Genomic DNA, 254,564 nt, shown 5'->3' on the forward strand with positions numbered 1-254,564 from the left:
AGGGGAACTAGTTGCTGACTCCCCTCACAGCAGTCTGGGGAATGGCCGAGAGGGTGCATTCAACTAAATCTGTGAATTTTTTTCTGATGTGTATGGGGTGTGTTAAATGACTGCTGTGGGCCTCTCCCTGTGGCCCGTGAAGCAGGTGTCAGGCTTCAAGGGAGGTGTAGTTGTGAGGCTGTGCAAGCTGCCTGGGGCAAGGAACAGAGGCCTACCAGTCTTGTGGAAAGGTAGGCTTGGCAGGAAATGATTGCTTTGTTTGGCCACCAATGACTAACTTAGGCTTGCATGAGCCCAAGTGCGGCAGAGAAGTGTTTGCTTTCTTGGTACATTGCAGAGCCCAAGAGGGGTGAAGAGTCTGCTGAGGACTGAGTCCAGAAGGGACAGAAGAATTTGTTTCTTTGTGTTTATTTTGGACTTTGCATGCCACAGGAGGAGTCGAACTTTTCAGTGACTAGCCAGAGGGCTAAATTAGTCAGTAGTTCTCAACCAGGGGTACATATACCCCTGGGGACACAGAGATCTTCCAGGGGGTACATCAACTCATCTAGATATTTGCCTAGTTTTACAACAGTAAAAACTAAAGGCTTAAACTGAATGCACCTGTCAACAACTGCAACTCCACTCTACAATCTGTAGAGATCTTAAAGATCCTTTGGGGGTGAAAGGAGCTTTATAAATATAAGCTATTATATGTTCTGAAGAACTGGCATTAAATTATAGATGGGACTGGTAGCACCACTTATCAGTAAGGTTGCCTGAATCTTCTGATTATAAGAACCTATTTTCTGTTGTTTATAAGTGCCATATTTTAAACATTTGGACTTAAATTTTTCCTGCCAAGTGTCTGCCTCATGCTGAATCTTTTTGGAAAATTTCAGCCAAAACAATTAAGCCATTTCTGAGAAAGAGGCCAGGGAAAAATACGTTTTGTTCATGTTAAAAAATCCTGGCAGCTTTTTCTTTCTGAAGTTCCAGCACTCTCATGGTCTGGAGCCATAACTTGACATTTTGCAGGGAAAGTGGCCTTTGTATCAGGAATATGCCTTTTGCCATCCCTGTGAAAATCTACCCAAGTTGCTCAATAGAAACTTGCTAGAGCTTTGCAGCTAAAAATTCTGAAGATTCTGTCCACATGCTCTCTCAACCTGGGCTGAACAACAGACATGCCAAACCCATGAAAAAAATGCAGAAGTTTGACTTGTTTTTGGCTTCATTTGCTTGTTAGTCGCTTGTTGGCTAGTTTTTGGCTTGTAGCTTGTTGCCTGTTGTAGCTTGTTGCTTCTTTTTTTTAATGGCTTCTAGCAAGGAGGGACAAGGGGGGGAGAAGCAGGGGCAAGCAGGGGAGAGAATCAGGGATGCACAGCGGGCCCACCACAGTCCTAGACTGCATGCCGGAGGGATCTAATCACATAGAGTGTTGGGGTTCTTAGGGACTGGCTTGTTTTGGCCTTGTTTTGAAATGGGATTAGCTTGATTTTTGGTTTGTTGTGCAAGTCGAGGTGCTTATTTACCACATGAAAGTTGGCAACTGTGCTGAGCAGAACTTTCCCTGCAGTTGCAGCTCTGGGCTGGGACAGGGCCAGGCACCAAATCTGAAACCTGGGAGGTTGTCTCTCCTGTTCTTTCAAAGACCTCCCTCCCTACTGGCATTGAGAGCATGTAGGAGGGACCTACTGATTCAAAGCAGAGGGGACAGGATCTGGATGTGGGGGTGGGCAAACACAGTACTGGAAGTGGAAAGAAGAGGGGGACTGGGAGATAGTGTGGGGGAGTTTGGAACTGGCTAGCTATGGAGACTGGGACTCTAGGAAGGAAAATGAGGGGGAGAAAATTTGGCAGCAGCTGGGCAAGGATACCGGGGGTAGCGGGTATGGAGTAGGAGGGGTCAAGATTGGAGGGAATGGGCAGAAGAGTCTGTGCTCACTAGAGAACGCTCTGTTCCAGAGCCTGGAATAGAACCCATGATTTCTGAGTCTCAACCATTTCTCTGCGGTCACCAAATATCTGTGAAATCCACTGGAGAAGTATTGCTCATCTACAAAGAGGATGACAACCTACTATTATCAGTAAGGCTACAATTTAGTCGTGGGTATTTTTGGTAAAAGTCATGGACAGATCACAGGCAACAAACCAAAATTCACTGCCCATGACATGTCCGTAACTTTTACTATATACCCCTGACTAAATCTTAGCTGGGGTGTATGGGGGGGGGGACCCTCTGGGGGGCAAGGCTGGGGGAATGCTACTCTGGGGGAGGAGGCTGGAGACCACTGAACAGCGGCTGCTCCAGTGCTCCTGGGCCACCTACCTGCTGCCACCCACCTGCTGCTGCTCTGGCCACCTCCAGGACCACTGCTCAGGTGGTCCTGGGGCCAACCGCACAGGCAGCTGCTCGGGTGGTCCCTGGGGCCAGTTGCCCGGGGACCCCCTGAGCAGCACCAACGCGGCTGGTTCCAGGGCCACTCCAGTAGTGCTGGTGCAGCTGGCCCCAGAGCCTCCCACCTGCTGCTGCTCCAGCCACCCCTGGGACTGTTGCTTGGGCAGTCCTTGGGGCCATCTGTCCAGGGCTGCCCAAGCAGCAGCTGGTGCGGCTGGCCCTGGGGCCACTCCAGCAGCGCCAGTGTGGCTGGCTGTGGGGCCATCCCAACATCTGGCTGCAGAGCCGCTCAGGCAGCGGCCAGCGTGGCTGTCTGCGGCGCCAGCTGCTTGGGCAGCCCTAGGGTCAGCCACACCGGCCACTGCAAAAGTCATGTAGGTTGCAGAAAGTCACAGAATCCTTGACTTCCACGACCTCCATGACAGACACGGAGCCTTAATGATCACTTATTCCTTTAGCTCAAGTGGGAGAGATCTGTGCAGAAGATCTAATGATCCAACCCTGCTGACTTATGTGGATGTCAACATGATGCTGGAGGATTTCATGGCTAAGGCAGTTGAATGCTGCCCTGGAGAACTGGATTCTATCCCTGCCTCTATCACGGAGTTCCTGTGTGATGCTGGACAAGTCACTTAAACAAAAATCAGAGGTAGCCACGAATTGTATGTTTCCCATTTCTGAATGCCTGACTTGAGAATTTGAGATTTTATTTGCATAAATAATGAGTACTCCCAGTTATATTTAAAGTCAATGGGAGCTGTGCTTTGAACATATAAAGGGATGTATAATGCTAAGTATGCTAAAACATCAGGTCCAAGGTATCTGAAATTGGTCCACCCTAGAATTAGTGGATGGATACCTTTTCCCTTAATTTCGCTCTACCTCAGCGCCTCATCAGTAAAATGGGGATAACATCCCCTTCATCTGAACATAAAAGAACTAATGGCGGTGAAGCACTCAGACACTATAGTGATGAGTGCCATAGAACAGACCATTACGTAACTAATAAATCTGTCTGCAGAGTAGTGTTTGAATAGTGTGCTGTAAATAAGGGCTAGAGCCACACACTAAGAACGATGAGAATAAAAGGAAATATTGAATACCTGCATTAGGTCCACACTGTCCATGTTGGGCAGTGAATGAGGCAGGGGTACTTCAGGATGTGATCATGTAATTACTGTATCATAACGGAAAGGCCCAAGAGGGCCAAATTAAGGTTGCACAGGCAACCTTTATTCTGGCACTTCCTAACTTACAAGTTTTTAGCTCTGTGACCTTATCATTATTGATGTAGTTTTTCTTGTGTAATATTTATATTAGTGTGGCTGGACATCTTCAGTTACTCAAAATATAATGCAAGAACAGACATGACACCATGAATTATCCAGTTGTGTTTTTCTTTCTGATGCATGTGTCTGCAGAGCTGCCATTAAATCCTTATGAGTTGCATGGGTGGAAATGAGAGTCTGGTTTGGCCTCTGAAAACCCACACGTTTCATGAAACATTCTAGCTTTAAAGGCCACATGCCACTTGTGACTGCTTTTCATGCAGCTGCTGCAGAGGTAAAAAGGAGCTCTTGCCCACCTTCCGTGAGGAAGTCTGGCCTTGGGTCCTGGGAAAAGAAGTCGGAATCCAAACCTTGAACCTTTTTCATTCCTTTCCAAGATTGCTTCCTTCATTTTCTCCGAGGCTAAAATGTCGTCAGTTGAAGAGTTAACACAGTCCTTTGGGTTCTCCCACTTGGGATGTGTCCTTAGCTGACCTTCTAATCAAATGAAATCATCCCTCTTTTGAGATATTATCTAAATAAACCCAAAATCCCCAAATAAACACACTTTCCCTTCCCAGGATTTATTCTTTCCAGTTGTCTGGATCCATGCAGGTCCTGTAAAGTGCCTTAAATCCACTCTGTTACCCCACCTTTTATTTACCTAATTTGATAGGTACTTGTTGGGTATATGTTTGATTACTGCTGGTCTTGTAATACTCCTGATGAAATCACATCTGGTGTTGAAAGGGATACTGAAGCGGGAGAAGATAGCCTTTCCTATCTAGATTCAGTTACCTATGGAAACTGAGTATTTATTTAACTTTGAAATCCAAGTTCTAGGTGACAAACTGTGCTTGAGTTACATGCTGGAAGCATGTTGTTATAGTTGGAAGATGTTTCTCTTTCTCTCTGTTTACACTGCTGGGATTTTTTTGCAGATCCTTTATTAATCTGAGCTGTTTCTGTCAGGTTGTGTGATAATTGATTATGAGCAAGTCTCCTGAATAACTTCATTAGTGTTTGGTCCAGCTTGTGAATTTAGAGTTAATGCAAAGGAATGTGTGTCCTCTCATTAGTACACCATATATTGTTGTCCTCACTTAGGACACTGCAGCCCTGCTGCTAGCTGTTCACCACTTGCTCAGAATACTTTCTCCCACTCTTCCACTTCCTTTTTTAATCTTTTATAAGTGTTAGGCGGCCTCCTCAATTCTCTTGTGCACAAAACTCAGACGGTTTCTTTGTTACTAGTATTTAGAAACTGTTTTGTGGAGTCTTCCCTTGGCTTTTTAGTCTTCAGGAGTAGCAATCCAGCAGGCATAGTATCTTTAGAGAAGGAAAAATTACTTACCTGTAATTCTACATTTGATTGGGTTTCTGCTCCACTTTCCCTGTGCAGCTGGGTGGTGGAAATTTCTCATTGACTTATTTTATTTTATGGGCAATGTATCGTGCATATATAATATGTTCAGGGAAAAAACGGTTACCCACCTTTTGGTAACTGTAGTTCTTCGAGGTGTGTTGTTCATGTCCATTCCAAGCAGGTGTGTGTGAGCTGCGTGCACGCCGGCCGGAAGATTTTCCCCTAGCAGCATCCATAGGGTCGGCCCTGGCGCCCCCTGGAGTGGCGCCGCTACGGCACCGTATAAAGGGGCCTGCTGACCCTCCACTCCCTCAGTTCCTTCTTGCCGGCACTCCGACAGAGGGGCAGGAGGGTGGGTATTGGAATGGACATGAACAATGCATCTCGAAGAACAACAGTTACCAAAAGGTGGGTAACCATTTTTTCTTCTTCGAGTGGTTGTTCGTGTCCATTCCAAGCAAGTGACTCACAAGCCTGAACCTAGGTGGTGGGGTCGGAGTTCACTGCTGACTGGAGTACTGCATGACCAAAGGCTGCATCATCCCTAGCCTGGTACGTGACTGCATAGTGTGACGTGAACATGTGGATGGAGGACCACGTGGCCGCTCTACAAATCTCATGAGTCGTGATCTGAGCCAGGAATGCCTCAGAGGAAGCCTGAGCCCTAGTGGAGTGGGCCGTGACTGGAGGGACAGGGGTCTTAGCTATGCGGTAGCATTCCCGGATGCAGGTCGCGATCCATGAAGAGATTCGCTGAGAGGAGACTGGGAGCCCTTTCATCCTATCGGCCACCGCGATGAAGAGCTGTGTCGAGCGTCTGAACAGCTTGGTATGCTCGATGTAAAAAGCTAAGGCCCTGCGGATATCCAGGGAATGTAACCTCCGCTCCTCACTGGAAGAGTGTGGTTTTGGATAAAACACCAGAAGAAAGATATCTTGTCCCGTGTGGAACTGTGAGATGACCTTGGGGAAGAAGGCCGGGTGAGGTCTAAGTTGGACCTTGTCCTTATAAAAGACAGTGTACGGGGGCTCGGATGTTAACGCCCTGAGCTCCGACATCCTCCTGGTCGAGGAGATTGCCACTAGGAAGGCGGTCTTATAAAAGAAGTACAACAGGGAGCACGAAGCCAAGGGCTCAAAGGGAGGTCCCGAGAGGGCAGGGAGGATCAGATTCAGGTCCCAGGCAGGAGCTGGCTGACGAAGATGCAGAAATAGCCTGTCCATACCCTTGAGGAAACGCCCTACCAGCGGGCTCGCAAACACCAAGGTACCCCCTCTCCCAGATGGAAAGCCAAGATGGCCACCAAGTGAACGCAAATCGAGGAGAGGGAAAGGCCCAGTTGTCTGAGGTGGAGCAAATAGTCTAGGATAATAGGGATTGGGACCTCCAGAGGATTGTGACCTCGCTGACCCGACCATATGGAGAAGCACTTCCATTTGGCCAGGTATATGGCCCTGGTTGATGGTTTCCTACTACCGAGCAGCACTTGTCTGACCTGCTGAGAGCACTGCATCTCCACTGGGTTCAGCCATGGAGCATCCAGGCTGTGAGGTGGAGAGATTCCAGGTTCGGGTGGCAGAGGGAGCCCCGGTCCTGCGTGATCAAGTCTGGAAGCAGGGGCAGCGTCAGGGGCGCCTGAACGGACATGTGCAGGAGTGACGTGTACCAACATTGGCACAGCCACGCCGGAGCTATCAGGATTACCTGTGCATGGTCCCTGCGGATCTTCAGAATCACCCTGTGTATCAGAGGGATCGAAGGAAAGGCGTAGAGCAGACCAACCCCCCAAGACTGGAGGAAGGCGTCCAACAGAGACCCCGGACTGCGGCCCAGGAGGGAGCAGAACCGTCGGCACTTCCTCTTTTCCCTCGAGGTGAACAGGTCTAACTGGGGAAAGCCCCAGAGCTGTAAGATTGAGTGTACCACATCCCGCCGGAGGGATCACTCGTGACCCCAGAACGAGCGGCTGAGTGTATTGGCCAGGCCGTTCTGCTCCCCCGGAAGGTAGAACGCTGTCAGGTGAGTAGCATTGTGGACTCAGAAATCCCACAGCGCGAGGGCTTCCCTGCACAGGGGAGAGGAGCATGCACCCCCCTGTTTGTTGATATAAAAGACTGCTGATGTGTTGTCCGAGAGGACTGAAACACATCTGCCGACCAGGTGGGACTGGAAGGTGATGCAAGCCAGGCGGACCACTCTCAGCTCCCTGACATTGATATGCAACTCGAGGTCCTCCAGCGACCACAAGCCCTGTGTTCTGAGATTTCCCAGGTGCGTTCCCCAACCCCGATCCGAGGCATCCGTTACCAGAGAGAGGGAGGGTTGAAGGGCGGCGAAGGGGACACCCATGCACGCTTTCTGCGGGTCGAGTCACCACCGTAGCGAACTCAGCACCAAGGGGGAATGGACACCACTGAGTCCAAGGGGTCCCTGGCCTGGCGGTATACCGTTGCTAACCAGGACTGTAGCGGGCGAAGGTGGAGTCTGGCATGGTTTACCACATAGGTGCACGCCGCCATGTGACCCAACAGCCAGAGGCAGATCCACGCTGTGGTAATCAGGGCACATTGCAGTCTGAGGATGAGCTCGGAAATCACGTGAAACCTGGATTCTGGAAGGAACGCTCTGACGTGGGTGGAGTCCAGAACCTCCCCTATGAACTCTATTTGTTGAGTAGGAGACAGGGTGAACTTGGCTTCATTCAAGAGGAGGCCGAGATTGAGAAAAGTCTGCCTGATGAACAACACCTGAGCCTCCACTTGCTCCTTGGTGTGGCCCTTTATGAGCCAATCATCCAGGTAGGGGAATACCTGGATGCCCCGCCTGCGCAGGAAGGCCTCCACAACTGCCATGCACTTTGTGAAGACCCTTGGGGCAGCTGACAGGCCAAACGGGAGCACTGTGAACTGTAGATGGGCGTCGGCCACAACAAACCTGAGGTACCGACGGTGTCGGGGAATTATGGCAATGTGAAAATAAGCGTCCTTTAAGTTGAGGGCGGCATACCAATCTCCTGGATCCAGGGAGAGAATGATCAAGGACAGGGAGACCATGCGGAACTTGAGCTTTCGTACAAACTTGTTCAGTTATCGCAAGTCCAGGATGGGTTTCAGGCACCCTTTCGCCTTCGGTATTAGGAAGTACCGGGAGTAGAAGCCTTTGCCCCTGAGCTCTCGAGGGACTTCCTCCACTGCCCCTGCCTCCATGAGGGACTGCACTTCTTGAATTGCTCGTGAGATGGGTCCCTGAAGAGGGACGGGGAGGGGGGCTGGTGGGGCAGGAGGGAGGAAAACTGGATAGAATATCCCCTCTCTACTGTGCGGAGCACCCAGCTGTCCGACGTGATTCGGGACCAGGCGCTGTAGAAGGTCAGCAGACATGACCCAAAGGTAGGGGTCGAAGGATCCAGAGTCTCGATAGGTAGGTCGCCCTCCACCGTACCGTCAAACAGGGGGCCTAGGCCCTGATGACGGTCTCGATTGACCGGACGCCTGGCCAGAGGGGTGGCGTTGGTGACACCTCCTGCCATTTCTGCCCCGCCTGCGCCCTAGCTCCTGGCGAGACTGAGGCTGGTAGGGTCATGGGGCCGCCTGCGGCCTAAACTGCCTGCGGTGGGTCACAGGGGTATGCAAGCCCAGCGAGTGAAGCGTGGATCTCGAGTCCTTTAGGCTATGGAGATGCTTGTCCATTTTTTCTGAAAACAGCATCTGCCCCTCGAAGGGAAGGTCCTGAATGGTCTGCTGGACCTCATAGGGAAGGCCTGAGACCTGGAGCCAGGCGGGGACCTCATGACCAGGCCCGTGGCCAGGGTGCGCGAGGCTGAGTCCACCGCATCTAGGCGCGCCTGGAGAGAGGCTCAGGAGATCAGTTTCCCCTCCTCCACCAGAGCCGGAAACTCTGACCTCGAGTCCTGGGGAGGAGCTCCGTAAACTTCGACATGGCTGAACATGTGTTATGACCATATCGGCTTATGATTGCCTGTTGGTTGGCAATACGGACTTGTAGGCCTGCCATAGAGTACACCTTTCTACCAAAGAGGTCGAGTCTTTTGGCGTCTCTGTTCTTTGGTGTTGACCCCTGAAACCCTTGACGCTCCCATTGGTTGGCTGCTTCCACCACCAGGAAGTCCGGGGGGGGCGGGGGTGTGAGTGTACAAGTGTTCATGCCCCTTAGAGGGGACGAAATAACACCGTTCCGTTCTCTTGGCAGTAGGGGCCAGTGAGGCTGGCGTCTGCCATAAGGTGCGGGACGTATCCGCTATGGTCTTGATTAATGGAAGAGCCACCCTGGATGGCCCTGAGGGATCCAGGATGTCTACTACCGGATCCGTGTCCACCTCAATTTCCTCAGCCTGGATTGCGAGGCTCTGAGCTGCTCGCCTGAGCAGTTGCTGGAGGATCCAAGTGTCCTCCAGGGCCGGTGCCACAGTCGTGCCTGAGACCGTTTCGTCCGGGAAGGAAGATGAGGAAATTACTTGGATTGGCCCTTCCTCAGGTGCATGTAGCCCTTCGGAGTCCTGCAGCACACGGTACTGTGGTTGCTGGGCCGGTTCTGATTCTAAATGTGGTACTGCGACCGGTACCGGGGTCGCCAGTGAGCGGCTTGGCGTATCGAGTGGTGCCTGTTGAGCCCGAACTGTAGTCACTGCCAGTGCCGCTGCCCGACTAGGAGGTGCTGAACTTGAATATGCCACACTCCTGCCCGGCAACGGTGCCGGTGGAGGAGGCAACTGCGCCGGGGCCACTGACACCGAGGAGACCAAGGCCGACCTTGATCAAGGACCGAACACCTGGCCTACTGACTGGTGGTAGGCCCAGGGGTCCAAAACGGCCACTGTGAGGGCGGATGCCATTGCTGCTACCACTGTGGGTAACACTGGCGGCTCACCCCCGAAACCGATCTCCTGCTCCGCGACTGGCTGGAGCAGTAGGAGTCTGCCTCTGAGTCTGAAGTCTCTGAGTAAGAGGACCTGGGGGAGCAGCACCCCATGCCGTTGGAGAGCGATGCTGAGGCAGCGGGGAGCCTCCCATCTGGTCTGGTGCCACCCTAGCGGCACAGGGTGGGGAGGGAGGCGACAGCATGGCTGGCTTGCCCCTCGATTGTACTGGGGGACGGGCCATGGTAGGCAACTTCCTACTACGGTGCGAGGAGGCCGGCGCCGGGAGTCCCGTCAAGTCTGAGGCCACCTCGAATGCCTCCGGTGTCAATGGGAGGCGCAAGTCTCCGCTGAGGTCCGGGGAGCTAGACCGGTCCGGACTTGACCGCCCTCTCTGCGGTACGGGAGTCGACGGAGCAGCCAAGGGCTGTAGCCCAGCCTGTCCGCTTGCACCCGCGGATGGTGTCGGCCTCTGGGGGTCCTGGTGGGGTGACCGTTCCCTCACTGGCTTCCTCTTCTTGGCACGCATCAGAGAAGGTGGGCGGTGCCGCACTGAGACCAACTTCCTATGACCTGACTCCGTTCAGTGCTGGGTTTTAGATGACTTGGGCTGGGCCCTAAGTTCTGATGCTGGTGCTGGAGCGCTCCGCACTGAGGAAGACATGCTGGGCACCACCTCGGCCGGTTCCAAGTCCGAGGGTGGCCACAGGGCAGCCTCCATCAGGAGGACTCTAAGTCTTTGAGCTCTGTCTTTGAGAGTTCTCGGGCGGAAACCCCTGCAGATAGAGCACTGGTCCTTTTGGTGGCTCTCTCCGAGGCACCTCAAACAAGCAGAGTGCGGGTCACTCTTGGGCATGAATTTCCCAAAGTCCTTGCAGAGTTTAAACTCAGGTGACCTGGGCATGGCCCAACAGGCGACGAAAAGTGCCGGGGGAACCCCCCAACTACCAAGAACTATATACAAATGACCTAAGTAAACTAACTATATACATGGACTATACACGAGGATAGGACACTGCTAACTTGCTATGCGCAAGAGAAGTTCCAGCTAGCCGTCACCGGTGGTAAGAAGGAACTGAGGGGGTGGAGGGTCGGTGGGCCCCTTTATAGGGTCCTGTAGTGGTGCCACTCCAGGGGGCGCCAGGGCCGACCCTATGGACGCTGCTAGGGGAAAATCTTCCGGCTGGTGTGCACACAGCGCGCGCACACCTGCTTGGAATGGACATGAACAACCACTCGAAGAACTCTACTTCCCACTCACTGGGAATGGAAGGGTAATGTTCTAGAGCAGCAGCTCTCAAACTTCATTGCACCGTGACCCATTTCTGACAACAAAAATTATGACATGACCCCAGGAGGGGGGACTGAAGCCTGAGTCTACCTGCGCCCAGATGAGGGGCCCAAACCTGAAGCCTAAGGGTTTTAGCCTCGGAAAGGGGGCCTGTAACCTGAGCCTTACCGCCTAGTGCTGAAGCCAAATCCTTAGCCCCACCACCCCAGGCAGTTGGGCTTGGGCTTCAGCCCCAGACTCTTGCAAGTTTAACGCCAGCCTGGCGACCCCATTAAAACGAGATTGCAACCCACTTTGCATCCCGACCCACAGTTTGAGAACCATCGTTCCAGAGGGCCCTAAAGCCCAGGGGTTGGTCTGCCCACAAGACAAATTTACTAGTGCTCCAAAGAGCCCAAAACCTTTGAGAGTGAGTGAGGTTGCTGCCTGTTTTGTGCTCTTGAGCCACTTGCACTACAGGAAAAATTCAGTCAAATAATATCCTAGGAGAAGTAAAACTAATACTACTGAAAATGCTTCCCTCTCCCCTCCACCTCCCGTGATAGCAAAATTCTTTCCTCTGTTTTTTACTTGAAATCTTACAAAAAAAATATTCTCCAGCCGAGACTAAACGGGAAATATCAACCAACAGGCAAATGTTTGAGGACGTTATATCTGTTAAAACATTATTATAATTGAAATTGTTTTGCAATCTAACTACCAGGCATTCCCAAGTATGGGCTATAATACAGATAATCATGATTTATAAATAAAGGGGCTTTCTGGAAAGCATATGGACTAAGACTATGACTTTGTCAGAAGCCCTGAGCACCCAAAACTCCCATTCACTTCAATTGGAGTTGTGGTCACTCCTTATCTTTGAAAATGGGGAATTAAGGAACTATGAGAGAGTGACCAATGAGGAAGAATTAAATATATGTATATTCATTAAAGAAGGTCCCAGTTCAGCAAGGTGCTTAAGCACTTGCATAATTTTAAACATGTGAGTACTCCCATCGATTTCAATGGGACTTTCAACTGCCTACAGTTATGCACAAATTTAAGTACTTTGCTGAACTGGAGCCTAACTGGCAAGTATAATATAATGACAATCTACAAATATTTCAACTCCCTTTAAGGTCCTGGAAGGGAAGAAGAGAGCAGAAAAATAGAAATGCTGCCAGCCTCACCCCTTTTAGATAACAAGGACGCAGTTACAGGAGTCAGGGAGCCATGAAGGTGAGGCATTATGGGGTCTGACAGGGAAGGGAGCAGAGATGGGAGGTGGTGCAGAGGAAGCAGAAAGGAAGGAAGAGAATGGAGTAGTAGTGGGAGGCCTGAGAGGAAAGGGGATGGGAGCAGAGATGAGGGTGAGAAACAGGACTTGCCTATACTACCAAGTTTTGTTGACAAAACTTGTCAACACCCAAAAGTCAACAAAACAAAATCTCCAAAGGGTGTTCACACTTGCTTCCTCTGTCAACAGATCATGTCCACATTGGGGACACCATCATCGATAGGGTGAACAATGCACCATGGAGTGTTGTGGGAAGGAAGAGCTGATCGCTGCACATCTCGGGATTCTCACCAAGTTCTCCCACAGCCCCTCAGCTGCAGAGAGCAGCATCATGAGTAGCTCTGTGAGCTCTCCCATGCTGAGGAATGTCAAAGCAGCACAGCAGTCTGTCCCACTCCCCCTGCAGTAGCAGTCTGCCTGCTGCTGTGTTCCTAGTACATGGCAGAACAAGCGCATTCCAATGATTTGCTGTTTGTTTGTTCTCCAAACAGAGCAGCACACAGATACTTCCCTGAGCTTTGAAAGGGGAGGGGTGCATGCCTGCAGAGCAGCAGAGATCAAAACACTGAGCAGAGCAATCAGGGCAGGCATTGTGGGATACTGACGGAAGCCAGTTTGTTCAACAAAACAATCAGCAGTTTCTACACTGGCTCTTTGTGGACAATAAAAGGAGGGGAAAAGACAAAAGTCTCTCATGGGATGGAAGTTTTTTGTCACCAAATAGTGGGCATTTTTTGTGACAAAAGTCCCATTGTAGTGCGTACGCTCTTGCTGTTTTGTCACTAAAAGGCAGTTTTTGACGACAAAACTTGCCAGTGTAGACAAGCCCTGAGAGGAAAGTGGAAAAGAGATGTTAATCTAAAGGGAGAGCAAATCACAAACTTGGGTGATACCGAGTAAGTTGAATTTTTAGGGTCTGATCCTGCAAAGATTTACTTACATGCTTAATTTTAAATGCTTAAGTGGTCCCTTGAGTTAAATTGGACTGCTCATGCACATCAAGCTAAGTATATTCATTAGTGTTTACAGGACCAGGGCCTTATGTTGTTCTATAAAATTCACAATAACATACAAAAAATGGTTATCTACCTTTTTGTAACTGTTGTTCTTCGAGATGTGTTGTTCGCATCCATTTCACATTAAGTGTGCGCGCACTGCGTGCACAGATGTCGGAAACTTTTCCCCATAGCAGCTCCCATCAGGCCGGCAGAGGAGCCCCCGCCAGAGCGGTGCCTCATGCTGGTGCATATATACCCCTGCCAACCTGATCCTCCCTCAGTTCCTTCTCACCAGTGACTCTGACAGAGGGGAAGGAGGGTGGGTAGTGTAATGGACGTGAACAACACATCTCGAAGAACATCAGTTATGAAAAGGTAGGTAACCGTTTTTTCTTCGAGTGATTGTTCACGTCCATTACACATTAGGTGACTCACAAGCTTACCATAGGAGGCGGGTAGGAGTCACGAAACAATTGATTGAAGCACAGCCCTGCCGACCGCCGCGTCCTCTCTGGCCTATTGATGGACTGCACAGTGCGCTGTGAATGTGTGCACCGATGACCAGGTGGCTGCTCTACAGATCTCCTGGAGCGGAACCCGTACCAGGAAAGTTGTCGAGGATGCTTGAGCCCTAGTTGAGTGGGCTGTGATTGCCGGGGCTTGCACCTTGGGGAGCTCATAGCATGCATGGATGCAATCCACGATGAAATCCATTGTGCTGAGACCGGAAGCACTTTCGTTCTCTCCTCAATGGCAACGAAGAATTGCGTCGACTTGTGGAAAGGTCTAATTCGCTCCAGATAGAACGCCAGGGCCCTACGGACACTAGAGTATGCAGGCTATGGTGACTCAGGTCTGTGTGTGGTCTGGGAAAGAACACTGGCAAACAAATGTCCTGTCCCATATGAAATTGCGAAATTACTTTAGGGAGGAATGTAGGGTGTGGCCTAAATTGCACCTTGTCCGTATAAAAAACTGTATGAGGGGGTTCCGATGTGAAGGCCCTCAGCTCTGACACCCTCCTTGTGGATGTAATGGCCCCCCAAAATGCCACCTTCCAGGAGAGATGAGTGAAAGAGTAAGAGGCTAGGGGCTCGAAAGAGGGTCCCATAAGTTTGGTCAGGACTAGGTTAAGGTTCCAGGAAGGGACTGGTGGGCGAGAGTAAGGAAACACCCTCTCCAGTCCCTTGAGGAACCCGGCTACCATGGGACTGAAAAACACCGAATGTCCAGACTCCCCCAGATAGAACACTGAAATTACAGCCAGATGCACTCTAATTGAGGAGGGGGCGAGACCTTGACGTTTGAGGTGCAGTAGGTATTCCAGTATGACTGGAACAGAGGCCTGTAGAGGCTGTATGTGCTTGGGTTCACACCAGCAGGAGAACCTCTTCCACTTAGCAAGGTATGTCGCCCTAGTGGAAGGCTTCTTACTACCAAGGAGAACTTGTCACACCTGAAGGGAGCACTGGCTTTCCATAGCATTCAACGACAGAGTTTTCACGCCATTAGATGTAGCGATAGCAGGTTTGGGTGGAGCAGGAACCCGTGGTCCTGTGTGATGAGATCTCGGTGCAGGGGCAGGGCAATTGGGGCGGCCACTGACAGTTCCAGAAAAGTATTAAACCAGTGTTGGCGGGGTCAAGCCGATGTGATGAGTATCATCACTGCTTTGTCCCTGCAAACCTTGAGGAGGACTTTGTGGATGAGCGGGAGTGGTGGAAAGGTGTACTTCAGACTCCTGATCCAAGGGATCGCGAAGGCATCAGCAACTAAGCCCAGACTGTGGTTGTGGAAAGAACAAAACCGCGGGCATTGACTGTTGTCCTTGGTGGCAAAGAGGTCCATTTGGGGAAAACCCCACTTCTGGAAGATCGAATGCAGGATATCCGATCTCATCGTTCATTTGTGCATTTGGCACAACCTGCTGAAGCGGTCCGCCAGCTCATTTCAGTCCCCCGGAAGGTATGATGCTACAAGGTGCACTGAGCAAGCTATACAAAAGTCCCATAGGAGAAGGGCCTCTTGGTAGAGGAGAGAGGAATGGGCTCCACCCTGCTTGTTTATATAGAACATGGCGGTGGTGTTGTCTGTCAGAACTGTCACGCTGTGCCCTTCTAAGGTAGCGTGAAAGGTCTGGCAGGCTAAGCGAACTGCCCTGAGCGCCTTATGTTGATGTGGAGCAACATTTCGTCCCTGGACCACAAGCCCTGAATCCATAGGTCCCCCAAGTGTGCTCCCCAGCCGAGGTCTGACGCGTTACCAGTGTCAGAGTGGGCTGCAGTGCAGCGAAGGAGATCCCTTCGCAAACGACCTGCTGATTGAGCCACTAGCACAAGGAGTCCAATACCTGGGCAGAGACTGTCACTACAAGGTCCAAGGGTCTCTGCCGGGGTGATACGACTGGACTAGTCACGACTGCAAAGCCCTGAGACACAGTCGAGCGTGTTTGACCACATGGGTGCATGCCGCCATGTGTCCTAGGAGCTGCAGGCAGCATCTGGCAGTGGTTGTGGGGAACCTCAGCATTGAGTCTATGGCACGCTGGATGGCCAGAAATCTGGATTCCAGGACTGTCCCGATGAACTCCAGCCTCTGTGCAGGTATCAAAGAGGACTTGGGCACGTTGATTAGGAGACCGAGCCTGTGGAATACGTCCAGTGCCATTGCCATGTGGGAGCAGACCTCCTCCTTGGATCGACCTGTGAGGAGCCAGTCATCTAAGTATGGGTATACTCACATTTTTCTTTTGCGAAGAAAGGCTGCCACTATTGACATGCATTTTGTGAACACACGTGGGGCCATCGCCAGGCCAAAGGGTAGGACTGTAAACTGGTAATGGTGCTGGTTTATGGTGAACCGCAGGAACCTCGGTGAGCGGGATGAATGGCGACTTGAAAGTACGCATCTTTCATATCGAGGGCAGTGTACCAATCCCCCAGATCCAGGGTCGGGATAATAGAGCCAAGGGAGACAATGCGGAAGCGGCCCTTGACTAAGAATTTGTTGAGTCCGCGCAGGTCTAAAATGGGTCGAAGACCCCCCTTTGCTTTGGAGATCAGGAAATAACGGGAGTAAAACCCCTTTTCCCTTAGGTCCCGAGGGACCTCTTCCACAGCCCCCACCTCGAGGAGCGTCTGTACCTCTTGCATCAGGAGTTGCTCGTGAGAAGGGTCCCTGAAGAGGGATGGGGAAAGGGGAGGGGTGGGGGGAAGGAGGAGAACCAAAGCGTGTATCCCACTTTCACCGTGTGTAGGACCCAACGGTCTGGTTTTATATGGGACCACGCACAGCAGAGGCAGGACAAGCGGTTCAGGAAACATAGGGAAGGATCTGGTAACTGGTTCAGTGCTCTGTCTTTGAGCACACCTTCAAAACCCTTGTTTGTTGCCAGGTTTCGGCTTGCTCTGGCCCTGGCTTGACTAGGCATGTTGTTCTGCCTACGCCTATTGTCTCTGCTTCTCCTACAGTATGGCTCCTTCCTAGGGCGAGGTCGGTATTGCCTTTGTTGTGGTGGCTGGGGCTTGAAGGGTTTCCTCTGCGTCGCCGGGGTGTGCATCCCCAACGACTTAAGGGTTGCCCGGGAGTCTTTAAGGCTATGCAGCCTGCCATCCATTTGGTCTGAGAAAAGACCAGACCCTTCAAATGGGAGGTCTTGAAGGGTATTTTGGACCTCTGGCAGAAGGCCTGAAGCCACACCGAGCGTTTCATCACCACTCCTGAGGCGATTGTTCTGGCTGCAGCATCCACCGAGTTGAGGGAGGCCTGCAGAGGAGTTTTGGTTACCGCCATCCCTTCATCCACGAGGGCTGGGAACTCAGGTTGAGAGCCCTGGGGTAAGGAGTCCTTAAATTTGGAAACTGCTGCCTAGGAATTAAAATTATGTCTATTCAGGATTGCCTGCTCTTTCGTGATCCTCAATTGGAGGCCCCCACAGGAACAGACCTTTCTGCCGAAGGTGTCCGGTGTGGAGGGCTGTTCTATGAACTCCTCCAACCCTTCCTCTGCACTCGATGCGCTTAGCCCGAGGCTCAACAGGCTCTTAGACGCTGGAGCCACTGGTGCCAGGACATGCTCTGGGGCAGCAATGCCCTTTTGCATGCTCGGTTCCCTTGGCGGTGCTGCCGTCTTATGCGGGGAGTGCCCTCATATCTTAGGATGGCCCTTCAACCAGGTCAGCAAAGTTGAATGGTGCTGGGGCCTGTCTTGTTGCCTCGGTGCGGTATGCTTGCAGTGCCCCACTGGTGCTGGATCGCGAACTGACGTCAGGGCACTGTGCACCAAGGATGCCAGTGCCGAGGTTGGATGGTCCTAGGCCAAAGGTTGCAGCACGGCCTCCATGAGCACCTGCTTGAGACGAAAGTCTCTTTCTTAGTCCTCGGCTTAAAGGCCTTACAGATCTTGCAGCACTCTGTCTGATGTGATTCCCCTAGGCAATGGAGACATGAGTCTGGGGATCACTAACAGGCATAGGCTTGCGGCCCATAGCACAAGCCTTGGGCCTGTGGCATGCCCTGCAGCCCAGGGCTGGTGTTAGAAGAGCTTCCAAACACCTAGAACAAAGGAAGCTTAACTATCGCTATTGAGAAGTGCTGACTACTGCTAACTATTAACTACCGATAACAATGCTAACGGACACTCTCAGGTGAGAGATGAAGAACTGTTCCAACGCCACCATGGACTGTAATAAGGAACTGAGAGAGGGTCAGGTTGGCAGAGGTATATATGCATCAGCATGAGGCGCCACTCTGGCGGGGGTTCCCCTGCCGACCCGACGGGAGCCGCTAACGGGAAAAGTTTCCGACGTCTGTGCACGCAGCACATGCACACCTAATGTGTAATGGATGTGAACAATCACTTGAAGAAGAACATATTGTTTTTTATATAATATCTCTTGTGGCAAATTGCCGGTACTGTTCTCTGGGTCTCGCGCTTTCTCTTCTCTCGGGTAGGTTCAGGGCGATATTGCTTGCCTCTGAACCAGTTCTTAATCACTCCCCTAGTGTCCTTGGAGGAGGGGAGTGGAGAGGGAGGGACCTGGGCCGCCCTCTACTCCAGGTCCCAACCCAGGGGCCCTGGGGTTGTGGTGAACCACTTGACTAGCGGTTTCTTCCCCTGGGTTACTTCCCTCTCATACCCGTCAGCTTGTGAAGGGCTTCTCGCCTCTCTTCTATACAAGCCTGGTGCCCCTTACCTAGGGTTTCTGTTGGGCTTCCCAATCCACCGCAGCACTCCTCCAAACCTTCTATTTCTCTCTGGACAAACTCTTCTCTTCTGCAATCTGCACTCTGCTCCAATCCAACCTTTCTCCTTCAACTACCACCCCCTGTCTGACTGAAGCAGGGGTTATATATCCCATGGTGCTCTAACTGGAGTCAGGTGCTCTAAGTGAGTCAGGTGCTCTAATTGGCCACAGCTGTTCTAGTTAATCTAAAGCAAACCTTCCTCCCTTGGCAGGGAATAAGGCCCCCTGCTAACACTCTTATGCTGCCCTCTGGCCATGCTGTATCACATATCCCCCCCCCTGCTCAACACCAAGGGGTTGGGCTACTCGGGACGAGAGGCAGTGTTGGCGTGAGAGGCCATCAGCGTTGCCGTGTTGGCTTCCAGCCCTATGCTGGACCCGAAAATGGAAAGGTTGCAAAGAGAGGAACCACCTCGTCACTCTGGCGTTTCTTTCCTTGTTCCTATGCATCCACTGGAGCGGGGCGTGATCAGTCACAAGGGTAAACCGCCGCCCCAGGAGATAGTAGCGGAGAGTCTCCATAGCCCATTTTATCGCCAGACATTCCTTTTCAACAACAGCGTATTTTTGTTCCCTGGGGAGGAGCTTCCGGCTGAGGTACAAGATGGGGTGCTCCTCCTCCCCCTACCATCTGGGAAAGGACGGCACGAGTCCCACCTCCGAGGCGTCCGTCTGCAGGATGAATTCCTTCTCGAAGTCTGGGGCCATGAGTACCGGATGGCAGCATAGGGCTGTCCGCAAATCTGCAAATGCTGCTTCCGCCGCATCTGTCCACTTCACTATCTCGGGGCCCCGAGCTTTTATCAGATCCGTCAATGGCCCCGCTCTTGTGGCAAAATGAGGGATGAATCTCCGATAGTATCCAACTATACCCAAAAATGCTCTGACCTGCTTCTTGCGGATTGGTCGAGGCCAATCTTGTATTGCCTCCACCTTGTTCCATTGGGGCTTCACCACCCTCTCCCTACGACATGCCCGAGGTATTTGGCCTCAGCTAGTCCTATCACGCATTTCAGAGGATTAGCGGTGAGACCAGCTTTTCGCAAAGCGTCCAGCACTGCTTCCACTTTGTCCAGGTGTGTCTCCCAATCAGGGCTATGTATAACTATGTCGTCTAGATAGGCGGCGGCATAGTTGGCATGGGGTCGTAATAACTTATCCATCAGTCTTTGGAATGTGGCAGGGGCCCCATGGAGTCCGAAAGGGAGGACAGTGTACTGGAACAGGCCATCGGGGGTGTAGAAAAAGCAGTCTTTTCCCTGGCATCCTTGGCCAGGGGTATTTGCCAATATCCTTTGGTCAGATCTAGGGTGGTTAGGTATTTGGCCTTGCCTAACTGATCAACCAGCTCGTCAATGCGTGGTATCGGGTAGGCATCGAAGTGGGATACTTCATTTAATTTCCGGAAGTCGTTACAAAACCTCAGGGTGCCATCAGGCTTGGGGACTAGTACGATCGGACTGGACCACTGGCTGTGGGATTCTTCAATGACCCCGAGTTCCAGCATCTTTTGCGCACTTCCATCCTAATTTCTTCCCTTTTAGCTTCCAGGTATTCGATATGGTCTTATCGTCACCCTTACTCCGGGGCTGGTGACAATATGATGTTGGACTAAGTGCGTTCGACCTGTTGGGTACAAAATACGTCCTGGTTCCGGTGGATCATTTCAATGACTTCCATCCGTTGTTCTGGGGTTAAGTCAGGAGTTATATCTTTACCTGCTCCTGCGCGCCGCTGCCTGAGGTAGAGCTCCTCGAGTGACCAGACACGTCTCTCTGTCATGCCAGGGCAATCAGTAAGTTAAGATGTGGATATATTTGCTCTGGCTTCTGGCGGACGCTGGTTGTCCTAACCTTATAATTCACTTCTCCAATGGCTTCCCACATAGAATGGCAAGGATACCAGAGACCATTGTTCTTCTTGGGGCAGGCCTCCGCAGTGGCTGTTCTCTCAAAAGCCAGAAGTTATGCTTCCACATCATCCTCCCTGGTCAATTTTTTGTAAGTAATGGCTAGCCGTATGGTCCAGTCCCTTCCCCGTGGTTGATTCTGTTCCATAAGGTCTTCATCTGGCTTATTAGTCTCTCAGCAGGGCTCGTGGTCCTGAGCAGCCTGACTCAGCAGCAGCTGTATTAGTCTCTTGCTGCAATCTAGTCGCCTCTTGCGTTGGGCGGTTGCCTGGACCCTGTAGCCTCTCTGCTGGGCCTCATTGCTCCCAACAGCCAGTGGTGGCATGTATAAGGGCCTTTACCACGTCGGTCCATCTTTAAGGGTGGCGTAGGAGTTATGTCTCCCCTGGACTATTCCCCAGCGCGCAGATCCCACCCCTGGCACCACGTGTGGCAAAATGCCTTGTGGGTACTGTTCTCTGGGTCTCGCGCTTTCTCTTTTCTCTGGGGTAGGTTCAGGGCGATATTGCTTGCTCTGAACCAGTTCTTAATCACTCCCCTAGTGTCCTTGGAGGAGGGGAGTGGAGAGGGAGGGACCTGGCCCGCCCTCTACTCCAGGTCCCAACCCAGGGGCCCTGGGTTGTGGTGAACCACTTGACTAGCGGTTTCTTCCCCTGGGTTACTTCCCTCTCATACCCATCAGCTTGTGAAGGGCTTCTCGCCTCTCTTTCTATACAAGCCTCTGGTGCCCCTTACCTAGGGGTTTCTGTTGGGGCTTCCCAATCCACCGCAGCACTCCTCCAAACCTTCTATTTCTCTCTGGACAAACTCTTCTCTTCTGCAATCTGCACTCTGCTCCAACTCCACCTTTCTCCTTTCAACTACCACACCCTGTCTGACTGAAAGCAGGGGTTTAGTTTATCCCATGACTGGAGTCAGGTGCCCCCCCGTAACTACTGAACGTCAGTCAGGTGCTCTAAGTGAAGTCAGGTGCTCTAATTGGAGTCAGGTGCTCTAACTGAAGTCAGGTGCTCTAATTGGAGTCAGGTGCTCTAATTGGCCACAGCTGTTCTAGTTAATCTAAAGCAAACCTTCCTCCCTTGGCAGGGAATAAGGCCCCCTGCTAACACTCTTATGCTGCCCTCTGGCCATGCTGTATCACACTCTATAAAATCAGTATATATAGGGAACATTATTAGGTATCCTATACATCCCAGCTGTTTCTCTTTAGGAGGTACACTCTGTATTTATATTTTCACAATACATCTATCACTCACTCCATGCTTCCAAAAATTGTTCAGAGACCAGTGCAATTCAGTGGTGTTAAAAGGTCTATTTCTATTTTTGGTCTCAAATTTCCTTTACAATTAATAATAGGAGCTGGGCAGGGTAGCTCGGAATTTGCATGTGGATGAAACAATAATGTGCTTTAGAGTGTTACATTTTTGCAATGTGAGTTATTGAGTAAAATATTAAAAATTATACGTACAGTTTTGAGAGAAAGCTATGTGAGGAATCATGCAGCTCATTTAGACTTTGTAAGTTACTGTTTTCATTACAGGGGCAGAGTTAAGGTTGGTTGAGTGATGTTCATGGGATATTTTTCTGATTAACAGTGTGCATATGCTGGATGTTAGGGTTGGTGTTGGTATTGTTTTTGTAACTTTAGCTTGTGAGTTTTTAACGTTCAGGGTTTTTTTCCAGATGTGTTCAGGTACATCTCTTGAATTGCGCTAAGAAACCTTCAACATAACTTTAAAAAGTTTTTCCGTTAGGCTGCTCTGACTCATTCTTGGCAACTGGCCCTGCACAGAGCTGCCTTCATGCCAGCTTTGCAGCCCAAAGTCCCACAATCTGTGCTGTATGCTCCTTGGCCAGTAAATGGAGTACATATGTCTTTAAAAGCCATCCATTTCATGTGTATATATGTGACAAGGATCCATTTACTAAGGCTTGGTCTACACTAGGAAATTATGTGGGTATAACTAGGTTACTCCGGGACAGGGCCGGCTCTAGCAATTTTGCCGCCCCAAGCATGGCGGCATGCCGCGGGGGGCGCTCTGCCGTTTGCCGGTCCTGCGGCTCCAGTGGACCTCCCGCAGGCATTTCTGCGGATGGTCAGCTGGTCTCGCGGCTCCGATGGAGCTGCCGCAGGAGTGTCTGCAGGAGGTCCACCGAAGCCGTGGGACCAGCGGACCATCCACAGAAATGCCTGCGGCAGGTCCACCGGAGCCGCCTGCCGCCCTCCCAGCAACTGGCAGAGCGCCCCCCGCAGCGTGCCGCCCCAAGCACGCGCTTGGCACGCTGTGGCCTGGAGCCAGCCCTGCTCAGGGATTTGAAAAATCTACACACTGAGCAACGCAGTTAAACCAACCTAACCTCTGGTGTAGACAGTGCTAGGCTGATGGGAGAATTCTCCCATTAACCTAACAACCACCTCTCGGGGAGGTGGATTACCTACACTGACAGGAGAATACCTCCTGTCAGCGTAGATAGCATCTTCACTAAAGACACTAAAGCATTTTAAGTGTAGATAAGCCTAGTTATTTTTTATTTCTCTCTTAAAAAAAAAAAATCCCAGTGGCTTTACAAAGTATCCTGTGTAGACCAGACTATTCAAGTGTCAATATGGGTATTTAAAAGTGTGTCTTGTGCTGAGAAAACAAATGCTGAAAAAGCATGAGACGCTGCAGCAGAATTTTAAATCTTGCTAATTTCTGATTAATTTATGTGTAATTATAATATATCCTAGAGCAGGGGTTCTCAAACTTCATTGCACTGTGACCCCCTTCTGACAACAACAATTATTACGTGACCCCAGGAGTGGAGGTGGAAGCCTGAGCCCACCCAAGCCCCCCTGCCCCAGGCGGGAGGGCCAATTTCAAAGCCTGGTGGGGCCAAAACTGAAGCCCAAGGGCATCTGCCCCAGGTCAGGGGGCCTGTAACCTAAGCTCCACCACCCAGGGCTGAAGCCCTTGGGCTTTGGCTTTGGCCCTGGGCAGTGAGGCTCAGGCTTTGGCCCCAGCCTCCCGCAAGTTTAATTCCAGCTCTGGTGACCCCATTAAACAGGGTCGCAACCAGTTTGAGAACAGCTGTCCTAGAGTTTTAAAGTTACAACATTTTCAGGAAAAAGTCTCCTAATTTACATTGCACACAGAAATTTTCAAACAAACTGTACACTTAGATCAGAAGTTATAGAAGTAGGAGGGGTCCAAAGAAGCCTTACAAGGAAACTCTCAATGCAGCATTTACTATGAAGTCACTATCTTCCACCTCCAAAATATACGTGTATTTCCATTTACACTTACACTTACATTTTGCTTTTGCAAAAAAAAATAATTCCCTCTAGTAATCACCCCTGGAATTCACGTATTTGAATAGCTTACTTTTGCACAACAATAGGGCTCTAAGCATGTGCCAGGCTGTCTCTAACTAACATGAAAATCCTGCCACCGGCCCCTTCCAGTGCTGACTGCCCTTCCCCTCCCCTCACAGCTCGTATTTTTCTTGCAGGCTATAATCTGTTAAAAGTGCATTATTAGCTGGGAGGAAAGTGGAGACATAGCTACTGACTGCCCAGGAGCCCCAGGGCTGAACTATGTTTCATTCTAATGGCAAAATATGCTTGCTAGAGTCTAACTCCAATATGGAAACAGTGATTCTAAAATGAAAACATCATATATGTGTGCACAAATACATATCTGAATCTAATGTTTTGATCGTCATTGTCAGAAAGCTGATTAAGTCAGTCACAGCAATTTATCTATTGCAGTGGCTCTCAACCTGTGCGTCAGGACCCCAAAGTGCGTCATGACCCCATTTAATGGGGTCTCCGGGGCTGGTGTTAGACATGCTGGGGTCTGGGGCTGAAGCCAAAGTCCAAGCCCCACGGCCCAAGGTGGAAGCTGAAACTAGAGGCTCAGACTTGAGCTTCAGCCCTCGGTGGCGGGGCTCAGGTTACAGCCCCCCTGCCTAAGGCTGATGCTCTCAAGATTTGCCCCTTCCTCTGCAGAGTGGTGGGGCTCAGGCTTCAGCCTTGCTGCCTGGGGTGGCAGGGCTCAGGCTTCAGTCCCCCTTCCCAGGGTCGTGCAGTAATTTTTGTTGTCAGAAGAGGGTCACGGTGCAATGAAGTTTGAGAACCCCTGTTCTATTGCCATGTTATCATGTGACCTAGTCATCGGGCCAAATCCAGCTTGTTTTACTCATAAGACTTTAAAGGAACTACTCACATGTGGTAGGCAAGCAGGACTGGACCAATAAGAACAAGGTTTGTAAGAGGATAGTGAGGTTACACCACCTTTCTTTGTGCACAGTCAGTAACTTTTGTGTCAGGCCTTGTTGTCTACAGTAGACAACATTTGCCAGTATGGCTACACTGGCAAACCCTCCAGTGGAGATGCAGCTTATACCATCAAAACAGTGCTTTTGCTGGTAGAGTTTATACCTCAACAAAATAAGCTCTACCCAAAAACACTTTTTTTGCCAGTTTAACTGCATCTCCCCTAAAACTTTTATGATGTGGAAACTTCTTTCTAGGAAAATACCCATCCACTCACTTTGTACAGGCCCCCCAAAAGCCACCAACCAGATGGGAATGACTTTCAGACACTACTAGTCTGAGAACAGATTGGAACTGCTGGATGAAGGATTCCATATACCATTCCTTCTGTCTTACTTTTCTAATGTAAATGTGTGTCATGCATCTAGATCCCTATCTCCTTCCCCTCTGTTTTTTAAAAAGGTCATGGAAACCTACTGTCTCACTTCTACATGCTTTTCATCTTGCTTGGTGACTTGGTTTCCTCCTCCCACCACATGCTCTCTCTCTACTGTTCCTCATTCCCCACTTCCTAACTACTGTACTTCCTTCCACTTTCTCCCCTCTGCTTGCTGCTACAATGAGAGCATTAAACAAACAAAAACTGATCAAATTTGACAACAGTTACAACTGTGACACCAGGGATCTCTTGCTACCAACTGGCAGAGGGCACGGGGGCGGGGGGGGGTGTCCAGGCTCTGCCTACAATCCTGTGAGTCAGGCATATGCATATTAGTTTTCCAAAGGGTGGCATGTAGCCCACTTTCTCCCCTCTGCTTGCTGCTACAATGAGAGCATTAAACAAACAAAAACTGATCAAATTTGACAACAGTTACAACTGTGACACCAGGGATCTCTTGCTACCAACTGGCAGAGGGCACGGGGGCGGGGGGGGGGGGATAGGGTTTTACAGGAATCCTGTGAGTCAGGCATATGCATATTAGTTTTCCAAAGGGTGGCATGTAGCCCACTGGTCATTATAATAATAGTTTTTAAATGTATGTACAAGTAGTATTTAAGGAGTTACGTATCTATAATGGAAATTATGTTCTTAAAGCCTTTGGAACTGAGGTAAGTAACCAGAAGGTGATATGTCAAGTAGGTTCCTTTCACACAGGGGGTAACAGACACTTATATATATCCCTGTCTGGGTATTGTGTATTGTCCACTTCACAATGCGGGTCTATTTGCATTCTGAGCCACAAGCTAATCAAGAATGTAAAACTGACAAGAAATGGAAGGAACAAACAGCAGGAGGGTGTCCAGTTTATGACTAAAGATCAAATGACTGTTTTGAAAAATCTGAGATTGCAAAAGAATGCTCAGGATTTTTTTACTTAGGAGACCAGCTGGCAGCGTGTTTTGTCTCATGAAGGAGGGATCACAGCCAGACCTAGCTGTAAAATGCTGTAAAGATCTTTGGATGAGCAATACTTAGATTTGAGGGTATCTTGTTAATTAAGTCTAGGCTCTAACATGACTGTTATGATTTTATTTTCTATGAAACCATTTGTTTCCAATACTTCCATTTGAATCTCTTTGTTAAACAAGCTTGTGTTTGTTTTCATTATAAACATATCTAAGTGCTGTGTGTTGAATGTCGTGGTGATCTGAGGTGGAACTTTTAAGCTGGTGTGAACTGTTTCTTTGGGAGCAGTGAATCTATGACTACTGTGACTGTCCAGTGAACCCAGGGCTGGATGTTCCAGGGAGACACTCGGAGGGCTCATGGGTTGCAGTGTGCCTCTTGCTAACCTACAGAGGGACAGCAGAGCCTGTGTAAGATGAGAGTAGAGGATAGTGCTTGTGTTGCTTGTGGCCATAGCTAGATGATGTCAACCACCTGCAGTTAGCCTTGCCTAGCTCCATCATAGTAAAAATTACAGAGTTTTGTGTCTGCTAGCATTGAACAGTGAGATAGCTAAAGAAAGAAAAGAAATTGCTGTTGTGTTTGTGAAAAGGTGTGTGTGTTACTGACAGGTTGCTACTTGCTGTTCCTGGGATCTGTTTTTTCTCTTTTAAACATCATTCTTGGATGATGAATCAGGGTGGAAAACAAAGCTGCCTTTCTGTCTGTGCCTGCACTTTTTTTTCCTTGTGCAGGAGCCAGAAGGCACAGGGGTCTGGGTTGAGTCAGATGGGAAACAAGCAGATCCTCTTGGGCTTGGTGCAGGCTGGGTCTGCTCCTTCTGTGGCAGCGGCTGGGTGCCCCTCTCCTGCTGGCTGCTGCCTCCTCACTGCACTTTGTATGTGCTGCTGCATAAGGGTCCTGAGGAGTCACAGTGCCTGCACACGGTGCAGCAGGGGGCAGCGGACAGCAGGAGCAGGCCACGCAGCCACTGGCGCGGACAGTCACTGCACTGATCCACGGATAGGAGGCAGCAGTGACTCAGGTTCAGGGTGGGGTTAGAAAACAACTTGATGCTCTCAGGCTCAGTCCAGGCCTGAGCAGACCTCTAGTGGGAGAGAGTCACATAAACAAGGGAACGTTAAAATCATGGATGTCAGGTACCATAGGCTATGCCTCCTCAAACAGCCAGGCATGACCCCGCCCTCACTCCACTGTCAGGCCCCCTCTCTGGCTTCCCACCCACTCTGCATGCAGCAGTGTGGCCCCAGTCCCCCCGTGCTGTGGCCCTGGTTCAGGCTGCGGCTGTGCACCACCCATCCTCCTGGCACTCTGGGGCTGGGAAGGAACAGTATGAACAGTATGTTTCCCTTTCTTTTTCCAGTATTAAAAGTTCATCTCTGTTAAAAATACCAGAGTTATCAATAGCACATGATTGTCCCAAGAGAGCCTGAGTCACATCCAGAAGTTAGGAACTGTCCCTTCTAATACAGTTGGTCCCATGAGGGATAGGATTGTTTGCTGTGGGTTGTGGGAATAAAGGGAACAGGAACCTGAAGGGGGGAAATAAAGTAAGCAGAGGCTGATTTCACTCTGAGCTGCAAAGAGATGGTTCCAGCTGCAGAGGAACTTTGAAGAACTTTGTCAAGCTGACTGAGCTCTTTTAAGCCACAGCCAATTTGGTTCCCTCCTGTCAGTCAGCCCTGCCAACCAGAGCATCAACGTCTGAGTTCCCTCCTTCTCTTCCCTTTCCCCACCTGTCCCTAGGGTTGAGCTGCACCAGAAGAGCAGTCTGAAGGGGAACAGCCTGCATTCCATTGAGTGAAGGAAAGGGTTTCCTTCTGGTTCTTGCACAATACATTTTAACAGTCTATTTAATTATTTTTAAACAGTCCTTAAAGAAGTGGATTATACACAATTTTGTGATAGCTCTGAACTGCTTGACACTGTTTCTCCCTTAGGTTTTTGACACCAAAGCTGGCTCACACACATGCTGTTGAATCTCCAGCAGAAGGAGGTCTCAAACCCAGCAGAGAGTGGGACATGTTGAAATTCTAGTCTGATGTTTACTGCTTTTGCTCCAGTGCTGGAACAATATGAGCGGCTGTGACCTGACTTAAGAGCTCTGTGTGATAACTTGAGCCTCCCAGGGAATCTTTCCTTTTATTCTAGACCTGGCTGGAGTTGTTTCCCCTTTGACTTGACAAGAAACCTCTATCAACTACTCTTATAGCGCCCTTCACAAATATAATTACCAGTCCCAGCGTGTAAACACTACCTATCCTCCAACCTGAATTGTGACTGAATTTCCGCCCATCTTGTTCCCTGCAGCAGGCACAGAAAAATAGTTCAGGGCGGATGAAGATCAGAAGGCTTACCCATTGAAGCTTGAAGTATGCACTGGGGAATCAATTGACTGGCTTTTCCAAAGGCTCCAGGTTTGCTTAGCAAAGCCAATGTAATTCCATCATAAACACAATGCATAGAACAAATGATCTATCCTGAAAATCTGCCAACCAAGGTCATGGATCCTAGGAGTTATTTTTTGAAAATATTTTGAGACAACTGGATGGCTTTGTGACAGAGGCAACACATGGGGGAGGGGGAATGCAGGGTCATGTGCCCCCCTCTAGATTTGCTGCTTGGCTTGTACTAAGCATGCTGACACAGACTGAGCATGCTCAGTAACTGCTGAAACCGGCTGCCTTCACTCCACCCCTCCACTATCGGCAGGCACGGGTAGTCTCTGATTTGTGGGTGATGTGAATGAGATATAGAGCCTTTTATATCTAAATAACCAGTTCAAACAGCCTTAGGGCACGCCTACATATACAGCGCTGCAACGGCACAGCTGCACCACTGCAGCGTATCTGGTGAAGACAGTCTATGCCAACAGGAGAGAGCTCTCCTGTCAAGCATGATAAAACCACCTCCACAAGTGACAGAAGCTGTGTCGATGGGAGATTCTCTCCTGCCAACAGCATTGTCCGCACTGGCGCTTATGTCACTCAGGGGGGTGGTTTATTCACACTCCTGAGTGACATAAGTTCAGCTGACATAAGCTGTAATGTAGAAATAGCCCTAGACTGTTAGGGCCAAATTTTCTAAAGAGCTCAGCTCCCATTTAGGCACCAAAATAAGTGACCAGATTTTTAAGATCTTGGCATGTTGGATGCAGAGCTGTTTTGAAAATCCGACCACTAGTGACCAAAAGTAGTTATCATCTGACAGCTGTTTCTGCCCTGTGGTGTTAAAGGGAAAGGACTGAAAGACAGAGGAGGAGTGTGTGTGTGATAAGACAAGAGATGCTTATGCTTTCTGTCTCCCTAGGTTCGGCCTGCCTGTCCAGCGTCTGTCATCTGGTAGGATCCCTTCTCCTGTAAAGAGGACCCCTCCCACCCTAAATAATGAGGAGTCAATCAGTAAAGGTAAAATCAAAAGAAGTGTATTGAAAGGTTTATAACAAAGAGTGGGACAAATAAGAAGGGGAATAAACAGCAAAATTGCACAATACAGTGATTACCCCCAAATTCAACCCTATAAAACAGATATAAAAACCTTCTTCACAGATCAAAGCGACGGTAGGTGCTTAAGACCTCAATCCTCTGGCAAATGACTAGCCTTTGGAGAGGAGCTCCAAGGAGTCCCTTGATGTTCCTTAGGGATCAAGGGAAGCAGAACACATGGTACGCTCAGGAGAACAGCGACGGATGATGACAAAGGTAAGTGTTGTTTCGTCTCCTTCTCTCTCTCCTCTTTACAGGGGAGGAAGCTATTGGAGGAAAATCCCTAGCCCTTCTATCACTAGGATGGATAAATGCCTGCAGGTATGACCTGTGACCCATGGCTGTCCCTGGCTGCCACTCAGATGGACAGCCCTGAAGTCATCTTCGGGGCAGCCTTTTATACACTTGCCCAGGAAGCCCCTTAGAAAAGGTGTGAAGCCCCTTCTGGGAAACCCCTTAGGAAAACCAGTTCTGACTGGAAGTTGTTTACAGCTCCAGGAAAGATTAAGGAGCAGGAAAATGAACCTATAGCTCACATGGGTACAAAACTCCATTTTGAAACAAACATGGATTCCTGTAGTCATAAAATGTATATGAAAATGAACCCAACCTAACAGTGTGAAATGAGTTAGTGGATTTCTGTCCAGTTCCTTGTGGAGAGGGGGCTATATCACAGTAACTACCATGTAGTTGAAACTAAATGGGCCCCATTTTTTTCAGTCTTAGCAGAGGCCAAGAATCAAATGGGCTGAACTCCATTTCCATCTGTAGCAGCAGTTGCCACAGCTCAGAGTAACGCACATTGATGGGGGAGTGTCACGTCTGCACTGCTGATGGATCATCTTTAGTGGATAAATAGAGTATACAGGGACAATCAATCTGGCAGCTTTGATGTCAGCTTACCCTCTGCTACCCTGGCTTATGAAAACTTTTACCAGAACTTGGCTAGGAGAAAAATGCTGTTTAACTAAACCCTGACTAGCTTCAGTGCAATGCCAATTTGAAAGATTTAAGAGAAGGCAGAGTTGCCTCATGATAAGGCTGGATGCTTGTGAGCAACATCTCAGATCTGCCCTGTGTCCTAGGTGCTTGCTGTGTTTCTTGCATAATATTTGTGAGAGCAATGGAGAGATCTTCATCAATGGCTGGGAGGCAGAAGTAGAGAGAGGTTTTGGATGTTATGAACAGCAAGAGGGTCCCCAAATTGGTGAGGTGAACAGGGTCAGGGATTCCTTTGGGCTCACACATTGAGGCAGGGTGAAGTGCTGGAAAATGAATATACTATAACCAAGAAAATGAAGGAGAAGTTTGTGTAATCATTTTATAAGGCTTTGATGTTAGGGGTTGGGGAGCAGTACCTCATTAGACCCTCAATGAAATTTTTCAGCTGAGTTTTACATAATAGAAACCTGTGTTGATTCAACTAATAGTGCAAACTTCAAATCAGTGGAACAATGACGGAACATGCCTAAAGCCCTGAGTGTTCACACATTTGTGCCGGATATGGCTAAGCTGGGATGCTGGGAGTGAACATAGCACTACAGTATTCACCAGCAGAGCTGTTTGCCTCTACGTCATGTCCAGCAGCCTTTCCTGCATGTCCTTTTCTTTGTTTATGTTCTCTCTTTCTGTGTCCAGGTAGCCCCTCTAGAGCCTCTCAGACTGCTTCAGGAAACCTGCTGTGTTAAAACTGTAAGATGTCACTTTAAATTTCAGAAGGGTTTCCTGATATTGCTTGCAGGGAGCTTTGCAGGAAGTGTGTGATCTGGGCCTAAGAGCAGTCAGTTTGCAGCCACCCAGAGTAAGATGGGATGAGTTATGCCTTGCTGTTTTAGGAAGCAGGCTGTTTTCTCTCTCTCTCTCTCTCTCTCTCTTTTTTGGGAGCTCTTGTGTGTTATCATTTTGAATTCTAAGAAATAAAGTAGTGTTACATTGCAGCCTTCCAGCAAGAGTATTAGTGTTTTATCTAACCTCTCTGTGTCTATGTCATGAACATAACACTTTCCATCCATGCTTCTGCTTTCTTGGCCGTCTACTGAGATGCACTTACGAGGTCTGCAATCATCTCCTCCCTCATCCCCTTTTGCTTACCTTGGAGATCTCTCAGGCATTCAGCAGATGATAAATCCCCTGTCTGTAAGAGCCCCAGTATTTCAGGTGCCAGGGAAAGAGAGAAGCAGCATAAGTGGTTATTATTCTAAAGACTAGTCCACGCCAAAAATAATGTATTTTTTTTTTCTCAATTTTGGAATGCTTTTGCCATCTGCTCTTCCCAGTATGTATGGGACGTGCTTGGAGACAGTAAAACATTTTCCACCTCACTTCTCCTTTCTCCTGTACCAATGCTGGGGGATCAGGGGGAAGCAGGGTGTAGATTAGTAATTACATATCCACTGCTGCAGGCTGTTCTTACATTGGAAGATGTTACCCTGAGGCCTGTCCCCAAGAGGCAGAAAAGGGTGGAGACATGGAGGGACATGGAGAACAATTGATCACCATCCTCTTTATAACAGCCCTTAGCATATTTGAAGACTGTTATCAGGTTCAGGTCCCCTGTCAGCTGCCTTTTTTCAAGACTAAGGGCATGGCTACACTTGCAGATGTAGAGCACTGTGAGTTAAACCAGCCCTCGGAGACTGCAGTAGGGAAAGTGTTGCAGTGTATTCATGGTGTCAGATTCAAGCACGCTGGCCTGGCCACATTAGCAGCTCTTGCAACGCCACAGAGAGCAGTGCATTGTGGTATCTATCCCAGCCTGCAAGTGGCTGCAAGATGCTCTTCAAATGGGGAGGTGGGGTGAAGTGTGACAGGGAGTGTGTTGTGTGTATGTAGGGGGAGAGAGAGTGGATTTTGGGGGGGGGCTGAGAGCATGTCGGCAAGTTGTCTTGTAAGTTCAGACAGCAGCAGACACCCCCCCATACACACCTCCCTCCCTCTCTCACTCACAGCAAGCAGCATTCCACACTAATGTAGGGTGACCAGACAGCAAGTGTGAAAAATTGGAACGGGAGTGGGGGGTAATAGGTGCCTATAGAAGAAAAAGCCCCAAATATCAGGACTGTCCCTATAAAATAGGGACATGTGGTCACCCTACACACTAATGGTTGTTTTGTCCAGGAGCAGATAAGCATGCTGGCTGTCAGAAACAGAGATTTGAAAGGGCATATCTGCATTCCTGCAGCTGATTCCAAAACAATGACAAGAGTGGCTTCTTGACTTAAGGGGATTATGGGACATTTCCAGAGGCCTAACAAAGCACAGTAATACAACACTTCATTCACACTGACGTTGGAACGTTTCAGCCAAGGCACAGCCAATGTTATGCTTTTCGTGGAGATGGATTACCAAGAGCGCTCCAGCTTCAGAATCCAGGTGCTCTAAGTGCTTTGCCAGTGTGAACGGGTTGTGAATTAGGGCACCTGGGGATGCTTTAATGCGCTCTAACTTGCAAGTGTAGCCAAGCCCTAAATGTACCCAATTTTTTTAACCTTTCCTCATAAGTCAGGTTTTCTAATCCTTTTATCATTTTTTGTTGCTCTTCTCTGGACCTTCTCCAGTTTATTCACATCTTTCCTAAAATGTGCCCAGAATTGAATACAGTACTCCAGCTGAGGCCTCACCATTTCGGAGCAAAGCAGGAATATTAACTCCTGTGTCTTACATACAACAGTCCTGTTAATACACCCCAGAATATTAGCCTTTTTCTTAACTGTATCAGATTGTTGATTTATATTCAATTTGTGATCCAACATAACCCCCACATCCTTTTCAACTGTACTACCACCTGGTCAGGTGTTCCCCATGTTGTAGTTGTGCATTTGATTTTTTGTTCTTAAGTGTAATACTTTGCACTTGTCTTTATTGAATTTAATCTTGTTGATTTCAGAACAATTCTTTAATTTGTCAAGGTCATTTTGAATTTTAATCCTGGCCTCCAAACTGCTTGCAACCCTCCCAGCTTGGTGTCATCTGCAAATTTTATAAGAATACTCTCCACTCCATTATCCAAGTCATTAATGAAATTGTTGAATAGTTCCAGACCCAGGATTGTCATCTGAGGGGCCCTACTAGATATGCCCTCACAGTTTGACATCAAACCATTGGAAATTACTGTTTGAATAAGGTATTTCAACCAGTTGTGCACCCACTTTATAGTAATGTCATCTAGATCACATTTCCCTAGTTTGCTTATGACACTGTCATGCGGGACGGTGTCAAAAGGCATACTAAAATCACGATATATCGTATTTCCTGCTTTCCCCCCATTTACTAGGCTAATAACCCTGTCAAAGAAGAAAATTAGGTTTGGCAGATTTGTTCTTCACAAATCCATGCTGGCTATTCCTTATAACCTTAAAGATCTCATGAATTTTGCACAAGGGTAGAGGCATTAAACTCTGTGTCCCAGCCAAATTTCAATTACAGTACTTACATTCTGTCCATCTTTATTTAAAATCCCCTGTCCTTTCAACAGAATACATTTTTCATTATTTGCCCTATATTGCTGTGCACTATTCAAGTACTGTTTCTCCTCAGAAATGGTTCCATTTCATAACTGGTATTCCCTTTATATAGATTCTATGTCTTCAAGCACTTTGTCTTTCAGGTGCAAAATGTATTATAGAAATGTCATACACTATCAGAGGAAGAGAAGAAATGGCTAAGGGAGCATACCGGCTTTTGGGGGAGTGGGCAGTAGGTCTCCCATACAAGTGTCAACCCAGCCTTCTGAGGCTTAATCTGATGTCACCCCATCTCCTGAAAATAATATGGATACAGATGTGAAGAAGACACCATACTCTTCTTCTGACATCTTGGTAACCCACCTCATAGAAATCCTCTTCCAAACTTGTAGATCCCACTGAAAACAGCAACACTGTTTGCCTCTAAATTATGAGGGCAGTTCATCTGAAGGACAGGCAAGTTCTGTCCTTTGTGAAAAATCTAGAAACCAGTCTCCTTTCAGTTTCTGATTTTTTGTTCGTGCATGGCTTGTGGCTTTTTGAAATGACAAGTAAGAGGAGGTAGTGTGGTCTAGTGGCTTGAGTAAAGGATTGTACTGGATGGCAAGACCCCTCCATTCTATTCCTGATTCTGTAAATGATTTGCTATACGACCTTGGACAAGCCCCTTCATCTCTTCTCATCACTGACCTTTGTATAAAATTAGTATAATACTTACCTGCTGCAGCGGCATATTGAATAGTGTAATGTTTATAAAATGCTTTGAGGTCTTTGGATGAAAGGTGCTATCATAAGTTCGAAGTGCTCGTATTATAGATGTGTGTGTATACAGTAATAAATCAGGCCCTCCCATGTATTTATGATCAATAATATATTACATTAATATGACCTCTTTCATTCAGAAGGGTAAAAAGTACTATACAAAAGTGTGTGTGGGGTGGGGTGCATGCAGTTTTAAGGTTGAAAGTTTACACAGACAGACGTCATGAAATTTAAAAAGTTAAGATTCCCACAGCAATGGAAACTCAGCTGTATTGCATCTAATTAATCTATTAATACACACATATAATAACAGTACAGTAATCAGAAATACTGCTAAGCCCTACTGTGCTCTGATACCTCACTGAGGGGTGTGTTGTAGATGGATTAACATGGCTGGATTGCATGTAGTTCATATCAACTACCAGCGCATGCACTGGGAAGTTGGTGACCTGACCATGCCCCTTAGTCGGTAGGTCAATTCATTTTGAGACAATGTCTGCACAGTAACTAGTACACCCCTCCCCATGCTCTTGCATGGTAGGTTGATATCCCACCATGCCCTTGTTTGGAAATGCTAGTGGGGAAAGAACCTTTTACACTACCATCTTCCCCACAAATGCAACAGTGTAATACAGAGAAGTATTTAGCCCTCAGTTTTTGCATTAATATTTTCCATTTAAAGAAAGAGAAAATAGGGGGAACATGATGTTAATTCATTCTGTGCTGGTGGATGGGATTTGCACACAGGCAGAAATGTAGTTGTAAACACATCCTGAATGGGAAATGCACATCCTGACTCATTTAACAGTACATTTCTATTTTTAGCTTAGAGTTGTGCAGAAGCAGAACTGCAGCTAAATAAGTGTTTTTTCTTTATCGATTTATTTTCAGTTCCACTTTAGCATTGCATTAGAGCAAAATCACTCTCACGCACCACCCATCTCCAGGGACACAAGCCCCATGGAATGTCACTCTTTCCTCCTCCCGCAACCCCCCATTGCCTCCAAAGCTATGTTGGCTAGGGGAAGGGATGGATAAACATTGTCCAAGGCAGAGTCAGTCAGAGATTGAAGCAGGCAGGAGCAGCTGTAGAAGTAGTTTTAACATGGACACTGATGATGTCATCAGACGTTTTACTCTGAAAATGCTCTCCTCTTCTGTGCTGATTGGCTGCTTACTCTTCCCTCCTCTGTCTTCTCACTTCAGTCTTGCTACACCTGTCCTTCATGTTCCTCTCCATTCTTTCCTCCTCCATCCCCCTTACCTTGCTTCCTTTGATTTTCATGTCAATAATCCCTTCCTGTCTTCCCTTCTGTCATGCCCTTGCCCTATAGTGCATGTAATATATACATATATATATTAAATGTAAAATAAAAAAAAACACTCAAAATTTTAAAAACAGAGAGAGAACTTAAGTGTGGAATTACTCTAATTCTGCTTGCATGTTATATCTTTCCCCTCCAACTTTGTGTATATCTTGTCTATTTAGGCTATGTCTACACCAGCGCACAAGCTTACTAGACAGTGTACATGCTCACATATGTTCCACTTATGTTGTGTTGGACATGGGTATAACACTGTGTACACATGTATACCCACATCCACACTGCTGCTCTTGTTATCTGACATTAGCTCTACCATTTAGCTCAGTGGTTTGAGCATTGGCCTACTAAACCCAGGGTTGTGATTTCAATTCTTAAAGGGGCTATTTAGGGATCTGGGGCAAAAACCTGTCTGGGGATTGGTCCTGCTTTAAGTAGGGGGTTGGACTAGATGGTCTCCTGAGGTCCCTTTCAACCCTGATATTCTATGTTTCTATGATCTGTTTCAGAGGCAGTATCCCAGGGTTCTGTGCATCACAGGGAGACATTCTAGGGATCATTTTTGTGCGTGTTGTTGGTACTGTGTCAATGGCAGTTCCTGCTCATATCTCCCTCTTGCTTAGCTGGGTGGAACAAATGGAGCAACTGGATGATGATGTGGTTTTGCTGCTTATTCTAGGAGATATGTTTATGCAATGGAGTAAGCAATTGGTGAGATGCAGGATAGAATTTGGGCAGAACTTTCCGAAACACCAAAGACAGCTGACCTTGAGGAGGAATGACAATCCATTTGGGTCCCATGGAGCAGATATGGTGAATGTTGATATTGCCACAGTGTGCCCTTGGGTGGACTGTCGCTTCTGTTTCAGGAACACCAGATGTCATAGCCACCGACTCCGTGGGTGCTCCGGGACTGGAGCACCCATTGGGAAAATGTGGTGGGTGTTCTGCACTCACCGGCAGCCAAGCTCCCTGCCGCAGCTCACCTCCGCCTCCTCCCCTGAGCGCACTGCGTCCCCGTTTCTCCCAGCGCTTGCCGCCACAAAACAACTTTTCACAGCGTAACAAGCTGTGGGAGGGAGTGGAGAGAAGCAGGAACACAGCGTGCTTGGGAGGAGGCAGGGAAGAGGCAGGGCCGGGGCAGGGATTTGGGGAAGGAGTCCAATAGGGGCAGGGAGGGGGTGGAGTTGGGGTGGGGGACTTTGGGGAAGGGGTTGGAATGGAGGTGGGGCAGGTGCAGGAGGGGTTGGGGCAGAGGTGGAGTCAGACCAGGGGCAGGAGGGGGTTGAGCATTCACCAGCACCAGGAGAAGTTGGCATCTATGTCAGATGTGGTGGGATCACATCATTTTGGAAATATGGGATGACCAGCAATGGCTTCAGAACTTCCAAATGAGGAAACCGACTTCCTTGGAGCCATGTGATGAGCTTACGTCCCCAGCACCAGAACACTTGATTCAGAGAAGCCATACCAGTGGAGAAGTGTGTGGCTATTGCTCTGTGAACGTTGGCAACACCAGACTGCTATAGGTTAGTTGCAAACTACTTTGGGGTTGGAAAGTCCATTGTCGGGATCAAGATAGTGCAGGTTTGCAAGGCACCGTGATTTACCCCAGGGATGGTTACTGTAAGCAAAGTTCTGGAAATTATAGCTGGATTTCAGAAGATGTAGTTCCTGAACTGTGAAGGGGCCATCAATAGCGCACACATCCCAATACTTTGCCATCCAAAAGGTGCTACTGAATATGTGAGCTAAAAAGGTTCACTGGTTCTTTAAGGCTTGGTGGACCACAAAGGTAGATTCCTAAATACCAATGTGGAAAACACTGGAAAGGCTTGTGACACCAGGACGCTGAGGAGAGCAGGATTGTATTTGAAGGAGGAACTGTGTTCTCCAGAACTGATATGATTCTCTTTGGTTTGGCTCTGCCAACTTTCATTTTATACGTGTTCCTATCTTGGAAACCATACCCTGACATCAGTGACCCTGGAAAAAAGGAATCCAATTACAAACTCAGTAGCTGCAGAATGTGAAGTGCATGTTTGCTGAAATCTTGTTGGTGTTGCCCATGCACCCATCTGGATGCCAGTATGGCCAGTGCCACTTGCATAATAATCTCCTGCTGCACATGCCATAACTTTTGTGAATGCAATGGGGAGTGCTTCCAACTCCAGTGGGCACAGGACAAGGCTGGTTTACAAACTCTGTACAGGCAGCTGTATCCCACCCACATGTGTACTGGTCCTGGTTCCCAGTGGGCAAGGGAAATCAGAGATGCCAGATGTGCACACATGTGGGCACAGCAGAGGGGCAAAGCTGACATCTGTCTATGCTGAGGGACAACTTCACACCTTGCACAGCTGGTGGTAAAGCATGCAAGGGAATATTGGCACATGCTTTTGGGGCCGCATAGCTTTTGGAGTGTTTTTCCCCCCTGTAGCCAGTCATCTAGCCATTAATTCCTGTGACTATTCACCCATTACAGGCAATTGTAACAGGGCATCTCCACTGGGTTATCACCTTAGGGTTGGTTTTCTGGTGTGGGGGGTCAGGGCTGAGTTGTAATGCAGTCATTGTGGGATGCTTTTGTCTTAAATGTTAACAGTTTTAAACAAACCTTTACTGGGAGTACTCAATCTGTCTTAATTACTTATTAACACTTTTGTTGTTGTTCTTTGTTTCATCTATTCTCCTCGCTCCCCCCCACTGTTCATTGTTGGTAGTCCTAAATACACTTAGCAGTAATCTCTAATAAGGTTGAAACTGGTCAAGCTTTGGAGGGGGACATTCAGTCAGTGGTTTGTGACAGATGCCTGTATTGTTTCTTTAATTGTGTTACATTTTTCTATATGTAAACCAAACCATAAAGACATTCATCTGCCCATTTTCTGTGTTGTGAGTTGGTGCTTTTAGAATTACAAGTGCTTTCTGTAAGCTCCTGACAATGCACTTTCCCCATCCTTCCCATGCATCCTTGGGACTTCAGATGTTTCTTAACCTGCGAGACGTTGGGGGGGATGGACAGAAAAGTGTTTGCAATATAATGGCACCTGACAATTATACCATTGCAGTTCATGTGCTGTGAATTATGGGGCCCAATTCTCAACCTGAAAACATCAGATCATCATCATACTTATAAAGGAGGGTCCACACACAAGTCAAGTAAACTATAAAATGTATTAAAAGTACTGGAACAAATAACTGAAATATTTTTAAAAGGAAACGTAAACCAACAGAACATAATGGGACTGAATCTATGAACAATGGCCAAATGTTAATGTCTCTGAACCCATTCCCTTGCCCTCCCCTTCCTCCCAACAAGGGGGGGAATGATGGGGTGAAATTGTTCTTGGGGACAAACAGGGATTTTTCCTGTGTGGGGTTTGGGAGGCAGACACTTGGTGGGCTTCAGGGATTCCCCCAGGATCATAATTCCCCTCCTGACTGTTCATGGATGTTCCCCTGTGAGGGGTTTTGGGTGGGTGCCAGTGGAGGATGTGGTCCCAGGAATCCTGCAGGCTCCTCATGGTCACTTGGAGTATTGGGTCGTTCCCCTCTGCAGCACCTTGGAAGAGGAGGTGGTAGCCATTCATAGATATGCAGTAGCCGCAGCAGCAGGGGGACCCTGAATTTGTCCTGCCACAAGATCTGTGTACCTCTCCGTTACAGCATGCTCCTGTACCCGGAGGTGTGCTGCCAGTTCCATGAACTAATTCATCAGTTTCTCTTCCTGCTGAAGAGCCAGCTCCTTCTGTGCCTTGAGGAACTCAAACTGCTCCTGGTTCCTCGAGGAACGCAAACTGCTCCTGGTTCCTCCTGTCCATCCCTGTGAGCAGCTCTTCCGTGGTCCTTCTCCACCAGCTTCTGCTGTCTCTGGATGCTACTCCTGCCCTCCTGGTGGAATGTTTTCCCTCTTGGGAGCTGAAAGTCTTGCCAATTCAAAGACAATAGTAGAACTATGTGCTTTTTCCTTCAGAAGAAGCCGAGAAATCCCCTCATGTCACATAATTTTGCCGTAGAAGGCCACAGTATTGATACTTCTCAGCATTCCAGGAATGTGATTGTAAAACTGTCTTTGATCCTCAGACAACTTTTGCAGCCCCTGAGGAAGGAACTGAGGCTACTAATGGTAAGATACATGTACCAATGTTTTCTAAAATTTTAAATGTTCAGAGTGTCTCGGGAGCTGTGGGTAGCAGTTTCTTCCAGGGACTGTTACCATTTGCAATTTTTTCTTTAAAGATAGGAGAATATAGCAGTTTTCAAGGTACCAGAATGAAAAAGAGAAGTGGCTTTCTGGTCCAGTGGCAGAGATCTAGCAATCTATGCCAATAGGGTTGCCAGACATCCCGTTTTTGACTGAAATGCCAGATCGAAAAGGGACCCTGCAGCTCCAGTCAGCACAGCTGACTGGGCCACTAAAAGTCAAGTTGGTTCCAGTGACCAGCTCAGTGCAACTCCCAGAAGCAGCCATGGGGGCTTTGCGCACTGCCTTCTCCCCAGGTGCCAGCTCTGCAGCTCCCATTGGCCAGGAACTGCAGCCAATGGAAGCTGCAGGGGCAGCACCTGCAGACGGGGCCACACTACCACCTAGGAGCCAGAAGGAATGACAGAAACTTCCTGGGAAGTAAGCACTACCTGGAGCCTGCACACCTCACCCCATCCTGCACCCCACCCTGTGCCCCAGCCCTGAGCCCCCTCCTGCACTCTGAACCCCTCATCCCTGGCCCCACCCTAGAGCCTGCATGCCCAATTGGAGCCCTCACCCCCACACACACCCAACCCACTGCCCCAACCCAGAGCCCCCTCCCACACCCTGAACCCTTCATTACTAGCCCCATCCTGGGCCACACCCTCAGCTCAGAGCCCATACCCCCTCCCACAGCCCAACCTCCTGCCCCAGCCTGGACCCCCCTCCCACAGTCCGAACCCCTCAGCCCCAGCTCAGAGCCCCCTCCTGCACCCCAAACCTCTCATCCCCGGCTCCACCCAAGCCTACAACCCCCAGCTGGAGCCCTCATCCCCTTCTGCACCTCAACCCTCTGCCCCAGCCCAGTGAAAATGAGTGAGTGAATGAGGGTGGGGGAGAGCGAGCGACAGAGAGAGGAGGGTGGAGTGAGTCAGGGGTGAGGCCTCAGGGAAGGGACGGGGCAGAGGTGGGGTACAATCAGAAAGTTGGCAACCCTATATTCCAGAGAGATGCTTCTGCTAATGGTCCCCCTTCTGCATATTGCTGAATGGAGGGGTTTGGTCAGCTATGAAAAAGCAGATCTGCACTACCATTGAACCTCAAGACCCAGCTAGACTTTCTGCCACACCAGAAATTTGCTGAAATATGCTTACAGGACTGGAAGATTTGACTTATTCTCACCCAACATGCTGAGTTTCCATGCAAAGGGATATGTAAACCACTAAAACTGCCCCCACCCTCACCCCCTGCACACAAATGGCATCACCAGAAAATCCTGCCCCTGTGGCTGCCTAACGATGATGAAACAGACAGGGAAAGAAAGAGACAAACCATAACTTGATTTTGTTCTCTGAAGTTTCAGATCAGCACCACAAGGCGCTGGCCTTACTACTGCAAAGGGACACTGCACTGTGTTTATGGAACCACCAGATCGGATCCTTCTCCCATCCCTGTTTCCCCCAACTTGTGCAGTGTGCCTCAGTGTTGGAACAGGCCAGAAAACAGGGAGAGGAACTGTAACAATTGTGTAAGCTTCCAAAGGAGAAAGGAGACTGTTATGAATAACTTTTTTCCTCGGACAACCAAAATGTTCCCTTCCCCTTCTCAGGCCTGGTCTACACTATGCATTTAAACCGATTTTAACAGAGTTAAACCAATTTAACGCTGTACCCATCCACACAATAAGGCCCTTTATATCGATATAAAGGGCTCTTTAAATCGGTTTCTGTACTCCTCCCCGATGAGAGGAGTAGCGCTAAAATCGGTATTACCATATCGGATTAGGGTTAGTGTGGCCGCAAATTGACAGTATTATGGCCTCCAGGTGGTAGCGCACAGTGCTCCACGTGACCTCTTGGACAGCAATCTGAACCATCGGATGCAGGGTGCTCTATTGGTAGACAGGAAAAAGCCCTTTTCGAACTTTGAATTTCATACCTGTTGTCAGCGTGGAGCTCTTGATTAGCACAGGTGGGGTGATGCAGTCCAATCCAACAAAGAGCTCTCAGCAGATCTGTATGGAGATACTGGATTCTGATCGCTGATGGGGTAGACAAATCTGTCTATCAGAAGCTCCGTTACAGAAGACGAAATGCTCAAGCTATTTGCAAAAAACCTGCAGGCGTATGATACAGAGTCCTAAGCACAGTGCTGCGTGATCACGCGTAAACGATAGCCAAAGAATCAAAGGACGCTCATATGGAGGGAGGGAGGGGGGTACAAGGACTTCTCAGCTTCCCACAGTCCCCTTGCGGTCCTCCGAAAATCAGTTTGCATTCTTGGCTTGAGCTCTCCAATGCCTTAGGTCAAACACATTGATCCAGTGGTGTTTCAGGGGTCTAATCTCATCAATTTATCTACCCACCCTCCCCCTCCATGAATAGAAAAGGGGGAAAAATCGTTTCTGACTTTTTATATTCACCATTTTTTCTATGTATATTTGCATATTGCTGTGGTAGACACGTGCGCCAGCAGTAAACAGTCGGCAGCCTCTCTCCTCCCCATCCCCCGTAGAGACGGTACCAAAAGTGCAGTAGGAACTGATAGCTGTCCTGGTCATGGAGCCCGGAGTGTCCCTGGCCTGGCCTCAGGATGAGGCCCGGCGGGGGCACCTGGGTAAAAATAGGTAATGATCCCTGTTCTTGTCCAGTAGATAGACAGAACGGTCTTGGTAACCATCCTCTTTATAGACAAACTGGGGGCTGAGCTCACATCAGCCCCTCCCTTTCACGTGTAAAGAAAAATTCTGTTACTGCCTTGGACTATCATTAGGCAAGCGGATGCCTGGGCTCCTCTCCCCACACCACTTAATGCTCTGTCTGGACTATCAATAGCACTGGAGGGCTGCCTCCCCCTCATTTAAGCTCTACTAACAAGTCACTGTTATCTTATTCCTATTTGCATTTCTTTATTACTTTTACATTCACACAAATGGGGGGGGGGTGACACTGCCACGGTAGCCCAGGAAGGTTTGGGAGTGAGGGAAACAACGGTGGGGGTTGTTGCACATGGGAGTCACCCCTAGATAGGCTATGCAGCTTCATCTATTTTCTGCAGGATCTGACGTACGGAGCGGCTGTGCTCTGCTGATACACTGTTCTCTAGTAACACTTCCCATATTCTATAGCAGAACTGACTGCTATTTTTAGATACCATAAAGGAGGGATTGACTCAGGGAGTCATTCCCATTTTTTAGTCTTTGCGCCCATCCTGGCCGACCTCATGCCAGGGCACACCGATGACATCAGACAGTACAGAACGACAGATAACCATCATCTCATTGCCAATTTACAATGGCGCAGCAGACAGTACAGAACAACTGATAACTGTCTCTGCTGTCATGCAAAGGCAAATGAATGCTGCTGTGTAGCGCTGCAGTATCGCCTCTGTCAGCGGCATCCAGTACACATATGGTGACAGTAAAAAAAAGCTGAATGGGCTCCATGGCTGCCGTGCTATGGTGTCTGCCAGGGCAATCCAGGGAAAAGGGCGTGAAATGATTGTGTGTCGTTGCTTTCCCAGAGGAAGGAATGACTGACAACATTTACCCAGAACCACCCGCAACAATGATTTTTACCCCATCAGGCACTGGGATCTCAACCCAGAATTCCAAGGGGTGGGGGAGACTGCGGGAACTGTGGGATAACTACGGAATAGCTACCCACAGTGCAACACTTCAGAAATCGATGCTAGCCTTGGACCATGGACGCACACCACCGAATTAAAGTGCACTTGACTTTATACAATCTGTTTTACAAAACCGGTTTATGTAAAATCGGAATAATCCCGTAGTGTAGACGTACCCTCTCACCTAACCTCCCCCTGCACCTCAACCCCTCCTCCCTCCTTCCATGCTGCTCCCATTGTAGGGAGGCAGTAGGAATGAAGTGGGTGCGAGAAGAACTGAAACAGTGAAATCTTCCAAAGAACAAAAGACAGCTACTATTACTAACTTTAGACAATAAACTATAAGTTTTCTAAAACTGTCCTCAGCCAGGACCTTCCTAAAGCTGGCCACATCATTCCTCTGCTGCATATAGCCCTGGGACCATTGCTGTCTGTTTGCTGGCCGAGAAATGCACGGACACAGGAGCATGATGATTGTTCCTTAATAATCCATTTTATAGCTTCTGACAAATGCATAATAGTGGTTCATGGGAAATCAATTAAACCACTGATTTATAGCCATGTCTTGCTTGGGGACCATTTTAGGGTGATGTGGAGTGGAGGCTGGGCTTAAAATCAGGAATGTTGCATCAGAAGAAGATAGGATATTGGCAGAAAGAGTGTGAGTCGATTGTAACTTACCAGCTTGGTTCTGGTTCTTGCCGTGACTCGGGTTCCTGCTCAAGTTCGTTATGGGGGGAAAGAGGAGTCTTCCTCAACTGGCGTCCCCAGATAGTGGTGCAGAATCACATGTTCTTCATTCTCTGGATCTTCCAGGGCATCCTCCATGGTCCCTGCTGCCTCCTCAGTCTGCCCCTCATTGCCATCCTGATGGACAATGAGGCCAGCAGGGTAGAGGAGGGGGTCACGAGCCATTTCAGGCTCTATACTAGGAACTGTTGAGAACACCTGCTCCAACTTGTTGTCAAATGGGCCTGTGCAATGCACCCTCCTGGAGTGACTGTTTGAGTCCTTTGCCCTCCTGTACAGGAACCTCAGGTGCTTGATGCATTCCTAGCACTGGGCTGGAGTCTGCTCAGTGCCCACCTACTCCAGTCTCTGTGATATTTCCTGTAGAATTTGATGTTCCTGGCAACTCAGGAGAAGTCATGGAGGACAGCGTACTCTGACCACACATTGATCAGCGCCCGGTTGTGGTCAGTGGGCCAAGCAGGTACTCTCAGAGCAGGATGTACGTTCTCTTGTACTGATCAAAGGAATGGAGTGGAAAACTGATGTGGTCTCTGCAGCTCACTACTACTGGTGACAACGGGCTGGGGACCGGGACCTTTACAGATTGGGTGAGGGTCAGACAGAAGAGGGTTCAGTGCATTATGGGAATGTGGGAGGAGGACTATTGAAATTCAAGACCTGATACTCGCCCCTTTCCTCCATCCACATTGCACACTGGCATGGGTACAGGGTCATGGCACAGCTTGAGGCATGTACTTACTCATAGCCCTTAGGAACTCTAGCTTAGTTGCCCTATACTTATCTTCAGACACATACTACTGGGGTTTACAGGGGAACAGTAAGGGAGTTTGGCACAACCACATGCGAGGACATGTGTAGAGTCACAAGTGTAGATGTGCCTTAGACCAGGGGTCTCAAACTGGGTCGTGAGGTTATTACATGGGGTGGGGGTCACAAGCTGTCAGCCTCCACCCCAAACCCCACTTTGCCTCCAGCATTTATAATAGTGTTAAATATATAAACAAGTGTTTATAAGGGGCAGGGGTCATACACAGAGACTTGCTATGTGAAAGGGGCCACCGGTACAATAGTTTGAGAACCACTGCCCTAGACTGTATGCAATGTGGGGTAGGGACTGTCTTTTACTCTGTTGGTTCACTCCCTAGCACAATGGGACACCAATCTTAGTGGGGACCTTTCAGGAACTACCATAATACAAAAAATAATCACAATAATAAATTTATTGAAATAATACATTGAATATTTACCAGTGAGAAACATTAACCTTCCAATGTTACAATTATTTTTCAAAGACACCATAGTGACTTTTTTTGTTTTGTTTTAAAGACTAGCAGAATTTCAGGCTTGAGGTTCTAAAACTAAGCCATTTTTGAAGCACACAAAAAAAGTTTGGAATATGTTTTTTCACAGAGAAAACATTGTTTCATACTTGAATAACTGAGTGGCTCTACAGATTTTTGCGAAACTTTAGTCCTTAAGCTAACGCCAGAAATGTGGCATTTCAGCAGGAGACCAGTTTTGGTTTTTCTTTTTTTTAAAACTAGTTGCAAGCAACTGAAAACAGAGGCTAGAAGGAAGTGGCCATCTGAATCTTCAAAGGTGTCGTGCAAGGGGAAAAAAAACTAGCATCCTTTATTGTACATCAGTTCTATCTGTTTCTCATTTTAAGTATAGAGAATATCAGTTGACAGCATAATACAATGACTAATCACAGTGTAGTTTCATTCCAGTTACAGTGTAATTACACTGTGGTTGTACTTTCTGATACTTAATTGCCAATAATTCACATATCCAGAAGATGAACCAATTACATGGCTGAATTCATTATTACCCATCGGGAACTATTAGGATTCAAGTATATTTACTACATTGAATTTACACTGTAATTATTCCCATTCATGTAGTGAACTTTCTGATCATTTGAATTACTGGTAATTAAGGTATCAAAAAGCATAACCATGTAACTGTACTGTAGTTACATAAAATTAGTCAGTTTAGAAAGATTTTAACCAAATATCAAACCAGGAGCGTCTTTGTAAGTGCAACCAATGTATAAAACAGACTTGAGAGTTAGTGTATTTGGGTTTTTTAGTTTTTGTTCTCCCCCTTATTGCCTTTTATTCCCCCTCGCAGTTTGTTTATTTGCATTCAAAGTCAGGTATTGTATAGCTTGCATTTTCCTAGAAGATGTTTGTGGCTAATTGAATAACTTGTATACCTGACAAATAGTGGGGAAAAAAGATCTTGTGAAAAATTCATCTGTCCCTTCAGATTAAGGGTTGAGAAGGATTTAATTCTAGTTCTCTAGTCTCTAAGGACAATTTCAGTAGAAACTGGGAAAACAACCCTTTTTATTTTTGGTTTCAGAGTAGCAGCCGTGTTAGTCTGTATCAGCAAAAAGAACAGGAGTACTTGTAGCACTTTAGAGACTAACAAATTTATTTGAGCATAAACTTTCATGAGCTACAGCCCACTTCATCAGTTGCATAGAATGCAACGTACAGTAAGAAGATACTTATACGTACAAAAAACATGAAAAGGTGGAAGTACTCATACCAACTGTAAGAGGCTAATTTATTATTAGAAACTATTACTAGCAGGGGAGAAAAACTTTTGAAGTGATAATCAAGATGGCCCATTTTCGACAGTTGACACGAAGGAGTGAGGATACTTTAACATGGGGAAATAAATTCAATTAGTGTAATGACCAAGCCATTCCCAGTCTCTGTTCAGACCTGGCAGAGGGGCATTGCTGGCACATGTACATTGGCCAGACTGGACAGTCTCTACGCAAAAGAATAAACGGACACAAATCTGACATCAGGAATCATAACATTCAAAAACCAGTAGGAGAACACTTCAACCTCTTTAATCACTCAGTGACAGACGTTAAGATGGCAATTTTGCAACAGAAAAGCTTCAAAAACAGACCCCAACGAGAAGCTGCTGAACTTGAATTAATATGCAAACTAGATACCATTAATTTAGGTTTGAAGAGAGACTGGGAATGGGATTATAACTTCAAAAGTTTTTCTCCCCTGCTGATAATAGCTTCTCTTAATTAATTAGCCTCTTACAGTTGATATGCGTACTTCTACCTTTTCATGTTCTCTGTATGTATAAATATCTTCTTACTGTATGTTCCATTCTATGGATCCGATGAAGTGGGCTGTAGCCCACAAAAGCTTATGCTCAAATAAATTTGTTAGTCTAAGGTGCCACAAGTACTCCTGTCTTCTTTTATTTCTGATGCTAACAAAACAAGGAGGGAGGAAAAACCCTTTTTTGCTGGGAGGATAACAGTATTTTCAGGCCTTTTTTATATCTTTATAAAAAAGCAGAAATTGCTGTTTTTTCCTTTACAGTTCTTTTTACTACTGCTATTCTTATATTAATCATGTCACCCATCACTGAAATGCAGTTAACTGTAGGGTGGAATGTGACAGCCGTTTAACAGTATACACATATTTCATGACAGTTAAGACCAGAAAGTGTACTGTATCCAACTGAAGTCGCAAAGAGGAATGTAAGTAAGAAGAATGTATTTATTTTACATGGAATTTGGCCAGGAGACTGAGGCCAGCAGCTTCCGGATCTTGCCGAAAATTGCCAATGGAATCTTTGGGCCATAAGTGTAAGGAGTTTAATGTTACTTCTCATATAAAAGACAGTGGGTGTATTTATTCTACATCTTATAGATGGCAGATCACAAATTCTCACAGCCAATGGCCAAAGTAGGCTTTAAAGTTTCTAAGATTTACAAGCAACAAGGACAAGGTGCCTATGAGCAATGGTTATGTTGTGGCTGGCCCTCTTCCTCTAACCAGTGGTCTCAAACCTTTCTTGATCGTGCCTTCCTATCAGTACAAAACATTTTGAGGACACACCCCTGCCACCGGTTCTCAACATTTTTTGCAAAGCAAAAAAAAAGCGCTCGACTCGCGCCCGAACTATGAAGAAAAAAAAAGAATACTACCTCCTACCACGCACACCAAGGATCCTTTGCACACCACCCCACTTTGGAGACCACTGCTCTAGACCACGCACACCCTATGCACAGGATTCTATTGCTTGCTTTCAATTTTTTAAGCTTTTTTTTTTTTTTTTTATGTTACGAAAGTCTCAGCTAAAATTAGAGGTGATGGGGCCTGGTTCTCCACATTCTTCACTCCATGCAGTCATTTAACTACTTGGTGGGTATTATACAACTAAATTCAGAATGTGGTGTCTTACTTCCACTTTGACCACACAAGCAGCCATGTGGCAATGCTCTTAGTACAGTAGAATCTCAGAGTACGAATCTGTGAGTTACGAACTGGCAGTCAAACTACACTCCTCAATTTGAATAGGAAGCTATAGAATTCAAGCAGCAGCTGAGACAAAAAAAAAAAAAAAAAGGCAAACACAGTAGTCTTAAACATAAACTACCAAAAAAAAAGATGATTTGACAAGGTAAGGAAACTATTTTTGTGTTTGTTTCATTTAAATTAAGATGGTTAAAAGCAGCATTTTTCTTCTGCATAATAAAGTTTCAAGCTGATTTAAGTCACTGTTCAGTTGTAAACTTTTGAAAGAACCATGATGTTTTGTTCAGAGTTACTAACATTTCAGAGGTATGAACAATCTCCATTCCTGAGGTATTTGTAATACTGAGGTTTGACTAGATTACTACATGGCAATAGAGGACACATGCACAAGCTGTATGTATTAAATACAATGTGGTGCTTAAATAAATGATTTTTTACATATGATGACTGATTATAAAATATTGCAGTTCTGCATTTAATAATACTAAACATGTTTTCAGTTTAAACTAGAAGATGACTGTAAAACATCAACTGCTTACAGATGGGATTATGCTTTTCCATATATTATCTAAGGAATAGCATACACTCTGTTGTACCAGACCAGACCATAATTTGATCAAGGAATGATGGTGATCTTGATAAATGAGACTGAAAATCAGGAAAGTTTATCATGTCACTAGACATTAGAAATAAAATTATATACTTCATAAGTGCTATGAAATGTGTCCATGCATCAGAAAAGGTATTTATGACACCAGTGATTTGTAACAATGTTCTTTGCAGTAAAATTCTGACATCTGAAGAGTTTGGGAAGGGATTGGATTTTACTTTGTGGAGTAAGATAAACCTTTTTTTTGGCAAGGATCTTCTCCGTCTGGGACTGGCTACTGTTCTCCTTGGCTCCACTGAAGGTAATTCCACATGATACTACTGGTACGGGCTTGTCTACACTTACAGTGCTGCAACAGCACCACTGTAGTGCTTAGTGAAGATATTACCTATGCCAATGGGTAGAGGCAGTAGCTATGTCAATGGGAGAAGCATTGACATAGCAGTATCTACACTGGGGGTTTGGTGGTTATAACTACATTGCTCAGGGGTGTGGATTTTTCATAGTTATACTGACGTAAGTTCCAAGTGTAGACCAAACCAAGGAAACTTACCGTAGCCCTGCTTGCTGCAGCACTGATGTTGCTAGCTATCTTGTAGCTAATCAAAGGACTTCTAACTAAGGCTGTGTCTACACTAGCACTTTGGTCGGTAAAACTTATGTTGCTCAGGGGTGTGAAAAAAACACATCCCTGACCAACATAAGTTACACCAACAGAAGTCCTCCTATTGACAGTGCTATGTTGGCAGGAGATGCTCTTCTGCTGACATAGCTACTGCTGCTCATTGGGGGTGGTTTAATTTGGTCAATGGGAGAGCTCTCTCCTGTCAGCATAGAGCAGCCACATGGGAGATCTTACAACAGTGCAGCTGCATGGGGACACTTATGATGCTGTAAGGCCTCTAGTGTAGACATCACCTTAAACTGAAGATTGCCTATGGAATGGGCTAGTACCAGGAGTCCAGTTTGCCATCTGGGACTGTTAGCAGGGCAATTGAGGATTCCCCTTGCATCACACACTTCCATGGTAATGAAAATACAGCCTCAAACTTGGCTTATTTTTTACCAATAATTGAGAATTACCTCAAGAGATGCATGAAGTAGCATTAAATTTAAGAAGTTTTAAAGTTGGTAAGTTCTCACCAAAGTTCACAAACAAGGACAGACATTTTCTGCTGCAAACATATAATAGTGCATTTTAAGTGTTCATAGCTTGGTTAACCAAACACATTTTTTAAACATATTTTTCAGATAAATGTGGTATGCCATGCCATTATACTCACATTCACATTCCTCCTCAAGACCCACTTATGTTCTGACTGCTACAAGGAATGAGTCAGAGCCATTTAATCATTCTAGTTATAATAAGCTTTCTTTGCTTCACCATGCAATGGTAACTGTGTAGTTTCATTGTATTCTCCTTGTCCATTTTCCCCTTCCCTCTGTTGTTGTATCAAATCTGAAAATAGGCTCTGATCTTGCCATCTTATCTATGCAACAGATCCTGTACCTATGCAGAGCCATATTGCTTTAAATTGGACTTTGTGTGGGCATATAGATCTCCCCATCCAGTGAAAATTGCAGGATCAAGATTTTAGATTTTAACTCTTCCAGGCAGACTATGCCTTCTAATTCATCCTGTTAGGTACATGGAACATTTTTGATGCCATAAAATATTTATGGAGGGGCTGGTCACAACTCCATAGTTAATGCTGGTTCTGTTTTGCAATTAAATAGTAATTAGAGCAGTATACATACATTTGGACTACTCACATGACACGTTTCATATTTTGAAATTTAGTTGTCAAAATCTCCAGCTTTCCTCTGATCAAAATGTACAATAAACCTTTGCTTTGTAAATAAGCAATTTGGATTTACCACAAATAGATGAGTACTCTAATTTGGAGACTGAAAGATGGTTTATCCAGGCTCTGAAACACTGACACGTGAGGATTCTCCCTTGTAAATATGTTATGCTATGCATCTTTGAATGTTTTTTTTAGCCACATAAAAGTCAATTTTTTTTTAATCTTGCTAAGCTCTTGATGTCTTGTAGCAATGAAATTTACAGGTTAATTATGTATTATGTAAAAGCTGCATGTTTTAAATATGATGCCTTTCGGTTTTCACGGATTGTGCCCTTGTTGTTGTTGTATAAGAGGGTAAGTAGGAGCAGTTAATTTACCTTCTCTGTTCAGTTCAGGGTGTTTGTTTGGGGTTTTTTTTTGAACAGTTTTTTTATATTCCCTGTAACTCATCTTCCCTCTGAACTAAACAGTCCCAGGTCTTTCATTCTCTCCTCATATGGAAATCTATCCGGGCCTCTAATTAACTTCACCACCAGCTCTGGATTCCTATTTCTGCTACTGGTATATCTTTTTGATACAGGATGACCAGACTTGAGCAGCATATTTCATTTTAGGGCATATCATTGATACAGAGGTATTATACTATTGTCAGTATTATTTCTTATTCCATTTTTATATATACACCTCTACCTGGATATAATGCTGTCCTTGGGAGTCAAAAAATCTTACCGCATTATAGGTGAAACCATGTTATATTGAACTTGCTTTGATCCACTGGAGTGCGCAGCCTCCCGCCATCCCCCCAGCATTGCTTTACCACGTTATATCCAAATTTGTGTTATATCGGGTGGCGTTATACTGAGGTAGCAGTGTACTAGCATTTTGTTTGCTTTTTTGACTGCTATTGCACACCGAGTAGAGGTTTACATTCACCTGTCCATAATGATACCCAAGTCTTTTTCCTCAGGGATTAGTAAATTTAGAATCCATCAGTGTGTACACATAATTCTAGTAATTCCTTCTACCGTGCACTGCCTTGCATTTAACAATGAATTTCATCTGCCATCATGCTACCCATTTGCTTACCTTTGTTAGATCCCTCTGGAATTTCTCAGTCACCTAAAGTCAAAAGGCTGTGCTGAGATATAAACATGGGCCTCCCTGACTTTGTTAAATAAAGATCACCTACTTTAGTGAAATAATTTTTGTCTTGTGCTATTTAAAAGAGAACATAATGCCCCAATAATTTAATGTAGGTAAGTAACTGTGAGCAAATTATGATCATGGTGCAATGATTCTCTCTCTCTCTCCCTGATCCCTCCCTCCAAATATTTTTTTCTGGGGGGAAAAGATTTTCTGTAACCTTCTCCCACAGTATCATGCTCTGACCATAATCTCTTAAAACAAGCCTTTATGAAAAATTCACTGTATAATTGAAATGCTCTGATAACCTCCAAAGTGCCATCACCCCACTGCACTATGTGAACGTTACATGCGAGTGTTTTCTTTCCTGTTATTTACTTATGGAATCTCATTTCTCCTCTCCATCATCAGCTTATCTTTCATCCTTCCCTTCAGGCCCTTTCAAACCTTTGTCTCTTCTTTCTCCTTCCCAGTCACACTCTATCTACTCCTCCCCATCTTTCTACTTTCTCCTCTCCCCTCCCCCAACCTCTCCAATGGTTGTTTTCCAAACTCTCTATAGAATTCTCCTGCCTGAAGCTTCAGTTGCTAGGCAACATCTCACCTCATCATGTGAGCTTGTTGCCATAGTGACATCTCCCACTTCCCTTCCCTGGGCAGTTTGCTGTCATAGCACCCCCTGTCAGGGTAACCATCAGTGGCAGAACACAGGCAAAATCTGTCTGAAATCTACTGAGTTTTCTGTTCCCATTAATTAGTCATACCAAGTCAATTACACCCATCACAAAACTCTTTAGTTTGCACCATCTTCAAGGAGTTCAGCAGGATTAAGGTCCTTACCTCAGTCTTTTGGTTTAAAACTCGGGGTTTAGTCAGAATTCTCAGGACTGCCTATAAAATTTTTATTGTTGTATGCAGTGTTGGTGTAGCCATGTCAGTCCTACGATATTAGAATGACAAGGTGGGTGAGGCAATATCTTTTATTGGACCAACATAGTAACTAATCTATTTCAAAACAGAGGCAATATATAATCCATTACCAAAAACAACAGAGTAAGACAATTTATATGTTATATAAACAAAGTGTGACAGAATGAAGTACTATGAAATTGCTATTTGTTAAGGAAAACCCACATAACTCATCTTGACTGCCACTTCTGAATAATTTGGTCATCCCAAACTTGCAACAATAAAATCTTCAATAGTGTCCTGCAGCAACTCTTTGATGTATATGAAGTTGGGATATCTTGGATTTGAGAAACTGGACTCATTCTGACCTATGCCTAGTTGAAGATTACAGTGCACTGCATAGTAATAGAGATTGTAGCCTATTACAAATCCACCTTTCACCCCTGGAGTCACCTGTCAAATCAAGCACAAGTTGGTAGTTAGGAAAAATTGCTTCTAACTGATGGCAGTTGGTGACTTGTGTGAAATGGGCTAGGATCCAAGTTCAGTTCCTAGTGGGTGGAGCTTAGTTTTCAGGCAACATTTGAAAGGGTACCACTACTATTTTTTGTGCCTCCCCCATCCCACTCCTGCCCTAACAGCAGCAGTAGTGGGTTGGGGCACAAATTACACCCTCACAGAAATGGCCATATCATTCCTGACTAACCACCACCTTGGAACCTTTCACTCACTGCATACTTGAGCAGGAAATGAACACTCCTTAGGAAATAAGCAAATCCCAAAAATAAGTGACTGAAAAATTAGTAACCCAAAAAGGTACCAGTTAATACATATAGAAGGTGGAGAAAACCATCACCCCCAAAAAGGATTCTCCTCCAAACCCTAAACAGAAGTGGGTGAATGATAATCCTCCCAGAGTAGTATCTTCAGATAAATAATCTATATACTAAGATTCCAGCTACTAGTTACAAAATAAAAATACTCTCCAGGAGTGAGAATCCTGCCCAGATAGTAAACAGCTTGAAGATGTTCCAAAACAAAAGGAGTAACATTAATACTGAACCTGGCAGCACAACCTAGGCCAATGCCTACAATATATATTAAATAGGGAAAGGATAAGATAAATCCGAAAGAATCATGCTTAACACTTCAACAGACTGAAGGTGCTTCCTGAAAAGAAAAAAAAAAAGTGACTTCAAACATTTTCCAATTCAAATGACAGACATCCCAAAAGAAACAAACAAACTAAAGGTTAGAAGAGTTTGAGCTCTTCTGATTCAGAAACAGTTTCTGCAGGAACCAAAACACTATCCTTCCCTAGATGCAGACTCCAAACCAATAATGCTTTGTAAGCTTGTTGAGTTGAGACTAGCACTGGTTGAGTCTGTTAATCAAGAAGTTGGATTTAAATAAAAAAAGTCAAGAAGTTTGATTTAAAATAAAATGGCTTCATGACAAAAAAAAATTTTCACGAGACTTCCATATTTGGAAGTCCTTTTCTTTAAGAAAATTTCTAAACAAGAGATTTCAAAACTTGTTTTTCTTTGGTGGGAAAGAAATCTGTGTCTCTCCCTTTTACTTCTCCCGTCCTTTTGCCCCCCACTAAAAAGACTTTGAGCTCTGGATGTCTTTCTGCCTCAGGTCTCTCAATCTCTCTCTCTTGTATTTTGGATTCTCTCTCATGTCAAGTGTCTGAGCACTGTCCATCCTCTATAAACTTAATTCTGGACTGGGTGACTTCCTTTGCTTGGCAAATTGTCATTGCTTTGTCAAGGATTAGTTCTGGGTCTTCCAGTACTCAAGATTTTTCTTCCATATTCCAGTCAAAATCTGGTCTCTTAGCAGGGACTCAAACCCCCAAAATTGCAAGATTGGCTCTTCAGCCTTAGATCAGTCACAAATTCTGTGGTTTCACATTTTTGTACGCTGAAAAACATCTTTTGTGTGTTTTTATTTTTACATGGAGTGCAGTACTCATTTTTGTAATAGTTTCATAGTTAGCCTCCTGTGCCAGAGATAACTGAATGCTGTTAAACACATTAAGTACTTCAGAACCAGCTATTGTCAGAAATAAAGCTATCGATATACTGACTGCCTTCCTTTCATTGGCACCCATTGCTTACAGATCCTGAATGAAGTGCTCTTTAAGCCTTCTCCCATTGTTTTTAACTGCTCCATTCTTCCACTCAGGATACTTTAGATCCTGTCTACTCTGAGTACCATGCGTGTTCAGTGATCGCTCAGGGTATGTCTACACTGCAATTAAACACCCTGGCCTGTGTCAGCTGACTTTGGGCTTGGGATGGAGCCCGAGCTCTGGAACCCCATGAGGGGAAGGATCTTAGGGCCTGGGCTTCAGCCTGAACATCTACACCACAGTTTTACAGTCCAGGCCTGCCACAGATGTTAACTGCAGTGTAGACATGCCCTCCGTGCTTAAGGTGCCGGCAAGAGATCTGCCTTTATTCTGTGTTAGATTCTAAGCGGTTGTGTATAAGGAGCTTCACAGCATCCCACCCACACTCTGGGCAGTGCATAAGTGAATACAACACTAGACATTCCTGTGTTTGAAAGGCCCCCCCAAAAAACACAGTGTGAAGAAAATAAATCTGAGAGAAGTTTTCAGTCCTAATTATATATATACTTACCTGTATCCCTGAAGCAGCTAAACCTGGCATAATCTAATTTATTTTGCAAGTCACCTTTAAGGTAGTCTGCAAATGAAAAAAACAGCAATTTCCTGCAAGCCCACAATGTAGTCAACCTATGAGATACTTATACAACTGTTACCATTTGAATTTACTGTACTATTAACTTGACATCTTTTGTAACACTCTAAGGCAGGTAGCATGTTGAAAAATTGAGGACAGTTGCAAAGAGGAAGTAGAGGCATAGTGTTCATCCTGACCAAGAAGTAAATCTTCTTAGATAATATAGAAAGTTTGCTACGCAACACCAAAGAGTTTCAATTTCTAAATATTAAAGGTCCAAAACACTTTTCATCTCTTTCAACTGTCAACAATGGACTCAACAAGTAATTGCACAAACCTGTATCCAGAATCTCAGCTCATCATACTTTTAGTGTATGCTTCATTCAGTTAAGACTATGTATTGTACAGTTAAGACTATATATACATATTCAGTACATTATTCTGAAATACTCACACCTATGTTCTCTTCAAAATAAATTTCTTCCAACAAGTCAAAACATATTCCCAAATGCAGCAGTGTTCATATATGTGTCAAAACACTTCTTAACCAGTTAAGAGTTTTCACTCTTAGATAAAGTTAAGAGTGATTGAACACGTTTTCCTGAAGTTTTCCTAAAGCATGTAATTCTGAGGCCAAACAGATTTCATCTCTAGAGGTAGTTTTAGATAGAGTTGAGCAGCTAAAAGTAGAGGTTTGAAAGAGGGCTATCTCAATTTTAATTATTATTTATGATATCATTACCACAATACTGTTATGCATTTCTGTTCTCTCCTGCAACCTTCTCTTAGCCCAAGTTATTTCCAGAGCAACTAGCAAAAGACAATTGCAGGCAAGCAATAAGCAACTCAGCTGATATGCAATTTAGAAGCAGAGTTCCTGCCCCACATGCAAACACTTCCATAGTACAAAATAAAATATAGTTCTGTAAATTCCATGGGCAAGTTAATGTTAGAAAGCCAAGAGAGATGTCATTTGATTAGTTAAAATTTACAGAATCATAATTTCAATGGTGTCCCCCTCTGGAGTGTGGCAAGGGGGACTCGCTGCCCTCCTCCCCGGCTCCCAGGTGCGAGTCCTCCTGTTGGTGGACATTTTGATAATACAGTGAATGTCATCAGACCTGGATCAAGTTGGGTATCATTTGAAAGCCCTTTCTCTCACAAACACACTGGTACCAAAAACGACAGATCTAGAGCAACTATGAAGATATATATTCAAGAAAATGTTTAAAATTCAACTTTTTAAAATTAGACTTTAACACAGATATGTCAAACATGCAGCCCTCACAAAGTTAAATTGTGGTCCTTGACTAACAGTACTGTGTTATCAGCTAATGATACCTGATTAATTTTTTTAATGTTATAGATTACTATTGTCACATTGTCTTGAGTGGTTCACTACTGAGCGCCAACCTTCGGGCAGACTGTCAAAAAGCAGGGCAGAAATCCCAGACTGGCTATATGTTCTATAATTCACCAACCCAGTAAGAAGCGTGAACTCCTCAAGCACTTTAACAGTCTTACCATGGAGTCAGAGAGAGTCCCCTTGGGCATTCCAGTCTATCTTGCCACCCAGGCAAGCTGGACTATATGACAAATGGTCATTTTACACCAAAAGTCACAACAATATTCAGGTTGCTCCCACTTCAAAAAGACCAGTCACTTACCCAAGGTCAGTTGTATTAAGATTTCAAACTAGATACAACACTGTAGCCAATCCTATAATAAACTAACTAAAGATGTATTAACTAAGAAAAGAAATAAGAGTTATTTACAATGTTAAAACAGGAAGCATACACACACAAATGAGTTACAGTCTTAAATGGTAAATATAAGCTTCTATAATAAGCAGCTCTATATGTTTTATGGGCTGACCCATGCCAAGCAGCATGGGGATCTCTTGCTTATGTTTAGGAATGTTTGTCCCTCAGAGTCCAGACAGCATAAATATCCTGGTTTCTCCTTATCAGAGATTTTTATCCCGTTCACCCCAGAATCCAAGCTCATGCGTGGAGTTCATGCACAGGTCTCTCCTTCCTGGAGAGAGCCAGGAATGCAGTCAACAAGGTCTCTCTGTTCTTTGATCCTACACAATGCCTCATTTACCTTCAACAGTTTGAGGCTTTACCCTAATTGATGCCTCTTTTCCTGTTTGGTGAATTACACAGTTGCAAAGGTTTACAATGCAAACACTCAATATAACTTTATAATTTGGACTATAGAAGTTATAAGTCAGATGAGCACATGCCTCATCCTACACTATTCATAAGGTCTAGACACCAACATATTCTCACAACTCTAATATTTATCTTAACAATACTAACACACAGGTGAGCAAGACTGGTTTCCAGCTATGTATTTGTCAGTGTTCAGTGAGGCTTGGGGCCTTGCCATGAGCTGGCACCTGGTCTGCCAGCATCACAACTATAAATGGAAGGAGTGCTAAAAGTTTAATTGCTATCATAGGCAAAAAATAAGTTGTCCAGTGGTAACTGATTATCAGCTTTGTTTATTATGCCAAAAGAGTTGTAATAAGGCAGTGGTTACGATGTCAGCAGCCAGTTGTTACAGTACTGTGAATCAAATACTTAAAGAAAGTACACACCCTTCAAAAATGCTACCCAGATGTCATCTTTGAAAAGCATACTGATATGTTTGAAGTCATTTCCCAAAGGTTACTGGACTCGCGAAACCAGTTCCACATATTCACTGTACATTCTGCTTTCTGTTTCACACCATGGAGGGCTGCAACATTACAAAACAGGTCAGGTAGTTCAATGAGGTTGAATTAGTGACAAAGCCAACTTTTTTGGGATGTGCAGTGATATATAAAAATGGTTAAATCTTTGCTGCTCTGTATTCTGTCAGGACTGTTAATTGGAATTTGCACCTTGCAGCACTGAAAGATGTTGTGAAATACTTCTTTGATTTCGATTTAACCAGCTATTTTGCAATAATTGCCTGGGTATCTCACTGAAATAAAAGGTGTAGAAAAGTCTGACACTGACAGATGGGAGGAATTTGAAAAGGAAATTGAGTTATTAACAGGTCGCCAGTTCTCTTCTGCACTGGGTTCAAATGAAGTCCTGGAGCATGAAAACAGAGCATTGATAGGCACTGGGGGGTTGGTGGGCATAACACCCTGTGTTTTTCCTGCCCAATCCCAGAACTCCATTGAATTTTGAACAAATGTTAAGCATGGCTGGGACAGGGCCGCCCGGGGGGCGGGGGGGGGGGGGGGCAAGTGGGGCAATTTGCCCCAGGCCCTATGAGCCCTGGCCCGGTGGCAGTCCAGGTCTTCGGCCATCATTTCAGTGGTGGGGAGCCCTTCAATGCTGGTCCAGGTCTTTGGTGGCATTTTGGCAGCGGGGGGCGCTTCAGTCACTCCAGGTCTTCAGTGGCATTTCGGTGGCGGGGGGCCCTTCAGTGCTGCCACAGACACGGAGCGACTGAAGGGCCCCCTGCCACCGAAATGCCGCCGAAGACCTGAACCGCCGTGTGTACAAGCGCTGCAGCTCCCCCAGGCTCCCTGAATCCTCTGGGCGGCCTTGGGCTGCGATGACTTCCTCAAAAGTAACCAAGCACAATCTAGACTCATTAGGTGCCTTTAAATGCCAAGAAGAGTTAATTTTAAAGCTACAGGATAAGCTTTCTCACACTGGTAATCCATTCATGTATGACGGACCAGCTCATTAATATCATGACAAGAGCACTCTTCGGTGACAAGATAGCTAAAGATGTCAGTCAAATGGATACTTTGGGTCATGACACATATGAAGCCTTCAAAATCCAAAAAATTAAGAACATAAGAATGGCCATACTGGGTCAGACCAATGGTCCATCTAGCACAGTATCGTGTTGTCTGACTGTGGCCAATGCCAGGTACTTCAGAGGGGATGAACGGAACAAGTAATCATCAAGTGATCCATCCTGTGTTGCCCATTCTGGTAAGCAGAGGCTAGGGACACTTCAGATCATGGTTTTGCATCCTTGCGATCCTGGCTAATAGCCATTGATCCTCCATAAACTTATCTAGTTTTTTGAATCCTGTTATAGTCTTGGCCTTCACAACATCCTCTGGCAAAGAGTTCCACAGCTTGACTGCATTGTGTGAAGAAATACTTCCTTTTGTTAGTTTTAAACCTGCTGCCTATTAATTTCATTTGGTTACCCCTAATTCTTGTGTTATGAGAAGAAGTAAATAACACTTCCTTATTTACTTTCTCCACATCAATCATGATCTTGTAGATCTCTATCATATCCCCCCTTAATCATCTCTTTTCAAAGCTGAAAAGTCCCAGTCTTATTAATCTCTTCTCTCATTGAAACTGTTCCACACCCCTAATCATTTTTGTTACTCTTTTCTGTACCTCTTCCAATTTCAATATATATTTTTTGAGATGGAGCGACCACATCTGCACTCAGTACTCAAGATGTGGGTATACAATGGATTTATATAGAGGCAATACAATATTTTCTGTCTTATTATCTATCCCTTTCCTAATGATTCCCAATATTCGGTTGGCTTTCTTGATGGCCACTGCACATTGAGTGAATGTTTTCAGAGAGCTATCCACAGTTACTCCAAGATCTTTCTTGAATGGTACCAACTAATTTAGACCCCATCATTCTATATATATAGCTGGGATTACGTTTTCCAATGTGCATTACTTTGCATTTATCAACACTGAATTTCATCTGCCATTATGTTGCCCAGTCACCCAGTTTTGTGAGATCCCTTTGTAACTCTCCACAGCCTTCTTTGGACTTAAATATTTTGAGTAGTTTTGTATCATCTGATAATTTTGCCACCTCACTGTTCACCCATTTTCCCAAATTATTTATAAATATGTTGAACAGTACTTCCAGTACAGACCCCTGGGAGACACCACTATTTACCTCACTCCATTCTGAAAACAGCATTTATTCCTACCCTTTGATTCCTATCTTTTAACTAGTTACTGATCCATGAGAGGACCTTCACTCTTATCCTATGACAGCTTATCAGTTCTTCTGTCTATGGGCTTCAATCAAGAAGAACAGACTAAAGCTGTGCTCAAATGTAAAGAAAATGGTAGAGACTATTACAAAGCTAACTGTAGAGAGGTCAATTTTGCTTGTCTCCTGGTCATGTCTGGATCCCAGCATGATGTTGATCTACATGAGATTTTGGGAAAGTATGAGTTCTTGATGGTACCATGACTGATGTTTGAGTGTGATGGAAGGATGCATATCTGTCAAGCAAAAAACAAACTAATGCACATCTTGCATGGTCTTATGCCAGCAGAGCCCTTTCAAGATAGCAATCATAGATGGTATGGCTGAGATACAAGCTCTTGCCAGACCAGACACTGTTAAAGCCTGCTGAGATTTGGTTTTATTATGAGTACGGGTACGATTCTGTCACAGAGGTCCTGGATTGTGTGACTTTCTGGGACCTCCAAGACTTCTTCTGGGACAGGGTTGAAGCAGCAGCAGCCTGCAGTCAGCCCCCTGGCTACCTGAGCAGCAATCCCAGGGCTGTTGGAGCAGCTAACCAGCGGTCAGCCTAGGGCCATCCAAGCAGCGATTGGTGGCTAACTCCAGGGCTGCCAGAGTAGTGGTCCCCAGGGCTGCCAGAACAGCTGGCTGGCAGTCAGCCCTGAGACAATGGATCAGCAATCCAGGGGCTACCAGAACAGGGGCTGGCAACATTCCCTGGGACTGTCAGAGCAGCGACTGGCAGCCAGCCACAGGGCCGCTGGAGCAGCAGTCCCTGGGATTGGGTTAGGCCCCGGGTGGCTGGAGCAGTGGGGGTCAGCCCCTGTCACAGGACTATCAGCCGGACTGGAGCAACTGCTGGAGGTCAGCCCTGGGCAGCAGTCTGACTGTTTGTCCGTCTCCCCTGGAGTATATTTAGTAAAAGTCAGGGACAGGTTGTGGCTTCTGTGAATTTTTGTTTATTGCCCATGACCTGTCCTTGACTTTTACTAAAAATACCCATGATAGAATCTTAAGTATGAGATTTCATGATGAGACTACAGAGATCTATGATGTCCACCTCATGTCTCACATGTATGCAGAGGAAACCATTATAAATATTACCAGAAAGAGATTTGATGGTATTGCACCTGTCCAATACAAAAATCATTGACTTCATGAACATCTCCAGTGTCATAATGATGAAGCTACTTTCTCATACTTGCACACAGGATGACTTAAAATGGATACTTTGCAGGAAAAACACTCCAGGCCTGAGAATTGTTTGAAGAATTTAGTTGTCACATGGCATAATGAAGCTGCTACCTCACACTGTTCAGCAGAATTTCTTTGTAGTTCCCATGAGGAGGCTGATACTCAAATGATCTTGCATGCCATCAGTGTCACACAGAGAGGTGCTACTAAACTCCAGATTTTTGCCCAACACAAATGTTCTAGTGCTTGCTGTGGGATGCTACTCAAGACTTCCACAAGATTCTGGTTTTGTGCCTGCTGCTGAAGAACAGCACTATATAGCCATCAGAGATGTGTTCCTGTCACTCAAACCATTAAAAGACACCACAAAACCAGGTTTCCACACCAGGAAGTGATACTGTTGGGAGGCTGGTTGGAAAGACCAAATTATTTTACTGAAAGACATTTGATTCAGCTGAGACAGTCACTGATGAGGTCATAAATGCACTGGAGATGATCATATGCTGAGTTTACCAGTTGAAGACCAATGTTATCATAGAATCATAGATTATTAGGGTTGGAAGGGACCTCAGGAGATCATCTAGTCCAACCCCCTGCTCAAAGCAGGACCAATCCCCAAATGGTCCCCTCAAGGATTGACCTTATAACCCTGGGTTTAGCAGGCCAATGCTCAAACCACTGAGCTATCCCTTGCAAAACTACATTGGTGGATGTTTTCCAGCAATCAGACAAATGTAGAAAAATTGCCACTGACAAGGGGTCCATTTATACCTGCTAACAGCAAGAGTGCAAATTATCAAGCAATGGAATGACTCTGGGATGACTGAGTGCATCCAAAACTACCCTCCTCTCTCAGGCCTGGATGGGTGTTGGAGGATGGACTGATCACACCAGTTACATGTGAAATACCATGCACTCTTGAATCAGTTCTTTAGCTAATCAAACACTTGTATGCAAAGTCTATATGCTCACCACGCTGCAAATATTTGGCCAGCAGCTTGCCTTGTATGGAGATGCATGAGTGCTGCACAGATGAAAATCTGTGTGACAATGTGTCTAGCAGTGGTGCCTTAGATGGAGACAACACTGATCATGACTTGAATGAATAAATATTTTCAGTCCCAAATGTCCAGGCTAACTTTCCTAGAATTACACTAAAGATCAATGTATCCCCGTGTTAAAGTATAATTTTAAAAAGTGTTGATTTTTAAATAAATATAAATCTACACAACGTAAAAAAAATCTACGTTTATCATGTTTGGTACCGTGTTCATGGCAGAAAGTGCTTTCAAATGATACCCAATTTGACCCATTCTGATTACACTGTATTATCAAAATTTATACCAACTGGGAGGGAGCTGGGAAGGAGCAGCGAGTCCTCCCTGCCACGCTGCAGAGGGTGACACCACTGAAATTATGATTCTGTAAATTTTTACTAATTAAATGACACCTCCCTTACCTTTCTATTGGTAACTTGCCCATGGAATGAGATTGTATTACATTATGCTCTCAGACATATAAGAAAAATGACATAAAAGCAGAATGGTTTCCATAGCATTGAGGCTCTCAGGGATGTCAGCTGCTTGATTAGGCCATACTAACTCAGTCATATCAAAGAATGCATGGGATGAAATAATCTGGTTTTTACTAAAGAGTCTTTCTTTTTCGCTAGTGAAGTTTTGTTTGCTGTTTAGAATGGACTTAATTTCAGTCTCGTTTTGGAAGACAAGTCACATTAAGAGATTCCAGGTGACTAATATGTCACACAGCTGTTACAATTAATTTTTCTTTCAAAGTTTGAACATCTTAGACTCTTTAGTGAAAGATTATGCACAAACATTCTGAATGAAAAATATGCCTACCAATATCTCAAGCATCTAAAGTACTAGGGTACTTTAATGTTGTAAATACGATCAAGGCTACACAGGTTTTAAAACAGTACTTTTGTAATAAGTTGTGGCAAACTGTTGTCTTCAGCACTGAATTTCCCAAACTGCACAGAATCATCTGTATCCTACTCTTACAGTACAAAACCCCTGTACCATTACACATCTTTCCTTGTTAATCAAAAATAGAATTAGGTCTAATTAACTGATAACAAAATGAGGTATAAGGCAGAATTCAAAGGATAGCAAAGCTGGTAGGGTGCTTAATGAACCAAAACACTTCTGCTCAGTCAACATGCAGAGATAGCAGTAACACAGCACCTAGGCCAGGTCTACACTATTCAATTAAGTTGATGTGAGTCATCTTATATTGATCTATTTCTGCATACGTCTACGCTCAAATTTGTGTCTGGCTTAAGTAAGCTCCCTGTTATGGCAACACAGTAAAACCACCTCCCCAGATAGCGTGGAACCACAGTCAATTTACTGAGGTCAATACAGTGTAAATGGGGGCACTGTATGACTTGTGTCCTCCAGGAGCTCTAGTGTCCCACAATACCCCATCCCCTGCAACAGTGACTGCTCTGGTCACAACTGTAAACTCCACTGCCCAAGGGTCATGCAGAGTGGAATCCATCCCCCCTTCCTTTAAAGCCCCTTGTGTTAACGTTAAACCTAGCCAGCAAGGTCAGGAACTTGATTTGGCATACAGTATCTGATCACCTGTAGAAGCAGTTTGTCAGTCCACCCACCTCCCTCTCGTGTATGATGTAAAAGAGACAGATGTGCATGCTTCAAAAACAGTTAAAGATAAAGGAATAAATAACCCAATGCAAATGTGGCTGCCCCCCAACTGGATGTGAAGCCCAGAGATCCATACAACCCTTAACCTTGGCTATATTTAAACTAAACAAAAGGAAAACACAAACTACCCCAATACTGTACTGAGTCAGAGGAAACAACTTCAGGTAAGACAAAACAACTGATGGTGATGTATCTCATTGTAGCTTGAGAGCTTGGGATCTGAATCCTCGACCTCAAACCAAGCTTCACAGCCAGACTTGGGCTATGGGAGGGAGGAGCACAGAACCACTGGTGAAAATCTACCAGAACTAGGACTGAAGATAAAGATGTCACTGGAATCAGGATATAGGTAGGTGTTACAGTTCGTGAGTGATGTCGTCTTGGCTGATGGTGTGGGTCCAGAGTCACTGAGGAGATCCTCGACATCTGTACAAATCAGCGTGATAGCTGGCTGCTGCTCTGATGGTCAGCAAGAATGCTCAGGCACTCAGCCCTTTTCATAGGCTCAGTGGTGCGAACCTAGCAGTCTGAGTTGGTTCTAACTGCCTCCTAAGAGGCTATTGCTCTTTTCCCACCACTAGTTTGAAAAGGTTTGAAAGTTCTGACAAAAAGAGAAACAACAGGAAGTCTGAGTTGTCATTATGGCACAACAATAGGTGGTAAGTTAATTCTATGGGCCCATGGTGCCTGGGCACCAGAAATATTCCTGGCCCAAGGCCCAACTCTAGCAATGTTTGAGGCTGGGTCTCTCCCTCAGCCCTGCCTTCTGCCCCCTGGGTGCTCCCACCCACGCATCCCCTGGGTGATTTAAAATGGCCTGGGGCCCCCACCCATGGTCAGTGGAGCTGGGCAGCTTCCTGCCTCCTCGCTCCACGTGGCTGATGGCCCCTCCCTGTGGCTCCTGGGCAGGGTGGGTCTGTCTACATGTGCTGCTCGTGCCCCAAGCGCCCCTGCAGCCAATAGGAAGCTGTGGGGGCAGTGCCTGGGGGGGCAGTGCACAGAGGCCCCCAGCCCACCCTGCCTAGGAGCCCCAGGTAAGCACCGCACCCCCCTACCCACCCCCTGAGCCTGCACCCCCTCTGCTTTCCCACACATCCCCTCCTGCTCCCAAACTCCTTCCCAGAGCCTGCATCTCTCCCCTTCACACACATCCTCTCCAGCTCCTGCCCCCAAACTTCCTCCCAGAGCCTGCCCCCAAACTCCATCCCAGAGTCTGCACCCCTCAGCCCCTCCTACACCAGTCCAGAGCCTACACCCAGCACCCAAACTCCATCCCAGAGCCTGCATCCCAGACCCCCTCCCCCACACAAACTCCCAGAGCCCAGCCTCTCGCCCCTTCTGCACCCAAACTCTCTCCCAGAGCTTTAGGCAGGTGTGGGGACAGAGTTTGTGGGAGCAGACTCTGGGCGTTCTGGGCACCATCAAAATTTCTACAAACCTACCATCCCTGCGCACGACACCATCTTGAATCATGGACTCCATTGATTTCTGTTCTATAATTAACTCATTTTACACTAATAATTATAGCAAACATTAATTCAAACAAACACTACTGTTAACATAATTAAACATACATTTAGGGAAAACTTCCCAAGATGTGCATATCTGTGAAATGCTTCCTGATTGCCCACCTTGGTGAGCACACTTATACACAACAAAAGAGAGATGCTAACTGCCGAACCAACCACACTAGACATGCTCCTGCCTGGAGTGGACAGGAGGTATTGGATCTTCTGGGCCTATAAGGAAAAGAGATTGTGCAAGCATAGCTGTGGGCATCTATGGAAAGATTGTACAGAGGATGCAGAAAAAGAGGTATGACAGACATGAATAGCAGTGCCATGTGAAAGTGAAGGAACTACACCAGGCATACTTACAAGACTAGAAATCGATCTGGTGCTGAGCTGCAGACCCCACCATTACCTCACAAACCACCATGGTACCATAGAGGAGCCCAGGACAGAGACCCCTGCCACGAGCAATGAGGAGGTTGGAGCAGATGTGACAGGGGGTAGTCCAGCCATGTTATGAGCCATTATCTGTTTAGCCAGTCCTGTCAGCTGACCATCAACAAGCACAATGAAGGGGAAGAGACTTGGGTAAGTGCATGTGTACATTTTTCCTTACAGTGTTTACATGTAAAAGGTAGTGTCCAGCCCATCCTCAAGTTTCAGGTACAGATACAGGTATAGACTTTTCATTGTTTTACATGTATGAGAAGAGGTAGCAGTACAACAAAGAGAGGTAGAGTTAGTATGTGCTTTTTATTCCCCTCTTGGTGGGAGGGAGAGGTGCATGTGTAGCAGTCTGTTTATATACATATCCCTTGTAGCCTTCTCAGCTCAGTGAAACTTTCATGGAGATACTCTGCAATCATCTCCTGGAGGTTTCTAGGGATGGCGACCTTATTGCTTCCATGATGAGCTTGACTGGCACCATTGTAGTAAACAGGTTAATGGCATAAGGGCCCAGGGAGCTTCGGGATGCCAGTAGCAAATGTGTTCTTTGTACCTTTGTTACTCTCAGGAGTGAGATCTCAGCTGAAAACATCACTGCCTGTGGAAAATGGTGCCAATATTCAGTGCCATTACACTACAGTCATACCCTTGGAATAAGGACCAAAACTCTGTTTTTCATGCAACCAAAATTCCTTACCCCCAACTTCTCATTACACCCTGGTGGGCCATACAGACCGTGGATGGGGCTGGAGAGCAGTGCTGTGCAGATGCACTCCACAGCTGAAGTGTCTAAGAGGATTGGTCCTGCTTTGAGCAGGGAGTTGGACTAGATGATCTCCTGAGGTCCCTCCAACCCTAGTAATCTATGATTCTATGATTTTTATGGGAATACGGAAAGGTTGTTTTGAAACTTATTTTTCTCTTTCCATTGTGACTGTAAATCCAATGATATTTGTTTTTATCAGCTGCTGCTGTTGCAGCCTTGAGGGATGCCACCTCCACAGAATGCCTGACCCTAATGAGGAAAGGAAAGAAAAGGAGTAGAGAGGAAATGTTCAGTGAGATCCTGCAAGTCAGTTGCTGCATCAGACCATGAACAAAGGGCCTGGATGGCCAACATGGCAGACAGTTTGGAGAAGAAAAAAGCAGATAGGAGAAAGGCCCTGGAAATCCAGCAGGAAAAGGTGAAGGAGATGCTGCATTTCCAATTTTAAAGTTCCATTCCATTATTATTAAACATTGATATTGCATTGCCTGTTTTCTGCACTATTTTTGCCAATTAAAATTCTATTTTTAGAGAATATTATCTTTATTAGTTCACGACATATTGCAGAATGCATAGTGGTACTCAAAGCACACAATATTTGTAAATGTGTAGCAGCACCACATAATTCATAGCTTCAGTAAAACACAAAATCTAATATTTATAAATGTATAGGGCCAGCAATTTTTCAACATGCTACCTGCCTTAGAGTGTTACAAAAGATGTAAAGTTAATAGTACAGTTAAGTAAGCTATCCTGGTTTAAATCAGCTCCAAGTCTAAGTCATTCTGGGTGGCAGTAGTGGTGGGGAGGGTTGGGCAAGAGCTCAAATTAACTGTGCGGTGAATGAAGACATACCCAAAGAAAAAATATGATATGATTTCTTAGTAGACATTTAGTACACACAAAACATTGTAAGTTGTATTTGAAATACTTATGAAATTTTAAGCAGTAAAACTATTAGCCCCTGTGCTAACTCCCCACTCCCTTTGTTGCTGTTACATATATTTAAATGCAAGATTTCAACATAACAGTTACAATTCTATACTTTACTATCCATATTCCTTTCTGATCTTCTTTCAGAGATTTCTCACTCTCTGTAGCGTGGCCATAACATGAAGTCTGCGTCATCTGGATTTTCAGAGCTCTTCATTCACCCCAGAGCATGACTAAGGTCGGTGTCCACTGTGGTCTCAACTGCCAGACTGGAATCTGTCAGCAGCAACCTCATGGGGCAATGAGTGGTCTGCAAAAGACTTATGGAATGGTTTCCTTGCCACTGATCCAACCATTCAACTGCCAGAATTTTACATGCCATGTCACCTTTGGACTCAGTTGAACAGGTTCCAAACTGGCCAAGGAATATGTGCAGCCAACTTCTATGCAGGGGTTCTGTGCGATGACCCACTTAGTCACTGCGATCTCCATCAGTCAGTGGTGCATGTTGTTGAGTGTCAACTGACTAGATTTCATGGTGGCCTTAGTGCTCTTCATTTTGCTGGTGACGCTGCTGTTGAGTGGCTTGACAAACACTTAGAAGGGATGGAAGAGAACTCAGAGGCTGTCATTTTTCACAATGCTTAAAAGCCTTGTCAGCAAACAAAAGTCTGGGGATCCTCACAGCTAGCAGCAATTCAGTCTTTGGGCTAATAATTGACTGCTCTCTTCAGATGCTGATTAAATAAAGAACTATAGCCTGCATCCAAAGTGGCACAGGTGTTGGGATCAATGTATACAAGATATCCCTATATCAGAGGGGTAGCCGTGTTAGTCTGGATCTGTAAAAGCAGCAGAGAATCCTGTGGCACCTTATAGACTAACAGACGTTTTGGAGCGTGAGCTTTCGTGGGTGAATCCAACTTCGTCAGAAGCGCCGGTAGTGAGAAATTTCCAGCGGTAGGTTATATGCTACGCAGCAAGCTAGAGATAACGAGGTTGTTCAATCAGGGAGGATAAGGCCTGTTCATGCAGTTGAGTGTGAAACCAAGGAGGAGAAACTGGTCTGTAATTGGCAAGCCATTCACAGTCTTGTTAGTCCTGATGATGGTGTGAACTAGCAGATGAATGAGCCACAGTTTCTCTTTGAAGTCTGGTCCTGAAGTTTTTTTGCTGCAGGAATGGCCACTAAGGTCGTATATGTGGCCAGGAGGCTGAAGTCCTCTCTACAGTTTTGTATATGCCATTCCTGATATCGATTTGGTCCATTTTCCTTTTCCGTAAGAGACTGTCCAGTTTGGCCATGTACATAGCGGGGGCATTGCGGCACATGATGGTGTATCTACATGAATGAGTGCAGGTGAATGAACCGGATGGTAGGCTACTGGTTAGGTCCTGTGATGGTGTCGCTGGTGTAGATATGTGGGCAGAGTTGGCATCAAGGTTTGTTGCATGGATTGGTTCCTGAGCAAGAGTTATTATGGTACGGTGTGCGGTTGCTGGTGAGAATATGTTTCAAGTTGGCAGGTTGTCTGTGGGCAAGGATTGGCCTGCCACTCAAGACCTGTGCAAGTGTGGGATCATTGTCCAGGATGGGTTGTAGATCCTTGATGATGCGTTGGAGGGGTTTTAGCTGGGGGCTGTATGTGATGGCCAGTGGAGTCCTAGATATCCCTAGATATCATGAAGATATCCCTAGATGTCTATAAGGCTCTCTTTAGGGCACTATCCTTTCCCCATGGGCAAGAATTTACAAGCCTTTTCCTCACTAGGTCTGCCCTGTTTTCACTTTAACTGGGACAAAATGTAGTGATGTTAACAAACCGCTTCTCACAGCAGATTTACTCAGCCCCAGGAAGTGTGGGGACAAAGTAAACACTGAATGGGGGCGGGGAGGCAGGGGGAACCTAGTGAGCCTGGGGGCTGAAATCTGAAGCCATGTGGCCAGGGACCAGAATCCAAATCCCTATAGCTGGAACCTGCTGCCTGCCACCCCAGGGCTGAAGTCTGTCTGACCCCACTGCCTCTGGGAAGGCGGGGAACGCACTGGGTGCTTGCTCCTCCAGTGTTTGTGTTTCCAGAGGAGTGCAAGGCACAGCCCCTGCTGGGAATCCTGGGGGAGGGGCCACTGCTTTGTCTCCCCAGCCCCCAATCGCTGCTGAGGAGGCAATGACCACAAGAGGAGCCCGTGGTGGCCCAGTTTAAAGCCATTAGAATAGATACATAGATGTTCTGCAGGCTGGGTAATCTCTAAGGACGACATGTTCCCCTCCGAGCTCTCCCTCTGTCTATAAACCACAGTGGGTCACACAAGATGGTACAGGTCTGAGGATCCAGCTGTCACAGCAGATTCCTCTCATAATCTTGTCTTACTCAGCTACTGAATCCATCAGGCTGTCTTTAACTACTACATTTAAAAAACCTCCCTCAGACTCCTTCCCCCTGAGCTCTGATTGTCTCAACTCTCAAATGTGAATGTGTGGAAACTGAAATAATGCTTTCCCTAAATGAAAACTTATTATACAGCTTCAGAAACTGCCATGTCCTATTTATGGATATTTTTAGACCTCTGTTGCCCTACCCTTTGCACATAAACAAAGCCAGCTGATTCAACTAAAATCCACATGTCCTCCCTATGGCTTCTCTCCCTTGTGGAGGTGTGTGTGTGTAAAATAAAAATAAAAATTTGATGCCACATTATAAAACATGTGGGTTATATAACCAAATAGATGTTGCTGCCCTGCCAAATGACAGAATTATGGTCAGTATATTCTATATTTGACTGAGGACACAGATGTTAGTACTGTGTTTATAGCATAGCTACTCATTTAAATACCATTTCCACTCAAACTGGAATGGGAACTTACTTTCTCTTACCTATAGTAAAACAGGCCATATTTCTGCACTGGTCCAGTAGTGTATGTATTTGATAAGAAAAATATTAGATACTAAGAAAAACAGAAAACTTTAGTGATTGCAAAACATACTCTAGTTCACCATAGTAATGCTCAGCATATGTACGACATTTAAAAAATCTGCATTAGGTACTGTTTTTTGTTTGATGGTAATATAACTTCAGACTTCTAATCATGTAAGTCAGGAAGGATCCCTAGTACGGGCAGAGTATGTAAAAGGCATCAAGATAGAGAGAGGGGGGATGGGATGTGTCAGAGGGAGGATAAATACACACACTCCAGACTGTAGTTTCTGCTTCAGGTTGCCAGTGATTTGCTATGTGACCTTGCATAAATCACTTAATCTTGCTACCGTTTGTTAGGCAGTAACAATGTGCTCAGTGCTGTACAAGGCAGTAACTACAGACAGCTCCTGCCCTGAAGAGACTAGAGTACATTTTCTGCTCTGTAAAATAAGGTCAACAACTTACCTTGTCCCTAGGAATGTAGCTAGGAGAGCTACTATACTGTCTGTTGAGCATACTGCATGCTTCAGGAGGAAAGGGACAAGTGACTCTTTGGGGGCCACTGCTGCTCTGAAGCTATGGCTACACTTGCAGCTGTACAGCACTGCCGTGGGAGCGCTCCCGCAGCAGCACTTTGCAGTGCAAGTGTGGTTGTGGTGCCAGGGCTGGGAGAGAGCTCTCCCAGTGCTGCAGGTACTCCACCTCCCCGCGGGGATTAGCTTGCAGCGCTGGCAGCCACGATCCCAGTGCTAGGGCAGTGTTTACACTGGCGCTTTACAGCGCTGTAACTTGCTGTGCTCAGGGGTGTGTTTTTTCACACCTGTGAGTGAGAAAGCTGCAGCGCTGTAAAGCAGTGTAGCCAAGGCCTGCGACACAGAACTAATGCTGCCTGCTCATGCTGGCAGAGCTGCTCTGCTTTTCTGCCCAACACCCCCCTTACCTCTGCCAGGCATAGCCCTGATGCCCACCCCAACTCACTCTAGCCCCCCTCCTTCTGCCCACCTCACCCTGACTCCGCACCCCCTCACCCCAACTCTGCAACCCACTCTACACCCCTTTCCCTACCCACCCACACCTATAGCCCCCACCCTTGATAGCCATGACACCTCCTGCCCCCCCAGGCAGGGGCAGCTGTACCAGAGCTGCAGTGGAGAGCCCCTTTGCCAAACAAGACTTGTCGCTACAATGAGCAGCCAAGCTCAACCCGCGCCGCGTGCTGCCGCGTTCCACCTTAAATCCCGGCCAGAGCTTGCACTTCACCATCGGTAACCTTCCGCGGCCACCCGAGAGGGGGTGGAGCCACACGCTTATTTAAATAATACTGTGGCTGATTTGCATGCCACCAAGATGGTCGGTGTTCAGATTGGCCAGCTATGAAACAGCCCCCACGACCGATCCCACATAGGGGCGTGGCCAGTGATCAGAGGGCGGGGATGTGGGGCTCATTTGCATAACGGCCCGGCGTGTGCGGCTGGGGGAAGGCGGCTGCATAGGGTTCTGTTTTTGAATCTGCGGCGGAAGCGGCCAGAGAGGGAGCGCGAGCGCTGAGGCTGTGGCGGGATTCACGGACATAGGTACAGTCCGGGCTGCGACACTGGGCTTGTTTTGTCCCGACAGCGGCCGCATTTTGTCGCGAACCCTGTCCGCGCCGCGGTACCTGCGCAGCGCGCATGCGTCGGAGCCGCAGCGATGCAAACGGGTGGACTGCATGGGAGCACGTGACTAAGCTCCAGTGCAGCCTCCTCCGCGCATGCGCGTTCCTCTGTCCTGCGCTGAGGTTGCTGCAGGTGGAGAGTGGGTAGTAAGGGCTCTTCCTTCTTCCTCTCAGGTTCGGGATCTTCTCTGCAAGGGCTGTCGTGGGCCACAGGTAGGTGCTAGATGGGCGGGGCGTAGCGTAGCTGGGGCTCAGCACTGACTCCCTGAGGACATCACCATTCGCGAGCAACAAGCAGATGCCTCTGCCTCCTGCTGGGTGCAGGGGACTGGAAGCTGCTGCCACAGATTCCTGCTCTTGCCCTTATGCATGGGACCTGAGAAGAAGTTTTCCTGCACCTTGAGCTAAGAAGAGGGCTTGTGGGGAATAACCTGAGGGGGGGGGGGTGACAGTAATTAGTGAAGGTGGCTGTAGGAGGTCAGCGATGGGTCAAGATGAGCAAGGTCTCAAAAGCAAGTGTTTCCAGGCTCATTTCTGATCTGGTAATATTATTATGCATGAAAGTGTTGATGCATTTATAAATGCCATAAACAAGGTCCTTGATGTCTTACTGATCTGTGAAGTGTCCAGGAGAAAACCATTCCTGTTGTTAAACTCCTTGATACATTAATATGCATTAGCACAAATACGGCTTTTGAAAAGATTTTTGTAGCAGAGGTTAATTTACTAAAAATGAGGGCATTTCCACATTGAAATGGGAAAGTTGGCATAGCTATGCATTTTTTAAGTTGCACCATAGCTATTGTACAATAGTTTAGGTGAATTGAACAAAGAACAGAATCTCTGCCTCAAGTTGTAGTGAGGCCCACATACAACAAATGTGACACAGAACAAACTGCTGGGCAGTAAAATAGAGCCATAGCCTTCGTACATAAAGCACGGGGTTCCAAGTTTTAGAATTAACCTTTTTAACTCATATGTCCAAATATATGTTGTAATTTTGTACTTGATGCATTTAGTTGAGACATGCCAAGCATGTTAAAAGTATTGCACTTGTCTTCATTCTTTATTTCTCCTAGTTGGTATATTTCTTCCCGATTACTTTTTTAGTGCTTGTCAGATATTCTAGTAAAGATATTGCTACTGGCTCTGGTATTGCATAATATTTCATCCTATTGTACTGCTCACGTGACTTGTTTGATAACATTCTTCGAGTGTAAAGATGTAAGTTAAAATGGAGGAGGGGAACATAAACATTCCACACTTCAGTGGTGGGGGAGAGGCTGTCAAGCTTAAAATTGCTACCTTCATGCAGCCCCAGACAAACAACGCTTGCATGTCTAGACATCATAATTAAGTCTGTCTATAATTGTCAGTAATCAGACAATACATTAAAAGTAAATATATAATTGGTCAATTTCCTCAAGTAAATGTAAGTAAGCATAACATTTTTATGAACTGTGTACTTTCAACTGAATTACTGCATACAACAGTAGTAGAGTACAACTGCGTTTTGTTGACAAGATATTTTGAATTATTCCATAAATTCAAATACATCTTTGGTATCATATGTAAAATAACCTAACTGTTTCAAATAAAACTTCCGCAGAAGTTAATACTTGATAGATATTTAGATTCTGCCAGGGAAGGATGGAGAACGTAGTTAATAATACTTGCTTAAATTTCGCTGGTCTCAATAAGATATAGCGCCAGCTAAATAAATAAATTAAATATAGAATTGATCGGAATGTAAGCAATAAGCATTACTTTATCTAATCCAAGAATTTCTATCATGTGGTCCTATGTGTATATAAAAAGAGCATCGGATTGAGGATCAGGAATTCTCTAGTTCTAAATTGAGTTCTGCCACTTGCTGTGTGATCCTGGGTACGTAATGTAACTTCTGTCAGTTTACCCATTTTACAGATGGGAATGATAATAGTTTACAAGGACATTGTAAGGATTTGTTTGTTGACATTTGGATAGTGCTTTATACAGTTATTTAAGTTTCACAATTTTTTTTAAAATCTTGCTGGTCATGGTAATATTTTTCACATTTGAAAACCTTATGATTCTTATACGTGTTGTAAATAGCAAATCTTTTTTTATGTACTCATGGATCAGGAAAATGGTATCAGATGTTACTCCTTTGGAATTGCAACTAGTTTGTCATAGACACACACTAATATTAATACTCTATATGGAAACATTTTTTGTGTGTGTTGGTACAGTCATTACAAATAAGTCAGTTTTGTTTTGTTTTATAAAATTGGGAGACCTTGAAGCTCAGACCAAATTGCGCTTATCTGTGTTTTTTGCAAAGACGAATTACCGCTTTAATAGAAACTCATTTGCTTTAAACAGTGTAACAAATATGTTGTTTAAAGGGGACTAGCTAGAGATACTGAAGAAGTCCCTATTGTGATATTTTGAACTGTTTCATGTGTTGCTGTGAACACCAATTTAATGTGGGTCTCTTGAATTGTAAAAGACATTAGCTTTCAGACTTTTCGTTTCGCAGACCACAGGTTGACAACCACTGTTTTATGGGAACAACAGCCTTTTGTCTGCTGATCCCTGTGGGTCCACAGACTACAGGTTGAAAACCACTGCCATGGGGGAAAACCTCATCAGAATTTATGCTATTTGGAGCTCTTAATTTCTCATATCTGAACCATCTAAATGGTTTTCATTGAAATATTAGTCCTATAGACTTGCACACACCCAATCATTTGTGGCAGCCACATTCAATCTTCAGTGTTTGCCAATTCCTTCTACTATTAAGTTGTGTCCATTTCACATACTTAGATGTTAAACATCAACTACAGTGCATTAATTTCCCTGTTGGAAGGCCCTCTTTGTAATGTTTCCAGCCACCAAAAGCTTGGAAGCACTCACTGACACTGATATGTCTGTTTCCTGCTTGGTATGGGATGATGCTACTAGCCAAGTGTTCCGGCTGGCTGTTTTCACTTGTAGGATTGAAAATTGTTTAAGAAACTTAAAAAATTAAAAAAAAAAAAAAAGGGGGGGGGGAGTAGGGGGGAATAAATTTATTTCTTAGTTCATCAAAGCTGCTGTAATTTAATCATGTAAAACAAAACAGACTTTGAAAATTTTTTTCACTAATAATTGTATTTGAGAAAAAAGATTTAAAAAAACTGAATAGTCTTTTCAATATGTTATCTTTTCTTTAAAATGTTTTTCTCTCTGTTACAAAGAAGTATAGGCTAATCTAAAACAAAGAGAGAGCAGTGGTTATACAACATGCTAAATGTTTTTTTTTTTTTTTTTTTTTAAAATATACTTAACCATTTTCCAAGGCCCGTTTTTTCTGTATGAAAAGTTAGTAATTAGGTTTACTACTGTGCTTACTAATCAATAGGAACTGCTATGCCAAAAGTCTTAAGGATATTTACACTATGAAACTTAATAAGGAATATATGTACAAAAAAAGTACCATGCCAATAATTCACTATTATTGAAAATAGTTTGTGGTTTTAATAAGATTTCTCCATTTGTCACCCACCTAATAATTCTGTTTCATCCTCCAGTCTTGTGTTTATAAAATCATTTTGTTGTTGTTGAAGTTACTATGATGTCACAAATTCAATATTACAACTTCTCTAAAAATCTAAAAAGAGAAAATGAGCTGTGAGATTGGAAAAAACAGGTTTTTTCTATTTAAAAAAAAAAAATTGGTGTAAGTGGCCAGGGGAGAATATCTGTAAAAGGGATTTTTGGATCTAACATTTTGAAAAACTTTGCTGGTAATAAAGCTTTTATGTGCTCCTTTAAACAGCTGCCACCTCCTATGTCAGAGGGGGTTGTAGTGCATTGATGAGGAAAGTTTTTACCTTAGTCTTTTTTATTTGTAGTCTGTAGAAGATAAATGTGTTATAAATATCCAAGCATATATAATTAGGACTCTGTATGTGACAGTGGATTTTTCCATGCCTCTTTGAACTTGGCATCCTCTTGTGAGGCTGCCTACCAGCTTTTCTCAATTTACACAGCAATTGATAGTACATTAGGTATTTAGCACAAGTGAAATTATTATTTATATATATATATATATTGCAGTAATACCTAAGAGCTTCATAAGAGTGGCTATACTGGGGTCAAATCAATGGTCCATCTAGCCCAGTATGCTGTGTTCTGACAGTGGCCAATGCCAGGTGCTTCAGAGGGAATGAACAGACCAGGCAATCATCAAGTGATCCACCCTCAGCTTCTGACAAGCAGAGGCTGGGGGGCACTCAGAGCATAGTGTTGTGTCCCTGCCTATCCTAGCTAACAGCCATTGATGGACCTATCCTGCATGAACTTATCTAGTTCTTTTTTGAACCCTGTTATAGTTTTGGCCTTCACAGCATCCCCTGTTCTATAGATTGATTGCGTGTTGTGTAAAGACTTTTTTCCTTTTGTTTGTTTTAAACCTGGTGCATATTAATTTAATTGGGTGACTCCTATTTCTTGTGTTACGTGAAAAAATAAATAATATTTTCTTACTCCCTTTTTCCCCACAAGTGGAGATTTTATAGAGCTCTGTCATATCTCCCCTTAGTTATCTCTTTTCCAAGCTGAAAAGTCAGTCTTTTTAATCTCACCTCATATAGGAGCTGTTCTATACCCCAATCATTTTTCTTGCTCTTCTCTGTACCTTTTTTCCAATATGTCTTTTTAGAGATGGAGGGACTAGATCTGCACACAGTATTCAAGATGTGGCATACCATGGATTTTGATAGAGACATTATAGTTTCTGTCTTATTATCTATCCTGTTCCTAACATTGTTAGCATTTTTGACTGCCGCAGCACATTGAGTGGATGTTTTCAGGGAACTTTCCATGACTCCAGGGTCTCTTTCTTGAATGTTAACCACTAATTTAGAACACGTTTTGTATGTGTAGTTGGGATTATGTTTTGAAATGTGCAATACTTTGCATTTGTCAGCACTGAATTTCATCTGCCATTTTGTTGCCCAGTCATCCATCTTCAGTCTTGGACGCTGTGCTAGGCACTGTACAAACAGGCAACCAAAAGGCTATCCCTACCCCAGAAAGTTTACAATCTGAGTATAAGAAATGGTGTCCACTCTGTTGCAGGAGTATATCTTCCAAAGCAATGGTCCAAAACAGTTCTGCTTTGTGAAAGCCACCTTGCCTGAGAGCATATTTAAATCCCCTTGTAGCTCATAGTTTTCCTTGGCACCATTAAAGAGAAACATACGGTAGTTAAGTGCCTGAAGTTTGCATGTAGTCATTGTTGGGCAACTAATGGAGGGTTTTATCTTTTAAATAACGGTTCAGATTTGAATTGGCTGACATGACACTTCATGACACAAATTTTTGATAGTTCAGCTTTCCTGTGATTATTGAGGCATGATAGTTAACCCACATGGAGACCATTGTGAAATGTGGGCCTTGATTCTTTTTTCAGTTACAAAGAACTACTGTTTGTGCACAGCCAACTCCATGTGTCTACTTGATAAACTTTACATTGTGCTATGATCCCAATATGCAGGTGGATATATTGAACTTTCTTGCAAGCCTTGATGTAACCGTGTTTGAATGTCTGCAGATGTCTTAGTTTTTCTTTTCTGACAATGGAAACAGGGAAATTTAAAAGTTTGGCCTTAAATAAAATCTCTTACTTTCTGGAAGCATTGGAACATTGTTTTATATTCTCTAGAAATGGTTCAACTTCAGTCCTCATAAACTGATCATGAAATGATGCACTGATATAAAGATGTGTTGCAGAGAATGCATAAACACTTGATTTTTAAATGACAAAAATAGAACTAGATCAAGAAGCATGACAGAGGCAATTCACTAGCTTTCTAGAGTGCAAGTGTGACTGTAATATTACTGAGAGGGCCTCAAAATCCTAACACCAATATTTGTACTTCAAAACGTAAACTCATGAACATCTCTAGTATGTTACAAAGTCCCCTCCTCACCAAAAAATGTACAGTCCATCTTGGCTTTTTTTAGTGTAGTCGTATGGTCGTAGCATCCTAAACAGAAATTAAGAGGAACTTCAGCAATGTACTATTTTAGTCTCCTTAATTCATAAGTACAAGCATATCATTTTATAAGGTTCAAAAAGTATCACATAAGATGTGTGTTAATGAACAGAATGCTAGTAATTAGTAAAACTACTGTAAGTATTTTGTTTTCTAAATATCCAGAATATTTGCTTCTAGCCGTTGAAAGACAAAGTGCAAAACTAGTGTGTGATGAATACAATTGATATCCTATTTGAAAACTTTGCTACTGTACTAGAGAATGTAACTTTTAAAAGATGCTTGATTCTAGTGCACGCACTCTTGCTTTGTCACTTGTTTAGCACCACTGAAGTGCTGATTGTTTGTTTGTTTGTTTGTTTTTGTTTTGAGTGAGTTGTTTTTAAAATTGTATATTTGAAAGCCATTGACTCAGTTTTTTTGAAATACTGATTACTTTGATCTTCTGTCTGGACCACATGTATTTGTTAGTATTAAACTAGGTGTTAAATATGGAATTGTGGAAAAATCCAGAAACTGTTATTTCCTTGGTTCATATTAGTGTAATTCTCTTCTACATTAATTTATGTTTAATAAGGTAGGTCTTAAATATATACCAGTGTCCTGTCCAGCTGTGAAATGTTTTATTTTGAGTCATACATTCTGTAAATTAATAGAAAGGTGCCAATGAGTTACATCAACTATTGTGTCTTCCAGGCACAAATATATAAGGTCATATGAAAGTTTAATAAATTAGTTGGCTAAATATGAGTACATTCCTTCTGAATGTGTTTTTTGTACTCAGGCCAATTTGATATACTTATCTTTTGTTAACACTGAGAAGTGAACATAGCTAACCTGCTGTAAATGGACTGGGATTTGAAAAGCAGAAACCGTGTTTCCTTTTTTAGATGCATTTTGAAAAAAGGATTTGAATAAATTGATACTTCATTTTTATTAAATGAAGTACAGATTTTACAACTGTAGTCATTCCGGACAGTTTCAGTTAACTGCAAGTAGACTGTATAATGCAAGGCTCAGTCATTTTGTCAGTAGGGTGGCCATTTTGTGCTGTTCTCCTCCATTACACAACACTGCAAGGAGCCATTTTATGCTACAGCAATTTAGAATTTTTATAAAATGTGTATGTTTACACAAACATGTATATTCAGTTTGAGACCATACACAGAAAAGTTGGTTAAAGCTGAAATTACATCTTTAGCTATTTTAATTAAGTATTGAAGCACAGTTGAATAATAATAGTGCCTCCACTTATCCATCACAGATATTAATGGATTAAGTATTGCAACACATATGCATTCTCACCATATCAAAAAACAAACTACCTTCCTTGTTCCCAGTTAGAATTGTGTGATCTGCAATGCTTAGGTGCATCAGGGTGATATAATGGGATGCAAACACAGATCAGACTCTGATTTTTGTGGGTTTAACAAAGCCATTTTCATCTTGGATTATTTTTCTTTAGTTTTCCCGTGTGTGTTGCCTGTAAATTCTCATCTTATGATATGAGAATTCAGGCATGTTATTTTTACTTAGATTTAATGGATTGGATGGCTTTTGTAGACCTGTATTAAAAATGTATTCTGATTTGATCGACTGAGCCTATAGGAACTAAGTCTGATTTTTTCAGATGCATAGCAGAGTCAAAAATCTTTGAGAGATTCACATTTTTAAAAGAAGGGAAGTGTGCGACAACTAATTTTGAAACTAAATAACTGGGTATCTTTTTATATTTGTGTCAGTGTTCATATTATGAGTTAATATCCTACTCAAGGGGGAGGGCAAGGGGACGGGGATAACTAGAGCAGGGGTTCCCAAACTTGGTTTGCGGCTTGTTCAGAGTAAGCCCCTGGTGGGCCGCAAGACTCTTTGTTTACCTGAGTGTCCACAGGTATGGCCGCTTGGAGCTCCCAGTGGCTGCGGTTCGCTATTCCTGGCCAGTGGGAGCTGTGGGCAGTGGTCGTACCTGCAGACACTCAGGTAAACAAAAGCGTCTTCTGGCCCACCAGGGGCTTACCCTGAACAAGCCAAGAACCAAGTTTTTGGGAACCCCTGAGCTAGAGGGATGTGGGGGTGTAGGAGAATTTGGGGCACAGAAAGGAGAAACTAGGGTCTGCACTTTGGCTGCTTTGTACTGCTCTGGTGACACAAAACAACTGTTAACCCAGTTTAACTGGCTAATATTCTGTGGCTATGTTTTGCTGTTCCAGAATCGCATAAATCAGACAGAGCAGAACATCTGCCCCTTAAAGTTAACATTTTAAAAATGACATAAGGCTTATACAACGTATCTTCAGATCATTAGAAGTATCACATAGTCGCATTCACCTTAAGTTTCATGTTTACTGTTCATGGGGTGGAGGGAGAAAATCCATCTTTAAAAATCAGTTTAATCTAATCTGTGACTACAAATGCTAAAATACTGTAATAATCATATGATTATTGCTTGGGTCACTACCGGACAGAGTTAAGGTTATTTGAGTGCCTTAACTCTATTTGTGGACTTAAACTTAACTTTTAACTCTGAATTTCCTGGGTTTGTAATGCTTGAGTTTTGGGAAGATTACAACATTCCTGTATTCTTCTTTACGCTTAACTACTGATAGGGACTCTCAACAGTAACTCCATCTTAATATAGTTTTTTTCTGAGAATATGAAAATGGAAATTTTCTCACTTTGACCATGGCCACACTCGGAAAAGGAGTGGTGTTTAAAGTCAGTTAACGTGCATGTCTTAATTACCATTTTTAATCCACCATTTTTTCACTTACTCTGGACAAAGCGATGTTTAAAAGCGTGTGTAAGGATCCAGGAATTGGAACCCAGGTCTGGAGAGCCTGGGACAACAGTATTCCCACAGTGCCACTGGAAGGCCATGTAAAGGCACAGCCAGGGAGCACTATGGCTAGCAGCCACCTCAGGAAGTACCGTCCAAGAAACCCAGAGTGACAGTACCCTGTAGTTCTCTTGATTGGCCACGCACCTTTTTAACTTAAGAGGTTTCCCCGGGAAGTTGTCTGGGCAGCCACATAGACTTCGGCCTGCTGCAATGCCAGACTTTGCTTGATCTCATGGTCTCCAGTCTCCGACTCAGCTTAACCTTGACTCTGACTACTGCCTCTTGATCCTAGCCTGGTACTGCCTCTCATCTCCAGTCTCTGACCTTGACTCTTCCTTGTGGAAACTGGCTCTTGCAGTTCCTTCAGCTCCTGCCTGGTGACTACTGTACTTCATGGGCAGACCACCCTTGCCCCAGTCCCTTACAGAGTGTTAGCTAAGTTAACATGCTTTGAAATACTACTCATTTTCTTAATGACATGGCCTGTGTCTGTTTAGATGGATTTATTGAGTTCTGTGACTTAAATATCTTGCTGAATTCTGGTCTAATCATGTACATAACTTTAAGTACATCAGTAGGCAATTTGACTTTACTGTGGCGATACATGATTAACGTTATGCATGTTCTTTGAATCAGGGCCTTTGTATAATATTTTAATCGTGTTAGTTGTATTAGTTCTGCTGTGCTAACAGAGTGAGATGGATTATATTTCTTCTTGAGATATATTTCTTGAGTTGTAATTACAGAGCCAAACAGTTACACCTGTTCAAACCTATTGAACCCATTAAGGTTTCACAGATTTCATTGAGTGGGCATAATTTAAAGACCTTGGTATTGCTTAGGTGAAATGTCATAATTTTGGAACCTTTAATCCTGGTGACTGAGTGAGATGGAAGCAGCCTAGCTTGACTCCCAGATACAAAGTTGAATTTGTAAGGTTTATGTTTAGAAAAGATATACAAATTATAAAAAGAGCACATTTGATCTTGAAATCTTTGAGAACACAGTAAACATGGAACCCTATTTCAGGCTGTGTTTCAAAGCAGAAGTGCATACTTAAAGGGTGTGTGTAATCTGAATAAAATAAAATCCTAATGCTGGGGTCTGAAACTTCTCTCAGTGCTCTCTGTGTCTGTAAACAGAAGGTTCATAATAAATGTTGACACTTGGTTACACTGATACGAATAGGCAATCATTCAAAATGCTGATTGTTTTCTGTTTACAAACTACTGTAATGTCGGTTAGAATTGCAGGCGACTGTTAGTGGGGAGAAGGTTTGAGTATTTGCATGGAATTAATTCAGTCTCTCCTGTTTGAACAAATTTGTTTTCCAGGCTTCTTGTTTTCTGTTAGGTACAGAGTTACAAACATATTTGTAGTTATCCTCTAGTTGTGTACAATCTAATCAAAGCTGCTAACTGAGCTAGGTTGACTCAGTTATTCATATATGTATGTATATTTTTACTGCATTGCAAGCCATGCCACTGTGCATTTCCTTTTTCTCTTGTTTTAACAAGATAGCCTAGCTCAACATTCTGAGTCAGTACCAAATACTAATTTTGGTGCTGATGAGCACAGCAGGCATCTGTTGCCGGAATGATTAACTAATTCTGAAGTCACCGGCTATCACGGGCTGCAGAAACATCCAGAATGTGTCATACATGATCTCATTTCAGAAAGGTTTGCAAAAGAGATAATGATCTTCCAAAAAGAATCCCAGCATGCATTATTTGTGGTGGATGATAGAAAAAATGTTTTTTTTCTTTTCTTTTCCTCAAGATGAAACCCCATAACGAAAACTGCTAATAATGGCAATACTATTTGTATGGCTGTTGTTGCAGGTGTCTGCATAATGGAGTGACATTTATTAGGGAGGAACTCTTGTAGGAACAATGGGTACGGCTAGACTTCCCGCCGTACCAGCGGGTAGCGATCGATTTCCCGGGGATCGATATATTGCATCATCTAGATGCGATATATTGATCCCCGAAAGCGCTCCTGTAGACTCCGGAACTCCACCAGCCCGAACAGCAGTAGCAGAGTTGACAGGGAGCCGCAGACGTCGATCCCGCACCGTGAGGATGACAGGTAAATCGATCTAAGATACTTCGACTTCAGCTACGCTATTCACGTAGCTGAAGTTGCGTATCTTAGATCGATTTCCCCCTCCCACGCACCCCGCAATGTAGACCAGCCCTGAGACTTTACTGGCTGGTAGTCCAAGTGATTGTGATTTGTAAGTGGCCTTTAACATGTTATAGGTTCTCCTTTAATTCTAGTTCCATTGAAATACTTTATAAAGTATTTCCCTTTTTTAAGGGTACATCACTGTAGTTTGTCCCCCCTCAAGAACTGCTTCATATGGAGGGAAGCCTATTGGAATCCTTCCTGCAAATCATTCCACCTGGAAAGGTGTTACACCTTTATATCCTATTTTTGACACCACAAAAAATTTCCTGGTTTTATATATTAGTTTGGTACTTTAATTTCTTGCAAAGATTTTAGGTGCCTAATGTGTGGAGTTTTTGAAAAGTGCTCTTCTGGTTAAATTTTTTGTTTACAGAATGAACTTCTGGTTTCAAATGTGGTAACTGTTGTACCGTGTAGGTAGTTTCCCCAAATATTTCTGTAATGTTGTGGTGATGATAATATGGCATAAAAGCTATAAATGGCCTGGTGCAGATTTTTTTTCAAAGGACTGAAAGGAGGCTCCTTTTGAAGAGTATTCCCTAATGTCTGTCAGCTCTGTGCATGATTTGGCTCTATTTTTGTAGCTTTTAATATGTGGCATGGACTTAGAGCTCTCTGGAATCAGGAAGGATTTGGAGTATGTAATATATATCCTGAGCCACAGACTGGTTCACAGACATAACAAGACTGTCTTCATGTCTCACATTTTCTTCTTTATATCACTTGTACTCTGAGAAGCTGCAGTTGTTTTGCAGCATGTGCATTAACCATTATTTCCCCCCCTGTGCCTGGACTATTTCTTGCCATGTGGTAAAGAGGGCGGTGCTTTACTACATAAATGTTTTATCTACTGCTGAGTGGTCACTGTGTGGCTTACCTTCAGTGCAGCCATTTTAAATACACTTTCAGTTCAGACGAGACAGTATAGTCTCAAAATGGCTGACGAAGTATTCTTCCTTGCAGCAGTTTAGTCTGACTGTATGCAAATGAGCAAGTCTGCTGGAGTCACATGCTTCAGATTTAGAGGTAAGAAACAGTTCTGCTTTTCTGAGAAACCATTTCAAGATATATTTACAACTTTGATGTTTTGAGGGGAACTAGTTCTGAGTTGTGTAGGTGTATTTTTTTTCCCTTCCCCCGCTTATTTTCTTTGAGCAGGAAATCAATGCATACTTCAAGAGTTAGGTTAAATATAAATAGTACTTCACAAGCATTGTGGGGGTGGGACTGGTGAGGTCAAAGGTCATATCACTGCAGATGTATTAAACTGATTGTTTACCAACACCCTGAGTTGTCCCATTTCAGCTGAGTTTGTTGCCAGGCCAAATCTCCCATGCTTTTTGCTGGCCTTCCCTGATGAACTTAAAAAATTATGTAGCATATATGTATAAAAACCCAAATAAAAATAACTACCATGGAAATTTTGTGAAATCAGGATATTAGATCAGCAGTGCATTCAGTAACCATATTATTTACAATGTGTTTTTTCTTTTCCTGAAACACGCAAGACATTCAAAACTTAAAATGTCCGCATAATATACGACTAGCAGCGTGTTTTTAAACAGTGAGTATTTTTTGGTAGTAACTATTTGTAATGCTAAGACAGTAACTGCAGTATGAAACCACAAGAACACTGGAAATGAATGTTAAAGATATACATTCCTTTTTTTGTTTGGTATATTTTCATTCAACTCTGAATTTAGAAGGGTTAATAGTTTCACATGGCCTAGTATTCTCTTGTCTGTTTGACTAGATATAGACTATTTAATGAATCTGAGTGCCCTGGAGCAGGAGGTAAGGGATAACTGGCTATACATACGCACAAGTAGAGCACTACTTTTTTCTATTGTTTTTAAAAAGGCATTTTTCCACTACACAGGCATCATCCTCTTCCTTCCCTTAAATTTTCTAGCACTGGCAAGTACTGACCCTAGCTATCTTAAATTCACTATGCGTTTATTTTTTTTTTTAATAAAAAGCATTTGGTAATAGGAATAGCATCCTGACATCCTCAAACAGCAGATCAGGACCTCTCTTCTGCCCACCTTCCAAAAAAGGAAAATTGATCAGGACAGACACCAAACAATTTCCTAATCTGAAGCTGATACTACATTAATTATCTTTTTTTGTGAGGTCTTTTTAAAAATATTAAAATCCTGGGAAGGGACTTCTTTGTCTATGAATTTAATTTTTTCTGCCAGCACACATCCTATAACTGATAAATGAAATATGCCCTGTGTGATTTAAAAAAAATCTATAAATGCTTGCTTATACATACTGATTTCTAATGGTTCTTTTGGGGTTAATAAGAATACACTGCTCTGAGAAGATAGGTTTAGAATAGTGCGGAGGGTGGGTCTCCTAAAAACTAGGTGTGCGTCTTTATTATGTGTTTATGATAAAGGTAGATAAAAGTTTTTTAATAAAATATGAGAATTTGAATGCAATATGGTCACTTGTGTTGAATAAATCTGTCGGTAATTAATGCATGCATTGATCACAGTGTGTGTGTATAGGGGGAGGAACTTTCAGAGAAATTAAGGCCTATCATATGGGGAGATTATTTACTATATTCAGGAAATGGAACTGACACAGTTAATATTCCTGGTACTGTGGTGGTGGTGGTGGTGGTATTTATTAATTAATACTGCCTTAGTTTTATTCATTGGCCTTGACTGTTTCAGTTGTTTTCAGTGGTATTTATTGGTTGACTACCCAGAATAGTTAAGGTATTAAATGCTTTCGGATTCTTTCCAGAATTCTTACTCATAAATGTCTGAATTTTTCCATCATTCCATTTATTTCCCGAAAAATATGATTTTTCTTTTGTATATTCATCAAATTTAGTATTTAGTTACCTTCTCTCTTGCCGTAAGCCAGTGGGATTCCTTCTTTCCCATCCTTCACACAGGTGCACTTCTGGCTTTCTTCAAAATATGCAGATCAGTCATTTTGGCCCAGCAGAATCTTTTAAAAAGTCTCTCTCCTGAGATTTCTGTGTTTTTAAGGCAGTGTGATTGCATTACTGATTAGTCCAAATGCTAATGCCTGATATTGTCCAAATCAAAGGGAGAAAATTTTATCATATCTCTCAGCATATCTTTAAATTGAAATAATACTCTATTTTGCAATAACTGGTGGAGATTATGGTTTTAGGTACAAAAACCTCTCTAGCAGCTGCCAGCTAGTGCAGACAGGAATTTTACAAAAAATTCTCAGATAATTCTAATTTAATTATCAAGTCTGCTGTACCTGTTCTGTTTCTGATTGATGTTAACCCTTGCTGTGCTATGTTCCATTGTGAGTGCCGACAGTGGATGAGTATAGTAGTGCTTTTCTACAGATATACTCAGGTGGGTGATTGTGTGTGCTTGCGCGAACACTCTCTCTCTCTCTCTCTGTCTATCTCTTCTTGTTCATGATAATAGTAGGCACAATGTAAGTGCACTTCATCTGAGGATTTTGATGCCCCTTCAAAGAGCTTAATTTAGTCTCACAACTTCCGTGTGGTGCAGATAAATTATACCCATTTTACAGATGAAGATGAGGCAGAGAGAACTTGTCCAGGGCTACACAGGAAATCTCTTGGCTTCCCATTCTTTGCCTTAACCATTTCAGCTATCCTTCTTCCTCCTCCTTCTGTCCTGTTCTCCCTTCTTTCTTAGTGTTTAGACGTTGCTTTGTTTTGGTTTGCTTCTCCCTCCTGCGAGGCTGTTTTAGAATTAATATCTTTCTTCCAAGCGCTGTAGGAAATGACTGCTCATCAGGAAGCCTTAGACAGATGGTTTTTGTGGGTTCTTTTTTTAAAGTGGTTTTTGGAATGTTTAAAATGTTTGTTATAGCTTGAACTGCTGTTACATATAGAATGCCAATATTCTCATTTTCAGGCTCCTGAGCATTTGAGTTGTTAGGTGTTAATACTGCTGGCTAGTGGCCCCGCAACTACCTTTTCATTAACAATGTTTTTTTAGTAGGGGGAAGGAAACAAAAATAATTGGTTCATATTGATGGGGATAAAGCAGTTAAATACTTAATTGGGGTGAAAGTGCGTTCTTTTGGTTCATTTTAGAATTAATTGTGGTTATAGTTTTACATTAATCACTAATGGTAGTCTTAAAGATATAAGAGTTTCTAACAGGTTAATACCAATGTTTTTAACTGAATGATTGCTATACATTTTAAATAGGAGGTTATCAGTGGGGCTTTGTTAATCTCTGCTGATCATTCTTGCATGTCTGGTGTTGCATCATTTTTTCCATTTGAGCCTTATGGCGTTCTAGAGGATTGACTTTGGTGCTGACACAAAGTAAATCTGGAAGATAGACTCCTGAGACTGCGCTCTTGCTAGTAATAAATATGAATTTCTGGGAAGAGTGCCAAACAATCATGGGCAAAGAACTTGTCCTCATTTAGATTTCTGAAGTTGCTTTTCAAAGAATTTTACTAACAGAAAAAAATTATAATCTGCATTTACATGGAAACTTTATGCTGATACTTGGATTCATTCATTTCTAAACTTTACTCTCACTTGGAACTGTATTAACACGTCTTGTTTGTTTTTTATATTTTCCTCTGAAAGCCCAGAATTGTTTCAGTTGCCACAGCTGCATCTTCTCATTTTCAGTAGATGTTTTGGAAGTAAATAATCTCAGACTGGATTCAAACTGAACTGGAATGGACTCTTAATGCAACAGTCCCTAATGCACATAAATCGCTCTCTTTCAGACTGCTCACTTCTTGGGTACTTCAACGAGTAGCAGCAACTGGTTGCAAAGCACACAGAACTGTTTTGAAATTTGAATATTTAATCTTATTATGATTATGTGATTTCAAAGTTTTAAATGGGCCCATTAGAATTTATAATCAATGAAAATGTATTAAGATTTCTCAAGAATTCCGTGTCTTAAAGAGAGTTACGAGTTTGTCAAGTGTTAGTTTTTCTGCATCATCTGCATTATTAGTAGGATTAGACCATTTTACACTTTTTTCTGGTATACATTTAATAAAGGATGAAGGTCCAAATGTAAATTGCAACTGCGTGAAACAAAGATGCTTCTGTAAAGCTGGGGAGGGAGCACAATAAAACTGAGAATTGCTCTTTAAGCACAAGGTGAGGGAGCACAATATTAATTATGACTCTTGAGTCACAAGCTAGCAGCGCTTTATCCAATAATAGCTGACTTTCACCTCTCCTACAGGAGGAAGCTGACTATTGCTACCTTCCTTCTGAAGGTACAGCCCTATGCTGCGAAATAAACCACACAGGACCAAATAAGTATATGTTTTTATAGACCGTTTCCACATTGTAGAGATCACTAGTTTTCTTTGCCTTTTTAAAACCAGAGAGGAAGTATGGGGAAATGCCAGTCTTTTGGCCACGTGATGTGTGAATAATTGCCATTTGGTGCTGTAAAGAGGAAGTTAAGTGATAGTCTGATTTTTAGAACACCAGTGAAACAATTTTTCCTCTGAGCTTTTTAAAACAAAATTTAAGCTACTAGAATTGACCTACCTGTGTCAGGGTCTATTTTTAGATGTTTGTGGTTTCTTTTTTTTAATCAAGACATAATTACTGAATAAATATGTTTAAACTAAAATTTTGACACAAACCCAAAGTAAATTATTTCTAATTATTTTCTTAATAAGCAAGCTATTCTTCCTTAGCAGAATGTCCTGCATCTTTCTTCTGTATGTACACACGATAGCAGCATTTGCTTTTCATGGGTATCCTGTCTCTCCAGTTTACATTTTCTGCTGGTAAGGCTAAAGAAGTTATTGTTTTTAACAAATACCCTTCATTTTTTGAACATAATATATCTTCTGGTTTTTAGGTCATCCTGGTTTTAGATTAGGAAAGTGTATATGTTTTAGGGGGAGAGTTCCAAGTTTAACCTGCATTAAAAATACAAGTGTAATAAAAGCTTTTCAGGTGCGTGTGCTAAGCAGTATGCCCTAAATGGGGAGGCGAGGAGGAAAAATATTTCAGCCTTTTTACTAATAGAATCCCTGGGGGATTTATGAGCGAATAATCTACTTTTTAACTTGCAGTACATGCACTCTAAGTTGTACTCATCTCATACAAAACTAAATTTTGGAAGCAACTACAAAAACTGCCTAGTTTAGTTTAGCTCTTTCAATATTGATTACTTTGCTCTGTATGAGAAACACAGATGTTGCCGCAGTGATGTGGGATTTAACAAGCCCTCTAGCTGCTCTAGTTTTACCCTTTTCATGGAAGCAGTTCATAATGCTTTTAAAACTTAGTTGGTATGTTTCTGAATATTCAACCAGCTGTTTCTGCTTTCCTTAACCACACTGTGTATCTGAAAACCTATTTACTCATAGCTAGTTGAGCACTTAACTGGATGCAGCAAGGAGAAAATAACTTAAAACCAAGGGAGTGCCCCTGACTTTGTTCCGAATGTTCTGGAATCAGGGTGGTGCCTTTTTTTTAACACAACGGATAGATCTTTTGGACTGTCTTCAATCTCTGGCACTGAACTTCATTAGAGGAATGGAGCTAAGATTCTTAATATAAACCAGCTAGAAAACACAGGTGGCCTTGTTTCTGAAGAGCTGTTTTTTGTTGTGCTGGGAACTTTACTAGGATATACTGTCTTTACATCTGGTTGTAGTGCAAATTTTCTGTATGTGAGAAATGCAAGTTTTATATTTTTAGCAGCATTTGGTGTCCTTTATCTAATAGGAATATGAATCACGTATATCTTCTGTTTTGCTCAGCAAATGACAAAAGAACCACTGAAAGAAGTATACCATACAACATTTGGAAGTGCTAATAAATAAGATTTTGGCTGAAATAGAATATGAATCCCAGGATTTTCTCAGAGGTCAAGGCAAGCTATTGCCAGGTCTCTTGCGTGGTTTATTGGTTAATGGGAGTGATTTAGTCTGGCATTCCTCCTGGACAGAGAAAATTTCTTGCTTTATACATCACTGCAGGCTCTGATACCACAGTGAAGAGTGCACTTTCTAAGCACCAAAATAGACTAATTTGGATTAATAGAAGTTCTCAGATAGTTAAACTACATTGTGTTGATATGAGGAATAAAAAAACTTGTATAATGCTGAACTAACTACCTAGAACCAAACCTAAAGCAAAATAATCTTACAGTGGAAAGAGGCTATAAAATAAATTTTGCATTTCTGTAGCGGCTGTAACCTAGGGACATCAAAAAGAAATAAGAAACTGGAGAGAACAAAGGGAGATAAGTGGAGCAAAGCAGACTTTCCTGCCCTGGAGTGAGCCTGACTGGAGCTGATGAGCAGCACTCCTGTTTGCTCATTTGTGTTTCTTTTTCCACAGATGTGCCACTAACTGGTGCCACATTGCAATAACACACTCTTGCTAAATATGAAGTCTGTTAAGATTACTCTGCTTTTTTGCTTTTCATTTTTCGCTGCTGTAAGCACTAAAATTAGATGTGACAGTAAGTCTTCTTATTTAAGGAGACTCACATCAAATGAGACAGGAGGGCATGAAGATCCGATTCATCCCTTTCCCAAACAGACACGATTTATGAAAACAAAACATGACTTTTTTGTGTGTTCAGAAGGTACAGCAACTAAATAGAAGTGTTCTTAAGAAACATGTAATTGAATTATTAATACTCCTGGGCTTTGATTGGAAGGAGGGAGAAATTGTATTGAATTAACCATTTGGAGTTTGAGAGATGGTGAAATACCGATTTCTATATCTACCGGTAGCTGTTTTGTTTGCAAAACTGGAAAAGCTAGAGCCCACAGTTATAATTGCCTGATGAAGGAGAAGTAAATGGGGGGAGGGGCCATCTAAATTAAACCAACTGGCCAGACTGGTTACCTGTCAACAGCAGATGAAAATTGTATTGATCGTACTGTGAAAGTGGTGGCTGATCAGTTACTTTTTGGAGGCTCTGAGGTATTGGGAATAGGAGCTGAGGGGTTTAAAAGACCAGCAGTAGTAATACACAGCTTGAGTAAATCCATTTCTTTCAAATATTATTATTTGGATTACAACTACACACTAACTAAAAGCAAATTGAACGATGGAATATTAGTTCTGAGCTCTCCTTCATGGAATAAATTAAAAAATTGCCTACAAATGTCTTTTTTATCACAGCTCTGTTAAGCTAATTGTTAATCTTATTGTTGGGACTTGGATCTGGACAACTGGTAAACAAATAACTCGACTGTACGTTCTAGAACCAGTAGTTGTCTGACAGGGAAAAAAGAGAGGCTTTACTCAGCAATATCCTGCTGCAGTTTAGTCATGAAATGAGGCCCCCTTTATGTAAATTTTTACTGGTGCCAGCTAGCTGTAACTGCAGTCTGGCTCAGCTTTGGCAGCAAATAACATCTGTCATGGACTTTCTGTTGCCTGGAATGTAGACATTCTAATTTCTGGACTGAAAGAACAGGGTGATGGATCTGAAAAGGTATAGAAAAGGCACCTAAATGTATCTAGGCTTTGAATGTGTGGAAATATTGGAGTTTTATCTTGCTGCTTTTTTAATGTGCTGCCTTGTGCTCTCATCAATTTTTGCCTGTTGGTACTACTGTGTGGTATGTGGGAGGTACTTCACTGCACATAGTTGCTGCAGTGCTAATAGTTGGCAGCACAGAAAGCGGTACAAAGAGTTCTGATTCTAGACACTTTCAGTTGCAACATTCATTTTGAGGCTGTAGTGTGCTTGTTTAGTGATCTTCAGTGATACCATCTCTTGATGTATTCACATGACTAAGTGGGGGATATGAGCACACTTTACTGAACAGACATGGATCACTAACTGAAAGGTAGTGCAGTAGCCCACGCGCTGGCTAATCTACAGTATTCCTGCTTGTGTGTAAATGAAACAAGATTTTATTCTCAAGATGGCCGACCTGGAAGTCTACTTGTAGCTTTGATATTTATGCAAATGAGTTTAAATGCCTGTGGCTTATATAGAGGAGGAAGTTCATTTCACACATGTCAAGAGTTCTCCAGGTAAGAGAAGCGGCTTCTTCTTTGCCCTGGTCTTTCAGAGGCCTGGCAACTTCTCTTTTCCACTTATGTTCTGTTATTTATGTTTTATTTTATTTTTTGGCAAAATGCCAGGGACACTAAGCATAGTTTTGAGAATTACATGTACCAAATGTTTTTTTGAGAGTCTAGAACTCTTGTTTTATTTTACTTGTTTTATTTTAATATAATTTTTTGTTTGGCTTATTCTTGCTGCAAGGAGAGTAGTTTGCAGTTACCATAAAATGCTTTCATTGAGAAGTTGAACTGAAGGCTTTAAAATATCCCAGATATCCCAGAAAACACACACATGCCACTTTTACTCCTTTGTGTGTGCTTCAAGTATGTATGTGTAATATGTGTGTGTACTCTGTGTGTGTGTGTGTGTGTGTGTATATATATTATTTTGCTAGCACTTTGCTTTCTCTCTACAGTGACACCAACTGATGCATGTGGAGGCATGACATTGTTGCAAACTTTCTCCCCTTTATAGAGAGTAAGGTTTCAGAAACTTAAAAAACATCACTAGCAGATTTAATTTGCTGGGTGTCATTAGATATAATTGCACCATCCTACATTTAAACACAAGCTGCTCCTGGTTTAAATTCTCTTGTATAGGTGCTGGCAAAACTGATGTTTAAAATATTGTACTCCGAACTGTCATCAGTGAATATGTCATGTACACATGAGTTTGTCCCAAATGAAAGCACTGTATGTGTATTTGTAAATAGGCAAAGTAAACAAACTATAATAGGATGTTTGCTTTCGAACTTTCTCTCCATCAGTGGTATGACAAAAGAAACTAGCTACTATACATAAAACAGTTTTAACAGTCGGAAATATTGTTAATTGCAATTTATACTATGTATGGATGCACCTGTAGCACTCTTAGCATCTCTTTATTGTGTATGTAAGAACTGTGTTTGGCAGATGTGTGCCAATTCTGCATGTGAATACGCTCATGTTGCCTCTTGCCTGATGAGACAGTAGTGCTGAAGAAGGTTTCAAGCTGTGCCAGAGATAGGGAAGGTAGGGTGTGTGACCAAAGAACATGAACCGGGCTGGGGAAAAGAGGTGAGAATGCATTGAGGAGACTAAGGGATGTGAACAGGGCCAAAGAAAACAAGGGCAGGGACTGCTTAAAGGAATAGACCAGCAATTGAAAAAAAGACCAGGAAGAATGGAACTGGTCAAGGGAGCTGATCAGGACTAAGAAAGAAAGTCAGGGGGAGCTTAATTAAATTGGAGGGGAATTGGGTGAAGGCTGCGAGCTGCATTCCACAAGTAATAGGATGGAGTAGAATGAAGAAAACTGGAGAGCAGTGACTAGATATGACAGGACAGTTCTGAAGTATGGTGTTAGTAGAGACCAGGAAAGAAGATACAGTCGTGCTAGAAGGGTACATTAGAACTGGATAACAACAAGGAGGGGAAAATTAGCTCAGAAATTAATAAAACTGAGAACTTGAAAGTGGGGAAAGATGTATAATGAAATATACTCCGGAGGGGACAGGGAAAGGAAGAAGTTTTGAACATCAACATTTTGGACTAACTGCAGATTGTATTTTATATACTTCAGCACCAAAATCTGCTACAGTTTTTCTTACTAAAAAGAAAGATTTTATTATGGACCATAGGTTTGCTTGCCTTCTGTTATTTCAAAAACTTCTTAGATTGTAATTGTGTGTCAGGTTAAAAATATATTAAAATAGTGGAATGACTCCATAATCTCAACATTGGGAGTTTTTAAGTTTTAGTTGAACAAAAAGCCACAGTTGAGAAAAGAGCACAACTTTGGCTAACATCACTTCCTGGTTCATTGGTAGAGGGAAGGCAGCAATTTAGAAATAGTAAAGCACTATATAACAAATGGATGCAGGGGCAAGAAAGAAAGTATATATGAATTAGAAGTTATGAAATGTAGAAAATTGATAAGGGAAGTTAGACATCAGGGAGAAATTCATGGCTGGCAAGGCTAAGTATATTAGGAACAAAAGAAATCCTAGCAATGGTTTAGGCCTGTTACTAGATGAAGATGGTAAATGATGCAGAAAGTTCAGAAGTGTTCAATAAATATTTCTGTTCTGTATTTGGACAGAAACTGAGTGGGGTATTCATATCACATAAGTTGAAGTGCCTTGCAGTCCATTAGTAACTGAGGATGTTAAACAGCATATACTAGAGATTTTTAAAGGCCTGAGGAACTTGCACTCAAAAGTCGTTGAGAGTTGGCTGAGGAGATATTTGGCCCACTGATAGCTTTCAGTATATCTTGGAATACTGGAGAAATTCTGGAAGAATTCTGGAAGTGTGTTGTGGCAATAATCAAAAAGGACAAGCAGGGTGACATAGTAACTGTGAGCCAGTTAACCTGACATCAGTGCCAGGCAAAATAATGGAGAAGCTGGTACTGGATTCAGTAGATAAAGAATTAAAGGATAGCAATATAATTAATGTTAGTCAACATAGTTTTGTGGAAAATAGGTCTTGTCAAACAAACCTGATTGTAAAGAACACAATTACAAATTTGGTTGATATAGGTCACTGCCTAGATGTAATAGACTTGTGTGAGGTATATGACTTAGTACTGCATGACATTCTGATGAAAAAAATTAGTACTATACCATATAAATACTTCACACATTAAGTGGAGTAAAAGATCTGAAAAAATAGTAGCTAGTACGAAATTATAATTGAATGGGTGTGTTTCTAGTGTTAGGGATTGGTTTTAAGGCATGTCTGTTCAACATTTTCATCAATGATCTGGAAGTAAATGTAAAAAAAATCAAATCACTGCTGATTAAAATTTGCAGATGACACAAAGAATAACAGTGATAAATAATGAGGAGGACGAGGTAGTCATACAGATTGAATTTGGCTGTACTGACATGCAGAGTTATACATCAAGAAATGCAGGCCATACATATGGAGTGGGGCGCTGTATCCTGGAAAGCAATGACTTTGGAAAGGATTTGGGATTGATATTGGACAGATAATTCCGTATGAGCTTCCACTGTGATGCTGTGGCAAAAAAAGGCTAATGAGATCTTTGAATGTATAAATAAATAGGGGACTAGAGAAGTGGATTTTTCTTTGTCTTTTTTTAACCTCTGACTATAGCATGGGTGAGACTGATGCTGTAATACTGTGTCTGGTTTTGGAGTCCACATTTTAAAAAGGATGTTGGAAAAATTGAAGAGGGTGCAGAAAAGAGCTACAAAAATGATTCAAGGTTAGAGAAAATGCCTTATTGATTGAACCCTTTTATCAAAAAGAAGATTGAGATGTAACGTGGTTAGTGTATAAGTGCCTTCCCAAGCAGAAAATACCAGGTGTGAAAGGAGTTTCTTAATATATCAGCGAAAGGTATAATAAGAACCAATGGCTGGAAGCTGAAGCCAGACCAGTTCTGTTTAGAAATAAGACACAAATTCGACAATGAGGGTGATTAACCATTGGAACAAAGTGTTAGAGGAAGTAGTGGATTCTGTGGCTCTTGGTTTGAAGACATCAGGACTGGATGTCTTTCTGGAAAGTATTTTTATGTCAAACAAGTTATTGGGCTCAGTAAAGGGCTAACTGGGTGAAATTCAGTGGTCTGTGTTATTCAGGAGTTCAGTCTAGATCAGTGGTTCTCAACCCATGGCCTGCAGGCCACTTGTGGCACAGTCAGCACACAGCTGTGGCTCATGTGCCATCCTCAGGGCCATTCAGGTTGTATAGATATTGCATGGATGCGACCCACATAACACACAGAGAGCTGCATATGCGGCCCACAATAGGTTGAGAACTATTGGTCTAGATGATCTAATGGTCTGTTTTAGCCTTAAACTCTATGAATTTGTAAATAAGTAATGTACTTAATTCTCACAAGAATTAACATTATTCCTTTTCTGCATGGAGGCAGACAGTTCTGTTAAAAATCTGAGCATTTTATATCTGCAAAGTGGCATGAAAATTCTTTGAAAAAATCTGAACTAGAGGCAGCACAGGTTCACCAAACTGCCAGTAAGTTAGCTGTGAGAGAGTTAGCAAATGCTATGGTGAATTAACGTTATGATAGAGAAGAAGAAACTTCATCTCCCAAACAGCCGCAGCAAATGACTGTACAAATTCTATATGGTGCATTTGATTAAAGTCAGCTCACGACTTCCATTAATAGAACTCTAGCCATTTGCTCTCTTGTATTACTTGTCACAGGTCATCTGTAAATGATGCTTACTTGTGAGGATGTTTAGGCATCACCATATTCAGAGAGAAGACAACAAACTGTTGGAGCATATTGTTGACACTTTTTAAAGATTTTACTCTCAGCTGAATAATGTTATTCCTCAGAACCATCTGTAAATTCTCATGTTCTTCTGGTGTCCAATGATGTCCCGTTAGAATATGTCGTTCACTCCTGTTAGAAGGGCATCCTGACTTTGCTTACTTCCGTTCCATTCAGGATACTAAATCCAGAGCATGACCAGTTATGTGAGTAGGCCAGAAGCCACATTGGGCAGTCCTGTGATTGTCATGAGAGCCATGGAATCCTGAGCTGATCCAGAAAAAACTTACTCTGCATAGGCATTGTAGTCACTGAAAATATATTCAGCCTCTGAATCTACAGTACCAGCATGCTGAAGAATTGAGTTAGTGCTTGGAGCCTTAGTGCAGTCAGTACACCAATATTAACTCCATCTTAATTCCACTCTAAAACTCCAAAGGGAAAAAAAGAAACATCGAGATCTGATCTTAGGAATAGGAGTCGTCCAATATCTTGAGATCAAATGCAAATAACAGAGGCACCTGCTACCCAAACCCCTCTTCCACACATGGTATATATATCTAGCTGGTGACAGCTTTACCACCCACTCTTTTGGTCTCCAAAAAGCTCCAAGTTTGTTCACTGAATATTTGGCAGTGGTGTTAACATAAGTTAGTTATCAAGGTGTCCACATGGACACTTTCCTGGATAGCAGGCTTGTAGGAGCAGTCTGGAGAAGAGATCAAGTTGATTGTTTAGTCAGGGTGTACCCTATTTCATTCTCTTCATCTGAGAGTAAACCACAAGAAAGCTACTCAGATGGTGGAAAATTCATGGGACCTGTTCCAGACTTCTACCCACTTACTTACCAAAAGACAGTTTTTGATTTGACACATTCATGGTAAGATTCAAAAAAAGTTAGGTTAAAAATTATATACTAGACAAAATAAGTCAAAAGCCTTCTCAGTTGTGACTATGCCTTAGAAAATCCTGGAGGCTCTGTTGCATGGGCAGTACCCCAGAATATTTGCAAAAGTGTCTGTACTTTTCAGCTATTGGCTGTAATTGTGACAATGCATCTGGCATTGGCTGAGGAGCTTTCCTTGGTCGTTATGCAGTTCAAGTCCTTTAGGAATTGTAAGGTGACAAGGCTTTATGTAAGTGATCTAAGGTTGAGGGCAATTTCTGTCTGACTTTCCATGCTTTCCTCTTTCAAATCGAGTAGATCTGTGCAAGTTTTGATAAAAACACCTATGCCATGGATTTTGTAAAAGCTGACAAGGACAAGCTCATTCTCTGCTACTTTATTGAGCAATGTTCAATTTTTTTGAATCATGCATCCTGCATCAAATCATTTCTCTGGAGATTCATCTCCCCAATAAGAACAAAGTCTTAGCTAATAACCTGATTTGAAATACAGTATTCCATATGAATGGTTTGTTAAGGTCACTGCTTCCATCTTCAGGTAGTCAGGTGACTCCTCAATTAGACCTTTTTGCCACAAGAGGCAACATGATGTTCTTTCAGTTCTGGTCTGAAGTTATGAGATCCTGAGTCCTTCATGGATAGAGTTCTCTGGGATTCAAGCCAAGAATTTTTGTACATCTTTGTTCTTCTACCTCTTTTGCTAAGTATCATCCCAGAAATGATCCAGAACAAACTGAGATGAGACAGGTTTAGCTTGTTGGGCATGTCATTTCTGGTTTAGATGTCCTAACATTTGTCTTCAGAGCCTCCATTTCTGTTACTGGGGCTTCTGACACAATAGTGTTCTGCAAGTTTCTGCCAAAAGAAGATGGTGCAAATTGAAAGCAGCAAATTCAGAGGAAATACTTTTTCACACATAATTAGACTGTGGAATTCATTGCCACCAGATATCATTGGGACCAAGATTTTAGCAAAATTAAAAGAGGAGTAGGACACTTATACGGATAATAATTTTCAGAGTTATGATATGTCATTCTAAAAAGTGTTGTGGAATGGATATAAAACCTCATGTTACTGGGTTTGAGCTGATCTATTATTGGTTAGGATGAGACTTTCATAAGGGTCAGATTATTTTACACTTTTCACTTTATTTTACTTTACACTTTTATTTTACCTTTCTTTGAAGCATCTGGTGCTGACAATTGTTAGAATACTGCACTAGGTGTACTACATTTTTGACAATTCCTGCATCTGAAGAAGTGAGTTTTTACCCACGAAAGCTTATGCCCAAATAAATCTGTTAGTCTTTAAGGTGCCACCAGACTACTTGTTCCTATAATCCTAAACACCCATGTAAATGAATGGAGCGGTTAACAGGACTCAGAGTTCTCATTTTGTGCTGTGTCCAGATTCAGTAGTATCACATTACACATTTACACAAATTTAATATTTTCAAGTTCTATAAATATGTTTATATGAAAAATATTAATTATACAATTATAAAATCTCATAGATTATTCATGAAAGGTTATACTGATCAAACACAAATATTCTTCTATACTGTTGTTCACTCACATTCTGTATACTGTAACATTCATAGTAGTGACTAACCTTCACAAATCTTTCCTTACAGGAAGTGATTCTAAAACACATTTGAGTAGCTTAAATCTATCCATTCTGGAAGTTTTGAGCCAGGAAAGTTTGGACGAAAAATAAATTTAATAACTAAGGAACATTTTCCTTTGAGTGATTGCCTTAGCGTCCTTCTTCTTCTTTCTTTCAGTGTTTACATAAAGCACAATTTCTTCTTAAACAATTAGAAAAAATTGATCTGGAATGGTAGTTTTAAGTACAGTACCTCTGCATCAAGTTCAGTTTTACTCTCGTGAAACAGACGACATGAAACAAAAATTAAGGTAGTGAGACAAGATCAAGAAGGACGCTCCATTCAGAGTGAAATGTTCCATATGTTCTGAAATCTAAATTTGATATATGCTAAGGAGTTACCCTGTAGAGAATTACTGTTGATAAAAATAGACCAACTTACCTATAACTCAATTTTCTGGGTTAAATGTCTGTTTAAACATTCATATCTTTTAATGCCCACTTTCTTTACTAATAATTTTTTCTCCTAACAGTAAATTAGCTTACACTTAAATGGCCAGAAGGCTCGAACACATTCTTAACCATAAAATCTTTCTTAGCAGTGGTATTATTAGAAAAATGACTGTTATTTACCAAATGGGCTATTATACCATGGTCACAGATGTCCGCAATGCCAATAACCACTGCCAAAAACACTGAAGTGAAAGTGGTATTACTTAGGGTAGCCCAAAGAGTATGTTATGTACCTAAAAAGTGTGGACACAAGATCAAACTGCATGATATTTCACTTTGCCATCTGTGGCTTCCAATTTCTTACATTGGTACAAGTTACACATAATTCTTTGAGGAATTGAATTATTAAAATTTGTTCTATATTTCTAATGTATTTCAGGTTCTCTTTTTTTAAGACTCCATTCACATTGAAGCAAACAATTTTGGTTCCTTCACTATGGCTCACCATAACTTGTGGTGCTGATCCTGGAGAAAGTGTGACACATTGTGAATTTTCCTTTCAAGTCAAGACTTCTAGTACTTTTAAGAGCATCAGAGTCGTAGGTGACAACACAGATTCAGCTCTGGAAAAGGTTTTCTGTTGGAGCAAGATTTGTTTATCTAATCACAAATCCAGATACAAAAATGTTCCTGTTGTAGGGAGGACTTGAAGACTTTGCAAAGGCAAAAGAAATAAAATCAGACTTTTCTTATTCTTCACTTAAGGATCTGGAAAAATGGTCCATAATTATCTCAGACAATTGAGTCATTTTATTTATGGTGGGGAGGTAGTTCAGAGAATTCCATTCTCTACCCTGATCTTTCCAAATCACATTCTTGATCATCAGAAGAAACCATGTTACCATTTGATCAGCATTGATGCCGTTTCCTGGATTTACCCAAAATAGTACTTTAAAGAGGTGGTGATGGTGGAGTGAGGTGTCCAAGATATTTCATAATTCTCCAATCAGGAGAATTCAGGCTCATCCTGGACTTGAAGTGGGTGAATTATTTCGTGTAATGAAAATAAATTTAAGATAAAATTCTTCGTCTCAGTCCTACCAGCAGTATACAAACATAATTTATTTGCCTCAGTTGATATCAAGGACTCTTACTTAGGTTACCACTGCTGAGTCTGATTAGTAGGGCCTTTTGAATAACTAAAATTGAGGTGGAATCTCCATGAAATTCCCTTCTGCTTTAGAACTGTTATCTGTTCTTGGAACCAGCCAAGAAATAATCACAAAGGTCGAACTAGAGCAACACTCAGGGTTGATTTATTAGCATCCCTTACTTGCGCAATTATACTCACACACATAACATGTTCATGCCAGCAGGCTGCAGACGTGGATGCTGGTTTTGGTTTCACAGGTGGCTGAGAGTGATCAGGTGACAGCTGCCCGGAAATCAGCTGCAAGGTGACGAGAGTCCCCAAAGTCCCTTTGGATCTGTGGGAGTGTTCTTGTCCTGAGTTTAGCATGCTGTTACATTTCCTTGTTGATGACCTACGTGGCTGCCTATCTTGAGATTTATACCCTCACCAAGATAATACTATGATTTCATAAAAGGCAATATTTGCCTCTTTGTTTTGCCATTGACTGTCACTCACTCACACTATGTCACTCATTCTTACATTAATTGATTACATATTTATAAGCATGAATACAGTAGATCATATAGAGCAGTGCAGCTTTAAGCAGGTATCTAACATCATTGAGGAGCTTTTGCTGCTTGTAGCTTTGTAACAGCGTAACAGGAAACAGTGCAGACTGCATTCGAAAGAACAGACGGGGGGGCATCTGGCAACAGGTCATCAAGATAATGACAAATGCTGAAGAGAAAAGAATATGTCCCATACTTGGGGGGGAAATGGCTGATGCAGAAAAACAAATTGAATTTGAAGATGTTCTTATTCATTATGAGATACAGGAGTTGGGTCTCCCTCCCTAGTGTTTTAGACTTGAACAGCCCTTATTGGAATCCTAATTTCTCAATAGTGTCTCTTTCTGTGAATCCAGTTCATCTTCAGAACTTGCCAGTTCTGGGCTTACTGTCCTCAGAAGAAAACCTTGACAATCTTTGATAAAATGTTTTGGGAAGCACTAACACCATTGTCTCCTTATTGGCAGCTGTGGCCCTTGCACAGCATGTGCTCAAAAACGTCCTCTTCCAACAGCCCTTGAGCTTCCTTGTGGGGGGAAGACAGACAAACCAATTTTTGTCGTTTAATTTTTTTTTTCTCCTTTAGCCCAACTTTCTATTTCTTTTATACTGAGGATTCTTTCACCCTTGGTAGATGTAATTGCTGGTTAAGCCTTTCCACTATACCAGTGGCAGCCACATCATGCAAATCTTCCTTACCCATTTCCTGTGATATGGAAAAAACAATACTCTGCTTGTGCACTTTGAAGGTATTTTGGCAGGTATTAAATGGCTGGGTAGATTATCGTCTTGCATTTGAGCTTGAATAGTTCTCAACTGGGAGCTGCAAGAGAAGTTGTCAGAAGCAGCACTAGGCATGAAAAGTAGTATTTGGACTGGTTGCAGTTACCTATCGGAAAGACCAGAGGAAATAACCTACTGTGTTTAATGATTTTGCCACATCCCAGGAAAAGATTAGCAAGTAAAGAAGAATTTTTCAAGTGTCCAGAAATATTGGATCACCACACTCACCTCCACAGATCCAGCAACCACCCCAGAAACACCAAGAAATCTGTTATCTACAGCCAGGCGGTTAGATACTACAGAATGTGATCCAAAGAAAAAGTCCAGATGCAAGTACACACCTAAACCCGCTTAAAACTACCTTCACTGAAAAAGGACACTCTATCAGAGAAATAGATTGCATCATGGAATGTGGGCCACCCAAATACCCTGGAAGAATCTGCTTCAATACAGAAAAAAGAAAACAACCCGCTGACCCCCTAGCTGTCACCTGTCAACCCACACTCGAAGCCATATGGGATGGTATCAAACAATTACCCATCCATATTTCATGGAGACCACATCCTGAAAGAACCCCCTCTTTTGGTCTTCAAACCACCTCTCAACCTCACCAAACTTGTCATCAGGAGTAAGCTCCCCACAGATCAGGACACACCAACTCAAAGCAGCACCAGACCCTACCAGAATAACAGCTGCAAACCTTGCAGACATATATTCAATACTATGATGATCAGTATCTCCCACAACACAACTTTCAAGATCAATGGATCCTACACATTCCTATCACGTGGTGTTCCTCATCCAGTGCATCAAATGCCCCAACAACAAGAATTATATAGGTGAAACCAGACAATCTCTACACAATCAAATGAACTCTTCCCCCCCCCCCACCAAAAAAAGAGGTCTTATCATGGTGAACATTTTTCACAATGTAATCACTCCATATCTGACCTCTGTCCTCATTTTGAAAGGAAACCTGCACAACACCTTCAAAAGATGAACCTGGGAACTTGAATTCATAACTCTGCTGGACATTTAAAAACTATGGGCTTAACAGAAACACTGGTTTTATGGCCCATTACAAAAGTCTGTAACACACCCTGCTGTTTACTAACCTTCGTTTGTCCTATGATTGCAGAAGTAATTGCCCACTTCATTTTAAAAGTGGCTTCCTACTATGGCTTCCTGACCTGTAAACCCCTTATGCTTAACAATCTGTCCCCCTTTGTATTTAGCTTAAGCTATGTCTACACTATAAAGTTAAGTCAGCTTAAGTTATGTCGATGTTCATCCACTGCTGTAATTGAAACACTTTTGCATGTCCACACAAAGCTCCTTGTGCTGATGAAGTGTGTCCACAGTTGATACTCTTGCATCGACAGAGAGCAGTGCACTGTGCGTAGCTCTCCCACTGTGCAACTCACCACCATCTGCTGCTGGGTTTTCTGGGAAGGGATCACAGTGCCTTATGGGGGGCAGGCTCAACATCCCATGATTCAATTTTCTCTGTCCCATTATTCCATGGGCTTCCAACTGTGTTTTTCACTGCTTTTCAACAGCCCCTGTAAACTGCATGTCCACCATCTCTGCCTGAAAGCATAGATCCTGCCCTTCTCGTCAGTATTATGATGAGCATTATGGACACAACGCTGGTGATCCAGCAGTACTTCATGAGCTGTGAATCTGATAATGAAACCATGGTGGCTACCCTGCTGTGTGCCATGGACAGAAACAATTCAAGATTGCTTTTGGCATTCACAGAGCAGCTGCACACGGTAGTCTGTCGGATCTTGGCATGGGAAACAAGCACTGAGTGGTGCGATCACATTGTTATGTAGGTATGGGATGATGCGAAGTGACAGCAGATCTTTCAGACATGCGAAGCCACCTTCCTGGAACTGTGTGTGAGATTTGCCCCTGCCTTTCAGCGCAAGGATACCAAAATGAGTACTGCTCTAATAGTGGAGAAGTGAGTGGTGATTGCTGTGTGGAAGCTGTCAACTCCAGATTGCTACCGGTCAGTTGCAAATCAGTTTGGCATGGGGAAGTCCACCATGGTGGCTGCAGTCATGCAAGTGTGCAGGACCATTAATTACCTCCTGCTATGAAGGACTGTGTCTTTGGGCAATGTGCATGAAATAGTGGATCGTTTTGTGGCAATGGGATTCCCTACCTGTGAGAAGGTGGTAGGTGATGCACACATCTTTATTTTGGTCCCAGACCAAATTGTGATGGAGTACATAAACAAAAAAGGCCATTTTTCTATGGTATTTCAAGCTCTGATGGATCACTGGGGTTGTTTCATTGACATCAGTGCAGGGTGGTCAGGGTAGGTGCATAATGTATGCATCTTCAGGAATACTGGCCTGTAGAGGAAGCTGCAAGAAGAGACTCTTTCCAGACCAGAAGATTCCAGTTGGAGATGTGGCAATGCCAGTAGTGATCCTTGGAGTCCCAGCCTATTACCCCTTGCCCTCATGGCTCATAAACCTTACACCAACAACCTTGGCTGCACAAAGAGTGCTTCAGCAGCAGGGTCATCAGGTGCAGAATGACTGTTGAACGTATCTTTGGCTGCATAAAAAGTTGTTGGCGCTGCCTTTTTGGCAGGTTAGACCTCAGTGTGGAAAATATTTCCATTGCCATAGCAGTTTGCTGTGCTCTGCATAACATTTGTGAAGCTAAGAGAGAGAAGATTCTGCAAGGATGGAGCATTGAGCTGGATCGGCTGGCTGCTGCTTATGAGTAGCCAGATACCAGGGCTATTAGAGTGGTTCAACGGTGAGCTGTTCGAATCACAGAGGCTTTAAAGGAGCATTTTTACAAATGAGCTCTAGTGATTTGAGTTTATGTAATGCGTTTAACCAGGCATAGTTTTCTTGCACCATAATGTGAACCTTGTAATGATTGCTATGTGTGCCTAAATTTTACAGTGCAAATGTGCCAGTTACCACTGTGTATGCATTTCAGTGGCAACCATTAGATGTAAGAGACAAATAAAGATTCCTTCTCTTTCTATAAATACTTTTATTCCACACTCATGAAAACGTTTCTGTGTTCTGCAAGGATCATGAAAATCAAGAGCATATTTTCAAATTAGGTTCTCCTGGTTGGATTTATGTCCAGCTGTCATTGCGAAACGTGGGGAGTGGACTGGAGTGCATGGGATACTGCAACAGCCTGGGAACATGTGAAAATGTGAGGAGGGAGTATAGGGAGGGCATGGAAGATGGCTCTGATTGGACTGTAAGGGGAGGTGAGCATGGATGTTTCTGCCAGTAGTTCAGCATGTCTGTTTGGTACTGGAGCAGCTGTATCATCTGCTCCTGTCTGTTTCCTCTTCTGGCTATCCATTCACAGTTTCTTGTTGATAACCTCTTTGCATGGTCCCTGTTCGCAATCCAAAGCATCGGAAGATTGCAGCACTTCCCAGAACATGTCTCCCTTATTCCTCCTGTTTCATTCTCATCAGATGGAGCTCCTAAGCCAGTGTGCAGGATGAGACTCCCTCTCAAGGGCACATCTGCAGTAGCTAAAGAAACAACAGACAGAGGCACTATTGTGAGTGGACTCACAGCCTTGATCCAAACAAATTAGAAACACCACTTTCTCATGGCAGGAACACAACACAGGGAGAGCCCCAGTCTTGGTGAGTTTGGCTTGGGATGAAGGGGAAAGATGGGACAAAGGGTGGGGGAGTTCAGAGGAGTATCACTGCAAGCGCCTAGGGGCCACTATTCTTGATACTAGCACCATTTTCCACAGGCTGGGGTGATAGCAGCTGATATTTCACTCTGAGCGTAACGAAAGATGCATGTGTGCAGCTGCAGACCAGGTCCGTATGCTGCTTGCCTATGTGCTGCTTTAGTGCATGCTGAAGTAATTGACAATTGGCAGGGCAAAGTTCCTACTGTGGGGAAAGAAACAAGGCAGCCCTCTCAAGAAACCTTCAGCAGAGGATTGCAAAGTACCTCTAGGAAAGTTTCCTAGAGACCTTTATGGAGGATTCCCGGTATGCATAAACAAACATTTCTGCAGGGCCCCCTCTGCCTAGCTGCCCAGGGGAATGAGAAGCAGATACAAATTGTGCCTGTGTTAGTTATTATAATCTCTCTTGTACCCTGATTTTAAAAAAGCAGAGCAATATCTCATGTCTCCCTTCAGTATCAAAGCGCAATGAATACTCACTAGAGCTTCCCTCTCCTGCATCAGATATGCCAGAGCCGGAGTGCTGGGACTGGCTAGACCCCTTTGGAGTAACAAAAAGAGGTTCTGGCTTGCCATGCCACTGGATGTCCCTGTTGTCTGTCCCCCGTCCTCCTCCAACTCCACTTCTTTGTCCACAACATTGTCCTCAGAGTTCACTCTGCTGGCCGCTGTCTCGAGTCCCCCCTGAAGTATTCACTGGGCTCTTGGCAGTGGCATTGGGGTAGCCGCTGAGAATGGTGTGCAGCTCCTTGTAGAAGTGTCATGTCTTTTGGCAAACCACCAGTCTGACGATTGGCCTCCCTTGCCTTCTGGTATGCCTGCCTCAGATCCTTGATCTTTGCACAGCACTGCTGTGTGTCCCTAACGTGCCCCTTCTCCTCCATGCGGCAAACAATCTGCTCATAGGTATCAGAGTTCATGCGGGTTGAACAGAGCTATGACTGCACAGCCTCCTCTCCCCACAGACCCAACGGATTCATTAACTCCGGTGTACTCCAGGTAGGAGCATGTTTGCTGCTGGTAGCCGGCATGGTCAGCTTGGTAGAAGCTATGTGAGGTGTGCATGTCGAGCAGACAGGAAGAAGAATTCCAAAAATTCCCAGGGCTTTAAAGGGGGAGAGGTATATGCCTGTGTACCTGGGTGCAGGGCAATGGAGTTCAAACTGCTGACCAGAGCGGTCACGATAAGCATTGTGGGACACCTTCTGGAGGCCACTTAGGACGAAAACCAACACAGTGTCTACAGTAACACTTTGTTGCTCTAATTAAGTCTCCCTAAACACTACACCTCTTGTTGAGATGGGTTTTTTATGTTGGCATAGCAGGAGAGTTAAATCTCCAGGAGGAGTGTTGTAGTGTGTTCACCTCCACAGTTAGGTCGACATAAGCTGCTTTATGTTGACTTAACTGTGTAGTGTAGACATGGCCCTACTTCTTGTTAGGAAGTACTCTGTGAAGTGCAAAAGTTTGTTCCTTCCACTAACGGATATTGGTCAAATAAAAGATATTACCTCACCCACCTTGTGAAATTCAGACAGCCAGAACAATTACAACATCTAGGTAACCCAAATAGCACTTGTCCAGTGGAGAATTTACATGTTTCCAAATCTAGATGACATTGCTCAAATGATTTTCCACCAAAAGCCTCACTTTCATGAGTTTATAATTTTCCTAAAAACACAAATCTGAATCAAACCATCATACACCTTCATTGGGTTATGGCTTGTAGTTATATTTCAGCTGTGAGCTGTGGGTTTCTTGTGTATAATCTTTTGTAGAGTTCCATGGTTGAAATTGATTGTAGTTTCCCTGAAGATTATGCTCATGTGGGAGTGTTCCAAAGATCATTTGATAGATCAGGGTGGATGTTGAAGTTATGGTGGAAATCTGAGAGGGAGTTTGGGTCATCTGCCCAGAGGATGAAAATATGAACAATGTTTCTCAGGTATATCATTGGATTTGTGGTGCATTTTTCTGGAAATGCTTTCTTGAGGTGGTGCCTGAAAAGCTTGGTTTATTGGGGTGCCATCTTAGTACCCAAATGACTGTTCCCATGGTTTAGGCAAAGTGTTTGTTGTTAAATGTAAAGTTATTATGGGTAAGGGTGAAATAGATGAGTTTGGTCATGTGTTTGGGTAAATTTCTGAGTGTTGTCCATTGTCATATGGATATTTTGAGGCAAGCAGTGATATCATTGGTGAGGGATGTTGGGGGGGAAAAGATCAGAATTGTTACCTTTAAAATATACCTGCATTTCCAGTACACCAGTTGGGAGCTAATCTTCCCTATATTTAGTGTTTAATGTTTGTAAATATGTAACTAGTTCTTTATTTTCTTGGTACTCATTTTAAATTATATTGTATCCAAAAGTGGTTTACCCTCCAGTGTTCCATACTTAGGAGCGGGAGTCTTTCACTAACAGAATTGTCTTCAAGTGATTGTCCACATTGATTGCATTCTTGTGCATATACTGAAACTGGAGCTAAATCTCCAGGATTTAAGATATGTCCCTCCTGTAATGCATCTATGCTACTCAACAATGGGTACGCTAAGTGCCTTTTTCTTGTAGGCGAAGGTTATATCCTTGACCATTTCTACGTCTGCTGCTGTTTTTCTAAGCGGCCTCAGAAAGCTGGGGATCCTAGTTCAGTTATTTTTTCTGAAGTGCTTCATGAAGACCTCCCTGGGAACAGAGAAGGACACAGCTAAAGCTCAGTTCTCCTTTCAGTTCCTCTTGCCCCAGCAAGCCATGATTCCACCCCAAGCTCCAGTGCTGAGACATCTAAGAGACTGCATTGGTTGACTGCACTTATCGATTTATTCAAGAAGCTTAGGAAGGAGCATTGCTCTGGAGTCGAGACGTAGATCTTCTCTGGGACCCTCAGACTGGAGACATCAGAACTGACATTTAGAGTATGTCTACACTACAGGATTACTCCGATTTTACAGAATTCGATTTTTGGCAAAAGACTGTATAAAGTTGAGTGCATGTGGCCACACTAAGTAAATTCATTTGGGGGTGTGCATCCATAGTACTGAGGCTAACATCGACTGCTGGAGTGTTGCACTGTGGGTAGCTATCCCATAGTTCCTGCAGTCTGCCGCCCATTGGAATTCTGGGTTGAGATCCCAATGTTTGAGGGGGCAAAAAACATTGTCGCGGATAGTTCTGGGTGCATGTCATCAGGCCCCCCTCTCCCTCCCTCCCTTCATCCCTCCCTCCATGAAAGCAGTGGCAGACAACCGTTTCATGCCTTTTTTCCTGGGTTACCTGTGCATATGCCATACTGCGGAAAGCATGGAGCCCACACAGCTGACTGTAAGTTTCCTGGGTGCTGTCAGACGTGGGATTGCATTGCTACTCAGCAGCAGCTCATTGCCTTTTGGCAGCAGATGGTGCATTAGGACTGAAAGCCATTGTCGTCATACAGAGATGGGAGTGACTCAGCCAGCTCATTTCCCATATTCTGCCGAGCACCCAGGAGATGTTGAGGGCTAGCAGTCATAATACAGCATCTTCTGGCGAGCAACCAGGAGATGGCGATGGCTTACAGTCTTAACGCAGCATCATCTGCTAAGTGCCCTGGAGATGACGATGGTTAGCAGTCATACTGCACCATCTGGTGCCAGCCTAAGATGTAAAAGATAGATGACGTGGATCAAAACAAGAAATAGACCAGATTTGTTTTATATTTATTTGCTCCCCCCTCCCTCCGTGAAATCAACAACCTGCTAAACCCAGGCTTTTGAGTTCAATCCTTAAGGGAGGCATTCTATGTGACAGTTGTCTGTGTTTCTCCTTGATGCAAAGCCTTCGCCTTTGTGGAATTTAATTCCCTGTAAGTCATATCATCAGTTGTCCCTCCCTCCGTCAGAGCAATGGCAGAGAATCGTTGTGTGCCTTTTTTCAGTGCAGACACCGTACCCCGGCAAGCATGGAGCCTGCTGAGCTCAACGCAGCAGTCAAGAACATTGTAAACACCTCGCACATTATTGTGCAGTTTATGCTGAACCAGACCCTGCAAAACCAGGCGAGGAGGAGGCGACAGCAGCGTGGTGATGAGAGTGATGAGGACACGGACACAGAATTCTCTCAAACTGTGAGCCCCAGTGCTTCGGAGATCATGGTGTTAATGGGGCAGGTTCGTGCCACGGAACGCCGATTCTGGGCCCGGGAAACTGGTGGGACTGCATAGTGTTGCAGGTGTGGGATGAGTCCCAGTGGCTGGGAAACTTTCGCATGCGTAAGGGCACTTTCATGGAACTTTGTGACTTGCTTTCCCCTGCCCTGAAGTGCCATAATACCAAGATGAGAGCAGCCCTGACAGTTGAGAAGCGAGTGGCAATAGCCCTGTGGAAGCTTGCAACGCCAGACAGCTACCGGTCAGTCGGGAATCAATTTGGAGTGGGCAAATCTACTGTGGGGGCTGCTGTGATGCAAGTAGCCAAAGCAGTTGCTGAGCTGCTGCTACCAAAGATAGTGACTCTGGAACTGTGCAGGTCATAGTAGATGGCTTTGCTATAAGGGGATTCCCTAACTGTGGTGGGGCGATAGATGGAACCCATATCCCTATCTTGGCATCAGGGCAGCCAGTACATAAACTGCAAGGAGTACTTTTCAATGATGCTGCAAGCACTGGTGGATCACAAGGGATGTTTCACCAACATCAATGTGGGGTGGCCGGGAAAGGTTCATGACGCTTGTGTCTTCAGAAACACTAGTCTGTTTAAACAGCTGCAGCAAGGGATTTACTTCCCAGACTAGAAAATAACAGTTGGGGATGTTGACATGCCTATAGTTATCCTTGGGGATCCAGCCTAGCCCTTAATGTCATGGCTTATGAAGCCATGCACAGGCAGCCTGGACAGTAGTCAGGAACTGTTCAACTACAGGCTGAGCAAGTGCAGAATGGTGGTAGAATGTGCATTTGGACGTTTAAAGGGTCGCTGGTGCACTTTACTGACTCGCTCAGATCTCAGCCAAACCAATATTTCCATTGTTGTTGCTGTTTTGCTATGTGCTCCACAGTCTGTGAGAGTAAGGGGGAGACCTTTATGGTGGGGTGGGAGGTTGAAGAAAATCACCTGGCTACTGATTACGCGCAGCCAGACACCAGGGCGATTAGAAGTGCTCACCAGGAAGCACTGCGCATCAGAGAAGCTTTGAAAACCAGTTTCATGACTGGCCAGGCTACGGTGTGACAGTTCTATTTGTTTCTCCTTGATGAAAACCCACCCTCTTGATTGACTCCTTCTCTGTAAGCCACCCACCCTTCCCCCTTCGATCACAGCTTGCTTGCAAAGGAAATAAAGTCACTATCGTTTAAAAACCATGTATTCTTTATTAATTGATTATAAAAATAGGGAGAGAACTGACAAGGTAGCGTGGGTGGTGTGTGGGATGAGGGGAAGGAAAAGGCCACTTGAAAACTTGTTGAATGACAGCCTTCTGTTGCTTAGGCTTCCCACTGGGGTGGAATGGCAGTATGCATGGAGCTTCCCCGCCCACCCCCAGCTTGCGTTCTTGGGAGTCTGGGTGAGGAGGCTGTGGAACTTGGGGAGGGCGGTTAAACAGGGCCTGCAGCGGCACTCTGTGATCCTGCTGCCGTTCCTGAAGCTCCACCGGATGCTGGAGCATGTCCATTTGATCCCACAGTAGCCCCAGCACTGCATCCTGCCTCTTCTGATCTTCCTGCCACCACCTGTCCTCACATTCGTCCCTCCTCTCCTCACATTCGTTGGCCGCTTTCCTGTACTGTGATACTGTGTCCTTCCACTCATTCAGATGAGCTCTTTCATTGCAGGTCGACTACATGATCTCAGAGAACATTTCATCTCGCATGTCGTTTTTTTTGCTGCCTTATCTGAGGTAGCCTTCGGGATGGAGGAAGGAGGCTTGAAAAATTTGCAGCTGTGGGAGGGAGGGGAAAAAGGAGAGAGAAGTATTTAAAAAGATTTTACAGAACAATGGGTATACTCTTTCATGGTGAACAACACTATTCACCTTACATAGCACATGTGATTTCGGTACAAGGTTGCATTTTGCATCTTAATATTGAGTGCCTGTGGCTTTGGTGTTGGAGATCAGACGCAGGGCCGGGCAACAGAATTCGGCTTGCATGCAGCCATGATAAGCCATTGTCTTTCGGCTTCTGCAACCTTCATAAAAGCAGCGCTCTCCTTTCCCATACCAAGCAAAGTTCGTTGAGTGCTGCGGTTTTTGTGTTAACGTGCAGCAGCAGAAACCAAACTAACCTCCTCCCCCCATCCAATTCTTTGGGATCATCGCTTTACTTCTCCCCCCATCGCGTGGTTGCTATCAGGGAAGATCCCTGGTAACCAAACACAAACAGCTCAGTGCCAATGCGCCCCCCCTCGCCCCCATGCTTGGCTAACTGGGGGGAGTATTTCTTTTCAGCCACAGGCAAACGGCCCAGTAGGAACGGCCACCTCTGAATGTCCCCGTAATTAAATTCCCATATTTCAACCAGGTTACCATGAACGATATCACTTTCCTGAGCATAACACAGTGAGATAAAGAACGGATGTTGCTTTAATGCCAGCAAACACCGGGACCATACGCTGCCAGTCTTTGTCATGCAATGATACTAGATTACTGGCTACTAGCATGGCGTGGTAAAGAGTCCTACCATGGAGGATGAAATAAGGCAGCCCTCCCCAGCAACCTTCTGCAAAGGCTTTTGGAGTACTTCCAGGAGGGCTTCATAGAGATGTCCATGGATGATTTCCGCTCCATCCCCAGACACGTTAACAGACTTTTCCGGTTGCTGTACTGGCCGCGAATGCATCCCAAGTCCTCAGGGCAAATTTAATCATTAAGAAATGGTTGCTTTTAAACCATGTTTTATATTTACAAAAGTATACTCACCAGAGGTCCCTTCTCTGGCTTCATGGTCCCAGGATACTGCCTTGGGAGGGTTGGAAGGCTATTTCAGTCAGGCTGAGGAAAAGATCCTGACTGTTGGGGAAAACGGTGTGCTGTGTGCTCTCCGCAAGCTCGTCCTCCTCCTCCTCATCTTCCCCATCCGAAAAATCCTCAGGCATGGCTAAGAGTACCCCCTCCTTGGAATCCACAGTCAGGGGTGGGTAGTGGTGGCAGCCCCCCTTATAATTGCATGCAGCTTAGCGTAGAAGCGGCATGTCTGTGGCCCTGTCCTGGAGCGTCTGTTTGCTTCTTTGGATTTCCAGTACACTTGTCTGAGCTCCTTAACTTTCATGCGGCACTGTAGTGAGTCCCTATTGTGGCCTCTCTCCATCATGCCCTTGGAGATATTTTTTTCAAATGTCTTGGCATTTCATCTTTTGGAACATAGTTCTGCTGGCACAGAATCATCTCCCCATACAGCGATCAGATCCAGTACCTCCCGTACGGTCCATACTGGAGCTCTTTTTCAATTCTCGGACTGCATGGTCACCTGTGCTGATCAGCTGTCCATGCTGGGCAAACAGGAAATGAAATTCAAAAATTCGCAGGGCTTTTCCTGTCTACCTGGCCAGTGCATCCGAGTTCAGATTGCTGTCCAGAGCGGTCACAGTGGTGCACTGTGGGATAGCTCCTGGAGGCCAATACCATCAAATTGCGTCCACACTAACCCTGATTCGAACCGGCAATGTCTATTTCAGCACTGTTCCCCACGTCGGAAAGGACTACAGAAACCGATTTTAAGAGCCCTTTATGTCGAAGTAATTGGCTTTGTTGTGTGGACGGGTGCAGGGTTAATTCGGTGTAATGCTCCTAAATTTGACCTTAACTTGTAGACCAAGCGTTAGACTCCTCTCAAATTCTGCAGCCATGGGCCTAAGATGGGCCCCTTCTAGCACCTCAGTAGTGATTATGAAAAGAGTTATTGCTGTGCTGGCTAAAGTCACTGATCGGCTCTCTTCTCTCCAGCACTGACTGTTTGACCTTCTTGGTACCCACAGTATCCAGCACTTAGTTAACATCTCTTTCAATGCTTATAGCCTTTTGGGCACCAAGTGACCTGTCTGTGGGCCTGATACTGGAGTCCCTGTTGCTGACTCGTATAACATCATCAGTACTAACTAGATCTTAGGCCACCAAAATTATGGTGGAGTGGAGAGGCTGATACTGTCTGCTTCCCTAACTTGGTAGGAAAGATGCAGGAGCGTCGGAGCATATCAAGGATAGCTCCACCACTGAAAGAAGTATGTTCTTTAAATTTTTTCCATTAGGACATAGTAGAGACTTATCTCCTGCTTTTCCTCCTCCTCCTCCATGGGCACCACACTGGCAGTCAAAGACAGATGTCAGAGAATACTCTTTGAGCAAGGGAGGCCATGGATTTCACAGGAAACAGGGCCCCTGTTTTTCTTCTGCGTACACCTATCCAGTATCCATATGCTTAGAGGCCTTTGGGTTTGCAGCTATATGACCACAAGCCAGTGCTGTGCTGCACCCCCTGCCTCTGGCCACATTTTCTTCCCCTAAGAATGAAGAGGTTCAATGGGCAGAGATGGAAGAACAATTAATCCTGGTGGCATTTTCATCATCCATGCCTAATGAGGCAGGCAGTCCTTCTATCCTCAGCTTTTAAGGTATTCCAAGACCTGATGGAAACACATGGCCCAGATCCAAGACTTCTTGCACTACTTTCCAGTGGGATAAGTCACACAAACTGCTACAGTCTTCTTTCTTCCATGTCTATTAACGAGGGATTTTTAAAGCCTGTAGAGGATTTGTGGTGGACTTTAACGTCAATGCCTGCCACTTCTGAGGAGCAGACATACTGTATGGAGTTTCTCCCAAGGGCTTTGAGTCCTTTTAGTTAACATCTGGTGCCAGGCTCATTTTGTTATAGCAGCTATCCAGGAACGATCCAGGCCCAGCAGCAAGGGCCTCCTAAAACAACAACAAAAGAAGACTGAGACTAGATTTGTTTGGCAGAAAAATCTATTCTTCTACTAGTCTCCAGATGTGTATTGCAAACCACTCTGTTTTGCCAGAAGCATTGGTCTGCACTGGGATAAATTGTCTCAGTTTATGGAAAGACTCCCACAGGATCACAGGGAAGAACCCAAATCCATCAGGCTAGAGGAACAGGTGATAGCTGGAACCTCCTTGCAGGCTGCTTTGTATGCATCTGATACTATACAAAGATAGGTTTGTTTGGCCACTTGTGTAAGCTGGAGCCATTCCTGCACCTCAGATGTCCTTGCAGGGCCCCTTCACGTGAGGCATAATGGGCAGAATGAGCCTAACCATTCCTTATTTCCTTCATTAATACAAAATCCTATATGAGTAGGACTCCTTAGTCATAGGGAAAGCTCGTGTGGCATAGAATCCATGTGTACAACATATGTCAAAGAACCACAGTCACTGTAAAGTAACTGTTCTTTATATAGTACTGTTTCTTCCTACCACACTAATGTCACCACAACCTACGCAGATTAGGGTTCTTGTTATGCGAAAAAATCATGTACAGGTAAATATCTAGAAACATTTAGGAGTGGATGGGACATTATGTGCAAGGTACTATCTGGACCGATGAACAGCTGTTTCTCCTCAGTTCTCCATGTTGGAGTGCCTTTTGCACTGCTTTTCTGTGAGAGCTACCGCTCTTGGTCTGCTCACACACAGCATCCAGCATGTAAGTTATTCTCAGTTATATTGTATGAGTGCTATGTCCAGCCACTCATGAATTACACTGCAGAGTAACACCAGCAAATTCCCATTTCCAGACATTCCCCAGAAATGTATGTCTTGTACTGCCAGCTCTCTGTTGGACAAGACAAGCTCATATAAAGTCCATCATTTTATTAATAGAAAATGATATGCCCAAATCCTGTTATCCCAAATGTAGTTTCCCAAACACCTCAATTCAAACACATTGGTTTATCTAACAGTAAAACAAATGTATTAACTACAGAAAGAGAGATTTTTAAGTGACGATAAGTATTGAGGCATAAAAGTCGGAATTGGTTACAAGAAAATTAAAAGTAAAACACAACTAATACCTAACTTAGCTTATTAAGTGAATTCAAAGCAGATTTCTCTCACCACATTTCAGCAGCCTTATTGGATGAATCTCTTTCAATTAGGATCCCTCCCCCCAGTCCAGTGCAGCTTACTTTGTTGTTCAGGTGTTGTGGATGCTGGGGCAGAGAGAAAGGGGAATGATAATTTGGGGTGTCTGCTCTCCCTTGTTGTTTTTCTTTGTTGAGAATCATCCCCTGTTGAGGTTCAGAAAACAGAAAGTCTGTGTGATGGGAACCCCAAACTATTTCTTTGTCAAGATGTAGTTTTTTTGCTCCCAACCTCGTTTCTGCCAAAGAACAGCCACTTAACCAGGTGATGGTCCATTTGATTTTTGTTGACACCTGGTTGAGGTGTTGGCTAGCCTTTAGTCTTTGGGAAACTGGTTTGTGACAGCTCCCCAGACTTGGAACATGTATTAGTAATATCATATAGTAGAACCATGTAACTTTACATACAATGTTGCCTGCCATGCATATTTTACCAGGACAGTAATGGATAGCAAATTGAGTTTTCAAATCATACCTCACAAGACATATTTTGTTCAAAATTTACCGTAGCCCTGTGAAAAGGGGTGAACATCGGGGGACAGACTGTCACAGTGGAAAAGTAAATACTCCCTGCATTTTTTTTATTTCTTGCATTTTTCCTTGCAACCTTTTGCTTGCCCTCACGAGGTCTTAATGTGCTTTACCAAAATGGCAACAAAACAAATCTTTATGGCTTAAATTTAGTAGTGATCAAAATAGAAGGAGGAATTTGATTTTGAAATGAATGAATTGTATAAGCTGATCGCTTTATTTAAAAAAAAAATTCTCTTGAAGGGTCTATGGCCTGTTTGATCAGACTTTGTGAAACAGTTGTGAAGAGTTTGGTTGCAGTTGGTATTGCATTTAGTAATGCATTGCCTCTGGGTTTTTTTTATGTGCAAATGCTAGGTTCATTTAAGTATTCCCAAGTGGCAGAAAGCCAGTATTGAGATGGCCCAAGAAGAGTTGCTTAGCAACTGTGTGCGCTATCTCTTGGCCACAGATGATAATAGATAGTGTTAGCAGCAATGCAGCTAACAGAGAAAGACACTCACTTGCTCTCTCTACCTCCCCGCCGCCCCCAACCAAATTTGAATAAGACTCAATTCAGGCAGTGTTGAATCTTCAGAATACCTGTCTGATGAGGATACCTGACTGAAGATAGATAGGGGTGTAATAATCAAGAGTTGTGTTTTGGGTTTTTTTAGGTTGTTTAAAACTGTCTAATTTAAATTTGTGCAATATTTCAGAGAGGACTACTTAAGGTCTGATTGTCATATCCTTCTCCCCAGCTTGCTTGCTTCTGAATTCACCCAACTTGATTAAGCCAATTTAAAAAATACACCTTACATGTTTTGATAGTTTTAAATTTCTAGAGGCTGCTCAAGCTTTTTTATGAGACTTCTGAAAACCAAGTACCCAATGATGGGAGGAACGTATTAATCCTAATAGCGTAACATCAGAGGAAACTAATAAAGAAAACTCATTTACTTAAAATCATTATCATCTAAACTATTCGTTATGGAAATGTAGTTCTGAGGAAAAAAGTATTTGGATGCCAAAATATGCTTTTGTTTTTGTTTACTACCAGTCTGTCCTTGACACACACAACCCTGTCTACTGTGTATCTAAAATCTGCCGTTTATAACATAGGCTTTCAAAATGTCATTAATTAGTGGGAGAAAGTGACTTAGTAGCTTCACAAACTAAATTAGAGTAGTATGGGTGCCTCTCTTTTGGTAAATACTGTATCTGTGCATGTCGTACATTTCAGCTTGCCATTGTCCAAATGTGAGACATTAACACAAAAGGAAAGGTATGATTTCTTGGTTTGAACAGAGGACTGGGAGTCAAATGCTTGAATTCTAATCCTGGCTCTGACATAGTCCCCCTGTGGCTTTGGCCTAGTAATTTACAGGTTAACTTTCAAAGCAGTCTCTCATTTTGGGTGCTTTAGTTATTGGTCACCTAATTTTGAGGTATCTAAGGACCTGATTTTTCAGAACTGAGGCACACCCAGGCCTCCACTTGAAGCTTAGTACTTCTGAAAATCTGGCCCTATTGGCTTCTTATTGAATCGTCAAAGAGACAGCTTTTGACTGTGCGGACCTTAACTCTATGCGTGCATGCATGCACCGCATCTCTAAAATGTTATAATTCACTTAAGAGTTTTTGAGGATCAATTTGCTAATGATTGTGGATTGCTTTGGAGATGAAAGATGCTGTAAAGCTTTGTTAGATCAGTTATCTTTAAATGATGTGGTATCATTGATGTCATATTGTCTGTAGCCTCACTTTGTGGTTTTGCATTTCATATGTATAATTTAAAATAAAATATTGAAACTTTGGGTTTGTATGGAAGAGGCAAATTTGGATCTAAAATCCTCATGGAAGACCACATTATTATGGCTCGCGTGTGTTGACCCAGCTTTTGGAAAATGCAAATTTGCTTTGTGTGTGTGTGTGTGTATTCATTGAGCAGCATTTTTTGTTGTTGTTGTTTTTGTTAAAAAAGAACTGAAGTTTGTCTGTCTGTTCCAGTTATCTTGAAAACTGCGGTCTCACTCACATTATATCATCGTTCCCTCTCTGATAGATGGATGTGGTTTTTTCACTCTTTTTTGTGCTTTTAGATCCGAGAAGTTCCTCTTTTAATGGCTATTTTTAAACATCTCTCAGAGCTAATATCATGTTATGCTCCTGTATCCTCCTGAGGGGTCCCAAAGTGCTTTGTAAACTATTGTGGAACTGGAAATATTTCCTAATCGTTTGTTTTAATTAACTTAAAAAAAAAAAAGTGAAAATTTACAGCAAATATTTCCAGACCTCTTCTGCCCTGTAGCTACTTTAATATTCATTTTGTGCTGTCCTGCAGTGGCAATGGACAGCAGCAACTGCACTCACTTCATCTCCTTGTTATTGGGCCACTGCTCATACTTGTGCTGCCAGTGCCATGGGACTTTACTTAACTGTTAGTTTTTTATTTCCTGGCTTAATCTTTCCACAACCACAGTCTTACTGTCTTTCCTTGGGAACAGGCAGTGCTGTCCCCTATCCCCTGGAAGATACTGTTCCACTATGGAAATTAAACAAGTCTTAATATTAGCAGCTTCACTTGTAGAAAATGTAACGGACGCAAACACATCAGTTCTGTATTACTTGATATGCATACAGCACCACTGAAATACGATCACCTTCAAGGTGAAGAGTGAGAGTTCATAGTCAGCCAATATGTGTTGCACAATAAATTAATCAATGTATCCATATGTTTGAACATTGGGTGTATTGTGACTTTTGCAAGTCCTGTGGCAGTTGCTTTGTATCCTGCAACGGGTTTCACTGCTTGGGAAATGTAAAAGTGTTAAGTTTTGTTGTCAAGAATATATAGTCAGTATATTCAACATCTTTCTCCAGAATGTTGCATTGTTTTTCTTATAGGAGACGTCCAGCTTGACAATTTTACAGCAGAGAAAAAAATGTGAAATAGAGGTAATCAAAACAACTTTTTCTTCAACAACTTGTTTTCATGTAGAAGAGCATCAAACCATTATTATTTATTTATTAAGGTAGCATCTAGGGACCCCAACTGAGATCAGGGTCCCATTATGCTAGGCATTTTTTTCAAACAAGGAGAATGTAAACTCTTCACTGCACGGACAATCTTAGATAGTAAAAACAAACCTCTGCGGGAGGGACTATAACATTCAAGAAGAGTGTGCAAATGTCATGTTAGTCTCATAATTTTTTGTTGGTTTCTTTTAAAAAAAATTAGGTTGGGTTTTGTTGAGAAGGAAGTAGAGTAGGAAGAGGAAGGGGGCATTAAAGGGTGGGAATTAAGTAGATAGAGGAAAGGGTAGCATGGAGGGTAGTTGAAGTTAGACTGAAGTGGAGAGACTGAGGGTAGAGAGTTGGAGCAAATAGTCAAAAGACATACAGGAAAAAATTTCCAGAGTAAAAAACTGGAGAGTGGAGAGGATGTGATGCTTCCTGGGGGTACCCAGAATTCAGGCACCTCACAGAGCACCTGCCATTAGCATGAAGAAACCTTCTTGTGTCTACCAGGGCTCAGCTACCCAGCTCCACCAGCCACATGCAACACAACTGCTCCCCTTTAGTTCTACACAGGCCCTGCTGTCTCTCCAGGTTAGTGAAAGGCAAACTGCAACTGCTCTGAGGATCTCCCTAGAGTGTCCAGCCCCTGGATCACTGGACACATGCTATTCACAAATCCACTAATTCCAAAGAAACAGCACACCCCAGTTTACCAGTTCCACCTCTGATCACCACCCTGCTTCACATAGCACTTAGATATGTTTATAGTGAAATCAAGTCTAGGTTTATTTAACAAAGCATAGAGATTCAAAGTACACCTCTACCCCAATATAACGTGACCTGATATAACACGAATTTGGATATAACGTGGTAAAGCAGCGCTCCTGTGGCAGGGGAGGGGGCCTGCGCGCTCCGGAGGATCAAAGCAAGTTCGATATAACGCGGTAAGATTTTTTTGGCTCCTGAGGACAACATTATATCGGAGTAGAGGTTTAATAGTAGCAGAATTATGAAACAAATGGTTATATATAAAATAAAAAAATATATAATAATAATCTAGAGTCTAGACAAAATTAACAAGATATTCTCATGTCTAATAGTATTGCACACCAGTGCTTTACAGCCAGGCAGGCTGTTACTCTCTCTTCATATGACAAACAAATGCTATCAGCTTGTCTCCACGGTGAAGTATCCAGGGTGTCTCTTGGAATTCCTAGCTATATCAGAACAATCCTTTGTTCTTATTCATAAACAGGATACCCCCTTCTGTTTGGTTTTTTTTCCTATGGCTTTCCTCTCTTTTTGATTTCACAGTTTCTTGTTTAGCATCAAGTTCAGTGACCATTGTGAAGCGAACAATACACATATGACCAGACAGGGAGATAAGTGTCTGTTACCTCCTACCTGAAAGGAACTTGTCGGAGTCATGTCATCCCCTGGTCACCTATCTTACCAAGACCTTAAGAATATAATTTTCAATAGTTGCATAACTTCTTAAATGTTATCTTTAAATATATTTTGCAATGATTATGGTGACAAGTGGGCTACTGGCTCTCTGTAGAAACCTCACATGTAAGCCCAATAGATTCCTATAAAAACCCTGTTCCCTCTGCCAGTTGGCATCAAGGGGTCCCTGTGTCATGGAAAAGTCAGGTATTGATGACATCAGTGTCTGAAGGTTCCTTCTCTAGTTGCTTGTCTCTGCTGGCTGAGTTTCTGGCTGTCCCCTCCCAGCAGTTTTTCTTCTCTGCACTCGTGGCAGGGAGCAGGGGTTGGGCTGCATGGGCCCTGGTGTGCCTGAGGGGGGCTGTCCCCTGCACAGTTCTGGGTCTTGAGTTGCTAGGGGGAGAATAAGTCCAGCTGGGTCTCAAAGATGAATTCTCCTGTTTCATGGAGTTAGAACAGTGTGGATTCTTCACTGCAGAGAAAAGTTTCTGTATTTAGCCTTTTGTTATGGTCTTGATTAATAAATGCAGTATAATTCAGTCTTTAATTTTCTGTGAATACAATGTCAATTTTTAGAATGCAAAGTTGGACACTTGTCACATTGGATGGCAGTTCAGGAATATGTGGATGTGCAAGGGTGAGAAACAGTCCAATTTGTGTTTTTTGCCTTCTAGCTTTCTGTCCTCCCTCTCTTCACCCCCCTACTCACTCCTGGTGGTAGTGCAGCTGCTGTACTAGCTCTTACAGTCACCCACTGCTCCTGCTGTCTGGCCTAGATGTTTTTGAACTGAGCCCATGTGCTCTCTTGTTCTTTTCATGTAGTATGGCCAGCCCAAAGCTTTGAAAATCATGAGATTGACATAAAATCATGAGATATTGAAAACATAATTTTTTGGGGGTATCTGTGTCTTTTTAGGTGTATAATGAGCAACACTGTGAGAACCATTGGGCATTGGGAGGCTAACACATTTGTGCCTTACAACTTTGGGTGGACAGGGAGAAAGTATCCGCTTACCCAGCTGTTTTTGTAAGATTGAAACAAAACCTTGGTTTCTTTAAAACAGGAAGGGATATTAGTACTGTCTTCCAAAATCAAGATAATTCTGGTAGACTGACTGTTTGGATACCATCTCTGTGAGTTAAGACAGTGCATGTAGAAGATCATTCTAATTCTACAAGATCAAGTGCTCTGGACAGACTTTTCTTTTCTTTTCTTTTTTTTTTCTGCTAACCCTTTGCTTATATCATATGCAAATATGACCTTGCAAGTGTGAACAAATCTAAAAACTTTATGTGATGACTGTTGAAAAAGGCAACTTTTCAAATTAACTATACTTTCTGTATATTTTTAAGTAACTGAAATGCTTTTGTTTTGTTTCATTATAATTTGAAAAATGAACCCAAATAGTTGGCAATTGACAGTAGGCTCTTAACCTTTAATTATAGGTAGTAGCAAATAGACATGCATTTCATTCTTTAATTTGTTTCTTGCTGTAGATTGTGGCTAGCTTCCTTTACTTGAAAGTCATCTAATGTAATACAGATTAGTTATACAGGGGGTCCCTGGTATACGTCTCCCTCTTATCTGTTGTTTTGCATATCCGTTGCTCATCAGTAGGGGAACGTGTTACAATTTATGTCAGTCCACATATCCGTTGCCAACAGCCTCCTTCCCACCGTGATCAGCTGTTTTGCAGCATGCAGGAGGCTGTGGACGAGGGGGAGGAGTAGGAATGTGGTGCGCTCGGAGGAGGGGCGGAACTGGGTGGGAAGAGGTGGAGAAGGGGGCAGGAAGAGGCAGAGCGGGGATAGAGGGTATCTGTCCCCAGTATCCGTCGTTTCGTTATCCTTCGCCTTTTTCAAGAATGCAACTCCAATGTATACCAGGAACCCGCTGTAGAACATTCTAGAACTGTGTGAATCATATTGGAGGAAGTCTAACCTTTCATGCGTTTGCTGTTAAAATGAGGCATTAATTAAATAAGAGCAAGGATGGTCCTTGAGAGACCCAGGTTCAGTTCCCTGCTATGTCCAATACCTCCTGGGCCTCAGTTCTCCATCTCTAAGATAGGGAAAATAGTACTTCCCTACTTCCCAGGGGTGTGGCAGAGTTAAATGCACTCAAGATTGTGAGGTGTTCAGATAACTACAGTAACAGGGAAGGTTGGGGGGCAGATAAGTAGCTAAGGTAGATAAAGTAAATGTAAGTGCCCTTACTGCAGAATTGCACAGAGAAAGTGCATAGAATTCCAAAGAGACGCTCCCCTCCCCCCCCACATCATGAATTTTTTTAATCTTCCAGGTTTAACTTCTGGACACTTTTACTCTTTACACTCAAAGAAAGCTGTCTCTTGGCATACATATGATCAGGAAAAAAAATATTTGAATCTAAGATTGACCTGGACAGAAAAATTTCACTGGCATTTTGTATAAACCAGAATGTTTCTTTGCCTTCACAGCTCCCATCAATGCCACCTTCTAATTTCCTGTGGGAATGGCTAGTTATATCTCATATAGAATTTGGTGCCTTGTGTACCAGGTTCCGTGTCTCAGTGATATCAAAGAATAGATGCAATTGGTGAGATCAAAAGGGATGATGCTGAGCCTTTGGTCTTCACATGATTTAATTTAAAGAAATCTGAGAAAAATTTAGTAGAGCTGTTCAGAGTCTGTATAATTTATTGCTTTATGGCTAAAGTTGTGGCTTTGGTCACCAGGAAAAAGTGAAGGTAATCTAATTTATGCTGCTACAGTAATACAGAGGTTTGGAATACTGTACCCCAAGGATCTCTGACCTCCCGTCTTGCTGTTGGAGAGGGATGTCCTCAGTGTGATCAAATGTGAAATTAGTTACTAGTTTTTGTGGGGGATTTTTTTCAGGAAATTTTGTGTTTATATTGTCGTTATTGCCATGTCTTTTTAGTGGACTTCAAACAAGGTTAGTCTGGCCTCCTCCATATGCCAGGCTTGAATTTGGTTCTTTATTGTCACCTATGTTTTCACATCTTAGGGCTTTAACTCATATACTACACTTATTTTCAGAAGTCGATTTAATTTCTGAGCCAAGGAATTAAATGTTGACATGGTATATAGGAATTTTTTAGCATGGACATGTATCTTAGATGTGCAAATAAATAAGACAGAAAATTATTGCTCCATGACTGCATTTAACCCTTTCCAAAAGGGTCAGAGTTGAAGGGAAATGTTGAGCTCTTCTTGAGTATATACCATACTAGCTATTCGTTTTTTGCAACCTAATTCCCTTTTGCTAATACACATGTGGTTTCTTTCATTTAATTATAACTGCGTCTCTTGTTTCTTCTCAGGACAGAATAGGGTCAATAAAACCATCTGTTTATGTAGCAATAAGAATTGAAAAAACAGTTTTTAAAATATACTGTAGTTGTAAGGTTGTATTAAAATTGTAAAGGTGTTTTGAGTTTCTAGATAGCATAACTTCTAAAGGAGTTACTACATACTGTTAGTCCTCATTATGACTGACTATATTTGAACAAGAGCAAACAGACACATGAATTCTGAGAATCATGTCTGTGCAAGACTTAATTAGCCCTAGGCTAAGGTATTTCAAGCTTCAATAGCTATGTTCCCTTAGGATACGCTGGCAAACTAGACACTGATTTTTTTCAGCAGTCTCTGCCCTTTTCATTGATGCAATACTGACTTTCTGTGATGAATATTTTGACAGAAACTCCATGTTTTGTTTGGGGTAGTTGGATGTCAGGTGGAACCATCCAGCACAGCTATGGGCTACAGTAAATCATTCTTCTCCCTCAACACTTTTCCATGTATATTTTAAAATAGAACTCAAACTGGTTTTATTATTAGCAGTCCAGATAAATTTTGAGAATCTTATTTCAGAAAGGTTATAATGTTTGAATTAAAATCAGGATGTGTCTGGCTTTTAGTGGGAGAGTTTGTGGGTGTTATGGAGTAAAAACTTAACCCCAAATTTAAATGAGCTAATTTTAATTAAAACACAAATATATTAGCATGAATTTAAATACATGAATTTTAACAAAAGCATAATGAATGTGTATCCATATAAACCATCAAAAAATCTTCCTTCTTTATAGAAGATAAAAATGTAGGTGCAGCATTGCAGGAATCCTTCACTAAGATCTTTCTAAAAGGGAAGGTGGTATAAATTAACTATTTACCTTTTGTGGTAGTAAATTCCTAATTTTAATAGGAATCAGTAGTTTTAAGTGTGAGTAACATATGCAACTATGTGAATTTGAACAAAAAGATACAAAGGAAATGAGATTTTTTTTGCTGTAAGTTGATTTCTTGTGCAGCATTTACCTGCCTACTCCCCTGCCCTTTCATGTGAAAGTATTGTCCATATTGCAGTCTTCCACCTGCCGCTGAAGAATCTGATTGATATAGCCCACAGTCAAAATCAGGCTGTTAAATTTGATCATCAGCAATCTACTTCTTTACAGCAATTCGTCTTAGTGCTTTCAAGCAACAAGAACTGTGTGTTACCATTTCACAGCTGGAACAAGCACTGTTCTATGCAGTTATAATAATAATAAAATAGTCTCCAATTATTATTATTATTATCTCCCCCTGTCTTCACTAGCAGGACCAAGTACTGATTTTTCCCCAGATCCCTAAGTGGCCCCCTCAAGGATTGAGCTCACAACCCTGGGTTTAGCAGGCCAACGATCAAACCACTGTGCTATTTTCTCTTGCCCTTCCTTCTTCTAATGTTTGGTCAATGAGATGTTTTTGAGTTTTGAAGAGTTTCCAGTCAGAGATCAAATTATGCCTCTGCCTTGTTTTTATGTGAACCTGTTGGCCTTCAGAAAACTTCGTCTGTTCATTCAGATGGACCTGTGTAGATCACATGTGGCACCTACACCATAATTCTGCTCATGAAGGTCCCCACATCCATTACAGTGGGTCTTCAGCTTACTCATGGCTCTGGAAGCAGAACTCAGATATCTCAGTCACTAACAGATGAGAAGAAACCACTGACCCTGTAGACTTTGATGGTACCTATTTTTTCAGTTTTTCCTACTGTGATGTCAAATGTATTTTAAATGAATAAAAATCATAATTTAAATTGTCCAGAAAATGCAAAAATATAAGTATTGGATGTCATGTGGGGGCTTATCCATATTACTAGTAGTAATTTCATTGCATGAAAAATGTAAACAATAGGAAAATGCTTGATATTTGATTTCATATGTGGATAACTGTCAAATTAAAACCAGTTTTATTGTGGACAAGACAGAGTACTGCTCTTCAATGAGAACTACTCCTCTGCAGCATTTCAGCTGTCAATTCCATGAAGTTTTGACAGTAGGGTTGTGCAAAGAAAGGCCACCGTTTTCTTTATAATGGGGTGGTTGTAATTTTGTCATTCTCGTACTCAAAAACTGAATAATTATTGTGATTAAACTTTTAAAAAAGAAAAAAAAATCTTCATGTACAAATAACAAGCATGAAAGTTTTCTATTCAGAACTGAAATGCTCCTGGAAATGTTTGCTCAACACACAGCAGCGGTCAAAAAAGCATACAAAACATTAGCATTTATAGAAATGGGCTAAAAATAATACTTGTACGCCATGGATTCTGCTGGGAACCTCAAGTCTGGGTTTCCCTTGCTGAGGCCTGTATGGCCTGTGGACTACTCGAGCTTGGCAGTACCCTGGTGGGGATGAGTGGCAGATGCTCTGTTGGGTTCTACCAGGCTTCTTTGGGTTGACTCCTCCTTGGTTTGGAGGAGAGGAGGATTGGTGGTAGTCTCCCAAAACCACTCATTTAAGGTGCCAAAAAGAACTATCACAGTGGATTATACAAATCTTCATAATATGTTCTTCTGTCCTTTCTTTCATGCTCTGGCAAGCAATGAAATTGGTAACAATGAAGTATTATCATTGGTCATTTTTAGTTAGTATCCATTGAAATAGACAAGGCTGGTCACAGCTCTTAGTTGTTGTTTCAGGTTTGCAATTGTAGGCATGTTACTGGATCAGTTACAGGTGGTTTGAAGGGATCTTGGTAACCTATGAGCTAAGGACTTTTTTAAAATGAAAGGGTAGAGAACAAGAAGACAGCATAAAAGATGCTGGTACACAGTATTGCCGTGTACTAGCTCAATCTGAACCCTGTTTTTGATCTCAAGGAAACATTCTGTCAAATGGGAATCGCCAGAGCACAGCGGGATGTAGAGAGCACTATGTTGTCAAAATTGGCAGAAAGCTGATTAAGTTTACAGCTCCTTTTCATTGCCGAAGCAACATAAAAGAGCCATATTTTTTGGTGTGATATATGTACGCACTTCCTGTTTCCCATTGTGAGCTCCTCTTCAGTCAGCTTGAGTAATGATTCATTTGTTAAGCCTTGACAGTCTTTTTTACTGGTTGTGACTGTAGAATTTGCTTTGTGGCAGAATTAGGTTGAAAAAGTGGCTGGGCTATAACTGCTTATGTTTGAAGTTGAAACATAATGAAATGCAGTTTGGAAATGCTCTTTGAAAAATATCTTGAATCTTTTTCTTTGAGTGCATAGTTTTATATTTTTGAGTTGAATGACAGATATTTTCCTGTCAGCAAAGATAAAATAATAACTGGCTGACTATTGACCTAAGAGAATTTAATCTATCATCATATGTTACTAGTTCAAATACATCTTACCCAAATCTGTGCTTGAGATTCTTGATTTTATACTGTCATTGATGTTTATTAGAAAGTGATTGTTCAGCATTATAGAAACACGCAGTATCTGTCATTAGCCAGGGCCATTGTTCATACTAATAAATTGAAGACCTTTCATTGAAAGTGTTTCTCTTATCCTTTGCCATTAGTAGTAAAAAGAAAACAACATTGGTTAGCTATACCTTTCAAGCTGTCCTGACAGTAGTTGATACTTAATGAAAATATTTAGTCTGTAAATATTAGTCAGACAGCTGCTTTATGGGTAAAGGGCCATACCAACCAATAAAAATAACAAAATAGACTTTTTCAGTAGAAAATAGCCTAGTAAATGTTTATGACTTTAGATATGGTTGATAAAACTACTACTTATAGAAACCTGTTTCATGGCAAAGTGACACTTCTTCCTTCCAAAATTTATTCTTTAGAAGTTTTCTAATGTTCACATTTCTTTTGTCTTCCTTTTTAGTGGAATTGAGTACATTTATGTCGTGTATTCATGATTCTGCTCTGAAGGATCCCAAACTATTAACTGCCCTGTCTGTGTTCTACATGCCAGCAGCCATCTCTGGTTACAAAAAGTAAAATAAATAAATAAAATAAAAATCCTAATTTAATTTGTATAACCTAGAGGACAATATTTGTGGGAGTGTGCGCATGTGTATGTACATATATGCAATAATTTGGCAGCGAAGTTGGTGAAAACTGGACTGCTGAAGTTGATTATCTCGGGGATGAAGGGAAGTCTCCAGTAAACCATTGTGGATACTGATCTTTGCCCTACTTAGAGTAATTTCAGAGATATATTTGCGAAAACTTAAAAAATTGCCATATGCTTACTCCCCACCCCAATCCACTCCATGCTGGATTCTGTTTTATTACCAAGAGACTCCGTGTGTAAATGGAAGATTTCTTTTTTATGTTCAGGCTGCTCACCATGCTAAATTGCTTATGAGAAGAGTCCTGTAGTCTGGAATCTCTGCTAGTGCTCCTCATTGTGTATTGTTGCAGGCTAGTGGTCTCCTCAGCAGAAAGATAATTTACAAGGCAGGAATAAAATCTCAGTTTCAGGGATGCCACAGTCCAATATGAATGATTGTTGCAATCACTTCCATTTTAGTGGATAGTATTGCCAAATGTTTGATTGTAACATCACCAAATTAAACTGACAGAGATCACAAGTGTAACATAAGAGTTTCTGTTCACACCTATTTGCATGATCACACCCGTTAATGGGAAATAATGAGAGAGAAGGTATAAAGATGTATATGACAGATTATAACTGTATGAAAATACCATTAATATTTTTGTTTGCTTGAGTGTAATAGGGGTTCTTTAATAAAATGCTTAATGAAAATGACTAGCCTAGCTTGGCTTTTTAAAACTAATTTTTCCTTTCATAAAAAAGCATAAACATTAGAAAAATATATTATACAATATTTAACACTTTTGCCTTCAGTGCAATATTTGAAGACTGTGTGAGCCTTTCATTTCTTGAATTTGCAGAGAAGTTGCTTATCTGTCTCTGCCACATAGACGTATAGTTTCAGGTGTAAAATTTTATTTGGAAGGATATACATATTGTACATGCATATATGTATAATTTTGCAATTTGAGGCATCATGAGTTGGCTTGTAGTCTTCTCCTATTTTCACACCCATTCGAGGTCTCGCCCAGTGTACTGATTCTATTTTCAGCTTGTTGCCAGGCAGATTTTTGTATTTCTCCTTCTGGTTGCTCAGCCTCCAGCTACTGATAGGTGTATGCAAACTAATCTTCAGCAGCCAACCAGAGGGGCTATGCAAATCTCCACTTAGTCCTGTGACATCAGACTAGTTAAGTATAGTTTCTGTTGCTGGGAGAGCTGATAAGGTGGCAACATGGCTGCAGGGGGCTCTCTTTTGGGTATGTTTTTTACATTTACAAATGATTTTTATCATTATTTAATGTAAAAGTAAACAAATGGATTCCCCGCTCCCAGAAAAAAAAAGAAAAAGGTAATCAGTATTCTAACCAAGTTTTAATTACAGGAAATAAAACATCAACAGGTTTTGAAGGAACAAGAAGTCTTGCTTCCTTGAATTAGATTTGAAGGATCTAGTGTTTTCAGTAGTGACCTATATCTGTGGTAGTGCATAGGTGACTGGGTGTACTAAGCAAGCAAATAAACAAAACAGTCCCCAACAGGTGTACATCATCTCTCTGTGGAAAGCAAATCTTCCCTAGAGAAAAACAAACCTAGAATATTAAGAGCATGTTAAAATTCACATTTTTGAGAAATTGAACAAATGCTCTTTTAGATAGATTTTCAAATAGCCATTTTTGGTTACCAAAAGAAAAGAGTTAAAAATATTAATGTTTTGTTTGACACATAGTAAGTTTTAACACCATCTCTTAATGCTACTCCTGCTTATTTTACAGTTTTTTGCCATTTCCTCTTCACTTTCTTCTTTCATTATGTCTGACAAGTGACCTCAGAGGGCTGCTGTTAATGACATCAGATTCTTCTGAGATGAGCTGTCTGATGCCACAGTTGCAAAGGCTTAGAGGTCAGAATTGCATCACTGCACTTAGATGCACGTAGTAAGTGGACTAATTTAGAAGAAAGCTATTCTAAATGTAAGTGTAAATGCCTTACTTTCTTCATTAGATAAAGTGCATACTGAGTTGGATCTAACAGAAAATTTTATATTTACGGTGAAGCGGCCTAACTTGGAATAGCGAATCATATGTCTGTTAATGTTCTCTCTTGTAGCTTTAGTCCTCATGTGTTTTGTGTAAGTATTCACTGTAAGTTTCTTCTATAATATAGGTGTGGTTTAGGCGATATTCTTGTAATGTGTAGAAAAACTTCAAAGCAAAAGTGGAATTGATTTTTTTAAAAATAATTGTCAAGTTTTTCTTTGTGTAGTAGCTTAATCTTTTCTTTTTTACCCTTTGTGTATGAATGATTAGTTCAAGTGTGCAATCTGTATTTTTTTTTTTGTTGCATGTTGCATAATTTCATTTCATTTGGGAATGTCAGAAGTAGATATAGACTTTAATTCTACAAGGGTTGTGACGTTGTGTATCAACTTCCTTGGCATAATTAACTCTGCTTGATATTGTTTAATTATGTTGCCAAATGGGGAGTGGTAGTAATGAATCCTGTGTTATGTCAAAAATAGAAATAAGACACACGCAACACCACAGATGTGTTTAAAATGTATTAACTCATCTTTAAAAAGTGTTAACTCAGATTGTATTTATAAACAAACATATTTGCTTTCTCATTTGGATGGCTGTAAATGTCACCATGTTAGAACATTCGCTTCTGCTGTTTTACAAATGTGTGGCAGTAGCAGTATTTATACATAAGGCTTTGAGGTGTTTCAGTTCATGGAAAGCTGAGGTTCTGAATTCTCTGTAAAGATTAAACTCCATAGTAGTCCTAGGAAGAAAGGAAAAAATAGACTAGCACGTCTTGTTAATATGGCTAAATTCCCTTCAAGAAAATACTGCTAGTTTTCATAATCCAAATAAGCATTGAAATGTAATTCTGAGAACAAGTTGAGGCTCTTCTCTATATTTTATTACAGAGGAGTTTGTGTGTGTGTGAGAGAGAGAGAATCTGATTTAACAAGTTAACAAGCTGATTGCTTTTAGCAACCTGAATTGTTTTTGTGGTGCTTACTGGAATGTGCATTTTTAATGAAAATACCAAGTTATTGGGAGAGATGCTCTGTCCCCCTCCACCTTTAAAAACAAACATACATTTTGGGAATGAATGTTGTTGTTTCCACTTCTCACAGCATCTGTCAAGACAGATAGTAGGGGACCAAATTATGTTCAACTCTTTGGAATTGCTTGAGTAAATGCATCTACACAGAGCAGCTGCCCTGTAATGTAGGAAGAGAGTTCTAAAAGTAATGTCATAATTACAGGTTCATTAAGCCATTTAGCACATCCAGGAGAGACGCAAGACACAAAAAATTAGGAAAAACCTGAGCTGTTACCTCGGTGGGGTTGGAGGAACTGTTCCTCAAATAGAAATGGTGTAGAAAAGGTAAAAATACTTTGAACACAAGTTCTGTTCGCTAAGGCCCAGCTTCAGCAAACCACTTAAGCACATACTTTTAAGTGCATGCTTAAGTGCCTCACTGAGGCCATATCTACACTAGCAAGCTTCCTGTTGCACAACTGTGTTCATACAGCTGTGCCATCCGTGTAAGATTGCTTGTGTAGCCGCTCTTTGCTGACAGGAGAGAGCTTTCCCATTGACATAATAAAACCACCTAAACTAGCAGCATTAACTATGTTGGTGAGAGATGCTGTGCACACAAGCGCATATGCTGGCGAAACTTGTGTTGCTCGGGGTGGTTTTTTTCACACCCCTGAGTGACAAGTTTTGCCAACATAAGGGGTAATGTAGACATAGCCTGCATAGGAATGGACATAAACATGTGCTAAGTACTTGCTGAATTGTGGCTTAAGAGAGACTCTCGCGTATTAAAAAACGATTCTTTGTCTGACTTTGGTTTTGCTCTCATGAGAGGAGCAGTGCTTGAATTGTCTTTTGGAATAGTGGGAAGAATATGTGCATTGTGAAATATTCTAAGGGGGAAAGGGTTAACCACTGCAGTATTTAAACTCAGATGCTTTTTTAACCCATTTTTTTAAACTAATGTCTATATTAGTGCAAGTTTGTGGTCTTAGAATATGTCCTGCTCCAATTTAGCATACAAGGACCTGTAGGTATAAAATGCGGTATCTTTACTGAGACTGTAAATGTTGTTGTGTTTGCTACAGTCATCACCTAATTCTGTTGTGAAGCTTCAGTTGTTTCATTCAGACCAGAAAAAGGGCTTCTGATTAAATGGTTTAGCACTTATTTGGGAATCTGTTTATATTGATTAAAATGTCATTTTTATGTACAATAGTTCAGCCCTATTTGTTTTCACACCCTGTCTGCATTCTTGGTAGTACCCTCATGTGCTTCCCTTGTTGCTGGGCAGGATTTGAGGAGCTGATATCTGATTGGTTGTCAGGCAACTGCTGATTTGAGCCAATCAGATAAGGAATTTGAATTCTTTCCCAGTACAATAACAATGAAGCAACTGCTGATTTATTTTTCCTGTGGGGAGATTATGTAAACTAAGAGCATTGCTGCACCAGGCTCCCTCTTGGGTATGTTTGAAAAATTACAAGGCTTCTCTGTACTAGAAGGGGGAAAGGCTGTTTATGAACTTGTTTACTACTTAACCATTTCATTGAAAGGTCAATATTATATATAGTAAAAAGTCTATTAAAATAGTGTAGTAGGTTTATAACTATCCCATATTTAATCTGTTAATATGCTTATTAGAAAATAGAGCAAACTGTGATATAAGTGCTGTAAGAAATTCTCACCCTAAAATTGACATACAAGTTTAATTGATATTATTCAGCGAACACTCCTTTAATTTTAGCTTTAAAGGGAAGAACTCAAAAGCTAACTCAAAAACTTCTGTAACATGTATCAGAAAGAAATTGTATTTGTGCCTGCCAATCTATTATATGACAGTCCTGTTTGTTACATTTCAAAAGTAGATATAATTGTGAAAGACTCCAAATAGGTGATGTTTTGTATATTGCGCACTTTGCTATTTGAACTGCAATCAGATAAGGTAGACTTAAGAAAATATATGTTAGCGATATCCAGACATATCACTGGTGCAGAACATCTTAGCATCTGTCCTCTTTTTCAGATTGATTTACATGGAAACGGTGTAGTTTTGTCCTTTGTGTATAAGGATATAATTGTTTTCTGTGAATTTCAAAATTATTGCCAGGTTATTTTAACTTGTTACTGCAGTTCATTCCAGTTTGAAAACTGAGTTTTAGGAACCATTTTTTAAAAATGCAGGTTCCATGCAGTTCTTTCATTCTGTACTTTGGAGTTTTGGACTCTGCACCTAGAACAAAGTGCCCTGATCAATTGCTCTTCTTATTTCTTTGACTGACTATGCCAAATGCTAACTTGATTTGCATATTTGGATAACTATGAAGGACATTGATTTACATGATCATAGAGAAAACCATCTTTATTTCCTCCACATAGTTCTTGCTCTTTGGCAAGTGTTTTTGTGGTTATGGTGGTTTTAGCTAATACATATTCTGGGGATTTTATGTGAACACTGTTCTAGATTGACTGTATTATGAAAAGAACCTTTGTGCACTGTTGTTTGGATCCCAGTTTGTTTCACTGCTTTCCATAACCTTCTCTTTGTCTGTCTCCTGTTACCAGGCAGGATTCAGAAAGCTAGCTGCTGATTGGCTAACTTTCTGAGCAGCTCTTGAGCTGCTCATATGAGCAGATGATTATAGGCTAATCTGTAGCAGCTATGCTAATGCCTGCCTTTGTTGTTTCACAGCAGTGATCTCTCCTGCAAAAGACTTGAGGGAGGGAAACGGAAAACTCTCTAATTGGCTGATGGAGGGGTCCTTCATGTATTGTTAAAAAATACATTGGCACATTTTTGGTTTTACCATATAGCCACTGGCCATTTGAATGTTGATCCTTTGCCTTTCAGTAGGGAGAAAAATCTGCAGGTATTATTGGAGAGATGTTCCTGGTGGTGTTTGCCTATTTGGCACAGAACTATATATGATTTTCAAGCTTAATATGAAAGAAAAGGCTAAGGGAATAATTGTAAGTGAATTTAAATAGATATACAAAATATTTGTGCGTGTTGATGTTTCATAATTATGATTGCCATCTATGCAAATTTTTTAAAAATTTTGTTTATAGATTCCAACCCTTTGCACATTTTCCATTTAGATACACGAATCATTTTGTGCACCACTGTACAAATACCTTTCCTTGAGATAAGAAATGCCTGATTTATAAAAGTTACTTTTGCTTGGTTGGGCACCTGTGGCAGTACTCTTTGTTACGAATTGGTCATGTGATTATTAAGAATTGTGGAAATACTCAAACTCTATTTGAAGAGTCTTAAGCAAAGCATTAATACTTGGACACTTTAGGATATTTAATAATGTAAACTGAAAATACCAGTGGTTCTAGATATTTTGTTCAAGCAAGTCTTTGATAAATGTAGCTTTTTTCTAGAATTATTCTTTGAAACATGGCCTCTTTACTCCTTTTAGTCAGGGAAGGTAGCTAGATATGTGAAAGAAGACTGCTGATTGGCTTGCACAAATGTGACCAAACCTGTATGAACCGGTCTGTTGAATGCTACTTCCTTATTGCTTTGGCTGTTTCTTGTCACACTCGGCGCCTACAAGAGATCTGTTACGTGGCTGCAGTGTGCTCCCTTGTGGGTATGGCTGGAAGATATGCTCTAAGTTTTGTGTGCAGGGATATATTTATTAACGAACCAAATGTAATTTTCATTTTAACTTTTCAGAGTTTGTGCTAGCTTTTATTTAATGTTCTTTGGCTGCAGTAGTTAATCTGTAAAAGATCTGCATGTCACTTAAGATCACCTAATATGGATTTTTATAAAAAAAACAAACAAACTTTTTTTCTTTTAGAATAATTTTTAAAATTATATTTATTTTTCTGGTTTTAGGAAGGTTTTTAGACAATATATTTTTGGACACAGAGTAAACTGTTAAAAGCTGTTTAAATAAAACCTGTTCTCATAATGCCAAAAAAAAAATAATTGGAAGATGCATCTTTATTTTATAAAAAGAGGAGAAAAAATAATTTACATTCTACTGTGGCTGTTTGCCAAAGTACGGTAGTCTTGTAAAAAAGCAAAATAGTCAGTACTTTTCCTTTTTCTGCATAATATAGTTAATACATATTATTAATAAAAATTAAATACTTTTCCACATTAATTTATACAACTAAGGAATATGTAGCAAAGCAAATTGGTAATGTTTCTGATTTTTATATGCTTTGCATTTCAATTGTATGTTTGTAATTATAAAAGGCATCTGAAAACAGAGATCCACTGCTTTCCTGTATACACTGTAGTTGAAATTTCATGTGTCTATTCAGATATATTTACCTTAGTTTGTAAATTACTATATGTGGTTGCAAACTTGATTCTGATTAAAGGTTCACACAAGAAAAATCCCATTGTATAATTCTGTTGCATTGTGGTCTTGGAGATCATAAATTTAAATTACTTCTTTTCTCATATTAGTTCATATATAAAGGACCCTTACAATCCGCACATTACATTTAACAAGTTGGTGGGAGGATCTTCTGTTATCTTCTCAAACTCTCTTAATACCTTAGACAGATTAGTCAAACCTAAAATTATTCCGTTATTTAAATTAAAGTAGCAAAGCACATTTTTATTCCAAGACATATCTCCTTGTTAAAATTTTTATCGCAGGATGGCTATGAGCACAATAAATAATGAAATTTGTATTCTACATTATACAAGTAGGGTGAGATGAACATCTCCAGAGGTGTGAAATTGCTTGCTTTAAGCTCATTTGAAGCTGTTTTGGCAAGGGGAAGGAGGAGATATCTGCTAGTTTATAAAGCATATGCGTTTGAAGTGTTTTAAATGTTTTCATGTGCATCTGTTAACTTACATATTAAAAATACTAGTGTAAAATGTATTTTAGGGGGTTTTGCACACTGTGTAACTAATGTAAAAGGATACTAACAAGTCATTTGGACTTGACATTTAGTCGATCTTTAAACAGTTATAATCTGTTGAGGGAGACACTTGCTACAGAAATAAATTTCAAAGCAACTATTTTATAGTATTATAAAAATTTGAGTGCTTGCTCCCTCTGCTGGTGGTGCAGCTGCAGTTAATCATATACAGATGTTCTTCTTTGACATACTGATCCTGGTGTAAATATGGGAAGCAGGTTTAAGAGGTTAAACAAAACATGTATTTCTATTTTGCCTATCAGAGTGCTGTCTAGGCAGTAATGGTTACTGAAATGTGAGAAATAAAGTTTGGCAGGTAGAAAAGAGTAAAAATAAGAAGGAAGTGTGTTAATGAATAATGTAAATGGAAAACAGTTGGGAGGAAAAAACATTCTCTTTATTGCACAGTAGAACCTCAGAGTTATGAACACCAGAGTTACGAACTGACCAGTCAACCAGACACCTCACTTGGAAGTACACAGTCAGGCAGCAGCAGAGACAAACAAACAAAAACCCGAAAACTAGTACAGTACTGTGTTTAAATGTAAACTGCTAAAAAAAAAAAAAAAAATCCAGTATTTTTCTTCTGCAAAGTAAAGTTTTTAAAGCTGTATTAAGTCAATGTTTGGTTGTAAACTTTTGAAAGAACCATAACTTTCTGTTCAGAGTTACGAACATTTTAGTGTTACAAACAACCTCCTTTCCCAAGGTGTTTGTAACTCTGAGGTTCTACTGTATCTTCTTTCAGGAAGTTTCCTTGTATTATCAGTTACAGAATACAATATTTAGTGGCTGTAGGCTTGGAACCTAACTTGATTGGTTAAATTACAAGATGTTGCATTCCAGGCAGGCAGCCTAGCAGCTTTAAATGGGTTAATGAGAAAAGCTAACTTATTTCCACAGGCAGTTTCCAATTACAGTACCACTGTCTTCTCCCCCCCGCCACCCCCCAAGTATGCCTGAAGTCTTGAATCATAACAGATCCTTTGAGTGTTTTCGAGCAGAATGTTTTTAAATAATAATGATTTTTATCAAATCTAGTTTTTAAACAATCTAAATTATATTTTATTTACATGTTAGTTCTTTACTTCTCATTTTATAGTCTTTCATTGCTAAAGTAAATATTTTATGATTCTTCTTTAATTAATTTCCTAGTTAGTAGAATTTCAGATTTACGTAGAGATTTTTTTTTACTAAGAAATTTCACACTTAGAATGCTCATTTAAGCTGGAAAAAGACAAGTCCAGAGACTCATTAACATTCTGTGAGAACAACACAAACTCAAACCCTAAATTGATAAGCAAATAGCCCTTCTGACCAACACTACCTTCCCGTCTATTGAATCTCCACAAGTCAAGAAAGCTGAAGTGCATTGGCCAGGCTGTATTCCTTCATTAAGATCTGCAGTTTGAAGTCAAGGGACTTGTGTTCCTACCTCATTTAGAAAAAATGCCTTGGACTTGGAAAAATTCTTGCTCTGTCACAGACTTTTGGCCTTGGGCAAGTCATTTTGCGTCTTTGTGCCTCAAAATCTGTCTAATATTCCTTACCTCTGAGTGTTAAATACATTAAAAAAAGATTAAGGTGCATGGATACTATGATAATGGGGCCCATATAAGTTTATATATATGTAGGTAAGCAACTTAGGTCCTTCTGAAAACTTAGTTACTATATTGAAATATATGTAACTTTTCATTGTTAACAACGAAGTAGTATTATTTGGAAGTAACAGAAATGTTTATGCCCTGGGAATTTTTAATAGAAATGCAGTTTGAGCCCTGACGTTACAAACACGAATGCAGCTGGTTAACGTTAAGCACATGAGTAATTTCATTATTGGCAGTATATTCATGAGGGAAGTTGTATACCTTCTTAGGTGTTTGCAGGATCAGGGCCTTAATTTTCAAAATTTTTGGTTTTTTTGCCTGTTGGGGTTTTGTAAAAATCAAATAAGACCCTGTTAGTGGTGGCACTTAAAAACCCACCTTTTATAATTTTGACCATGTTGTTGTAATACAGATTTTCAAATGAATTTTACAAAGACTCAGCCTGCTTTAAATAAATGTTTATTTTTCTGTATGTTTGTTTTTAAATGAGCCATTTAAATCAGTGATCAACTTAGATTAATCATGGTGATTTAAATCACTCCACTCAGGGTTCAGAAACAGAATTTTAAATTGATCCTTTGCATATTCCAACCTTTATGAGCTTGTAAAGAAAATCAAGTAGTTGTTTCTTCTAAATTAGGAACATATAATTTTTCCCATATACAAAGGATGAGATTTTCAAAATGGGGACCTAGTATAGAGTTTCTCAACCTGTGGGTTGCGACCTAAAATTGCGTTTCCAGAATGTTTCAAAGGGTTGCATGGCAGCTCCTGTCCCATGGGACTGTCTTGGCCTAGGCTCTCTGCTCCAGATGGCACGACCTCTGGGATCTCAATGCTACTCAGGTTTGGCGCAGCTGCCCCTCTGTCATGATGACGGGAGACTGGCCAAGCCAAATTTGAGCAAGTGGTGCGGCAACCCCATGTACTAGGTGTGGAAGTAGGGAAAGAATTGACAAGGATTTTTAGGGTATCTTAATGCATGTCAGTCTGTTAGCAAGAGTCAGTCTAGCAGTTAACAAGAGTTAGGCCAGCTGTAACCTTAATGATGCAAGACTTGTAGAAGCAAAGATGGTGTGAGGCGAGTGGGAAAGAACTATGTGAGAAGTTGTCACGACCTTGCACTGATAACCAAATATGTAGACTGGCGTCTTCTAGTGAGAAAAATAAGATAGCAGGATGGCCTATATATAAACAAAATGCAGCTGTTGCTTATTATTGTCTGTATTATTGCTTGTTGTTGTCAGTAACAAAGGTATAAATGCTGTTGTAATTGTTTACCTGTTGAGAGACCTGTCCGGGATTGGGGCAACCCTGTGTCCTAGGGCACTCCTTCCCTCTATTGCAATTGCTGGAGAAATAATAAAGTATTTGATTTTGCTGCACCCAAACAAAAAGCGAGAACTGAGTTTTTCTCCAACAATTTGGGGGTTCGTCCGGGATGGCAACACCTACTGAGACAAAGGCAGCTGCTACGGATCGTTCCCCTTCGAACCCCATGGCGCCACAAGAGAGGTATGAGACCGTCTGAAATCTCTATTGGGGTGTCGTCGGAGGACTGTCTGTGGGACCTTCTGTCTCTGTTGGGCTCACACCATCTAAACTTATTGACTGTGGAGCAAGATCAGATGCAGAGTGGTATTGGGGAAAGGCCCCAACAAGGTTAGTTTATAGCAGTACTGGGGAACTGCTTGGTTGGCCAACAAGGTAATGCATAGGGAAATGCATTAGGCCACACCATCGAAATGACTGGAGAGTTAATTATGTCCCTTTTAAGGTAAGAATCTTAAAGCTGTGAATAGCTTTGGATCCAGAAGCAAGCCAGAAAGCATCTGTATTAATGCAAATTATCTAACTGATAAGGTAGAAGCCACTGAAACCTGGGCTACCTATGAAACAAATACAAGAAAATATGGGGTAATTCCTCTGTTTTGCCTGAAATCAAGTTCCCTACTTCCACATAGGTCACAATGCCTCTCTTATAAATTTGAGTGGCACTGCAGCCCTAGAGTTTGCAGAGAGCTGAACTCTTCCACGCACCTTGGGCACAGGACACAACCTCCCTCCTCTCCCCTCTAGAACAATTTACTGAGTTGCGATGGGCTGGCACCTTTCCCTCTCCCTCCTCAAGCAGGGCCTCTCTCCTCCCCTCCCCCCGCCACAAGCTGTCAACATTTACAAATGGGTCCTGAACCCAGAAAGATTGGCAAACACTGACCTAGTGTAGTATTGACATAGCCTGCACAAACTTGTAATTCTCAGATGAAAAACTTTCTTTTTAATAAGAGCTGGTAAATGTAAAAACATAGTAAAATAAATCATTAACTGCTGCGTTAACGTTAAACTTGGGAGAATGTATTGTCTCTTGCATGTTTTTGGAGACAGTGAACCATCCATTTGTTCCCTTAATTTGTAAATATTTCAATATATGTTGTCAGTAGCTGCCGGTGTGATGCTCTGCTCTTGTTCGATGATAACAGTCAGCTGCGTGCATGTTCCCTCTGTGTGCTGCCCCGGCTCTGTACAGATAGCTGACACAGCAAACCCCAAGAGAACCCCCAAAGACCACAGACTCTAGTAAGGTACAAAGGAACCCAAGCCCAGTTTATTGTCAAACGAAGCACAGTAATAGTTTCCTGTAGATTCTACAAGACATACTATGAATTTGTGCCCCCTGGCAATGGACCGGCTCAGTCAGTGGCGAGACTTTCCATTGCCACCTAGGCCAGACAAAGATATGCACTCTGGGACCTCCTTCTATACAGTTACAGGACAGATTACTCATCCCTACCAACGTATTGAAGTACAGCCCCTTGGCTCATTAGGATGCTGTCTCCTCTTTGATCATGTTGTTTCAAAGAGATCTATCCATCATGCTGTCCTTTTGATCCTGTCTTTAAGATGCACTTGCCTGTTCCCCATTATCTCTGTGGAGTGTTCTGATGCCATCTTGGCACAAGTTTCTCTTATTAGCACTTACGTGTGTATGCACCTGCTTCTAGCAGCCCTCTTCTTGTCAGCTTCTGAGAGTGGGGCCTGCCTCTGGCTCACAGGCCAGCTTTTGCTTAGCAATGCCTGGAAGTAGGTTGGTTCAGGCTTCAGGCCTCAGACTGGGCCTCTGACACAAGAGTTTATATTTCAGGGCCTCATCTTACTATATATGTGAGGAGATTAGGTAAACTGGCAATATGCAGAACAGTGCCTCATTCAGTGTTTTCAGGAAATGATCCTTCAGATTTCAGGAAAACCATCAACAAAGCCTACTGCTTCATTATCCCCAGCAAATCAAATCTGCTTTTCTAGATACATACTGGGATAATTTCTCTCCACTGCTACCAGAGTGCAGAAAAGTAAATAAATAAATTTAAAAATTGAGCACAAGGGACCAGTTTCTCAGCTGATGTAAATCAGCATTGGTCCATTGTATTGAATGGTGCTAACCTGGTTAACCCCAGCTGAGCATTTGGCCTCGATCTTTTACTGAACAGTTGCATTCTAGGAGTAGAGAGAGTTCCTTATATTCCTCTACTGCTTCTAAACAACATTTAATTTAATCCTTTCAAACTGAATCTAAAACTAGAGTAGATGGTCCAAGACAAGTTCACAGTCTAGTCCTAATAGAAATCACTCCTTATCTTATAATATCTAACTCTTATGTAGCAGTTTTCATCAGCAGATCTCAAACTGCTTTACAAATGAGGTCACTATAATTATCCCCGTTTTACAGATTAGGAAACTGAGGTTCTTGGAGGGGCAGTGGGTCTTCTATAAGAGGGGTCTTAATAGCAACTGGTATAACAGGGCAGTGATGTGATATATATGTTGACACACTTTCTCCATTTGCAAAAATATAGTGAACATTTCAGCTTCCTTAGAATGGCTGGACTTGATTTGATTTGTCAGCTAGTATATGTGGAGTTTAGAAATTGATTTTTAAACCTAGCATTTAGTCAATATTTTTCTTAATTGTTTGCCTCAATTATCAACCAGTTTAGTGACCTGGAGAGAGAGCTTTCTAATTTTTGTAGCAGGTTTGATATAGGGAATGGGTGGTTGTAAATATGTAATTTCTTGAAAGCTATACATCATACCCAAAATAATTTGGAGGAAAGTGCTTCTTTAAAAATTGTTTTTATGTCAAATACAGATTTATCAGTACAGTGTTAGTCCATATTTTTACCCATATAATAGAAAAATGTTACCAAGGTCCCATAATTTATAGGGATAAAGTTGTATGAAAGGGGGGCTTTTTAACACGAAGTTGTAAACGTTTTGTCATTTAGGAGTTTGGGTTAGTTGTTCAAGTCATTGCACATGTGCTTTCCACTCTTGGTGTCAGTATGCCTAGTGCACTGCAGTTGGAAACTTATTCCCTCAGCGCTACCTGTTCGGTAGCTCGAGCTTCCCGTGCTACTGCTCACTACTGTGTGCAAGTATAAAGGGCAGAGCCACCCCTAACCCTTTCATTTATTTTTTAGCTCCTCCCACAGTGTTCATTGCATTAGGATAGTAATGTGCTTTTTTTTTTTTAAATGTAAGTTTTTCAGATTTGTTGTCCTGCTGCCCCCCCCCCCCCTTTTTTTTTTTAGTACCCAGGTATGCCCTGGGTCACCAGGTTTCAAGCTTGTTCCAGGCCTCTGCTACAGAGTGACCCACACAATAGCTATTGAAGCTATTTGAAGTGCTTGGGGGAAGTACATAAGAAGGGCTGGTGCCGGATTTGTGGAGAGTTCAAGTCTAGGACAAAGAATCTAGGGAAGTTAGGCTGAACTGCTGATGGCGGTGGTGCTTAGGCTACTGTCAGTTAACCCGTCTGACATGGTACTGAGTGCTGCAATGTCAGTGAGAAGCGCTCCTCCAGCTTTAGCAGAATCTCAGCACTGTTCTTTGTCACCCTTATCAAGGAAGAAATACAAAGCTTCTAGAGAGGCACCAGCCAGGGGAAGGTCTCCACTCTCTAAGGCTTTGTCTACACTGCCTCTGTCAGAGTTGTGAAAAAAACGCACTGACAAAAGAGCTGGTGTGGACAGTGCTATGTGGACATAGCTAATGCTGCTTGTTGGGGTGATTTAATTATGTTGGCAGGAGAGCTCTCTCCTGCCGGCGAATGGTGGCTACATGGGAGACCTTACAATGGCATAGCTGTAGCGGTACAACTGTGCTGGTAGAAGGTCCATAGAGTAGACATAGCCTAAGTCTGGGACATGGTCAGGAAGGAGTCAAGTAGAGTACACCTGAAATCTAAACATTCCTCCAGTGCCTAAGTTGCAACAGTCCACTCTGGCTCCACAAGGGGCACTGTTGGCTTTTTCAGCACAGCAACAAGATGTCTTTGTGACAACCACCTTGGAGCAAGAAACCTGCTCTGCCTCTCAGTGCTGGTGTCTCCTTCCTTCCAGGAGTCTGGTCCTTTGGCCCTTCTGCCAGCAGTTCAACCTCTGGTGATGCAATTGCCTGCTTCCTGAACAGGTGGTGCCTCGGAACTATCCAAAAGGAAGCTTGCCATGAGGCATCGCTCCCTCCATCACCAGTTCCTTGGCACTGGTTTCCAACACCAGCTGGATTTAGCCCACCATGGTCTAGGAAAAGGGAACTCATTGTTAGACTTGGAGGTGGGATCTTAGTATTGCAGCCCCAAAGTAGGACCTGCCAGTCTGCACAAATTCTCTGTTCCCACCTTCCTCTGTGACCTTTCAATGGGACCTACCATGGGAATATGGCTGGGACTGTTGTGGCCCAGATCCATATCAGTGGCCGTTTCGGAATCTCAGGGGTTTTCCCCCAGCTTCAGATCTTTCCCACAGCAAGCATACTCGGTGCCCTCATCTAGAAGGGCTGAATCTGCACATTGAGCGGCCCAGGCTTCAGAGTCCAGCACCAGGCCTGGTAGAGAGAATCAAGAGGAGGTTCCAGAGCTGGAGCAACAGCTGATAGAAGACATTCTGCCTCCTGCTGTCTTGACTTCCTCTTCATCCTCTCCAGACAAGGCCATTTTGTACAGCACAACTTCACCTCCTCTGGGTGATTTCAGAGTTCTTATCAGGAGTTAAAACTTGAGAGTGAATGCAGACTTAGGTGTGCAGATCAAAGAGGTCAGCGAATCCTCACATCTCTTGATTTACATGCTGTCATCAGTGGGCCCCTCCAGTGTAGCTATGTCAATTAATGAGGTGATATTAGAGCCAATAAAGGCTTTGTTTATGTCAGACTCCATCCTCTTTGCCTCCCACCTCTAAAAGGGCAGAAAGAAGGTATTGTGTGCTTTCCCAAGAGTTGGAGTACCTTTTAAACTTATTCACCTCCAGGCTTATTAGTTGTCACAGCGGCTAATGAAAAAGAACAACGGAAGCACCACCTGCCATCCCCAGATCAAAAGATATGAAGAGGCTAGACATATTTGGCAGAAAGATGTATTCTGTAAGGGTTTTGAAATAGCATATTGCTAACCAGTAGGCTCTATTGGGATGATACAATTTTAATTTGTGGGACTCCATGGAAAAATTTTGAAGAAGCTGCTTCTGGAGAATACTAGGCAGGACTTCTCTTGCATGATCACTGAGGAAGGCCAATTACAAGAATGTCACTGTGGGTGGGGCTGGACGCTGTAAACTTGGCAGCTAGAACCGTGGCCTCCACAGTGGTCAGGCAGAGATCATCCTGGCTCCAGTATTCTGGTCTTTCCTATGAAGCCTAGAGTACTATTCAGGATTTGCCATCTGAGCATCCTTCTTTATTCTTGGACCAGACAAACAGCGAGTTCCGTGGACTTAAGAATTCTAAAGCCGCTCAGAAGTTCTTAAGTCTGTACACACCTGCCCCAGTTAAAGAAGCACTATTGGCTGCAGCGCAGATGCCAGTATTTCGCTCCTCTTCATCTGCAGGACCTATCAAAACAGAGGTCTGGGATTACATGCATGGGCCTCTGACTCCAGCCTCCTCAAAACACCTGGGAACTACAAATCAGGCATTTTGATGTGACAGTTGAGGTTGACATACCAGTCTCCAGGCCTCCAGACCTAAACCCCTCATCATTGCAAACCATTTGTCCCACTTCCGCTGTCCTTGGTCCCAGATTACTTAAAACCAGTGGGTCTTGAGCACTGTCAAAGTGAGATGTGCTCCTCAGTTTACTTCTACCCTTCCCTCCCTGTCTGTCGTCAGGGACCACTCAAATTCCTTGTTCAATCACTCTTTCAATTGAGAGTCATAGAGGAGGTTCCATGTGGCCTCAGAAGGAAGGGGATTTATTCCCAATGTTTCCTAATCTCAAAAGTGAAAGGAGGTCTCAGATCAATTTTAGACCTGCATCATCTCAACAAATTCTTTAAAAGGATTAAGTTTTTGCAAGCTTCAGTTATTCCTTCCCTTGAACCTGGGGTCTGGCATGCCGCCCTCAAGTTAAAAGATGCATACTGCCATGTGGCAATCAGTCAAGCTCACAGGAAATATCTCCAATTTCTGGTAAATCAAAATCATTACTAGTTCACTGTGCTGCCTTTCAGCCTGTCAGCAGTTCCCAGGGTCTTTACAAAGGTTATGGCAATAGTAGCTGTATTCCTCTTAAGATGGGGAGTGCTGGTTTACCCCTGCCTAGACAACTGGCTTGTCCAAGGCCAGTCCAAACTGCAAATGCAGAGCAGTGCTACCCTGATCAAGTCAAAGTTCAGTGCTCTAGGACTGTTAATCAGCACAGAAAAACTTCTCCTGTCTCCAGTCTAGAAGATAGAGTTCATAGGGGCTGTACAGGCTCTGTCTCAATCCAGGTCCTTTCTTCTGCAGTCCAGGCTCTAGGCATTTTGATCAATTCTTCTTTGAATGCTTGCTCATGTCCATTCTACGTTAGGTTAGGGGTGTGCATGCCACATGCACCTTTGCCTGAGATTTTTCCTTCAGTGGTATCCATCAGGCTAGCTCTAGTGCCCTCTGGTGCTGCTTGCTCATGTGCCAGTATAAGGGGCACTGCTGGCCACTCACTCTCTCAGTTCTTTGTAATTGCCTGTGGCAGTTGCTGGAACAACCCCTCTTGCTTCAGGGTCCACCAGGACGTTTTGCTCCTTCTCGCTATTTTTTTTTTTTTTTTTGGGTCGGGGGGAAAGGAGGTTGTTTCATATTTTGTTAATTTAACTACTGCTACTGTTCATCATTCCCGGTGCCGAGGAAGAAGCACAAAAAGCAGCACGCTGACAGTGGGTGCTCACTGGTGCAGAAGGAGGACAAGCATGGTGAAGGCAGTGGTTCGCAACCCATGTCAAGCCACTCCTTCGCTCTCAATCCTATGATGTCACCATCAGCTCTGTTCAGAGCATTGAGTCTGTTGTGGGATCCGCTGCCAACGCTCAGAAGCCACCGCGGCACCAGTGATGTGACGGTTCCATTGACCCTGGAGGCCTTTGCAGTGGCCAGGGACTTACTTTCGTTCCTGGTCCCCCCAACTCTGATGGAATAGCTGCTGGCTCCAGTGTCCATGAGCAGGAAGGAGCATGATGCTAAGAGCTGCTTCCCAGGGCCTTCTGGGGGCAAGCAGACCATGATACCATTGTTGCGGCCATCTCTGGTCTGCTGTTGGTCCCTGGCCTCCTGGCACCGAATGGAGAGAGCGATACTGCTCCACCATGGTCGCTGAGGGAGGACTCATATTAAGAGTCCAAAGGGGAACTATACGTTCAGCCTAAGGACTGCCACCAAAACCCAACCTGTGAACTGCTGGACCTTGGTGTGGGTCTCCTGCCAGCACCAAGCTAACGAGTCAATGGCATATGCAGTGGCCATACTGAAACCCCATGGATTTTCCACCAGTACCATGTCCTCCCTCCCATTTATCATACTTGGTGGTTTCTGAGATGCAGGCTACCGACCCTTCCCGCTTGGGACTGGACACCAACCCCGGTACTGATGTTCAGGATGTGGCTTCCATGTATGATGTTAAGGCTGAGGAAGAGGAAGGAGCCGGCTTCCTCCCCAGATGAGGCCGTCTTGGGACAAAGTGCCTCCCACTGTAGGACGACTTTAGGGTCCATCAGGATGTTTTGCAGCGGGTAGCAACTCACCTGGGACTAGAGATTGAGGATCTTAAGGAATCATTGAACAGCCTTATTGACATTCTGGCTGCAGGAGATCTTGCAAGACCATGGCCGATTGCATCACCCAAATCTTGCCTCCCTTAACCTAACTGTGTGGATATTACATGGCTGAAACCAGAGGAGCAGGCCTGTTTGGAGCAAGTTAAACAGGTCTTGCTAGGTAACAGGAAGCCATCCACTAGAAGTACCTACCTGGCCAAATGAAAGCACTTCTCGATAGGGGTGTCGCATCAAGGCCTTTCTCTGACCCAGTCTTCCATTCAGGCTATTTTGCTCCATAGAAAAGTAGTTGCTATTAGTTCAGTAGTAGTTTAGATATTTGCTCCATCTGAAGCAACAAGATCTGGCCCATGCATTTATCAAATTGCACTTGGACGCAATCTGAGCCTTCCACCTGCCAGTGAACAGCAAGTCTGTACGGTTCTCTCATGAGATGATGGTCCAGTTTTTCAAAGACCTGGAGAGACTTTATCCTCAGATCCACAAACCTATCCCTCTGTGGGACTTAAACCTGGTTCTGTCAAGGCTCATAGGCCCTCCCTTCCAACTGCTAGTGTCGTTCCCCCTACTTCTCTCCTGGGAAGTCACCTTCCTGGTAGCAATCATCTCAGCTAGAAGGGTGTCTGAAATCAGGGCCTTAACATCAGAACCAACATACACAGTGTTCTTCAAGGACAAGATCCAACTGTGCCCCCATCCAACTTTCCTGCAAAAGGTGGTTTCACAATTCTGTAGCAACCAGACTAGTCTCTTGCTGTCTGCTTCCTGAAGCCTGACAAGAAGTCTGAGGAGTGGTGACTGCACTCACTGGAGGTTAGGCATGCCCTTGCCTTCTATATTGAGAGTACTAAACCCTTTTGCAAATCAACACAGCTCTTTGTAACTAGCGGAAAGGATGAAAGGACTTCCAGTATCAACTCAGAGGATCTCATCTGGGATAATCTCCTATATTCAGGATTGCTACGAGCAGGCAAATGTCACACCTCTGGCTATTCTAACCGCTGACTGTACGAGAGCTCATGCCACTTCAGAGGCTTTCCTTGCACAAGTCCCAATCCAAGACATCTGCAGGGCATCAACTTGGTCTTTGGTGTATACCTTTACATACCACTACACCATCACCCAACAGGCTTGAGATGATACCAGGTTCAGAAGAGCAGTGTTGCAGTCAGCATGTCTGTGAACTCCAGCTCCTGAGGTGTACTGATAGTGAGTCACTTAACGTGGAATGGACATGAGCAAGCACTTGAAGAAAAAACGGTTACTAACATTCTGTAACTGTTCTTTGAGGTGTGTTGCTTATGTCCATTCCCCAGCATGCCCTACTATCCCAGTCACAATTGACTGGCAGTAAGGAACTTAGAGGGTGTGTGGCTAGCAACGCCCCTTATACCAGTACACGAGCGCATGGCATCAGAGGGTGCTAGAGGCTGCTCAATGAGTACCACTGAGGGAACAATCTCTAGCAATGGTGCATGGTGCACATAGCATGCACACACCTAACCTAACATGGAATGGAGGTGAACAATACATCTTGAAGAGCAACAGTTTAGGAAGGTTAGTAACTGTTTTTTTTACAGATTTGAAGGCTTGCCCAGTCACAAGAACAGGAAACTGTTTGAGGCTTCTGAGTCGTAAGCTTCTTGCACCTATATGATTCAGTATGCCAGAAAGCAACTCAGAACTCGGTGGGGCTGGCAGATATCAGGCTACTTACCAAGTCGCCGTCAGTGTATCCACCCATGCCCTCACCTCCCTAGATTGGTGGACAGATCCAGCCAATATATGTGTAGATGTTCTCTTTGCCTGCCCCTACAACCGACTCTCATGCTAGAGACAGAGTCCGCATGGGTTCTCTACAAATGCAGGGTCTATGGTTCTTTACACGTCAGTGTCAGAGAGCTGAAAGTTGTCAGACTGATGTGCCAGGTATTTCTATTGCAGATCAGGGGAGCGGCCTTTTAGTCCTCACAAACAACCTCAACAAGCAGGAGGGAGCTAGCTCTTTGCCACTCTGTCAAGAAATGACTTTACTCTGGGAGCTCTGTATTGCCATCGTATTAGATGTAGAAGCATCTTAGCTGCTAGATATACAGAATGACCTAGCAGACAACCTGAGCAGATAAATTTGAGTCACCATGTCTGGTCTCGTTGCCCAGATGTGGCCAAATACATCGTCTGGCTCTAGAGGTTTCCCCAAGTGGAGCTGTTTGCAACAAAAGCCAACAGAAAGTGTCAGCAGTTCTGCTCCCTTAGGTATCACAGCCCGGGTTCCATAAGATGCCTTTCTAATGACGTGGTGAGGCAGGCTTCTCTACACTTTTTGACCAGTCCCACTCATTCACAGGACATTGCCAAATATAAGACAGGATCAGGCCAGAGTCATACTTATAGCCCCAGCATGGGCCCGTCAGCACTGGTTCTCCACTCTCATGGTGCTGTCAGTGAAATCTCAAATCTAGACTCAGAGCTAATCTCCAGGATCACGGTTGCCTACTCCACTCAAGCTTACAATAACTTCACTTAACTGCATGGATCCCTCCATGGCCAGACACCAGAAAGCAGGCTTGCTCGAAAGACATTCAAAAGATCCATATTCTGCATGAGCTATTTACCTTTGCTAAATGGAGGCATTTTCTACCTTGTTTCACCAGAATGGGGTATCGCTGACTGGTGCTTCACTTCAGCATATTCTGGACTACTACTTATTCCTGAGACCCCAAGATTTGGCAGTTAGTTCCATCAAAGTACATGTGGCTGCTATTCCAGTGTTCCATCCTAAAGTGGACAATCACTCTATTTTTCTCTAGTGACGTGCCCATAAAACTTGTAAAGGGCTTAGTCAAATTATACCCTCAAGTACAAGACCCTGTTCCCCCATGATGATACTCAGTTTAGATCCCAAGACTTAGGGGTCCCCCGTTTGAACCATTGGCTACCTGTTTGCTGCTGCATCTATCAATGAAGGTGTCATCTTTGGTAGTCATTACCTCAGCCAAAAGAGGTGGGGAGTTGAGGGCAGTAATGTAGGGACCTCCATATACAATCTTCTTTAAGGAGAAAGTTTACCTACCTCCTCATCCGAAGTTTTATCCAAAAGGTAGTTTCCTCTTTCCTCATCAGACAGCCAGTTTATTTGCCTGTATTCTACTCAAAACCATTGTCCAACCAGGAAGGAAGAGTGCTTGCATACTTTGGATGTTGAAAAACGTTGGTGTTTTACCTGTTCAGAACCAGACACTTTCATAAATCCTCCCAGCTGTTCATAGCAGTGGCAAACAGAGTAAGAGATCCATCAGTCTTCACCCAGAGAATTTTTTTTCTGGATTGCATACTTCATATTAGCATGCTATGACTTGGCTAATGTCATTGCATCCATAAAGTCACAGCTCATTTGACAAGATCACAGTCAACCTCAGCAGCCTTTCTTCTGGCACAAGTTCCAACTGCAGACATTTGTAGAAAGGCAACGTGATCCTTGGTCCACACATTTGCCTTCTGCTATGCTGGGGCTCAGGATTCCGGAGATAATGCTTGAGTAGGGAGAGTTGTTCTCCAGTCTTTATTGAAATATACTCTGATCCTACTTCCTGTCTTACAGCTTGTGAATCACCAAGAGTGGAATGCACGTGTGCAATCACCCGAAGAAAACATGGTTACTAACCTGTTCCGTAACTACTATTGTTCGAGATGTGTTGCACATGTCCTGTCCACAACCTGGTCTTCTCTTCCTTCAATAAAGAGAGGTAGAAGAAAGAAGGAATGGAGAAGGACTGGGATGGCTCTGCCTTTTATACCCATATGCATTAGCATGCAGCAACAGAGCTTCGCCCAATGGGTGCCACTGAAGGAAAATGTTTCCGACAGCTGTGCACAGGGCGAACTGACACCAAGAGCAGAATGAACACGTGCAATACATCTTGAAGAACAACAGTTTCAGAACAAGTTTGTATTGCTGCTTTGGGGGGAGGGGAGAGAATCAGGTTCTTGTTTTGTTTCTGAAACTCTGTAAAACTGAGTAAACGTTTTGTATGAAACAAAGTAAGAGTAAAATATTTAGATTTCTAGTATCTTTTGAAATAAGAATGTGTTTAATTTCCAACCAAGGAACTGTTTGCATCTCTCACATGACTTTTTTGATTGGATCTTAGGTTAGCACAAACTAATTTAAGAGTTGTCTTTAAATGTCAATAAGTTGATCAAGTGTAGTAATATAGGACATTGTGAATCTTGTGAATGGAGTCAGAAGACCTTTAGTACATAAAATTATCTATAATTGTTGCATTTCAGAGGGTTGGGTATGGATGAAAATATGAATGAGAAATGACATTAAAGTTATATAATGCTGTGTTGCTTTCATGAATGTGATGAAATTGGTTTGCTTTAAAATGTTCTTGGAGTTACCTGCATTAAATACTTACAATACTGTATAACACACACGTACTGGGAAGGACTATTTAGCAGTTTCACTAAACAATATTTTATTTTAATTCCTTGCTATACTTTTCTATTTTAAGGGTCAAGATGGATACCACAGAAGAACCTCAGAGAAAAGTCTTTAAGGCCCGAAAAACAATGAGAGTAAGTGATCGGCAACAACTTGAGGCTGTCTATAAGGTCAAAGAGGAGCTATTGAAGACAACTGACATTAAACTGTTAAATGGCAAACATGAAAATGGAGATTCTGATCTAAATTCCCCTTTAAGCAACACAGATTGCATGGAGGACAAAAAGGAGGTTAATGGTTTAGTGGATATATGTCTTAACCCTGAAGAAGGAAGAACTGAAAGTGAGGAAATCTCTGATGTCAAAAGTCCTGATGTCCGGGCAGAGAACAAAGATGGTGACTTAGATTGCAAACCTGAAGCATTGTCTCCTGAGAACGTTGTTTCTGAACAAGAGGAGGAGGACTCTATTATTGCTTCAATCTCTGAGGGTGGAGATGAGGTACTTGATAACAAAAAAGATGATGACCTTCACGAAGAACATAGAATGAAAGATAGTTTAGACCAAGGAGAGACAGAGCGCCCATCTGAAGGTGAAAGCAAAGTAAGCTGTGATGTTAATGACTCTTCAGAAGAGAAAGCAGAAACAAATGAATTAGCTGTTAGTTCTGATCTACCTGTTGAAGAAGAAAAAAGTGCTGAAGAAGAGGTTGTTGATGAAGATACTGTTGGAGAAGAAGCTATATCTAGCAGTATGGAAACCGACCAGGAACCAAAGGATGAAGAAGACCAATCTGCAGAACTTCCAGAAACCGCCATTGAAAAGTCACTAGAAGAACCAAGTGAGAACATCTTAGAAAACACAGATTCTATGGAGACGGATGAAATAATTCCAATTTTGGAAAAGCTGGCCCCAGCTGAAGATGAACTATGTTGTTTTTCTAAAACTTCCCTGCTTCCAGTGGATGACACAAGCCCAGATTTGGAAGATAAAATGGAGAGCTCTTTGGGTTCACCATCCAAACACGAAATCAGTGAAAGTTTGCCCAAAGAAGCTTTCTTAGTACTCTCTGATGAAGAGGAGCCATGTGGTGAGAAAGAGGAGGATGCTGAAGTGGTACTACCAAACAAGACAAGTTCTCCAGGTTAGACACTGTTTTTATTGTCGTCATGGTCCAAATATGAGATTTTCATTCACTTATTTGATAAATTAGATTCATATCTCGGTATATTAATGACACAGACAGAATTTTAGCTTTCAGTTGTATATTTTGGGAGACTCTTCAGTTTATTCCGTATTTGTAAGAACTTATTTGAATTAAGTTGTTTAAGAGAGCATCAAATTCAGAATAATTTTTGTTGTGATAATTCATGGGGTCAGACCATTGTTAATAAAGTAATGAGCTCTAAAGAAGAAAAATGATTAACTTTCCCAATTTTGAGATTCTTCTTAAAATATGAATAGCTGATTTAAGCAGAGCAATTAAATGACCAGCCATTGAAAAAACAAGTTGAAAGTATTAATAAGTGTCTTGACTAGGTTCAAGCTCTGCTTAGTACAGTGGAAAGATTTGGGTGGAATGTCAGGGAGCCTTGCATGGTCTGGCAGAAGTTAAAGGTGCAAGGGTCAGGCTTTAACTAATATCACCAAGGCCTGACTTCAGTGCTCCCCTTTCTTGCAATATCCACGATATACCCCTTCCCTCACATTACAATGGGCAGGAGTTCCGGTGAAGGAGATAGTGGAGCTGACAGAGTCACCTCCACCAGCTGTACTCCAGTTACAGATTCTCCAGGGACAGTTTGTTTGCCTCAGGTTTATTTTGTCATGCTTAATTGATTGTACAAATATTGAAATACAGCAGAAATAATTTTTCTAAATGTATGCATCGTTCTGCTGCTGCTCCTGTACTTGCATGCCCAAAATGGAGGACAAAGATATAAACTGAAAAATTGAGATTACCCCATCACAGGTAATTGAAAAATTTAACAGCACTTCAAAGCCAGAATGATCTCTCCCAAAAATGGTAATGGGTGGAGATGTAAACCATTCATTACAATGCTTAAGACAGTTTTGTTGCTGTTTAAAAAAAACAAAAAAAACCAAAAACACCCTCTAGAGATGCATAATTAAAGATGGATCTTAGTTGGAGGAAAATATACATAACGTATGGGATTTATAGGGCCATGTTTTTGGGAATATGGTTTGCAGCTCTGCCTTTCTTGTTAAAGTGGATGTTACAAAAACTAGAAACTATGCAGTGACTGAGAACCACAAAAATATAGGAACTAGAAAATCCTGGCTAGTGAAGATAATTAGAGAGACAGTGAACCAAAGTTATTTCTACTTGAGATCAATGGGGCATTGCCAGAAATGACTTCAGTGAATAAGGAACCATATACTGTTTTTAGAAGTTGATAGGCTAGAGATCCTACTAGGCTAGTCATAATTTACTATTTCTATAGTACCTAAAACAGTATGAGATGTTCCAGAGATGTAGGAAGACAGTTGGTTGTCTCATAAGTTCCAGTCTAAATGGAAAACATATTGATCAGAGCTGGAAGGCAACAAAAACTTTTATATTAGAGTCAAATAAAAGACCAAAAGAGCACACATTTAAGGGAATTAAGGGCCAAAAATGTAAGCAATTTAAGTAAATATCTTTACAAAAACTGTAGTTAACAATTGGAGTAAACTACCTTGTGTGGAGATAATCTGATTAAAAATTTTTTGATAAAAGCATAACATTTACTACTATTATCCTAGAGTAGTAAATAGCACAACATTTAACAAAGCATAGGCATGAAGGACTATGCAAGGGGACGTGGAAGGTGTTAACAGCCTACTAATCTTACAGTATGCAACATATGGCAGCGTTGAAGGGGAGGTCAGTTTTCCGGAGTTTGGGAAACACTGAAATAATTAGAATAAAGAGTGTTAAAAATATGTTGGATATTTGAAGGAAAGAAGAAAATAACTAAAAATGCTAAGGCAACAGACAGGATTTGGCATGTTGTTAATATCCTGGCCTTTTCCTCTTCTGGAATGCATATACTCCTATTTTACTTATTCTTCTCAGGTCTCATGTATCTTGAGAATGCTTGCGGCCTACAGTATTTTATCGATTAGCATATTGCTGTCAAGAAGACTTTGGAAAAGCTATTCAAAGCAGAATTCACAGAAAAGGAAGGGATACGTGTTATCATATAATATTTAAACATAAGTTAATTAGTTTTATTCTTTAAAATAGTGGAGGATTTAATTCTTATTGACCATCAGTCTTGAGAAATAGCTAACTTAAGTTTCCACTTTGCCAGTATGCATCAAGATGTTTGAAACTGTGAGCTGTCCAAGGCAGAGAGACTTGACATTTTTATCTGTCTCTATAAGCTGCCATGTGCACCTGTGGTATTATGTAAATAATTAATGGGAAACTTCAACGTCAACATGCATATCCCCAGGCTCTATTATGGGTTAGCTATTAATTGTCACTCTCGTGAAGCTCTGAATAGTGCTTCATGGTGTGATTTCTATTACACTTATTCCATGCAGCTATTTCTTTAGTACAATTGAGTTGACTTGTCTCAACTAAAGAAACACTGACCCTGATGCTGGTCAAGCATGAGAAATGACTCAAAGATGGCTACAGCACCCTTTCACCAAATGGAGTGTTTTTACTTTGTACTACTGGTTTTTTATCTGGAAAAAGAAAAAAGCTGCAAATGTTGTTTCCAAATAGATGATGCCACCCAAGAATACAGAGAGAAGTATTACATTTGCAAGGTGGTTATGCCCTACCACCATCTTATCAGTAGATGATATCAGGGCCTTTCCAGGCCTGGTGAAGAGAATAGCAGAGTCACTTCAGATCCCCTTGGAGGAAATCCAGAAGAGACAACATTGCATTCTGTTCCCTGGACAAGGTCACCTTACCAATTAATGAGCATTATAGTCACCAGCCCACACTGTCTGGCAGATATCTGTGAACATCTCATCCACTTGCAAGTGGGTCGACCAAAAATATTATGTACCAGCCAAGAGTCTGGAGTACTTTTTTCCTCCTGTCCTGCCTCCAATTTCTTGGTAGTGGATGCTGTCAGTGAGAGAACAGACAAGTTTTCTGGACCTTTTAGGCTGTAACAGCTACTCATCAGCTGCTTTCCAGCTTAGGATTGTGAACTATCAGGCCTTGATGTCAAAATGTGATTTCACAATATATGGTAAATTTTCAAGTTTTATTGATAATTTGCCCCAACACCAAAGAAAACTGTTTAAAGTCCTTATTTCAGAAGGCCACATGATTGCAAAAACTTTCATACAAGCTTGCCTTGGCACTGTTTATACAGCGTTGTGTTCAATGGTTACCACCGCTGTCATGCATCCAGGCACCTGGCTGCAAGCTTACAGCTTTCCCAGGGTAATGCAGAATAGTGTGGAGGAACCTTCTCTTTGAAATGCCTAAACTTTTCAGTAGCAGCAGCAGTGGCTCTTTCCACTCTAAAAGATTCTGTGGCTACTCTGCAATCCCTCAGGATCTAAATAACTCAGTGCTCTCAACTAGTACAGTGCCAGACCTACGCCAGACCTGCAATTCCCTGTAGAAAGAGGTCCAGAATTCAGAGAAAGGGGCCTTCTTTAATGGTGACCTCCTCCAAGTGGCCATTTTGACCTGTTGGTCAAGAGTCACAATCCATTCCCTACTCCAGATCTCTCACTGCACAAAACCACCCTCCCTCCACCACTACTTTCTATCTTTCTGGGAGCTCATCACATCAAAGAGAGGGCTCCTACAGGTGGATTTCAGTGGAATATTCCATCGAGTTCAACCCCTTCCTCCTTCCCATCCTTCATCCCCAGGGGCACTTCTCATGAGGGTCTTCTAAGGAAGGAAGTTCAATCTTTCCTACTTCTTGGAGTGATTGAGCCAGTTCTCCCCAGGTTCATTGAGAGAGGATTCTATTCCAGGTAATTGTCGGTTCACAAGAAAAATGGTGGATGGAGACCAATCCTTGACTGCAGGACTCTGAATATATTTATCATTTTTCAGCACTTCAGGGTCGTAATTCTAACAACAATAATTCTGGGGATTAGTTCATTGCCCCTGACCTCCAGGATGTACACCCATTGCCTATAGTTTGTCATTGGGCAAGGATCATTACTTATACAGTGTCTTCCTGTTTTGGTTTTTCAATCACCCCAAGAACCTTTACAAAGGTCCGCCATGATCAGCCTCATCTCCTGACTTCAGCTGATACCACAATCCATAGCACAATCTTGCCTGCAGCTATTAGGCCACATGTTTGTGACACCCCATGTGAGACTACACTTTCAGTTCCTTCAGGCCTGGCTCAAGACTGGCCCAGCAAGCACAGTCTTTCCAATCAGGCACATTACCACCAATAGTTCTCACCTCCCTCCAGTGGTGAAAAAAGCATCAGAGATTGTGTGGGAATCTCCTTTTCATGTCTAGCCCCATCAAGGGTCATCACTATACTTCATAACTGGAATAGGGTGTCCATCTTCAGGATTTCACAGCACAGAGCAAATGGAGTCCCCAGGAAGTATCCCTCTCCACATCAGTAATCTCAAACTCTGGCAATTCTCTGTGCTTGCTATCACTTCCTACTTAACACCAGGAGCCACTCTATCAGAGTGATGCCACTCTGTTGTCCAGCAGGGTGATACATGAATCCGCAATGGGGAGCAAGATCCCAGTCTTTGTGGACAGAGTCAATATGGCTAAGGAACTGGTGCATATCCTATCACATAGACCTATCAGCAGTCTACCTGCCTAGAAAATGCAGTAGCATACTCCCCATTCATGGACCTGCTCAGGAACTCAGCAACTTGATATTTCAGAGAATTTGTCCGTCCTGGGGCCTCTTTGAGGTGGATATATATGTAATACCATCCAATACAAAATGCCATTGCTTCTGCTAAAGAGGAGGTTAGAGCCACAACTAGATGTGGGATGCCCTCCTCATCCCTTGACCCTTGTACCCTTCTATTGGCAGGCAGGTGTACGCCACTGAATGTCAAGGCCCCAAACAAGCTAAAGCAAAAGAGGGTAATAACTAGCTTGATAGAACCATGATGGCCAAGGCAGGTATGGTTCCTGGATCTGTTGCACTGCTCTCTCTAGGCCCTTCTTCACCTTCTGCTCATGGTGAATCTCATAACAGAGGAATTGGCCACCATGACCCACCCCAACCTCCCCTCTCTACACCTCAAGGCCTGGCTCCTCAATTATTCTCGGGCATGGAAATGTGCTGTTCTTCTGAGATCAAGACCGTGCTCCTGAGTAGTAGCAAACTTGCCACAAGGAAAACTTACCTGCAAAAGTGAAAGTATTCCCAATTCCGATGTGTCCATCAAACCATATCCCCTTCTGAATTGCTCCTTATAAACAAGTATGACTGCCTGTACAGTAACTTGATTTCTTCTTTGAGATTGTCTGCCTTCCTTCCCTTCTGCTACAGAGTTGTACTTCAGGGCATTGTGGTTGAGAAGGAACTGGAGTAGCGACAAGTCTGCTTCTCCCTATATACGTTCATGCCAAAGCACGAGGATGTATAGGGGGAAAGTGTGGACCCACAGACACTGCTAACGAATATCTCTGGTCAAGAGTGCATGGGTTCACGCACATCCTAATGTGGAGCACCCATAGGGACAAACACCTTGAAGAATTCAAGTTACTGTGCAGGTAAGTAACCACTCTGTGGCTCTTTTCTGTCATACGCATAGCTAGGATTTTATAACAATACATTGTTCTTAAAAACTACTGTCTTTAGTAAAGTGAGTGCCCAGTTCCATCATGAGAAGTCAGTTAGTCTCTATTCCATCTGCCATTTGTCCCACACACCCAGAGAAAAAGAGTGGTGGTCATTCTAGGACCATAACATTCTAATTCCACTAACTCAAGATGCTAGACTGTTTTGAATCTTTCTTTGTGCTCTAGTAAGGCCCAAAAAGTGTCAAAAGACCTCTAGATGTGACTTAACAAAATTGATTTGACTTTGTATTAAAAGCTTATAAATGCTTTTAAATATTTAAAGGTCAAAATCCGTTAAACTGAGATGGGGTTAAACTTTTGGTTGGGGCGGGAGTCTATTTCTGCCAAATAGATTTGCCAGGTAGCATCCTGACCCTTTGTTCACAATTTACACATCGCTAGGGTGCAGACATGGGTACTTGCATTGGTGCGTTTTTGAGTGTTACTGTCTGAAGCCACAGATCCTAGTTCTTTTCCCTACTGTGTGGATACTAGGTATTGATAGACAAAGCCCGTTGATCATAATGGTGGACTATCCAAAGAAGAAAACACTTTTTTTTTCCTTCTTGTAAACTGAATTTTTAAAACTTTTTGTTCATTTTTGGTTGCATTTCTTTGCGTTGGATAAGGTGGAACTTGAACACCCACTGGTGACAGTTGTATTACTGTTCTTGACGGTTTTTTAGTTAACATTTTTCAGTTGGTTAGTAACGTGCTGTGGAAGTCATAGACTCATAGACTTTAAGGTTGGAAGGGACCATTATGATCATCTAGTCTGACCTCTAACTAGTATGATGAGCCATAACTGCTGCAGGAGGGGTTAGACTTAAATTTTTTTAGAAAATGTAAAAAGAAAGAGAAGGTGCTTATAGATGCATCTGAAACTGTTTCACACGAACAGTAATACCAGCTAACTCTCATAGCACTTTTCATCAGTAAATCTGAAAGGAGGCTGTAGCTGGAAAGTAAGTACAAACATTTTTTCTCTTTCTTCTCTGCCTCCTGAAATTAACATTTTCAGATCATAGGTGAGATCGTCAAGTGCTATGGGCTCTAGTGCAGTTAGTGGGCAGATGACAACAAGCTCTATGTCCTTCTAATCAGGAGAAGCTGATGCTATTTTCCAGCTACTTCAGCCAAGAAATACATTTCCGGAAGAACAAAAATGTGTTCAAACTCTACCCAAATGAAATGGAAGTGATACTAATAGGAAAGTGGAACTAACCGCAGAAACCCTGAAAGCACTTTACTGAGAGCGTCTGCTCCTCCATTTGTCAGGATGATATCTTCAAGTCTTACTGGACACACTGCTTGCTCCTAGAACCCAAATAGAAATAGTGGTAGTGGCCAGAAATAGGTTGCAACCCTTCCTCTCCGATACAGTCCTAGCCATGGTCATGTCTAGAGCAGACTTCTATAGTGCTCTCTAAGAAGGAAAGTGACACACAGGTTGTGTGTTTTGTGCTAGTTGGAAGTCTGTCACCTAGGACAAGCAAGTCAATGAGAGCATATCACACCAATGGGCCACTGGCTCCCCGTCTGGATCACTTTAAAGATCCTGATCTTCAAAATATACAGGATATTAGGAGCTAGCTAATTTCTGCAATCCTCCAAGAGCACATTTATCACTAAAGCCAATACAATTTACAGTTCCTAGTGCAGAATAAAAGGGGCATTCTCATTGGTGGGTCCCTAGTTATGGAATTCCCTATTCTTGGAGATCAAGCTGAGCTGGAGTGTTGCCATGTTTAGAGAACAATCTAAGCTGTGTTTTCACTCAAGCCTTCCTTCACTAAAGAAGGCTTCTAAATCATCCAGTGACATTTCCTTCATAAGTAACATTCAAAAAATTTCAGAAATTTAGTATGTTCTAAGGAGGGGCACAGAGTATTGCACTAATCAGACTGCAGTAATGCTGGACTCATTTTATTATAGGGCCTAGATATAGTGATTGGCACACTAAAAATTTCTTTAGAGATGCAAGTTCTGTTCTTGTTCCTGAGCTTTCTCTCTCATCTCTCTGGCCACAATATTTGTAAAATATATCTATTGACTTTTTACATCAAAAATGGAGACTCCTATTCAGGCAGTTATTTTAAACAAGCCCCCAGGTAGTGTAGTGCATATTGATCTAAATTCTGTGGCAAGGCCCTCCAGTTTACTAGTGAGAGCTGCACTGAATGCTAGTATAATGTTAATATATTCAGTCATAAGAACGGCCATACTGGGTCAGACCAAAGGTCCAGTTTTAGCCCAGTATCCTGTCTTCTGAAAGTGGCCAATGCCAGGTGTCCCAGAGGGAATGAAGAGAACATGTAATTCTCAAGTGGTCCATCTCCTGTCTCCCATTCCCAGCTTCTGGCATACAGAAGCTAAGGACACCATCCCTGCCCATCCTGGCTAATAGCCATTGATGGATGCTAATAGCCATTGTTGGACAACTTAGTAACCTGTAGTTTTATTTTAAATAATTCTAAAAAATACACTACAAAGTTAAAATCAATGTTCCACTCCTGAACAGTTTAGAAGCCCCGAATGGCAGCCTCCTTGCTCCATATGCATTGGATCTCTGTCATGAGCTAACCTAATCCCTCTGCTTGACCACATTTTCTTAGGGACTTCTCAGTAATTGTGGGCATAGGAGAAAAGGAGTAAGAAGCCATGTAGAATCCTCAGAACACAGCCTTTTTGCTGCTATCTTCACCATGCTCAACCAACATTTCATCTGCCCCTCCTGAGTGTCTGTGTATTATTTACAGTTTTCCCTACAAGGGGGGAGTTAGTTTGTTCAATCTTCTGCAACTACTATTGCTCTAAAAGGACAACAAGAGGAAGACTGTTTTGGGTCGAGAACACAGGCACTGAACTTCCACAACGAGTGCCCATGAAGATCTTCTTCCTCCTTTGTGTGTATTTTTTATTTCACTCGACCAGAATAATGAGAAGAATGCAGGGATTATTAAGCTGCTTCTTCAACACACTGTGCCTAGCAGTCAGTCTAGTTGAACAAGTGTCACAGACCCAGTCCATTCACCACCTAAGATGGCTGTATCTGCTGCTTTCCCTTCTTGGAGATCTTCAAGATCAAGTCCTCCAACAAATGCTCATTACAAGAGCAGTTACCCCTGCTCGGCCTCCATGCAAAGGAGTTAGTTATTTCTCCATCAAGGAGTACCATTGCCTGAAAATCTGGAACACTTCCTCTAATCTTCCTCAGCCAATTCTACACTTACTAACCTGATGGGTAAAACCAGAATCTTCATGAAGAACATATAGCTGTCACATCCAGATGGAATAGTCCTCACAATAGATTTCAGTTTGATGAGCTTTGGGATTCACCTTGTCTCTTACTTAGCTCACAGTGTGGACCAGTCTGGGAGCACAGCTACTCTTTATATGTGAAATATGAGTAGTAAGGAGAGTCTCGTCTGATATAAACCACTTACCTTGGTATAGGATTGGGTGGGGAAGTAATTTTGATCAAATCAGACAACTCAATTAGGGTAGTCCTTGGCAATCAACATGGTAACATAACATGGTACATCTGTTGCATAGTTCTGGGCAGAAAAACATCCATGGAAACTAGCACCGTTTCATATCACGGGATGAAGTATGGGACAAACTTCTGGTGGAACACCTAAGCAGGTAAAACAATCACACAGAAAATTTGGCCTTTCATTCAGAGACCTTGTAAATGTTGAGCAACCGTTGAGGAATACCAGATGAATACTAGACTCCACCTACACCTCAAGTACACCCCAGAATTTTCCTAACTTGAGCCTAAAGTTAGAATCCTAATGCCTTGTTTAGGCACCTAAATAAGAGGCCAGATTTTCCAAAGGGTTGAGCACCTGCAGATAAATATTAACATAGATACTAGGCCTGTCAAGCGATTTAAAAAAATTAATCATGATTAATCAATAATAGAATACCGTTTATTTAAATATTTTTGGATGTTTTCTACATTTTTAAATATATTTATTTCAATTACAACACAGAATACAAAGTGTACAGTGCTTACTTTGTTTATTTTTGATTACAAGTTTTTGCACTGTAAAAAGACAAAAGAAAAATATTTTTCAATTACCTAATACAATTACTGTAATGCAATCTCTTTATCATGAAAGTTGAATTTACAGACATAGAATTATGTACAAAAATACTACATTAAAAAGTAAAACAATGTAAAATTGTAGAGCTTGCAAGTCCACTCAGTCCTATTTCTTGTTCAGCCAATCGCTAAGACAAACAAGTTTATTTACATTTGCAGGAGATAATGCTGCCTGCTGCTTATTTACAATGTCACCTGAAAGTGAGAACAGGTGTTCTCATGGCACTGTTGTAGCTGGTGTTGCAAAATATTTACGGGCCAGATGTGCATGCTTCAACCACCATTCCAGGGGATATGCATCAATATTGATGACAGGCTCTGCTCAAAAACCATCCAAAGCACTGCAGCCCGATGCATGTTCATTTTCATTATCTAAGAAGCCACCAGGGGAAGGTTGATTTTCTTTTTTTGGTGGTTCAGGTTCTGTAGTTTCTGCATCAGACTGTTGCGCTTTTAAGACTTCTGAAAGCATGCTCCCTACCTCGTCCCTCTCAGATTTTGGAAGGCACTTCAGATTCTTAAATCTTGGGCCAAGTGCTGTAGCTATCTTTAGAAATCTCACATAGGTGCCTTCTTTGCGTTTTATGAAATCGACATTAAAAGTATTCTTAAAATTAACAACGTGCTGTGTCATCATCTGAGACTGCTATAACATGAAATATATGGCAGAATGTGGGCAGAATAGAGCAGGAGACATACAATTCTCCCCCAAGGATTTCAGTCGCAAATTTAATTAACACATTATTTTTATAAAAAGCGTCATCAGCATGGAAGGATGTCCTCTGGAATGGTGGCCGAAGCATGAAGGGGGATACGAATGTTTAGCATATCTGGCACGTGAATATCTTGCAGTGTTGGCTACAAAAGTGCCATGCAAATGCCTGTTCACTTTCTGGTGACACTGTAAATAAGAAGAGGGCAGCATTATTTCCTGTAAATGTAACAAACTTGTTTGTCTTAGCAATTGGCTGAACAAGAAGTAGTACTCAGTGGACTTAGCCTCTGAAGTTTTACATTGTTTTTAGTGCAGTTATGTAACAAAAAAAAATTCTACATTTGTAAGTTGCACTTTCAAGAGAGAGAGATTGCACTACAGTACTTTCATGAGGTGAATTGAAAAATTTCTTCTGTTTATCATTTTTACAGTGCAAATATTTGTAATCAAAATATACTCTTTGATTTCAATTACAACACAGAATACAAGATATATATGAAAATGTAGAAAAACAAAATATTTAATTTCATTGGTAGTCTCTTGAACAGTACAATTAAAACTGTGATTAATCACGATTAATTTTTTTGAGTTAAATGCATAAGTTAACTGCGATTAATTGGCAGCCCTAGTAGGTACCTAACTTTTAAGCATCCAAACTGGAAAGTTTGGGCAAGAGTGCTGCAACTGTTTATTTAGAGGCCACATGCGTGAATTAGCCATCATGGTTACACCTTCCCTCTGGTACCTTCCTAATTCTCAAGATTCTTAAGAAAACAAGGAAAGACAATGCTCAGATCATCTTGGTGGCAGAAGACTGAAACTGCAGGGCCTGGTACACCACTCTGGTTTGGCCCTTTTAGATGGTAGTGGACAGAGACCTTAGAAATGGGTGGATTATTTGGTGATGGGCATTCCTTCTCAAAATGTTAAAACTTCTATCCCTGGGTTAAATTTTTCATCCAGACTTAAAATGTTCTCTAAATCAATGGTTGTTGAACAGAGAGAGAGTTGACACAGTTAGCAATGGAGATCAATGGGGAACCCTTTCACAAAGGAAGGTGATTGTGTGCCTCCTCATCATACTACAGAATCTGGTCAAAATTAGTACAAAATAAATGGATCAGATTAATCAAATCTACAATGGCTAACATATTTGATTTCCTCCAGAAAAGATTGCACAAGTGCCTTACTCTGTTGTCTGCAGTTCAGGGAAAGACTATTGGATTATTCTAGTTTCCCTGAGATAGGCTTTCCTTGTCTCCAGATTTCACAAAGCCATGCTTCTTCAGAAGCTAACTTGGAAATCCATCACTGCTTCCCTAGAGTCCTTTTTATCTCTTATAATGTACGATGCCCAGCTTTTCTAAGAGACTTCTTACCCTTGAAGTAGCATACTGGGGGCCATGATCTGTGGCCATATTGTAATAAGCCATGTTTGATTTTAAATAACAACAAAATGTCTCTGAATAGCTCCCTTTTCTGCCAAAGGTATTTTGGCCCTGACTACCTTAAACAGGAAGTATTTTCCATTTTTTGCCCCAACCTCAAAGGCCCAACAGAAGGAAGATGGCACACTCTTGGCATATGTATAACTGTAAAATTCTATTCATTCAGGACAATGAAGTGACAAGTTTCTTTCCAAAAAGGATAAACCGCTATTAAAATGAATTGTTCCTACATGTATTAGATCTTGAATCACCATAGTCTATTAGGTAACCAAAGATTCTTGTCTTGATGGTATTTAAACCCACTTTTGAAGAATGTGGCTAATTTCTTGGAAGACATCTATACAATATTCTCTTTGCATGTTCTTTCTAACCTTCATACTGGACTCTTTCACGTTCTTGGATGAAAATTTGGTAGCTGTGTTCTGAGGCACATCATTTAGTAGTTCTTCCAGTGTGCTACAGTGTGGCTCAGTACCACTCCATTTGGTCATTTATCACCAGTCTGTTGCAAGTGGACCCAATTGCTGGATCCCACATGCTTCTAGATCAACTGAGTAGAGTCCAGTCACTATTCTAACTATGGGGTTTTAGAAAGGACTCCTGGCCTCAGACCTCTTGTCCAAGTCCCTTTTTGGAGGACAAGTGATGCTGCTGCCCTAGACCCGTGAAAACAGTGAGACATTTTGACACCCCCTCCCCCCCCAGTCGCGTACACATGCTCTTACAAGCTCCACTTTTATGAGCATCCAGTTTAACGCCTTTAAGGACAATAAGGCAAGAGGTGCACTAAATACTCCAGTAACAGCTGTGTTCGTGAAATGAAACAATCTCTATGCTCAAATTCACACAGAAAAACAATGAAAGACAAACATACTATATCAACTGTGAACACTTTTCACAAAGCGATCACTGTATATCTGATTTCAGCCCTCATCCTCAAAGGCAACCTTCAGTACACCTTCAAAAGATGAGCCTGTGAGCTTAAATTCACAAGCTTGCTAGACACTAAAAATCATGGACTGAAAAGAGACACTGGATTTATGACTTATTACAACAATCTATAAGCTATTGATCCCAGCCTGAGGCTTTTTTTCATATTTTCATTTTCACAGTGATTGCATTTCCCAGATCTGAAGAAGAGCTCTGTGTAAGCTCAAAAGGTTGTATCTATCATCAACAAAAGTTGGTCTCATTAAAAAAAAAAAAATACTTCAACCACCTTGTTTCACTTATTAGTTTAGGAATATTAAAGGTGGGGGAAAAAACTTCTCCACCTTATGGCTTCCAACATAATCTAAATGTGGATTTATTTACAAAAAGAAATATAAAAATATGAATATTTTGTTAGTGAAGAACTAAAGCTTTTGTGTACCTCTTTCATGAACATGAAAAATGCAGTGACATCTGGTAGGCAGCCATTTTAACATCACTTTAACGGAAACATTTTATTTCTTCAGTAGTTTAAAGACAACTTTCAGAAAGTTGGGTGATTTTCAAGCTGTTTAAATAAATGGAGACTTTACTTTCAAAAGGCTTTTACTGATTTATACTGTAGTTATTTTGGTTTTCAAGATATTTCGTCCCTTCCCACCCTCACCTCTCTTTTCCTTTCTCAAATGGCTGTGTGAAAGTATGCATAAGGAATCCCAAGGTTCATCAGCTAAAACAAGACTGACTGCAAAGACGGTGGAATTATTTTACCCTCCATGAGGACTCTCATTTTAATACTGTTTTTATAAATGAATGTAAAGAAATAAAATTTAGTCATCTGTTGTGTTTGCAGAAGAGGTGGAAGAGGAGGAAAAAGAGAGCAAGGAACAGGATAAAGAGAGAGAAAAGGAAGAGCACAAAGAAGAAGAGAGACATCCAGAGAGAAGTAGGTACCGTAAAGATGTTAGATCTTATTGACAGGAAGAATGAAAGAATATCAGTGTAGTGTTGCTCTAGAATTAAATTCTCAGGGTCAGCCTTTGTTTCAGTACTTTAATGTGAGACAGATGTGTTATCTAATTGAGAAATATTTACATAGTAACCAAATATCTACCTTAAACTTAATAATCTATTTTTAAAAGCTGCAGGTTGAAGTGCATGCGTGCTACTGAATTCCTGTTAACCACATGAATGTTCCTAGCAAACTTCTGTCTGATAGTCCAGGGACAATGCTCATTCCACTCAGATCTTTTCTTTTGAGTTTGATTTCTACCAAACTTGCAGATACTTTCTGATGGACATCTCAGAGATGGAGCTTTAGCACCTGTGCTTTCTTTTGGTATGAAAATTCACAGGGAGAAAATTTGAAAGTTGACACTCTGCAATAATCAATATCCTCCTTTAAAAATACTCTTTATTCTATAGATACTTGCACTGTAATAGTATCTTAAATTAAAAAAATCAAACTTTTCTAAACATAGGTAAGTAGTTTAGGTGATAATGCAAATTTTTAAAATTTTTAAAAGTTAGCTGTACCATATTTGAAAACCATAAAAATACAGATATCTGCAAGATTTGAGTTAGAGCTCATAGCAGATATGCAATAAAAAGAGATGGAAAAAGTATTCAAGTCCATCTCTCTAAACCAATATTAAACTTAATTTTTAATTTAATTTTACTGCCTTACTCTGTCTTCTCCTTTTGTACCAAGCTCCCTTTTTCTTTCTGTATTTATGCTTACAATAGCCTCCATTCATTGTAGCTTAGTCAGGCTATGGTATATATACGTAGGTCACTACCGCATGCTGTGGCAGGAGAGGGGGAGGGGCTGGATGGGGAATCCTGCCGCACCCCATCTCTCAGTACTGGGAATTACTACCCTATGTATCTCTGTAGGGTTCAAAGGTGAGGAAGGCCTATTGTAAAGAAGGTAAGTGAGAAGGAGAATGGTACTAGAATGGTCATGCATTTTAGGGGAGCAGTTTAGCAGGCTCTGTGTGCCCTAGATGGCTGCATATTTTCATTACCTCATTTAAATTTACAGAGTATGTCTCTTTAGAGTATTATAGGTTTAAAGGGTGGTTGTTCTTCGGTGCATTGAATCAAAGTTCCATATTAAAGTCACAGTGTAGAGGTTTTCTGGTTTATGAAAAAAAAAATTGAACATCTGAGATTTTTCCAAAGATTCTGTCATCCTTTGAATGATGAGTGATTGGACTTGAAAGAAAGGAAGCTACTGATAGCTGTAGCCTTCCTTTGGTTGCTGCTGTTCTTAAGATTCCTCAGTAGTTCCTGTGCCATATGCTTCCAGGTGAAGTGTCAAGAAGGAAGCGTTCCAAATCAGAGGATATGGACAACGTACATTCTAAACGTCGTCGGTACATGGGAGAAGAGTATGAAGCAGAGCTCCAAGTAAAAATTACAGCCAGAGGGGATATTAACCAGAAGCTGCAAAAGGTATGCTAGATCTTGCTGCAGAATGAAGGTGTTAGAAATATTTTTAGGTGGAACACACAGCTCTTCTATTGTAGCTCTTTCACTTTGAGTTCTAGCCTCTTTTCTTTGGATAATTTCCATATCAACCTGCAGATCACAAAAATAATTCTGTGCCCTTCACAGTCCTTATTATTGATCAAGACCTTTTAGGTCAGGGGTCCCCAACGTGGTGCCCACCGGGGTGTCTAAGTGCGCCTCTGTACTGGCTGGCGGATGAGCATCCGCCGAAATGCTGCCGACAAGCAGTGTCATCCAAAGGCGTCGACGCCGAAATGCTGCATCATTCCTCGAGCACTGTCCACGTTCTGTGGAAAAATTAATATTGATCATGTAACTGAAGAGGGTGTTACAAGAGGAGGTGGGGTGAATTAAGATTTCATGGACAAATCTTAACTTTACAACCTAAGTAACATTCTTTTGTTGTTTTTTGTGTGTAATCACTATATAAAATGCAAAATCTGGAGAATGTTCTCCATCAAATTATAACTATTCTCAAGCAGGTCAAATTTGGGGTCCAGTATAACTAGGCAATATCTTTTTAATGTATAATTGTTGGTGATACTCACCTCTTTCAGTCTGAAATCATTCATGCTGAGGTTGACTGATAAGTATTATAAAAGATTCTAATGCTTTACTTAGAAATTTTACTGATTTTTGTTGCTCCCACTGTCTAGCTGTAGTTTAAGTATGACTTCCGGGAGGATGAACCTGTTTGTATCCTATTGTTTCTTTGTGAAGTACAAAGAATATGTCAAGGATTTAAAAAACAAAATTCAGCATACTTTTAACCTTAAAAAAATCCAGGAATGTATAGTATTGTCTGCCGCTTTTTGTTGGAGAATTGGTGGGGGAGGAAGAGAAGTGAGAGCTCTCTCATTTGGAGTTGTTTTTGAAAATGTGTTCAGAAGTGTACTGAACGGTTTCCAAATACTGTTTGGACAATCAGTGTGAATGAGTGTCAAATCTAATTTCAAATAGGGATTTAAAATTAAAATGTTTTCTACATTTTCCTACACCAATGGTACTGTCATGCTCCAGCAAAGACTCTCTGACCAGACTGACTCTGCAGGTATGGAAGGACAGGAGTCTACCACATGTTGCCTGGTTGAAGCATAAGCTAGGAATTTTGGGGGTTTTTTTAAGTGCATGGACATCTTCAAAATTTGTCTGTGTTGGGAACTAAACTACATTTGGAAAAAGTTCAGTAGCAACTATGTTTGAAATGTTCTTTAGACCAGAGCCAAGTGTAAAATACATTTTAAATTTAGGCTGGGCCTAAGAGAACACCTTCGCTAATGAACCCTTGTCCTTCTCTGCAAACAGAAATGTAGCCTGATATAGTAGATAGTAAAATACATTGATATAGTAGATAGTAAAATGAAATTAAAACCTTTAGAAAAAATAAATTATTTGTGGGTTTCAGGAAAGTTTTTTTGCTCCTTTTACAGTTGTGTGGTTGGAGAAACATCCTAGTGTTAGAAATGATAGAACTTCTGCTCAAAATGTTCTCCAATTTTATCTTTCAGCACTTAGAATTTTAGCTGCTTCTTGGAGTGATGGTCTCTCTGTGTATTCCACTGTGGGGGCATATGAGTTCCATGCTCCTGAGACCAGAAGATTTTTGTTAGAAGGGTCAGCTGGTCTGTGCTTATGCTTTTTTTCTCCTTGTGCTCGGAACCAAGGACGTAAGGGGCAGTGCGGACCGAAGGCCTCTCCAGTTTCGTTCTGTTGCCCGTGTTCTGAGATGGAACCCTTCAGGGTCTGCAGCATTTGCTACTTTTTTTTTACCTGTACAAGTTGTAAAGAGTCTTTTGTACTACTTCTAGATAGTTTAATATTTAGCAAGTTAGGACGAGTTTAGGATGGGGGGAGGGCATTCCTCCCCACCCCTCGTGGGTGATTAATATGCCCAAGTTCCCAGGATTCAAGAACTGTTTCCTGCCCCTGGACTTCCTAGTCAGCAATGTTCACCTAAAGTTCCTCTGCTGCTTTGGGCAATCTTACATTTCCTCAAAGTACAGCATATGCTGATCCTTCCCCAGCAGAACTTGCCAAGCCTGTGAGTATATGCTTGGAAAATTTCTTATGGATTCTACAGCTGGGCCCCAGCCTGAACAGTCCTCTAATCGGTTGGCAGACGCATCAAGGAGCATGCCTCCAAGCATGACGACTTCCAGTTCCAGGGCTGATAGAAGTAGAACTGAAGACTCCTCCACTAAGGAACATCAGGAGGGTGGGAAACATCTTCATAAGAGATGAGAGAAATCCCCCTCTAGGTCTGCTTCCAAGAGGATGACCTCTTCCCTTACATTATCTAAGTCAATGAGACTTCATTTCCTGGTTCAGGAGGCTCAGGAGCACATAAGGGACACAGTCTCCCGTTTCTGAAGAGCAAGAGTGCTCTAAGACCAGCATCGTTCACAGGAGCAATACCATCCATGGTACCAACAAAAGAGAAAGCACCAAGTGCCTCCTGCCAGGGGAACTGTTGCACTCTGAAGACTGGTTGACTGGCATCAAAGACTCTGACCAGACAAACTCCACCTGTACCAGACGGGAGTGCTCTGCACTTCTTCACATCTGGGGGGAGAGATATTAACCCTGAGGTTATGATCATCGTCCTTGGAGTTTCCAGTACTCTCAGATCCAGTCCTCACATGAAAGACCCTGACACCACCAGTCCAGAGATGGCATGAAAGAGGGAGTAGTTCTCCGGTACCCTCCACCAGCTGTGGTATCACAAGAGCCACAATACCACCTATGGAACTGAAATTACCTATTTCTCTTCAGGTGAATCAGGCATGAGCCAGAGAGCATCATGACCTCCCCAAAGTGGGAGATTAGCCCAGATAGAGGATCCAGAATCTCCTGGGCTTCTTTATATTGTTAAGATAGTGTACCCATCTTGGGACCAGTAGTACTCTATGCCTTTGTGCCTCAGTCATCATTGGACTGCTCTTATTGGGACCATGGGACCCATATATATGCTATCATGAATTGGTAGGACCACATCGGGAATCATGACATCTCTCTCCTTACAGAGAGGAACTGGAACCCTCAGGAACTAATGGAGGAGAAGGAAGATCCAGAACAAATAGCTCTGATGAGAGTGTCACCATCATCCCCTGGACCTATTAGTAGACCAGTGAAAAATGCGTCATGGACTGTGAAATCTGATCTTTTGCGTGCTTTTACCCTCTACTATTCAGATTTCACTGGGAAGATCAGTGTTTCATATATTGGGGGTCCTGACCCAAAAGGGAGTTGCAGGAGGGGTCACCAGGTTATTTTAGGGGGCTTGCAGTATTGACACCCTTAATTCTGTGCTGCATTCAGAGTTGGGCAGCTGGAGAGCAGTGTCTGTTGGCCGGGCACCCAGCTCTGTAGAGGCAGCATGCTGCCAGCAGTAGCGGAGAAATAAGGATGGCAATACCATACCATGCCTTCCTTCCTTCTGCACTGCTGCTGCTCTCCAACTGCCAGCTCTGAAGGCAATGCCACTGTCGTCAGCAGTGCAGAAGTAAATGTAGCAGTACCACACACACTCCTACAATGACCTTGCGACCCCCCACAACTCCTTCTGGGGTCAGGACTCGTACAATTACATCACGGTGAAATTTTAGATTTAAATAGGCTAAAATAATGAAATTTATTATTTTAAAAATCCTATGACCATGAAATTGACCGAAATGGACCATGAATTTGGTAGAGCCCTACATATTAAGTAGGGTCTCTGACACATTCCAAATCCCTGTGGAGGAAGTGCAAGGGAGATCTCACAAACTCTTCAACGCTCTACAAAGTGCAGGGCCTAGCAATGTGGTACTCCCCATTAATGAAGCCCTCTTAGAACATACCAACGTGGTCTGACATGCCCGAGACGCATGCTTTTTCCAAATCCAAAAAGGACAGAAAAGATGTACTTTGTACCAGTCAAGGGAGCAATTTTTTTTATTTACACAGCTTGCCCTGAACACCTTAGTGCTCCAAACAGTCACTGAAAGAAGCAGAAGCAGGTAACATCAACCAAAATCCACCACTTCCGATAAGGACCTGTTAGAGAAGAAACTTTTTGGTTGGTTGGTTTTTTTGTTTTTGTTTTTGTTTTTGCTTTAGTCAGCCTGCAGTTCCATAAAATGTCAGAATATGATTGTGCCAGTTATTCCAAGCTGCTGGAATTTACTAATAAGCTCCCACAGGAGGACAGAATACAGTTCCATGCACTCATTAAAGAAAGCAAATGGATTGCCAGTTCAACCTACTTAAGCCTTAGTTGGTCCAGCAGACACAGCCTCCTTATTGATGATAACTGCTATTGCCATGCATAAAGCCTCATGGCTTCAGTCCTCTGGGTTTCCCAGGAAAGTCCAGTTTACAGTAGAGGGTTTGCCCTACAGGGAACAACCTGATCAGTGAGAAGACAGATGATTCATTGCACTCGTTGAAGAGCTCAAGGGCAACCCTCCCATTACAGGGGATCTGTACTTCAGTGCCAAGGAGGAAATTCCACAGGCAGCAACTGTATAGGCAACAACTGGCATCTCAATTTTTTTTATCATCAGAGAGGCTATGAACCACTGAGAAACAACAGAGGGCACAGTGGAGCAAGCACAACATTCTTCTGCCTTCCAACCTCTACCTCCCACAAACAAACATTTTTGATGGGATCTTCAAAAGCAGCAAATTACGCCAGATATCATGTTCTTCTGCCCAGCGTAGTGGCCATCTAGCTCGTTTTTTCCCAAAGTTGGCAGACAGCAGGCACATGGGTCCTCAACATCATTCATACCAACAACAACACAGAGTTTCTTTCCCTTCCACCACCAAAACCCCCTTCTCTAGCCTTCTTCAGGAATCCCTCTCTCTCATGATTGTTATTTCAAGAACTAAATTCCATCCTTCATCAAGAAACCATAAAGCTGGTGCCGCCTCAGTTCTGGGGAAAGGGTTTTTACTGGAAAAAAAATGTTCATCCCCAAAAAGAAGGGAGGATGAAGATGCATCTTATATCTCAAACAGCTCAGTGTCTTCATCTGTGGATTGAGGTTCAGCATGGTCACCCTGGTTTCAATAATGAACACTTTCTCTGAACAAATATGACTGGTTTGCAGCGTGTGATACAAAAGATGCCTACATCCACCCCTCACACAGAAGACACTTGAGGTTTCACAGTAGGTCTGAACCACTGTCAGTACAGAGGTGCCCCCTTCAAGCCTGTAACAGTGCTAAGGGTATCTGCAAAGGTACAAGTAAATCGTGGCAGTCATTCCTGATGTCATACATCATCAGTTTTCTTCTACCTCAGCAGCTGGTTACTGATGACAAAATCTCATCAGGAGGTACGGACAGCAATCTCATCCCTGTCAATCTTCTGTGTTCATTGGGAATATACGTAAACATAGAAAAGTCCATTTTAGTTCCCATCCAGACTGTAGAGTTCATCATGGCACTGCTGGACTCAATAAGTGCCAAAGTATAGCTTCCACAGGACAGATGCCAATCCATAAAGGAACTTGTCACTCAGGTCCAGCTGAGCCCACACACATCACATCTGTCATAGATCATCATACTAGATCATATGGCTTCCCATAACTGTATGATACCCTTTGTGAGACTTCGCTTTGGTTACTCCAAGCTTGGCCTTGGACAGTTTGTGCTGAACAGACACAGTATGGACAAACTTGTCTCACTCCCCCTCAGACTGCAAGCTTCTTTAGCCTGGTGGGAGAAAAGGGAGCAAGTGTGTGTGGAGGGGGGCCTCTTCATTTCTCCGCCCCCGCCCCTCCCCCCCAAGACTTCAATCATGAGTGTCTCATTGTTAGGGTGGGGCATCTATCTAAAGTTCTATACAGTATAAGGGATGTGGACTCCCCCAGAGTTCAGAGTGCATAGGAGCCTCCTAAACAGCATGCAGTCTGCGAGACCTGTAAGGGATTCCTACGAACCGTCCATGTTCTGGTGATGTCAGACAACACAACGACAGTGTTATACATCAACAACCTCCCTGTTTATAGAAGTTGTCAAACTTTGGAACTGGTGTATTCACCACCAGATCATGTGATATATATGATCCATGGTAGAGAAGAAACTGGAGAGGTGGTTGGTCTACCCCTTATGCCCTCAGTTTGGAGCATGTGGAGAAGGGTGCAGGCATGGACCAATGGACACTGTTCACAAAAATTTTCCAGTTCCAGGTGCATGGGTCCATGTGCACGCACAATGAAAGACAGATAAAGGCCACACATCTCATTCTAGTTACTGTACAACTTCTCTTTCCACAGATGGGAGCATAGGTCAGTTGTGTTGGAGGAAAACTGTGTCTGAAAGAAATGTTAGATTTGTTCTTTCCACTGAATTTCTTAAATTCCAGTTCTAAAATGTCAGGATCTATGGTGACAGAAATAAGGTCAGGGAAAAGTCCATTTACACAAAACTTTACCACAGTGTCTTTCACACTATTATTAAGGATCTTATAAAAACTGTTTTGGTAGGATTATACATGTTTATCATGCTATGGAGAGATGGACTTGTTCAGCAACTGGCAGAGGGTCCATCTATATCTATTAAAACTCAAGATGAGGAATTCTTTTTTCTAACTCTGCATCTACAAAAAATACTTAAATATCATGGTACTGATTATCAGATGGTTATTTGATTGACAGAATGACAGCATCAATCTTTGTATGTGACAAGATGCTGAATGTGTGCTGTGCATAAAGACATTGCCAGCCTCCTGAGTACTGGTAATGTATGTTTGCATATTTTTCTAGGTTGTCCAGAGGTTGTTAGAGGAGAAACTCAGTGCCCTGCAGTGTGCTGTATTTGACAAGACTTTGGCAGATCTGAAAACACGAGTAGAGAAGATAGAATGTAGCAAGAGGCATAAAACTGTGCTTACTGAACTACAGGTACTTATGTGTTTTACATGGCACAGTATGGCATTGTTTAAAAACTAGCTTCTCAACTAGCAATAGACCCCATCTGGCTGTTACTAATGGAAGTCAATTGATTTCTTAAACAAAAAACAACAATCCATTTTTTTTGCTGTTGGAGAAAGTGGAGCACTCTTGGAAGCAAGTCACTGGTCAGATAGTAGGAGCAAGAATTGTATAGTATGAAGAAAATAAACCCTTTAGTCATTAGTAAATCACTTTTCTACTCTGCACTGCCACCTTTACAGACATTCTTCAAATAAATGACCGGCATGGAAATCTGTCTCATTTGTGGTCTCGTAGAGTAGAAATGAACCCATTTTAAAAAAAGAAGGGTGGGGGAGAGCCTGCTGTTGGAAGAATATTTAAATGAAGAACCACCACTAGACATGAGTTCATGTCCAGTTGCCAGGCAGACTGAAGAATTCTGCTGTGATAGGGATATGAACGCTTCCTGTGTTAAACAAAGGTGTGGAGTTGCTGTGTTCTTTTTTTTTTTGAGCTGCCTCACTCTTCCTGCAGGAAAGTGTGGAATCTTCCAAACCTGGGGCTACTGAATACATGTTAAATCAGTCTGTGCAAGGCTCATGTCAAGACCGCTAATGATCTATTGACATAAGCCTTGACTGATCTATGGTACCTAGGGCATTTTCAGTATACCCATCATCACAGTATTGAGACGCCAACCTATGTAATATAACTGTCAAATAAATTGAAAATGCATGTGACCTGTGCATTTTTTTGATGTTAGTCATACTTATATTTTAAGTTCATAAGAGCAAGGACAATCTCTTTGTGTGTTTGTAAAAAGCCTAGCACAATAGGAATCTAATCCATGGCCCTTAGGTGCTTCTGCAGCACATATAATTACTATATGTCATACAGATTGCAGCCTTTCTTGTTACCTTGTAAAAATATGTAAAAGGTGGGGAGTTTGAGCCAGGTTTTTTAGGTCAGAGTTTCCCAAATCATTGTCTGTGAAGCTCACTGTCTATGGAGAGCCAGCAGGTCTCATGGGGATGGCTCCTTGCTTCCAGTTCTTCATGCAGATGTTTCATTGCAAAGAAGAACTTGGGTGTCTATAAAAGATACTGGAAATGAGGCGGAGGCAGCATAGCTGCCTATACAAAGGTCTGTTGCTTTGTAGGAGGAGAGGCGCGTTAACTGGTGCCACCAGAAGTAGCCAGCTATGAAAGCTGACATCTGGAAAGGATCAGGATCTGCCAGTGGATGAAGGAAAGCAGAGGGAATGGGCTCTAGGCAGTATGTCCGGAGTAGGAATAAGAGATGTCCGGAAAGTATTCAGGAAGATAAAAGAACCTGGCATCTGGACAATATATGCAGGGGAAAAGAAGGATCAGGTGGCCAAGAAAGTCAGGTAGGGGATAAGTGAGAGAGGGCAGAATAGGTAGGAAAGGGAGATGAAGTGAAGAGCAGAAAAAGTATGATTAATTTTTTCCCAAATGATGATCCATGAGACATTAAAATAGTTATAAATATTTTCCTAATGTTACTTTTCCACATAAGTAGTTGCTTTAGGTGCTGCAGGGATATTGCCTGATCACCACTGGGAAGGGAGGGTGGCATGTATAATTTCTAGAGGGAAAGATGGTCCAGACTATCTCTTTAAAATGTTTGACACTCCCTCCCTCTCTTGCACACATGCTCTCACACACACTTGCTTCCCTTGCTGTAGAGTATTAGTTGCAAGTTGTGCCATGTTTCCTGGGAAAGACTATTTTCTCTAAAATTGCTTTTAATTTATCTCAGTGTGTATCTTTAATTGGTCTAACTTTTTTTAAAATGTTTTTTGTGGTTCTCTCCCACCTCTGCCACCAGGCTAAAATTGCTAGATTGACAAAACGTTTTGGAGCAGCCAAGGAGGATCTGAAGAAAAAACAGGAAGTAAGGACTGAAACTGTAGATTCTTTTGTTAGTTTTTGTTTAAAACTAGTCTGAGTAATAACCTATGGAAATACACATTTCAGTATGAAAAGAACACTATAGAAATACAGTTAGACAGTTTCCCCCTGTTAAGGAGAAAATTTCTACCCTCTTCTAATTGCAGAAAGTGCAAGAGCGTGTTGCCTTAGTTAGTTTGGTCTGATGCGGGGTGGGAGACAAATAATGTCAGAAGTGTTGGTTAGCAGGTGGTAACATTAGAGACTACAATAAGCCTAGTGTTTTCATCTTTTCATTCAATGAAAATTGGAATCAGGTCCTTGAATTTAAGGCCTCTTTACACACTCTGGCAGCATAAAGGTGCATTGAAATGGGTGTGAGAACTGGTCTACAGGATGTGGCAATGTGCACTAGAGGGGTTTAAATTATAAAGAGTTTAACATGCACAAAGGAACTTTTTAGTATCCACCAGCAGTATCTATGTAGGACAGTGCGCAACATAGTGGTGCGCTTTAAAATTCACAGCCTTCTAGTGTGCATTGCCACACTGCGTACACAAGTCCTAAGTGTAATTTAGAGCAGTGTAAAGGGGCCTTGTTGTAAATGAGAATGCAGTTTCAAGTTCATACGTAAAAATTAAGGAATTAAATGCAGTTCCCTCAAATCGTAGGACTGGCTCGCCTTCAGAGGCTCTGGATCCAGCCTTTCTCTTTAACTTGGAACAGAGTTTGAAGGACTCTGGAGGGAGCCATGCCCACTTTCCTCTGCAAGACAGATAGATGGCCATGATACAAGGCTTTGGTGGGGAAAGCAAGTGAGTAGATCCAGACGAATATCTCCTTTCTCGTCACATTTTGGGGAAAAAATTAAAGAAATTAGGAGTAAACGGGGAAGAACTATTTCCTTGAGTCCAGAAAATGTATTTATAATAAGTTGCCAAGGAAAAAGATGGAAACTAAAAGTCCGAATGAGTTCAAGAGACCTTGATTTCCCCCTACTGAACAGTTTGAAGCTGGGATTAAGATATGCCAAATAAGAGGGGACAGTATGCTTTATTGAATGCGCTCTTAGGGCTCCTAAAACATCTCAGGTTCTTATGTCTTGAGTCTATGGCAGTAGAAAGTGCACATTGGACAAAAAATGAAATAAATACAGAGTTTAATGTAAAGCAGTAGATTTCAAGTCGATTTATTTCTTTGTAGAATCCACCAAACCCACCTCTGTCTCCAGGGAAAGCAGTGAGTGATACAGGCAGCATCAGCAACCTAACCTATCGGTGAGGACTGAGGAAAGCAGCTGTGTCTTATTTAAAGTTTACTAGAGTAGGAATTTGTCATTTTAATACTGAGTTGTGTTTAGAACAAGCCCAGTAAGAGATCTTGCAGCATATAATTTAGTGCAGGGGACGGCAACCTTTCAGAAGTGCTGTGCCGAGTCTTCCTTCATTCACTCTAGTTTAAGGTTTTGTGTACCAGTAATACATTTTAATGTTCTTAGAAGGTCTCTTTCTATAAGTCTATAATATATAACTAAACTATTGTCGTATGTAAAATAAATAAGGTTTTAAGAATGTTTAAAAAGCTTCATTTAAAATTAAATAAAATGCAGAGTCCCCCAGACCAGTGGCCAGGACCCAGGCAGTGTGAGTGCCACTGAAAATCAGCTCACGTGCCGCCTTTGGCACTTGTGCCATAGGTTGCCTAATGCCCTTTCATTTCCTCCTTTGCTGTTCAGCTGTGAATGCATGCCCATTCTTTTCATGTCACAAAAATCATATATTTACTACAGGAAATGTGCACTTAGTTAAGGTAATGCCGAATATTGAGTAGCTAGTAGTAATAGATTTTTTTTTTAAAGGAAGTTAAAATTACCTTTTAAAAAAAAATAGATATTTTTATTGGGAAAGCTAGATTGTGTACAAGTGCACTAAAAGTAACGAGTCAAGTTGGCAGTACTGTGGTCGAGATGACACAATGGATTAATTTTACAGGAAAAAAGTATTTGGTAATAGGTGGATATTGAAAATGACATAAGTATAAATAGTTTAGATAATTTTTTTTTAAACTGCTTTCTGTAGACTCCTGTACTGCTTGTTGATACATCTCGGAAGCACTCACTGGGAGATGCTAACATAAACCTTTATTCCATAGAAATGCCAGCACAGTGAGACAGATGCTGGAGTCCAAGAGAAACACAGGAGAGAGCACATCAACACCTTTTCAGCCCCCCATGAATGCAGGTAAGAAGCTTCGTCTGGTCTTCAAAAACGCACTTTACAATTTTGTTTAAACAAAAACTGCATTCCTGTAAATTGTGAAGATCAAGTCTTTTCTACAGAATCATCTTCTGCTAACAAGCGTTGGCCAGATTAACTACATACTTACTATATAGACAGTTGGTTAACTTTGACGCTGATCCAGCAGTTTTGTTGCACGTAGGCAGATCCCAGTCCCTTTGACCTCAGTGGGACTGTATGTGTCTGCAGGGGTCTGCGTGTGCATAGCAAGATACAGAACTGGGGCCTTGGTCTCTTATAATTGTGCCTTTGTAATTTCTCAATAACAGGTTGTAGTATTATTTCCATAAGCTGAGTTTTTACAGTTCTTACTGCATTTTATCTTTGCAGTATTTTAACTGATGGATAAAACTTGCCTGCTAACACTTTCTTGAAATTATGAGTTCAAGATTATAACGTCTCTGCATCAATCATGTATGTGTGTAATTTTGATACTAAGAAAATACCATCTATTTGTTGCTTCAGAGTAGGGGTTATATCTTCCTATATATTTGTACAGCACCTAACACAATGGGGATCATATACTTGTTGGAGTTTTGGGCATGATTGTAATATAAAATATAAATAATATTTTTTAAAAGTTACAAACTGTCTGGCTCCCCTAGTGAAATTATTACTCTAATATTGTGCTTTTCCATTTTTATGCTGTTATATTGATGTGAAATTGCTCACTTGGTAGATAAACTTAAAAATGTTTCTGTTCTTTCTGTAGTGTCTGCTCCCAGTCTTGCTGCTCCTCAAACAGTGGTCAGTGGACAGCCCAAACCTCAGACTCCTGTGACCTCCAGCTCCTTGACGACATCAGTTCTCCCTACAGCCAACACAGCTACAGTAGTTGGCACCACACAGATGCCCAGTAGCAGCAATCAGCCTATGTCTGTCTCACTGCAGTCTTTGCCAGTAATTTTGCATGTTCCGGTTGCAGTATCCTCCCAGCCTCAGCTCCTGCAAGGCCACACAGGGACTTTGGTCACCAACCAGCAGTCAGGCAATGTTGAATTTATATCTGTACAAAGCCCGTCTACTGTTGGTAGCCTTGCCAAAACTCCAGTGTCTCTGGCATCTTCTAACCCAGCTAAACCAAATAACAGCCCTTCTGTGCCCAGCCCTGGTATTCAGAGGAACTCTCCGGCCAGTGCTGGGCCAATAGGGACAACACTGGCAGTACAGGCTGTTTCTACAGCACATCCTGTTGCCCAAGCCACAAGGACTACTTTGACCACAGTGGCTACTTCAGGACTGTATAATCCTACCAACAATCGGGGTCCCATACAGATGAAGATCCCACTTTCTGCGTTCAGTAGTCCAGCTCCCACTGAACCAAGCACCATCACAGCACCTCGAGTTGGTAAGCTATGCTTGAATATTAATTTTGGGAGTGGAAGAGAGAATAGACGTGCAAGAGGAACTTGAAGCTTTTAAACAGGCTATAAGTGGAGTTTATTCATACAGGAATTTTATTTGCTAAGAATGATTTACTGAGACAACACCTCTAGACTAAGATCTGTCAAAACTGCTTAGACCAAAAAAGTGTTTAATTTTAAGTGTCTATTGGACATTTCTGAATTTCTTCTAACAATAAATGACACAAGTACTTTTGCCTGCTAAAGTTTTCTTTGTTTAGAATTGGGTTTAAACCGCTTGATGCCAGAAACTCCCAGTCTACTGTTAGTTGTTACGTACTTATCTTTAATACAGCTTTCCAAAATGACTGCATTAGCACAAGGGTTCTCAACCTTTTTTTTCTGGGCTTGCCCTTTGAAAATATTTCAGGCTGTGATGAACCTCTCCCCTAAAAATGTTAACAAATTACCTTACATACCCATAGGAGCATTCTCATGCTATTGCCACCCTTACTTCTGCACTGCTGCTGGCAGCAGCGCTGCCTTCAGAGCTGGGTGGCTGGAGAGCAGCGGCTGCTGTACTCCACTCCCACTCCTGCCTCCCCTCTCCTTAGCAATATTTTTTTTGTGATCTTGTGACCCCCTACAATAGCCTTGCAACCCGCTTTTGGGTTGGGATCCCCAATTTGAGAAACACTGCTTTACAGAGTAAAGGCACATTACAAGGAAAGTAAATACTATATCAGTGGCATTATAATATTGTGGCATGTCTTTCACAATACAGCAGAATAAACATAAAAAACCAAATAAACAAAATGAACAAATGAGTGCTAAACTAGTATCAAAGCAAAATGTATCAATTTTGTTAAAACAGAGCCTTCAAGCACAATGAATGTTTAAAAATGATACCATAGTAAGCAATGGAAGTGCTTTCCTACCATCTTCAGCCATTTGGTAATGCTGCTGCTGCTTCTCTGCGTTTCTAGATTCAGTTGCCATATGTCAGATGGAGCAGTCTTTAGTATTTTTGGGACTAGTCTTCAGTGTTTCAGACAGAACGGGTATTCCAGTGACCAGAGAAGCTGTACTGCATATTCATAGATTCTAAGGCCAGAAGGGACTACTGTGTTTGTGTATGAACCCTCCTGTATAACACAGGCCATAGAACTTCCCCAGAATAATTCCCATTTGAACTAGAAAGTTTCATTTAGCACAGCATCCAATGTTGATTTAGAAATTGCCAGTGATGGAGAATCTACCACAACCCTCGGTGCTTTCTTCCAGTGGTTAATTGCCCTCACTGTTAAAAAATGTATGCCACATTTCCAGTCTGAATTTGTCTAGTTTCAGCTTCTAGCCATTGATTGGATCTTGTTATACCTTCGTCTGCTTGACTGAAAAGCTCATTATCAAATATTTGCTCCCCATATAGGTACAGTCAAACCTCGCAATAATGTGCCCTGCAATAAAACGAAATAGCATATAACGCGATCATAAGTTGGCTCCCCTTTAAGGCCTAATACCAGTGGTCCCCAACGCCATGGCGCCCGCCAGGACATTGATGTGCCGCCGCCTAGTGCCCAGCAAGGGAGAGAAGCTGTGGCCCTGCGCCTGCCGGGGACAGAGAACTCCGAGGCTGTGGGCGCCAGTGCTTACTGTCCCCGGCAGATGAGGGGTCACAGCTTCTCTCTGGCTTGGAGAGAAGCCTCGGCCCCATGCCTGCCATGGGCAGAGAGCACTGGCACCCGCAGCCCTGGAGTTCTCTGTCTCCGGCAGGCGCAAGGCCACGGCTTCTCTCCCGTGATGGGCACTAGGCGGCACACATCAATGCACCACGTTGGGGACCAATGATTTAAACTGATCGGCTTGAAACCCTGCTATACCACGACCCTGCATTTATCGCGATGGAATTTTTTGGACCATCTATTTGATAGCTAAAGCCATCTATAAAAAAAATTATACTACTTCCTGGTAAGGTAAAATACAAGCAGAGCTTGGCACCAGAACAGGTTTTATTTCATTTTCTTGTCTGAAATTACACATTCAAACTGCTTTCTCATCAAGTTGGCACTTATTTATATCATATTCAGCTTTTAGCTCAGAACCCATAACTGACTGTAGTCTTGCTTTGCTTAGCACTTCGGAGTAGGAGTTTTCCCACTCGTACAAGCAAGGAGCACTGGGAGTTTGCATTGTGTGTCAGGAATATATTTCCCAACCCCTTTAACATGTATAAAATGGAGCCACAGGATCTCCCTACTAAAGATGCAGTGTCTGTTCAGAGAGCAGTCCTATCAAACTAAATGATTCTGTGCAGAGTCATTGTTTCTGTGTTCAGAGTCAGTTTGCACTCAAAAATGTAAATACATATCTTTGTTTTTTACTTTATAACCTGTCAGTGTAAATACGGAATAAAGAAGGATTTGGGGGATTTTTGTTGTGGAGATTGTTAATGAGGTGTTCCAAAAAGACATTTAGAACACTAAGAGACTTCTGAGAAAGAAAATGTGTAGCCTTGTTATTGGACTGGAAAGTACCTGTGATTTTATATCTGCAATCCCATCTACATTTTGTAAACCACTTTGAGATCTACAGCTGAAAAATGCTTTTACAGGGTAGAGCACAATTACTATGGATTAGTTTGTGTCAGGAATTTAGTGTTGCTGGGTATAAAGCTTTTAATTTTGAATCATTAACATTTCCACCAAGTATATTTTTATCATTGTATGTGTGACAATCATTAGATATTGCAAATGAACAATTTCTTGACCCCTCAGAGAGCCAGACAAACAGACCACCAACTGATGCTTCAACAAATAAGAGACAAACTGAGAGCACAGCACAGGTAGGTTGTGGTTTATGCTTCTGTGTACCATTCTGAAGTTATAATCCACAGGAGCATAGATCTTCACCTGTCTCTCTCTTCCTGCAGCCAAACAACTTAAATTCCTTGTTTCCTTCCTTTCTGGTTTTCCTTTCTAGCATTCAAATTTGTTTGTTTGTTTTTTCTTCTTCTGACTCATAGTGTTACTGGAAACATGAGCTCTTGGTAATATTTACAAAGATTCCCAGTATAATTAGGACCAACAACTTTGTGTAAATAAATGAGTTAATTCCTTTCTTTCAAAGAACACTAAAACATGTTTGATACAAAAGAACACAACCCAGGTTTGTCTACAGCTTCTGAACTTTATTTGAAAGCTGCAAACCTGTGAAATTACTGCAAACTTCTCCTTGCCACACTATGCCGGAGGACTGTCAGATGGGAATAAATTAATTGGCTATCTAATATTTCAGTTGTGTACCACACCACAAAATCCCTCTTGTAGAAATACCCACCAGATGATAAAGAAGAATCTGCAGTTCTCCCAATGCCTCATGTCTAGGGACCTCTTTTGAACTTTCATTGAAGTGAAATGGGGAAATTATATCACTTAAAAATTACTTGTAGTTGGTTTTCTGCATATTGTATTTTAAAATTAAATCCCCTCCCACTAATAATGGTATTAATGAGAAGTAATTCCATTAAACTCTACTGAGTTTAACTAGTATATAAACTGAGAGAGGAAAATCAGGACAATAACTTCTATTGTGTGACGTTCCCCTGTTTAATGGTATTTCAAGATATGTTCAATCTGTAGGGCAAGAGATAAATCTTCTGAGCTGTTGTCATTCCCTCCCCCGCCAACATAATAGCAGTAGTGATTTGGCATAGATGACAAATATTTTAGAATGACCAATCACTGCCATGTGTAAATAATGTACTGACATTGAGTATCTAAAAATGGTAGCTTGGTACTTAATTTTTCTTAGATACCTGTGGATTATAGCTACAAAAATGTGATTCATACTTGATATCTTTATATATTTAATCTCTGAAATACAGAAAAAATTGACAGATTTATGGATTCAAATCTCAGTTGTTAATGTCAGAGTAAGATATATTTTGGAGAATATTTGATGTTTGGCAAAATCTGAAGCTCAGCAAAGATTTTGCAAAAACAACCCCACTTGGTGGTGGTAGTGGTCCATCTAAGTGGTGGATGTGTAGCACGAAAGGAAAAATGTGTTATGCTGTCTGGTTTTCACCTTCTTGTTACATTATGTTTCTAGGGCTGCTTTCAGTGAAATGAGTTAAAGCATGTGTAATGCCATGGTTACTAATCTAAAACTTTTTAAAAAATTGGCTAGAGAGAGATGCTATTAAGAAATGCCATATCATTTAAAAAAAATCCAGTTAATGCCACCTGCTTTTTGTTATGTAAAATCCAAAATATTATGTATTACTCCGCACTTCACAGCTCTCAGAACAAAAAGTAGTTCGCAGTGTGCCGTATACCTGTGGCATATTTGATGGTACAACTTTGATCAATTGTTTCGAAAACCAGTTGAAAAAGGAAGAGACTTCATCAGACAGTAAAGAACCAGTAGAAGCAACACAGATGAATTTTAACTTCCCTGAAGATGTCCTGTTTGGCTTGGAGGAGGAGGAAGAGGATGCTAAGAGCATCAAAAACACCCACAAGCAGACTGGCTGGGCTGCTAATCTACTAAAGCAGTGGCTGGCTAAAAATGGCAAGGATCCTAGCTTTGAATTGGTGCCAGTAACTGAACTCAATGATATTTTAAGAGAGTTTTATTACACAATAAGGAACCATGATGGAAATACCTACAGTGTGGCAAGTTATAAGTCCATGCGTGCTGGCTTGAACCGGCATCTCAAAATGCTACCCTATAATCGTCAGATTTGCCTAATGAAGGACAAAGAGTTTGCCAGTGCTAACATGGTGTTTGTGAGTGTGTTGAAGATGCTGCGCATGCAGGGGAAGGATGAAACTCACCACCACCCTCCCATAGCAGCTGAGGACTTACATAAGATTAAGCTGTCTGGTGTGCTGGGGTTACATAGTCCTCTGGCACTAGTCAACAAGGTGTGGTTTGATTTGCAATTACATTTTTCCAAACGAGGGAGGGAAATCTTAAGAGACTTGGCTCCAGATGCCTTTGTTGTTGAGAAAGACAAGAATGGGCGACGATATGCTATGTTTAGATATCCTGGCAAAGGGAGAAATGCAGAAGACCTCCATAAAATGGGTAAAATGTATGATATGCCAGGAGACCCAAACTGTCCTGTTTTTTCCTTGGAGCTTTATTTGTCTAAGTTGCCACCTGAACCCCCTGCCTTTTACTTGCATCCGTTAAAACTAACGATAGAGCAGATGCAAGAGCAGCCTGTCTGGTACAAACGGGAACCTATGGGAGTGAACTACTTGGGTACAATGATGCCCAGGATAAGTGTGGCAGCCAGGCTGTCCCAACGATATACCAATCACTCTCTCAGAACTACTACCATCCAGTTACTATGTGAAGCAGGACTGGGGCCCAGAGAGATCATGGCAGTGACAGGCCATCGCTCTGAGTCTGCTATTAGACATTACTGGGGAGCTGCAGAAATTCGCTACAGGGCCTGGTTAGATATAATGGAGAGTAACACTCCCAATTATCTCTCTAACACTATTCCAGATGAAGTGGTAAAAGAACCAGTATCTGATGCTTCCACTTCTTCCGTAAAACATGTCATTTTAGAACAAAGTAAAATGCCTTTACTTCCTAAGAAATCTGTTGTACCTGCCAGCAACCATGTGACACCCAGTACTAATGTGACTTTTATCCCTGGGAGACACATGGCTCTGAGTTCTAAAAGTCATGTGATGTTGAAACATAGCTCTTCCAAGGTGCTTCTTCCAAAGGACATAACCAGTGTGACTACCAGTGCTCTTCAAGAATGCTGTAATGAACCTGTGTTTATAAACTGTGTGATAAAACAAGAACCAATGACTTGACGCATCTATAAAAGGAATCAGTTGAGATTCATTGCTAAGATAGAAAAAGGAAAACTTCTCCTGTTGATTGAATTTATTTTGCACTTGGGCATTAAGGAAATTTCTTACTGCTTAGTTCAGCAAGAAGTATCCTGCCTATGCCCCCTGAAGTGAGCTGTGAACAGAAATTTTGAAAGAGCAAGGCTTGGAGTCTGCATGACCTTTTAAAGCAGCTGGGACTAAAGTTGGTCAAGCACAGCCTTTAAATAATGCCATCTTCAGTAAGTGTTGCTTTATATCTTACACTGATGGAGAGGGTCTGTTTATTGTTATACCATCTTGTGCCCGCTGGCTATGATGTAGCCTTTTACAAAGAGGAGAATACTGATAATTAAGAGGAGTAGGCACAAATACACTATAGGTATTTATACATGCACTATCACGCAAGCAGTTATTTGATTACCTTCTTTCTTTTTCTGTCCAAATTGACTTCATCCTTATTAGGACAAGAATTGGGATTGTTCTGGTTTTAGCACACTTCTAAATTGACTGTCATATATTTGTCCTGATCTGGAGAGTTTGAGATTTATTTCTTATTTTGCACTTCTACAGGTCTCCCCCTTCCCCTTGCATAGTTCTAGGTAAAGGAAAAGTTCTTAAACATTCTCGTCCCCAAAGGCACTTCATGATAACTGATATCAAAATGCACAGCCTTCTACTGGTACATGGATCAGGGAGGGGGGAAAAAAACTTATAGCAACTGCAAAGGAAATAGAACGGCCCCATGAAATACAGATACAGCTGACATGCTGTTTGTTTGCCTGTGTGCGCGTCTTAACTATTTGTGTATATCTCCTGTATTGGATTTCCATCACATTTCACATTATCCCTGAAAGGATGTCTGCTGCACTTGACAGGAGTCATGAACATTTGACTCTGTTTCCTCCCCTTTCCACAACTGAACGTAGCATTTGGTCAATATATGCAAATTAAGATAAAATTATTAACCTACATGTTCAGTGCAGTATAGTCTTCCATCAGATTCCTTCACCAAGAGGAAGTGTGTCAGGAAGTCTTGTTCTCTCCCAACCTATCTTAGAAATTACTTAATTCGCCCTATGCACTTAGTACATTAGTCACTGCCTGATTGCGGCAAGGTAATCCTATCATTGCATTTCACAAAAAAGGGGTTTCTTACAGGCTACAAATTTAGCACCTGCCAGTGAATGTATTAGAAATAAGTTATAAATGCTGCTTCAGCAGTGAAGAAGAGTAGGAATTGAAAGGAGTAGGTGGACTTAATTTTAAATGAGCCATCCTAGAGAATTTAGCCCAATGACTTTAGTACCTCTCACTGCCCTTTTTCCATGAATTTTCTTAAAAGGACATTGGCAAAGTAAAGATCGTGTTTGAATTTTTTTACCTATTGTAACGTAATACCTAAGATTATGGTAAACGAAAGCTAAGAAAAAATATTTTTTACTTTGACTAAACACAAAAAATCTGCCAAATACACAATCAATTGCACATGTTAGTGTTCAATAGGAGAGAGAGGAGAAGATATTTAAATGTGAAAAATTGATTGTAAAACCACAAAAAATAGCAGAGACACTTAGGAAGAGAGGAAAATGTAGTATTTAAAACTATCTCTGTTTTTTCTTAAACTAAAATTCAAATTGACTTTATCCCTTGAAGGAGGAGTGTGTGCATGCGCACTTAGCTTAAGCCCCCTAAGAACTTCTCTGTCCTGATCTAAACTACTAATGAAGTGTTTACACAGAATAATGAAGGATACTATAAATAAACCTCAAGTTAGATAGTAACTTCACCTTTATTAACTCCTAGCTCACAAAAGGACTTTCTTGCTGGAAAGACTTTCAAGTATCTAATGGGTTCTCTAGATGTCTCGAACAGAAACTTAGGTGCTAGAAACCTCTTGAGTTCTAATCCTGAATCTGACAGTGACTCCCTTTGTGGCCTTGGGCAAGTTGTTTAAACTCCCTGCTTCTGTTTCCCAGTCTGTAAAATGAGTCTATAAAGCTCCATTTCCTCATGAGGCATGTTAAGGATTAATTAGTTTGAAAAGTGCTTTAAAGATTAGAAGTACTATTTAAATTTTAAGTATTATGTTCCTTTGTTTGTTCTACTTGCCTTTTTTCATGATGGTCCTGTCTCTTTTGCGGATTGTCAGAATATAGTTGTTTTAAATGACTGCTGTCCAACGGTCTGCCTTCCATTTAACACGTTACATTTATGACTTTAGTGGGTGGTTTTCAACCTATTTACCATTGTGGGCTGCATAGGCAGCTCTCCCTCTTATGTGAGCCGTATCCACACACTATATGTATTACCTGCATGGCTCTGAGGATGTCACATGTGCCGCAGCTGTATACTGATTGGGCCACAGGTTTAGAACCACTACATTAGTGACTCCTGTAGAAACACAGTAGACCCAGTATTATAATTTTACTGTAGGATGAAGCAAATCAAGCGGGGGTGCAAAGGAGAACAATTGTTTTCTAATATCTAGAAAGAGAGAAAACTGAAAATTAAGGGACAACCTAAACTCTCATAATATAGGGAAACCATGCAGTAGGCTACCCCAAGGCATAGGAATGCTAAAGAATTTGAGTAAATTAAGGTCCTAAATAAGAGATTCATAAAAAAAATTTAAAAATCACGGTTCTGCTGGACTAGCAAGCTGAATTGCTTCTTCTAAAAAGCGCTTTGTCCAAGTTTACACAAGAATGAAAATATATGCGTAGCACTTTCCAGACTACCCTTTATATGGGGTGGGGGGGGGGGGGGGGGGGGGAAGATTCTCATCCTTATAATCTCAGGTAGTTCTGTGCTGTGACTTATCTATAGTTACAGAACAACTGTTTACTTTCAACTTGAACAATATCCAACAGAAACAGTGCTATTGACCAAAAAAAAAAAATCTTCCCTTTTGTCCGCTTTGCTGCTTATTGTGGTCATACTTACCTACATGCCCTGTTCTGGTCTTACTGCATTTTGTGTGACTTACTGTAAAGGCATACTGCAAGGCTAATGGTTTCACTCGTTGGTACAATAAAAGTACATTTTAATCGGACTTCTGTTGCAACCACTCCTGTGGGGAGGATTTTTGAATAGCTTTTAATTGGCCAATTTCTAAAACTCAGTTTGGGTTTTTTTGTCATTAACTATTCATGCCATATTTTCCACATTAATTTGACTCCTGTTAGTTTGAAACTGTTGATTGCAGTATGACTAGATTTTTATCTTTTCCTGTGTGGGAAAAATTTCAGAAGTGGAAAATGCTGTTTCTGGTTGGAACAGGAGTAAGTGTCTTGTTTGAAAGTGGGTTATTGCTAAAAAAATTGGTATAAATTTTAATTTATTTCAAACCTTTCTTAGCTGAAACAGCCCCTCTACCCTATTAGAAATTAAATGGGTACCACCAAAGTTCTGTTTTTCCTTCTAAAAAGCTGAGATAGAGGAGCAGGATGATAGCTCATGATATGTAATAGGATATATAGAACATTCTATTTCTGTTGAAAGTTCAGATATGACCATGGTGAGGAATAAGCGAAATTGTTTATTATATGAGAGCTATTTGGTTTCAGTTCAGTTCTTTGTGATATGTGTCCACATCACGGAAGTGATCAACATTTATGCTAATTGGCCTCCTTATTGTCAGTGTCAGCAGAGAGATGAAGGAAAAGGACGTGAAGACTGAACCTACTTATTCCCCTTCTATATAGTTCACAAAAGAGAAGATAGGAGACACACAACAGTTTTCAAGTACATAAAAGGTTGTTGCAAGGAGGAGGGAGAAAATTGTTTTTCTTAACCTCTGAGGATAGGACAAGAAGCAATGAGCTTAAACTGCAGCAAGGGAGGTTTAGATTGGACATTAGGAAAAACTTCCTATCAGGGTGGTTAAGCACTGGGATAAATTGCTTAGGGAGGTTGTGGAATCTCCATCATTGGAGATTTTAAAGAGCAGGTTAGACAAATGCCTGTCAGGAATGCTCTAGAACAGCGTTCCTCAAATGTGGCTACCAGAGTTTTTTCTTGCAGTCGCAACTGCCTGGGTGGTGGTTTTTTGGGTTTTTTTTTTTTTGAGGGGGGAAAGAGGGGAAGCAAAGCAGTAGGCCCTGCCCCATGGTCGCCCCCTGCCTCCTTCTGGAGCCACAAACACTGTAGGAGCAGGCAACCAATGAGTTCCCTACCTTGCTGGGGGCAGTGGGGGTTGGACTTTGGCTTCATCCTTGGGGTGGTGGACAGCAGGCTCTGTCCCCCAGCTACAGGCTCTGTCCCTGGGCTCACCCCTTCATGTCACCACTGGCCTCTGCTGGCTCCAGGCCCCACCCATGCAGCAGAACCCCAGGCTCCAGCCCCAGACTCACCCCTGCCTTCCCATCCCATCACCCTGACCCCTGCTGCATCCTCTCACCCAGTCCCCTGTTGCCCCTGGCCATTCTGCCTCCTTACTCACCTCCCCATCCAGGGTTTAATTTGTCCTCCAGTTTGCCAAGGATGAGTAAGTCTGCAGTGCAAAGTGATATTAACAAATATACAAATATCACTTTTCACAATAGCAGACTTAATAGCTAGCAAGTCTTAAAAAAAAAAAAAAAAAAAAAAAAAAAAGGAAAACATGCAAAGCACTTTATTTGTGTTTCTAGTCTGTTTGGGTCCAGTAAAGAATAGGGACAACTGCAAAAAGCACTTCATAAATAAATTACAATGATTTGGACATGTATATGTGCATATTTAATGGTTTTTCCTAAAGTTAATTAAGTATTTTAGGAAAAATTACATAGCATCCACCACCAAGAGTTGGTGGCTGCACTCTGAGGCCACCAAAATATTTGTTACATGAACCCCTGGAGAAACTTAGTCCTGCCATGAGTGCAGGGGACTGAACTAGATGACCTCTCAAGGTCTCTTCCAGTCCTGTGATTCTGTATGGTTTTTCTCTTCCTTAGTCATGGACAAGGTACATTTGAGGGCATCATTTATGTGCAACTTGTACTTCCCCTACCTGTAATCTACCTGTTATAAAAACAGAATTTCAGTCCCCAGACCTGTCAATCTGGCACTCTTATCAATAATTAAAATTCATTTAAAACCATCTAAATATGACAAATGCATTTTAAAAGAATTTGCTACTACTCCTGTAGTTTCTGTAATTGGACTTACTCCTGAGAAGCTGAAAAGCTTCATACTAGTTGCGAAGCATGTAGCCCTTACTTGCTTGGAACTGAGTTTTTGGAAGAGTGTCTGCCATTTATAAATTTAGGATTTAGCATCCATTTTTCAAGACAGAGTTAATTGTAAGCAGGAGCTCCCAAGCAGTGTGGGAAATGACTGTGTCCTCATTCTGATACAGCCAGAAACTTCAGTTTTAAATCCCCGTTTCAAGCTAAAACCTTGGTGCTGGGAGTCATTGAGGCCTTTGTCAGAAAGAATTCCCATGTTTTGTCCTTTCTGCAAATAGTGTTGAGAAATCTCTGCTGCCAGCGTGAAGGGAGAGCCATTAATTCCAGTTGCGCTTATAAAGTCAGCCCAACTCCTCACAGCATACTGAGATTTTTCTTATGCTATTCACTGTTAAGAAAGAAATTAATACCCACCTAATCTACAGTAAGTGAGATCTAGAAAATCAGTTTTCCTCATTGTATGGACTTTCTCTCTTACACACACCATCACCCCAGGTACCTTAATTGTCCAAAATGTCAGAGAGCCAGGGTTGAAATCATCCTAGTGTTTACTCTGTTTTTAATCTGTCATGTCTGTTTTACCCTGAAGAGTTACACAGTGGTAATTAGTTCAACATAAACCGATCTACTATTAAGCAGCAATTGATCCATGGACTTTCAGATTTCAGCTAATTGGGTTCTCCTTTTTCTATCCTCTCACCCTACCTCCCCAGGCAAAAGCATAGGGAAAGGAGAGGAAAACTTACTGCACTTAATTTAAAAGGAGGCTATAAAATATAATTTAAACTTTCTTTTGCTCTTACTGTCTTGTCACTGCCCCTTTCATCATGATCCTCCCAGTGCCTCAGGACCTAGAAGTATAATTTTGAAAACATGGCAGGCACTTAATATAAAGCTTAATATATAAATGGTTCTAAGGAGGCAGATGCTATTTCAATTATATTTCAAATCTTTGTTATAATTTTTGAAATATTTTTATTATCCTAATTTATATATCTGATTTATACATTATATGCAATATATACTATATATAAACACAGGGCTATGACAGAGAGAGAATATACTGCCTTTTAATATATTGATGAAAGACATATATGTCCGATTATAAATGAACATTGAGTGCATTAAAATGGCTGGGTTGAAATCTTTACCTGTTCAGTGATGAGTACAAACTGTTGTTAAATCCTTGTGACAGTTAAACAGACAGTTTCTCCTCCCTTTCCCTAATCTGGGGTGCACTTTATCCTTTCACAGAACAAATAAAATCATTTTAAGTTCATGCCTTATCTGTGCATTTTATCTTTTCAGGTAACATGATCAGTGTCCCATTTCCCATTGTTCCCAACGCTCCCTGACTTGTTTAGTTATTAAGAGCTTTGTTGACAATTCTAAATTCACTTGGTATGATGTTGATAAGTAAAATACACTTACAAATTTCTTCTCCCCTCCCCTGTCCTGCAATATATGCTAAACTTAATGAATGCAGAGTCTGTTGGGAAACAATGTGATCAGAATGGACATGTCAGCTTTAAAGATTTATAAGCAGCTATTAATACACATTTCATATTTTTGAAACATTACTGATTGAAATGTTTCCTTGTTTCATGGTTTTTTCACTGAAAATAAACATGTATACATTATGTATGTAAAACAAGACACTGTTTTTTGTGTGTCTGACATTGAAGGTATATTTGTGCTGCTAATAGACTCATAGACTCATAGGTCAGAAGGGACCAACATGATCATCTAGTCTGACCTCCTGCACAAAGCAGGCCACAGAACCCTACCCATCCACTTCTATAAAAACCCCTAACCTATGTCCGAGTTATTGAAGTCTTCAAATTGTGGTTTGAAGACCTCAAGCAGAGAATCCACCAGCAAGTGACCCATGCCCCACGCTGCAGGGGAAGGCGAAAAACCTCCAGAGCGTCAGCCAATCTGCCCTGGAGGAAAATTCCTTCCCGACCCCAAATACAGCGATCAGCTAAACCCTGAGCTAAGGTTCAGTTCTTTCTAATCTGTAAGGTGGAACCTTTACCTGAGATTAATTCTAAGTCCAAGACTTGGGCTTTGTCTACACTACCACTTTTGTAGTAAAATTTTTGGCAGTGAGAGATGTGAAGAAAACACCCGCTGTCTGATGTAAGTTTCACTGGCAGAAGTGCTTGTCGGGACAGCGCTTTGTTGTCAAGAGAGGCTCTCCTGCCAACATAGCTAACACCGTTCCTTGGGGTGATTTAATTATGCCAGCAGGAGAGCTCTCTCTTGCTGGCAAAATGCAGCTACCCAGGAGACCTTACAGCTGTGCTGCTGTAAGTCCATAGTATAGACATAGCCTTAGATTTTAAGGCAGAACAGAAACTGTACTAAGTGAATTGACATCCCATCACTATTTGAGTGGTACCCAATTCAGCAACATGCAGTGCTTCTGGATGAAGCAATCCTCTCCCAAAACCTCCCAACTTTTTTAAGTGATGCACCTTTCCCTGAGATCCTGACTATGCTAGGAAGACTACCCCCCGTCACTAACAGCCATCTTCAACAACAAGCAAAATTTACTAGTGTTTATAAAGCTGGGTTGGAACTAGAAAATTCAGCCAGGTGTTTAAAATAACCAGGTCAACTGATTTGTGCCATTACATTAGCCATAGATAGCTTGATGCAGCTCATTTGTATCTACTGCTTTAAACCTTGATTTAAAAAAAAATGTATATTTTTCTCACCAATTGTTGGATTGGGATCTTCCCTAGTTCATGCTAGCCTGTCTGTGATGCTTACCGTTTTTGGGTGCTCAATGGGTTTTGAGGGAGCAAAGTAAATGTTTCACCTTACAGAAGCAATGAAAAGTAGAGATGTTTGTTCATGTGCGCACATGCATGTGTTTATTATATACCCTTTTAATTACATGACTTAAAAATGCAAAGCCAGAACAACAGAGTGAGAAATGCATGAAGTACTACCTCAGTTGGTTATTCCTTAAGATTTTGCTGTTAGAATTAGAATTGGCAGTGCTAAGGATCCAAATTTTATCCACTAATAATTTTTATATTTATGGGAAAATAGATGAGGCTTAATTAAAAATCCCTATGGAATAGAGCCAATTCACAATATTTGAGTAAAGGAACGAAAGGGTATATGATAAATAGGGGTATATTAAAACCGGTTACTCTGCTGGTCCCTTTTTTTGTTCAAAATTGCTTTGTTCTTGTTTTGAAGAAAGTAATGAGCAGTTCTGAATGAGGGTGAGGGGAACATTATGGTCCCATCTCAAAGATACTACAGAAAATGTCCTTTGGCAGTACTTGCACTTTGTGCATGCAACCACACAAAGTTAAAATGAATATTTTAGCCATGTGAAACTCTACTTGCTTGGAGTAAAAGGCGAGTAAACTTAGCTTTTTTGTTACTGTTGTTTTCATCATCTTGGTAAGAGGGGGCAGATAACTATGGTGCCTGGAGTGGTAAATTTTCCTGACAGTTTTGCAAGGCTGGAATATTTAATATACTTTGTAGGAAGGAAACAGCATAATTGCTTTGGAGTTTATACCTATTAAGTGACATATGCATCTCATTCTGAAGTAATCTGTGGGGGTAAAATATGTTGAAAAATGCTGAACTTGTTACTTTCCAACCAATTCTTAGTGTGTGCATGTTTTTGGCAAAATTTGTAGTTTCATACCCAGATTTAAAAAGAGAGAGTGCCAGGCCCCAAAACACCCTAGATAAGCAGAGTACTCACCGTTTTAACTCCCCTCTCAAAAGTTTTAAGTGTGATTTTGCTATTATATAATGCCTTGGTGCGTCTTGTATGATAGTAATGTGATGCTGCACAGTTTTGTCTGGTTTAGAACACTCTGAATTTATTTTTTTTCTGTTTTGTTACTATAGAAACTGTTCTCATGTTAATAAAAAATGGTCTGTATTCTGTGGACCTGCCACAGATAACCTTCAGAATCTGTATATTTACTAGGCTGGAATGAATTTTCAGTTTTGCATTTTGAGTGTTTTAAAGTTTTCTTTTCTTTTTTTTTTTTAATTGTTTCATGCTATAAAGCAGGTGGCATTACATAAATAACCATGCATTGTTATTTTGATGTGATCAGCTGAACCATGGCATTATATAATACCAAAACAGCTTTTACAATTATATATAGTGTCTGATTTATAAATAAAATAGGAGAAAACATCTGTTAACTTTCTCCAAAATGTTTTCCATGCAGAAAAAATTAAGGTTTTACAGTAATAAAGAAAAGTCTACACATATATTTCTTTGTTTAGCTGCAGTACCCAAAAGGTTCCGTTCTCAGAGTTCCATTCATTAGTGTACTGTTAATTGGTATATATTGCCTGATATGCCAGCCATTACCTCTCTTTAAGCTGATTCTCAGAATTATAGCTGTCTTGATCAGACCATTAGCCTCCTTAACCATTTTTGGTCTTAAATTTCTCCTATTTCATTCCCTGTATTTTAAGATTTCTCATAGAAATGGAATTGCTGCCTGTTAAATTGTAAACTGGTATCAGTCTTGTACATGGCAGAGGTAGTCTGAAAGGCTTTCTGCTGCCAAGTGCAGATGTTGTATCTTTCTCTGCAGTGTGCTTTACAGGGAGCATGAAAAACAAAATGTTTCAAGTCTGTGAAAAGTGTTAGCTGTGGAATGCAATGTGATAACTCACCCCAATGTCTCCAAACTCCAAGTAGTGAGAGGAGGAATGACTTCAGAATCAGTAAAGCACCATGTCATTACGATAAAGCATCTGAGGCTGCTTTTCATTATGCTATGGGACAACTGCTTGGACATGGTTACATGCTTTCAGAGAACTTTTACCCATTTTTGAACTATTAATAGTGTGCACCTAGATTTTATTGCAAATCTACATGGTGACATCCTCTCAAATGAAGGCATCTTCTTGCAGTTACGTATTATGGTGACCCTGTTTACTAGTACTATAGATTTTAACTAGTTGGTCAAAGCAAATACTTTGGTTTCAGCCATTTTACTTTCACCAAGAGTCGTTCATTCTTAGATTGTGTAATAGGTATATTTCTTTGTCTTCTGTGAGAATTTGTGTTGTGCTGGTTATAGGAAGGCTTCATTTACATTTCTTTATTCCTACATCACCTGCCTTCAAGCACAGAAAAGTGCGTTTTCCCTGACACACACCTTCTAAGGCCTGTCTCGCTGGTCAATGTGACTGCTTGTCACATTATGCAGTGCTGCAGGTCTTTCTTTTTAGAAAGAATTGCTGAGGTAGAAGTTGAGGAAGCAGATGATTTGTTATCACATATCTGAAGCTGTGTGAAATTTGGAGTCTAGACCTCTTGAGTTCCTATTTGTTGACATTTGAAGTTGGGATTATTTCATTACAATTACCTGTATAGATTCTTATGATAAAAGACAAACATATTTCCAGATGGCTTGCATACAGACTTAGTCACAGCCAGTGTGTCAGGTCACTTGTCAGTAAGATGGCTGCAACCAGTAGAAGACTCAGGAATGCCAAATTTAAATATAAACACCTTCACCCCCAATTCAAATACATTTTAGACATGGTTTTCATTGTGTGGTTTTCTGAACACTGCAGGAAGTAACAGATGTTCAAACTATTTTTTAAATTAGGATTTGAATTAAACCCCCAAAAGTAGAAGGAAGTGCACAGTCACTGGTTTGAAGGAGATTTATACTTTGTCACCTGCTTTGCTTTCCTTCCTCAGTCCTGGCCATGTCTTTCCTCTTTCATATCCCTGAACTTATCAGTAGTGTGGAAGAGCTTCTTATTGCCAATGGACATGCCAATACACTCTTCTCCTACACCCATTTTGATCTGCTTGCTACTCATGGCAAGCAAATTGAGCAGAAGAGCAGTGGTAGAGATTATTTTTACAGTGTTGTAGGTGTGCATACCACCTTACAGATATAAGAAAGCACTGGAGTCTTGATTAAGTTTTCACTACTTAAGAAATGAGTTTTTTAGGAGAAACTTGGATCAGAGATAAAGCAGTGCCTAATGGCCACTTGGTTCCTCCCCACTGGCCATGTATTTCAGGTAGAATAAACTACACTAAATGAGACATGAGGTGGCATTGTGAAGCACTTGCATATTGCTTCCAGGATTGGTGGAGGTGGCTGCACCTGGTTCTGGTCTATTGCCTCTTTTTCCCCCCTCTCATTGGTTTTTCTTCCTCCTTTAGTTTCCTCCTCTTACCCATCTGTTGCCTGTTTATTCTTCCCTCACCTTTCACTCTTTCCTGTCTCTTCTGTCCTCCCTCCCTTGTTTACTGATACTTCTCTTGTGCCTTTCAATATGTATTGTTAATCTTGTTGGGATGGCTGCACAGCAGACTTCAAAGTGAAATTTGCTAGTCTGGAAAGCTTCACTTTGCCATGAAATGGTTTCCTTGGAAAGCGAAATTCACCAGACCAACTTGAAAACCAACATGAACACATTAAAAGGAGCACAAAAAGGTAGCTTATAAACAATACAGAAACCATAAATTAATTCCTTATTGCAATCCCATAATTGTTTTTTAAAAGTATTAATATTCAAGGTGTTTGACCTTTGACATTAAATTTCAGAACAGAGTTCTTTTTTACAGGTAAGCTTATAAATTACTAGGAAAGGATTCCTTTTCAAAATTAACTCTAGCATAAGCTTTAATGGTATTGGTATGAAAACAACCACAATACTAAAGAAAACTGAAGTTAATTTTCTTTCACACTCTACAGAAGGGGCACTATTGCATAAATAAATATACAATATGACCACTAGAAGTTAAACATACAAAATTCTCATGATGCAGAATTACCGGGTTCACCGTACAAAAACAAGTGTCAAAAATATGCCAAATGAAGAGAACATTAAAGAATATTGTAGCAAATGGAATTTTTAGTAGTTAATTTCTGCTTTTTTGGTATGAAGGTTTATAAACATCAGTGCCGCTTTTACAGTAGGATTCAAGAGATAGGATCTAGCAGTCTTGTGACCAGTTTCTGTTTGAAAATGACCTTCAAAGTTTTTAAAAATTTGTTCGCTTTTTTGCCTGAGAGACACAATAATCCATGGCCATCCGTATCTGTTTTGTTTATCTGTGTCAAAGTCCTTATTTTAATGATTTTTAAAATTCTAAAATGGTGGCTATAAACCCCTCATCATAAAAACCCAAGAGGACAGTACTGCTCTTTGTGTGCCAAGCACATATAAGTATGATTCCCCTCTCTGTTGCATCCATCACTTAAACATTCCTGCAGTGTCTTGGTGAAAGTTACTTGTTTAGGTTCAAATGGTTATATTGCTGCCTTCTAGCATGTGGGAGGAGAAAAGACTCTTACATTAGGAGGAGCTCAGATTAGTCCGTGGTTAGCATGCCCACAGGGTTTGTGATGTCATTATTTCATAAAACACAGAGTTACATAGGGTACAAAGGGCAAACTTCTAGAAGAAACAAAAGACAGAAGCAGTTGTTTTTTGTTTTAAAGTATATACATTAACATATATAGGTGGCTAGGAAAATTTAAAAAGCCTTGCTGTCCACCCTTAAGGCAGCTATCAATCTCATCCCCCACTGTTACAGATGACTAAACTTCCACTGAGTTTGGGCAGCCTTTATGTTGCAACTGAAAAGTGAGCCTGGCTCTGAGAGGGGATAGAAACTAGCAAATCTATTGCATGTTCTTGGGTACAGAATGATCTCTGGAATTGTATGCCTTTTAAAAAAAAAAATAAAGCAAACATTTTGTTTCTGTTCCTGTTCACTTGGCAGACTGGACTGTGGATTTCCTTCTGTTGTTCAGATTTGCTAGGCAGAATGAGGACTAATCACAAGTTTCCAGCAGTGTTTTTCTTCTCACCTAAGCTCCATTACCTCTGTGCACCATCTCGTGTTATTTACTCTGTTCATGTCAACTTCCATTTCAGGCAGCTGCTTTTGGCTTCTGGTGGAGCATTCAGCCAGCCAATAGGCAAAAATCCTACACTGTGGCTGTGACATGCCTCCGGTCACAGTGAGCTGATTCCTCTCCCACTCTACTTACAGGAGGAGTAGCAGAGGATATTCCTCGCAGCCCCTTGTCAAAGCATAGTCTTCAGTCGAAAGAGGAGGAGCTGGCTTTTCAAATAGTAGGGAACAGGTAGTAAGAAATACTTTCGGGAAACTCAGATGAGATCTTCCCTTTCCCAAGAACTTAGATTCCTTAGATATGCTCTAGGAGTTATTTTGGGAAAATCTGATGGCCTGTGTTATACAGAAGGTCAGACTAGATGATCACAGTGGTCCTTTCCAGCCTTGGAATCTATGAATTTATGTAACTTGATTGTGATAGCCAGAGGTTTGATGTAACCATAGTTCTTATGTCCTCTAGCCCATAGGTCCATGGCAGGCTCTTCAGTCTCCCTCACCCCCTCCAACACTGGGAACAAGTGGCCACTTTTTCCAAGGATTGGCTAGGCAGCCACTCAATCTGTGAAAAATACCCTCTTTTCCATTAGATGTTAATATTTCTCCCTTGGGTCCTGGGGACAAAACATTTCAATCCACCTTAAAAAAACAGTATGAATTGATACTTAAATGTCTGATTGCCAGGACTTCCTATTACTCTGTGCACTCTTCTCTAAATTCAAGAGCTCTGCAAGAACATGGTAGTTCAATGCCATATTTGTAGGAAGTAAAGATAGACCTCATTCTACTTGCCAACTAATTTTGTATGTGATTCTTGAAAGACTCAATTACGGCCCCGGTGATGGCAGGCACCACTGAGTTCACTAGTTCTGGTTAAGAACAAGCAGTCTTGCATCTACACTCCATGGTATAGGCCTTTCGTTTTGGGGAGATTGCCTGTACAAGACCTTGGAAGAAGACACATCTGATCCTAAGACATTGTTCCTTTCTTACAAGCCAAAAAACCTGAGACTTCATTGGCTAATTCATTTAGGACTTGCTTGTCCTTTTGTGAGTCCCCAGCTAGATTATTTTTACAGATTCTGACCTTCCAGCTTTTCCAACGTCAACTTCCAAAACTTCCAAGCTAATAGAACTTGCAGCCCTGTTAACTGACTGACACAAGTTAGGCAGGCCTGTAAGTCTGCTTCTGAGTTAGTTTCTCTCCTCCCTCTGGAGGTTCATCTAAGGAATCTGTATTTCCTTCTAGCAGAAGGAGTGGAAGGAAATCACTTCAGACTGAGTCTGAAAACTAAAAAATGGCTAAGCATTAGATTTTTCTTCTTCCTCCTACTCCTCACTGTGTCTCTCCTTTTTTTCTTCTTCTTCCCAGAAAAAAAAAAAGCTATAGCAGAAAGCATACATTATTTTCTAGACAAAGCCACCTACCCATTTCCTCAGGATGAAAAAGGAAATCTTCTGTCTGCTTAATACTAATGATGTAGTCAGAGGGAAATTGCCTTGTGTAAGATCTGAACTTGCCTAATCAATTCATCCAGTACAGAAAATTCAAGATGGAAACTAGTCTGTCTAGCATAGTTGTTACAGAGCAAGATAATTTCTTGTGTCAAATTGTAAAGAATCATAACAAATCTAGAATCCCATCAGTTCTCATTGTGCCCTCAGAGCCTTTTTCAATAAAACCTCCCTCAACTTTGGTCTTGCTTCATGTAGGATATTGATAAAGATCCTTAGCACTGGCAGCAGCAGCCATCAGGGACTGCAAAATCCAAGTGATTTCTCTGTTTGGATGACTTACTGAACAGATCATCAATATCAGCCACTCTAGATTCAGATGTCCTAATGTTTAGTGACTCATCACTTGTGATTAATAATACACAGGAAAACTGCTCTGACACCATCCTTTCCCTCTCAGTGGAAGGGATGGTTTGCCAACTGAGAATTCATAGAGTTAGCTTCTAATGTCATGGCTCTTCAGATACACTGTCATTTGACAGAACAGCACATCTTTCATTTTCTAGGACTGATACTGGCATTTGAACTGGCCCAGGGATGAGACCCTATTCTATACCATTTCTTCACGTTTATTCTTCCCTGGGATCAATTGTTACGTTTACTCTCAGCCCATTTATTTATCCCAGGGAGTTTGGGAGTCACTGAGGTTGCTGAATCTGCAGCCAGTGGTGGACTCTAGGAATACATCTGTTCACCACCCACCACCAATGAGAAAGTTCCCAAATTTTGCAGCAGGCTTAAGAAACCAGGAGTGTTCACATCATGAATTCTTTGTGCAGAGACCCTGAAATATACATTCTTCCCTCCCCCATCATCTCAAGAAAGTGCATGGGTGGAGGGTAGACTGACTAGGAAGTCTGAACAGCTGAAAGAAGAATATGGATTCACATTTTGTGGAATGCTTCTTTGCAGAAACCAAGTTTACTGCTAAGGAAAATCTCTTTCTGGTGGGTAATGTTTTAGTTTGTTACAACATTCATGGAATAGTATATCAGGATTGGAAGGGACCTCAGGTCATCTAGTCCAACCTGCTGCTCAAAGTAGGACCAATTCCCAGACAGATTTTTGCCCCAGATCCCTAAATGGTTCCCTCAAGGATTGAGCTCACAACCCTGGGTTTAGCAGGCCAATGCTCAAACCACTGAGCTATCCTTCCCCTCCATATTGAGCCCTCATGAAGACTTAAAAGCTGCTTTTGTTAATCAGCTTTAAAAGAGTGCTACCAAATGGCTTCAACTATATATTACTCCAACATAACCTATGACTATCATTACATTAATGAAATGGCTTCAGAAGGCTGGACACAACTAGAAATTTTTAATTGTCAGTGTTGATATGCCCAGTAAATGTATAGATGCCCAAGTGGTTTTTGCCTTTACTTTTTCAGTATGAAGTCAGGTTCATAATGAGCATATAGTATGGGCTGTTTATTTCAGGTTGGTTAATGCATTTCTCTGATGGTTAAAGCCACTCTGCTGCTGCCTTTGTTTCATTTAACAACACTAATGTTTCATAGAATGACTGAGGAAATCACAGCCTGCTGTGTATCTTGGCTTAAAACATTGAGATTCTTGGATGGAAGGTGGCTATATAATAATAATAATTTATATGTTTATTTATAAAATACCAGTATTCTACAATATCGCTCCACTACATCTTACAAAATTATAAAATATTGGTGTTACAGCCCATTCATTCTGTTTTCAGCTCCTTCTCAACCATTGTGAATGTCATCTCAAATTTCCTCCTTCCCCTAATATCACCAGTCCCTCTCCAATCACCATGCGTTAGCTCTGAGTCCCTTTTTACTCAGTTTTCAGTCAACACCTCTTTATCTGCTGTGTTCCATGGAGTTGCCTTTGCAAAATGCAGGAGTTTTGTCTTTCAGAGTGGGAAGGTCACAGGCAGTGACTCAGGAGGTGTCATTGATCTCACCCTGGATGATGAAGATGATGGCTCTTCCCAAGGTAAGTCAGAAGAGATCCATTTAGCGGTGAGGAAAATTGGGCTAGTATTAGTATTTCATCCTACCAATTTGAGAAATTATCCAAAGAAACAATTATATTTTCACAGCTTTCCAAAGGAACAATGGAAATTTCTAATTGATAAGTAGATTAAAAGTTTTACATTTACCTTACTACCTATTGTAAACCAGATACTTAGGCAAGTTAGAATTAACCTTTTAACTAATTTGAGCCTTACAGTTGCAGTATATTGCATTGTTTGCTTAAATCTAGTCACTGAAAAATCTAATAAATATTCCTCAAGATAGTCTATAGTATTAGTGCTGTACTGAAGACGTTTCACACAGATACTCATGATGCCTTCGCCTGATCTCAGAATTATTTTTCTTCCCCATTTGTAGGTCTTGCAACAATACAGTAGCCTTTACTTCAATAAAATAGCAGTATAATGTTACAGAAAAACAAGAACAGCTCCCTCCCCTACTCAGCTAGTAGGATAGTACAGGAAACATAACTAGGACGATCATGCAACTTCAGCTCTTTGGCTGTGTCTACACTAGAAAACTTCATATGCATAATTCATCACCAATGTTAGGATCAGCAAAAGATGTAACATAGGCACTCGGGTCTTTTTACCACTGTCATCTAATCTTAATGTCTTCAGTTGAGAAGTTAGTTAACATTATTTTACAATGTTTGTATTCAAAGCTGCTACCCAGTCAAATTAATAAATTGTAAAAGGAGCCAGAGGGAACAAATGGAGATTCATGTGATATTTGTCCTAAAGTGGATCACGTTACTGTGGCAACCTGTGCCAACAGATCTTTTCTGCCAGTAAAAGATGGACTTTTTTCACAGCTCCTTTCACTCTAATAACTCAGCTTCACAATATAATCTTGTCATTCTGTCAGAGCCCACTTAATTGGGGTTGCTGGAGGAATTTCAGTGATCCTCAAAGGAAAAATGTGACATCTTCAAGTCCAGTTATAAACTATCTTCTGGTTTGTAAATTTACTTCTACCTTCACAAGCTTTAGTGTCCATTGTAGCTGTCTGGAGAATCCTCTGGCTCCATCTTTAGCCCTTTATGATGTGTCTACAGAATTATTATTAGATTATTTTACATAGGTTCTTGGTGCTCTGGGGAGTTTTCTCCAGTTGTGCAGGTTTGTGTTTTGTTCCATGGTCGTGGTTTTCTGTCTCCCCTTCCTTTCTACCAAATCCCCTGACAGAACATTTTATACAGCCCCTGGCTGAACACGTAAAACTCCTAGGGAAGGCAGAGGTTCCTTCTGATGGCTCACCCTTTTCCAACAGGAATCTCCCTCCAACTCATCAGGAATGTGGAAGGAAGTGAATTTTTTCTGGAGCAGGAAAAAGAAATTGGCAATTCCCACTAGTTTTTAGCTTTGGTTAAACTTTCTACAATTGTACTGAAAATGGTCAGCACTCTTCTGAACTTGACTTACAATTACTGTGATCATATCTACTCATCTGGACTAAGTGTTGACAGCTAGACTTGGTATAAATTCACCCCTGTCCAAGGCTCCTTAACATGGCAGACTCAAAGCTTCTGGCTGTCTATCTGTGTCCATCCCATGATGGGCCAATCACCTTTAAAAAATTGACACAGTGTGTGTCTGTTCTGCCTAGGAAAGTCTCTTATACTGATCAGATGTTTGGTGTGCCTATCATTCTCCACTAAGATGTCTAAGTTGTGAAGGCTGTAGGATGAAGCTCCATCATCAAGATAATGCTACCCAAATACTTGAACTGATCCACATTTTTCAGCTGTGTGCCTTGAATGAAGATGGCTGGTGCTGGAGTATTGGAATGAAGTGCTGGTTGGAACAAGGCCTCTGTCTTCCCAAGGCTGATGGTGAGGCCAAAGAGCTGGGATGTTTCAGAAAACCTGTCAACGATGATCTGAAGGTCATTATGCCTGTGAGCTATCAAGGCACAGTTATCTGCAAAAAAAAAATGCCTTGACGAGAAACCTCTCCTAGAATGAATCTTTTCTTCTTTATTGGCTGGATGTTATGGGGCAGGCAATGTGTACGGCATCTTTTCTAACCCCTTCCCTTAAAAAGGGTGAGCAGTGCTACCCTAAAAAAGGCTGCTCAGTTGCCTAGGATGTTGCCCTGGGGACGGAGCTGAAAAGCCCCTAGTCCCCAGGCTGTCTAGTTATGTCCTAATTCTTTTTTATGTCTAACTCACATAGCCCTGTGATTAAAACAAGACATATGTATATTTAAAACTATTTCAGTTCATCTTTAAAATCAACTTATATTGAACGTTTTATCTTCCTACGTTTGATTTTAGGCCTTCAGGATTTTATTTCCTGGTAACCATCTATGACATCACTCCCAACTAACATTGCTTACTCTGATCTTGCGCCTCAGTGATATGTAGGGTGACCTGATGTCCCGATTTTATAGGGACAGTCCCGATTTTGGGGGCTTTTTCTTATATAGGGTCCTATTACCCCCCACACCCGCTGTCCCGATTTTTCACACTTGCTGTCTGGTCACCCTAGTGATATGTCAGAATGGGATTCTCTGTGTGCCGTTGAACTGAATTAGTGGCTGCTAGGAGTGCATTTGTCATCCCAGGTCTTTTGAGTGAGTCCCATCAAAGCTTTCCTCAGTGTGCTTGTTTGTGTGGCTTTTTATCTCTACAGATTCTGGTTTTTGTTTTCCTGGTGTTTTTTCCCTTTACCGCAACTGAAGCATCTAGGTAGAGATATCTTGCCGTTTCCTTGTTAACCTGCTTGTGGACAAAGGAATGTAGTAGAAATGTGATTTATCTTGCTTTTAATAAAGCACTTAAGAGTATTTCTCAGCCTAACTTGAAAAATTATTTCACGTTCTCACAAGCTGCTGAAGAGAAAAGCCATTGCTAAGGCTGCATACACAGATCCTCATCACTGCAGCAGAGCAAAGTAAGCAGCATCTCAGTGCAAGAAAAATCATTCTGATAAGCAAATTCAATGGAATTCAGAGTAAAGCAACAGGAATTAATTGTAGGCTAGAGGAGTTGACTTACAAACAGAAAACAAAACCAAGGCCTGCTCTACCTTAAAAATTAAATTGACCTGCCTATGTCATTCACGACTGTGAAAAATGTTGTTCCCTGACTGCTGTAGGTCAGTGCCATTGACCGATAGCCATAGCTGTGCCACTGTAGTGTAGACATACCATTAAGTGCTGAGTAAGTTGAGGAGAGAACATACGTGTCTACAAGTATTAGGTGCAAACCTCAAAGTAGAACAAGAATTACTTAGGGAGGTGCACAGCATTATTCCTATTAATAAAGGGATGAAATTAAGGAAAACAGTGCCTATGCTGAACATAAAAAATAAGACCTAACAATCATTGTTAGTCCATGGAATAGTCTTTAAAGGAAGTAGTTTAAGGCCTATTGCTAGAGCCATTTAAAATTAGAAGAGATCTGACATTAGCATAGTGTTTCATGAACTTTGGTCCCTGAATCACAGTGGTCTGCCCAGTCTTTCCTGAGAATAGCAGAATGAAACGTAAAAAAACAGAGAGATTGGGCTGATGGAAGATGGGTCCTTTAGAGCATCTTTTATATGTTGGTTTGTAGAATGAAAAGGTGGAAGAACCACCACACTAGCAAGCATGCTGTAGGACAACATTGGTTTGGGGTTGGCAGGGGAAGGGACTGGATCACCCAACAGGCCTTTTCAATCCCTATTTGCTATTATCTACAATTTCATTCTGTTTTTGAAGCAGATTCCAAGAAGCAAAATCAGTCGAGTGTGTCTGGAATGAGTCTATCCTCTCAGCCCTTGGTTCGCCCACTGCAGCCTTTACAGGCGACTCCTCTGCAGCAGACAGGTGTGCCAACAAGTGGGCCTTCCCAGACTACCATACACGTACTACCTACAGGTAAGTTTATTTTGTATAGTTCTGTGAATGTGATGATTGGCTTCTGAAACCTAGTTCCGTTCGGTCTCTTGGTGTTAACTTTTTGAGATGACTGTAGAGACCCTGTTTTTCAGCAGGTTTTTCATCTTTTTAGTGCCAGCCAGACCTTCCTAACCTCTTTGGGTTCTTCCAAAACTATAGAAATTGAAATTTTTTAAGCAGAGAAAGGTAGATGAGTCTGTCTGGAAGGGGCTAGATGGCAGAATAAGCTATTGTCCTATAAGCTATGTCCTTCTGGGAGTCATAGAATACATAGAGCAGTCTTATTGGATAATCTAGTCTGTCCCTCAGCCAGGACAAAACTGCTCCTCACAATCCAATAAAAAAACATGGTCCACTGAATCAGACACTTCTAGAAATTATTAGCAATGTTGTTGGCTATCCAAGGAGAGTTGGAGGGACCACCGAGGTGCCAGCTGCCCAAGGGAGGAGGTTGTTGAGGCACTGGGAATCTGCACTGGCTGTGGGGTTTGAATTCCTGAAGGGACTACAATAGCACAGCCACTCACCCTAGTACCTCGCTAGTTCTTGGGCAGCTCTGGTAGCTAAGCTGCTGTGGAAGTCCCTCCATCCCAGAGTGAACTTTCTCCTGTTAGGAGCATGACTTCAAAAATTAAAAAGTTATAAGGGAAACATAGGTCTTTCTTTCCCCCTCACCCTGATAGGTGACTGTTGAAGACCAATTAGACCTGATGTTACTCAATCGCTGGGAGCTCTCTAGTGATTTCTGCTCTGTTGCCCACTGTTCGCTAATAATACCGAAGCACACTTACCACCTAGGATGTTCTATATTATTCCTTACAGTTTGGATACTATTTAGTTTTTGCAGAGGAGATTTAATAATAGTAAAATGTGTGTGGTTTTTTTGTGCATTTGAACCATGTTAAGTAAGAATTTACTATTTAACCATGAACTGTATCTCTTGGATATTAAATACTAGTCTTCTCTGTTTGTCTAAAATTTGTATATTTTGGCATTTCTTCATTATATGAAATTTAACACACATACTTCAGTTTTGCTCAGACCGCATTCCTCTATATCCTTCTTAACCCTTTAAAAGTAGATGCACTTAATGTAATGTTTCATAGAGACTGCTTTTATTTTTCACGGCTCACGTGGATCAGTTGTCGAAGATGCCTGCATTCTGGAATGGGGGGGTCTCAGTTTTAATCCTTTTGACTCCAATTTGTGGTCCTTTTTATTTTTCCAGCTCAGACAACAGTGAATGTAACGCATCGTCCAGTGACTCAGAGTGCTGCGAGGCTTCCCATACCGAGAGCCCCTGCTAACCACCAAGTGGTCTATACTACCCTTCCTGCACCACCAGCTCAGAATCCAGTGAGAGGTGCCGTCATGCAGAGCCCTGGTTTAAGGCAGGTCAGCCCACAGGGTGCAGGTAAGAAGTCCTTTTTCATGTATATCCTAGTATTGTGGAGATTGATAATATCAGGATGCTCATTTGATGCCCAGATACCTCTCACGATACTATGCAGAATTGTGGGGTGAATTCTCAGCTTATGAAGACATGAGAAAATCTCAGGTCAGTAAGATCATGGGTCTTTGAAAACATTCCTCACTCAGGCATGTGGATTGAGGAAAGGCTGGGATAGGTATCTCCTCAAACAATGAGAGTAGCAGCCGTGCACTTCTGGGTGATTTGTCCAAACTATGGATGATGTGGCAAATTGCCGGTACTGTTATGCTGGGTCTCACGCTTTCTCTTCTTTGGGGAAGGTTCAGGGCGCCATTGCTTGCCTCTGAATTGGTATTTAACTGCCCCACTAGTGTCCTTGAGGAGGGGAGTGGAGAGGGAGGGACCTGGGCCCGCCCTCTTCTCCAGGTCCCAACCCAGGGGCCCTGAGGTTAGTGGTGAACCACTTGAACTAGCGGTTCTTTCCCCTGGGTTACTTCCCTCTCCTGCCCTTCAGCTTGTGAAGGGGCTTCTTGCCCTCCTTCTACACAAGCCAGGTGCCCCTTACCTAGGGTTTCTTTTGGATTTCTCAGCCCACCGCAGCACTCCTCCAAACTTTCCTTTTGTCTCTCTTCAAAACTCTTCTCTTCTCCTACTCCTTCAAACTGCTCTCTGCTCCAACCAAACCTTCCTGCTCCAACTCCCACACTGTCTGACTGAAGCAGGGGTTTTTATCACATGACTGACTGCTGGTGCTCTAATTGGCTTCAGGTGCTCTAGTTAATCTATAGCAAACCTTCCTCCCCTTGCAGGGAATAAGGCTCCCTGCTAACACTCTCCTGCTGCCCTCTGGCCATGCAGTATCACAGTGAGCATATAAGGTAACTCAACATCTGACCCTGCACCAATCTTGTAAAAGTGCGGTGCTAGGGAAGTGGGGAGAGTCTTTTATTCTTACGCAGTAAAATTCTTAAACCCGTATAGTAAGTCAGACGTGGCTTGCCATCAAAATGCTCAGTTTCAGTGTAATTCCATAACAACCTGTAGTGTCTCATACTGTGTTTTTGGACCCTGTTCCAGTGAGATTTATCTTTGGCTTCATTTACCCCTATATATCTCCAGGGAGCTGAGATTTCCCACCAATCACAGCATGAGCTATGATGCATGCTGGCTGTCGATGTCAGCAAGCTCAACTCAGTACTGTTTGAGAGCTTGGTTCATATTTCCCCCAGCAGAAAATTCTTTTCTTGTCATGAATGGCGCATGTGAACCATAAAGTGCTTAAACTCATGCAACAATTCAGTGCTAGATTTTTAATTGCTATTTATAGTTCCTCTTTTATCATTTCCCTCCCTTCCTCTGCTGTGGATGATTTCTACACTGACAAGCATAAATGACCACATTCACTAGTTGTCCTGAGAATGAGAATAGACTGATACCTCCGCAAGGCCGCTTGTTCCATAGCCCCTGCTATATACTGCCTCAGGATGCTGTGTGCTTGAATAGTATGTGACTGCACACCATGCCTTTGTACTAAGTTAGTTGATTCACTGCCCTAGTTTTAAAATTAGACTTTTTGGCAGATAGAATACCAGAAAAGACTGTATATTTCTCTTTAAAAAAAGCCTAAACAGCATGTGTGAGTGTAATACATGACTTCTGGCTGTATTGCCTCAGGCTGTGAGTATATCAGATTGCACTAGCTAAGAAGTCTTAGGTCTGGTGAGTGCTTGGGAGCTCTCCACAGAAAGTCAGCATCTGCAGGAAATACTATTCTTCAAATATCAGAGGGGTAGCCATGTTAGTCTGGATCTGTAAAAGCAGCAAAGAATCCTGTGGCACCTTATAGACTAGCAGACGTTTTGGAGCATGAGCTTTCGTGAGTGAATACCCACTTTGTCGGATGCATGCAGCGGAAATTTCTAGGGGCAGGTATATATATGTAAGCAAGCTAGAGATAACGAGGTTAGTTCAATCAGGGAGGATGAGGCCCTGTTCTAGCAGTTGAGGTGTGAAAACCAAGGGAGGAGAAACTGGTTCTGTAGTTGGCAAGCCATTCACAGTCTTTGTTCATTATTTGCACCGTTGTGTCTAGGAAGTGGACCTCCCGTGTAGATTGGTCCAGGCTGAGGTTAGTGGGGTGGAGAGCTTTGAAATCGTGGTGGAATTTTTCCAGAGTCTCCTCTTCCCATGGGTCCAGATGATGAAAATGTCATCAATGTAGCGTAGGTAGAGAAGGGGCATGAGTGGATGAAAGCTGAGGAAGCATTGTTCCAGGTCGGCATAAAAATATTGGCATATTGTGGGGCCATGCGGGTGCCCATAGCAGTTCCACTGATCTGGAGATATAATGTCATTAAATTTGAAATAGTTGTGTGTGAGGAAAAGGCACAGAGCTCAGCAACCATTGTGCCGTGGCATCATCAGGGATACTGTCCTGACAGCTTATATTCCATCTGTGTGTGGGATGTTTGTGTAGAGAGCCTCTACGTCCATGGTGGCTAGGATGGTGTTTTCTGGAAGGTCACCAGTGCATTGTAGTTTCCTTAGGAAATCAGTGGTGTCACGGAGATAGCTGGGAGTGCTGGTGGCATAGGATCTGAGTAGAGAGTCCATATATCCAGACAGTCCTCAGTGAGAGTGCTAATGCCCGAAATGGGGCATCCAGGATTTCTGGTTTGTGGATCTTGGGTAGTAGTAGAGATAACCCTGGTGTCGGGCTCTAAGGGTATGTTGATTTGTTTTCTTCCAGTGCTTGCTCATATCCATCCAGTTAGGTGTGTGCGCGCCGCTACGTTCGGCGGAAGATTTTTACTCTAGCAATACTCGGTGGGTCGGCAGGCGCCCCCTGGAGTGGCGCCGCTATGGTGCCGGATATATACCCCTGCCGACCCAACCGCCCTTCAGTTCTTCTTACCGCCCGTGTCGGTCGTTGGAACAGTGGAGCGCAGCTTAGCTGCCTCCGCTCCCTAGCTACTCGTAGTTCTTGGTATATCAGTTAAATCCTTTTATTGCATATACTATGCGTTTTTTCTTTACTAGCATAGTTAGTTTATAATAGTTAGCGGGTTCGGGGAGTAGCCCTTCCCGCACATAGTGCGGGAGCCCATGCCCGGCTTACTGGTTCTTAGACTGTGCTTGGACACTCAGACCGTTGCTGACAGGAGATCCACACGACTCCTGTTAGGGTGCCTCGGGGACTGCATTTCACAGCTAAGTGCCCATTTGCAGGCGTTTAAGCGAGAACAAAACGGAGCGGCACTTTCATTTCCCTCCGCCTTCTGCACCGAGCGCGGTATTCGCGGACGAGAAGCGCCTCCTCGCACCGGCCATTACTGGCACCGGAAGTCGACTCGCACCGCTCCCCTCTCTGAGTTGCGGAAGCCCACGACTTCCTGCCAGTGCCTGACAGCTCCCGGCACGCGCCGTGGCGACCCCGCTCCTGCTGCTTCTGTGCCACTGCCACCGCAGCCAGAGAGCTCATTTCAGTCGGATCGCCTGGCACAACACCTGCAGAGACGCTGAGGACACCGGCACTGTTGATTCCAGTCCCGCTGGCGTTGATTCCAGTGCTGCTGCTCCCCGGCATTCGCGTGGTTGAGCCTCCTGCTCCTGCTGCTTCCGTACCAACTGCCCGCAGCCATGTGAGCTTGTCTAAGTCGGATCACCCCGCACCGACACCTGTCGCACACGACAACCGCACGGCACCGTCATATCCCGTCCCGCAAGGGCCGTCGATCCAGTGCTGGCCGCTCCCGGCATGCGCCGTGGTTGAGCCCTCGCCTGCTGCTTCCGTGCAACGGACCGCAGCCAGAGAGCTCATTAAGTTGGATTGGCCGGCACCGACACCTGCCATGGCACCGACAGACCGGCACCGTCGATCCCGTCCCACAAGGGCCGTCGAATCCAGTGCCTGCCGCGCTCCCCGGCACGCGCTCGTGGTTGAGCCTCCTGCTCCTGCTGCTTCTGTGCCAATGCACCGCAGCCAGAGAGTCATCTTAGTGACTGCCGCACCGCGCACCTGCCCGGCACCGACAACGCCAGCCAACCGTCGATCTCCGGTCCCGCAAGGGCCGTCGAATCCAGTGCCTTGCGCTCCCCCGGCACGCGCCGTGGTTGAGCTCCTGCTTATGCTGCTCCGTGCATATGACCGCAGCCAGAGAGCTATCTAAGTGGACTGCCCGGCACCGCCACCTGCCGCGGCCACGACAACCGCGGCACGGCCGGTCCAGTCCGCAAGGGCCGTCGAATCCGAGCCTGGCCCGCTCCCCGGCCGCCGTGGTGAGCTCTGCCTCTGCTTCTTCCGTGCAAAATGGCACCGCAGCCAGGAGCTCATCTAAGTGGATTCCCGGCTCCGACACCTGCCGCGCGCACCAACAACGTCGCACCGTCGATCCGGTCCATAAGGGCCGTCGAATCCAGTGCCCTGCCTGCTCCTCGGGCACACCGTGGTCGGTCCCGCCCTTCTCCCGTGCGAACAGCACCGCAGACAGAGAGCCGTCTAAGCGGGATTGCCTGGGGGGGGTGTGTCGTTGGGGGGACCCTACGCGCACAGCCGGTGACCGTGGAGGGGAACGGACGCATAGTACGGGGATGGAAAATCACGAAACGGGACAAGATGGCTGGAGAGAAACTGGGGTCGTGTGTGGTCGTTAGCGGTGAAGGTGCCAACAACGAAGATAAAGAGACTGTAGGACAGGAGCACTGGGACGAAGGAGGAGAGTGTAAGAGATATGGGAGAGAAGGGGAGCGTGGCCTGAATGTAGAGACTCCTGAGCGCGCAGCGTAGCATGAGAGGGTAGTCTTGGATACACACCTGCCGAAGGGCGCGGGAATGGAGAAGCAGGAAAGTTGAGGGGCAGGTGTGATAGGGGCGAACAACCGATTCCTCGCATACAGCGTACGCAAGCGCCGGCGTACATCCGATGGGGGACGGGAATACCAGCCTGGGGGTGAGAGAGGGGGACGGGACGCTGGCAAGAGCAACAACACCCACCAGACAAATGAACGCGAGCGCACACGACCCGACTTGAGGTGCACGTTTCACCACCGTACTGAGAACACCTGTGAGGCACTGCGACATCAGCACTGTCGTCCCGGTCCCACAAGGGCCGTCGATCCTGTGGCCTGACAGTCCCTGGTTACGCACTGTGTCGAGCTTACTTCCCTCCCGCTGGGACATTTCCACGGCGAGGGTCTCTTCCCCCTGACAGAGTTTTTTCTGCCTGAACTCCGGACACCGTCGGTAATGTGCGGTAGATATGCTCTTTGGCAAGCCACTTGATACGCATCCTCTGTCACGCAGCAGAGTGCAACCTTGATGATCACGTTCCGCGACGCCCACGTCCTGTCGGTGCTTCCACTCCCAACGCCTCTTACAATCACGAGGCATGTGTTCCTCGGCACCGGTCGCATCGCTGCACCAGGTCGGTGTCGTTGCCGCCCGATATCTCGGCACGCTTTCTTGTTCTCCCAGGCACCGCTATGGGCACTGTGGCTCCCGCGCCGCTCAACCTCGAATCTCGTTCCGACCTCCCGCCGCTCTTGGTCTCCAGGTCCGGATTCTCGTTCGGTACCACTGCGCTGTCGTTCCTGGTCCAGGTGCCGAGTTTGGGCAAAGGTTTGGTAGAGTCAGCTCTGCCCATTGTTTTCAGCACCTCCATGCCACTTCCCGGGCGCATCGTGTCTTCCACATGGACGAGGCTTCTTATAGAGGCCCGCTGATTCGTTGTGCTTACCGCAACTTGGTAGCCTCTGGCCTCGTATGGAGTAGCACTTCAATGTGGACCTCCAGGGGCGAGGCCGGAGGGTAGGGGACGCCACTAGTGCACATCCTTAGGGTTGCCCCATAGAGGGGCCGACCTGTTCTATTCGGACATCCAGGCGATTGCCATTGCTTCCTATGGAGGATACAACTACTTGTCTGTCCATCCTCCTCCTGCTTCTAGATCAGTTCAGTTGGTTGAGGAGAAGGGGTAACGGGCATGTGGCACAGGCGCCGCCCCGAATGACGAGGGGCTAGGCCATGACACTCGTCGGCGCACCCGCCAAGGGCGGTGTCTTCTGCAAGGGCCTTATAGCCCTGCGTGCACATCATAGCCCTGCTTAGCCCTATAATCAGAACTGAATTTCACGGTGTGATAAGTATGCGAGTTTCATCAGTTTCCGCCAAGAATTCTGCTTTGGGGAAGAGAAAGGCGCCAGAGCTTCTATCCAGGCCTCGTTAGCCATGAGGAGATCTCCTGGGCTTCAGGTTTCAGAACTCGGCCTGTCACGACTTACCATTGTTTGGTAAAGGCTCTTTGCGAGGAAATCACCCCGGCTGCAAAGCCTAAGGGCAACAGGGTAATAATGTACTCTCTCTGCGGGGTCGCGGCCGCCATGCAGGCCTTTTCCGTCCCCGAGCACATGTGCGGCACGAATCTTCTGGTGCTTGAGCCCCGTGAACTTCCAGGTCGCGAGTGCATACTGTTAAGCGGGATCCCACTCCTACTGCCTCTTGGCATGGTCCAGTTAACTTCAGTTCGCTTCTCCCTACACTGATGTGAGAGTGAGTCCACCCTCCACTTTGTTCCACCCTGTCCCTCTTTTCAGGACTCCTCTTCGGGGCATTCCTCTTACACGAGGGCACACGCTGTGGGATGAGGGGACTACTGTCTCTTATTCCGTAATCCCGCTTGTATGAGGTTCTGACTCTTCTAGCCTACGAAGACTCAACGAAGTTTGTGATTAAGGTGAAGATTCACATGATATCCTCTGGGAACCATTTCTCTGTCCTTGAGATCCTGGAGGGAAGGTATGCCCTCGTATGAAATGCGTACTTTCACATTGCTCTCCCCATCCGACAAGCTCTCACTTCTGCAACATCGCCGTACCTTCCAGTTTACGGTCCTGTGTTTGGCCTTCTACGACCCGCAGGCATATACCTAGTGTGTGGCCATAGTCGCACCCACTCGCCGGACTTGGATGTCATTTTCTTGCTTGGACGATCTGGCTTATCTGAGGATACATCCGACTTGTCAAGTCACTCAGCGGTGGGCTCGTCAAGTATCTTTCAATGTCTATGCTGTATGATCACTATGGCACATCCACTCTGGTTTCCACGCAGAGGTTAGACATCCTGGGGCTTCTGGGATCCGAGCTAGCCGGATCTGCCTTACCACAGCACGTTTCAGGCCGATCGGCCGCTCATCCGGGTTCTGCAAACTTTCTGCACGACCTGGCTTGCGCTCTTGTCTGGGTGGCTCCTGGTTCCATGGCTGCTGCTAGTTTGTAATCAAACACTACGCTCTACTCTTCTTCTCAGGTTTGGCTATTGGCCGTACCGCGGGACGGGGCTCAATGGTTTCAGCATGTCACCATTCCCTCGGCACTCTAGGCTCCCCCTGTGCTAACTCCCTCCTGGTGTAGGGTACGGATGCCGCTCTAATCCGCCACAGCCTCACTGTCCCTGACGCACGGATACGTCATCTTCTCGACTTCAGGTTGCTCACTCATACGGGATTTCCAGCAAGCGCTGCGAGGCAGTGGCGTTCAGTGTTTAACAGCAAGCACCCACGGCCATGTCTACATAAAACCTGGGAGGGACATGGTCTCTCTTTTGTCAGAGGCATCCGTCTTCTGGGACCTTTGCTAGCCCACTCGAAAAAATCTGGTTAGCATCTTTCTTCTCTGCTTTGACTCAGCAGGCTTTCCTGTCTCATGAGTGCTCCGCCCCTTCCTGATGTCATGCATTCTTTGTTGCCAGCGTGGGGATTTTTCCCACATATGGGACTGTCTTTCTGCTTCCGACAGACGCGTAGATGACCGAAGGTTCTGCTCCTCGCAGGTCTCTCTCCGGAGACGATTCTCGGACGCTGTCCTTCTGCCATGGAAGGGCCACGCCTTTATGCCTTCCCACCGTCCCCCGCGCTGCATTGTCCTGCTCAGACCGCAGGGCAGGGACGTGGCAGGCCCTAGCCCGGTCGATGTCATCGCCAAGAGGTACACTTGCAGCCATTCTTACCTTCCTCCAGTAGGTGGGCATTCTGTTGTTCTTCATTACTCTATGGGGGTTTGAGGTTCCTCCCAGGTTGCAGCTTGCACTACACCTAGTACGCCGCCCAGCCCCCACCTGCGACCTCAACGGGTCTGAACCAGACTTTTGTCTCTTTCCATTCGACCCATTGCGGACCTGCTCGCTGTTTACCTGTCTTGGAGAGAACAGTTTGCTAGTAGCCGTTACGTCGGGCCAGACGACTGGATCCGAGCTAGGTCTTAATGGGTTCTTGCCAGACCTTCTGTGTTTCACAATAAACCAGTGCAGTTAGACTGCACCTGGCTTTCTCCCTTAATGGTTTCGGCCTTTTCATGTCACCACACTTCAACGCGCGATTGGACAACAATTGCACTCCCTGGCGTGCGTGTGAGCAGCTCGCATTTATGTGACGACTAAAGCCCGTTGTGTAACTCGCCCCAACTCATCGGTCCGCCAGTTTAGCTGGCCGAAGGAAGACCTATTGTTTCTCTCAGAGGATCTCCTGGTCTGCCGTGCACCCGCCCTTGTTTATGATTTGGCTCACATTTCCCAAGCTCAACATACACCGATGCAGTGCTACCAGGGTCCCAGGTTCATCTGCCGCCTTACTACTCGTGTACCTACCGCACGAGATCTATGCGCGCAGCTCCATGATCCGGCGGTCTCTCTTTTGCTTGCATTATGCTCTGGTTCACAGCCACGGGATACTGCGAGCCTTGGCCTCAGCAGTTTGCATTTGCATATCTCCTCCGGACCGCCACCGCCTAAGGTAAGCTTGGGAATCACCAACTGGAATGGCATTTGAGCAAGCACTCGAAGAAGGAGAAAAGACGGTTACTCACCTTTGTAACTGTTGTTCTTCGAGATGTGTTGCTCATATCCATTCCACACCCGCCCTCCTTCCCCACTGTCGGAGTAGCCGGCAAGAAGGAACTGAAGGGTGGCTGGGTCGGCAGGGGTATATATCCGGCACCATAGCGGCGCCACTCCAGGGGGCGCCCTGCCGACCCACCGAGTGTTGCTAGGGTAAAAATCTTCCGACGAACGTGCACGTGGCGCACACACACCTAACTGGAATGGATATGAGCAACACATCTCGAAGAACAACAGTTACAAAGGTGAGTAACCATCTTTTCTTCAAAAGTTTCTCCATAGATATTCAACAGTTGGTGCGCATGTGTACTCAGTGCACTCAAGTTTGGATTCTTTTGGCCATTAGTGTCCACTGGGGACCATACTTCCACCTGAGTGTCTTCATGCTTCCAACCAAGGCATGAAGACCGCAGCCACCCTCACTTCTGTCTCACCGCCCATGGCTATGAGTCAGAACTTGCAGCATCCAAGACTTTTTGCTCACTGTGCAGTCTACCCATTGTTTTGTAAATAATTGTAAATCGGTAGGTACTTACTCAGTGTTAGTTTAGAGATTTTTTGATAATGTTTCTCTTAATCTGTGACAAAAACAAAACGTATTTGTTTTTGGCTGGGGGTTTGTCTACACAGCAGCTAGACATCTGCAGCTAGTCTCTGCCCACCAATTTGAGCTCACAGGGTTTGGGCTGCGGAGCTATTTTATTGCTGTGTAGACTCTGGGATGCTCCCACCCTCACAAGGTTCTAGAGCCTGTGCTCCAGCCTGAGCCGAAACATCTACACAGCAATGAAACAGCCCTGCAGCCCAAGTCCCACAAGCCCAAGTCGGGGGCCAGCAGCAGTTGTCTAGTTGCTGAGTAGACATACCCGGAGAATTTGTGCCCATGCCAAAACCAGTCATTATGACTGAACCCAAATCTCCAAGATTTCAAAATTTCCTTTTATATGAGGCAGCAGTGCTCCATAATAATGGGCACATCGGATGCTTATTGTGTCTGGAGGAGTGGCATGTAACAGGCAGATGTCACTTGTAAATCTTTTTCTAAGAGAATCCCAAGAACCTGGAAACTCAGCTGAAGATGTTCCTGTTGGAGAGGTTGATATATCCCTCTTCAAATCCCTGAGCACATAGTTTCAAAAAGTGCTCCTGCGAACTCTTCTGCTCACAAATATGAGACAACCCCTTCAAAAGCTTCATCCCTCGTTAACTGGTAAAACCGAAGAGAACAGGGGAAAAAAGACCACCAGTCCCACAAAGGGAAGCACTGTAGGTCTCCTTCATCAGATCCTTCCTCAGAGGCCACAAATCACCTCAAAAAGAGGTAGCTCAAGGCACCAGAATGGTCCCTCTGGCACTCATTCAGGCACTGGTCCCTGTGCCTTTGACCCCCTTTCTTGGTATCACAGAAGTCACCTGGAACCAACCTCTCAGCCCCAAGGCTCCTGGTATCGATATCTCTGATCCTGACTATCCTGCTGCTGATGTCATCCACTCACCTGACTACAATAGCACCAACTTAACTATACCCAAATCCTACACATTGTCAAAAGACCTCATGGTCTCTTTGGTACTGGACTTCTCTTGGTGAGTGGTAGCGAAGGCACCTCTTCCAGCACCAACTGCTGTTCTTACATAGGTGTTGATCAGAGCACAGCGTGTGGGTGTTCCCAGCACTCTAGCTGGAATGGTTTCTCATGTCCTGGGAGACTCTTATTGTCATCCCCAGGTTCTGCTGATAGTAGAAAGGAGACATCAGTTCGTTCTCTGGATATTCTCGCTAATACACGCCACAAATGGCTGATTTTTATTACCCGAGACATAAGACCTCAGAGGGATGTTATCTCTGGAATCCACTCCCATAGCCATCCATTCAGTATGCCTATCCTTGTCGTCCTTAATGGGCAGTATGGGGACTTCATCAGGTTAGAATACTAGTAGCAACATCCCAGTACAAGGATAGATTCCCTTACCCACCACCTCACAAGGGGTTATTAAAGGCAACTCAGTGTCCACTCCTGCCAACCAAGCAGACTGGTCATGGATCTGATGAGGAGTTACAGATGCAGGACCACCCCTTCCTGGCACCCATCGCATTGTCATCTGCCGATGAGGCTGTGGTACACCTACCACAACCACAGATGACCACAGGATGTTCCAGGACTTGTAGGATGGCTCAGATTGGAGTATCCAGTGGAACTGGTCTCAGAAAAATCATACAAGCTCCTGGAAATCCTTCACACCTCAACCTGAACGATTTGCAGTGCCCATCAATGAAGGGCTTTTAGCACCACCTAAGTTGCTCTGGCAGGTGCCCACTTCTTTGGTATCAACATCAAAATAAGCAGATCATTCCTACCAAATACTTTCCCAAGGCTTTTAGCAATTTTACACTCACACCTGGGTCATTGGTTGTTGCAGCACCTAACAAAAGGTGTAGCCAAAGACAGCAGAAAGCAACACCTTGAAGCAAGAAGTCCCAGGAGCTAGATTTATTTGGGCAGAAAAATAATTATTAAACATCTAGTCTTCAAATGCAAATCACCAGTTCCTAGAGCATCTTGGTGAAGTACAGTTATTTAAATTGGGACTCCATCTCTTAAATTCATCAATAGGTTTCCTCAAGATAGCAGAAATAAGTTTGTGCCCCTGATTGCCGAAGGTGAGCTTATGACACTTGCATCGCTCTGTGGCACCCTTGATACTGCTGACAGCATGTAGATCCATGGCTACCTCGATTGCCATGAGGAGATTTTCTTGGCTCCAATCGTCAGGAATCCCTGAGGTACGAGTTACAATTGAGAATCTTCTGTTTGAGGGATGTGGACTTTTTAATGTAAAGACTCATGAAACTTTACATTGAAGGACGTGAGTAATGTTGAGGTCCCCAGGAGTCTGTAGAGGGCTAGTCACGGGTATGGTTATGAAATGTAGGAGTCTTGGGTTCACTCTTCAGGATTCCCTGGAGAGGTGCAGAACTCCATAGAGGATTTACCGACTGACAACTCAAACTTTTTCAGTGAAAAAACTAATGAGCCTCTACACTCGTTGAAAGACTGTAGATGGACCCTTCACTCCCTGGGAATTTATGCTCTGGCCCCAAAGAGAGAACACCACAGGCAAGTATACAGGCCAAGCCTGCTCCTGCCACAAATATTCCATCACCAGTGCCCAGCTGAGCCTCTGTGCAAGATTTTCATCCCCTTCTACTGCCACGACCTTCACCCATGTGCTAAGGGCTACTTTTGATGCCTCAGTCAAGAACTGCCTACCTTTATTGATGCCAACCACTTCTGTCTCCCCACTCCCCATACCCAGTCTTTGGAGGCCCTCTCACACTTTTTGCCTACAACTGGGACTTGTATCACAACAGGCAAGTAGGTTCTAGAAACCATGCACCATGTTTACTCCATCATAGTTCTCTCCCTTCCTCCCACAAACCTCCTTCCCAGCCTCTCTCCATAGACCGCTCTCACAAGGAGATTCTTTGGCAAAAGGCAGAGTCTCTTCTCTAATGAAGGGCAGTAGAACAAGTGCCATCTCAATATCAAGGGAGAAGGTTGTATTCCATATGTCTTAGTCCCAAAAAGTGATGGTTAGAGACCCAGTGAGGACCTTCAACAACTGAACATCTTTATTCGAAAGCCAAAATTCAGGATGGTTACACTAGCATCAATAATCCCCTCCCAACAAGAGGCAAGATGATACACATGACTCTCCGTGTGAAGGATACCCTGTTTTCATGTAGATATTCATCCTCCCCACAGAAAAAATTGTTCGTTTCCTGATAGGTCAGGAACACTACTGGTTCAGAGTCCTTGACTTTGGACTAGCAACAGTCCCAGAGTATTCATGAGGATGTTATCTGTGGTGGCAGTCCAGATAAGATGTCATGACTACTTAGTCTTCCCATACTTGGATGACTGGCTCCTAACAGGTAGTTCCAACCCAGCAACCGGGACAAGTCAGCAACTTTGTTCCTGCTTCATCTTCTAGCAGCAGTGTCTGTATGAACAAAGAAAAGTCCATTTTGACACCCCCCCCACACACACATATGGCCAATAAACTTTATTGGAGTGACATTGGTCTCCATTTCAGCAAGACCTTTTTTCCTCACAAAGATTTCAGTCAATGAGCAATCTGATAACACAAGTTACTTGCAAACCAAAAATGACAGTCAAAGTATGCCTTTCCCTACCAGGCCACATCTGCTTGTGTATTATGTGACACCATTTGCCAGACTTTATCTACGCTGCCTACAGGCCTGGCTCCGGTTCATCTATACACCAGACATGGATCACATGAACACCAGAGACTGTTCCTGCAAGCATCATCTCTTCTTTCACATGGCGGTCGAATCCAGAATGAGTGCAAATGGGAATCCCCTTCATGACTCCCACCCCCAGTGCTACCCTCATGACAGACCCATCTCTTCTAGGATGGGGCATTCTCCTGAACAACCATACCAGAGTATGTGGACACCCCCTACAAGGCCAGGCTGCACATCAATCTGCTCAAAGTGAGAGCAGTCTGCCTGGCCTGTGAAGCCTTTCTCCCACTCATACATTCACACCATATCCAAATAGTGTCGGCCAACATCATCAGAGTCTTTTATGTAAAACAAGCAGAGTGGAGCTGTCAGGGTTCCCTCCCCACTCTGAACTCTGGGGTACAGATGTGGGGACCCGCATAAAAGACCCCCTAAGCTTATTTCTACCAGCTTAGGTTAGAAATTTTGCCAAGGCACAAATTCTTCCTTGTCCTTGGACTGTATCCCTGCCACCACCAAGTGAGTTAGACAAAGATTCAGGAAAAGGACCACTTGGAGTTCTTGTTTCCCTCAAGTATCCGAGGAGTAGCTGTGTTAGTCTGGATCTGTAAAAGCAGCAGAGAATCCTGTGGCACCTTATAGACTAACAGACATTTTGGAGCATGAGCTTTCGTGGGTGAATACCCACTTCATCAGATGCATGTAGTGGAAATTTCCAGGGGCAGGTATATATATGCTAGCAAGCAAGCTAGAGATAACGAGGTTAGTTCAATCAGGGAGGATGAGGCCCTGTTCTAGCAGTTGAGGTGTGAAAACCAAGGGAGGAGAAACTGGTTTTGTAGTTGGCAAGCCATTCACAGTCTTTGTTTAATCCTGAGCTGATGGTGTCAAATTTGCAGATGAACTGAAGCTCAGCAGTTTCTCTTTGAAGTCTGGTCCTGAAGTTTTTTTGCTGCAGGATGGCCACCTTAAGGTCTGCTATAGTGTGGCCAGGGAGGTTGAAGTGCTCTCCTACAGGTTTTTGTATATTGCCATTCCTAATATCTGATTTGTGTCCATTTATCCTTTTCCGTAGAGACTGTCCAGTTTGGCCGATGTACATAGCAGAGGGGCATTGCTGGCATATGATGGCGTATATTACATTGGTGGACGTGCAGGTGAATGAACCGGTGATGGTGTGGCTGATCTGGTTAGGTCCTGTGATGGTGTCGCTGGTGTAGATATGTGGGCAGAGTTAGCATCAAGGTTTGTTGCATGGGTTGGTTCCTGAGCTGGAGTTACTATGGTGTGGTGTGCAGTTGCTGGTGAGAATACGTTTCAGGTTGGCAGGTTGTCTGTGGGCGAGGATTGGCCTGCTACCCAAGGTCTGTGAAAGTGTGGGATCACTGTTTGTTTCCTCCAAAATATCCCCTCAAGTCCCTTCACTCTCTTTCCTGGGGAGGCTTGAGAATAATATACCAACCAAGGTGAGCACAGACCAGACCCTTGGGTCTGTAGGACACTAAAAACCAATCAGGTTCTTAAAAGCAGAACTTTATTATAAAGAAAAGAAGTAAAAGAAGCACCTCTGTAAAATCAGGATGGAAGGCAATTTTACAGGGCAATAAGATTTAAAACAGAGCATTCCTCTCTAGGCAAATCTTCAAAATTACAAAAAACAGGAATAAACTTCCCTCTTAGCATAGAGAAAATTCACAAGCTAAAACAAAAGATAAGCTAACACATTTCCTTGTTATTACTTACAATTTTTGTAATCTTGGATGCTTATTTCAGGTAGGGTTTTAGGAGATGGTTTTTCCTGCCCTGGTCTCTCTCTGTCCCAGAGAGAACAACAAAGAAAGCACAAACTTTCAAATCTGTGGGGGGAGGTTTTGTATCTTCTTCCCTTCTTGGTCCTTTTTGGTCAGGTGCCAACCAGGTTATTTGAGCTTCTTATCCCCTTACAGGTAAAGGAGTTATTTTATGCTACCCGTAGCTGTATGTTTATGAAAGGAGCAAAATCCCTTCCCCTCTGCCTGGAATTGGTGCATAAGAAATCACATCACTATCCTAGCCACATACTATTAGGTGTTCAGTGTTCTCTAGCAGACAAACTCAGCAGGAGCTTCTCTGCAGACCATGAGTGAAAATATACAACTCTGTCCTGAACAAGATACTTATTCAGTGGGGGACACTAATGGGATCTCTTCACATCGCAAACAGGAAACTTCCCCTGTACTACTCCAGGGTAGCTCTCCTGTTGTTATACAGACCAGCTCAGATGTCTTTCCTCCTATCCCTCTGCTACCACATCCTAGACCCTTTTGGTTACTGGAAATTCTGAGACTGTCAACCCATCCTCCTGTCAGGATCTGCCCCTTCCCAGATTTTGTAACTTAAGAAGACTGCAAAATCAGATACCCCAGTCCAGACCCACTTCACCTCACTGCCTGGTTTTTGAATGAGCATCAGAACTAGAACAATCATGTGTGGGAGCTGTCCAAGTCACTCTTACTCAGAGTAGGAAAGATTCACCCAGCAACTGTTACCTAGCTAAATGGAGATGCTTCTCTGCCTGGGCACAGCACAATCAGTCTTCCTCAAAATCTGCATATAGCCTAGTCATTTTAGATTATGTCCTGTCATTGAAGAACTCGGGTCTTTCTGTTAGCTCACAGCAGGTTCATCTTGCAGCAATCAGTGCCTGCCTTCCTCCACGGAACAGGTGTTCTGTTTTCACTCGCCCAGCAACAGTTAAATTCCTAGTCAGGACCTTCCTGCCAATGATCAAGCCTATGTCTCAATGGGACCTCCAGTCTCAGCTTGTCAGTTCTTACCAGACCACTATTTGAACCTTTGGCCACATGCTCTATGTCCCACCTTTTCCCTGAAGATTGCATTTTTAGTTGATGTTATACTAGAAGGAGAGCAAGGTGGGAGCACTCTTGGTTGATCCACCAGATATACCATTTTTCATAAAGAGAAGGTTTTCCTTCACTTTCATCCTAAATTCCTCTCTCAAGTAATTTCTGAATTCCATGTCAACCAACCTGTCTGCTTACCTTTTTTCTTCCCAAAACTCCAATGCTTCTGCTGATGAAAAAAAGGAATTTCCCAGATGTCAGGTGTGCCCTGGCATTCTACCTGCAAAGGACCAAACTAATTTGAAAATCACCAAGACTGTTGGTCACTATAGCAGAAAGGTTATGAGGACAAGCAATGTCTTCTGAGAACCTCTAAATATATTTCTGGTTGCATTATCATGTGCTACTAATAAGTGTGTGTGTGTGCCTCGCAAGGGGTTAGGGCACACTCCATAAGAGTACAAGCTACTTCCACAGCATTTTTACAGGAGGTACTGATAGTGGACATATGTAGAGCGGCTCCCTAGAGTTCCAGTCACACATTCATAAAACATTACACACTAATTCAAGCCTCCCCTGCAGATCCAGCTGTGGGGACTGAAGTTCTCTGAGCATCTTTACTGACTACATCCTTGCATTGCCTCCCCTCCAGTCTGAATATTGCTTATCAGTCATTCACACAGGGACCAGCACTCAAGAAATGGAGGTTACTTACCTGGTAACTGGGAGTCTTTCACGATGTGTGCTCTCTATCTGTATTCCACTACCTGCCCTCCTTTCCCTCTGCTTCAGATCTTATTGGATTTGTGGTAAAAGAAATCATCGGAGAGGCAGACGTTGGCCTACACTGCCCTTACGCCCTCGGTCTGGAGCATGAGGACGTCAGCTGCACATGTGTGGGTCAATGGACACTGCTTATTAAGAACTCCAGACTCTGGGACAGGACATGCATGCATACCCCCATGTGGAAAACAGGTAGAGACGATATGTCTCCAAGAACTTCCGATTACAGGTAAGTAACCTTCATTCCTGTACAAATGCGAAACCACAGCAAAGACAGTCATTTTATACCCAGTAGAGACAACCTGAACCACCCAAGAAGTGCCAGAAGTTTCAGAGGAAGAAATCGTCTGCTGTCTTCTCAGCAGCTTCAACATCATCAAGGCAGAATCTTTGACTCTTTGGTCAGAAGTGGCATACAACTTCTGTTACATTTTCTTATTATATCCCCTCCATATGAGAACAGTTTATTTCATTTTTGTGAAGTCTGGAACACCATCCCTAAGGTCCTGTGTATCAGAGGTGGGCTATTCTGTTCAGTTCCAGAGTCTCCCCAACACCCACCCACCTTCCTCACCTCTTGTAAGGGACCCCTTTCCCAAGAGCATGCTACGTCAGAGCATCACTTCTAGATCTGGAAGCAGTGGAAGAAGTACCTCAATAATATAGGGGGGAGAAAGGTTTTACTCCCATTACTTTGATTTCCAAAAAGGAAGGGGGCTGGTGCCCTATTTTGGTCCTGAGCCAATTGAACACCTTCATTCACACTCTGGTTCTTTGAGTATCATCCCTGTGGGTGCTCCACTTCTGGTGTACATGCACCTTGTGCGCCTTTGGTTGGAGATTTTCAGTAGTAATGTCCGTTAGGTCTGTGCATGCATCCTGCCCTATACCGCCTTATGTTCCATGCTGTGGCTATATAGGGCCAACCGGGCGAACTGCCTTCAGTTCCCTCTCAACCACCTTGGCTTGAAACAGAGCATCTAGCCATGCCAGCTTATCTGTTCATTAAGCTTGCCTTCTAGTATAGTTTAGCCCTTATCAATGTTTAGTTTTATTTCTTTCATTTGGAGGGTTTTTATTTTATTTCCTCATTTTTCCCCTTCGTACCTTCTGGGGAGGAGGCCCCTTTTTTCCATTACAAAGATATGCCAGGATTCAAGCATTGTTTCACTTGCCAGGATACTATCCCTGTCAGTGATGGACTTTCCCATTGTATTCACTGTCTGGGGAACAAGCACATTCCTTACGGTAATTTCTGTAAAGCCCTCAAGAGAAATGCTAGAAAAAAATGAGAAATCAGACTCAGACTACTCACGATGGCAGGCTCCTTGTCCTGCCTCTAATCAGGTCAAGGAACCCTCTGCCCATCTACCTCGGCATCACATTCACCCAGACCTTCGAAGGAGAAATCATCAGAAGTTACTGGAAGAAAAGGAGTTCCAGCTCTTCTCAGAGAGCGTGCCTCAAAAAGATCTTGGTCTTCATTTAAACTAACTGTTTCTAAACCCTCCAGTACCAAGTTGGATACTCAGGCTTCTTCAGTACCAATTGTGGCTCTGAGGTCCTAAGTTCTTCCAAGAGCCACATTGCAAACATGCTTCACTGCCTAAACAGTCTTTGGTACCATTTTAGCCTGACCAGCGCAACAAGGAGAAGCTGTCTGTTACTAGCAGGGCAGTACCAACGGACTTTCTTGTGCAACCTTTGGTGCCTAGCTGCATGCCCACTTCAGTACCACAGAAGGCTAAATGGCCTTACGCTTCACACTCTTCGAGGTGCTCAGTATCCTTGGTACTGACGTCTTATACAAGGCATTACTTTAAGTAAATCCCTCATCCAGGTAAGATAATGGAGACGATACCACAGGACATTAGGTAATCCAGGGATTTGCATGTCTCTGATGAACCAGATTCTTCTCTCTTAATGGGTATTGAGCTCTGATTGGTACTGAGGAGATCAGTCACTGGAGTTACGTATCTCTCCAGTATTGCTGGATTCTCCGCCAATTTCGGAGGTAGGTGGGGCTCCTTTGAATGTTGAGGAGGATCGCTCATCAGACCAGGATTCCTTGTCTACCATTACTGGGTCTTACTCCCTGATAATTACAGGGAGAGAGATTATTTACACGAGGGACATGCTTCCTCTCCTCCTTGGTATGAACACCAATTAGTGACAGCCCAATGCCTTATGGTCCCCCACAGTGGCCATAATGGGACTTTCTGGCTATTCATTGTCAACAGTTTCCATGAGATCCTACCCTCAGCCATCAAGACATGCAATCTCCTAATCCTTCTGTTCTTCCTCAGTTGCAAGAGGAAACATTTGAAGAACAACGGGCCAGAGCAAAGAAGGAAACTACTCCGCAAAACAACTTCTTTTCAGGGCCAGTTGAGGCCCTTGATGATCATTTCAAACAATTCCAGGACCTGGTGAAACAGATTGTAGACTCATTGCAGATCCCACTAGAGGAGGTCTGGGAATCCCAAAATAAACTCTTGGGACATTATGCAAATGTGACCTTCTGTGAGAGTGACTTTACTCATGAGTGAACCCCTCTTACATCCTATCAAAATGATCCCTCACACTCCAGCAACTCACCCACATGCAAGAGAAATGATAAAAAGTGCTATAGTAACTCCTCACTTAAAGTTGTCCTGATTAACATTGTTTCGTTGTTACATTACTGATCAGTTAGAGAACATGCTCGTTTAAGGTTGTGCAGTGCTCCCTTTTATAACATCATTTCGCAGCTGTCTGCTTTGTCCACTGCTTGCAGGAAGAACAGCCCGTTGCCACTAGCTGGTGGGGGCTTGTAACCGGGGTGGACCGGCAGCCCCCTATCAGCTCCCCGCACCCCTAAGTTCCATGTACAGCAGCCACCCAGCAGGCTACCAATTGCCAGCAGTTCAGCTGTCCCTCCCTCCACTGGCATGTGCTGCCCTCTGTCTTGGAGCTGCTCCCTGAGCTTCCTGCTTGCTGGGAGAAAGGGGGCTAATATCAGGGGGTCCCTCTTCCCCCCCCCCTGCTCCTGCACCCCACTTACTCCATTTACATAGAGCAGGGGAGGATACACGACAGAGCTCAGGATGGAGGGAGCTTCCTGGCAGCAGCTGCGTCTCAGCTTGCTGACTACCTTAACAAGGCAATGTACTTAAGAGTGGGGTCAGCATACTTAAAGGGGAAAGGCACATCTCTCTCTCTCTCTCTCTCTCTCACACACACACGCGCACATGGTGTGTGTCTCTGTCTCTATCTGCCATGCTGTCTCCTCTCCCTCCATTCATGCTGCCTTGTAGAGTGTGAGGCTACATTAACAACGTGTTAACCCTTGAGGGCTCAGCTGAGTGGTAGTTCATCATTTAGCAACAAGGCATTCCCTGGGAAATATCCAACCCTCTGACTTCATCACCTCAACCAAGCTTCACAGTCATCATTGCTGTGTACAGTATTAAATTGCTTGTTTAAATTTATTGGGTGGGTCGGTGGGTGGGAATTTTTCCCTGGAATATAACTTCCCCCCCCACCTTTACATTAATTCTTATGGGGAAATAGGATTCGCTTAATGTTGTTTTGCTTAAAGTCACATTTTTCAGGAACATAACTACAACATAAAGTAGGAGTTACTGTATGTCCCAGCAAAAGACTCCAAATTTTTGTTTTCACACCCCACAACCAACTCTTTGGTCAAAGTTGCAAATGAAAGTGGCAGCCCACTTTAAATCAACCCTGTTTGACAAGGACCAAAAGCTCCTTGACCTTTTTGGCCATAAACCTATTTATCCTCAACCCTGCAATTTAGGACAACAAATTACCAGGTATTACTGGCAAAGAACAGTAGGAGCAGATTCAGGCCATCATAACCAAAGGTCAGATATTGGCTAGAACTTTGCTACAAGCTTTCCTAGATGTGGCTGATACAGCAGCATGCTCTGTCTATATAGACTTATGTGTAGTGCTGGGAAGAAGCCAGTGGTCATTGTATATGTAGGTACCAGTGACATTAGGAAGGATGGGAGAGAGGTCCTGGAGGCCAATTTTAGGCTGCTAGGTAAGAGATGGAAGTCCAGGACTTCCATGGTAGGATTCTCTGAAATGCTTCCAGTTCCATGCCGAGAGCCAGTTAGACAGGCAGAACTGCAGGGTCTCAATGCATAGAAGAGATGACAGTGTAGAGAGGATGAGTTCAGTTTTTATTAGGAACTGGGGAAACTTTTGGGAAAGGGAGAGCCTATTCAGGAAGGATGGGCTCCAGCTAAACCAAAATGGAACCAGATTGCTGGTACTTATAATTGAAAAGGTCATAGGGCAGTTTTTAAACTAAGGGCTGGGGGAAAGCCAACAGGTGCAGAGGAGCAAGTGGTTCGGACAGAGATATTCCTTAGGGGAGGATCTATTAATGGAGATTCTCTGTGTCCTAGTTAGGATGAGAGGATGGAAGATGATAAAATACGGTTAGGATCTGATGAGAAACAGTCAAATGAAAAAGAATCCCATTCAGTTACATCAGGTAATGGTAGACAGCTAAAAAGTGACAAGTTTTTCAAGTGCTTATGTACAAATGCTATAAGTCTAAATGATGAGATGGGTGAACCATAGTATCTCATGTTAAATGAGGATATTGATATAATAGGCATCACAGAAACTTGATGAAATGAGGATAATAAATGGGACACAGTAATACCAGGGTACAAAATATATCAGAAGGACATAATAGGTTGTGCTGGTGAGGGAGTGGCACTGTATGTAAAAGAAAGCATAGAATCAAATGAAGTAGAAATCCTAAATGAACCAAACCGTACCATTGAATCTCTATGGATAGTCATTCCATGCTCTAATAATAATATAGCAGTAGGGATATATTACCACGCACCTGACCCAGGGTGGTGGTAGTGACTGTGAAATGCTCAGGGAGATCAGAGAGGCTATAAAAATAAAAAACTCAATAATAATAATGGGAGATTTCAGCTATCCCTATATTGACTGGGTCCATGTCACCTCATGACGGGACGCAGAGATAAAAGTTTCTTGACACCTTAAATGACTGTTTCTTGGAGCAGCTAGTTCTGGAACCCACAAGAGGAGAGGCAATTCTTGGTTTAGTCGTAAGTGGAGCAGAGAATCTGGTCTAAGAGATGAATATAGCTGGACCACTTGGTAATAGTGACCGTAATATAATTAAATTTAACATCCCTATGGTGGGGAAAACACCACAGCAGTGCAACACTGTAGCATTTAATTTCAGAAGGGGGAACTACACAAAAATGAGGAAGTAACTTTTTAAAGACAACATAATAGAGGCTCAGCTTAAATGTATACCACAAATTAAAAAACATAATAAGGGAACCAGAAAAGTGCCACTGTGGCTAAACAACAAAGAAAAAGAAGCAGTGAGAGACAAAAAGGCATCCTTTAAAAAGTGAAAGTTAAATCCTAGTGAAGAAAATAGAAAGGAGCATAAACTCTGGCAAATGAAGTGTAAAACAGAATTAGGAATCTACTAGAATTCTCTGAGGGGGTTAACAAGCATGTGGACAAGGAGGATCCAGTGGCTATAGATTTTTCAGAAGGCCTTTGACAAAGGCCCTCAACAAAGACTTTTAAGTAAAGTAAGTTGTCATGGGGTAAGAGGGGAGGTTGTCTCATGGATTGGTAACTGGTTAAAATATAGGAAACAAAGGGTAGGATAAATGGTCAATTTTCAGAACGGAGAGAGGTAAATAGTGCTGTCCCCCAGGGATCTGTACTGGGCCCTGTCCTATTCGATATGTTCATAAACCACCTGGAAAAAGGGGTAAACAATGAGGTGGCAAAATTTGCAGATGATACAAAACTACGCAAAATAGTTAAGTCTCAGGCAGACACTGAAGAGCTACGAAAGGATCTCACAAAACTGGGTGACTAGGCAACAAAATGGCAGATGAAATTTCATGTTGATAAATACAAAGTAATGCACATTGGAAAACATAATCCTAACTATACATATACAGTGTTGGGGTCTAAATTAGCTGTTACCACTCAAGAAAGAGATCTTGGAGTCATTGTGGATAGTTCTCTGAAAACGTCCAGTCAATGTGCAGCAGTCAAAAAAGCTAACGATGTTGGGAATCATTAGCAAAGGGATGGATAGATAAGAGAAAATATCATATTGCCTCTATATAAATCCACGATGTGGTCACCCCACCTCAAAAAAGACATATTGGAATTCTAATACCTATTTTAAGAATATTAACACGCAGGTGAGACAGACTGATTCCAGCTCTGTGTTTGTCAATATTCAGTTGAGGCATGGGGATCTTGGCATGAGGTAGCACCTCGTTTGCCAGCTCACAGGTGTTATGAGAGTATATCCCCAGTCAGAGAATCTCTCCCTCCTTGTTATCTCTACATTGTACTGATGGGTTAATGGATCCACATTTGAGCTATGTGTTCCCTGCTCCAGGTTAACATTAAACAGCCTTTTTAGTAGAAATAACATCTGCCAGAAGCATAGGAGAAATACAAGCTCTAATGGCAGGATCTGCATTCACTGTTTCTCTTAAGCATAGAGTAACCTTGAGACCTCACCCAAAGTTGTTGCCGAAGGTAGTCTCTGATTTCCATCTCAACCAAGTAATATTTCTACTTATTTTCTTTCCAAAGTCACATTGCTGTCGAGGGAAACTAAACTTTACACACCAGGGTGCCTTCTTTCTTTCTGAATAGAACTAAGCCATTTAGGGTATTCCCTGAGATTATTTGTAGTTTATGGGGATAGGGTGAAAGGCCAAATTATATCAACCTGTCTGATTGTATTTCAACATATATTGCGTTGTGCTATGAAATAACAAATTTAGATCCACCACTGAGAGTGAGAGCTCCCTGTATGAGAGAAGTCCAAGTAGCTGCTGTAGATTCTTTAAGAAATGTTCCAGTACTAGAGATATATAGGGCAGTTATTTAGGGTTCAGTGCAGACATTTACCCAGAATTGATCTGTAGTAGACATATCAAGATCTGATGCTTGTTTTGGTAGGGCAGTTTTACAATCATTCAGGTAGATTCCTAGCACGCACCTCCTGTGATCTAGGTCACTACTGGTGAGTCACCAACAGTGGACTATATATAGATAGAAGAAAATGTTACTGACCTCACAGTAACAGTGGTCGTTCAAGATGTGTTGTCTGTATATGTATATTCCCTGACCTGCCCTCCTTCCCTGCTACTGTGGAGTACCTGGATTCTGTATTGGTGAGGAACCGAGGGGTGAATGAGGACACACCACCCATTGTGCCTTTGGCTAAGGCACAAAGAAACGCAGGGTGCAGGGGCAGCCCCCTACAGATAGTTCTGGCCAAAAGAATCTGAACTTGAGTGCATGGGGCACATGCGCATCAAGAGTGGAATATACAGGGACAACACACCATGAAGAACCACAGTTACTGTAAGGTAAGTAACAGTTTCTTGGTAGTTATCACAATTCCTAGGCACTTACCTGTAAGGTCATCTAGTCCATCCCTAGCCAGGGTTCTCTATAGTGCCTCATTTAATGCCAGTTCATGTGTGTAAGTGTTCATAAAAAACACACATGGCCTTCTGTGGATGAACACTTCTCAGATGGGATGAAACACAGTTCTTTTTGCTATCCACAGTGCAGCTTTTTGCCACTGGTACACTGGGCAAACATTATTTTGCTGCAGTGGGTTTCTGCTTTTTTTCCCCCTCCTTGGGCCCCAAATTAATCTGCTTTTTCTCTCATGATCTCAAATCTTGGTCTAGAATGGTCTAGAATCTTTTGTTTCACTTCTTGTGTTGCTGCTAAGGATTCTTGGCTCCTGGGATGGACATTCAAGCATTGCTCTTCTGCCCCTGCCCAACATGTGCACCTGCTTTATTCTCGCTCCCTAATTGTTGTGGGGGAGAGAAGCATCTCTGTGCCTCCTTCCCCTTTTGGGGCCTATCCCTTCTAGCCTTTTCCAGCTCTCTGAGGAGCAGTTTCATAAAAAATACTTACTTAGCTTTCCTAAAGGGTCAGTCCTCTGGCATTCTGATTGGCTGGCCCGAAGAACTGACTACTCAGGGTCCTGACTGTACCTCTTCTCTCCCTCTGGTGTCTTTGTAGGTTTGACAGTGCGAATGCCTCAGACAACTGCCTATGTTGTGAACAATGGGCTAACCCTTGGATCTGGAGGCCCTCAACTCACGGTGCATCACCGGCCACCACAGGTGCATGCTGTAAGTACAGTTATCCATTGCTTCAAAGTGCCACCACATTTGTGTCACTATTCACAGGTTTGTCTTAACATAAAGGGTTTTCAGACTATTTCATAGTGTGGACCACATGTTAGTCGAGGACTTGTGGACTCCTCCGATTTCATTCACAAAGCTGCCACAACCAGAGCAGTTAGACCCATGTGACCTGCCAGCTCACCATTAGCAAGTGCGCCACAAAGCCCCAGTGGCCTACATAGCAGTTTGAGAATTGCTACACTTTAATACTAGATGTGTGCCAGGGCCCTCTTGGGATCAGGGTGTGCTGAGAAAATGTGCTAGGTCAAAGAGCTCAAGTCTTCAAGGGATTAAGGAATACGGTCTGTGATCTTAGCTGTGAACAGGGATAGTTACAATGGAAATCATGGACAATTTCTCAAATAATAAAAATTTCTCTTCACTGTTCTGCCTGCGAGTCATTTCTTGTGCCAAAGATTATCACTTGTGGGGATGAGAGGGCTCTGGCTCCTGCAGTTTCTCAGCACAGTTATTAGTGGTGTTTGTATCTGGGTGCAGGGTGGTCATTGTATATGGACACAATGTGATCCACTCCTTATTCAGGGTTGTTTTGAAAATAACTTGGTCGGCACTGGGTTTTAGTTTTCCATTCTTTGTAATGCTGAATTTAACCCCTTCTGAGTGAGTTGTCTTTTCCATTATAGCTGACACTGGGTCAGATTGACTGCTTGGGATAAGTTGGGGACAGCTGCATTAAAATAAATGGAACTGTGTCAGTTTACACCAGCAGAGAGCCTGGGCCACTGGGTTTATTTTTTTATCATTTTATTGTTTCGTAGAGTTGGAATCAAACGTCTTGTTAGACATCAGCATCACCTCTGTCCATGGAGTTCTGGGGATAGCAGCTGTTAATGATTATCCCTCCACAAAACGAATCTGATTGCCAGGCTCGAATTCCAGACAAATTTATTAAAAAAAATCAAACACAAACTGTATAGCAAATTGAAAGTGCATAAAAACTAGCCCAATGTGAAATTTCACACTGTAAGGTTTCTGACATGTAGTATGTGGCAGGACTTTATAGTCCAGTTCTGAACTAATCTTAATTAACTCCATAATGTGGCCAGAAATGTATGTATATTTGTTTTTCTCTCTCACGCACACACAATTCCAGTGAAAACAGGTCTGGTTTTATTTGGAAACCTTCCCTGCTCTTGGGAACTCAAGATGTCTTGAGGGAGACCATTAAACTCACCCATCCTACCCTGGGGAGAAAGGCAGTGGGTAAATAAAAGGGTAATTCTCAAATACCCTTTTTGAACAGTCACTGGTTTGAACTTCAAATACAGCTCCATTGGTAAGAGAGGGCCTTGTGTTCAGATCTTCCCAGGCCTTACCTGCCTTGAAACACGGGACCTTCAAGCTCTTCTAGTTTAATTATTAGCTAATCCGATGCCTGTTGAAGTCAATAGGTGCCTTTCTATTGACTTCAATTAGTGTGTTGGGTCAGGCCTTCAGAATGCATCTGTGTTGGAAGCAGTGATGTGTGCATCCTTCTGCCCTCATTACAGACTGTGACCTTTTCTCTTTTCCCTTGTATGTCCCTTAGGAGCCGCCACGTCCTGTGCACCCAGCACCACTGCCAGAGGCCCCACAACCACCACGCCTGCCCCCTGAAGCTGCCAGCACCTCCGTGCCTCAGAAGCCACAGCTGAAGCTGGCACGAGTGCAGAGCCAGAATGGTATTGTACTGTCATGGAGTGTCATGGAAGTGGATCGGAGCTGTGCCAGCGTGGACAGTTACCATCTGTATGCTTACCATGAGGACCCGAGTGCCACCATGCCTTCCCAGTGGAAGAAGATTGGAGAGGTAAAGGCCCTCCCGCTGCCTATGGCATGCACTCTCACACAGTTTGTATCTGGCAGCAAATATTACTTTGCAGTTCGGGCTAAGGATATTTATGGACGCTTTGGACCTTTCTGTGACCCCCAGTCCACAGATGTGATCTCTTCCCAGAGCAGTTAAACCAGAGACCTTTGGAGCCATTAAAACTTTCCCACTATCAAGAGTGACTCCAGTTTGGGATTTTAATCCCATACATGAAATTCACTGTTCAGTTCACTCTCTTTAGGATTATTTTGGACAGCCCTGTGTGATACACTACATCTGTTGAGAATCCAAAGCAAAATTTATTCTCAGCCTGCAGCAAGAGAACTTATTTTTCTGGACAGCTCAAGCCTTGGGAATTTGAAATCTAAATGTTCCTCTTCCCTTATGGCTGCTCTTTTCAGAGATACCTACCCTTTATCCAAGGGGATTCTGGACAACTGGGATTCTGCTTCAGATTGGGAACAGGATCATACATTGCACAGTTTGCCCGAAGCAAACACAACACGTCTGTGACGTGCTGAACAGTTACAGTGGCGCTAACATGAGGACAGGAACAGACTCACTTGCTCCCTACAACTCAGTAAGAAGGTTGTGAGGGGAAAGGATTCTGAGTCTGACTTCTTTTGAACTGGAAGATTGAGTAGTTTGGTTTCATCTTATAAACAAGTCCATTCTTCAGAAGGAAAGAAATCTTGAGTCTGTCCAGTGCAGGAGGGGTGTGTGTAAATCTGGAGGTGGTGCAAAAAAACCCTCACTACTCTCCGCTCCCCACATCCCGGTTAGAATCTGGGAGTATTATCAAATCAGGTCTGAAGCTGGTTTGTAGAGACTTCATTCACGTTTTCTCTTTGTAGCTCAGATAATTCTCTGCCCCCTCCTCATACTTCCAGCCCTGTTTTTTTAAATTTATTTTGTGCCTTAAAGAGTAATTTCAGAAATAAATGTAGCCAGATCTCTGTTGTGTTGGTTAGATGTGGTATTTTTTTCTTCACCCTTTTAGCCTCCTGTTGCTGCTGCTCCTCTTCCTGGCCCCAATACAATTGCTGTATTCTGACAGTCCCCAGAAAGTCTAGCACTGGTATCTCTGGGTTCATTCGCCCCTGTGATATCATTCAACGCAACAGGCAGTTCTTGAGTGGCTGGTTTTATCCCGTGAAGATGGTTAGTAGGTTATACAGACAGTATTCTGCATCAGCACCCTTCCCTGTTCTCCTGGGAAGGCTGCATGCTAGATTGGCCAAAGGAATTCTGTGTGGCACTGAAAGTCTTCCATTTCATCCCACATGCTATGGATGCTGTATTAATACAAAAAAGTATCAAGATAATGTTGGTTCCCCATCTCTTCTCCCAGCTCCTAGTCCATCTCCACTGGATAAACAACCAAATCCAGAACACGGTTTTGGAAAACTTTTATTTCACCCATTGGCCCAAAAGTTGTAGAGCAAGTGCAGACTTCAGTAGGACCTTTCATGATGCTTATGAATTGGACCAAAACGAAAGCTGCTTTTCCACCCTGCATTTATTGTGGCTTGATTTGAAAAGACCCACAGACCTACACACACATGTGGCAAGTAAGATTCTACCTTGCCATCTTTCGGAAGAATAGAGCTGGTTTGTCATCTTTCCTGCCCAGCAGAGTCAAACAACTTCCTGGGCAGGGAAAGGAGCCATCCTTTACCCATTTCACTGCCTTGCCCAGCCACAGTAGAAGCCATTTTGCTCTCTTGTCCCTTGAAACTACTGGATTTTGAACTATAAAATGAGGTTGGAAAGTCTAAATGCCAGAATATGCTAATAAAATGTGTTTGGGGAGTGTGGGTTCTTTATTTTGTTCTTCTAAAGAACTTGTGTCAGTAAAATAACACTGTATTGTAAAGCCCCCTATGGGGCCCCCATCTTTTGTATGTAACATTTATGCTCTCGCATGCCCATCACTCTTCCTGTTGCTGGGATTTTCATTCCTCTCAGATGAACAAGAAGCAGTCTTTCTTGTGGAACTTCTGTTTTATCTTTCGTGTTAGCAGCTGTAGTCAGGAATATCGCTGGTCTCAGTGAATAAATGTTTAGGAATTCAAGTATCCCAAGAGAAGGTTCACACCTGTTCATTTTTTCCACAGTATTTAACCCTCCACTGAACAACAGCCACCTCCATTTCCCTGGTGCGAATAATCAATAATGCTTTGAAATTTTCTGGATTTTATCCACTGTTCTGTCTGCCACCTTCAAGGATAAGACCTGCTTAATTGTATGTTTTAGGCTATTTATATAAAGTTAATGCAGCCAACTGTCTTTTTACAGTGACTATCTTAGGGCCATTTAGACATATTTAGTTCTCCTTGGACTACTTTTAATCAGCTGTCTGGAGCAGTACCAAAGGAAGGTGGAGGACATTTCAGTGCAAAGAGAGATTGTAGTTCAAAAGCAGGCAGGAGGGGACCCACACCCTAGGGATGGATTCTGCTTGTTTAACATCCTCTCCATTGTGACTCCAGTCCATACCATGCACATGTGAGCATGTCTGTAATATGTGTTTTGCTCTCATTCAGGTCTTGACTGTTATTGGCCCTGTCTTGTTGGAGAGAGGTCCCCTTGGCTAACTTTCCATTCCTTTCATCTGATGGAAATGGTGGTTATCAGGAATGTCCTCGCATTGTGTTTGTTGGAGATATTGTGCAACTTGTTTTTAGTTGGACTGTGTGCTTAAACAAAGGACAGGGCCAGTGCAACCATTTAGGCAAACTAGGCGGCTGCCTAGGGTGCCTAGTGGTTGGGGGCACCTAAAAGCCCGCTCAGGCAAGGAGGTGGAGTGGAGGTGAGCTGGAGCGGGGAGGGCTACCTGCAGTAATGGGGGGGGGGCACACATGGGAACCGCTCCCTGCCCCAGATCACTTCCACTCTGCCTCCTCCACTAAGCACACACCCCCACGCTCTAAATCTCCTGTAATAGGTGCCGCAAGCCTGGGGGGGGAGCAGAATTAAAGCGGTGCTGGCGTGCTCAGCGGAGGAGGCGGAGCTGAGGTGAGCTGGGGTGGGTTCCCCAGGCAGGGTTAGCTGCCATGTGGCGGGGGAGGGGGTCCTCCCCAGGCGAGGTTAGCTGCCGTGGAAGTGGGCTCTCCCCGGGCGGGGTTAGCTGCCACAGAGAGGAGGTAGCTGCTGGGGGGGCGGGATCCCTGGGTAGGGGGCTGGGTTAGCTGCCATGAGGGGACGGGGTTAGCTGGGGGTGGGGGTGGCACAAAGTGGAAGTTTTGCCTAGGACACTAAACTTCCTTGCACTGGCTCTGACAAAGAAAGATGGAAATGCAGCGAAGAACAATTCTTTAAATCTCAAGCTGATTCAGTGGCCCTGAAGGGAACTGTGGGAAGCAGCAGAACTGGGTGAATTGGCTTTATTTACAAAATAGTAAGATGCGATTCAAGTCTGAAAAGTGACTGTAATAAGTGGCCTGCTCAGCAGATCTGCTCCCAGTCTGTGTAGTAGTCATTGATGTGTTTTAGCCATATGGGTGACTAAAAAGTTTCCGCTTATTCTGTAAACACAACTATGGGAGAATGATTCTGCTTCACCCAAAGAGATGTTAATAAATTGCAAGTGCTGAATCTTTAGTTGGTGGTGACAATGTGTGAATCAGCAGGAACATAGTTTGATTTTGATACCTGACTATGTTTGGAGGCTTCCAAGTTAGCTGATCTGGAAATCAGAGACAGTAAATAGGAGACCTCATTATGCCATTTTACAGTGTCACTTTCAAAATAGAATTGTTCTCTGCAATGGTCATTATCTCTGTTTGTTAGCCAATAGGAGCTGTGCTGAGCTCCTCAGCTGGAAGTCAGGCTGTGGCCCCCTACATTACCCTGTTGTGGCTACTTCTGTTTCTTTTTTGTTTTAGACTTGTTAGCCCATAGAAGCAATAAAACTGTTTTAAAAAATTCTGCTTGTAACAGACATTCTGGAATAACAGGTTACACTGCAAAATACCTTCTTTCAGAGTATTACAAAAAATATTTCCTAGACTGCATAATACAGGACTGTAAATGAAGTGCATTTTTAGGCTGGAGCTCTCTGTGGAAGTGTTTGTCCCCATTAGGATTGTTGGAAGCCTCAACACTTGTTTTGTTTTTAAATGTACTAAAATATCTAAGTGACATTAACGGGCAGGGCTGTTTTTAATCTCTGTTTTGCACTTTGTCAGAGGTTCCCCTCCGCCACCATGTTCTCAGTACTATAGTGTGTGGCTGCTCCTTGCTTACGGTTTTTGCTCTTGCCACTGTGTATATAACAATACAAAGATGGAGCTTGTTCTCCAAGTTTTAAGAAATACAGTACTGTATCTTTAGCTCTATTTTTCCCACCTTCATTTCTGACATGTTTTTTTCTTTTATGTAGTTCTTGGGATCTGATTTCCAGGTTATAAGTAGTGTAATTTAATTCAGTTTCTTGCTGGGAGAGAAATGAGATTGGTTTCCTTTCTGTACACAAGTGGGGTGCTGTTAGCAAAATGCTGTTAATTTCCATTGAATATCCCTCTGCCACAGCCCCACTGACCTGCCTGTCCCCCACTTCATTTCTCAGCTTATGTTGAGAAAGCTTTATCAAATTCAGGCAACTAAGACCTAAAACGTTGATTTGTAACCTGCAGGCACAATGTGTGTCTATGCATCATTGTACCTGCACCAGCAGCCTGTGGAAATTGCAGGGTACAATTCTCTTTATGCCTGTAGTCATGCATGTGTTAAATATTTTTAAATGCTCTGACCAGCTTCCCCTGAGTAGCAATTGATATTAAAAACCTGCTACACCAAACTATTTACGGCACCATCCATGTCTGAGTGAGTTTTAGAGATTATCTAGCACTGGCACTGAGACAGTTGCCCATCCTGACTTGAATTTTTAGCATGGGGTGGGAAGGTGGCAATACCTGTGCTGTCTTCACCTTACACACAAAGGGTCTGATCCTGCATCCTTTGAAAACAATAGCAAAACCTTCATGGGGAGCAAGATTGGGCCCAGTAATTCTAGAATTGCTAGGATCTGAGCACAGTACCGTACCGTAACAAACCTGGTCAGTTCTCTTACGCTGTTGGCCTAAAGTGTCTAATGAACCAGAAATCATATTACATGAAAGGACAGGCCAAAACTCCATAGTTTGGTTCTCGTTCCCTGAAGAGCAGTGTCTCAGTATCAGAGTACTGCAAACACTGTATAAAACTAAGCTGTGATTCCGCTTTCTTACAAACTTTGTAGTATTTTCGTTTAGTCAACAACAAAATCTATCCAGATTTTTAAGATAAAGGCTTGACATATTAAATATATATTTTTTTAATTTGGCTTTTCTTTTTGGGTAGGGGTGGGCATCAAGTACAAAAGTATTGGCAGTTCGGAGGAGTTCAAGCTAGGCTGCTAGTCTAACCAGTCCTGCAACCAAGATCCCCTTCAACCAGCTTCTGGGGGGGAGCATGAAAAATAGAAATAGATGGAGAATGAAAATGAATCTTTTTTTTTTTTAATTTTTCATCTTCAGATCTAATCAATCTATTAAAACTGATTTTGTTTCTCATTTTATTGTGCAGCCTGAGCAGTCTTTTTTAAAAAAATATTTAAAGAGCTGTTGGATTTAATGGGTTATATCTGTAAATACGGTAACTGTGTAGGCATCTGGGGGTCTAGTTTGGCTTTAGTAATTTATCAGCCATTAAAATACACATGTACAATATCCTTTGTAGGAGACTCACAACATGATTTTTCTTTCGCAGCTGGACATGTAAATAAAGATAATGTAGGACCTATCTAATGTCCAATTTAAACTGGGCACTTGCAAGCTGTCCCCATTTTTTGTATGTATTGTAGATTAGTGTGTGTATAAGTGTTACCTGTAAAGGGGTTTTGTCCAAAAAGCCTGAAATTTATACTTTGAAATAAACTACTGGGTTTTTAACACTGTGAGTCATCTGTGGTTGGTTCCACTCATCCTAGGAGAGTCCTATTCTCAAATGGCAAGATGTGCCTCTTTCCTCACTGAAGATGCAGTTGGCTGGGAGGGATGTGAGGGGGATGTCTGGGGTGAGCGCCAATAATTCAGATTTTTAAATCCTATCACCACGTTCTCCAGATTGTTGAGTAGCAAAGATTGGGCTCTGAAATTCTTCTGGGACCACTAACGGTCATTTTTACTTGCCCAGCCTTCTCAAAAGGTTTGCTTCGGCATCTCTTCTCTTCTGCAGTTCAAGGCACCTACAGCACTTCACAACAGCAAAGAGAACCCAAGTGGAGAATAGGAACCAGGACACTGACATTTAACCCCCCACCCCTCCACACACACGTTTTTTTAACTTCATAAGAATGGCCACACTGGGTCAGACCAAAGGTCCATCTAGCCCAGCATCCTGTCTTCCAACAGTGACCAATGCCAGGTTCTTCAGAGAGAATGAACAGAACAGCAATGATCAAGTGATCCATCCCCTGTTGTCCATTCCCAGCTTCTGGCAAACTTCAGCCTAAAGGATTAGAGCCTTGAACATGCAAAGACTTACTGATCTGCTTAACTTTACACATTTTTAAGTGGTCTTGTTCCAGTCAATGGGGCTATTCATAGTGTGTAATGTTAAGTACTTTCATAAGTTTTTGCAGGAGCAGGGCCTGGGAAGACCGAAGTTCTAAGTGCAGGGATGGGGGAAAACTGTCCTGCAGAAGTAGTCATACCTCACTGTTCAAAGTGTTAAAGTTCAGGTCCTAGACAAGCCTTACATCTCATGTGAATTGGACTCACAAGCTGCTTATAAAAAGGAGCTACTACAAGGCAGCAGCATGGACAGGGAAATAAGCCTTCCCAGAATGCTACTGAACGGCTGTGGGACCTTGGGCAAGTCATTTACCCTTTCAGTTCCCCCAGCTCTAGTTTAAAATAGGAATTATAGACCTGGCTCCCACCTGCAGTGCAAGGATTAATGTTGGGTAGAGCATTTTGAAGTTGCACAAACCTAACTGCTAAGTACTGGTATTACCTCTACAGCAATTATAGTGAAAGCTGGCTCAAGCCACCAACCAAGGGACCAGCAAAAATTGCAAGCTGAGTAATACACAGTCATTAACTAAAGGCTGAATAAAAATGTATTTGAAATCACAAAGGACTTCTTTATAAAAGGTCATTAAAGATGAGAATCTGCTTGTACCACGTGGTACAGAGCACAGGTTTAACTGCATACTGAAGGGGAGTACATAGCTGTCTGGGACAGCATGATACACTTGAAGCCTAAGCTGCTCAGCTTTCTTCTCTAAAAATAAAGGAAAGGATCAGTTCATTCACTGTTGCCTTGCACCTTGTGTAGTCATTTCCCTAGTGCAAAGTGAATGCAAAACAGCCCTGCTGAGCGAGCAGCATTTCACATGCACTTTGCACTGCTGTAAATGGAAGCATGAGGTGCAGGCGAGTGTGACTCAGGCTTTAGTTGCAGAATACCCCTTATCACACAGTGCCCTGGCCTGGAGGGGTGGTATAATTTCATAAGAGCCCCCAGGGGAGAATGTTATTAGGGCTCAGTTAAGCACTCAAAGTCAGCAAAGGACAGGGCTGAGGTGATCTCATTCTTGCAGCAAGCATGGTCTGGACCCTGCACCTAATTTGCAGGGGGGAAGGGAGCAGCTCTGGAGAACGCAGTTGCAATTGATATTCCCAAAATAAGAAGTGTTTTCTTGCCAGCAGTTACTTATTTAAATAATAATTTGTATTACAGTGGCACCTACAGAACAGAAGAAGGGTGGGTTTTTTACTTCCTTTTCTTGGAAAGACTTTTTCGTCCCCCTTTCAACTTACATAAAAGAGAGTCCCCATTTAGGCCAAGCCAAAGCCGGGAGAAGTTTGAGGAACTGAAACAGAGGCATTAACAGTGGGAACGTGGCCAAAACCTCAGTTATAACTGCTACATTTCTAAGGGCTAATCTACACCTAGAACATAGGTCTGTGGTTCTCAGACTTTTGTTCTGGTGACCCCTTTCACATGGCAAGCCTCTGAGTGCTACCCCCCCCCGCCTTATAAATTAAAACACTTTTTAATATATTTAACACCATTATAAATGCTGGAGGCAAAGCGGGGTTTGGGGTGGAGGGTGTCAGCTTGTGACACCCCCCATGTAATAACCTTGCGACCCCAAGGGGTCCTGACCCCCAGTTTGAGAACCCGGAGGTAGGTCAACATAGCTATGATAATGGGGGTGGGGGGTTGGGTTTGAAAAATCCACATACCTGAGCACTGTTGCTATGCCAACCTACCTCCTGGCATAGACATAGCTAGGTCAACAAAAGAATGCTTCTGTCAACCTACTTATTATTGCTTGGGGAAGTGGAGTTCCCACAGTGACACAAACCATGGCTGTAGGAACACTGCCACCCTTAGCAACAATGGCTAGGGCCCTTTATTCTGTAAATCTAGCTGCATTTACAGTAGAGGCTAGGTCAGCATCTCTACAGAGCTCAGGGGTGTGGATTTTTCACCTCTAGCTATGTCAACCTAAGTTTTACGTGTCGGCCAGGCTGTAATATAGACGAGCCCTAAGGCAGTGGTTCTCAAACTTTTTTTTTTCCTAGCGACCACTTGAATATTGCTGAGGAGTTTGGCGGACCACTTAATGATCTTTCCAAATGTTGTTTGTACCGCTAGATATTGTAAAGTGCTTTGGATAAAAGTGCTATATAAAAAAAAAAATTTTTTTTCATTCTACAAATAAAAGTACACAACTGATATTTTAAGATCAGTAGTCTTACTTTTCTAATGCAATGGATGTGCCCTCTCCCCACCACCACAGCAGCTCCCGAGCTGGGGCTGGGAAGGAGGGGGATCTCTCACCGGCAGCCACAGCCCTGAAGCTCAGGAAAGTTGCCTCTTTCTCTGGCTGCCGCAGCTCTGCACATCCCAAGTGTGGGTAGCAGCAGGGATGCAGGGAGCAGTACTGTTCCTCCTTCAGTTAAGACTTATTAGAGATGGTCAACATTTATATAAGTTCCATACATTTGATGAAGCAAAGACTATTCTGATTAAATGGCACCAGTTGAAAAGTACATACATCTGTAAGCAACCACTGGAGAGAATTTAATAGTAGTTAATTATTTCAATCAGCTCTTTTTCCTGATGCGGGATTATTGTGATATTTTAAAATTTTGTTATTTAAAACAAGTTCATGTAAATATATAGATACGCTTTACCTTTTGCTATATAAAATCTGCAAAGTCTTCCCATGCTCTGTTACTTTACATATGACATTGACTTATGTATCAGGAAGGGTATAAGCACAATCTGATACTGGAAATTGGTGTCAGGAACTGGGAAGTCAATCATGCTCAACTTCATACATATATAAAAATAATCTGTATCAGATTGCAGGAATTTAGCTCAAACTCTTTAAGGCAAGGACTGAATCTTCTTCTTTGGAAAGCACCTGGTTCATGAGAAGCAATCTAAAGAATGTTTTTTGCAGTTTTCTTATCAGGATTCTTTAAAACAGATGCTTTTTCCCCAATTATTTTAATTGTTTTAAATAATTGGGAGAAGAGTTGAAAGTAATGTGAAATCCAGTTATTTTACCTCCAAATGCACCAGTTGTACTACAGGCCTCAAACTGCCCTGGTTGGCACATGTGCAGTTTTGGGGGTTTTTGTTTTGGTTTTTTTTTTGTTTGTTTTTAAAATATTTCAACAGGATTGGTTTTATTTTGTAGTAAGAGTGCATCTAGAAGTAAATGAAGAGATGTATCAAAGAGCAAAACTGACCTGGTACATACAAACAATGTAGCTGCTGAGACTTAAAAGGCAGATTCACAGCTCAAACACGTTAAAGCAGACAGAAGTCTGAATTACTGCTGCTTTCCTAATGGTTAAGAAACAAGGTAATTGAGAGAAAGCTCTTCCTTAAACATTGGTGAACAGAAAAACAAGAGGAGATACATCCAATAGATACTCTGGGATGGCATTGTGAGATGGAAGATCAGCTCACAGTTTTATCGCTTTTTCCATTTTTAGTTCCAACAATTCTTGGGTCTGAATCTCAGCAAGGGTCCAATTCTTAATTCTCTGCAGTCAGATCAGGCCACAGCATAGCACACGCTGTTCCAGTTTCCGGCTTCTTAGGTAGGTTTCTTACATCCCTTTACACACTAGTGCATCTGTGTCTAGACATTTCCAGTTCCTGAACCATGGCAGCTTCTCTCACCAAGCCCTGGAACGTCCTGGTCTTTGTTATGCAAAGTGAGATGCTCAGCTGGTGCCCGAGGCGATGCTGAACCGTGCTCTGCTCCCTTCATCCTGCAGTTCTCACTGCACAGAAAATACTTTGATAAATCTGAGTAAATGAACTAAGAACCAAACTCGACAGTAGGTTCAGAGCTCTGTAATAAAGCACAACACTGGAACCTCACACCGTTAGTTCCACTAACCCAAAGCAAAAACTTCTCTTCTGTGCCACCTAGTGACAATGGGCTGCACATTAGAGCTGAGCTTCCGCACTGAATGCATCTCATCAGAATTTAACACTTTTATTAAAGAAATGCTACCGGACCAAGGATGCTGATATTCCAGTAAGCTCTAGCCCAACTTGCAATTTATTCCTCTGCTTCAGGACTGTAACCAAGCAAAAACTCTTTCTATGCTTGCTAGCTTTACCACAGGCAGGGGTTTGGGTGCTGCATTCCCCAGCTGATGTCAGACAAGGATCCTGAAAGCTTCCAGTGAAGTGGATGGGTGTAAGGGACTGCGGAAAATTTTGTCACGGTGGTTTAGCTGAGGCTGTTCGCCTTCTCAGGGACAGGTTACTAAAGGGTGTTTTGTGCTAGCAAATGCTGTTTGCAGCTGCTTAGAACCGCCCAGCCTGGGAAGCCGGCGTGTTTAGAAAAGCCTGGCCCTTTGCCATTAAAGATAGTTCAGTTGTGGGAAAGCTCCCACATGCCTATGTATGAGTTGTTTTACATGCTATTAGCATAAAGCTATATTTATTAGAATTTGTTTTGATGCCGTGGACTCGTTCCCTGCTTTGAACTAGCAACGTGCCGAGTCCCCGTTGCGGGTGTGTTTTCTTTACCTTCATTAAAAAGCCATATCACTCACTGTGTGTGTGTGTGTGTGTCTCGTCCCTGCAGAGCACTTAGGCACGCAACAATGGGAAATACTGTTGGGCTACAATTGCTCCTCCCTCATTTCTAAAGTAACCTATGGACGGATTCTGGCAGTTTTCCCTAGACCCCACACCATAATAGCCAGTCAGACCCGGCCAGGGCTGACAGAGTGCAGAGACGTGGCCGGGGGTCAGAGCCAACCTGGAAAGATCAAGCAAACTTTCAGCAATTTGACACTATTGGTGAAAGTGACACAGCTCTCAACCCCATCCATCTCCTCTTGCCAACCAGCCATACACCGTTCCCCCAGCATGCACGCACGGGGGAAGGAGAGCCACTAGCTCTATGATTACTAGGGCGGACGCCCCTCCCTCCTGAGATAGCAGTGGTATGTCTCCCTACCCCCCATGTGGCTGGCAAGAGAGATGGAAGAGAGGTGAACTTACCTTTTCTCCAGGATGGCAACGTCCATTGGAGCCGCTTCCCACAAGTGCAGCAAGGATGTTCGTCCACGGCAATGAAAATAACTTGGCGGGTGATGGCATCTCAATGCCAGGAAATGCAATTTCACACCCCTGCCATACTCCTGACAGCACACAGCACTGAAGACTCCTCACTACTCCAGGATTAACTGCCCTTCTTGGGTCACTAGCTGCACCATTGCTTTCCACTGCTTGTGCGGTAGCTGGAGCAGTTAGAATTACACGGTGCAGTGACAGCTCTTTTCATACTCAAAAGGTTCTACAAACAGTAGCTAGATTCTCTATACACCTGTGAGAACAATATGGGTTACCCTTAACTAGGGAACAACAGGTACAGTTCACTTTCCCAAGGCCTCACAGGGACTCTGTGTGAGCTAGAATTAGACCTCAGTCCAGGGTAAAACAAATCCCAGCCTCATCTTTAACCCCTTTAAATCTCTCAGAAACTGACAGGCCATTGGGGGCTTGCTGGTTTCTTTTTTCAACAGACAGGGCCCCATATCCCTGAATTTTTGGCTACTCTGTCCAGAAACATATTTATTAAATATAAAGACTGTGCATGTCCCTAGCACAGAGCATGAGTGAGACTGTCCTGCCACCTGCCCGTGTATGATGTGAAGCATTAGACAAGGACAGAGCCAAATGGTAAGGGGAGGAAAGCTCGTTCTATCCTCCCTGCCCCACACGCGCATTCCTTCACCACTAAATTCCAAGTGGATCAATTCATTAGATTCTGGTCCTGTCTTTTAAAACATTTTTATTCATAGAGAAATTAAAAAAGGAATAAAGGCAAGTGGAGTGTTTGACACTGTGTACACATTAAGTATAACTGTCTGCTATTCATGCAAACAGAGGAAGCAACAAGTGTAACAAATGTACCTACACGTTGCTTTTATGGAACTTGAGTAGTACCAGCCAAATGTCAAAGCCATTACTTCCACCAAGGGCAGAGAAGCGATTACTGTATTCAAAACTCCATGCAAAGTGACATAAGAGAGTGGGTGGGGCACCAGTCCAGATGGTGCCTCAGGAGGCACAATAATTATAACTGAAAAGTCCAATTCTACTGCTTTCTCCCTCTGAGGTGGTGGCATTCAGGCAGCGAGCCAAAGCCCTCAGTTGGATGTGTTGCAATAGAAATGGCTAATTTATAGTCATATTATTTTGTTACCTTTCATTTATTTCAAGAATTAAATTGTTCTTCAACTGAATCCCTGCCCCTACATTTTCCTTGCACTAGGCTAACACTCCCCCTCCCCTTACATTTGCAAGTATTTGTTGTGCAGGGCCTCCTGGGGAAAGAACCCTTCCTTTCTATGCCCGCAGCATGTTTATCCTCAGTAAAATTCACCTCATGTTACATCTACACAACAGCTTGATCCTAATAGGTCAGTTATGTCTTTCCTTGGAGAGGATTGTCCCATCCCTTCCTTAAAGTGAATCAGTCAGACCACATAGGCACAAGCGGCTCACTCCCTGAGTCAGGAGCTCTAGCACATTGGCCAGTCTGGCATATGGAGCTTTGAGGAAAGACCAGAATAAACCCTCTCTTTTCCCTTCATATGAATAAATAACAGGACTTAGAGACTCTTAGGTTGGACAGTAGGCTCTTCGGGGGCAAGGACTGTCTTTTTGTTGGATGTGTACACAGTGCCCACGACAATGAAGCCCTGGACCACAAACTGGAGTCTAGGCACTACCCTACAAATAATAAATGGAGGTTACTTACCTGGAACTGGTGGTTCTGTATTCTACACAGACACACACCATGTGTCTCAGATGGGGAACTTCTGCAAGCCGTGTCCATTGGGCTGTGTCTGCACCCTGGAGTTCCCCCATGCTCAGCGCCAAAGGTCTCTTCTACCCTTAAAAGTCTATGAGTCTGAGTCCTGACCTAGTGCTGCTCTGGAGCAGTATATGCTGAAATTCTTGTTCATCTGGGAGTCGGACAGGTCCCAAGATGGCATTCCTCACTGAGTGAAGATTTCATTTAGCACTGAATTGTGTATCTCCCACTTGTGGTCACAGAGAAGTGCCTCCTGAGATTTGTCCACCGGTGAGTTTTGTGCACTTGGGAAGTATGTTGCTGACAGAGCGATGTAGTTGTGGTGATACCGGTTCCATAAGTGCTTCTCTGCAGAGAGGAAGAGATTTCATTCCTCCTTGTTTGCTTAGATAGAAGACAGTCGTTATGTCTCCAGTATTATCCAGATATGTCAGGACCTTGTAAGTGAGAGGAATGCATTGCAGGCCCACGTGACTGCTCTTAGTTCCAGGAAATTGATATTCATCTTGACCTCCTGAGGCATCTGTGTAGCCGTATTGTGTGGTCACCTATGTGAGCACCTCAGTCTATGCGGGATGTGTCTGTGATTGTGGTTGTGTCAGGTGTGGGAAGAAGGGACAGGACTCCAGTGCACACTTGCTCCAGGTTCATCCTCCAGGCAGTGGAAGCCCTGATGGTGGTGGAGACTGTCACATTTTGGTATTCATGCTGTCCCTGTGAGTAAACAGGGTGGCAAACAGCATTACACACGTACAAGAAGTCATCTGGCCTAGTAGGGAAAGACAGACCTTGTCTGTAGTTCAGGGTCTGTGAGTGACTTGTCTTATCAGGCTGTTCATGGTCTAGAATCAATCCACAGGGAGGTTTGCCCTTGCTGAGGTTGAGTGTAGGGTTGCTCCCATAAAGTCTATTATCTGTGTGGGAGTCAGAGTAGACGTCTCCATATTTACACAGATTACCATGGGTGCCAGGAAACAGAGTGAAGATAAGATTTTCACCTGAACTTCCTGGCTGGATCTCCCTATTAGAAGCCAGTTGTCCAAGTATGGGAAAATCAGGGCCGGCTCTAGCCACTTCGCCGCCCCAAGCACGGCAGCACGCTGCGGGGGGGCGCTCTGCCGCTCGCCAGTCCCGTGGCTCCGGTGGACCTCTCGCAGGCGTGCCTGTGGATGCTCCACCGGAGCCGCGGGACCAGGGGACCAGAGGACCCTCTGCAGGCACGCCTGTGGGAGGTCCACCGGAGCTGCGGGACCAGCGGACCCTCTGCAGACATGCCTGCAGGAGGTCCACCAGAGCCACCTGCCACCCTCCCGGCAACCGGCAGAGCGCCCCCCGCGGCATGCCACCCCAGGCATGCATGCGCTTGGCACGCTGGGGTCTGGAGCTGGCCCTGGGGAAAATGAGGTTTCTGTTTTGTCTCAGCTACTACCACTGAGATTTTTCTGAAGACTCTGGGTGCTTTTGGCAGACCAAACAGGAGTGCAAAGTGTCCCTGTGCTACCAGAAACCTGAGGAATCTCCTGTGGGAATGGTGTATATTCACATGGAAACAAACACCTTTCCTGAACCATATTTCTTTTTCCGAGGGGCAGGGGGGATTACTGATACCAATTTAGCCATGGGGAATTTTAATTTGCAAATAAAAGTATTCAGCTGATGCAAGTCAAGACTGGGCAGCCATCCTCCTTTTTTCCTGGGAACTGAGAAACATTGGAAATAGAATCCTTTAACTCGATGCTGTGATGGCACTCGCTCGATAGCCCCTCATTGAAGGAGGGAGTACCCCTCTTACTGGAGGATCTCCTCGTGACAGTGGTTGCTGAAGAGAGGCTGGAAGGAGGGGATGTGGGGAGGTGGGAAAGAAACTCGATGCTATAGCCCAACTGGATAATATCTAGTACCTACTTGTCCATTGTTGTAGCCCTCCAGTTGTGCGTGAAATATGCTAGGTGGCCACCAAAGGTGTGGGAGACAGGTGGGGATGGCATCAGTGATTTGGTTTGCAACTCTCAAATGTCCTTTCAGAAGTAACCTTTAGCTGGTGGATGAGGTTGGATGAATAGGTCTGCATATATTGGTCTTTGCAGCTTCTGATGTTTGCATAGTGGTTCGTATGCTCATTGGCTGTGAAAAAGCTGAAGAAGAGGCCTTGGTTTATATATCTGTTTATGAGGTTTCCTCTTTGGGGCTATGGTATAAATGCCCAGGGAACAGAAGATTGTCCTTGAGTCTGTTAATGAGTGCAAGCCCACAATGGTGTTCTGAACCTCTCAGAGGAACCCTCAAGAGTGATGCTACAATTCATGCCCCATTACTATTGCAGTTGTTATGGTTCTAGATACAGGATTGGCCATGTCAACTGCGGCATGGAGTGAAGCTTGTACCATGAGTCTACCCTGTCCTCCCGAGTAAGTTTATCCGTATAGTCCAAGAACTTGGAATCATTCATAAAATCATACTTCACTAGGTAGTTAGCAACTCTAAATTGGAGGCTGATGGATGCAAACACCTTCCTCCTCAGAAGGTCAAAACATTTAGCACTCTTCTCTGCAGGGGTAGTCTTAGGGTGCTATACGAGCAGCCATGGAAGGATCTAGGCAACAACTAGAGAGTTAGAGGCAGGATTAGTGAAGAAAAATTCTGACCCTTTCACGAGGACAAAGTATCATCACTCAGCTCTTTTGGGGGTAAAAGAGCATGATGTAGGTGTGTGCCATACCAACCTGGCAAGTTCCATGATAGCCTCATTTACTGGGAGACCTACCCGATTGGGTCCCCTGGGCTGTAGGATGAACAAGAGTTTATGCTGTGTGTCATGAACTTCCTCAAGTGGGATCTAAAGTTCAGTTGTCATGCTCTGCAAGAGTTCTGGGTAGTGCCTGTGGCTATCAGGCAGGGATAATGAAGATGGGACAATTGCCTCATTGGGCAGAGGATAATTTGCCTGTCCATACCAGTAGATCCAGCTTCTATTTACTTCAGTGGAGCCAATTGCTATTGCCTAGGGGAAGAGGCCTGATGAGGCTCTCGCACGGATCCAGGATACTACATATAGGGATTCCATGGACCCCAATAAGGCCAGTTCAATGGCAGTCCCCAAGGCATTCAGCCAGGGCCAATCAGAGCGGGGCCAGAAGAGCCATTTGGCCTGGGCCTCAAGCTCAAAGGGGGGCATCAAATTTAGACACCTGTTAATTGTTTGGCATTTGATAAGTTTCGCACCTTGTTTTTATGTGCAGCCCTATCGGACCAAAATGTGACACACACTCTCAGCTTAGAGCTTCAAATTTAAGCAAATAAGAGATGTGATTTGGTAAAAGACATATTTTTTTTTTTTGCACAGAAAAAGGCTAGAAAAGCATTTGTTAAATAAAAAAATATTCAAATTATGTCTCACTCTTTTTTGGTGCCTTATTTTGTTTTCATGTGGCCTCATTTTTTATTATTATGGCTAGAGGCCTCAAAAACTGGAGGTGGCCCGAACCTCTCTGGACCTCTGAGAGGGCCTGCATTGGGCACCAGTGGTCCCTGGGAGGGTAGTCTTGTGTGGTTGGAAGATGGCTCCAGGACAGTCTGAAGCTCTGTCTGGGCTAACCTCCCTTTGTAGAGGTGATGATTCCCCCAGACATCAGCTTCAACCTATGAAAAGGTCAGATCCAGTTCCATCACTGATACTCTGTGCTGACAGATGGAGCAGGGGAGTAGCTCTTTCTCCTTGAAGTGGATTCGTCTTCTAGTGTCAGAACAGTCCCACCTGGAGCTTTTGATCAGTGTCGCAAATGCCAATTCTTCAGATTACTAGCAGGTGCCTAAGTCAGTACCACTGGATCTTTGTCTTAGGCCTCTTGCTCTCATGGTCAGGAGGCTTAAGCAGGCCTCAGTCTGTAGCACCTGAACGCAAGGACTCATCTGAATTGGAAGGAGTTGGGGAGGGATCCTTTCTTTTTGGAGCTGATGTGGAAGGGGATATGATCTTGTGCCCATAAGGCTGCCCTTACTCTCGTGGGAAACCTAAGACAACCAGTCTTTGGCTATATCAGATCTGGCCTCCACTCCAGAGCTCATGGTTGGAGGGGCACTACTCCTGGGCTGAGGCTGATGTGATGAGAGGTGTGACACTGCACCCCATATTCTTCAGAGTGATATGACATAATTATAATGTATTTTATGCAAGATAAGTCATGTGAGATGTTATTGGAAAAGTTATGATTTGCTGAATATGATTATTCTGTTTGTAGCATGTATCATTTTTGTATCTGAAGTTATGAATATTGACTATATTTCTGCATTTCAAATGTAGTTACATCTGGGGAATGCCCGCTAGACAAGATGGTTTCATTCTAGACAGTGGGTGGGGAATGGGCCAATAGGAAAACAATAGGCCTTAGGAGAAGCTTATATCCCACCTGGGGAGCCTCCCTGAGAATGCTACAGACAGCCTCAGAGTAATGGCTGCTAGGACTCTGCAAGGACATGTGATGAGACCACATGACTCTAGACTCCATCTTGGGATGTCAGTGTTTTTTCACAGACCAGTCTGGGAACTAAGCATTGAAACAAATGGTTCCTGCCATATACAAAAGCTAAATAAGGCAGGGAGTGGCATCAGCTGGTGTTCTTCGCACCACACCCAAGATGACTCCTGGAAACACCTGAGGAACAAAAACTGAACTGGGGGAACAGCTGGACCCAGGCTAAAGGGATTTCTAGCCTGTGAATAGAACACTTGGGGATTCCGAGCTGTAAACAAGTGCAGCTTGCCCCTTAAGAATCTGCAGAATGCTTCTATCATCTCTTAGGGTAAGTATCTGCTATTCATATCCAATCTATTTAGTATATTAAGTTTAGTTTGTGTTTTTTGTTTATTTGCTAGGTAATCTGCTTTGATCTGTTTGCTATCATTTATAATCACTTTAACTTTATCTTTTGTGGTTAATAAACTTATTTTTGCTTTATCTAAACCAGTGTGTGGTAATCATAATTCAAGGGCAAAAGGCTGTTGCATATTACTCTCCACACTGATGGAGGGGGCACATTTTATGAGCTTATGCTGTACAGTTCTCTGTGCAGTACAAGATGGCATAATTTTGGGTTTATACTCCAGAGGGGGTGTCATAAACAGATAGCTAAGGGTTAATGTCTCTTTCACCTGTAAAGGGTTAACAAACAGTGACCTGCAACACCTGACCAGAGGACCAATCAGGAGACAA

General features: G+C 43.0%; 1 protein-coding gene across 13 annotated transcripts; it reads left to right on the top strand.

The window, feature by feature from the left end:
- Positions 1-73,235: 73,235 nt before the first annotated feature.
- On the top strand, positions 73,236-241,924 carry ATF7IP (activating transcription factor 7 interacting protein). 13 transcript variants are annotated; one of them, XM_075067672.1, is made up of 16 exons: positions 73,252-73,380; positions 73,635-73,673; positions 152,472-153,544; positions 167,230-167,322; positions 168,688-168,833; positions 175,643-175,780; positions 177,644-177,709; positions 178,909-178,982; positions 179,857-179,945; positions 180,715-181,350; positions 184,123-184,190; positions 203,678-203,756; positions 207,508-207,663; positions 208,913-209,098; positions 233,994-234,106; positions 235,710-241,924. In XM_075067672.1, the coding sequence occupies exons 3-16, from the start codon at positions 152,479-152,481 to the stop codon at positions 236,124-236,126; spliced, it is 3,327 nt and encodes a 1,108-aa protein (XP_074923773.1). In that variant the 5' UTR covers positions 73,252-73,380; positions 73,635-73,673; positions 152,472-152,478; the 3' UTR covers positions 236,127-241,924. The 13 variants fall into 13 exon arrangements, with proteins under 13 accessions (XP_032644940.1, XP_032644944.1, XP_032644947.1 ...); XM_075067669.1 differs by lacking the exons at positions 73,252-73,380; positions 73,635-73,673 and adding exons at positions 130,360-130,570; positions 131,087-131,284 and having other exon boundaries at positions 207,505-207,663; XM_075067687.1 differs by lacking the exons at positions 73,252-73,380; positions 73,635-73,673 and adding exons at positions 130,362-130,570; positions 131,087-131,284.
- The last annotated feature ends 12,640 nt before the right edge of the window (positions 241,925-254,564 follow it).

This window comes from Chelonoidis abingdonii, chromosome 1 (genome assembly GCF_003597395.2).
Source record: "Chelonoidis abingdonii isolate Lonesome George chromosome 1, CheloAbing_2.0, whole genome shotgun sequence".
Taxonomy (NCBI): domain Eukaryota; kingdom Metazoa; phylum Chordata; order Testudines; family Testudinidae; genus Chelonoidis; species Chelonoidis abingdonii.

What these genes read in the sequence shown, in the direction of transcription:
- ATF7IP (XM_075067642.1), top strand. An exon ending in ATCAGCAACCTAACCTATCG is followed by an intron (nt 178,983 to 179,856) that starts GTGAGGACTGAG and finishes TTTATTCCATAG; the next exon opens with AAATGCCAGCACAGTGAGAC. An exon ending in CATCACAGCACCTCGAGTTG is followed by an intron (nt 181,351 to 184,122) that starts GTAAGCTATGCT and finishes TTGACCCCTCAG; the next exon opens with AGAGCCAGACAAACAGACCA.